The 280,819-nt window shown below is 51.3% G+C and overlaps 7 protein-coding genes and 6 non-coding genes across 44 annotated transcripts; 6 read left to right on the forward strand and 7 right to left on the reverse strand.

Annotated features, from left to right (window-relative positions):
* Positions 1–475: 475 nt before the first annotated feature.
* On the forward strand, positions 476–557 carry TRNAS-GCU. The gene has a single exon. It is a non-coding gene; the product is annotated as a tRNA-Ser (tRNA).
* A 3,803-nt stretch (positions 558–4,360) lies between these two features.
* On the forward strand, positions 4,361–5,331 carry LOC120498372 (feather beta keratin-like). Its single transcript, XM_039701020.1, has 2 exons — positions 4,361–4,377; positions 5,024–5,331. The coding sequence occupies exon 2, from the start codon at positions 5,044–5,046 to the stop codon at positions 5,329–5,331; it is 288 nt and encodes a 95-aa protein (XP_039556954.1). The 5' UTR covers positions 4,361–4,377; positions 5,024–5,043.
* A 4,832-nt stretch (positions 5,332–10,163) lies between these two features.
* Positions 10,164–10,235, forward strand: TRNAA-CGC. Its single transcript has one exon. It is a non-coding gene; the product is annotated as a tRNA-Ala (tRNA).
* A 285-nt stretch (positions 10,236–10,520) lies between these two features.
* TRNAP-AGG lies at positions 10,521–10,592 on the reverse strand. The gene has a single exon. It is a non-coding gene; the product is annotated as a tRNA-Pro (tRNA).
* A 1,943-nt stretch (positions 10,593–12,535) lies between these two features.
* On the reverse strand, positions 12,536–12,607 carry TRNAA-UGC. The gene has a single exon. It is a non-coding gene; the product is annotated as a tRNA-Ala (tRNA).
* Positions 12,608–12,973: 366 nt separating this feature from the next.
* Positions 12,974–13,045, reverse strand: TRNAP-AGG. The gene has a single exon. It is a non-coding gene; the product is annotated as a tRNA-Pro (tRNA).
* A 19-nt stretch (positions 13,046–13,064) lies between these two features.
* Positions 13,065–23,141, forward strand: FTCD (formimidoyltransferase cyclodeaminase). Of its 4 annotated transcripts, none has more exons than XM_039701012.1 (19): positions 13,065–13,356; positions 13,468–13,677; positions 14,422–14,605; positions 14,958–15,086; positions 15,199–15,287; positions 15,503–15,682; positions 15,772–15,909; positions 16,101–16,232; positions 16,884–16,945; positions 17,618–17,747; positions 17,855–18,016; positions 18,392–18,435; positions 18,499–18,655; positions 18,936–19,031; positions 19,204–19,367; positions 20,844–21,001; positions 21,415–21,450; positions 21,703–21,962; positions 22,827–23,141. In XM_039701012.1, exons 2-15 carry the CDS (start codon positions 13,624–13,626, stop codon positions 19,288–19,290), a joined length of 1,644 nt encoding a protein of 547 aa, XP_039556946.1. In that variant the 5' UTR covers positions 13,065–13,356; positions 13,468–13,623; the 3' UTR covers positions 19,291–19,367; positions 20,844–21,001; positions 21,415–21,450; positions 21,703–21,962; positions 22,827–23,141. The 4 variants fall into 4 exon arrangements, with proteins under 4 accessions (XP_039556946.1, XP_039556947.1, XP_039556948.1 ...); XM_039701015.1 differs by having other exon boundaries at positions 13,073–13,356; positions 18,517–18,655; XM_039701013.1 differs by lacking the exon at positions 20,844–21,001.
* Positions 13,151–13,232, forward strand: TRNAS-UGA. Its single transcript has one exon. It is a non-coding gene; the product is annotated as a tRNA-Ser (tRNA).
* A 789-nt stretch (positions 23,142–23,930) lies between the features above and the next one.
* COL6A2 (collagen type VI alpha 2 chain) lies at positions 23,931–48,585 on the reverse strand. 2 transcript variants are annotated; one of them, XM_039701010.1, is made up of 28 exons: positions 48,316–48,577; positions 44,133–44,270; positions 42,852–43,450; positions 42,369–42,389; positions 41,628–41,693; positions 41,165–41,218; positions 41,039–41,083; positions 40,835–40,861; positions 40,480–40,506; positions 40,303–40,347; positions 38,965–39,018; positions 38,494–38,556; positions 38,170–38,232; positions 37,596–37,685; positions 36,748–36,810; positions 36,316–36,378; positions 36,129–36,191; positions 35,601–35,663; positions 35,118–35,168; positions 34,736–34,771; positions 34,296–34,358; positions 33,990–34,052; positions 33,759–33,794; positions 33,493–33,538; positions 33,216–33,368; positions 32,592–33,044; positions 32,276–32,314; positions 23,931–25,295 (listed from the first exon to the last, which is right to left on the reverse strand). In XM_039701010.1, the coding sequence occupies exons 2-28, from the start codon at positions 44,239–44,241 to the stop codon at positions 24,688–24,690; spliced, it is 3,063 nt and encodes a 1,020-aa protein (XP_039556944.1). In that variant the 5' UTR covers positions 44,242–44,270; positions 48,316–48,577; the 3' UTR covers positions 23,931–24,687. The 2 variants fall into 2 exon arrangements, with proteins under 2 accessions (XP_039556944.1, XP_039556945.1); XM_039701011.1 differs by lacking the exon at positions 23,931–25,295 and adding an exon at positions 28,359–29,634 and having other exon boundaries at positions 48,316–48,585.
* Positions 48,586–68,419: 19,834 nt separating this feature from the next.
* On the reverse strand, positions 68,420–91,684 carry COL6A1 (collagen type VI alpha 1 chain). The gene is made up of 35 exons (XM_039700959.1): positions 91,408–91,684; positions 90,536–90,665; positions 88,697–88,897; positions 88,260–88,419; positions 88,002–88,124; positions 87,890–87,910; positions 87,707–87,727; positions 87,565–87,609; positions 87,226–87,279; positions 86,430–86,474; positions 86,299–86,325; positions 85,976–86,002; positions 85,836–85,880; positions 85,546–85,599; positions 84,979–85,041; positions 84,427–84,489; positions 84,211–84,264; positions 84,094–84,129; positions 83,875–83,937; positions 81,957–82,019; positions 78,717–78,779; positions 77,934–77,996; positions 77,771–77,821; positions 77,651–77,686; positions 77,047–77,109; positions 75,972–76,037; positions 75,465–75,500; positions 75,337–75,373; positions 74,579–74,587; positions 73,630–73,763; positions 72,436–72,545; positions 71,981–72,164; positions 71,606–71,780; positions 71,255–71,284; positions 68,420–70,470 (listed from the first exon to the last, which is right to left on the reverse strand). The coding sequence occupies exons 1-35, from the start codon at positions 91,514–91,516 to the stop codon at positions 69,860–69,862; spliced, it is 3,072 nt and encodes a 1,023-aa protein (XP_039556893.1). The 5' UTR covers positions 91,517–91,684; the 3' UTR covers positions 68,420–69,859.
* Positions 91,685–91,964: 280 nt separating this feature from the next.
* Positions 91,965–153,435, reverse strand: PCBP3 (poly(rC) binding protein 3). Of its 24 annotated transcripts, none has more exons than XM_039700963.1 (18): positions 153,306–153,435; positions 150,277–150,367; positions 143,908–143,970; positions 142,648–142,753; positions 138,276–138,366; positions 126,448–126,589; positions 126,160–126,183; positions 125,372–125,404; positions 124,719–124,835; positions 124,091–124,222; positions 123,701–123,829; positions 121,367–121,441; positions 118,888–118,929; positions 114,762–114,840; positions 114,023–114,082; positions 110,718–110,770; positions 107,933–108,102; positions 99,036–99,400 (listed from the first exon to the last, which is right to left on the reverse strand). In XM_039700963.1, the coding sequence occupies exons 6-18, from the start codon at positions 126,514–126,516 to the stop codon at positions 99,355–99,357; spliced, it is 1,029 nt and encodes a 342-aa protein (XP_039556897.1). In that variant the 5' UTR covers positions 126,517–126,589; positions 138,276–138,366; positions 142,648–142,753; positions 143,908–143,970; positions 150,277–150,367; positions 153,306–153,435; the 3' UTR covers positions 99,036–99,354. The 24 variants fall into 24 exon arrangements, with proteins under 24 accessions (XP_039556904.1, XP_039556897.1, XP_039556901.1 ...); XM_039700967.1 differs by having other exon boundaries at positions 114,762–114,837; positions 142,643–142,753; XM_039700962.1 differs by having other exon boundaries at positions 142,643–142,753.
* Positions 153,436–154,925: 1,490 nt separating this feature from the next.
* On the forward strand, positions 154,926–160,546 carry SLC19A1 (solute carrier family 19 member 1). Of its 2 annotated transcripts, none has more exons than XM_039700961.1 (6): positions 154,926–155,628; positions 157,409–157,707; positions 158,354–159,101; positions 159,356–159,548; positions 159,634–159,775; positions 159,876–160,546. In XM_039700961.1, the coding sequence occupies exons 2-6, from the start codon at positions 157,495–157,497 to the stop codon at positions 160,062–160,064; spliced, it is 1,485 nt and encodes a 494-aa protein (XP_039556895.1). In that variant the 5' UTR covers positions 154,926–155,628; positions 157,409–157,494; the 3' UTR covers positions 160,065–160,546. The 2 variants fall into 2 exon arrangements, with proteins under 2 accessions (XP_039556895.1, XP_039556894.1); XM_039700960.1 differs by having other exon boundaries at positions 154,927–155,088.
* A 32-nt stretch (positions 160,547–160,578) lies between these two features.
* COL18A1 (collagen type XVIII alpha 1 chain) lies at positions 160,579–196,302 on the reverse strand. Of its 4 annotated transcripts, none has more exons than XM_039700958.1 (43): positions 196,229–196,302; positions 195,721–195,788; positions 173,446–173,990; positions 170,753–170,833; positions 170,606–170,665; positions 170,286–170,424; positions 170,082–170,185; positions 169,968–169,994; positions 169,701–169,871; positions 169,587–169,613; positions 169,434–169,496; positions 169,270–169,356; positions 169,111–169,164; positions 168,882–169,031; positions 168,698–168,760; positions 168,472–168,516; positions 167,420–167,560; positions 167,206–167,268; positions 167,067–167,093; positions 166,929–166,973; positions 166,746–166,808; positions 166,359–166,394; positions 166,199–166,288; positions 166,036–166,065; positions 165,900–165,926; positions 165,678–165,740; positions 165,460–165,534; positions 165,333–165,368; positions 165,161–165,214; positions 164,894–164,959; positions 164,665–164,736; positions 164,437–164,470; positions 164,245–164,307; positions 164,112–164,155; positions 163,895–164,017; positions 163,655–163,799; positions 163,429–163,502; positions 163,221–163,349; positions 163,004–163,039; positions 162,470–162,730; positions 162,189–162,386; positions 161,792–161,907; positions 160,579–161,709 (listed from the first exon to the last, which is right to left on the reverse strand). In XM_039700958.1, the coding sequence occupies exons 1-43, from the start codon at positions 196,237–196,239 to the stop codon at positions 161,496–161,498; spliced, it is 4,020 nt and encodes a 1,339-aa protein (XP_039556892.1). In that variant the 5' UTR covers positions 196,240–196,302; the 3' UTR covers positions 160,579–161,495. The 4 variants fall into 4 exon arrangements, with proteins under 4 accessions (XP_039556892.1, XP_039556891.1, XP_039556888.1 ...); XM_039700957.1 differs by lacking the exon at positions 196,229–196,302 and adding an exon at positions 196,167–196,214; XM_039700954.1 differs by lacking the exons at positions 195,721–195,788; positions 196,229–196,302 and adding an exon at positions 177,662–179,177.
* Positions 196,303–280,819: the final 84,517 nt, after the last annotated feature.

Genomic DNA, 280,819 nt, shown 5'->3' on the forward strand with positions numbered 1-280,819 from the left:
TAGCTAGCTGTTCACAAAATCCTCCACAGCATTGGGCTAAACTATTTCCAGAAACCAGAAAATTTGGGAAATAAGAGATATCTTAGATGCTGTCTGGACCCCTCCCATCTTCCCTATTACTTTTCACAGCTGGTGTGGAATCATGTAGGAAAACCCTCTGGACACGGGTTGGGTGTGGGTGCGTAATGGAGATGCCTGCTGCACATGTCTTCGTGGCAGCAATAAATGCCACGTTACCCTTTGCCACCCCATGGACACAGAAGAGAACGGGGAGAGGGACAAACGAATCACAAATGCTTGCTTGTCTCCCTGCCCCACTGTGACAGGGGCTGCCAGGGCTCTGCCTGCCCAGCCTTGCTCACCAAAGGACACCCTGGGGGACCAGCTCCAGTATTACAGTCCATGGGGGGGGGGGAAAAAAGAACAAAAAGATCTGCTAAAACAAATTTTGGTAAAATGAAAATGCTGCTAGAGGGACGAGGTGGCCGAGTGGTTAAGGCGATGGACTGCTAATCCATTGTGCTCTGCACGCGTGGGTTCGAATCCCACCCTCGTCGGTTTCCCCACCAAGCCCCTTCCTAAGAGTTACTGTTTTGGTGCTGCTTGCCCCATATCTTTCTGCCTTTTGTGTTTTGCTTTGCAGTGTCAAATACACATTACATCTGCCCCTGGACTGCTGCTCCGCGGCCTGAACCTGCTCGTTGTGGCTCAGGGATGGATGTGGCCTTTGTGTGCAGTGTGGCAGGGGAGCAGGGTGCCTGAGCCCACCTGGGTGTCTCTCTCCTGCCATCCCATTGCCTGCTCTCCAGGAGCAGTGAACTGTAGGCAGGGAAGGTCAGGACTGGGATGCTGATGGGAATAAAAAGCTGCCCTGTGTCTGGCGTGTCCCAAAGGTGCTTGCTGTGGGGATGGAAGAGCTGCTGTGCACTGGCAGCTCCCTCCTGTGCCTGGAGCAGTGCTCACAGTGGAGATTTGTGGAGACAGGAGAGCGTGACCAGTGGCAAGATGAAGAGGAAAGAGGTAAAACTGCTTCTGGAATCTCAGTGGTCTTGTAGAGAGGAAAGCCCTGCATTTGGGATTCTGTGCTTTGAGGCACCTGGGGAAAGGTATCATGCCAGTCTTTCCAGTGCCTTCACTTTCTCCCCTCTCCTCCTCTCCACTGATGAGGATGTGGCCAAGAAATGTCATGGCTTCAAGGCAAGGTGAGGATGCTTAGGCTTAGCTGCCCACACCTTTTTGACCTTCACTGTGGCTACATTTCCTTCCCATGACTTAGGGAGATGTCCCTGGGGACCAGTGAGAAGCTGCTTCCCTCCATCAGTGTCTCCCGAGCCAGAAACCATAAGCAGGCTGCAGGAAAACACTGGCCCCATCCCATTCCACTGCCATGAGATGCTGTGGTGCTTGGCCAGGCCTGCCACCCCAGGAAAGGGGCATGTCCCTGCCTGGACAGCCAGGTGCCCTGCAAGGGATCTGCACGAGATTTCCTGGGAAAAATGCATGAGTTTGGGTCCAGCCCTGCAAAGAGACCAACCTGCAGCTGGAGATGATGAGATGGGCTGGGGTGGTGGGTGCAGAGGTATAGCAGTGCATGGCAGGGGGATTTCTGTCACAGGATGGGACCTGGGACCTGCAGGGCACAGGCAGCCAGGAGAGGATCCCCACTGATTCCCTTAGGGCACCCTTCAACCCTGCCCTGGCACACACATGTCCCTGTCCTGGTGAGTGGTGATGGGTCCTCCTGAAGGGAATGTGCCACTGTCAGTGGTGCTGTGGGGCATCAGACCACCCAGGGACCTGGCAATTACAGGGATCCTTTGGCTGCGTAGAACTGGATCATCTGCAGCCTCAGGACAGCGCCTGGCAGCCAGAGCCTGGCTCTCCCCAGTGGCACCTGCTGGGCTCCCTGGGCTGCACAGAGTGGCCCTGGAGCATCCCGAGTCTGCTTTGGCAAGGACACAGGCAACCAGGATGCTCTGTGCCTGGGTCTGGCTGCATCAAGATTCTGCCTTCTGGCACTGGGGTGTCCCACTCATCCATCAGCCATCTGAAGTGGTCCCTGACTGTCCTGCTGCCAGGAGGCAAGCCCTGGGTGAGCGCCCTGCATGCAGACATTCCTTGGAGATGGGATGCTGTAGGTCTGTTGCTGCTTCAAGATGTGTCCCTGCCTTTGGCTTTCAGGAGAAATTTTAAGACAGGGGTAAGCTCTCACCCTCCAGCCAGTCTCGGACACATCCAGCCTTTGGGTCATTGGAAATCAAAATGCAAAGTGCTACTGGGACTGGTGATAGGAAGGGAAATGGATTATTGATCCCGGGCCATGTTTTTTGTGTCCTTACCTGCAGGAAGAGGCAGGGCTGAGGTGGCACATATCCTGGATCTGTGCAGAAGTTAAGAAAATGATCTGACATGTTTCATTTGGTGAAATTTTCTCAGGTTTGAGGTTTGTCCAGAGAAAGTCACATCTCAAACAGAAAGTGCTCATTCCCTGAAATAAATACAGATTGGAAAATTCAATCTTTTTCTCCCAAATATCTGCCCTTTCCCCCACTGTTTTCCTGTTTGAAAACAAAAACCCAAACAAACCAGGTTGGTAGAAGAAGGGTTTAATTCTCAGGCTGTGCGTCCAAACTGCACTTGTGGAATCAATTTATTATTCAAGAGTGGTGCAAAAAGCAGCACAGTAAAGCTTATACTGAAATGTCATCTTTTCCTGCTTGCCAAGTCACCATTTAGGAGATTATGAATGATGAACCCACAGCATCCTGCCTTACTCCAGGAGCTGCCAGGTTGCTTCTCCCTGAAGCCCATGTCCTCTGCTGAACCTCAGAAAACCTGATTTCCTTTTCCCCCTTCCAGAATGATGTTAAAAAATAGCTGAGTTTGGCCTCAGAACCTTGGAAAGACAGGCAGAGAGGAGTCACTAGGGACCATTTAGTGTGATCCATTGTGGCCAAGTCATCTCAAGAACTCAAATGACCCCCCAAACCCAACAGGGTTTAACAGGATGCTCACAGCCCGACACACACATAGTACATGTCGCCCAGTACTGTCAGGGTTTATTCCAGGTCAGGAGATGTTTGTGCTGTGAGTTTGGCTCTGCTGGTGTGAAATGAAAAGCCTGTTCCAGACTTTCCTTGCCTCTAGAGCTCATGATGGCTCATCATGGTCCTGCTTGGGACCACATCAGCAATTCCCTCTCCCCACTGTGAGGGTGATTCACATTTAAGTGCAGGTTGAGATGTTTGGGATGTTTAGTTGCTAACAGGCTTCCAGCAGAGTGATCCCAGATCCCTGGTGTCACACCAGAGCCTGTAATTACTGTAATTGACTCTGTCTTGACTATGTCATCCCATCACAAGGAAGGACACCTGTGACCTTCTGGCTCACTGCTACCACCCTATCCAAGGAGTGGGATGGAAGGGCTTTTGCAAGTCAGCTCCCTGCACAAAAATCAGCCAGTTTAGGTATGTGTCATCTGTGGGGCTGGACTTCAGAGCCCATGATCACTTTACTTTTAAAATCTGATGTGCCTTCCAAGCATGACTTATACCCCAGGTGTGAAGAAGAATAACAAAAAAACAAAAAACAAACAAACAAAAAAAAACAACAACAAAAAAAACCCCCCACACACACAAAAAAAAACAACCTTAAAAAAAACAAACAAACAAAAAAAAACAACAACAAAAAAAACCCCCCACACACACACAAAAAAAACAACCTTAAAAAAAAACAAACAAACAAAAAAAACCAAACAAAAAACCCCCAAAACAAAACAAAAAACCCCAAACAAACAAAAAAACCCCAAACTCCTCTAAGTGCATCCAAACACATAACAAATTGCTCATGCTGGGCTAGGTCAGGTCTCTGTCCACATTGCTCATCCACACTACTGCAGCCCCTCAGCTTTCCTGCCGTCCATGAGACTCCTGGCACAGGATTTCACTCCAAATGGATGTTCCTTACATTCAGTTTACATCCTTGGTCTCACCTCAGGTGTATCAGAGAGCTGAATTGGTTGTGCTGAGAGGAAGGGGGGGATACGTCTGCTCTAAATTCTGCTGAAACACTCTCCTGCCTGGTGGCATAAAGACCTAAAATGTCCCTTGGCCTTAGGAAGGAAGGTAATTAATGCCTGTAGCCCGAATCATTTCAATCTTACTCAGTATTACATGGAAGAAAAACATGAGAGATGAAAGAGGGAACTGTTTAATCAGTTGGGGGAGCTTTCCAGGAGAAAACTGCTGGTTGTTGGGGAGTTTCAGGCTGAAGGCACACACCCACTCCCCTGGGGGGCTGGGCCACCCTATAAAACTGTGGGGACAGTGCTTGGCCCCACCACCTGCTCCAGCTGCCACCACTGCCACCTCCATCTGGGTAAGTCGAGACAGGCTCCATTCCCTTCCCTACCCCTCCCTCTTCCCTTCCAGCTGCACAGGACATCAGGGAAGGGTGTATTTCTGCCCTAAAATAAAGAGTGCAAGGGGTTGTAGGATGCAGGGCTTACAGGGTCCGCAACCACATAATCAGTTGCAACCTGCATGATTTTCCTTGCTGAAGGAGAGAAACAAATTAGAACAGGACATGCCTGGGTTGCAGGGATCAATGTGTCCTTGTTTATGGATGGTCATCAAAGGTCCCTTATATTTTGGGATGGGATGGCTCAGTTCATGTTGTGTTGATTTAAGTGGGTTTTGCTTCAACCACATGCATCTTGTGACCACCTTGCTTGCCAAAGTCTCCCCGTCAGCTTGGAGCAGGAGTGGGTCTGCTCTCTGGTCCCAAAACCTGGTGCCTCCAACTTTCCCAGACTCAACCTGCAGCTCAAACACAACTCCCCTCATTCTCCTGAGTGGTTTATGGGGCAAGGTGGGGGGAAGCTTTCTTTTGGTGCTTCTAAAACATCCAAACTCACCCTCTAGCTTGCTCTCCCACACCTCTTATTATGGGAGGTATTGCGTGAGGGCTCAGCAAGGACAGACCAACCTCTGCCTTGCTTTTACATCCCAGCTCTGGCTTTCAGGTGCACATCCTTGCTGAGCCATGTCCTGCTACGACCTGTGCCTGCCCTCCTCCTGCAGTCCCCGGCCCCTGGCCACCAGCTGCAACCAGCCCTGCTTCCGCCGCTGCGGGGACTCCACCGCCTTCATCCAGCCGCCCACGGTCGTGGTCACGCTGCCCGGGCCCATCCTCAGCTCCTTCCCACAGAACACCGTGGTGGGCTCCACGGCCTCGGCGGCGGTCGGGAGCTACCTGCGCTGCTGCGGCATCCCTGTGGGCTCCCGGGGCCTGGGCAAGGCAGGACTGCTGTGCCTGGGCACCAGGCTGTAGGGTGTCTCCAGTGGGCTCCTCCTCCTGCCTGTGCCAGCAGTGTGGTCAGGAAAGGCAAGTGAAGCACACAACCAAGACTGGGGGAGAGGACTAAGGAGATGTCCCTGGGCTTCCCAGCAGTTTCCCCAGGAGGACGGTAGCCGTGCAAGCTTGTCACTCCAGACCATGCCTCTGTACACCTTTGTCTCACTAAGTCTTTATATTTCCATGTTCTACATGGCATTTGCTGCTGGCTGGGCAATAAATGCTTCTAGCAGGCTGTAGATGGCAGATGATAATCATGGGGTTGTGGGGCAAGGGGACACCTTGTAGGGATCAGCTTGTCCCAAGTGGGGTTTATCCATTTCTTTATTGAGCACTGGAAACACACTTGTACTCTGAACTGGTTCACACTCCTTCTTATTAAAGACTTTCTACATCATAGCCTGAGTCTTCTGTTGTTCCTTGTTCAGGAGCCTGGAGGGGTGACATCCTCTGGAGGCATCTTGCTGCTGGGGAGGTTTGGTTTTTACATTAAATGGGAGTTTCTGCTGCCCAGCTCTTCCCTGTGCTGACAGACATGTGTGGTTTGCTGGGACCAGTCCCAAGGCAACTTTCTTATCCTGGAAACCTCTCCTCCTGCCCCATGGCAAGCATCTGCTCAGGGAGGAATTCCTGCAGGAGTACAATTTATAGCCTGTTCCCTCAAGGAGCTAGGAATGTGAAGGTTTAACATTTCAAAATGGCATTTACCCTGCATTTTGCAGTAATATTTTGGGGGGCTGAGCTAAGGAGGTGGGCATGGAGTCAGGGAAAAAAAGGTAGAAGTGGGATTTTTGGAAGATGGGCTTCTTTGGATGGGCATTCTATGCCAAGATCGCACAGTGTTTAATGGGTGACAGTGAAGAGTGAAAAAGAAGCGACAATAATTACTTTATGGATAGGGGACACTGATGTCTCTGGAAGATGTAATGAATTGAGTTAAGCCTCTTTTTAAGATACCATGGATCATCAGGCAGAACTTTTTCAGCTGATGGAAGGAGGAATAGGAATATTTGCATAAAGTTTGTGAGCCTTTATAATGAGGGATTATGCTGAGCTTGAAAGCTTATTGGTCATCAAAAGCCTTTGACCAAGCTCAACTGGTTTTATTGCCCAGGAGACCTTTGCTGAGGTGCTCCTAATTTGGAGGCAATTTACATGGCAATTTCTCAGCAGCCAGTGCACCAGGAGAAGGGAGGTGTCCTTCTTTCAAGGACTGCTCAGATATTTTTATCCCAGCTATTGCAATTGTCTGCAGAGACAGGATGCAAAATTTTGAATTTAAAAATTACAAAAAGCTTTGAAATTCCAGCAGAAGTTTTGTTGGGAAGCTGTGGGTCTCTGGGCCTTGTGCAGCTGCCTTCCTCAAGCCTGCTGCACTGAACAGTCCAGGAGGGAGCAGGTGGACAGAATAATGACATTTTTATGTCGCTTTGCACTGAATGACTCCACTGGTGAGGGTATACAGATTTTGATTTTTTTTTCCTGAAAATCCAATGTCTACAAAAATATACACAGCTTCTTGATTTTACTTGAAAATTGTGGTGTCTTAGTGCAGACAGTTGGGGAAATGAGGACCTTGGTGCCTTTCAGCACTGCCTATCCTGAGGGCCAGGGGACTCTGCATCCCATGGGAGCTGTGACTCCAGCTGGGAGCTGTGCCTCTTTGGCTTCCAGCTCAAGAGCAGTTGAATTCACCATATTGCCCCCCCAAGCCAGTCCTTGCCCCAGGCAGGACCCCCCAGACCTGCTGATCAGGCCCTAAATACAGGTTCCTGTAGAGGCAGCGCATTCAAGGGCTCCAGTGAGAAACACAGAGCTACATAACAAGACAGGCATGAAAAATATTGCTCAGCAGGTGGAGGCACATGGAGGGAAATAGCTAGGTCCTGGGATTTGGTCCCAGCATTGCTCACCTATAGCATTCAAAAGCAGAAGAAGCATTTTTGAGAAGAGCCTGGAGTATGGCTCAGGTGCCACCCTCTGGCCATGCCTGTTGAGGTTTATGACTCCTGTCCACTTCCCATCTTCCCTCAGCTGCTTCATGATCTTGGAGGAAACCTGCTCCCTGTGGTCATTCAGTATCCTCAGGCTCCTGAAGGACACGTACCTTCCTACGTGGAAGGGTTGATGAGGTGGGAAGGAGAGGGGATGTCATGGTTTGAGGAGGAAAAAGCACAGAGAGCTGTTGTGGAAAAGGGGAGATTGCTGTGAACAGCAAGTGAGTGGGACCATCTGTAACAGAGACTTTGCCTGTGGAGGGTTAGGCTGGTGGGGCACTGAACAGGCTCCCCAGGGAATGGGCAAAGCCCCAAGGTTGCCAGAACTCCAGGAGCATTTGGACAACCCTTTCAGGCAGAGGGTGGGATGTTTGAGATGTCTGTACAGAGCCAGGAGTTGGATTTTGGTGCTCCTTATGGGTCCCTTCCAATTCAGGATATTCTATGATACTATGGAAGCCCCAGGCAGCGTGGTGCTGGTGGTAGGGCTGGGATTGGTGGCAAGGCTGGATTACTGGGGGGCCAACACAGCATGTCAATCTGCAGCTTCTCTGCACATCCAGGTGAGAAGACAAAAATTGCGGTGTGTTACAGCAGTGGGAGAGGATGAAAACACAGATCCCCCACTTGTGCCTTTACAGGGTTGCGAAAGGTGTATTCCAGACTGGCACTGGGCTGAGGGCAATGCTGGGAGGTGAGCTGCATCAACAGGCAGCATCCTTCATCCTCCTCACTGAGGCAAGCACTGCTGGCCAGAGCACTTTGGGACACACCTGGAGCCAGCCAGGTGAGAGACAGAGCCCCTGTAGCTGGGGGCCTGCAGGCATGGCAAGCAGAGAGATGGGACTTATGTGGCCAGTCCCTGGATGTGTCCAAGGCCAGGCTGGATGGAGCTTGGAGCAACCTTCCAAATTGAGGAAGCAGAGAGAAAGTGGCTGCCTGGCCAGGATAAGAGGGAGGAGAGGCCACCACTGAGGATATCCCACCCCAGACACCCATGGATCAGGCATAGGGCAGGGACTCAGGGTGCCCTCCCTGCCACATCTGGGGAGCCAGACAGGCAGTGGCTCTGCCAAGGGCTCCTGTTCTTCCCCAGGGCTGGAGATCCCCTAAAATAGGAAAATAATAGCCTGCCCACATGTGTGAGTCAAGGGGGAAGAAGCAGACAAATTAAAAGGCATAGACATGCTGGTCTGGCCCTCCTGGTGCTCCCTGTGGTAATAGGGCTCACAAGACTTGCGTCCTGCAGCCCTGTTGGCTCCACATGTGTCACCCTGAGCTCACATCACCAGCAGACACCGCTCCTGGCTGTCCTACATCCTCCTCTACTCTGAGTTTTTGCTGTGGAGAGCAGACCTCAGGGAAAGACTGGGATGAGCACAGTGAAGGTGGAGTCCAGATCCCAACGGGTCCTAGGAGGGAATCTAAGTTTTAAACTCAAGAATTGTGTGATAAAACATTCCAGGGCTGTTAATTCACATTTGCTGAGAGGTGTCTGCATACCTCCCAAAGAGGAGAAGCGTGATGCAGTTATTGCTGTGTGGAGTAGCTCCTGTCAGCACTGGTTATGTGGATTGAAGGACCTGTGTGGGGGTTATGAGACCTGGAAATAATGGGGTGCAGAGGTTCCCTTTCCTGCTCCCCTCCACCCCTCTGTGATTTGAAAGGCTGTGGCTGAACCAGCCTCCCAGTTCCCCTCAGCTGGCTCAGGGCATTTGGATGGGGGGAATCTCTGCTCTGGCACAGCCATGTGTTACAATCGGTACTGGAGGCTCACTGCTGTCTGCAAATCATCTCTTTGCACTTCTGTGTGAAGGGGGGTCCCCAGCAGCTGGGGCCCCTGCAGCAGCGCATCTTCCCACCCCAGCACAGCTACAGGCAGCTCAACCCTCAGGAACTGTGTCCTGGAAAATTCCCCATGTCCTGCCCTGGAACTGTGCCCCCATGGCACCCACAGGAGCACCAGCACTCTGCTGACCCCCGTGAGAGCTGGGAAAAAAGAGCAGACAGTTACCCGGCACTCACAGCTCTTGTCCCTCGGGAGCCACACCAAAACCACACTGGGATCTGTGGGGCTGTGACATGGATTGGAACAGGGCTGGTCCCACATCCTGGCTTGGCAAATTCTTGCAGGTGCTTCAAGAGTTGGCAGCAACAGGCCACTGGGGTAGGGGATGTAGATCAGCAGAAGAGTACTTGCTTTGCATGCAAGAGGCCCTGGGATCAACCCCCAGCATCTCCATCTTCTTTTGCCTCCCCGGACTGCTCCCTGCTGGATGCAGGGCTGCCAGAGTCCCCTCAAAAGGCCCTGGGGTTACCTCTTGGCATGGTTGGCCTGGAAATTCCTCCTTAAGGCTGTGGGTGTGCTGGGGAAAAGCACATCCTCAGCTGTACCCCAAAATACAAACTGTGGGTCTGGGGAGGCAAAAGGGGTGCACGCACTCCAGATTGCTGGTGTAGGGATGGTGTTGGTTGTTGGTGTCATGCACTTTTGCAAGAGATCCTGATTCAACTCCTGGATAAACCCTCCTTTGGATACAGCCCCTCCTTTTTGGGAGAAACCCCTCCTTTGAATAAAGCCCTGGCTTTGGAGATGACCCTTTGTTAGGACAGCTCCTCCTTTGGGACTGCACCCCTGCTGCTCTTTGCTGACCAGGTGTAGGATGATCAGCCCTTGCATCCCCCAGCTCCCGGCAGACAGCATCCCGTGGGGTGGCTGTAGTGCCTCTCATTCAACTGACATTACTTTTGGCACATAAACACAACCCTTGCAGTGCCAGGAGAATGTGCCCTCCCAAACAGCCCGACAGAGGGGATGTAGCTCAGTGGGAGAGCGCTTGCTTCGCATGTAAGAGGCCCTGGGTTCAATCCCCAGCATCTCCAGTTGGTTGGTGGTTTTTTTGTTCTTTTTCCTCCACGAGGCGGCGATGATAAACTCCTTTTACATCAGGTTTTCCCGGCACCACGGCTGCGCCGCCCACCCATGGCCAAAATGGCAGCACGGACCCAACCCTCTAGCGTCCCCCACTGGCCCGACAGCACCTTCCCCACTCAGGAGAGGACCAATCCCGACGATGGCTTGGCCGTGTCAGACCACCCGTGTCCCTTGCGCAAGGCATCGTCGCCCCACGCGTGCCCGCAATCCAGCGACGGAGTGCCCAAAAAGAAGGGCTCGTCCGGGATTTGAACCCGGGACCTCGCGCACCCTAAGCGAGAATCATACCCCTAGACCAACGAGCCGGGGTGCATGACTTGTCCCGCACCCCCACTCTGCCTCGCCACACCCCGCACGCTCCCCTGCTGACATCCCGACAAAACGGGCACGGTGCAGCCAGCTGCCAGCGAGCACCATCAGCCACCCCCGCGCTGTGATGGCCTTCACCCCGAAGGCGTTGGACTCGAAATCCTGTAGGGATTCCCTGCGCAGGTTCGAATCCTGCTCACAGTGACAGGTTTTACCCAATGCCCAGATACTGCGAGTGTTGGGGTGTCTGCCCTCTCTGGGGGTCCCGGTAGAGGCTGATATGAGAAGGTCATTGGCATCCAGTGCAGCCCCGTTCCTCTCGGGAGGTTGTGATGCTCTGGGGCGGTGACACATCTGAGATTCTCCAGCTTTTGCAAAACCGGGAGAAGTGAGGAAAAAGACACTGAGGGGAGTGGCATGGGGAGGTTTCCCGTCTTGCTGAGTGGATGGCCCCTCACCACCCTGTCCCACATCTCTGGGACAGCAGTGCACCCCACCTTGTTTGTCCAGCTTCCAGAAGAGATTCTGGGCACCACTAGCCCTCCTTCCCAGCACCTCTACATATACAACTCTAGGTGCATCCCAAGACACGTGGGAAAGGAAAACATCATGCTTTGGTGCCCTGCAGGCTCCAGGCAGGATAGGGAAAGAGCTTGGGGCATTTCTACACAGGCTGGAAGTGCTAGGAGGCAGTGCCAGGCCTTTCCTAGGGAGCTGTGGCAGCCCTGCATCCAGCAGAGAGGGATCTGGGGAGGCAAAAGGACATGGAGATGCTCGGGGTGGATTTCAGGGCCTCTTGCATGCATGTAAGCACTCTCCCTCTGTGCAAGAGCAGAGAGGGGGCCCTGGGATGCCCATGCTGGAATAGGGAAACCTTGCTTTGGGTCCCTTCCTGGTCATCTTGAGCTGCTTTAGGGATCCAGATGTGAGACTTTACCAGGGGAAACCTGCATTTGTGCCAGGAGGAAACCGTGTGGTGACTGGATGGGACTGGAGTGTGCAAGGAGATATGGGGCCCTCACTGGACCACCTGCAGTTGCCCAGTGAGCCAGCCAGGGCTCCGTGTGTCCTGAGACACTGTGGGAGCGGGGAGGTGCCTCTGTTGCTCCAGTGTGAGGCGAGAAGGGAGAGGAAGCAGAAGAAAACATTTTATCCCCAGAGTAGAATCACGGGGGACAGTGAACTGGGGACTGAGGGTGCTCCGAGCCAGACAAGGACCCCCAGCAGTGCCCCCAGTTTGGGACAGGGAGGAAAACTAGTCCCTCAGGCTAAGGTACACTGGAAATTGAACCCAGGATCTCCTGTTTACTAGGCAGGCGCTTTGACCAGCTGAGCCATGGCACCCACTGGCCCTCCTGACACTGGGTGTTCCTTAAAACACCGGACCCTCTGCCCACCTCTCTGCCTACATGCTGTCCCAGGTTTGGGATTCCCCAGCTGCAAACCCCATCTCTTTTTGCTGCTGGGAACACTCCCAGTGCTGACACAAGGCCCAGCACAGGGAGCCCAACATATCCCATAAAGCACCACCAGCTGGGTTTGGCAGTCCCCAAACCCTACAGGGGCGTGCTGCCTCATCCCTCACCCTCGCAGAGCTGTTCTAGCTGCCACCCTACACTGCCCTGAGGTGACAGCCTGTCTCATCTCCCTTTCTGGCTGCTCCCCACCAGCACCAACCATCACAGAAAGACAATGGTCACCGCAAGGGACAGCGTGAGCCCCGTGGGGAAGGGACGCTGCGTGCCTCCACACGGGCCAGCACCCGGCTAAGGAGGGAGATGTCGGCAGGCAGCTCCTTGCTGCCTGTCTTGGGGCGCCAGGAGGCAATGGCAGGTCAGACGTGGCCACAGGCAAGGCCAGGCACTTGTTGGGGGAGGATCTGGTGAGTCTCTGGGGTGGCGGTTTGCATCAGGGCGGGGTCTGGAGAGGCAAAAGCAGGTGGAGATGCTGGGGGTTGATCCCAGGGCCTCTTGCATGCAAAGCAAGCGCTCTCCCGCTGAGCTACATCCCCCCGCCCCTCTGGCAGAGCGCGTGCCCTGGCGTTGTCCTCCCTCCGGGAAAATGCCCGTGTCTGCTGCCTTCCCCTGGCGGCCGAGGTGGGGAAAGCTGGGGAAAGGGTCTGTGCAGGCAGTGCGGGCCCCTGAGGTGTGATTGGGCTGGTGAGGGGGTTGGGAGGCGGGGAATAAGTGTGGGGCAGAGCAGGGAGGTAATTTTGCAGGCGCGGAGGGCACGTAAGGGGCAGGCGTAGGTGTGGCAGCAGCGTGTGGGGCGTGTGCCGTGTCGGGCAGGGCTGCGGTGGCGAGTGCGAAGGTGAGGGCAGTGTGTTTGCAGTGCGTCGAGGTGTGGGCGTGGGGAGGAGCGGGTGTGTAAAAAGCAAGGGCTCGTCCGGGATTTGAACCCGGGACCTCTCGCACCCTAAGCGAGAATCATACCCCTAGACCAACGAGCCATAGTCTGCGCGTTCGTCGGTGTCCCAGGACACCGCGGACATCCCGGCAAAACGGAGCGCGGTACATCCCGTGGCCAGCGAGCCCCCCCTCCCCCAGCCGCCGCCGCTGTGATGGCCGAGGGGTGAAGGCGTTGGACTTGAAATCCAATAGGGATTCCCTGCGCAGGTTCGAATCCTGCTCACAGCGATGGATTTTAGCCGGCATCCATGGTGGGCGTTATAGTGCAGTTGCAGTGACTTGTCTGTACCTTGTGGTAACTACAGCATCTTGCTGGTCGCAGCAGATTTTTTTCCTTGACTAATTGGTGCTGGTGAGTACTACCATCTGGCCCCACAGAGCCCTTGTGCCCGGAGCTGTTCCAAGAACGGCGGGGCCAGTAGGATGGTGTTTATCCAAGCCCCTTTCTGTCCCCTGGCCACAGATCGATTCAGTTAATGAGAAACTCTGCCTTGGGAAAGAGGCAACGTGCTGGCTGCTGAGAGGCTTTCGCTCTTCAGCGGGACGGGAAAGGGCAGGAAACCCCCAGGGTGTGAAGAGCCGAGCCAGGGGCTGAGAGCTGCAAGCAGACCGTGGGACCATGGCCAAGCTGGTGGAATGCGTCCCCAACTTCTCAGAGGGGAATAACAAAGAGGTGAGGCAGTACGTGGAAGGGCCGAGGGGTGGGTGACACCGGGCTGCTGACAGCCAGGTTTCCCCCCTGCAGTGCGGTACGCACTGCTAGATTCTGCCATGCTTCCTTTGCAGTTTCGTGCATCTTTCGCTACTTGGCTAGTGCCAAAAATGCCTAAATGTAGCTTTGGAACCCTTATGGCAGCTCAGTGGGAAGCAGGGGCTGAGACCTCTTCCACCATTGCCAGTGGGTTGTTGCAGCACCAGGTTTGGAATATTTCCCTGCAGAGAAATATTGCTTGCAGTTGTGCCAAAACACGCTGTCAAGGTTAATGGAGTCTGTCCTGGGCATCAGCCTTCAACTGAACTTTGGCTCTGCCAGTGGCAGGAGAATTTAGCAAATCCAGCATGGCTGTAAAAACACAGCCTCCTCCAGGGAAGAGGCTTAGCAGAGCCAAATGTGTTGGGAAGCTGGCAGGTAGATGTATCCTCAGAAACATCAATTTGTGGTGGTACTCTGTGACATGCAGCAGCAGCCAGGTTTCTCTCCCCCACCACAGTGAGTTTGGGGAGCCAGGGGCACCCCAAACCTCCTGAGTGGAGTGGGATGCTTGTGCAGGGCTGCATCCCCGTTGATCAGGGGTCATTCTCAACCCTATCACCAGTGGGAAGGGCGAGAGCTGAGATGCCCCCTCTCTTGAAAAGCCATGGCTGTTGTATAGTCCCAGCCATCTCAGCCCCCTTGCTCCCTTCTGCTGTCTGGCAGGTGATCGATGCAGTGGCACAGGCCATCTCCCGGACACTGGGATGTGTGCTGCTGGACGTGGATGCCGGCGCCTCCACCAACCGCACCGTCTACACCTTTGTGGGGTCCCCTGAGGCTGTGGTGGAAGGGGCATTGAGCGCAGCCCGTGTGGCTGGGCAGCTCATTGACATGAGCCAACACTCGGGTGAGCTTGGGAGAGGCCCAGGGGCTGGGCTGGCACAGAGGGGACTGCCGTACTGCTGGGACCAAGCATGGCACTGGAACAGGGACTGTGGTCACAGGCTCAGGCCCGAAAGAGTTTAAGAAGTGTTTGCGATGCTCTCAGGCACATGGTGGGATTGTTACGGCTGCCCTGTGCAGGGCCAGGGGTTGGACTAAATGATCCTGGTGGGTCTCTTCCAACTTGGGTTAGTCTGTGATTCTATGATTTTCTCACAGCAATGGTGTCCAGTCTGTAAGAGTGTGCAAAAGTGTGTTCTCCCTCCTTGTCTGCTTGTTCTTCCCATCTCCCATTCCTATACCTGCCCCGCCACCAGGTGAGCACCCTCGGATGGGGGCCTTAGATGTCTGCCCCTTTGTGCCAGTGAGGAATGTCAGCATGGAGGAGTGTGTCACTTGCGCTCACATCTTCGGGCAGCGCTTGGCAGAAGAGCTGGGTGTACCTGGTGAGTGGGGTCAGGAACCTCTCCACATTCCATCCCATCCTGCATGATTCCAACTGTTGGAGAAAGTGCCAGTCCCTGCGTGGAGGTGCTCACCCCCAGCTGTGTCTTGCAGTTTACCTGTACGGAGCAGCAGCACGGCACGAGAGCAGGAAAGCCTTGCCCTCCATCCGTGCCGGGGAGTATGAGGCACTCCCTGAGAAGGTGAGCCTGGTGGTGGCACGGGCTGGGCAGACTTGACCTGTACTTCGCTGGCTCAGGGAGCATGCTGGGGGCTGGCATAGTCCCTTTGCACCAAGAGGAGCTGGTGACACAGGTGGTCATGGCAGATTCCAGCTGGGGAGGGAGATGCCCTCCTTGGAAGGGTGGCATGTGCTCCGGGCGGTGCCAGCCCACACACTCTCTTCCCTCCTCCCCAGCTTGCAAAACCAGAGTGGGCTCCTGATTTTGGGCCCCCAACTTTTGTCCCCCGGTGGGGAGCCACAGTGACGGGTGCCCGGACCTTCCTTATTGCATACAACATCAATCTGCTGTGCACCAAGGAGCAGGCTCACCGCATTGCCCTCAACATCCGTGAGCAGGGCCGCGGCCCCAGCCAGGTACCTCAAGAGCATGGGCACGCCAGGAGCATGCCTGCCTGTCCCCACACCTCCTGGGCTGTGCCCTGAATGTGGCACTTGTTTGGCAGCCCGGGCGCTTGAAGAAGGTGCAGGGCATCGGCTGGTATTTGGAGGAGGAGAACATGGCCCAGGTTTCGACGAACCTGCTGGACTTTGAGACCACACCGCTCCACACCATCTACGAGGAGATTTGCCGAGATGCACAGGTGGGTGGCCTGGGGTGCTTGTTCCCAAAGGGGCTGAATAGCACAAAACTCCCAGAAACTCACTAACTTGCTCCTCTGTTGAAAACTTTTCTGTGAGCTTCCCATGTCCTGGGAAGGGATGAGGACGACCAGGCTGAGGCAGTAGTGGCAGCAGGGCTCTGGGGAAAATCACATTTCTGATGTCCTTGCAGGAATTGAATCTCCCTGTGGTGGGGTCTCAGCTGGTAGGACTTGTTCCCAAGAAGGCCATGCTGGATGCAGCTGACTTTTACATCAAGAAGGAAAAACTCTTCATCCTGGAGGAGGAACAGAAGATCAGGCTGGTAATGTGGCTTCTCCTGATACCAGCAGAAGGGTGGGATCATGGGAAAGACACATCCTACCCCCTACCAGCCTCCCAAAATGGCACTGAGCAGAAATTTGGGACTGCTAAGGCCTCAGGCATGACATTTGTCTCCAGTGTGGATTTTGCGGGTGCACAGCAAGTGAGACAAGTTGCTTTATTGTGCTGAGGATGCCAAGATGCACAGGGAGCAGGAACCACGTGTGAGGACTAAGTGTGGGTAGCAGCTTCTTGTCTTGCCTGCATGGAAGCCAGGAGGGGAAGGAAATGTACCTAGAGCTCAAGGGCAGTGTGTGGCATTATGGGAGGCTGTCCCAGGACGGGGAGTAAGCTGGAAAGGAGGAGACAGGCTTTGCTGTTCCGCTGCAGGAGGGAGGGACTTTTCCAGCCTGTGGGGAATGTGCTAGATAAGAGCAAGCTAATGATTTATCAGTACAGCTCCCAGTCATGCGGAGGTGACCGCACACCACCCCCTAGTCTGCGATGGGATGGGCTGGTGGTGCCCGCTGTCCTCTCCCTGGGTGGTGGCCCAGTCCCAGTGCTGACTCACTCATGGTTAATTAGCAGTGGGGAATGAGGATGCAGTAGGACTTGCATGACAGGGCTGACGCAGTGGTGCTGCTCCTTGCAGGTGGTCAGTCGTCTGGGCCTGGACTCCCTGTCTCCATTTCACCCCCGGGAGCGCATCATTGAGTAAGGACCCACATCCTACTTCTTGTCATGGTGCCCATTCATCCCTGGATGGGGGGATCCTGATGCCTGCATCCTGCATTCAGCTTGTTTTGGGAGTGATGGCTGCTCCCAGCTCTTCTTCACAGCCTGGGGACATCTCTGCTGGGTGGTTGTGCAAGAGCAGGTTGGTCCCTGCTCCCAGATGCTGATGGTTGTGAACATGGAGTGGGGGAACTCCAGGTTGCTTCAGCACGCAGTGGGAGCAGGTTTCATGGGCAGATTTGAATATTAAATTCCTTACCCTATCCCCATGCAAAATTTCACTGCCTCTGGTTCACATGCTGCAGCACCTGGTGTGACATGAGTCTGTGGGGGGAAAGGAAAGTAAATCCATCCATGAGGTGAAGTCCTTGTCACCCTTCCTGGGCAATGGCTGCAGAGGCATTTCTGTCCCACCAAATGCTGCTTGCATCAGCCCAACCTGGCTAATGCAGAGCAGCCCCCACACCACCTGTGTTCCTCAGATGTCCCCATGGGGTTCCCAGTCCTTACCCTGGCCCTCAGGCTGTTTTTAGTTAGTCCCCTACTCATTCACAGGGTTGATGCTGGAGAGGGCAGTGCTGGGTGAGAAAGGTCTGGGTGGTGGTGGTGGTGTCCCTGCACCTGGAGGGCTCTAAAACACCTGTGCTGCAGGTACTTGGTGGAGGCAGGAGAGGTGGATGGGGGGCTGGTGGCCAAGCCACTGGGTGCCTTTGTGCGAGCCGTCGGAGCAAGGTCAGCAGCACCGGGAGGAGGCTCCGTGTCTGCAGCTGTGGGAGCCCTGGTATGTGCCCCACACCAAGGGGGGCTGAGTGTCCTTGGTGTGCCTAGGGGATCTGGCACGGTGGTAGCAGTGGGCACTGTGTCCTACTGGGGGATTTATCCTGGCAGGGAGCAGCGCTGGGCAGCATGGTGGGGCTGATGAGCTACGGGAAGCGGCAGTTTGAGGACCTGGACCCCATCATGAGGAAGCTGGTCCCCCCTTTCCACCAGGCCATGGAGGAACTGGTGGCAATGGTGGATGCTGACTCCCGTGCCTTCAGCAGCTACATGGTGAGGTTCCACCAGAGGCATCCTGCAGGAAAACAGGAGGGCTTTCCAGCTGGGAGGAGGGCTGGGATTGCTGTGCTCTGGATTCCTTAGGAGCAGGGCTCTGACCTTAGAATCCCAGAATCATTAAGGTTGGAAAAGACCTCCAAGATTATCAAGTCCAACCTTCTACTGAGTACACCCATGCCCACTAAACCATATGGCAAAGTGCCACTTATTGCTTTTTGAACACTTTCATGCTAAAGCCAGGGCCTGGGGAAGAGACATGGTCACCTAAGGGAAGTTTGCAAGAGCATGGGAGCTATGGGATCTGCCCCGATCCCCGATGCAAGGCACGGTCTGGGTGATGGCAGCAAACCTGCTTTTCTTTGCCTGCAGGAAGCCATGAAGCTGCCCAAGAACACCCTTGAGGAGCAGGAGAGGTGAGCTGGGCTGATGGGGACTGGCTGACTGTGGGGACACAGCCACCCAAGCACCCAACCCAGGGCTGTCACCCCTCCCAGGCGCACAGCTGCCATGCAGCAGGGGCTGAAGATGGCCATAGGGGTGCCCTATGGCCTGGCAGAGAAGGTGAACGGGCTCTGGCCTGCTCTGAAGGAACTGGCACGACACTGCAACCTGGCCTGCAAATCTGACATCCAGGTATGGCCCCAGCTCACACAGACTTGCCCTGCAAGGTGTTCCCTCATGTCCTGAGCTCCAGGATACATGTCTCCAGCTGTGCTTCCCAAACTGGCCAGTGGTTTCCACCCAGTAATTCTTTGGCAGCCATTTCCTGAGAATACCAACAGATTGGAAAGTGCTGCACACTGCTGGGTGGTGCAGGGTGGGAGTCCTGCAGCATAAGGGTCTGACCTGCTTCAGCACTGTATGGTGGAGCTGGTTCACCAGGAGAGCTTCTCGCAAGCCCAACTTTTCCCAGGTGGGAGCCAAAATGCTGGAAGCGGCAGTGTTCGGAGCTTACTTCAATGTCATGATCAACCTCAAGGACATCACAGACGAGAAGTTCAAGCTTGTGGTGAGCTGGGCCGCCTGAGCGCCCATGGCGGTGCAGCTGAGGGGTGGCAGACGTGGCGGCGGCGGCCTGGAGCCCCTCGTGCCTGATTGCCGCTGGCGGGATGCGTGCTGTGCACGGTGGATGGCTCTTCTGGCCTGTCGAGTGGCAAATGACTCATCTTGTTCCCACACAGATGTCACAGAAGGTGTCTGGGCTGCTGGAAGAGGCGAAGCAAGGCTCGGCGGTCGTGCTGGCACTGCTGGACAAGCGGGTGGCCTGAGAAGGGCTTGGGAGTGCTCTGGGTGTTCTGGAGTGGCGAATGCAGCTGGGAAATACTCTTGTCCTTGCCTAGTCTCGGTTGGTATTTGCCTGTGGAGAGGTGTGTGAAAAATACGTTCCTCTCCTGTGAAAATTTTAAAAGTTTAATAAAGGACAATAGGAGACAGGGACCATAGAGCATATTATGGCCGGGTGCATCTTGGCACTGGGCCAAGACCACACTGTTCCCTTTGGGGATACCCCTTAAATACCTTTTCCCTTACATCAGCCTGTTGCATATTCATAGACCCTCATGCATATCCATAAACTAGTTGACATTTTCCAGGAACTATTTTATATGGCCCCTTCTTGGGTTCACCTTTTTAGAGCATGTGTGTTTCTTGGCTGTGGTTTTGGCTCCTTCTCTTTATCACTTCCAGTTTGGGCCTTGGTCCATACCTTCTTCAGCTGATGAGTGCTGATAGTTGGCATATCTGTAGCAGGTGTCCTCATCCTGTGTTCATTGAGTGTATCCCATCCAAGCAGGCATTTTAACACAAGCATAGCTATTTTACTACTATGTCTAAGCTTAATTAACAGTAGAAATACAAACGATATCTTTAAAACAAAGTTACTTTAACACCACACATATAGAATCCATTTTAATATTTGCAAAAATCCAATATTATAACATCTATATATAACATCTGTATAACATATCTATAACAACTGGTCTGCTCAGGCACATCCAGCATCATATCCCCTGGCCTTTCCCTGGACAAGGGGGATTTTTGCTGTCTGGGACTTGGACCCCAGGCTCCGATCCCTGGGGCAAAAGTAGACGATTGGGCTGGCAGTGCCTGGGACCACAGTGATACTAACAGAAGGGATGGCAGGATCCCTGTAGCACTGCCTGCAAGGAGATCCCTGTGCATGAACACCTCCTGACCCTGCACAGTCCCTGTGTCTAGAAACCCCCATGAAACACCCCATGAAACACCCTCCTATCCAAGATCTGGGGCAAGACCTGGCACACAGTCCCTTTCTGCCGGGTGCCTTTCAGGCTGTGTGTGACAATTCCAACCTGTTGAATTGTGTAGGAAGGGGGCACTGCCAAACATGAGGCACCATCAGAGGTATTAGCAGGAAGATGGGGTGGGTTGAAATGGGAGAAATCCTACACCTTCCTCCTAGATCCTCCAAGAGGAAAACCTGAAAATCAGGGCATCCAGCCCTGTCTCCTGTTGACCGGGTGTGTCAGCAGATACTGTGTCCTCCACCTGCACACAGTGGCAGCACCCTGAGCAGTGTCAGGCCCCCACACCAGCTGTCCCACAGCCCCATCTGTGGGAAGGTCACCCCTGTTCCTAGACACTGTGCCTGAGCGGGGAGCAACGAGTCAGTGTTCATGGTGGGGTCAGCTGACTCACTGCATCCCTCCCTTGACACCGGGAGCTGGGATCACTGCCCTCCATAGCCTGTGTTTATTATCCCCGTGGGACCTTTGTGCCGGCTGGGAGTGGCGTGTTGACGTTTCTTGGGTGCCCATGGTGACAGTGCAGTGTCACCTCTCAGGTATCACCCCTGCCTGCCGCACCCGTGCTCAAAGGGGCAGGGCCCTGCTATTTAAAGAATGCCCTAGAGCCTGGAGAGCCATGCCAAGGACAGGAATCCCGAGTGCTGCCAGCATTGCTGCCAGCATTGCTTCTTCTGAGAACTCTTTCACAGGTTTGGTGAGTGCAGGGCAGCACGGGGACAGTGGGAGCATGGGCACCCGTGGGTCAGGGGGCACTGTCCCCATGGTGGGCACTGTACCCAGGCATGTGTGCCTAGTCTCTTGTAGCTCACGAGGACATGAGCGTGGCACCCAGGCTGGGCCAGTGTGGACTTATTTCTATTAAAAATGGAAACCACATGCCTGGGCTTTGGGGGTGCATGGAGTGGGGGACAGTCACTCTGGGAGTTGGTGCTGTCACCAAAGGGACAGGATGGTGGTTGAAGTCTGTGGGGGCTTGGCACTCTGGGGGAAGCAAGCATGGTCCCTGTGCTGGGGGAAGATGTGGGACAGAGGAGACATGTCCCAGCTGCTGGCTGGGTGATGTCTCATGGCAGGAGGTGACTAATGGTGACTGTCTTTCCCTTTCAGCTTGGAGACCACTGAGGATGTGTGACCCCAACAAAGGTGAGGGGCTGTGGGGCCAGGCAGGGCTGTAGGTACCATACAGCTCTACCATCAGGACTTAGAGGGGAGATTTATGCCATGGCCTCAGACACCTGGGGGATTTACCTGCATGCCAAAGGGGTGTGGGGTGTCCTTTATGAGGAGGAGGTAGACCAGGGTGGGCCCTTTGGGTGGAGGGCAGCACCAGCTTCCTGCACTGTCTGTCTGGGGGGAGCCTGTCTCTGCCCACTAACAGGCTCCTCTTCTTCCTAGGCCTGCCACAGCCGCACCTTGCCGTGTGCCCTCCCGCCCCTCCAGGATACCCCGGTCCTGGCACAGGTTCCTGCCCTGGCAACATGGCAGTCTGCCCCCCATACCCTGCTCCGCCTGGCCAGCACCCCCACGGGCACCCCCCATTGGGGCATCATCCTCACGGGCACCAGGAGCACCATAAGGAGCACCATAAGGAGCACCATAAGAAGCACCATAAGAAGCACCATAAGAAGAAGCACTGCAAGAACCATGAAGGCAAGGTAAGAGTGGGACAGCAGTGAATCCTTCCCTAATTCTTCTGCTGACCTCCTCCAGCATATCACAGCATCTGGCCTAAGCAGCTGGGACTCTCCTCTCCTACCCTATGGTGGCTGGAGAACACTGCCCAAACATCAGTGTCTTTTTTTAGATGTGGAAGCTCATTAGAATAATAAATAGCCAAGAATGAGTCATATTATGTGAGTAATTTAAAAAGCAATCCATGAAATTCCTTGAAGCCATTTAAAGTGATAGCATGGCTCGGGGCACACTGTGCAGTGTATTAAATTCCAGGACTTTGTCCTGCTCACTTGAGTGCAAGTCGTGCCTCCATAATGGACAATCAGTGTCTTGCAGCAGAGGAACTGTTTGGCTTCCCCTTTAAAAGAAAAAAAAACTAAAAAAAAAAAAAACACCCACCCAAAAAAAAAAAAAAAAAAAAAAAAAAAAGAAAGAACGAAAAAAAAGAAAAGGAGAAGCAATTCCCTGCTTAGAGTAAATTCTGCAGAAAATACCATTCCAGGGATGGGCACCATCCTGAGCAGGTCTAAATGAAGAACTGCTAAACAAGGCCCCATTTCCAACATTGGAGGTGGGAGCATTTCTCAAACAAATCCTACCAGCAGCTCCTCTCACTGGGAAACAGCTCTGGTAGTGATCTGTCGTGATGTTGGTCTTTGCTGGCAGAAAGCAAGACCTTTCTGGAATTTCCTTTATTGACCTTAAGAGTCTTGTAAAAAAATAATAAAAAACCTCCAGCCTTCCCACAATATGGGGCAGCCACCACAGGGTCACTAACCCATCTCAGGAATGCTATGACAGAGGCTCGTTTCCCTGGTGTCCTAAAGTTGTTCTCTCTTTCCCAGCCCTCTGATGGCTCACACAGGTCAAGCAGCAGCTCAAGCAGCAGCTCTGACTCTGACTAAAGGTCTGGCATGTCCCACCTGCTCCGTGGTGATCAGCAAAACATGAGGCCAAACTCCTCATGGGAACGCCCTGCATGTCACTCCTCTCCCTCCCCCTTTCCCTGGAGCAGTGATTTCACAGCCTGCTGAGTGATTTTTTCTTGTGTGCAAGAGCTTGTAAATAATTTGACCTGGAATCTTTGAGTTAATGTACAACATTTCCACCCTCTGTCTTCCGGGAGAGCCTGCTGAAAGTCATCACATGCTGTTTACCAATCTGCTGGTGTCCGTGTGTTTTTTCCTGGGCAATGATGCTGGCTGCTAACATTGATCCCGTAAAACTCCTTACATTTCATGTGAGGTTTCCCAGGTGTAGCAGAGGGAGTGGCTGGGGGATGCTGTAATTATGTGGGCTGCCATCCTCCACGCTAGGGTAATAATTTATAGGAAAAAGGTCACCATGGCAGAGGGATTCTCCCATGAACAAATGAGGAGCATGAACAGCTGGAAGTGTTCAAGACCAGTGCTTGGAGCAATTTGTGTCCCTGCCCATGGCAGGAGCAGTGGAATGAGATGATCTTTCAGTTCCCTCCTAACCCAAACCATTCTGTGATTCCATGATTATCTGGATTTACCAGCTTGAAACCAGGAGAATCAGCTGCTCACTAAAAATAATTTAAAAAATCCTCACTGTTGCAGCCCAAATTGCTGCTAGTAAAGTCCAGGGTAAGGAAGCAAAAAGGGCCTTTGCATAATATCCACAGATGTTTAATTCAGCCGCACAGTAACATGTTCAGGTTCCAGGCACGCACACATGGAGGGTCCATGTTTTTCTCCCCAGGGGCCCGGGGTCACCCTGGTCTTGGGGCAGTACAAAGATGAGGGACAATCAGGGAATAGGGAAGGAGTGGCTCAGGGACACAGGAGCAGACACAGGAACAGGGGAAGGAGCCGATGGGATCTTATCAGCTTTTTGAGGGAATTGCCTTGTGTCTCCCTAACCTAGGGATCCCCCTCCAGGGTCTCCACACCCCACAACTATGGAAAAAAGAAGCTTTTTCAGGATAGGTTGGAAAAGGTTTGTTTATTTTTGCAGACAGCACAATTTGAGTTCAAATCTGGGCATTGCTCAGCAGATACTGGTGGGAGGAAGGTACCATGAATGCTTTGAGCATACTGGGATGACTGGGAGGCAGCTCTGGAGGCTGTCCAGTATTTTGTTGATGCTGGGAATCATGCTGCCCCTCTCAGCTGAAATTCTGAGTGCAGTAATAGATGAGCAGCTTCTGATGAAGGGCAGAATAACAGAAGGAATCAAGGCAGGTATGGCCCACAGGAAAATAATGATCTTAGAGATGATTTGCAAAATTTAAGACAGATAAATCCCCCAAAGGAGCATCTGTGGAAGGCAGCAAAACCTCTCACACCATCCCACTGTTCACAGAAAGAAGGCACTGAGAGATATTGAGAGTTTGACTTATTCATTGGTCCTGCTACACTGGAAAGGTTTCTTCCATCTCTTATAAGCCCTCCTAGGATTACAGTACATACACAAGTCATGGCTTGGTGTGTGCAAAGCTTTACAGAAGTACTTCATATGGCTCTGTATCCTGCTTTGATCTGGGTTTTAATTAGCACCATAAATGTAAGATACATGGCTCTTCATCATGAAAATCAATAAAGAGCTCTGGATTTTGGTTAGAAAGGAGGATCCAGAGGGCAAGTCTTCAGGGCTAGCAACCATACAGGGGGAAGAAAATACAACAGGTAATATCAGGGGTGTGTATATCAGTGAGAGAAGGATTGTGTGCGTGCCCTTCTTTTAACAAATCCACCGAATGAACCTGTCGAAGAAGCTGGGCTGGGAGAGGCTGTCATAGTCCTTCTCCCGGAAAATGGCTGCCCGGTCCCCAAGACCAAGCTTCAGCAGGACATCCATGTCCACATCACTCCCCAGAGCCACCACCGTGGGCATGACATCTTGCTTCTTCATGGAGTTGATGGCCTCCTCCAGGTTCTTGCTTCCTGTGATGCCGTCGGTGATGAAGACGAAGGAGAGCTCAGCATTGCGCCGGGCAAGTCGCTGCCCATTGCCTGGGCTGAGCACAATGTTGTTGATGGCGTGGATGATGGCTGACCCAATGTTGGAGGATGAGTCTAGGTACTTGATCTGTGCCAGGGCGTCAGAGATCTCGGTGAGGTTGTGGGTCAGCGGGAAGACCACGTTCTGGTCCCGCTCACTGCCGTATTGCAGCAGCGCGATCCGGGCATTCATGTGGTCGCTGCTGCTCCGGGCCAGTGTCAGCTGCCGGGCCACACCCTCCACGAAGCGGTGGGCACTCTGGAAGTTCTGCTCCCCGATCCTTTCCGAGCCGTCCAGCAAGAAAACGACGTCAACGGGGCGCTGGGTGCACTGGGCTACAGCAAGCTCTGCAGGGGGAAGAAGAAGACAGGAGCTGGGAGGATGAGAAGACTAAGGGATAATTTGGGTTGGAGTTGCCTCTGTGCATCCTTGTCCAAAGAAAGACCAGCCCAACCCCACTACCAAAGCCTGTCTTTACAGCTTGAAATGTAGGAGCTTTGCTTTTGATGCCCTCAGCTACTTGGCATTTAATTAATGTTAATTCTGGGGCTGATCCTTGTGAAGTTAGACAGGTCTGTGCATTTCAGTCCCAGAATTACGCCCACTGCCCTACATCAATTTCCAGCTCTTATTTGTGAAAGGAATATCCAGAGATTAATGGCAAGCAGCACCTGAAAACCTCTCAGTTACTTCGGGAGAGTGGTTTACTGTCAGAGTTACTCTTATCATAAAATCATAGAATCAGAAAATCTCAGAATGGTTTGGGTTGGAGGGAACCTTAAGGTTCATCTTGTTCCTCCCCCCTGCCATGGGCAGGGACACCTTCCAGTAGACCAGGTTGCTCCAAGCCCAGTCTAACCATACAGAATATATGAATATATGCAGTGAATAAACTCAGGAAGAAACAAAAAGGAGAAGAAAGTAGCTATCTTTTGAGTCAGCTGATAGGGACCATTATTTTCTCCTTTTCCTGTAGTTATGTGCATTGCATTTAGTGTTCCTCTGGGTTCCTCCTGAGCTGGCAGAAGGACAATGCCCATAGCACTCTCAAGCAGTTCTGTGGGTCTGAGACTGAATCTTGAAAGGGTGAAGTCCCGAAGATGCTGCCACGTTGTGTTGCATCCCTGGCAAAGAATAGGAGCTTCTGGAGCAGCCCCACCTTGAGCATCCATTTCTGGCAACAAAGGGTAACCTTGGACGTAAGAGTGTAACGTTAGATTGAATTTCCACACTATGAGCAAATCCAGCCTGACAAAGAGCTTCCCTAGAGCTGAACAGTGCTTTTGCCAGGGTTCAGCACAGAACTGGGGAATCACAGAATCTGAATGGTTAGAAAAGCCCTCTGAGATCCTCAAGTCCGGCCATTAACTCAGCACTATTGTGTTAACCTCTAACCCATATCCCTAAGCACCACATCACGTTTTTTGAATGCTTTCTTGGATGATGACTCCACTGTTTCCCTGGGCATCCTGTTTCAGAGCCTGAGCACCCTTTCACTGAAGAAATTCCCCCTAATATCCAATATAAATCTCCCCTGGTGCAACCTGAGACCATTTCCTTTTGTCCTCTCACTTGTTACCTCCCCTCTTTTAAAGCAATAAAGGCACATACTCACCTCTGCCCAAACTTCTGTGAGAAATGTTGTGTAAAGGCACGTTGATGCTGCAGTTCCTGGTACACAGGCACTGCTGCCACAAGGATACCTTGCCTTGGCAGCACCTGCACTTCTGGTCCTCACCTGCTCTGAGCAGCCGTGGAGGGGGAAAGGCAGGAAGGAATCCCCCTTGCAACCACACAGCCCAACACCTATGTGAGGGTCTCTGAAAGCAGGTGGGAGCAGGGGCTGTGCATCATGTTGGGGCAGTGTTAACAGCCTCCCCCAAGGCCTGCCCACATGTTTTTTAAGACAACAAGAAAGACTGAAAAACTCCTGGCTAAGCAGAGGGCAGCATCACTCAATGGAGCTTCAGCGAGAGCGTAGTACACATCTGATAGGAGCATTCTCCAGGCTCACTGGTCAGCCCTCACAGCTGGAGAAGGCTGCCTTCCAGTGTTTGATAAGGTGCCTTTACATACGTGTTATCCCAAGGGAATGTGAGGCAGCAAGGCCTTGGGTTTGTCCTGTTCAGTGTCAGGCTCTGGTTGCAGCTTGTTCCCATTTCTGAGAGGCTGAGGACCTGAGCACCCTTTCCTGCAGCAAGATTCTCATCCTAACTGGAAGAGAAGCACTCAAAGGCACCACCATGAATTAGGCCAACCAATGCTGTCGTGCTTTTAACTGGTGCATTGGTCTTTTTTGTGTGGATCATGAATGCCTATGGCTCACAGCTGAAGATGTCTAACAAAGGCAACACAAATAATCAGAAATATCATTGATTTTTCTGCCTTTAATGTGTGCAGAGCAACCCCACCCATTCACATCACCTTCCTGTTTCTTCTAAAACCTGAGGAACTTGTATTTCCTCTATTCTTACCCAGAGTTGATAGTGGAGATGAAAGTGAGGTGGGGACTGATGTCCCAGACCTTTTTGGGGTTTCCCCCCTTCCCAGCCCCTCCTGTCTTTGGGAAGGCGTGGACCATCCTTTACACAGCTCCTTATCTTTCCTTGCTTTGCCCAAGAGCTTCACTGAAGGAACTGCTACTGTGATGAAATCCATCTGGTTTTATCAGAGGGATTAGCTAGGATTATGCTCAAAAAACCACTCCTTCACCAATTTGCCTCTAACAAGAACAAGCACAAATACTCCTCATGCAAAGAGATGTTTTCTCCCTCTACCCACCTCTAAAGAGCTGAAGGTTTTTGAGAGGTAAAAAACTTTGTTTCTAATGTTTTTCTAGCAATAAATGGCCACTCTGTGATGAAATTAAATAAAATCAACACCCCTTTAGCTGAAATCTTCCCCAATCCTTTCTTTCTTTGTCAAAATGTCCCAGCCCTGGGATCTTATCGAATCAGTGAGGTTTGGGAGCTTTTCCTCTGCCATCATGGCTGAAGCAGCTTAACTACTCTGAGTTCAGTCCTGCATCCCAGCAGGCTAAGTCACACTAATTTTGCAGTAAAAAATTCAAAAGAGAATAGGGAGTTTGGCTTTGCACAGACTCTCTGGAATATGTGAATTATGACCAGAGTCAGGCAGAGGCTTATCTTTTTGCTTTCACTTAAAACACAGAGCACATCGTGGAAAGCCCTAAGAACTCTTTTCCCTCTATTCTGCACTGATAGCAGTAGAGTTCTCTGAGCAACTTGTCCCTGGGAAGAAAAAGTGCTGAAACCCTGGGGGAGCACTGCAGTAAGTGCAAAGCGGGAAATTCCAATGGCTGAGCTTGGCAACTGGCTCCACTTTTTACACCTGGAAATATTACAGCCACATTCCTGAAGATGGAACATCTCCCTTCTGCCCATTAAATATGACATTTGATCATTGTACTTTATTGCAATAATACCATGTCAGTCAGAGTAAGCGCTTCTACTCCTGTGTCTGCACACAAAATCCCACTACCTCTAAATAGAGCTTGAGAGCAGTAAAACTGGAGGTGGGAATGGCACTGGCCTGCCTGACTTTATGCAACCAGGGGCAGCTGAGCGGATGGAGATACCAGACCTTTTCTAAACACACATACCTACAGTGCAGATGGTGGCTCTACGGTCTCTGAGCCAAAGCAGCACTGGGTGTGGATTGAGTAGGCTCTGCTACATCAAGTTTGCTTTTAAACAACTCACATCAGTTAAGGAGTTTTGCTTTGGACCACCTGGCCCCATGTGACAGAATATCTGATTTTGTATATGGACAGGTACATGTTGTGGATTATGACAGAGGAAACACAAATGTACAAACAGAGAAAAAGGCCAGGGAAGCTCACAAAACTTCTGAGAGAAGCACTGCCCAGGTGACAGCACTCCCTATAGAAAGGGAGGGTTGCTCCCTCTGCCATCCTGCTTGCTCTTTCCCTCCACATCCCCAGCTGCCCACAAGGGGTTCCACAGAGGCACTGTGGTGAGCAGAGATGCATCTTGCTTAGTCAGCCTTGCAGGACCCACAGAGAGCCTGCAGTAACTGAGAGAGAGGATGCAGAAGATGCTTTGGAGGGGGTCCGCAAGGACATATGCAGGAAGGTGCAGGGAAAATGCATCATTAGGCTCTTGGCAAAAAAGCAGCAGACAAAGCAAGAGCATTCCTTGATATTGCTGGGGAAAGCCACCATGGTGGCCAAGCTGGAGGGAACTGCTCCTTGTGTCCTGTCCCCAGTTGAGTGCAACCAAGCCATTCCATTGCCTCTGTCTCTCCTGAACTAAAAGCATCTTCCCCTGTGCTGTCCCCTCTGCCACACAGGAGCAATGAGTTCCACCTCCACTCAGCCTCCACCTCCATGTGACCCACAAAAGAGGTCTCAGCACAGCCCTAGCACAGTCTCTGGGTCCCCCACAATCTCACTGTGCACCATTTTGAAGGTGTCAATGAACAAGTCCATCCACTCTTGCCGCTCATTTCCAGTGGCAAACTTGGCTTTTTCGGCAGTAAAGGCCAAAGTGGCCACCAGCTGGGTGTACATGCTGGGGTCCCGGGATTCCCGCGTGGAGTTTAGGAACTGGGCGATCGAGTGTATGGTGCTGGGGAAATCTATGTTGACTCCCTCTTCCATGGGGTGGAAAATAAGTGGGTTTACACTCCCAGGGTTCCTGTCATCTGCAAGTGAGCGTCAAAAGAATATTTTCAGGGCTTGCTAGCAATGGCTGCGTCTCTGAAAGCTACCTGGCTTTCCTACTTGCACTGCACCAGAGAAGAGCAGAGCTAATGAGGACAGGAAAGTAAAGACCAAAGTCAGATTTTAAATCTTTCTGCCATTTGTGTCTAAGGAACCATGAGAATTGCCCTGAAATCTTTCATACATCAACTGAGCGACTCCAGCAAATTACACAGAACCTGAACTCCCCAGTTCCTACTGATCCGGCATAGGCACGATGGAGAAGGAGCAGTGCTCATTTCCTTCTGCGGATGGGATTCAGCCATCATGTAGCTTAGGACTGTGCTATGTGCAAACTGCCCACATGATGCTGTAAGGCAGAAACACATCTAAGGACAGCATTATGTGACCTCCTTGCCTGGTCCTCAGCCTCAGGGCAGTAACTGCAGTCAAAATCATGTGGTGTCTGGGCTTGTCAGAACCCTGAGAGCCTCTGTCTGCACCTGGCTGTGCATTTAACTGTGAATTTAACTTTGAATAAAACCCCAAAGCTCAGAGCAAAGCCTTTTGCATCAGTTAGCAAGAGCCTCCCAGAATGTCATGCGGTTTCTATGAAGCAAGTAATTAGTTCAGATTTGCTCAGTGTTCAACCCTCCAGCATCCTGTTAGCAGTAACTGATGAGAGACAAGGGGCTGTGCTGAAATGGGAAAATCTCAGGTAAAACCCTGAGGCAGCATGGGGGGAAGACAGGCTCTATGTGGTACCTGTCCTTGCCTTGTGCTCCTGGCATTACCCAGGTTGAAGCTGGGGCAGTTGATTTGCCCCTTCAAGTGTCAGAACCACCATACTGAGCCATGGGGCCCAGAATGTGGCTGGTTTAGCTGCCTCCCTGACCTGTCTGTCTGGCTAGTCCACAACACATGCATTGGATGTGCACTGGCTCACTCACACTCCCTCTGAAGGGCACCGTCTCCACCCAGAGGAGCTGCATGGGAATTGGCACAAGCTCATGGGATGCTCTGAAAGAACCAGAGAAGCCCTGGGCCTTGTCATGTGCCTTATGTCCCATTCTATGCAACACGTTCCCTTGCCACTAGGGAAGTGTGACCACTGCACATCCTTCTGAATGACAGCAGTGCAGCATGGACCAGCCAGTGCAGTGGGTGGGAAGCTCTTTGCCCAAAGACTCCTGAACTTATTACTTAAAATTTCATCTACCAGATCTAGAACAACTTTTGCCCATGCTGAAAGGGTACTTTGACAGGAGGTCAACCTTACCCAGCCACATCACTCTACCTGCCAAGTTGTCAGGGTCTTGCCTGCACTTAGCCTGGTTTGTGTATGGCATGGCTTAAGGGATTCACTAAAGATGGAACCCCCTCAGATGCCTCCTCAAGCCATTCCTGTTCTGGTCCCCAGGGCTACCAGACACCAGTGATCTGTTCTGACCTTGCATCAGGAACAGGAACACCCAACTGCACTACAAGGAAAGGACTGATAATTTTGCCCTGCTTTGCAAGGCTTTGATGGCCCAAGCCCAGGAGAAACAAGTGTGCCACTGCTTGTGTTCCTCAAAAATGGGAAGGCTGCAAAGACCAAAACCTTTGAAGACACCTGAACAATCATCAGTGTGGCCTGGGTATTTCACCTCCTTGTGCACAGATTTGCAGGCAGAGCTCCTCAAAGGACACAGCAGAGAAGCTCAGCATCATGGTTGCACACTGTGTCCCCAGTATGGCCAGGTGCAAATACTCAAAATACCAGCAAGAGATTTTAGACAGGAATAATTATAGATTTTCTCTGGATTTCTGTGCATCCTGGTACCAGTTTTCCTTTCCTTTGCATGGAAACAAAGGGAATTACTTAAAAATGAAATTTGATATTCTGTATAAAGCTCAGTTGAAGCTGGGGACTGCCACAAAAACATTAATGGTAAGAGAAGAGATAAAAATTGCAGAACAGGCAAAACTGTGGTCCTCTATAAACTTTGTGTATCAGCACGGAGTTCATCTATAGTATTTAAACAGACACTGGGATTCAGACAGATAGGATCTCTAGGAATTTGAGATGCACATCTGCCCCTAACAAGCAAAATGTGAGCCAATAAAGCTACCTTCAGCACACAGAGCACCAGAGGATCCTTACTGTCTTTTCCTTTAATACAACACCCTGAGTTAATTGTTAATTAAATACAGCCAGCATTAGAGAAGACAAAGCTTTAGGTCCATCCACTACATTGCCATTTTCCAACAGTCCCTAAAATCTGCTCTGCCTGTCACTCCCACAGAGCATTCTGCTAAAAAGGTCATGTGAGTGGGTGTTAGCAAGGAGATTTTTGACTTGAGTTTGGAGGTCAAAACCTGGTGGCTCCCAGGAATTTGGATGGGGAGAAATATCAGGGATGAGCCATGCTGGTGCACTCACACAGTGCACACGTACCTACCTGTGCAGAGAACTCAGAGACAGGAAAAGAGCAGGACATGAAACCCTGGAGCCTCTCTTTGCGTAAAGTAACACTATTTCCCAAACTCCTGCCTTCCAAAGGGATTGAACAGGGTTGCACGCCCCTCTCCTACTCCTGACCATCATGCAGTCTCCCCCCAGAGTATGTGCAAATGGCATGAAGCACTTGTAATGTTTACCTGTCTGACAGGGCAGCTCGGGGCAGATGACCTGTGGATCTGGAAGCAAAAGAAACAAGGAAAAAATGAGCCATGTGTTGCCATCCTCTTTCACAGTTTGCACAGTCAGAGTGCAGGACAAGATCTATTACAAGGAACACCAAAGGACTGCCCCAAAAGGTTGGTCTGTATCTGAGGAAGGACTCTTAGTTCAGGGCTAAGCCAGACCCCACTATGGATGACCCAGCTGTTGGCCAATTTACTGGGACACATCTCTGCCCCCTTCCCCAAACCCTGGGGCTCAAAACTCCAGCTCCATGCAAAGACAGGGACAGACCTGGGCAGAGCACATCCTCCATCTTGTCAATGAACTCCTCTGCCACTAGGTCTGAGAAGAGCCTCATCTTCTGGACTCGCTGGGGTTCGTTGCAGGCAATGGAGACCAGGGTCTCACTTTGCTCCGGCTGGTCGAACATGTCTCCTATGCCGATGGTGTTGACCACCACATCTCTACCACAAAGAGCCCCCAGGTTCTTGTCATCGTCCCGGGGGTCATAGCGCCCGTCTGTGATCACCACAGCGAACACTTGGGCTTTCTTTCTCCTGCTTTCCTTGATGAGCTTGTTGTAGGCAAACTGAAGGGCGGATGGTGTCCAGGTGCCTCCAGCGATCCACTCCAGGCGCTTCACTGCTTCCTTGAAGCTCGACAGAGAATCAATGCGCTCATCATCAAGCTTGATGGCTTCAAAAGTCCCCTCGTGACTGTACTGTACCACCCCAACACGGGCACCTGCCAAAAAAGTGTCATATTACTTGGCTTTGCATCCTTGAGAAAAAGTAGAGAGAGTCAAAGAGCTTCCCAATTGGTCTGAAAAGACGTGGAAAATTGCCATTGAGGTTGAAAGGATCCAAGACCCTTTTCTTTTCCTCATGCCCCACTGTGTCCCCACAGAGTCCAGACCTGTCTGTGACTTGGGGTCCTTGGCAATGGAGCCCAGCCTGCTGACCACGTTGATGACAAAATTCTTCTCCAGAGTGAAGTTGGTGTAGCCGATACTCTCGGAGCTGTCTATAACAAACATGATGTCCAAGGCACCACAGCGCTTCTCACAGTCTGAGGAGAGGGACAGGGGGAGGGAAACACAGGGTCAGTGATGCTGGGAACCTTCTGGTTACCCCCTGTCACAATCCCTCATGTGGTTTTTCCCCTTCCCTGGGGAGAGGTGATATCAGCTCACCACAGCATCCGCACGTCTCTCGCACGTAGGTCATCACGTCGCAGTCCTGCCAGGAAAGGGGTGCAGTGTGAATACTTCCCTCTAAAGTGAAGGCTCCCCTTTCCCTTCCCACCCAGACAGCCCTCTCCCTCTTTCCCCCGCTCCCATGGGAAGCCACAGGCCACCTCTGCCAGGCAGCAGCAGGACCTGATGTCCTGTTTTGTTCTTAGGCTATGCACAGAAAAGCCATGATTGCCCCAGGAGGAAGAGTAGCAGGGGTTACTTACAGTCAGACCAGGATCTCCTGGTGGGCCAGGGATCCCCTGTAAGAAGAGCACAGGGATTTCAGGCACAGTTTTCCCAAGAGTTCTTTTCTTGGGAACTAGATGTCAGAGCCATAAAAAATGTGGCCTTTTGCAGAAGGGGAGGGAGAAGGCCCACTGTGAGCCAGTGGACACATCTGGCAGCTGTGTCCCCTCCAACAGTGTCTGCTCAGACACAAGGCAATGGGACTGTACCTCAGGGCCTGCTTCACCAGGTGGACCACGCTGTCCAGGCTCTCCTCCTGGGCCAGGATCACCCTGGGGAAGAAGTAAAGAAGAGTCAAATATTTCCTGGGCAATATTGGTAATGCAGTCCCTGGTGTTCAGGACCCCTCCTGACCCCCTGGTCACCCCCAGCCCTGCTAAGCACAGTCACCAGCCTACCACACCTGAGCCTGAGGACAGGGATCAGGCAGAGACCAGCAGTGTCATCCCCAGCACGCATGGCAGCAATGTGGGAGGGAGACACTGACCCTGGGGCAGTACAGGGAGTTTGCTTACCGGCTCCCCCTTCTCTCCTTTGGTCCCTTGTACTCCTTTTGGTCCAAGCTCACCTCTTCCTCCCTGCTCGATGGAAGAAGAAACAGATCCGGCATGGAGCACATCTGGATGTGCTCAGGCAGAGGCTCTGCTGCATCACAAACACATGCCTGCCTGGCCTGAGAGAGCATGCTCTAAAACAGCAGCCCAGAGCACAGCAAACAGTGTTTATACAGGCATTAACAAAAAAAAAAAAAAAAAAGTTCTGCAACACATTTTTCATATGATTTCAAGAGGAGATGGGCTTGGGAGATATAATCAGGCTCCAGCTGCCAGGAACATCCAAGGTAGTTGCTGGCAGAGCTGGCTCCTTAGTCATTAACCCAGAGGGCTGGGAGACAACTCCTTGGCATTCCAGTCAGTACAAAAAAAAAAGAGTTGATGGAGACAAGCACACTCACCTTCGGTCCTGGCTGCCCCTTCTCACCCTTGTCACCCTGCAAAACGAGAGGAGGAAGAGGTTAGCTGCTGTCCAGGACTAGCCCCACACTGTGCACCAGTACACTCAAAGATTGCAGTGAGGGGCAAAAAGTTGAAGAGCAGCTGTAGCATCAGGCTGATGCTTGAGGGACCATCACCATGACTGGAGCTGGGTGCCCAGCACCTGATAGACTGTGATCAGGTTCAGTCCTCATGTTGAACTCCCTTTCTCCTTCACAGGCTTCACACATCTCTGACCCTGAGCATTTTTCTTCCTCCTTCCCTGTTTTCTCATTCGGTTAGTATCCAACAGAAACAACCACTCAAACAGGTTTCCTCACGTGCTGGATGAGGAATACGTACCTGAGGTCCTCTGGGTCCAGGGTAGCTAAAACCAGGCCTGCCTCTGTCACCCTTGGGTAGAAAAAAAAGACTCATGAGATACCAAACCTGGCCCTTCTGACCTGCTTCTGTCTGTGACAGTTATAGCCATTTTCATCTTCTCTGGGTGTGAGACACCACCAGGAGCCAAGGCTTCTGCAGCTGGCCCTGAAGCACTGGAAACAGCTTTGCAGAGCAAGGATTTGAAAGGTCTTGGGGATGTCATGTGCCAGGGATGCCCTTAAGTTTGCTCAGAGTGAGGAGTGTAATCAGAGCTGCCTTGGTTAGAGAAAGAACTACATCTCTGCCCCATAGGGAGGCTCAGATGTGATTCTGTTTTTGAGGCACACAAGTTTCTGCCTACTTCTCTCTCTCTTTTTTTTTAATTTTTTTTTAAATAATAAATAAGTAAATAGGAACACAAACCTGCCTTTCCAAATGTAGAGGCTTATTAATGAGCTTTACCTTTGGTCCTGGTGGTCCAGCATCACCTCTTGGGCCCAAGTCACCAGGGTCCCCACGTGATCCCTGCAGGACAGATTTGGGAAGAAGGCAGGAAGTGAGTGAGGATGTTCCCTGCTGCCCCCCAGCACACAGGGGACTGTGCTGGAGAAACCAGCTCTCAAGATGATGCTGCAGGACCATCTTCCTTGCTGGTGAGTTTACTGTGGCAGTGACTGTCTCAGCAGTGGGGTTCCCATGTCCCACAGAGCCACCTGGATGTCACAGCACTACTGCCACAGTGGCATGTAGACTAAGCACAGACCCAGGACAAACAGATGCTTGTGGAGTCCCTTCTTCTCTCTCCCCAGTGACCCACCCCCTCTAGAGATCCCTTCCACATTGTCATGGAACACTTGATTTTTGATCCTCCCTGAGAGAAGGTCATGCAGGTTCTCCTTGGAAGAGACAGTGCAGGCAGCTTGTGTCAGCAGGGCAAGTTCTCACCACAGAAGGAGGGCATGGTCACACACATGCCCAAGTGTGACTTACTATCCTGCCTGGCTCTCCCACAGCACCCGAAGGGCCTCGGGGTCCTGGTAGTCCTTGTTCTCCCTGCACAGCAAAGAAAGACACAAGAACACACAGTGCATGAGGAGGAAAGCCAGGCAAGCTGCCCTGGATGGCATCAGTGCTCCCCCTTCCTCCTGGCTGTCACCAAGCCTTGCTCCATGCTTACCCTGGCTCCTTTGTTTCCAACCTCACCAGGCAGGCCACGAGTACCCTCTGGACCAGGATCTCCCTGTGAGAAGGGAAAGATATTCCTGGTCAGGGATGTCTCTAATGCTATCTGTGTGCATGGCAGTGCTCCATGATGCCCTTCCCAAACCTGGAGTTTCTTGGTTTAAAGCAGTGTCAGGGCAGTGTGCCCTCTGAATGTGTGTCTCAACCTTGAGGTTTGTTGCCCTTCATCCCCTCTCTGGACCAAACCCTGGAGGACGAGGCTGTACCTGGTGCCAGTAGCACAGTGGGAGCACAGCACAGTGGGATCTTCATTCCCAGCTATGATGCTGCATGGACACTGCATGGTTGGGCTGTAGCACATCACATACACCCCAGTCCTATACATTTGGGGCTTATTTGCAATAATCTGGGCATTTGCTTCACTCACCCTTTCTCCTATGCCTCCAGGAGAGCCTTTGCTGCCTTTCGTCCCTGGATCTCCTCGTCGCCCCTTGGCAGACACAGAAGTCACATAAATGGGGTGAGAAGATGGATGTCACCTGGGCAGTGACCCCTGGCTGCCCTCTCTCCTCCCTCTGGGCCCAAGAGATGTACATCTGCCCACTAAGCAAGTGTGCTCCCAGCAGCAGGGGAGCAGGGATGCCCATGCTTCCTTTTTGGGAAGCAACAGCCAGACTGTTGTTTCACCACAAAAATACCTGGTTCATTCCCTCAGAGTTAAAGACTATTATTTACTTCCAGCTCATTCAGTGTTGCTTTCCCCACCGGATCTTGCACAAGGGGACAGGCTGGCTGGGTTCTAGCCCCTTGGTGCTGGTGAAGCTGTGCCAGGCATCATCCCCTCCAACCCACTCCCCAGAATTTGCAGTGCCCTATCATATTAGCTTGGGTCTGTGTGACACCACTGATATGTGGCACTGCCCTTTTCACAGAGCTCTGCCATAATGACCACTAGATTCTCTTTGAGATTCTTCAAGGAGCCAGAGGTTTGGGGAACTTGCCAGAGTACAACCAAAGTGTCCCTGAGCATCCAGAGAGGCCAGGAGTGTGTGGTTATGTGGGAACACAGGATGTTTCTCTAAGGTGAATGGTTAACATCAGGCTTAGGATTATGGGAGTTCTGCTCTGTGAGGATGGGAGACACAAGGAGATCAGTATCTGCACATCCTTTGGGATGCGCAAAGCAGGACAGGGGAGTTTCTCAGCACTCATCCATTGAACTGCCTCAGGTTCCTGTAGTGTGCCCAATGCCCAGGGATCTATTCAGCCACTTACAGCCTCTCCTTTGGGTCCAGGAGGTCCCACTTCACCTTTCCTTCCCTTGGTTCCAGCAGGCCCTTGAGCTCCAGGGTTGCCTGGAAGTCCCTTGGAGAAGAAAAAGAAATACAGTTTGTTGGAAGAGAGGTCAAGGTGCGCACACACCTTCCATTTTTATCGTGGGTCAAGCAGTCCTCCTCAAGCAGAAATGTGGATGAGAACCCAGGTTCTGCTTCCACACACCTGGCATGCTCACATGGCACTGCCATGAGCAGGGGCTCCAGCCTAGAAGTAGAGTGATCCCGTGTCACCTTCCCTCCATCAGCTGACAACAGGTTTGTCAACTGTTCCTTACAGCATCTGTCCAGTCCTGCCCAAAGCCAGAGGGGCTGTGGCTGCCCCATCCCTGGTAGTGTTCCAGGCCAGGTGGGACAGGGCTTGGAGCGACCTGGGCTAGTGGAAGGTGTCCTTGTCCATGGCAGGGGGTGGGACTGGATGAGCTTTAATGTCCCTTGCAGCCCAAACCATTCTGTGGTTTTATGAACAGCCCACAGTAAAACCCTGGAGACATTTGAAAGCAGTATGAACCTACCGGGCTTCCTTTTTCTCCTGGAGGCCCCAGGGGTCCACTGCGACCAGGCCGGCCAGCATCCCCCTGAAACAGCCAGAGAGGCAATGGTCATTGCCTGCCTCACCAGCACATTGCACCACAAGTAGCCCAAGGAGCAAGTCCAGCAAAGCCCTTCTCTCAGCTCCTGTGCCTGGTGATGAGATCCAGACCCCAGAGCCTATGAGCTCCATAAGCAGTAAAGGATTTAGGATATATATATATATGTAAAAATACAGGGAATGGTGTTTAGCTGTCCCTACTGGCTACTTCTGCCCACATCCTTCTGTCTGTCCAGTGCACGTGTACCTTTATGCCTGCATCTCCTCTTTCTCCTTGGTCTCCTGCATCTCCTGGGTAGCCATCAGGGCCCTGGGGAGGGAAATGACAAAGAACCATGCACTTCACACTGGGAACACTTCCATGCAGAATAAATAAAATAAAACTTTCTAATCAAATAACATTTCTAAGCCAGTGCTTAGAAAGTTGCTCTAGAGGCTAAAGTAGTTTTTGCTTATTGCTAATGTTGATGAAAGGGAAAATTCCTCCTCCCTGTGTGGAGGGAAGGGAGACTGGGGGCTCCCAGCTTGCTTGTCCATGGAAAGGAGGCACAGAAAAATCAAACTGTGGTCCCCAATCCAGGGATCCCAGGTCTGAGGTCAGATTATACATCCAGTAGGAAAATGGACTGGTATCCTCTCACTGGCCATCTTCCTACCTATGTACCTCACTCAGCAACTACATGACTGCTGTGCTGGTGAAAGAGTAAAGCATTCCTACCTTGTCACCAGGGTCACCCTTGCATCCTGGTGGTCCAATTCTCCCGAGCCTGCCCTGGAGAGATTACATGCCAAAGGAAAAGACTGAGAAGTTATAGGTGGCTGAAGGAAAAACACAGCATTTCTTGCTGACAGTGAATAACGTTAGCATCATCTGCTGACCTTATCTGTCAACAGCTAGAGAATAAATAGCAAGTGTATTCCTTGAACAGGGAGAAAAGCGGAGAAGAAGAAAGTAGACTAAAGGAAATCAGGCAGGCTCATCCCATGAGTGTACCCTGAGAGATGGGAATGTCCCTTGAGGCTGGGTTTGGTGGTCACTCGTGTTCACGGTTGTGCTTCTCCTCTCTTATGCCTCTCCTGTCAGAGCAGCTCAGGTGTGCAGCAACCACTCTGCCTGACAGATGCCGTGAGAGAAGGGACTGCCTTGCTCTGTGTCCCAAAACAGCTCTGTCACTGAGACAGTGCAGTACTGAGTGTGCTGAGACAGCTCTGGGACAGAGGCTGGGAGGAGCCGAAGGGCTTTAGTGCTTTTGGAGTGGGGAGGATTGAAGGATGTTTTAGAGCTTCAGCAGCACTTGAGGAGTTACTAACTGTTACTACCCACAGATACACTGGGGGCTGGGTATAGGAAACTGTGCAAAGCCAGGGTGTGCTGGCCAGTGGACAAAACCAGGGACTTTAAATTTGTCTTTAGAGCTTTAATACTAAATACAAGCTGTGGTTTAGAGATGAAGTGACAAACTGCCCTGAAAACCAAATTTCTGGGAAGCTTTCTGTGTCTGTGTCCTGTAGGGCTCACTAACACCCAGGATACAGTATCTACACCCAAATTATCTGGCCTTATCACCTTCTCAGCAGGAGCACAGACTGGGTCACACATCACAGGTCCTGCAGAGAACTTGCTGACCGAGGGACAGAATTTAATGGCATGGAGCTGTGTGGGGGATGTAGACTGGATATTAGGAAAAGTTTTTTTCCCCCAGAGGGTGGGGGGGCACTGGACAGGCTCCCCAGGCCCCAGTCCTGCCACAGCTCAAGGAGAGTTTGGACAACCCTCTCAGGCACAGGGTGCAATTGTTGGGGTGTCCTGTGTGAATTGGACTTGATCTTTGTGGGTCCCTTCCAACTCAGCATATTCTGAGATTCATTCCTGCGACCTGAAGTACTTCACACATTTCTACAGAACATGCAGAATAATGTACAGATAAGTTCACAGGAACCTCAGCTGGAACAGAAAGGCAGCATGAGGGAGAGAAGAAACTAAACAGCCTGTGGGGATGAGAGAGGGTAAAGAAACGGAACAGCAGCAGTGACATTACAGGGTGCTCCCAGTTACCTTCTGTCCATCTGTGCCATTCCTTCCTGCCAAGCCCGGGGCGCCCTTGGATCACGGCGGGGGGGGGGGGGGGAAAAAAAAAAGGGGGGGGGGGAGAAAAAAGAAGAGGGATCTATTAACACACAGTCCAAGGGTTTGGGAGCTGGAAATACGTGCAAGTTAAATGTTCTTTCTTACCCTCCGTCCATCAGATCCAATTTCTCCCTGGGACAGAAGAGGACAGGAAGTCAGACATTGCCTGCATCCCCCACCACCCCGCCCCTCACTTCAGACCCCATCCCCACCACCTGCCTCTTGCCCTCCATTTCTCCATTTACATCCTAAACCCATTCCCGCTTCACCAGCCCGTGATCAAAGCCTGAAGGAGGAGACAGGCTTTGCAATGCCCTTGGAAATCCCTTCCCAGGTCCACAATTACATTAATATGTTAATGGGGTTGCTACCCTTCCCCATCACAGCTAATCTCTGTGCATCAGAAAGGAGCGTGGTCCCCGCCAAGTGCCAGCCAGCCATTCTGTATCTTGTTTCTCACCTTCTCTCCTTTCAGCCCTGGGACACCCTGGACAAATAAAAAAAAAATAAAAATCCCCGTGTTAGTGCCTGGACAGTCAGCAGGAGCTGAGCGCAGGGGTCTGGTATGGGAAATGGGCAGGTGTAAGGAAGAAGCAATGCTCCCCTTGCTTTACCAAAAATCAGGGAATGCAAAGAGCTCAGCCATCTGCTATGTGATTCTCACCTTGGGACCAGGGTATCCGATGGGACCTTCAATACCCGGGTCACCCTTCGGGGAGGAAAGCACGGAGAGTTAGCCTCAGGTCATCAGAGATGTAGCAAACTGAAGGGAGGGTTTTCCACAACTCACCTGTCGTCCCTTCAGCCCGGGGGAACCTGGCTCACCCATGTTCCCCTTTGCACCCTAAAGAAAGGAAAAACGCAGCATAAGTACAGGCTTGCTGCTGACTGAGAAAATGGCAGTTTCTAGGAGATCAGAGCACACAGAGCTGGAGCAGGAGAGTGGGACACCCTTGTGCATGTGAGAGCTCTGCTCTGAGAGTGGGGAACTCAGAGGAAACTGCTGCCTCAGCCCCGGTGTGCTCAGGTGCTCTGGTGTCTCTCTGCATGGCTGGCAGTGCATCAGCCTCGGCACAGACAAGGGCACACCAGTGCTACCTGTGTCTCCCAGGGCCAAGACAGATGCTGGGGGGTATTTCCCATCTGGGTGCTACCTGGGAAGGCTGCTGAGATGAGGTGAGGTCTAGGGCATCCTGCAGTCGTTGAGGCAGGCAGGGGCATTATTGCCTTTCCCACAGCTAAGAGTAACTTACCTTCTGCCCTCGGTATCCCTTGGGACCAGGTGGCCCTGCAATCTCCAGGCAGCTCATCTTGTAGCACTGAAATACAAGAAATTAAACTGAGGTACTGACACTGTGCATCCCAAATTCAGCTTAGCTCTGCACCCACAGCTCTCCACATGCTTCTCCCCATCAACTCAGGGCTTGAAGCAGCAACAGGGCTGAAGCAGCAACAGGGCTGAAGCAGCAACAAGCACACAAAGAAGTGCAGCCCGTAAATTAAGAGTGAAAATTTGCCATGAGCATGTTCATTATAGCTTGGCTCTAGGCCCAGACTGGAAGAACAAGACTGCCAAGTGTTAGAGGTGGTGGGGGCTTGCTCATCTGCAGTCATCATGGGACTGGCATGTTCTTTGGAGCACCCCCTGCACAACCTCCGTGTGCCAAACCCTGCCCCTGTGGTACCAGCAGAGCAGGAGCTCCAGCAGGGGTTGAAGCAGGAGGCACTTATGTAACGTGTCTACAAAGTGAAGAAATGAGTCTATTCTATAGACCAGAACCCACAGCAGGTGAGGGGGAAGCAGGGAATGAGTCCAGTGTGCCATTAGAACCCCTGGATAAGAGAATGTGTCTCTAGACTCTGGCCTGATCCACAGGTGGGCAGGGATCCATCCCATGCATGTCCATGCTGTTCTGGGGTCTGAGCTGGTCTGCTCTAACTGGGGCAAATTAAACCTGTCACGTGCCAAAGGCATAGAGATGCTGCTCACTCACCTCGCCGTAGGCTTCGTGTTTCTGAAAAGGAGAGAACAGGAGGAAGAAGATTAGTTAAGGTGCTCAGTCCCACGGGGGAGACAGCAGTTCACCCTTGGAGGGGAGTGTGGTGGTAAGGGAGAGGAGGTGGTAAAGGACCCCTGACTGTAAAGACCTCTGGAGAGGCCCTGATTAACAGCGCCTCACAGCTGGAGTCTCAAAGACCATACTGATGGTGAGCATGTGTCTCAGTGTGGCACACTCTTCCACATGCCCCTGGATGGGGAGCAGGCTGGGGTATGGCCTGGTCTTCAGCAAGAGCCAGGACTAGGATGTCAGCCTACCCAGACATGCTGGGAAACAGAGACACAAACCAAGGCTAAGTACCAGAAAAAGGCTCCACTTTCCCTATGAGGGGTTATCTCCAAAAGCCGACAGAAGGGAAAGCATCCCCCATCTGTGAAGTGCTCCTCTTGTGCCCCCTGTTCCCCTCCTTGCACCTACCATAGCCTGGATGATCCTGTCAATGGTGTTGACATCAATCTCCAGGGTGTCCCTCTGGGTGATGGCGTAGTTGTTGCGGTACAGCTCGTGCGGCAGGTTGGCGATCTCCCGCAGACCCTGCTCATACACCTTCTCACTGGGGGCCACCGCAAACAGCTTGATGCCCATGTCTCGTGCCCTCTCAGCCTGCATCTTCATGCCCCCACAGGGGCTTCCCGTTACATGGCCGTCGGTGATGACCACCGCAAAGTTCACGCCGTTGGCCATCTGGGTCTGGATCTGCTGGGTCATATTGGAGATGGCACAGTCTGTGAAGGTGCCCCGGCCCAGGTAATTGATGGCAGACAGCCTGGGCAGGTAAATGTCTTTGCTGCTTGTTAAAGGGCTGTAAATTTCTACCACGTCTGAGTAATGGAGCCCACCAAACTGCCAGGTGATGTAGACTTGGTTCTGGTAGAGCTCGCTCTCCAGTTTATCGATGAACATGGGGATGAACCTCTTTATTTGGTCCACGAGGCTCTGGATGGGCACAGTCTGCAGAGCCACGCTCTCGGAGGTGTCAATGATGAAGTAGACATTGATGGGGCAGTTCCTCTTTTCTGCATGGGGACATTTATTCAGACCATGTCAGAGCACTTCATGCACCCCCTTTCCTGTCTCCCAGACACCTGGACCAAGTGTGATGCTGGGAAAAGCACAAGTCCCACCTAGCTCTAGAAGTGACACTTGTGTTTGGGTCAGATGGTTCCCCAGTGACCAGGACTTCTAAGATCTGCTATAGAATCACAGAATAATTAAGATTGGAAAAGACCTCTAAGATTATCAAGTCCAACCATTAATCCAGCACTGCTCAGTACTAAATCAATCTTGAAAATCTTGCTTTTTTTGGTAAGAGTCAGGCTGGACCCATAAATCACCTCTGCAATGTAACTGAAAAGTGAGGAAATCACCAGATTTAAAGTGAACAATTTTCTGGCATCAGATAGAGAGCTGACTGGTGGAGACTGACGGGTGATTGTTACTGCACCTGCTGGGAGAGACCACCACTGGCAGACCCCAACTCTTCCATGTCTAGCTCTATGCACTCTAAAGCAAACCTGGAAACGCGATTCTGGGTGGAGGATGATGTTCTCCACAGATGGACTTTTACCACAGGAGTGCAAAGGGCCAGGGGAGATGGAATGTCCCAGTATCAGTTCCTGGCAAGCAGGTTCTACAACTGAGCACTGTCTTTGTTAAAATTGCTGCCCACAAAGGGGATAGAAATTATTTAGTTAATACCTGCACAGGAGGTAGGACTGACATCTCCAGCATCCACATCAAGCTGAGCTGCGTGAAGAGGAACTAGAGCCACACAGAGGAGAGTGGGAAACAAGGCTTGTCCAAACATCTCAGCGGTTCCTCAGGATATTCAGATGCCTGTGGCAAAACACAGATTACATGTTGCACAACCTCCTGACTCTGATGGCATGACACAAAGCCAACCAATGCTCCCTGTAAACCCGTGGAGTGAAAGGACAAATAAAAAAACCAGCACAACTCTTGAAGAAATGCACATCTTCATTGCTCAACCCATCACCACACCTCCAAGGCCCAACTCCATGTGGGAATTTATTTTATGTAGGGTTATGACAACTTAAAGCAGCAGAAGAGTTAGAGATCTAGTCTGAAAAGTTCTTAGGAAAGGTACAAAGGTACATGGGATTTGAAAGGATATTCTCAGGCAACATTCAAACAACACTTGTCACCATAGTGGAATATGGAGGAAGGGCAGATGCTCACCTTTGTGTCTAGAGGACCCCAGAAGCAACCAACATGGCCCTGTGGTGGCCCAGAGATGCTTCTCTGCATGGTAGCCAACTCAACGCTAACCAGAAAGGGGCATGTGAGATGTCTGTTATGAAAAGAAGATCTGAATCCTGTCCAAAAAGACAGTTTCTTTCTTGAATTTTTTTTTTTTTTGTTGTTGTTGTAACTTTTGGAAGAGTGCAAGGCTTGAAGGGACACTGAGCATGCATTTGGTGGCAATGGCAATGCAGGGAGAGGGCAAGTGAGCAGTGCAGATGAGTTCTGCCACAGCTGACTGAGGAACAGCCTTACTGAAGAATACAGGCAACTCAGTCCTCCCTGGCATCCCTTGCGACCTCTCTCCACATGGTGCCCTAGCTCTTGTCTGGTGGGACATGTCCCCTTCCAGTTTACAGTGGCAGCTGCAGTGCACCACAGGCTTCTGCAAACTGGTTTATGCTGCAAAGGTAGGTGTCAGTGCTGCTGAGACCCTACAACAGTGACAGCCCTCCTCCGCACTAGGGCTTGTGCTTATGAAAGAATTTGGATTCTTCAGTCTAGAAAAGGAAAGGCTTTTGGGTGACCTTACAGTATTGGCTGGTACCAAAAGGGGCACCAAGAGAGCTGGAGAGGGACTTTGGACAAGAGCCTGAGTGGTAGGACAAGGGGGAATGGCTTCCCATTGCCAGAGGGCAGGGTTATGTCGTGTATCGGGAAGAAATTGTTCCATGTGAGGGTGGGGAGGCCCTGGCACAGGTTGCCAAGAGAAGCTGTGGCTGCTCCATCGCTGAAAGTGTCCAAAGGCCAGATTGGATGGGTCTTGGGGAAACCTGGTCTAGTGGAAGATGCCCCTGCCCATGGCAGGGAATGGGATGGGATGGCATTTCAGGTTCCTTCCAACTCAAACCATTCTACGATCCTATGATGTCCCTGCACAAGTCAGTGTGGCTAAATTTCCATTGTGCTGCAGAGAATAAAAGTGGTATGGTCAGGATAAAACACTTTCATGCTAAAAGGGGGTTTTAGTTAAGATCAAGATTTCACCTCTCTAAGCCTACTGCAGGCTTTCCTTGTTTTATTTGCCCTTCATAAAACAGGGCTGCAGGAGATCCTGATTTTTGCAGGATGCAAGAGCTTTGAGCCTTCAGACAGCACCATTTTAGAGCCAGTCTTTAGCTGAGGAAGATGGAGACATTAACTTTTGAACAGGCTGGGAGCACTGAGGGCTTTGGCCAAGTGTCTGACTCATCATTGCATTGCATTTAACCACCTCCCTCTCTCCCTCCTTCTTTCCCTGTGTGTGTGGGTGGGAAGGCACTGTAGAGCAGAGCAGTTGGCCTGCACGGGCAACCACGGCCAGCTCTGGCATAGGACAGCTCCTGCCCAGAGCCCCTGGGGCCTGGGACTGGGTCAGTGAAGCACCACAGCCTTGGGGGCTCCATGGGCAGAACAATGAGGCAGAAAAGTGACTCCTGAAAACACAAGACAACTCACTTCCCTGGGGTCCTCTTGCACCATCTCCTCTTTCCCACTCTGCACCCTAAACTACATTAGTCTCTTGCTCTCCCAGCTTCCCACTTGATATCAACCCCCCTGGATACATGGTGGGGGCTGTTGGGAGCTCCAGTACCCACCTCAGGGTGTCCAAGGCTGGGGTGGGCGATGCTGCCCATTTTGTCATCCTCAGAGCACCACCAGCTGTTGTGATGCTTTTGCAAACCCTGTCACATTAGATATTTGACTTAAAGTCCCACCTGCTGCTGAAAGATGCTGAGATGGAAACCTCAGATTTCACCAGTATTTCAGACTGTTTTCTGTATGTTGAATGCAATTTTTGAACACAAACAGTTCAAACAACAAATGCAAAGAGCAAACTGGGAGCTGACTCATAATGCCTGAACACTTGGGTCTGCCCATCCTGTTCTTCCTTGGCTTTTCTCTCTCTGCCAGAGCAGGACCTTTGTTCCTATGAGGCCTTCTCTCAGTATTTATATTTTTGAGTGTATCACCTCTTTCGCCATGAGATGCACACAAGGGAAAACCAATAAGAAATCTCAAGCAGTGAATCCTCTGAAAAAATTTTGATGGCACTGTTTTGCACCATTCTCCCTGAATGAGGGTCTGTGCTCCTACCTCACGTACAGAAAAATGCATAGTCTTTGCTGGTCCCACACATAGATCCCAGGTGACCTGGCTGTTACACACATAACTGAAAAATACATGGATTTATCTAGTCAGAGCCCTGCAAAAGAGTGGCCTTGCAGGAGGACCCAAGTTCTCTGCTTGCTTCTCTTCCAGCATGAGCAACTGAACCAAAAGTGATATTATGGCAAAAAATTAACTTGCAGTGGCTCAAATGTGCAAATTATATCTGGTTATTTGTGCTCTCACATCTGAGTGGAAATCCCAATTACTTCTTTGAGCAGATCCCAGTGCAGTGGAAATGTCACCTCATGCCCCTGGCCAGGCAAACCCATGGTCTGCTTTATCCTACACATTTATATTCCTGAATTTTCCCCTGGTGCACTGTGTATGTCTCCTCCAACACCAGAACACCCATTGTAACTGACCCAACTGTTCCCCAAATTCGAAAAAATCAAGATGTTCTGCTCTCTAAGCTAACACTGCCTTCAAGGAACTTATCTAAAGCTACATAAATATTTAAAGCCACACAAATTGCATTCCTCTCAAGAAAGGAGAGTTATGCAGGCTGTGCTAAAATATGCGGAATAAAGTTTGAAGCCTCCCTGCTGCTCAGTCCCAGCATTTTCCATGGCCATGCCCAGCATGCAATGCCTGTGGTGTCACTCGCTTGTGCATGCAACATTTTCTCCACTCAGATGTTTGATAAATGAAACTAGAAAGGAAAAATATGTCCTATTTGGAAAAAAAATCTCATAAATGCACCTCCTCTTCCTTCCCGATTGTGTGCCTGTGGTTTGCACGCTGCACGAGGAGGGAATTTCAGTGCTGGTTGCAGCCACCACACAAACTTGTCTTGTAAATTTCATCCCTGGGCAGAGCACCCGGGGGAGATGTTTCAGCTACAGACTCCTGATCTTCTCCAGGTCTTCCAATATAATTATCCAGGGATATCAGCCATGGAAAACCTGGTCTGCAGGAAGGCTAAGGGAAGCAAATCCCTGCCACCAAGTGCAATGAATTCCCAGGCATTCCTAAATGTGCTGCCACCTCCCAAAATAGAGGAGCTTGTGCTGATGTAATTCAGCATAAATAGGAGACAGGAGCCACAGGTGAGTCAAAGTCATATCTTCCGAAATCCCAAAACTCAAGGGGAAATCACACAGCAGAGCAATTCTCTACCCTGCTGCTATCACTTCCCTCTAGCTGCTGAACTAATCCATCCCCTTCAACTGAGGGATTTTCTAGACCTGTGGCCCTGGCAGTTTGTGGCCCACAATACTTGCACCTGGAAAAAAGACCCCCAAAACCTTGGAAAAACACCCAAACTAGCCAAGAGCTGAAAGTAAAGGAAAAATTTATATTCTCTTATAGCATGTACTGTCTAAATGTGAAATAGGCACCTTGCTGGAAGGCTGGTAAGCAGCAGCAGGCACAGGCTGAAATTTCAGACAGATTTCTGTTCTTCCCGGCTGGAGTTCCGTCAGTAAGTACCCAGAGAACCCCTGGACTCGGAGTGAAAAAGTCTGCCTACCTGGAAAATTAGGTCATCAAAACTTCTCCCCCAAATCCCTCTGCAACGCAAGGGAAAAAGGGCTCTGTGGAGTGGCCGGAGTCAGGAAGGCGCCCGCATCCCCGGCTGGAGGGTGGCTCCGGGCTCTGGCTGCTGGGATGTGCAGGATGAGGGACCGGGAGGAGCAGCGGAGGCGTCTCCAGCCCAGTCTCGCTATTCCCCGGCCGTCTGGAACTGCCCTCCGAGTTCCTCCTCCTCCGAAATCGTCAGTCTCGTTTGCAGTAGCTCCGAGCATCCACGGAGAGTCACTGTGGGTCTACCGAGACCTGGCAGGGTCCCCTCCCCTCCGCTCCCGCGCGGCTCGGGGTGGGCTGGGTCGAGGTTGTCTCCTCTGGAGCTGAAGAGATCTTTGTTTGACGCGAACTGGAAGAAGTCTCATTTTTCCATTATGAGAGGCCCCTTTCCGGGATTGGCATTGCTGCCCCACATCTTTATTTATACCATCAAATAGTCTTTCTCTTTCTTCCCCCTGCTGTCCTGCTCCTCTTTCCATTCTAGTAATGTGTCCTGGGTGGAACAAATGAAAACAAGATTTCAATAAAGAGCAGCTTGCCCAGAATCGAGGAATCATTGCCCTTGCAAATATGCAAGTCTTCCTCGGAGCCAGACGAGACTGAATATTGCCAGTTTTTAATAATTAATTTCTGGATTTGGGTTTATAGAATCATGGAATCAGGGAGTATCCTGAGTTGGAAGGGGCTCACAAGGATCATTGAGTCCAGCACCTGGCCCTACACAGAACAGCACCAAAAATCACACGATGTGCCTGAAAGCATTGTCCAAACACTCCTTGAGCTCAAGAACTTTGCTGTTGTAGTATTTTTTAAACTACTTTTAAATTCACAAGGTATTTTTAATTCTGCTAAATGAAAAATAGGGGTAAATGTCTGAACAAAAATTATGGAGAACAGCAATAACTTTCAGGAACACAGCCTGTTGTTCCTTGAGCTATAACTCTGTTTTGAAGAGCAAAAGAAGGATTTTCTGAGGCTGTTGCTTTCCAGGGACCCTCCTGAATCTCTGAATGGGTTGGTCCCTTCTCTTCTGGATCTTCTTCAGTGGAGAGGAGGGGTCCAGCTTTTGCTGACAGTGATTTACCAGACAGCACCTGAGATATCTGAGCAAATCATCCACCTGTCAGTGATCCAGTGCATACGTCACATTCCAGGCCATTTGTTTTCCTGCTTTGCTGCTGTGTCCAGGCTCTGTTATGTCCATGGATACCTGTCAATGCTGCTTCTAATCCATTCAATGTAGCTGTTTCTAGATGAACTTGCCCCTGCAGAAACTGTTTCCCCAGCAAGAAGCCTTATCACAAACAGCTGGACAGCACATCTGTCCCTTGCAGTGCTGCTGAGTGCTTGGAGGGGAGCAGACCACAGACCCACACCTCCACATCTTCTCTTCCTCCTCCCAGACTGGCAAGTCTTGTCTTTTCTCTGCAGTTTCTTGAACTGGAAAGGACCTACTTTTAGTTTTCTATGTGTGCTTCTTGAACTTTTTCATGTCAAATCAATACCTTTCCTTGCAACTTGATATGACGAAATGTCTGGTCCCTGAGAGGATTCCTGTATATTTTACAGAACAGCCCCCTGCTGTACACTTTCCCTCAATGAAAAAGGCAATCTTGGTATTTTTCACCTGCCTAGATATTCATTTGCATGACATTTGTAGGAATATTTTCATCTTCACACCTCTGTCTTAGATGGGCACACCTGGCAAGTTCTTGTCTTAAGTTGGGGCAGTCTGACACACAGGCACATTAAAGTGATGGAAAATGGGACAAAATAACCTCAAAACATTCTGCTGACTTTTTTGTGTGTGTGTGTGTGTGGTTATTTTGTGTGTGTGGTTTTTTTCCCCCTTTTGTTGGTTTGGGGTTTTTTTTGTTTGTTTGTTTTGTTTGATGGTTTGGTTTTTTGTTTGTCTTTTGTTTTGTTTTTTGGGGTTTTTTTTACATCTTCTGTTAGAACTGATGTTAAAGGCCTGAGCTAGTTTTCTGTAATTAAGGGTTTTTTCCTTAAGAATGGGTTGAAGACATAGGAAGATCTGAAGGAAAATGGGTGTGCTCTCTTGAGTTCCTTTTCCTAATCCTCAAATATGTTTCATTTCTTTTTTCCTCCTTTTAGTGGAACTGCAGATTTCATGGAAAGATATTTTGCAGAGAATGTGCATGGATATGGATTACTAACCTTCTGTGTTGGACTTGGTGACCTTGGAATTCTTTTCCAGTCTTAATGATTTTATGATTCTATCTGACCTGCAAATTATTATTGTACCTCACAGAACACACTGAATTGAACAGATACTGAGTATTCCACTATATTTAAAATGGAGAGAGGAAATGAGGAAGGTGAAAGAAAGACAAAAGCTTGATTATCTGCTCTCCTCTACAACTGACTCTATAGAATTGGAAGTAAGGCACAGATGGTTGCTATTTCATTTATATCCCATTGTAAACTGAAATGTGTTTTATGGTTTGTTTAGTTGTTCCTTATAAACTGTGAATCTGCTCCTTTTTTCCTCCCCTTTTTTATCTGACTTGTAGCCCCCAATAACATGTGAACACCCTGTTTCAAACTTGATTGTACACGTGGTTTATGGGTTCTCTGGAAAGCAGCTACTAGTGCCTTTTTGTCTGTCTGCAATTACAACCACACTTCACGCCATTCTGATGTTACACAGTGATCTCCAAGGGTCTTGTTTTCTAACTGTGAGAAAAGAACAGAAAACTAGGCCAAAATTGTTAAGTGTTTACTGAGAACAATGCATGCTGGTTTTCGACTCTTCATAAGTATGCAGCTGATATTCTCAGCAGTTTCACTGATGACAAACAGAAGGATGGATTTTTTGGCTCTTTTGTATTTGCCATTTTCTGAAAGTTTTGCTTCCTATTCACAGAACCAAGCAATGCTTTGGGTTGGAAGGGACCTTAAAGCTCATCCAGTTCCACTCCCGGCCTTAGCCAGGGACACCTTCCATTAGATAAGGTCACTCCAAGCCTTGTCCAGGCTGGTCTTGGACACGTCCAGAGCTGTGACTTTCAATTGTTGTTGTGAGTTTAATTCATACAATGTGTTAGTATCCCTTTACCCCCACAGGCAAATCCCTGCCCCTCTGAGGCTCAGGGCTGTAATTCTGCTCTTTGCCTTGCTGACCTCCCTCCCCCCCTGAAGTGCCCCAGTCCCTTCAGACAGAGCAGCCTCCAGCCCTGTCATTTTTAGCCAGTTCTTCCCTGTGTTTGTGTAGTGGGTCCAAAATGTAATCTCTCGTGGTTGGTTCATTCATCAGCTCCACCAGGAACCTGCCTTCAAACCATTCCAGAAAACTTTTGTGGTGCTTGTGCCCATCCTGTGGCTCTAAGGATTTCTCCAAGAGCCTGAAGTACACTTCATCCACCTCCTCTACTTCATCAGGTGGTCTCCAGAAGAATCCTACTACAACATCCCCTGTGCTGGACCATCTTCCCAAAACAGACTTGGCTGACTCCAGGGCATCTCTGGCCAATCTTGCCCAGGAGAAGACTTTTATTAAAGGAACACACACACACACAAACACACACACACACACACACACACACATGTACATACATAAATATATAAATAAAAAAATATATATATATATATATATAAGTTAATAAACTTATTTTTCTGGATGAACGCAGTTCATGCATGTGAGCAACAGCTCCCACTGAGCCTGCTATTCTCAAATTGTAGTAAGATGAGGCGCAAAGGAGAATCTTTCTGATGAAAAAAGCAAATATTCATTTTATATCATATTTAGCAGCATTTACTGGGATTTAGGACATTAAAGCCAACTGCTCCAGGATGTTTAGAGAGTGCTCATGAACACACCAGTACAATCTGAGGCATTGCATAATTTTTCCTATTTTAATATCTCAGTATTAACTTTTCAGTCCCTGTGCTTTTGCAGCTCTTATTTACTTAGCACCCAGTTTTTACACACAGCTTTGTGTGCTTGAAAACTGTTGCTTGCTAACACATAAGGAAGGACTGTTTGGAGTTTCTAGAATTTTATTTTAAACAACCCCAAGGTTTTCCCAACCTACAGCATTTTGAAGCTCTGCCAGGCACAGGCCTATATCTATAGTCTTGTGTTTTTTCTAGACCAGACTAAGCTAGAGCTCCAGATCCTGAGGGGGATGAAGATATCCCAGGGTCTCTACACTGTGTAGATATAGCCGTGAAAAAGCCTGATTCTCTATGAGTTTTAATAATCTTCCTGAAATGGTTGTTTACATGCCACTAGTGTGGAGGCCCTTGGTCCAATATTTATCTCCTGTCTGCTTAAGATTTCCCTTCTCAGAATGTGTTCGAGGACACCAGTTGGAAGAAACAGCAGGGATGCTCCTGTGCCAAGGTGCACAATTTATTTTGATCTTTGGAGTAATTAAGGCCATAATTATGACCTCATAAAATATTGTGCCTTTAGTTCCTCAGTCCAAGCTTATTCTCTAGAGACAGCTTTTTCATGGTGGCTCAGCATCTTCTGGAGCTGATCCCTTCTGGAAGGGCAAAGTCCCAGAGCATTTCTGGGTCTACTCACTATCATGGAGGGGGTGGTAGTGCCATCTCAGGCATTTCAATGCCAGAGAAAAGAGAGGGTGCCCAGGGTTCTCCCAGAAGTGCCAGGCAGAACCAACACAAGATCATTATGTGAACACAACAAGCAAGTTATTTAGGTTTAGGTTGGATATCAGGAAAAGGCTCTACCTTCAGAGGGTGCTGGGGCACTGCCCAGGCTCACCAGGGAAATGGTGCCAAGGCTGCCCAAGCTCCAGGAGCATTTGGACAATGGTCTCAGGGATGCACAGGGTGGGATTGTTGGGGTGTCCTGGGCAGGGCCAGGAGCTGAACTGGGTGGGGCCCTTCCTGCTCAGGGGATTCTTCAACTCTATGAAAAATAGGTGGACAGACAACAGAGAGAGTGGGGAAAGGACAAACTGAAGCCCTTTCTCCCAGAATACTTCCCCTTTTACCAGTTTCCCAATCTGTGCTTTTTGATGCTTTCCCCTCTTGCAGCACATTTTTTCCAGGCAGCCAGCCTGGATGGTTGAGTCCCAAAACTTGTTGACTCACTGAGAGCCTTTGCACAGTGAAGCAACTGCATTCCTGCTCCCTCTCAGGGCAGGACCATAGAGTGATGGCTGATGCCTCCGTGGCCTGGAGCGCATCCTGGATAATCCCAAGATATCTCTGTGGCCATTTCAGGCCATTTGTAGTTTTGAAGCCCTGGGAAGGGAGGGAAAAGAGTTAAAACTCACAGTGTGTGTCTTTGGGGCTTCATGGTGTAATACAGTAAGAGCAGAATGACCCAGCTGCATTTGTTTTGTTTTCTTGTCACCAGAGAAACGAGAAGGAAAAATTGCAGTCCTGTTTCCATGAAATTAAGGGAAAAAAACCCACATAGTTTATAGAGGAAACCTCATCCTCCTCCCTAGCCTTTTACTGGTGATGGTTTGAAAAAATAGTACATTTTTTAAACTTAGTCACATCCCATCTAGCCCCCCCCCCCCCCCCCCCCCCCCGGCCCCCAAGGCCCAGTCCTTAGCACCATGTACAGAGCTAGGAAAGAAATTTCATTTTTCTTCCTATCTAAACATTTGCTGGAGCCTGGATGTGCAGACTACAGGCTACCCCTGCCCCTCCCCTTTCGCCATGAAATGACTACTCTGGCTAAAGTTACAACTAAAATAGAGACTTTCTATTTCAAATTTCATCTAATTGCATGAATAATATTCCCTCAAGACATACTCATTATATTGAACCATAAATCTATGGGGGGCACTTTTGCAATGACTAATGGATATAAATAGAAAGGAAAGGAATTAATTATTGCCTTATTCTGGGAAAAGAGGGGGCTGAAATGGAACAGATAGGGGGAAAAAGGCTTTTTTTTTCTGAATCTGGAGGGTATATCAGTGTGGGCTGCTGCTCTGGAAGGGGGCTGGCCCTGGTTACAGTAACTTCCCTCAGGAGGCTGGGTAGTCTGGCAAGGCCTCTGGTGGAGGGTGGGGGGGTGGAATCTGTAATTAAGCTGATTAATTTGAAATGCTAATTGTGTCTTCAATCCCAGTTTTGTCTCTGCAACCACGATATTCTGCCCTCGGTTCTTAAACAAAAAAGTGTTTCCAACATTAGCCTTTGCATGGAGCTGAATCTTTGAGGCAGATTATGTCTAATTCCCATTTCAATGGGACTTGTAAAGAGGAATTAGAAAGGAAATGTGAAAAAAAAAATCTATCCCTGAAACCACTGAGAGAGGTTTTGTTGGCTTTAGGGACCTGTTATTCAGGTCCTAGAAGAAAATCTGTGACTTCAAGCTTGCAACTTGCTATTAAAGGTGTTCAAGAGACAGCATTAAACTGAGGTTTTTGAAAACCCAGAATCCTCTGGGAGGCTGCAGTGGGAGGGATCTGTGTCTGGCTATTCACTTCCATTTCCCCAAACTCTCTGGAAGACCAGTGCAGTCCTGGAGAAATGGATCCCATTGTTACCCCTTTCATGACCTCAGTGTGGGGCTAAAGTTTTCAAGGTTAAATTTGCAATCATAATAATTTGAAAAATAACTTGAAACCCCAAAATGTTGCAGCTGATTCAAGTCTTGCTAACAGTGTATGCCAGAGGCACACACACAGAGGCACCACAGAAGTGTGGTGAGACCCCTGAAATCTGTGTCCACCTCAACCATCCACTCAGGAAGCAAATGTCAGCTTGTCTCCAGCCCTCCTTGGCCTGACTTTATGTGCTGAGCCCTTCAGGACTTGCTTCCCTCCATCAAGGCCTAGGCTGTGGGAAGCTGCCCCGCTCTGCAGACATCCTTGTTTGGGGAGGGTGACGAGCAGCCTCCCAGCTGCTGTTCCTGGGGTTGCTGAGCTTTTCCACTCCTCCATGGCTGCTGTTCCTCACGTATTTGGTGTGGATCCAGGGAACCCTGTGCAGCCCTTCGGCTCAGCTCCCGGGTCACGTACAGGAGGGTGTTGCTTGTGCTTTTGGCACAATGCTTAACACCTCCCCTTCCCTTACACACATGCTGGAATTCTTGCTTTAACACAAAACAAGGCCCCTTTTCCATTTGTAGCTCTCTTTATGCTAAAGAAATTTAGAATTCCATAACAAATTGTCCTCCTGGCCACATACAACATGGCAATAAAAAATTCCCCTCTACCATCACATGAACTGGGAAGGAAAACAGTATTTGCACTAAATGTCTTAAAAGTTTGAACCGGAGTTTCAGGAATGTAAGAAATGTAATATAATTAGATACATAATCAGTGTTGAGACAAAGATTCTTATCTGAGCTGGTTTCAAAGGTGTTACTACAAAGTAACAATAAAAAAACCAAAAAAACAAACAAACAAAAAACAATACCAACAAAAACCCCAAAGCAAAACAAAACAAAAAAAGGTTTGTTATTAAATAGGTATTCCCCTGAGACAAAGCAAGTATTCTACAGAGTGAGTTAGGGGAGCTATATTCCATTCTTCCTTGGATTCCTTTCTGATGGTACCTTAAATCAAGCCAAGAGTTCAGGGTCACAAGGAAGTTAAAATATTTTTGCTGGAGATGCAACATCCCCTTTTACCAGGGTAATTGAAATTCTGTGCACTTAATTGGAGCATTAACGTGAGTTCAATCTCCAACATTAAATGAAATAATTTGGATCACGCACACAATAAATAACATCTTATGTTTATACTTGTTTTACTTAAGGCTGCCAGTGGAACTGGAATTATCTGCAGTCCAAAGAGGCTTGAGATTTTCCAGCTTCAGTGTGTGATAAACAGAATGAAAAAAGTGCAGGCATGTATTCACTGGCTTCTACATACACTTCCTTTACACACAATTTTTTTACAAACAGTCTTTCTTTTACCTACTATTCTGCTTTTATCTGCAGTTCTTCTTTTTACCTAGAGTTGTTCTACCTACACTTCTTCACCCTCCCTTGTGTCCCTTTTCCATCCAGGCTCTGGCAGCCTCTATCTACAAATATGAAAATGCAAAGAGACACACAGAAATGAAGAAGCAATAATGCATTACTCATTTTTAAAATAATTATCTTGGGCATAGAAGCCAGAGTTTCATTTTGCATTGAGATTTCCCTTGCATCACTCTAAGGAGTCCCAAAAGGGTTGGCATTACCCACCTGAGTGCCTCTTCAGACAGCAGCAAAACTACTGTCAGTGAATTAAAAATGTTCTCTGCCATGAAGTCATGAAGTAAATAATTTGCACCTCCCCTAAACATGTGGTAGTGGTTGTGGCAGGTTCACCTGCTCACAGGTTTAACAAGCTGAACTTGTGTGAGCTCAGGCCAATGTGAGTATCCTCAAGACCAGCCCAGGTTTGCCTTTGCACACCTCACTGCCTCCTGCCTCCAAGGCAGAGCCCATGACTTTCTGCTCATCACATTTCCGTCAGGCACTAAGAGAGAAAAGGTGAGTCTGTGACTGAGATACCATCCAGTATACTCCACTCTCAGGGAGGCAGGAGGACAAGCACAGTGAGACAGGATGCTGGAGCAGGGATGGGGGAAGGAAGGAGCCACTGGAAGCCCTGTGGGGAAATCAGTCTCTCATATCCCTTCTGGGGAATACAGATAATTGAAGGCTGTAGGAGTGCTTGATAGAAAACTCCAGACCAGGGATGATTAAGCTCTCCAGGCCTCATATGGATCCCATTGAGAGACCACAGTGGACAGACACCTCCTTGAAGGAGGACCAAGGGCTGGCAGCAGGACACAGCAGCTGGGTTTGGCAAAGCCTCTGTCCTGATTTGCCTCTGGGAGCAAACAGCAAGCCTGCCTTCAGTACAGGGTTTTGCTCTTGAAATCTTTGGGAAGAGGTGTGGGAGCACAGGAGGTGCTAAGTCTATCTTTGTCCCTCAGCAGTTTTGGGAATAGATGCTGCAACCACCAAGAAAATCCATGGCTGGAGCACACCAGAAGTTCCAGCAAAGATTACAGCCTGGGTTTGCTGCCTTGGAGCTGCTGACACCCATGAGCAGCCCCAGCCATAGTTTCAACATCATTGTGTGACTTAAAGGTCCTTTGCCAGAACTGGGAGCTGCTTTCATACAGACCAAAGTCCACATTTCAGGAGAATATGTATTTAAGAGCTGCCATTTGGGTATGTGTTTGTATCATTCCTACATGACAAAGTCATTCATCATTGTCACACCCTTAACAGATACAGGCCACAGGTGCTACCTTTCCTTATGGACAGTTTGAATGCGACTCAAACTCCCTCACCCTACATAATAACACCCTCCTCCTACAAAACACCAAAATTTAAGAAGGTGTTACAAGTTTAAACACACATAGGAGACAATCTCCACTCTGTGCCCCTGTGGAGGTCTTATAATTACCTCCATCCTTTCCCTGTGCAGAACAGACATCCCAAAATACATCCACCTCCTGAATATTCACCTATTACAGTCTCCATGCCTTGTCACTCCATGGGGCTGTCCCTTAGAACAGCAGAATTGACCCACTGCTCTACATATCCCTCCACTTGTCCCTCCAAAAGATTTTTTGCCCTGCACAGGACACTCTGTGTCCCAGCAGCCTGTTCTCACAAGCCATCAGCTGCATGTGCCAGCTCCCATTGCAGCTCCCCATTTCCCTGTGCTAAGTGCTGGGGTTCCCCTCTGGGTGGTGGTGTGGTCACTCTTCTCCCTCTGGGGGCAGTTTCAGTGCTGCCTCCCAATCAGGATTCCTCACTAGTACCCCATCAGCAGCTCCTTGGACCCCCTAAATCTCCAGTTGGACTTTCCATCCCTGTCAGGTGAAAGTCCTAGATCCAGACCCTCAGGAAAGCATTTGGCACAGGACCCATGCCAGAGCAGCTTCTGATCTGAGGGAAGTGCTCTGGGGTCTCACTCCTTTCTGAGCTTCTCTCCTGTTCTTCTCCCTGTTTAGGTGGAGAAAGGACTGGTTGAAACTCAAGATCTTGGGAAAGGGATGACTTGGTTACTAGGGATGAGAGTGAGGGATTCTGCACTGCGACAGGATGGTTTTACGTAGTTCTGATCTTCTTTTATTGAATCCTTGTCCTAACAAGAGCTGTAGGCAGGACTTCCCTCAGCAGGTTCCAGCAATAACGCTGCATTTGTTCTTCCCATGGTGACTCCTGTGTTGGGGAGGTTTTTTCATGCACAGGACTGCTGAGGTACATTTCTTGAGCTTTTATTGTAGCATCAGCCTCATTACATGATTGAGACTAGATAGATGACGAAAGCTTGCGTACAGCCAGCAGCAGCTAAAGATTTCTTTGTTACAGGACATTTAAAAAACTTTCTAGCCAATAGCATATTGCTAAAGCTTACAGACAGTTGTTCTAGCCAATTACTAAAAGCATACATACACCTGTTTCACAAAATGCTTGCTTGTATGCTTTCTATTAACAATACACAATACACCATTATTAAGCTTAAAACTTTCTACTATTTTGCTAAGCATATTTTCCTGCAGTCTTAAGGTCTATCTTATCCAAGCCTAAAACTGAAGCTGCTGTTTCATGTCCTTGCTTGCTGTACTATTGTAGCTTTTTCTGCCTTCAGACTCTGCAGCTGCAGCTAGTTCTAATTTTTCCTTCTCTTTCTGTTTCTAAGGCCTACATTTCCAGATTTCTGAAAATCATCTTATCTTTACTATTTCCCACAACTCTCTATTCAGAAGAGCTGAATGCTTTGATTGTGGAGGAATCAGCTCTGGCAGAGATTAGGCCTTTTTGTCTGCAAAAATTGATGCTCAGTTTGCAGAAGGTTTCTCCAGAATTCCCATGTTTCCATAGAATATCCCAAACCCAGCCAAAAGGTTTGAAAGGTAAAAATTCAGAAATGGTAAGGTTAATCGTAACCTGAGGAGGTTGTCAGGTCAGTGCTCCCATCTTAGCACCCTTTCTGTTAAGAAAGAAGGGCTGGTAGGGGAGTGCCCCACCCCCCCAACCCCGCAGCCACCTCTTTCACAAATTAAATTTCCACAAAAATGCATGGAGCAGGAGAAAAAGTACAGGATTTTCAGTGCCTTGCTGGAATCTGGCCTTAAATGAAAAATAAGTTATTTTTCCATTGTGGTGCCCTGGGTGAGAAAAATTATTTGGGTTTTTTTCTCAGTTGTTATGAGGCATCCATGTTCTCCATTTGGGCAGGACATGGGGAATTGGCACCAAGACAAGTCACAAGATGGGGTGCAGCATCCCAGTGCGGTTCCCCCAGAGGCTTCAGCTCTAGACAAGGCAATAAGCTCGTAGCAGGCACATCTCTTTTCCAGCTTGGGTCATGACTCTGCTTCATCTGCCCTAAAGCTCTTCATAAACCAGGAATGCTTTTTTCCATCGGCTTGGCAGAGCAGAGTGCAGCATAAACCTGCACATCTGCAACGCCTGGAGGGAACCTGGATCCCACATGTTGAGATTCTGTGACCACATCCGCTCTTCCCAGAAGCCAGCAAGGAGCACTCAGGAGCTATTCAGGATGAGCACAGCCCCGAGGTTCTCCAGCATCTGCTCTCATGGCCACCCCTTCTCCTCAGCCCCTTGCAGGAGCAGGCATGACACCCAGCTTCTCACAGGAACAACCAGGTCACATGGCTGCAGCTTTCTTCTTCCCAGTTTATCTGAGCCCCAGGCAAGGAAAATATTGACAACCACAATGACATCTGTTCTCTTGCCACCAGACAGGCACAGCACCCATTTCTGGGCAAAACGATCCCTTCAGGAAGGGATCCCTCCCTGGAGCATCCTAGGTGGCATGTTTCTGTGAGCGAGGCTTCAAATTTAAGGTATGAATATACACAGCTGGTTTCTCCTGATGTAAACCCATGGCTTCTCCCTTTTGGAGGCTTTCCAGCTATGTGGCCATTGGAGGCAAAGGGAAATAAAAAATCCCAGCCATAAATGGAAATGTTTGTAAGGGACGGGGTCAGATCAGCTGCCAGTTACTGCAGGATGACTAAGCAGCAAAGTCGGCACAAGATCCTGCATTTTCTGTAACTGCTGCTCTTTCACACAGACAAAAACCATGCAGATGCTCCCTGCCACTCCTCCACTATTCCCAGATAGAGCTTAGTGATCAGAAACACAAAGACACTGAGAAATAGTAAGCAAGGGGGTGACTAGCTCCTGAAGCCTGGCTCTGAGTGCTCTGAAGCAGGGGTGGTCCCAAATCCAGCAGGATTACCTTGAGATAAGAAGTCAGGAACCATTTCTAAATTCACAAAGATTAACCCACACTTTCCAAGTCCTTTCTGAGTCAAGGTGATCCACTCAAGAGGGGAGAAGATCCCTCTATAATTTTCCTTTGCCTGTGTAGTGCTTTGGGACTGCAGAGTGAAACCCTTAAACCCTGACTAAGCCAGGACTCTGCAGGGAGGACTTTCTGTTTCCTCTGGTGACAATGGGGACCAGCAGAGTCACAGCTAAATGGCTGAGGCTGGCAGGCACCATTCAGTCCAAAGTCCTGGCTTGCGCAGGGCCAGCCAGAGCAGGACGCCCAGAACAGTGTCCAGGGTTTTGAGAGTCTCCACAGATGGAGAGCATGCAACATCTCTGGGCAAACAGGTCCAGTGTCTGACCACCCTTACTCTAAAAAAAAAAGCGTTTACTTGCGTTCAGGTTGAATTTCCTGCGCTTCAGTTTGTGCCTGTTACCTCTGGTCCTGTTAAAATCACTTGATTAATTAATTTCTCTTAAGGTATCAATAAAAGGTATCAGCCTCTGACTCATTGAATGATTAACATTTAAGACTACATTTCAAACATTTTAATAGAACTCAAGGGTCTCTTTGGAGGGTTTTGATGCAAATTTCCTGGGAAAAAATGTGCATTGCAATAAATCTGTTTTTACTGATGCAGCACATGTCCTATTTAGTGTTGAACAAGCTGTCATTAACACAACAAAAACAGTGTTTGGGGGTCAACTGAGCACTTCAGTTTCAATTTCACAACTGCACAGTGAACACGTGTTTCTAATCTAGCTATCAAAGTCATGGGACTCAAAAAAGACAAAATGGTCACAGGCTTGATTCAACTATGCAAGCTTATGAAAAATAGCATGAAAATCATAGAATCAGAGAATCTCAGAATGGTTTGTGTTGGGAGGGACTTGGAAGCCCATCTCATTCTCAGCCCCTGACATTGGCAGGGACACCTTCCACTATCCCAGGCTGCTCCAAGACCCATCCAACCTCACCCTGAACACTTACAGGAATCCTGGGTCAGCCACAGCTTCTTGGGGCACCCTGCGCCAGGGCCTCTGCACCCTCTGAGTAAAGAATTTCTTCTTAATATTTTTCCCTAATACATAACACTTTGCAAGAGTTGAAGGGTGGTGTGAACTCTTGGGATCCTAAGGAACCATTCACTTCAGAAACAGCCACCAGGGCCCCCTTTACAACTGGTGACTTCTATGGATCAGTTTGTCACCCTCTGACCTGTCTGATACAGCTCTGGACAATTTTAGTCCTGACATGTTTACTTCTTGACCCTGCTTTTACAGAATCTGTTGCACACAGGAATCCAAGGAGATAGGTTCTGTTCCCATGTCTCCCACAGTCTTGATCTTGGGCAAGCTGCTAATTTCTTTGGTTTGCAGCACCCCACCAAAAAAAATATCTCCCAAAATATTTTTCTATCTCTTGTCTTTACCTAATAACCCACCAGACATCACAAAAAGTATTACTCAAATATCTTTGTCTTTTGCCTCTTGTTTAAAGTGAGACAGGTCCTGGGATGTGGCAATGTCTGGATTATGCCATGGCTGACTCACCATTCAGTCATGGAGCATCTACCATCAGAGTGGTTTTTGGCCATGTCTTGCCACATCAATAAGGGCCTTCCCAGGCCCTGCAAAAAAACCCGTACAATGTGAAACCAAGGAACCCTGAATTCACAGGAAATCCCAAATCCCCTTGTGACGATGAGGAGTGGATCCACTTAATTTGTGCTTGATAGAATCACAGAGATACAGAACCACAGCATATCCTGAGTGGAAGGGACCCACAAGGATGATTGAGTTCAACGCCTGGCCCTGCACAGACACCCCAACAATCCCATCATGTGCCTGAGAGCATTGTCCAAACACTCCTTGGGGTCTATCAGCCTTGGGGCTGTGGTCATTTCCTGGGGAGCTTGGTCAGTGCCCCAGAACCCTCTGGGAGAGGAACCTTTTCCTGATATCCAACCTAAACCTCTGCAGACACAGCTCTAGCTGTTCCCTCAGTCCTGTCACTGATCGCACAGATGGATGCTGCCCTTCCACTGCCCCTCAAGAGGAAGCTGCAGATCCCAGCAAGGTGTTCTCTCAGTCTCCTCCAGCTGAACAAACCAAGTGACCTCAGGTACTCCTCAGTCAGCTTCTCCTTCCTCATGTTGGAGTCCCTTCTTTGAACATTCCCCAGCAGCTGTGAGGCCCAGAGCTGCTGCAGAGGGAAACCTGTGCAAGGTGAGCCTGTTCCTGCCTAGCGGTAAATGGTACTCCCAGCAGGACCCTGTGGTGCCTTGAGGCACGTCCCAGGCTGCTGTGGGAACAGCTGGTTTCAGGGACAGTAATCTGCCACATGTTCTCATTTCCCCTGCATGCCAGACCCCTTTTGACACACTTTTCAAAAGAGCTGTGGAGCTCTAGATGGGGCTTATCCAGCCGCCCTTGGCTGTGTCCTGTTAAATATGTGCCCAGTGCTTCCGGCTCTTAGAGCCAGGAAAAACTGCAGTGTGCAGCTCATGGCCCAGGATTTCTCTGGGACAGGCTTACTTCAGTAATGCTGGGTTTACAAGCTGCCTTGAAAAATCTCAAGAACTTCAAGCCCCATGGAAAATACTACATGTAACTGTTCAGCTCTCATGTTAACCAAAACATAATGCTGCGTGCAGGACAATTTTAATACTGGTGGTGCTATCAGAAATCCAGAGAAGTAATCCAGGCCAAACTTCCTGTTTATGCAGAAGTAAGTATGACTCAGGTGAAAGAGTAAACATGTGGCTCCTGAGGGTTTGGATTCTTTGTGGGGCAAGAGTGGGATTTGCAAGGCTTTCAGAAGTTATAGACAAGCACTTCCATATTTATGAAGGTTCGTATTGCTTCTGAAGCTAAGCCAGGAATTAGACAACAATCAGGCTCTGACACATATGCCTTCCCCCGTTTTGGGAGCACTGAAAACTGTGGGGACCTAAGTTATTCCTGCTGATTCCTGCCCTGCTTGCTTTCTCTTAAGCCACGAAAAATACTAGTTGGGGGAAATGGGATTTGTTTGTGAGGACAGAAGAAAAGAAAGAGAAAAATGGAAGGGGGCGACCATAGAATCGCATTTAATGATCTTTAGGGTCTCGTTACACCAGGCTTATGCCGTGAAGAGAAGCCTGCTTCCAAAATGGTGGCCTCAGGCCCACACTGTCTGCAGCCTGTGCTGCCCCTGCCTCAGGCCAGGCCCAGGGCGGTGGCAGCAGATGTGAAGGGAGCGTCTATAGAATGCAAATATGTTTTTATATGCAGGACATATCTTGAAACTTTGGCGTACCTCTGTGGCAAAGACTTTTGCTGCCAGAGGTGGCCTTGAGATGCCTAGATTGCAGCATGAGTCATGCAGATGGGCTGGTTTGGTTTGGTCTGACTGCAGGAGAGGCATTTCTTACATGGCAGAATTCCCCTTCTGGTGTGCACCAGCATCTGACGTTTAATGTGCCAGTAGGAGTTAATCCCCCTACTACTAACACAAGAAAAGCTTGTTTCTGGAAAGCAGGAAGAATGCTGAAGAGCATCACCCCTCATGCAAAGGGCAAGGAGAGATTAGCAATGAAACTACCAACTTCTAGTTGTTTTTGGCATGGCAAACAGCAGGGAGCATCCTCCCTGATGAAAGGAAAAATGAAAGGAAATTAAATGAAAAGGAAATTAAAGGAAAAATGAAAGGAAAAAATGAAGCAGATGCAGGGATGATCTTAAGAAAGGACCAGCTCCAAGGTTTGGATTGGAAGGGACCTTAAAGCTCATCTTGTTCCAACCCCCTGTGACATAAGCAGGGACACATTCCACTAGACCAGTTTGCTCCGAGGCCCATCCAACCTCTTCCAGGAAGGGCACATCTGAGGGATGTGGGCACCATGAGGTCTGGCAGGCTGTCTCTCCTCCTCAGCTTGATTCTGTGGAAGGATGCTATTTATTTCCTCTTGTCAAGCCTCTCCCAGGCTCACCTCTGTGACTGGGAGCTCTCTGAGGCTCATATTTTCTAGGATAATGGATCTGATTTCAGCTTCAAAAATTATTTGCTGCTGGCTGGCAGAAGCTTGAGGATAATTCCAGCTGCGTTCTACTGATCCACATATAAAATAGAGGTTGCCTTCCTCAAAGTTATTTCAAAGCTGCCTGTGCATAGACAATTTGTGACTTAATCCCTTCCAAGTCTCCAGGACAACTGTGCAAAACAAATTGTCTTGAGGTTTTTCTTGCCAGAAGTCTAGTTTGGGTTTTTAATCTGCTCCATGGAATGGCTTTGCCATGTCCCAACACCAGCTTTATGATGGGTAGAGGACTTAATGTCAAGGAACAAGCCTTTGGACTTTCTGCCACAGCCTGACCTTGTTGTGCTCCTGAAGACTTCTGACACCTAAAACAAGAACTGAGTGTCAGGTCGTGACAGAAAAAAAAAACCAAAACAACAAACCCACAAGTAAGGGACCTCAGATTATAAATAACTTCACAAGGGAAGGAGGAACATGACCTCTGTGTGGGGTAAAACATACCATAAAGGTAGAAAATGGGCTTAATGACCTCCTCATGCCTTATTCTTGGTGACTAAAGAAACCTGAGTTTGACGAGGCAGCATCTTTTATGTGGCCACTAGATAATGTGGAAAAAAGTTCTTAGACAGAGGATGAAATTTGTGGCTGTACTAATACTGCTTCAGCTTTGTGCAGTTAAGCCAGATGATGTTGTAACAACAGATGGCCCTCAAAGTTTCTTGCATGGTTTTTCCCCTCTAGAAAATTTATCTCCAGAAACAGTTTATCTCTCAAGACCTTCAGAGGCATCCAGAACAAAGAAGAGTTATTTACACTCCATCCCTAGACGTGTTGGACAGAGCTTGGAGCAACCTGATCTGGTAGGAGGTGTCCTTGCCTACAGCAGGGGTTTGTAACAAATAATTTCCAGGGTCCCTTCCAACCCAAACTGTCCTTTGATTCTATGATTCTATAAAGTGCCATAACCAAAAATGAAGAAAAAAATATAAAAAATTCTCCAGATGTATGTGGTAAAGGGTAGGAAGGGTCTGCTTTTCCTCCAACTTCTGCTATTTCTTTCAATTTTCCCCTTTTAATATATTACCATCAAGAAGAGACACCCCAGCTGCATTCTTGTCTGGTTCAGCAGCTTGGATATTAAACGCCAACATTTTCACAGGGATGACAAAGCTGAGAAATGTTTCCTGCTGGTGTCTGCAGAGATGAATGGGACCAGGAGCACTGTTCTGCTGAGGCCATGAGCAGGTGGAAGGGCTGAGCAACACTTTGGGGGGAGTAAGTGATTCCATGCATTCCCAGCCCTCAGTGGAAGGGCCATGTCACTGCCACAGAGTGCTCCTGGGAGCACCTCTGTAGTTTCCATGTGTGACAGGGATGCCCACACCTGGGTGAAACTAAAAGAAACAAGAAAAATAAGGAAATAGAAATTAAACAGTGCCCCTTACTGTGCTCAGAAGTACATCTCACCTTTCTGGTAAGGCCCATGTGGCTGCAGTCCCATTCTTGCCATACGTCTTCCAGAATCTTTGTTAATGCAATATATATTTTCTGTGGAAAAGCATAGAAAACAGACACTGTGGATCCGGCCTGAACTCCCTATAAACAATGAGGAGAAATTTTGAGGGACAAGACCCTGATAGAGCATCTATGTTTGCCTGTGGGACAACCAGGGAAGGCACTGTTAAGTGTAGTTATATAAAATGAATTGTTTGTCAAATTAAAGTCTTGTCAGCCTAGCCAGACCATAACAACTTATTTAGTCCCTTTATTACATCAGTCTCTAAAATCTAAGTGACCTAATTATGGATAGGAATTAGCAAAAACTAAAATTGTTACATGCAAGTCTCCCAAAGCTGCACCATGCTTTGGTGACATGCTTTCATCTCATGCAACATTGGGATGGCCATCAGCTTCCTAAATCCTTTACCTGGAGAGGGAGGATGATGATGATGATGATGATGGCAGTGTGTACTGGAGGCAGGGAGGGAATGGTTTTCCTCCACAGCCTTGAGTTTGCTGAGAATGAATTCTGTGTGTCAACCCTGTATTTCCGTATTTCTTAATAGGTTACAGTCTTTACTGTTTGTCCATGATTCTTTCTTATAAAATGTTGCTTATTTTAAGGGGAAAAGCCATGCAATTTGACTAAATAATGCATACCTTAAACTAAAGCATGCTTGGGAATATGAGCTAAAGCAAGCCCCAAACCACAGAGGAGCAGGAGGCATTTGAACACTCAGTTTTTTGGCTGTCACAGCTAGGAGAGACAACAGATCTCTCCTCCTTGGGAAAGTCGTAGGCACAGGAAAGGCTCTTAAATATACAGTTCAAAATCATCCCAGAGCAGCTGGGTATGTGTTTTAGGAGTCCTACCACACTGGTAAAGTGGTCTCAGCAATCCAGTCCTTCCCCAGCCATCACCTTCCCATGAAGGGCTGTGAATCAGCATTGCCTCAAATGAAGAGCATTTAGTCAGAGAAAAGCACAGAAATGTGGCCCAAATTCTGTTGTTGTTACATAAACCCCCTCGCTGAACATCTGGAGAGCATCTGAAGTTTAATAAAGCAGGCCTGCAGACAGAGGCATTCTGACCTTCCCTGTAATGGAAGCACAAAAATTGAGACTGAAAAGAGGGGTGTGAATATCACCAGAAAAGTAACACAAATTAAGTCCAGCATATCGGGGCCAGCTTTGTCCCAGACACCTGACAGGGTTTTTGTAGTCCTACCTGAGCAGTGCACAACAGTGGGGAGAGACAAGGCAACACTTTTAAACACAAAGTGCTGGGCACTTGTGAAAAATTCCTGCTGGTCCCTGTCTCCTTGGAAAGCCAGCTTGCCACCCGGTTCTGGTTAAAACTGATTCTTCTGGGCAAATTAGAATTTAAAGGGAACATTTAGATTTTTCTCTGAATCACATGGTGAAATGATGGGGAAAACTGACAAACACTCCAGAACTGAGGCTCAGAATCTGACATTTTTCACTGGTTTGGGATCTTCTTTTCCTTTCTGCAGAGGGAAAATGCTAGGGCAGGGTTAGGAGTGGAGGAGGAAAATGAACAGAAACAGGAAAGATCCCTCCTGCCACCAACCTTTTTTAGCAAAAAGCTCTAAACCAGCCCAAAGACAAGGAGGTCTTTCCCCAGGTGCCTTTTGCATCCCTGCATTGAATATGGCCCAGGTGGGATGTGAGCAGGAACATACAGCAGGGGATGGGCAGAAGCCCCATTTTCCCACCCCTTTCTGCTGGCAGTTGCCCATCCTATGGGCTGGACATAGGATGGGCAACTGCCAGCAGAAACAAAAGTGTAGCCACAAATGTGTAGCCTAAGGGCTTGTTCCTGTCATGTTCCTCCATGCCTGACTCATGCCAAGGACTGTGGCAAACCATTAATAGGTACTTCTTGAGCTGTAACAAAACCTGCCTTTCTTAGGGCAAATGTGAAGGCATTTTTTCCTGACTTCCCCTGGAGAGGAGAGTGGGAGATCTGACACAAACAGCTGCCACCCGCAGAGCCACCTCACAGCTGCTCCTCAGACTTTCCAGCTGTGAGTGAGGTGTCCCCAGCTCCAGGAAGCCCAACAAGCATCTCCACAGACATGGAGGCAGCATGACTAAGAGGAGCACATGAGACCATGTCCTGTTGAATGTCCCCACTGCCTGGGGAACAAGTCACTTTGCAGGAATCCACAGTGAAAAGCTGTGACAAGCCCTGGGACACAGAGGTGTGAGGTCCCCAAGGACCTTTTAGAGATCTCTTAGCATGTAAAATCAAGATCTGGGAGGGAGAAAGTCAGACAAACACCCAAAGAGACTGTGGAAAACAATTTATTTGACAAATTTCCAAAGTGGACAATTTTAGTAAGACACAGGCATAAAATAAACCTAACTGGTACAATGGAGTTTTGGATACAAAGTAAAGAGTTTAGGGTGCCAATACCTGGCAGTCGCTGTTGATTTCTCTGAAGTGCATGAATTCATAGCAAGAGCACCAGTGGAAGCGCTGAAACAAAATCTCACCCAGCCAAACCACATTTTCAGTGTGGTCCAGAAACAGCTGTGTAAACACCAAGGACCCACATCACCCACATAAGTGATAGCACCTTTGTCAATATATCTTAGAGTGTGAGTCAGAGACCCTGGGAGATGATGACAGCCTTTCACTTGACTTCTCTGGACTGAGGATGAGGCCTTAATTCAATATATAGTGCAGTTAGTGGGTTTCCCTAGGGCCCAGGTGCCTAACTCCTTGGTGGTCATATAGAAACAGTACTCCAAGAGAGCTCACTGGAAATAAGTCAGCTTGCTCTTTTAAAATAATTAAAAAAAAATCAAAAAATTAAAAAAAAAATCCCACTAACTGGGCTCAGAGAGATTTTCCAGAATGGAGCTTGAACCATAAAACAAGTTATCAGGTTATTCATGAGGTTCTTGGTTTCACTGTAGGACCATGAGATCAGTAAGTGAAGGTGTGCAGTTATGTTGCTTCTTTTAAGGGTTTCCCCCCTCCCCAAAGGCTGCTGCCCATCTTTCCTTTAGTTGGTGTCCATCCTCTCTGCCCTGAATGGGAGCATCAGTTCCAAGGGATGCTCCACCACCCACCTCTACCCCAGCCCTGGGAAGTGAGTGTCCCATCCCCTGGCTCTGGAGGCCAGAGATGCTTGCACACAGCTTGGGTAGTGCCATCCAGCCCTCCCTCCTCCCCAGGCATGGGAGATACGAACCAAACTTGCCAGCTGTGACAATGATCCTCTCTCAAAGCTTACTGAAGTGTGAATATTTCACTTGAAGCACAGCATTAGGTTAGGATCATGATGAGCTGGGCAAGTGCTCAACTGATGTGTGAAAGAGAGAAGGAAATGGAAAAAAAAAGTAGCTAAAAAGAGCATAATCAGCCTTAAGAGACCAGGCTGGATTGTAGTGGTACAAAAGCCCTCATCCTGATTCTTGGCAAAAACACAGTGGGATGAGGTTGGTATTTGTGTTCTGATGGCTTATTGCTAGGTGTGCTTGAGTTTTCCTGCTGTGGGGAGGGAGGGAGGGCAGTCATAGGCAGTGAGGGAATTTGAGGCTAACAGAGTAGAGACACAGGTGATGAAGCAGAGAGAGAAGGGAGGGGACTATGTACAGCCAGGCTGTGGCACTATGTTATCTGCATAGATGTAAATTCCTCAGGTTGGTCAAGAATACCATTACAATTTTTAAGGTGAGACAGAAACAGCTATGGCCTTGGCAGAAACCCACCCAGATGCTCAGTCAACAGCTATCTTCCTGGACACAGTTTGGTAGAAGACACCACGCAGCAGAGAGGTGTAGTCAGGCACACGGAAAAGATGCCGCTCCCCGTAGGCCACATCGTAATCTGCACTCTTCCCCGTGACCAGGACACGGATGTTGGGCTCATTGGCTTGGCTTCCCACTGCCAGCACGTAGATCTCAATGTCAGCCTTCTGTGCGTCCTGCACAGCCCTCTCAATGGCCCTGGCGGTGATCCCTTGGGAGTGTCCATCAGAAAACACCAGCACCCTCTTCTTGGCCGCGGTGCGGGCAGAGCGCCGGTACAGCTCTGTGATGAACTGCAGAGCGGAGTTCACGTCCGTGGCTTCATTCATGAACTCCATGTTGTCAATGGCCTTGGCAATGACCGTGTAGTTGTACAAGAACTGAGCTTCCACTTTCTGCTGGTTCCGGCCGCTGTACTGCACCACCGAGATGCGCACAGAGTCGTCAGTGGGCTTGCTGGCGTCCAGGAACCGCCCTGCCAGCCGCTTCACAAACTTCTTGGTGGTCTCAAAGTTCTTGCTCCCCACGCTGGTGGAGCTGTCCACCAGCAGAGTGATGTCTGCTGGCCCGGTGAAGGTGACTGCAAGGGGAAAGGTCCAGGGCTTGTTACACTTTGGCTCTTTCATGGAAAGCCGATAAAGTCACTGGTTTGTCTCACAGGTTTCCTGCCTTGTCAGACTCGGGAAATATCCACTCATGCTAGCTTTCTTTCCCCTCCCCCAGTGCTGTCCTACACTTGTCCTTTTACCCATCCATTTCTTATTTTATTTGGTTTAGGATAGGCTGTAGATGTTTATTTGTCTGAGTCTAGTCTAGTGACTCTTGTTTAAACACAGTGGCTCTCCTTGCGTGTCTGGGGAACCACTTCATCCTCCTTACTTCCCTTCTTTCCATGGAAATTCTGAGGACTGATTACGTTTCTGACTTGGAGGTGTACTTCATTAAACCCTCTCTGTTCTCACTTTTCAATATTTCTGAAATATTGAAAAGTGATATCTCAGGGATATTTCTCCAATATCCCTGCCACGGAACTGATTTTGCTCATGCTTCCACCACTAGATAGTGGAAACAGGTAATGAGGTCAGTTGCTAAAACCTGGGAGGGTTGTGAACTTTCACAGCCTCCTCTCTAGGTTTGAGATGCCAGAGAAGCAACCACCTACTCTTTTCCCCAGCTGCTTTGGGCTGGTGTGTGCGTGTGTGAGAGACCCTGAGAGTGTCTAACAGATCTTGCTCATCTCTCCAGACCAGGAGCATCCCCACTGCAAGAGGTGCCCAAGCCCTGCATTTCCACAAACAAAAGCTCCACTTCCCCCATCACACCACCCACAGCCCTTCAGCATGGCATGAGGAGTCAATACTCACTTGGGCAGGTGTAGTCAGGACATTTTTTCTCTGTTAAGAATATAAGAGAGATTAATGTCACCAGCTGGCCCAGGAAAACCACTTGTCCCACAGAGGCACAGAAGGGACAGAAGTTTACCTGCAGAAGGTGAACACCCACCTTTGCCACCTGTGCAAAGGCTATGAACAAGCATGAAAAATGGTGTGGACAGACATGTCCTGCAGCAGGTGAGGATGCGGACCTGACAAAGTATTCTGAGACATGAGATACCCTTGTCCCTGCTTAAGAGCATGACTGGGGGGACACAAGGGAGGGCATCCTGCATCCCTCGTCACCTTTCCCATTGCCTCCAGCCACCGCCTTTCATTCACCTTGGCAGATGTATGAGGTGATGTTCTGCAAGAAGGTGTCATCCAGGAGCTCGGCATAGTTGTCTCTTTGAATGGACAGTCCTGGCCTGGTTGGTCTGCTTAAACAAGCAATGTCATTCAGGTGATCTGGATTTGGAGGGTTCCGGAAAATGTCACCGATCCCAAGGGAAACCACCTGCGGGGAAGTTCGAGTCCATCACTGGATGCATTCATCATCTAATGCATTCACAACTGTGTATACCTGCCACTTTGTGAAAGTGCTTCTAGTGGCACCTGTGCCCCTGCCTTAGCCTTGTGTAGCAAGGACATGGAGACGCCCAAAGAGCCTCCACTGTGCCGCACAGCTGCCGCACGGCAGGTGTCCCATGCCCTTACCGGGGTGACATCGCACAGGGAGTTGAGCGGGGTGGGGTCCCGCAGGGTGTCGGAGCGCCCATCTGTGATGACGATGGCCACACGCTTGTCGGATGTGAACCTCCGCAGCAGGTTGTCCTTGGTGAACTGCAGGGCCTCCCCAGTGTAGGTGCCCCCAGCGATCCACTGCAGGTTCTTGACTGCCCTGCAAGGACAGACACCAGTGAGCCTGCCAGCCCTGCCCATGGGTACTGGAGGAGCAAGAACAGAGCTTGTGACCAGGGAGACAACCCTGCATGGGGATTTGGGTGGAAAACTGGCATGCTTCTTAGTTTAGCCTTAGAACCACTTAGGATGCCACCAACCACTACCTTCCACTAAAGGACATCTAGATCATTGCAGCTGCAGGAGCTGCTGGCCTGGATATGGAGGATGGGGGGTAAGTAGGTTCCCCTGGCCAGACCCCACAGACTCACTGCTTGAGCGCTCCGATGTTGTCGATGTTGGCATCCCCCATGGCCACCAGCTCCTGTGTGTTGTCATGGCTGTACTGCACAACACCAACACGGGACTCCCCAGCTTCAAACTGTGGGACACATCAGAAACCACTTAGGGGCAGATACCTCAGGGGAATCCAGAAGCTCAGAATCCTGCTGATGGTTTCTCCTGAATGCCTTCATGGCAGGCTCTGATGTTTCTCTTCTGCCTTATTTTGGCCAGTCAGAGCCCCATCAGGAGTGGATGCACATTGGGACCAGTTTGGCGAGACAGTAAGTAAAAAGGAGACTCAAACCTAGATCTCACAGCTCACTGATCTCAACAGCAGCCACTGGACTGTCAGGTATATGGTGTAATTCTTGGGATTGTTCTGTGTGAAGAGTCAGGAGCTGGATTCGATCCTTGGGTCCCCTTCAACTCAGGAGATTCTATGGTTGCATGAGAAGATATCTTTTCAAGACTCCTGGTTTTCTTCCAACACAGTGGTTTTGCTACCCAGGTCTACCTTTTCTGTTTATTACTGGCTCTTTGCCAACCAAAAACCCCATGTATGCCCACCACGCTAGTATTCAACAGCAGATTATGTGCTGTAAATGTGGCTGGTTATACCTTCAGGAAGGTCTGGATTCCCAACAGCCCTTCAAATCACAGAGGCAAATAAAACATGCAGCAGGTTACCAGAGGGGAGCTAGGAAGGAGAGCAAGCATTTGTGTCCCTCTTCAGACTGAAAGACTCACTATGGGGACAGTATTGCTGGGTTTGGGCTGCAAGGGTAATTTTTAGTAGAGTGCTTAACTGGTGACCTAAATCCAAGTGTGGGAGTTGGACATCAGAAACTTCCAACACACTCCAAACACCTGAAATGCTCATCAGAACAAGGGAGAGACTGAGACACTGGTTGATCAGGCTGTTTGAATGCTCGATGCACCATCTGCTCTGGGACATGGAGGAAACAGAGTCGCTTTGCCCAAAAAGAGTGAAATGTCTATTTTGGGACAATGATCTGCTGTCTAATCTCCATCACTTTATGATTTTGGGAAGATCCACCCCCAGCTTGAAGCCAAGCCTGGTGGAGGCTTTTTGGAGGGAGGGCACCTCCCCATTTTCCTGCTTGCAATGAAAAATAAGTGAGTTCACACAAGGATTTCACAGCACTCAGTGGATATCTCACCTTGACCCGCTCATCCTTGCTCAGGCGGTCGATGACTTTGATGATGAAGTCCTTGGCAATCTGGAAGTTCTGCAGGCCAATGCTCTCTGAGCTGTCCAACACAAACAGGAGGTCGACAGGACCACAGGTGCACTCTGGAGCAAGGCACAGGAACAGAGGGACATGTTTTGTAGGGAAGCATTTCTAAAGGAAGTAGCTGATGCCTCCTGCAGCCCTGCCCAGCTGGGTGCCTATGCCCCAAAACACGATGTAAAACAATGCAGGAGAATAGCTGCATGGGAGACTTGAGAGCCAGTTTACAAATTTTTCTATGTGCATTTGCTCCCTAATAAGACATGTAGCATTTTCAGTCTGTGAGTACCCTCAAACCACCCAGTAATTATTCCATAACTCATTTCCTCATAAGCCTTCTCACTTCTTCCATTCATCCAGCCCAGCAGGACAGAGGTGGCACTGGTGGACAGGAGGAAGCTGACTCAGTTTGCTCCCCTCTTTCTCATAGCTGAAGAACATAATGTGCCCTTGGCTCTCCCTTCAAGGTTTTGGACTGCAAACCCAACCTATCAGGGCAGCATGAGGGAGTAAAGCCCAGCACATTCCTCTGCTGACCAGCACAAGATTTGGAAAGAAGAGGACAGAGCTAGATCCACAGTGTGCCCAGAACAGACATCCCAACTATAAAATGGGAGGAGAAAATCCACCCTGCTGGCACAGGGCACCCTTGACAGCCATTTTCCAGTTGCAGAACCCATCCACATCAGCCTCTAATCTGTGTGGCACTCTCAGAGAGTGCTTCCTGCCCTCCCTTAACTGGCTCATGCCTGGTTTTCCCTCACAGGCTCTCGCTACATCTCCATAGCAGAAGGCAAGGAGCAGGGGAAGGGAGGGGTGCAAGGAAGGAGAAGGACTAGCACATGTTTGCAGAGCAACTTTGCCTAGTAATACTCACCGCAGCAAGCTAGAGGAAAAGGGAGAGAAAGAGACAACATTAAAATGCTTGACAAAAGGATTTTTCACACCCTAATGCAGACTGCAGGTTTGTGTCTCTGCAAACCCTCAGACACATGGCCTGAACAATCCAAGCTCATGGATATTTCTCTCCCAGTTGAAATACCCAGATTCTTTCCCATTTCAGATTGTGATGCCCTGACCTGGAGCACCACACACACACGCAGCTCTGTGTCTGCACATGCTGATTCATTATTATTTAAAAAAAATAACAGCTAAATAAATCACCAGTGTATAGAGCTCACAGTCAGTTCTCCAAGTACCCTGTGTCCTTCCAGCACTTCATTACTGGCCATGGGCCAGAAGTCCTCTGCAGCACATATGTGCTACTTCTCCCCACGGCAGGACACCCCAAACCAGGCCCCCCCTTCCCAGGGGGGATAGACCATGATATTTAGGAAAAAAAAAAAAAACATTGCAAAATGGGCCACTCAAGCATTTTATACAACATTGCTTATGTTTTCCCTGTACAGAACCACAGAAAAACCAGTCTATGCCACATATAAGCGCGACACAGTTTTATGAGCTACTCTATATATGGAGTTGGAGGTGTGTGGATCAAGGGGACTTAATTGTGGTCATGAAAGTGGAGAAATGCCCATGGATGGCATTCCACTGCCTGAGGACAGGGAAAAGTCAGCTGCCTCTTGCTTAGCAAGGCACTGAGCAGGGTGGGAGGAGAGGTACAGGGATACTCACAGCACATCTTCATGATGATGTCCAAGATTTCACATTCCTGAAAACAGAGGAATATAAATGTTTGATTAACAGCAAAAGCAACGCACAGAGCAGGCCAGCAAGCAGCACCCCAATCCTGTCCCACTCACATCTGGTCCTGGAGGCCCCACGGGTCCTGGTGGTCCCTGTCAGACAGAAGCACAGAGGAGTTACAGGAGCAGTCAGTCCTATCTGTGGTGTATTCTAATTATACCTTGCCAAGCAATGCAGAGTTGTGAAAAGCCTCTTGGCTTCCCACTTGCTGGTCCCTGCACTTGGAGAAGGAATATCTGCTTGTTTGAATGATTCTCTGCTGCTGCATGGAGGTGGAAGGAGAAGATCCACTTCCATATGTGCCACGTACACCCAGGTGGGAAGGCAGTGAGGACACACAATGCGTGCTTGGCTTGGTGTTGCTCCCAGAGCACCCAGAGCATGAAGAGATGGAGGGATGGAGGGATGGAGGGATGGATGGATGGATGGATGGATGGATGGATGGATGGATGGATGGATAGATGGATGGATGGATGGATGGAGGGATGGATGGATGGATGGATGGATGGAGGAATGGTGGGATGCATGCCACTGGGGCCAACCCTGCCAGGGTTCTTACTTACCGGGGGACCTTCACGTCCCCTGTGGCCCTTTGCTCCTTTGATGCCACTGGGCCCAGGAGTCAGGTTCTGGAATGAAAACAAAACCAAAACTCATAAATCTGTATGTGTCAGGTGGTAGCACTATCACTGGCTGGGGGTCTGTGTACAAATCACCAATGGGATGGGACTGCTGGGGAATGTGTCTCAAGCTGTTCATTTTCCAGCATCAGTATCATTACATGGTTATGACAATGGGAAGATGCCAGCAGCTCACATCCCAGGCAGCAGACAAAGAAGTCAACGTTACAACTTTAAAAGTTTTTTGACAAATCACACAAAGCAAAAGCATATTGACAGTAGTTCCATCCAACCACTATAAGCACATGTACCTTCGGTTAAACAATGCTTGCTCATTTTGGATACAATACCTACTTGTAAACCTTAAAATACAATGCACAAAGCTCCATTATTAAGCTTAAAACTTCCTAATATCTCACTAGATATACTTACCTGTAGCTAGACAAGTGTTAATACGCAGATCATTGTTCTATTTGCTCTTACTTTTCTACTTCTTTTATAATTTTTCTGCTGACAAATCTTATGGCTACTGCTTAGCTCTAATCACAGTTCTGCCGTCTCTAGGGTCTGCCTTTTGCAGCTTTACCAAAACCCTCTGATTTTAAGGATTCCTACACAGCACCTTTCCCTCCAGATGTCTCATGAGCCCTGCTTCACCACTATAATGTTATCTGAGGTTGCTATACCAAATTAAATGAGGACTTGGAAGGGGCACTGGGGAAATCTCCCTCCATGGAGCAGTGATAAAGCTCAGATCACCAGTGCCATCATCATTAATGCCATCTGGAAGCATACAAAACCTTGCAGAGGTGATGCCCATCTCAGCTTAACAAAGGTTAAGGTTTGCCAGCGTCGGATGCAGAATGAATACCTGGAGGGAGCTCCCATTGCTATCCATCAGTCACTGCTCAGAGGCAAAAGGCTGAAGACTTACAAAGTCTGATGGGCTCTGGCCCATCACTGCACAAGGCTCCTGCACTTTGCTCACAGGAAAAGAGGATTCAGCATGATTACTCACATCATTGCCAGGGTCGCCAGCTTCCCCTTCATCACCTTTAGGTCCAACATAGCCTTTTGTTCCCTGAAAAACAGTATGGATGAGACTGCTGTGTGACTAGCTGTTGCTAGCATGGTAAAGTTGGTGCCGGTGTGTGGTAACCTTGTGAGGTGGCTTGGGACAGGGGTGGAGAGCAGCACACAGGCTCCCAGCACCAGATTTCAGTGCTCTTGGTGAAAACAATGTTTTGGTGGCTTTCACGGCTTTCACTGCTACAGAATCATGGAATCGTTTAGGTTGAAAAAAACCTCCAAGATCGAGTCCAACCACTGACCCAACACAAATCAATCCCTCAGCATAGCATTATCCAGCTCACCTGGGTGACATTCCCAAACTCTGGCTCTGGGACTGCTTCAGAAAGCACCCAGTGCAAGCTGCTGCTCTTGTGTGTTACAGCCACAGCAGGACGCTTCCACTGGAAGCATCCACTGCAGGGAGAGGTGGGCAGAGGGAATAGAGGGTTGCTTCAGGGAGCCCATTCCAATATGCAGCTGACAGAGAAGTTCCAAGTGCCAAACCACCACCAAAGGTAAATCCTGTGTGGCCGAGGAAGCAGCACACTTACATTAATGCCAGGGTTGCCTCTGTCTCCTGGCTGCCCCTGGGAATGGAAAAAAGGAAGTGTGTTAGGTTGGACAAGTAGACATAATGGTATTACAGTTTCAAGGCAGCACAAAAAACTTACTGGGGCACCTGTGAATCCAATTGTGCCATTCCCAGGAGGACCATCCTCCCCCTGGAAAGGAAGGTAGACACAGATGAGATAAAGAAATGCAGACCCCTCAGATAGCATGGCAGCAGGATTCTGTTCTCCTCGGACAGTGTATCTGCCCAGCAGTACTACTCACCCTTTCTCCCATCAGCCCAGGGTCCCCAGGCAGCCCAGGTGCTCCAGGCAATCCCTTTGGGCCCTGGAAGAGGCAGAAGAAGGAGTCTAGCATTGCACAACATCATCTGAGCTGGGAAGACGACTTCTGAGACATCAAGCTACCAACACGAGCCCACCATGGAGGTGTTCTGCTTATACAAGAGCAATGTGAGGATTTAGACTGAATGTCAGAAAGAAGTTCTTTACTCAGAGGCTGGGGAGGCCCTGGCACACGCTGCCCCACTCCTGGAGGTGTTCCAGGCCAGGCTGGATGGGGCTTGGAGCAACCTCGGATAGTGGAAGGTGTTCCTGCCCATGGCAGGGGGGAGGTAACAGGATGAGCTTTAAGGTCTGTCTGAACCCAAACTAGAATTCAAACTAGGATCAAATGTTCTAGGATTTTTATGTAAGCCAACAGCTGTGCTTGGCTTCCATTTGCTCCCCACCCTGGGGATCAAACCAGTTGGCAGATTCAGGTGGCTGCCCCAGACAGCATCTTCCCCAGCTCCGATGATGGGAAGCTCCTGTGGTGTAGCTATAACCTTTCCAAGAAATGACCTGTGGGAGGTGGGGGAAAAGGCAGCTGTGGCCTTAAGGACCCATGGAAACATCTGGATGTGTCTGCCAGGAAGCCAGTACTGCAGCCTGTACCAATAGGTTCAATAGCGTTCCAGTATCCACAGGATTTGGGGAAAGCCCTAACGGGCAGCATCTGCCCTGCATCCCCTCCCTGCAGAAGAAGCAATGATGAAGCAGCACTGACCTCACTGCCGGGGGGGCCATCATCTCCCCTGTAGCCTTTGGGTCCTGGAGGTCCAGGCTCACCCTAGGGAAACACAGAAAACTCTCTCAACGGAGCATTCTCTTGCTGCCACTCCTGCCCTGAAGGGCTAGTTCCTTTGTTTTGTGATTTGATGGGTAGAGGTGCCCACCTGAAAGTTAGCTCCACCTTGGAAAGCCCTAAAATGGACCTCTAGATGTGGGTGAATACTGATGGGGAGGTGCTTCAGGAGCCGTGTCTGGCTTCTTTTTCTCCTTCCTCCCTTAACACCATTTTCTCCGCAAAACCTTGTGGGAGGTAGATCCCTGCTGAGCATGAACCAAACCCAAAAGCTTTCTGGGTTAAGCTGTGACAACACAGGTATAGGCCACACATCATGTGCTTTTAATGGCAGCCAAGGCACTCAAAGCCATCCCTCTCCTTCAGAGCTCACCCCAGTAACAGAGGACCTGGTGGGAAGAGGAGCAGGGAGGACAGGCTGATGCTTTCTGGCATCAAAGCACAGCTGTGTGGCACAGTGGTACCTCATCAGCTGCGACACAGGTGCCCCTGGAGGATGGTCCTTGGTGCAAGCACATCACCCTGAAGGTGACACAAACCTCCATGTGCCTTATGGCTTGGACAAGTCTTGGGTCACAGCCGGGGTGGCTCTGGGGAGTTTCTTTTCTCAGAAGGCTGCAGAGTCCTGGCAGCATGTGCTGGAACAGACCAAAGCTGCCACATTCCATCTGGGCAGCCGCTGCTTGCTCCGCCAGCTGCAGGGCTGGCCAGAGACACCACGAGAGAGGAGAGGAGGCAGGAGGAGGGTTCTTTTCTCTGAGAGTTCCACAGGTGCCCAAGGGACCCCCTCCACCTTCTGCTCAGTCCCCACAGCCCTTTGCAGGGTTTGCTTTCCAGGAGGTGGGATATAATAGTGGACAATGAGTGGGTAGTTATGCTCTGGCATCACATCAAATATTCAGGCAGTATTTTATATGGAGCTGCCTGAGCAGCCAGTCCCCAAGCAATGGAGAGGACGGAGAGATGTAGAGAGCTGGTGCTGAACATCCATACACGCCCTTCCTCCAAGGAAAGGTGTCCTTGTGGGCGCAGAAAACTTAAAATAGCACAGTCCAGAACACTGAACTGCTTTGAGGTATGTGACCTTACTTCTGCACAAAAGCCCAGAAGAGGGAAATCTTGGAAGGAACGACAGGAACTTGTGATCCTTCACACCAGCCAAGGCTGGAGCCATGGCACCCTTGGCTCACACTCCAGTCTCGTCCTCACTGCAGCTGCACAGCGCAAATCCCTCATGGCCTTGGAGGAGTTTATGATGAATGACACAGAATTTGAGGTGAGTAAATGTTGTCCACTACTTCTCTGGGTGCAACAAGCATCTGACAGGAGGGATAGGCACCATAGCCAGGAATAGAGAAGGGCCACCAAACCTGTCCCACAAGGCTCAGGGAAAGAGCGTGCTGGCCTTTAGCTTCCCTCAAATAGAAACAGGATGAAAGGGAGTCACAGGTTAGCGGGAGCACTTTCCCCTTGCCAAGAGAAACACACTCCAAGGTCCAGAGCTTGCAGATAACATGGCTTGAAAAATACTTGTGTTTGCCAAGGTCCCACTCTTACCCAAACCTAATTACACATTTCTTTTTAATTTGGCCTAACACAAGAATTTTTCCTCAGCTCATGGAAAAATCATCCTCACTTTGCAACTATTTTTCAAATCTCCCTGGAGTGGTGGGAGCACTGGGGCAGCCTCTGGCCTGAGGAGGCACTGGAGCTGCTTTTGTAATGCTTCCCTCTCTGACAGAGGTTTGACAGTTCAGTGGTGGGGAGGGAAAACTGGTGGCCCACAGGAAAGACCATTCCTTCTCCTCTTCCTCCCCAACAGGAAAGGCTGGCTGGAAGCATGATCTGTCCCAGCCTGGCTCCCCACCACACTTGCACCAAATTTTTGTCTTCTACATGGTCTTTCTCCTGCCTTGAACCTGGAATGTGCCTCTACCATACAGAGGTAGAGGCAGCTGGGGGTCCAGCCCCAGCCTCCTTTACTGGCACGAGCCTGCAGCACTGATCAGTGGATCATTACATGCACATATCTGAAAAGTTGCTTTCCCACCAGGGCCGCCTCCCAAAAAGACACCTGAGCAAGCTGGATACTGCCAAACTCTCTCTGCACAGTGCAGGTCTGACATGGGGGTCACCCATGCTGGGGACAATACGAATGCAACAGCCCCCCCTTCATGTTCTGCACTCCATATCTTCTCCAAGGGCTCTCTAACACCTGGCCAAGCAGAAAGGAGTTTAAAAGCTGTCTCACATTTGTCTACATGCTGGCCTCCATGCTTCACCTCTTGTGGGAGTCCTGCTCTGCCAGTGTGGGAGTGTTTATCTTGATACATTCCTCTATCTTGGGATCTATTAAAACTCCAATGGTGTGGGTAGAAGGGGAGTTCTCCTACAGAGCCCAGTCCAAGGGTGATGTCAAAGTGTGCTTGCTCAGGTGCAAAGATCTTGTTGGCCATTGCAATCAGTGCTATGGCCATGAAGGAGTGACCCAGCAACACCTCCAGACCTCAAGTTATCAGCTGGGAAGAAGGAGCCTTCAACTGTGCAGGGGATAGAAGCATTCCTCAGGCTGGAGGTCGTCAACCCTGCTCTCCAGCAACCCCGTGCAGTCTGAGATCTGTTTCTTGAGGCACACAAGGCACAAGCAGACCCCAGAGCAGGAGGGTCACACCTTGCAGTCAGCAGACTTGAGGAACACTGGCTCTGGGAGAGGCTGTCTCTGCAGGATGCCAAGAGTGTCAGGGACACCACTGAGGCCACGTCAGGATATCCTCACTGACAGAAGATGTCTCACTGACACCCCTGATTGAAGTGAGCAGCTTCTGGCCCAAGGCCTGAACATTTTGTGTGTGGCTGCATCTTGCACTTGCCAGTTTCCAGTTCTGTCAGATGTGTTAACATCTGTTTCCATGTGATTGGGAAATGGTGTGCAGGTTGTTCTGCCCACAGTCCAGCAGCCAAGTCTCCATTTTTTTTGGCCCTGTTCATATTCTGGGTTCCCATAAAAATCCCTGCCCTTCTTCACCAGCTTTCCTTCCTGGTCTGGAAGATGCTGAGAAGTTGCCCCAGGATGCTGTGGCATCAGTTAAACCTCCCATCCTACTCTCCTTGATGTCCCAACCACTTCCATCTGAGATCCAGAAGGTTGAACCAAGCTCTTACCTGGTCGCCAGGTGGACCGAGGGGTCCTTCCCGCCCTTGGTCACCAGGTGGTCCTGGCTGTCCCTGAAAACACACACAGAGGAGCAGGTGTGAGTGCAAAGGGACCTGTGTGCCATGGGGAGCAGGGGTGCAGCACCCACAGTGGGATGGAAATGCAGTCATCCAAACAGGCAAGGATTTCAGTCAGATTCAGGAATTGAGTAGGGAGCTGTCAGAGATGGAGGAAGGCTAGTGTGGCCACATTGAATCCAAGAAGATAGCCCTAAGAGAAAGGCCTTCTGAAGCTTGCATCTAGGGGACATTTTTCCACCCATTTTGTGCTACAAAAGCAAAAGTGTGGAGAGATTCATCTTTTGCCAATACAGGCCCTGGACCCAAACTAGCCACACTCTGCACCCATGGCTGCTCTTCTAGAGCAGCTCCTGCCCTGGGCAGTCTGCAAGGAAAGGAGCACAGCATCTTTCCTCCAGCCTGCCATCCCTATGGAGCTAAGTGGATTTCCATGGGAATGAGCCACAGACGAAGAGAGACACCCTCACTCCTCACTGACAATGTTCTCCCCTCTCTTTTGTTAACACCCAGAAGCCTGAGCCAAGGCTGTTTGCAGAGAACTGACAGACCAGTAGGGCACAGAAATCCTGAGTCTCGGTGGTTTTGCACCCCAACAGTTCCAGCAGAAGGAAATACCCCATGAATATGGCTCAGCTCCCTTTTACTGAACAGCCTTCCACAAATCCAGCAGAGCTGCATCCCAACAGGGCAGTGTGACTGCCAAACCGAGGCTGGCTCTGCAGCACCTTCCCCATCCAGACACATAGCCAGAAACGAGCAAGTCGGGGAGGCAGAGGAGAGGGGAATTTACGGGAAGCAGTTGAGAAGTTGGTGACCTAAAACTGTTGTTTGCAACCTAGAGGCATCCAGATGCATAAGCCAAACAGCAAATATAAAACCCAATTTCCAAATGGCCCTGAGACGTTTCTGGCAAGGTTACACAGCCTCGTGCTTGGACTCAAAGTTGGAAGGAAGCAGCTCATCGTCTGCTGAACAATTTAACTGCAGGACACTGGCGTGCCTTTGTGTCCTGCACATCTGCCCCGCACACTCCGCGCAGCAGCACCGGTGCTCCCTGAGCAGTAAACAGGAAGGGGGAGGCTGCCAGAAGCCCCCTGCCAGAGCTGCCCCCTCCCCAAGGCAGACCTTTGCCCCCCTCCAAGCTGGTGCTGGGTCCTGGCTGTCCTCGCTGCAGGGGCAGGAAATGAGTGGTGCAATGGTGGATGGGATTATGAGATGCTGCTGTGGAATGTCCTGGCTCCCACCACCCCCACCCGGCACAGAGCACCCCTTGCCCCTCCCTGTGACATGTGGCATGGCTGTCGCTTGCCACATGTTTGTCCTGGCCTGCTGAGGGTTCCTCCTGTCCCTCCCACGCTCACGCTTGATGACTCACCCCAGCAGGCTGGAAACATACTTTCCTAGTGACTCCCACTCAAAAGGGGAGGGAAGAGCATTCCCCCTTCCATCCATACCCACTCATGCTGCCCTGCTGCTGACTGTACCTGTGCCCTCCTGCCTGAGCCACTGGTAGCTCATGCAGCCCCTGAACACCCAGAGGAGGACACCTTGACTCTTTCCTCTTCATTAACTAGTTTTTCAGTTGTGAGGAAGGAATTGACAGTGTTCACTTGCTCTTGCCTTGCTGGGCATGCTCTCCTCTGGATTTTGGCTGTTTGGTGATCACCTGCCAGCATAAAGGGGAAACAGCAGATCCCTTACAAACTGGCAGGTCAACGCACTGAGCTTGCCTGCTGGCCCACAAACTGGTGGAATTAGCCACTGGACACCTATTCCCAGCTGCTGGATTCCAAGCATCACCCCTCTTGCAAGTAGATGTGGAAGGCTGCCCTGAGGGTGTAGTTACCGGCTGTCCTCTCGGCCCACGGTCACCTGGCGAGCCTGGGGGTCCTCTCTCTCCATTGCTGCCCTGCAAAGAGAGGGTGGCATCACAAAATCAAGGCCTGCTCCCAGCAGGGCAAACCCCTCCCTCACTGCCCACCTCTGAGCAGGCTCAGCTCCAGGCCCCATCCTCCTCTTCCAGAGGGTACCAGCCCCTGCCCTGGGCAGAGGTGCTCTCACTTACCCGTTCTCCAGGAGGACCATCCTCACCTAGAGCACCCTGTGGAGAAACAAGAGAGGTGGTCAGGGGGTGGGGATGGCCAGAAAGCATACACAAGGGCATCACATGTAGGGAATTCACCTCGTCACCAGTCTCTCCTGCTGGTCCAGGCTCACCCCGGTTCCCAGGAAGTCCCTGCAAGGCATAGGGATGCAAACAAGAAGTCAGACAGTCCTGGATCAAAGCCCTGCACACTTGGAGAGATCTGGGCAAGCTCTGCTTCAAAGCCCAGACTGTAGCAGGGGTCCTCTCACAGAGAGCAAGAGGATGTTCACACAAGGGTGCTTCTTCACGCACCTTCTCTCCAGGGTTGCCAGGAATCCCCTGTCGTCCAGGCTTTCCGTCATTCCCAGGCTCCCCCTTCACAAGAACACAAGGCACCATCAAGACTGCACCCAGCAGTGGATTTCAGCTCCCACAGCACAGAGGCTGTCAGGAGCCACAGTGCACCCCCAAGCCTCTTTCAGGGTTTTGGTCTCCCCATGCCAACAGATCCCTCCCTACTCCACTCCCAGTGAAAGCCACCTTTTCACAGCATTCCCCTGATATCTTAGGGATGCTTTGTGCCAGGCTGGTGGGCATCTTCAAACCGTGGCCACACTGTGGGTGATGGAGGCCGTCCTCTAGTGAAGGGGCCAGGTTGGACAGGGCTTGGAACAACCTGTTCTAGTAGAATGTTCCACCCCCCATGGCAGGGAATGGAATGAGGTGGACTTTAAGGTCCCTTCCCATCCAAACTGTTCTGATTCTGTGATAGGCTTGCCCCAGTCAGTGCAAGAAATTTCCACTTCTCCCTCCTGCTCCTCCTCAGCATCCCTCCTCTATGTGAGGCTGGGCAGAGCAACTCACCTTTGCTCCCTTGGGTCCAAAAGCACCAGGATCTCCCTTTGGTCCAGGTGGGCCTTGAGCTCCCTGTTAAAATTAAAGGCAGTGTCACTGAAACCTGAACTGGTGACACCATTTGCAGGAAACTGGCCATGGACTGAGCATCTGGCAGGCGGCTCCCAGGTGGGAAAGCCAGAAGGGACATGGCCAGAAGAGACTCCTTCACCATGGAGCTGTGCAAGCAATGCTGCACCCACATTGCTGAAACACTTCTGAAGCTCAGAGGAAAATGACAGCAAAAGGTGGTTTTGGGCTGCTGTAGCTGGACTGCAGTGACACTGGTGCCACCACAAATGTGTCATCCCGGGAGCATGGAAAAAGCAGGGAAACTGGGAAAATGAAATGTCAGGCAGCCCCAGGGCAACTGAGGACAGCTTCCAGACAAGGATGAGGCAGACTGCTGCAGGGTCAGCCCCGAGGTGCCATGCCTGGGATATAAGCATCACACACTTCCAAGCAATTCCCTATTTCCACACACCATCATGGCAGAGCTGTTCATTTGCATGCAAGGAGCACCCACAGGGTACTTACGTCAAATCCAGGTGAGCCTTTGCAGCCAGGTAATCCAGGGTATCCAGCTTCACCCTGTCAGGCAGCCAAAGCAGGGGTTCCCAATGAGTGACACTCATGGAAAGACCCCATCCATCATCCCAGACCCCTGGAAGGGAAATTCCAGCCCCATCCCTGGCTGGCAGATGGATGGCCTTGCAGGGAGGGACTCCACTGCGCCACAGGCTTCATCCCCAGACCCAACAATGGTTTTGGAGGGGCAAAAGCCAGGGTGCTCAGGCCAAGCAAAGTGCCCTGGAGCAGAGATTTACCTTCCTGCCATCAATGCCATCGATTCCACGTCTGCCTTTCTCACCCTGAAACAGAGTACCAGGACCATGAATTGATTCCCAAATTCCCAATGCCTCCCAAACCTCAAACTGAGAAAAATGGTGCAAAAGCAGTGTCTAACCTTGGCTCCTTTGGCTCCTCTTGAGCCCTGCAGAGGGAAGGACAGAGGTGTCAGATGTCTATGCAAAGCAGATCCATCCCCCCACTGCAGTGCAGTCCCCACACCAGCTCAGTCTGAGCATGCAGGCATTCACCACTCCTCTGCACACCACTGGATCCCACTGGATCCTGCTGGATCCCTGCTCCTGGCTCAGGCAGTGCCAGCAGGAGGGGTGGGTGTGCAGGCATATAACACACCCCAACACCACACAGCTGCAGGGCCAGCACAGGATAATCACTCATGGGGGCATAGGGATCTCTCCCAAACATCTCTGCTGTCCTCACCTTTTCTCCTCGGCTTCCTTTGTCACCCTAGAGAGGAAGGGAGAAAGGGAAATGGGAGAATGAGAACACTTGCAGCACAAAGCCTATGGCCCACCTCTGAACCACCTCTGTGAGCCTCTAGCCCCCCATACCTTCATTCCTTGGTAGCCAACAGGTCCCATGTCTCCTGGCCTGCCCTAGGGGACAGAAACACTGTGTTACAGGGGCAGATACAGTCACCACCGCTGGACAGCATCCCTCCAGACTCTTGATATGGGGCTCAGCTGCCATTCTCTCACACAGGAGCCTCTCCCATAACTCTGATCCTTGTTTTCCTGGGCTGGGAGCACGGGATCATTGTGGAGGGCCAAGAGGAGCTGCCTTCACCTCCACCATCTCCAGCTCTTCATTGAGGTGAGGGAAACTGGGTGCTTGGGGACACATCATTTGGGAGGAAAGGGAAGGGCAGAAAACCCTTGGGAAGAAAAAGTGCATGGCATGGGGTTTCCAGTCTGGGAGCACACAAGATTCGTAACTGCATGCTTAGGTGTGTGGAAGAAATGTGCCTCCCAAAAATAAGTGTGCCTAGTAAAATAAAAGAGGGAGGAGGAGAGAAATAGTTTCCTCATGCTCTCAGGTTATTTACCAAAGGTTTCCCTGTAACACTGCTGTGCTTGTTGTGTCAGAGGATGCAAGAGGGAGCCCAGAGTCCACCCCTGGGCTGGCACACATGAGTCAGAGACATGTCCTGCAGGAGGGACAGCTATTTTGGGTGAGGAACAAGGAAGCCTTGTAGCAAGAGGAGGAGCCACCCTACTACACAGCATGCATGACTGCACATCCCATGGAAACAGGGTGATGCTGGTGAGGATGTGTCTGAGAGGTCTGGCCAGAAGCAGCCAAAAAACAGCCCCTATGCAGAGCCACCAGGGCTGGTCCTTCACTTACTGGGTCTCCAGCCTCTCCTTTCTGGCCGGGAAGACCTGGCTTGCCTCGTTCTCCCTGCAGTACAGGAGAGAAACACAGTTAGTTTATCATCCCCAGGAATAGAACGATGACCTGTTGAAAGAAGAGCAGGGAGGATGGGAGCAGAAATGCTCTACACATACAAGGAGCAGATGGTGTTGGCCATATGGGAGCATGGTGTGGGTTCATGCCCCACAGGTGACCTTGGGGGCCTTTTCCAACCTTCTTGGTTCTACTAGAATGATTCCAGGTCTCTGAGCATCCCCAGTGAATCCATCCCACTGTCCCAGTCCCACAGCACAGCCACAACCAGTCCCTCACCTCATGACCAGGGTCTCCAGGAGGTCCAGGGGGCCCTCTGGGAGGCTGCAGGAGAGATGTGTGGGTTAGACCAGCCTGAGGCACTGCCTGAGACCAGAGGGATAAGAGGGAAGGGGACAGGGTTCTCAAAAGCCTGACTCACCTGGCACTCAAAGGAGCAGCACTGTACAGAAGGAAGGAGGAAACAGCATTAGAAGAGGTGGCAGTAGCAGGGTCAGCCTTGGGGGTGCTTCCCAGGCTTATAAGGGGTGTTGGTGGCTGTGCCACCAACACCCCAGCCATGGTGACCCACAGGGGACAGGCTCAGTCACAGGGGCACACTCACCGATTGCTCCGTGTTAAGTTTCTGCAAGACAAGAAAGCAAAGAGAAGGGATTTAAGAGGGACAGGGGAGCCTGGGGAGGGGGCGGGTTGGGGACGGGGTGGGCAGTACTTACAATCATGTCAATGATGGTGTTGATGGTCTCCTCCACATCGATCTCCCGGGTGGGCTTCAGGCTGGTGGCAGTGAAATTGCGGCGGTAGGCGTGATCTGTGGCAATGATGTTCAGCCGCTGGTCCTGGGGGTGGGGAGGGCAGAATGAGACCTGTGGGCACCTGTGCACGCTCTGAGTGCCCCTCCTTTGTCACACTGGGGGTCCCATGGCCCCACTGGGGACCACCTGCCAGAAGCATCCCTGCTGTGTGGTCCCTACCAAGTGGTTGGGGGAGATGGCAACAGAGAACACTTTGATCCCCAGGAGTTTGGCTTCATTGGCAGCATCATCCAGGCCTCCACAGGGCTCCTTGTAACCTTCCAAGGGATGTCCATCAGTCACCACAATCAGGTATTTATTCTCCTTGTGATGGGAACCACTGGAAGGGTTTAAACACAGGATTTAATGTTGAAAGAATTTATCTGGAGAGGTGTGGTTTGGACACCTGGGGACACTCACTCCACACAGTGCCCCAGCCTGTGGTCAGGGTGTGCCTTATCCTAGCAAAGCTGGAGCAACTTGCCATGCTGTGATCTCTTTTCCCAGCCTGGGGACAGCTCTGCACAACGCACAGGGCTGTCCCAACCCAGAAGTTCCCACCCACTAGAGCCACACACCCCCCCCCTGCTGTGCCCGCTGTGGCATCGCTGCCTGACCCGATGAGCAGCTCCTCGATGCCGCGCTTTATGGCGCAGTCGGTGTAGGTGCCCTTCCCGATATAGTTGATAGATGACACACGGTTCTTCAGCTCACTCTGCCCGCTGGGCATCGGCGTGAGGCTCTTGATGAGCACCACCTCGTCGCTGTAGTGCAGCGCTCCCGCGTTCCACACCAGGTTGCGGTCGCAGCGGTAGTACCTGCACGGATGCACCAGGACACAGGGTTCGCTTCACTTGCACCAGCACAGAAAATGCAAATCCTCTGCAGAACAAGGATTTGCCAGGGTTCCCTGCTCTCCTGCAAAGCTGAGACATGCTTCCCATGCAAAGCACAGCACTGGGCCCTGGGGTAGCTTGTCCCGTGGGCGGAAGGGCAAAGCGATGCATTGGGTGGGCGTCTGCAGGGATCAAACAGCTTGGCAAGAGAGGCTTCTGGAAGAGGTGCCAGGGGCTGGAGCTGGGCAGGAGGGGCTGAGCCAGACAGCCAGGGGTGTGTGTGTGTGTGTGTGTGTGTGTGTGTGTGTGTGCAAGGCAGAGGCAATCACTGAAACACCCTGCAAAGAGGTTTCCCCCTGCCAGATGTGTTAAAATCAGAGAGCCTCCCTTGGAAGGATGCTCTGACTTGGGGAAGGATGAGTGTGTGTGTGTTGCAGCCCTGTCCTGTGCACTGACATATCCAGCACTTGTGACTTCCTGGGAAAGAAGCACCACCTGTGCTTTGGCCACTGCCCAAAAAAAGGTCTTTTCAGGATATGGGGACCAATCCCAAAGGGATGTGATTTCTTCTTCAGTAAGCAGGGGCCAGTCCCAAAGGAGTAGTGTTGCACATCTTCCCATCAGGAACTGTCCCAAAGCCACCTGGACCTTGTGCACTGCTGTTCCCTCTATCCCACTGCAGAACTGAGCCCAGGGCCTTGCACAGGGGAGAGTGATGCTACACTGATGGAGGCCTGGCAGGTTGTTCCCAAGCACAAGGCTCCTGGTCACTCAAAGCCTTGTGAGACAACTCTTCTGCCTGGGCAATGGACAGGTGAGCTGCTAACCCCCTCCTAACCCTCCTGAGACAGAGCATTACCCTTCCAGCAGGTGCAGCAGAGGAACATCCCCACAGTGCCCCTCTGGGCACCAGCACACATCTCCTGCTGCACTGAGGAGCTCAGCAAGACCCAAGTGCCTCCAGCACTTGTGGTGCTCCTGTGCATCCATGGATCTTCTGCCTGCAGTCAAGCCCAGCAGCACCTCCTCCGGGATCCAAGAGCTTTGGTGCTCCTGGACATGCCTGGGCATTCCCTTGGGAAAGCCAGGGTCCGACCTTGGTTAGTGGCTGCAGAGGTGTGTGAGGACGAGGCAGATAAAGAGCTGGGGAAAGGGGCATCAAAAGCTGGGGCGCACCAGTGGCAAGGGAGGGTTTGCTCTGCAGCTCACCCTGTGAGTTCTGAGTTTAACCCCAGAGGGGTCCTGCTGCCACCCATGAACCCGGGTGGTTCTGGGCCTGAGCACAGGGACCAGCACGGCTTTGGCACTGCACAATAACCACACAGCCACCCGGAGGTGGTGGGGTTGGGCTGCCATGTCTGCTGCTCCAGCAATTCCTGCCTTTCCTGAGAGTGGGTGCAAGCAGCCCTGCTAAAGCCGCACGGCTGCTGTCAGCACAGACAGAGAAAAAACCGAGCAGCTGAGGATTGGGAGAGGGGGTAGAGGCTCCCATCCCCCTCCCCAGCATCCCTGCTTTTCCTCTTTCCTTCTGTGGACAGACATGCAAGGGGATCTCAGCATCCCACCCAGCAGCAGTCTCCATCCCCAAAGCAGTCTGGATAAACCCCCCAGGGAATGTACCTCTGGGTGAGCTTATCAATGAAACGGTTCGTGAAATCTTTCACTTGGGTAACCAGGTCCCCAAAGGGTTTCACCCTCAGGGCAACACTCTCTGAGGTGTCCAAGACGAAGAACAGGTCCACAGGGCAGTCTGGGAAGAAGCGGAGAGGCAGGAATTGGCCAGCAGTCCTGCTGCACGCCTGCCCCTCCCAGGCTTCCCGCACTGCCCACCCCATTTTCCTCCTAGTAGGCTCCCGGGACATAGGCTAAGGGGAATGCTTTCACATCCTTACCCCCTTGGCATCAAGAACAAGCAAGATTGCTTTTTCAGAAAACATAATTTTGTGGCATTTAACACTTTACTATACTTTCTTCCCGGTTTTCGTTCAAAAGATATCTTTGCAAGACCTATACTACTTTTTATACCAAATAACATGCAGCTGCAGGAACCACTCAAAACCACCACTCACCATTTTAGCAATCAATACAATAAGAAAGTAAAAAATTTCTGACACATCCTGCCAAAAATACAATTTTAAAAAAGAGCAATAACATAAACTTCCCTTTAGAGCCAGCATCCAGCCCAGAATAATTCAGAAAGCTAGAAATAGTTCAGAAAGCCAGGGTATCCACTGTTATCCCCCTCTCCTGCATCCCACTGGACGGGTAACTCCTGACCAGACAGAACCAAGGAAAAAGAGCCAAAATCACAAAAGTGGGTACTTCTTGCAGATCCTCTCTAATCCTACACTGCTGTCCTCAGCAAGCCCAAACGTCCCAACAAATCTGCTGTGTGTCTGCAGCAGAGGCATCTGTCCCAGAGGGAAACAGCAGTCAGGCTTCTCTGCTGATCCAGGGAAGGAAAACCACCCTGGAAAGCATTCCAGGCTTACCTTCTGTGCTTGAGACTTGGGTGATGATTTCTGGGCGCTGAGCACATGAGCCCCCCCACAGGAAGCCGGCCGGGAGCAGCAGAGTGAGCAGAAAGTCTCGCAGGCTCATGTTTCTCGGTTCAGATTACCATCGAGCTGGATCCAAGGAAATAAGCAGGGAAGGAAAACTCAGAAACTGAGCGAGGCCACGGTCCGGAGGCAGGAGTCGCTAAAGATTTTTTTTAACTGTTTTCCCCTTGGTTTCTGTGGGAGGAAGAGAAGGAAGGAGGGTAAGGGTGAGGAGGAGACTTCTCCAGCCTGAGGACGGAGGGAGGGATCAGGAGGTGTCAGCTGTGAGTCAAACTTAGGAAGCATTTCTCCTTACCCTTTTTACAGATGTCGCTGTACTGGCGATGGCAGCCCAGCCTCTGGTGCCTGGGACCCCCACAAGCCTTGCAGGGAGCCCTGGAACAGGCAGTGCCCAGTGTTGGGGCTCAGCCTGCTTGCTGGGGCAGGGGTCTTGGGACATCTGCCAGCACTTTTCTCTCAGCTCCCGGGCCAAGAAAGCTGCACCATGGGGACAGGAATTCCCATCACATCCCAACCTGCAGGACATCTGGTCTGGGTTCTCCTAGGGGAGTCCCCACCACGTGGCACAGCTGAAGCTGGGGGCAGGGGGGCACCATGGATGCAAAACATTTTTGGAGAAGCACTTTCTTCATCTTCTTCAGTTTCAGGGTTTTCTGCTCAAGCCAGTCAGGAATGGGAGAGGCTTGTTCCTGAGGAGAAACCCACAGGGTTACCCAAGACTGCAAAAAACCCTTCTCCTCAGGGCCATGCTCAGGGCAAGGAGCTGGGAACAGGGTCAAATCTGTCAAGGCCAGGAGGTAGAAGCACGAGCACAAGTCCTTAGGGGTATCTGCAGATGAGCATCTTCTTGCTCGGTAAGATGGCAGGAGAGCCTGAGGACCTCTACAGCAAGGCACCCCAAGGTGGTATTGACCATCTGCTCTTTATGGCCAGTGCTGGAGACAGTCCTGGAGAGGTCCCAGGTCCTGCCAAACCTCACATGGGTGGGAGCATTAATTGCTATGGAGGGGTAGGGGGAGAGGTGAAATACCTGAGGGCTGACCCTGGTACAGCTGCAGCTGTAACTTGCTCCCAAAAGTATAGGAGGGCACCAAAAGCTTTAAATAAAACATTTTAAAGCATTAAATAAAATAAAAATAAAGCATTAAATAAAACATTGATGGCTCCAAAGAGCAAACAGTCAACAGCACAAACCCAGCTGACAAACAAAGTTTGCACCCAGGCTGGTGGCATGAAGGCAGTGGGAGACTTGCCGCGCTGGGGGACCATGCAGGGCTGCCGCCACCTCTGTCATCCTGCCTGTCCTCTGACAGCATCTCTGTGGGGATGGTCAGGTGGAAACATCGCAGATTTGGCTGTTGGAGGTGTCGCAAATTGAGATAACTCAGAAGAGCCCAGATGTTCCACTGATTACAAGTTAAAGCAGTGGAGGACCCTGTCCACTCTACACAGGCAGATACATCAAATAATGACTCTTTGGATAAGTAGCATCTAGAAACAGTGGAAAATAATTTGCAGACTGTGCTGAATTGAAACTTCATGAATCAAAAAAAACCCTTCAGGCACTCTTTTTTCACTCCAACATGAATTTACAGAATCACAGAATAAGCTGAATTTGGAAGGGACCATCAAGGATCATCAAGTCTAACCAATTACCTAGTGTGTGGGCTTTTCAGGGCACTGAGGTGTGTGGGCTTTTCAGGGCTGCACACATGGCACCAGGAGATGAGGGCACTGCAAGGCAAATTTTCACAATATCTCAAATCTACTGATGATGCTCTTCCAGAGAGCGAGCACACCCAGGGACAAGTCCTGCTGCCTGACAATTCATGGGGATCAGACTTGATCTGGCTTTCCAACACACCTCCTCAGGCTTCCAAAAGGGAACTCTCCTGGGATTTTGAAAACCAGCCAGCAGCTCCCTGAAAGGGGTGGCTGGGAAGGGATCTGTCTTCACAGATCAGCTCAGCAGAGTAATTTCCTCTTAGCATTCTCCCTTCCTCTCTCCTCTTCCCTCACAGGGGATTATCCCAAGCAGAAGAGCTGACCTCTCCCTCCCTGCGGGCAGGGACAAGCAAGCCCCTCTTGGGAGCAGCTCTGCAGAGCTGGAGAAAGCTGGAGGCCAGCTGGCTGTGTCAGCAAAGATTTAATGATCATGGTATGGCCTGTGCAAGGCGGCTGCTGACCGTACAAGGCCCCCAAGTAGCTGCAGCCTGTCAGACCCCATATGCCCTGGGGAGCTCCTCCCACTCCCCTGGGGACCCTAGTCCCTGCCTGGAACCCAGGCCTGGCCCCCCCAGGACTGTCATCAGGCAGGATGTCCCAGGAGCATCTCACCAGATCTCTGGACTGGAGCAGTGTCCAGCTTCCAAAGCATTTTAAATCATTGTCTTTTCGGGTCTGTGGTGCTAAACCACAGACAACAGCCAGCAGTGTCCTCAGGACATTGAATAGCTATTTCTTTAGACGAGTGCGAGCTAGTTTTGCAGGAAACAAATCCACTCCCAAGTCAGTGGAACTAGCAGCAAGCCACCCTGTCTTGAAATCCAAAAATACATGCCTGTGAAGGATGTCCCCATCCCCCTCCTGTCCAGATAAGGCCAGAGAAACTGAGCGCTATGGCTCTGTCTCTCTTGACAAGAGCAGGGAACCTCCTCCATCTATCCTCCTCCCTCTGGAGTGCCAAGAAGATGCGTGAGGGAAGGTCCTCCAGGGTGCCTGTGCCTAAGTGCCCCAGAGAATGGGTGTTCTCCTTCCCCAGTCCCAGACCACAGCACTGCACTAAACTTTCAGTCCAATTCCAGACCAAACTGGCTGCTGGGGAAAAAAATGCACTTGGGACAGAATTTTTGCTTTTTCTCCTCCCAGAGATTGCGAAAAGAGTGAGTTTGCTCTGTTTTTCTGATATTAACTCTTCCATATAACCCTTTCTTCCCTTTAATCAAATCCACTTGGAAATGGAAAATAGTGCTTCCACAGGAAACATGGAAAGGAGCTGAAATTAATTCCCATGGGAAAAGCCTGGATTGAACCCAACAGTACATACAGAACCAAAAGGTGCTCTGGAAAGCAGAGAAGGACTGAGTTCCAGGCTGCAGCTGGGGCTACTTTGTCTCGTCAGATGGTGCTGGGAGATGGCCCAGTTAGGGAACAGCGAAATTTCCCTGGTTGTAGCCACACACAAAGAACACCAGTGTCCTGCCAACTGCCTGAGTCATCTTTTTCACCTTCCCCCCAACTCCTGGGGACGTGGGCACCCAGTGATGGAAATGTTTGGGATGATGGATGTTTCCATGTGTCTGGTTACCAGGGGCTGCACCTCCCCAGACTGGCTGTAGGACTCCAAGCTGTCTGTCCCAGCCCCTATCCCAGTGTCCCCCCCATCTCTGTGCTCAGTCCTGCGCCACAGAAGCAACCGTGCTGCACCAACCACAAACCCCCCTGGAAAGAATGTGGCTTGTGATGCTTCTGCTCATGATAATTATGCTTTCCACAGTGGATCTCTGTAGAAGGAGGCAACAGAGAAACCCCTTCGAGCAGGAAAACATCACCTCTCCCACAGGTGCCTTGGGAGAATCTCACCATGGCAGAGCAGGCCTAGACAGCACCAGAGTGGGGTCTGGCATCCACCCACCTGCAAAAACACCCCGTGGAAGAGACAACCCATCTTTCAAAATGAAGACAGTCCTACGAAGCGGCCCCTTGGCACCCTTTCCTTGCTAAGGGCTCGAAGACGCCCCAGAAGACTCAGCCCAGCTGGGACATGGTGCTTCTCCAAACCGCTGACCCGGCACGAACTTCCCTGCTGTGCTGTTTGCCAGCTGCATCCGAGCTGGCTGGGGGGACCGTTCCCTCCCTTCCAGTGCTGTTTGGGGATGCACTCTTCCCTTCCCAAGCCACCTCATGGGGTGACCACCACTCCAGTGGGGATTTCCAGCTCACATCCATCCAGCACACACAGGGTGTGAGCGTTCCCCTCCAGCCCACTCTGGACACCCCTTCCATGCTGGCACAGCCAGACACAGCACGGCTCCAGCAACAAATCCACGTCCCCACACCCAGGATGGTGCGTGCTGGGTTAATGTTTTCCCCATTACTTCACTCTGGCCTCCGTTCTTATGGAAAAAACCAAACCATCTGGTAATAATATTTCCCTAATAGCTGTCTGGGTCTGTGGGAAAGCTTGGCTCAGCTTCTTAGGGAAGATGAGAGGGTCGAATGAGAGGGAGGTTGTGGATATGGCGTGGGAGCTGGAGGAGAGGAGATAATGCTTTCAAGATCCTTTTCCTGGGCCACCCCCGTGCTTGCAGGGATTCTCGACTCACGGGGGAGCCACAGGATGCCAGGATGTCACACATTTGGGGTGCCTCACAGTTTGAGAGTCACACTCTCTTCCTCTGTCGTACAGGGAAGGCATGAAGGTGGGCAGCAAGATTCACTTCCAGGACTTTCACCCCACCTCCATTTTACACTCAGAAAATAGAAACAGCCCAAAGCCTGGGGTTTCGGGAGTTGGGAGCGTCATTGTTTGGGAACAAAACTGGCTCAAACCAGAAAGATCAGCAGCACCTGCACTGTCTTCCTGTTCTTAGAGAAAAAGCAGCACGCTGGGACATGCCACCTTCAGCCCTGGGGACATCACTGGAGGGACAGAGGACAGAGGAGCCCCCTCTTGTGGAGTACATCCAGGAAAAATGGGTGGAAAACCATGCACTAACCCTATCAGCAGCTGAGCAGGGAATATTTTCCACTCTTCTGCGATAAAAGGCGTGGCTTGGGTGATTCCCAGGAAGCAGAGCATGCCTGCCGGGCTGGGCACGTGTTCCCTGGGGAAGGCAGGTCCCAGGCGCTCGAGGAACAGCGGAGCAGCTGCCAGACACAGCCCTGCTTCCAGCTGGGGGACTGCAAATGCAGGTTCCACCCAGCCCCACACTCTCAGAGCCCGGCCTGCATCCCTGAACTGCAAAGGGACAAGCTACACAGGTTGAGAACTTGATTTTCCTCTGCTGTGGATTGCATCCCCCCTCTGCATCCGTGTGGATGCAGGCATCAAATCAAAGCATCAATCTCAAAGCCTTGGGAGGGAACAGAAAAAGCATCCTCCTTGTTGGCTGCCCTCTCTGCATATCTCAGCTGGCTTCCTGGCACAGTGCAGCGCAGAGCCAGCCGGATCCTTTCCATATTTTCCACAGGGATGGTCCAGCCCAGCCCAGGAGCTTGCACGTGTCTAACAAACTCCCAGAAGTTACCAGTAGCCCATTCCCAGGCTGTTTCTGCTCCCATTTTCATTAAGCGTGCATGTTCATACTCATTATTTTTACCACCCCAGCAGCTTTCCAGGCTCTGGATGTGTTTGTGCCCTTCCAGAGCAGTGCTGTGATGCAGGAAGGCATGCAGCCCAGCTCCCTCCACCCCAGAGCCACATCCAGCTGCAGCCCTTTCCTAGAAGGATGAAACAAGTCAGCCATCCTTCCTGGCAAGAATGCCTTCCCAGCCCACTCTAAGCAGTGTCGAGCATCTTCCTTGTATCTCTCACAGGCAATGAGAAGCAAATGCAAACCATCCAGCCACGGAGAAGGGGGAATGACTTTACACTGAAAGTAGGTTTGTGTTGGATATATGGAAAGAAATCCTTCCCTGTGAGGGTGCTGAGGCCCTGGCACTGGTGCCCAGAGAAGCTGTGGCTGCTCCTGGATCCCTGGAAGTGTCCAAGGCCAGGCAGGATGGAACTTGGAGCAAGCTGGGACAGTGGGAGGTGTCCCTGCCCATGGCAGGGGGGTGGAATGAGACAGGCTTTAGGGTCCCTTTTAACCCAAACGCCCCGTGGTTCTAGGTTTGCTCTCCTCAAGCCTATTTCCTCTGCTCCATGCAGCAGATTCCAGCACAAGCTGCAGCCAGGGGAATCCCAGCAGGGTGTAAAGATAAGCATCTCCCTCCCCCAAGTTTATTATTTTTTAGAGGCACAGCCAAAGGTAAACAGACTGTTTTAATCTCCAAACACTCACCCTCTCAGCAGGAAGCCATGGAGCTGCAGCCAGCACACAGGGCTGGATGCAATGAATGGGGCTGTGGGGCCTCTGCACCCTTAAATGCCTTCAGTGGGGCACAGAAGCTTTCTCTTGCAGCTGATGAGTCCTGCAGAGGTTAAGCCAGTGCATGCAGGTGGTTCACATCCCTCTGCATCCCACCTCTCCAGCCTGGGCAGGGATTCAAGCCATGTGCTGGGGTGGGTGGACACAATAACTTTTGGGGTTGTTTGCGCACACAGCCCCACTGAGTCCTTCCCCAGGGCTGCTCCCACCCAGGGCTAGCTCTGACTCTGGGAAAATCTCCCAGCTCAGCAAAGGCCACAGAAGGTGCTTCATGGATGGCCCAGGGCTTGCAGGGAGGGGGGAAAGGAGCCCTGAGCCATGTTTCCCAAAGCATTGCTCTCAGGTGGTGACACCCTGATTTGGGGTGGTCTCCATGGCGCTGCTGCTCTGGGAAGGGGATGGGGACAACAACGGGGGTTTTTCTCCATGTGAAAGCATACAACCAATTCCTGGGCAGCAGGAGCCCAGAAAACCTGGTTTTTAGTCAAAAGTGGGTGCCAGGCCTGGAGCTGTACGTTGTGGTTGGCTTGTCAGGGAGCAGGGCTGGGCACCCCAGGCAAGAGCATGTCAGAGGTGGCACAAACAAAGGGAGGATGACTTCCAGCTTCCACAGAGATTTGGGGCTGCTGCTCCCTAGGGTTGAGCAAGGCTGTAGAGAAGGGTGAACTGCCCTGCCTGCCTGCCACAGCCCCTTTGCAGTGCCAAATGGGAGAAGGGATGATGTGCACTTGGAAAATATAATTCCAGATGAAGAAAAAAGGTTAGTACAGCTTTTCTTTGCCTTTGTTTCCACATAAGGCAGAGGTCTGGGCAGGCAGTGCTGGCCTCTCCTGGATGTGTGTCAAGCCCAGGGCTGAGTAGGCTGGAGACGGAGACCCTCCCTGCACCAGGGCAACATGCAGAGCACGAGCAGCGCTCTGGCTCCTGTTCTCGAGTAGAAAGGAAGCATCCCAGAGGAAAACCATGCCCCAATGTGTCCAAAAATAGCACCAGGGCTGCTCCAAGGTCCAGCAGGGTTGGTACGTGGTGGGCTGGTGGGGTGTATTTGAGAGCTGCCATTGTGTGAGGCTGGATGGTGAGCCTGTACACCATCTGGATCCCTAGCAGCCCCTGGATTGCTGGGCTGCTCCCAAGGCCTGGCAGTGACTCACGCTTGCTATAAACACGTCTCCTGCTGGATAATGTATCCCACTCGTCAGTGCCTTTCGGGAATGCTCTAGATTCTCTTTGCAGTGCTCCCCCTGTCCTGTTCCCACCTCCCTCCTGGCAGCCCTGCTCCCATGTGGGATCATTTCCCTATGCTGAGTGGAGCCAGGGCTCTGAGGCCCATTTCCCCAGCCACAGTTTGCTTCATGAGCTCAGTTTCCCCATTAACCATTCTGGGGGCATTGAGGCTTTTGTGCTATGGGGGCACCCCAGCCTCATTCCATTCACAATGGAGGGCACCTCAAGCAACAAAAGCTTTATTACGCTGACACAGATAAGCCACGAAATACATTGCAAAGCATCAGGGGCGTGAGGAAGCGCAGACAAGGGTGGTGAGAAGCACTGGCTCGCAGTGGGTACCGCTGCACGCTGACTGCAAGCTGCTGTCCTCCTGAGACCTGCTGCCCCAGCCCCCCGAGCCCGCTGTTGCCCCTTGCCCCGGCTGAGGGAGCAGGGTCTGGACAGCCGTGGGTGGGGGGTTCAGGCAGTGGCCCCAAGGGTGCCACGAAGGAGTGGGAGAAGCTCACAGGAAGCCGGCAGCATCTTCGGAGGGGGCTCAAGCATCAGCCACTGGCACCAGTCAGGGGGTGAAGGTGTTCCTCCCGTGGGGGTCAGGGTCTGCAGAGCTGGAAGGGCAAGCAAGGAGATGGTCAGGGATCAGTCAAGACTCCGGTACCGGTGCCTCCTGGCCTCTCAGGCTACACGAACGTGAAGCTGCTTCAACACCCTGAGCAACCTTCCAGTGTGATGCTGAAATCACCCACACCCCACAATGCCAAGGTAGAGGAGCCATGCCCACACAGAGCTCTGCTACACGACAACAAATTTCCCTTTTTGGGAGCTCACACCAAACACATCCAGCATGAGCTGGGCTGCCAGGTGAGCCCAGGTGGTTGCCCGGCATGCTGCATTTGCCTCATGGGCTCTCACTGAGGGCTGAGAGCAGCCTTTTGGGAGCTTCAGAGAAGCCATCTGAACACACTGCGGCTGTTGCTGGGCTGAGGATCTGCCCTTTCTCTGCCCTACAATCCCATGGCTGCAGGGATGGTGACTGTGGAGAGCTGGTTCTGCTCAACCCCATCAGCAAGATTTGGGGGTGATGAGCAAGGGCACAGCTGTGCTGGGGGTGATGGGCAGCTGAGAGAGGAGCATTGGGGAAGGGCACACATTCCCTACAAGCTCTGCCTGGCACTGCACTGCACCGCCCTGCCTCTGGAAATCACATTTCAGCCCAAAATATGTCGAGGGGACATTTACTTGCGACAAGAATAAATTTTAGTCTGCAACTGAAAATTTGTTTTAAGCATAGAGATGGCAGTTTCTCTGGGTTTGCATTTTTTAACTGGCTTTTTACTGACAGTTCCTCTGCAGTGCTCCTGAAAGAGATTTGGGAGCATGACTACGTGTTTGGCAACACAGAGCAGCATCCCTTGGGAAAACCACATCACCAGCTGCAGCAGCAGTGTCAGGTTACATCACTTCAATGTCTTCCCACCAAAAAACCCTCCACACTGCTAACTGACTGCTTTTGGATGAGTACATTATGGCCTGCTCCTCTTTGCACTGGGAAATCCTGTTGGATATCTGCTGTGGTTTGATCCCAAGTTGTGCATGTGCTCCTCAGTTCCAGAGCAATGCTACCCCATCCCTCGGTGTTCCGTGTGCCTGGCCACACTGCCAGCTGGCTGCTGGCCCATCACCACTGTGCCCATGCTTGCACAGAGCATCTCATGCCCTCAATGTGCCCACCCTCCCGTGGGGCATCCTGTGCCACCCAGTCCCATTGGACACAACAAAACCCAGAGAAGCTCCAGAGACAAGCACCACTCATCCCAATTGATCCAGACACAAATTCTCTCAGACAGAGGCTTTCCCCAGGGACAAACAGTGACACTGCCTGCAGGGAACCAGGACACAGCACTCCAAGTGTGCTTCAAATATTCCAGTCCTCATGCACATTCCAGCCTATCCTTTCGGGATCAAAGCAGTTCCTTCTGGAAACAACACGTGTCCTAAATCAGCCACAGTTCTGTGGTTCAGAATGGGGCTCACACCCAAAGCCCCCTCCCACTGCTCCATCCTCATCCCCATCTCCCGGCTGGTTTTCTTCTCCTTGTGCAGAATGGACTTGATCATCATTTCTAGGAAGAGACATCGCTGCGGTTAAACTGCCTAAACACAAGTGTGGGAATCCAGAGCCAGCCTGGCTTTGAACTTGGCTGTGTTTGATCTCTGGGATGCTTTTGGAGCGATCCAGAGTGTCCTCTTCCTCTTTGCAGGACAAGGGTGCTGGGACAGAGTGGGAGGAGGGCTGCACATCTGGGTGGAGGGAGTTGCACATCTGGTACATTCAGTACTTCCTGAAAGTCACTGCCACGTTACCCTTTGGACGGGGGCCTGGAGCTCTCTGCATAGCACAGCAGATCAGGATCTGCAGCTGCATTCCTTTTGAAGGGAAAGCAAAAATATCCCTCTCCGCAGAGTCCCAGCTCCCTGTAACATCCAGCATGGGAGCAGGGGGACTATATGGGAGACCATGACCTTTCTACCATGACCAAGTCATTCCGGCAGCTGCAGAGGCTCCTGCTGCCAGCAAAGGCACAGAGCAGGCAGCTTGGGAATGCGTCCCTGGGGACCACGGGCATGGAGAGTCGTTGCACCTCCCCAGCAAAACCTTGTCCTTCTGCCAGCCAGAGGGGGCTCCGGCCAACATAAGGGGATGGCTTGTGCTCGACACACATCCTTGCCCATGTGGGCTGGCTCCACGAAGGTCCCAGCACTGACAGGACCATTCCTACATCGGGGGACGGTGCCAGTGTCCCGCTCGCGGGATGCCACTGCCCGTCACCAGTGTCACGGACACACACACACAGAAGCCCGCTCCCTTTCCAGCAGCGCGGGATGTCCTCTGCACGCACCGGCGCAGCGGCTGGAAGCGCCGGACATCCCAGTGCCGCCCACATCCCGGCGTGGCTGTCCATGATCCATGAAAAGCTGGGCAATGGGGACATCTAGTGACCAGCCGGAGGCGCTCAGAGCCGGGGACCGGCTACGCTCCCGGGGCGGGGGCTGCAGCCCGGCAGGGCTAGGGGAAGATGCCTTCCATCCCTGTGGCCAAGGAGAAAATGGGATTAAGCATTCATCCCTGCCACACCACGCAGAGATCCCCCAGAAACTCTACCTCTGCCCGTACAGGAGACAAGAGATTACCCATGGTAATGGAGCATAAACTGGGAATTAATATAATTAAAAGTGACCAGCATGGACACAATAACAAATGCTGGAGTAACAGCTCAAAGAGAGGATGAAATTTAAAGAGTCTCCCCTGTGAAAGTCACTTTCCCTTAGGGGAAACAGTCTATTTTTTTTCAGCCTTATTCTGTACTAGTTTTGCAAATACCGTCTAGGGGGAGAAAAATGCACAAAAAAATACTCCAAACAATTTTGGGAGCACAACAAGGATATGCAGGGGGAGTGGGGACCTTCTGCTGAGGCCACAGGGCTGAGCACAGACCTCAACTGGCCCCTCTCTGATGGAGATCCCCACAGTCCAGGGGCAGGAGGAGGCACTGGACCAATACTTTCCAGTCAAAATCAAAATATCCCCTTAAATAATTCATTCCTAAAGAGTTTGACTGAGTTGGTTGCTTCCAGAAATTTTAAATCATTCTGGCTGGATAACATTGCATTGTTTTGGGAGAGAAAAGCAATGTACTAAAGCTATTCTGTTTATTAACTGGGACATTCACCTTGTACTGACTATTCACAGTAGTATTAGAGATTTTTCCCAGTGGCATGGCTGTGGACGCATCATCACAGTATTTCAAGTTCATCTAAAATGGAAACGCAAGACCTATCACAAATCAAAGCAAAACACTAAGGCTCCTTCCAAAGAAAATAGCAAATCTCCTTTTGAGTCATCCCAAGGAAATCAAAGCTGAGTTTGATACATTCCTTGTAATTTTGTTGTTATCCTTGTTGAGATCAAGATGCTCCCAAGAGATGCTGCAATGGTTTCAACACCTTTCTCCAAACCTCACACAAGCCCAGATGATGATGGATAATCTGATTCCCACATAACACTGCAGTTTCATCTTTTTTTTTTCCTTTATAAATTTGCAAAATAAGCTTGGCAATGTGACCCCCAAAGAAAAGTTGTGAAGTCAAAGGGAATGCCAGGAGGAGGGATGCTTCAGGTTGTCCTGTGCAGTATCAGGAGCTGGACTCAATGATCCTTGCAGAATCCTTCCAGCTGAGGATATTCTAGGATTCTATGACTGTGCAGTGCTCCTGTGAGGTGACCCAGGTGAATGCTACTGCTTGGACTGTCCCTTGTCCCCCTGTGGCTGCATCCAGCATTCCCTGGAGCACTCCCATCAGCACAGATCCTTGTGGGGGCACAAGCCTTGACACAACGAGCAACACTCAAATCCAGCCTCTTCTGCCTCACCACTGATTCCTGGGGTGACTTTCCTGCAGCCTGGCTGGGTGATGGATGCCTGGCAGTGGGCTGGGATGGGGATGGTGCCCAGAGGGGGTGTTATCAGTGGGTTCGCTGGTGTGGGGATGGCTGCAGAGGTTTTGCTGCAGTCTGCTCCCCCACTCCAGCAGCCTCTGAGCTCAGCTGCGTCTGGCAGCCCCAACCTGGCATTTGCTATTTTCGGCAGCACTGTCTCAGTGGAGGTGGGGAATGGCACAGGGAGCACACACACAGAGCAGAGGAATTCAGAGCAGCCATGATCTGCAGGCACTGTGCAAAGCCACTTCTGTGTCCAGGATGCTGTCACACTACCTGGCCTTCCCCAGGTGTCTAAATCCCACAACCTTGTTGGCCTGGGATGGATTTCTCAGTCTTGGTCAACGTGATTCTGCTGCTGCTGTGCCTCCATCTTCTCATGAAGCTCTCCTCATGCTCCAGCTTGTCCTACAGCCCCACAGAGGAGCAAAGAATGGCAGGATGGGCTGGCTTCCTCCATACACCATCCCACTCCGAGGGGACAGCACCCCAGGCTGCCATGGAGCATGGTGGCAGTGGGAGGTGAAGCTTTTGCTGTGGCTCACCCCCCAGGCCACCAGGGTGGTTATTTTCACTGAGTCTCACACACAGATATTTCATTCTTCCAACAGATAAAACACTTATTCTAAAGCAGAATGAGGAACAGGAGAAGATCAGGAGTGCTCCTTGCCAACAGATGACTCACCACCTTGGCAGGTGGGTCTGTGCTTTGCTGGCCAGTTCGCGACTTGGAGGAGGCCCTGTTTGGTGCCTGCCTCCCTCCATCCTCAGCATCAGCACAAATACGTGGGGGAGGTGACAGGAAGGGCTGCTGGCCCCCCCTGAGCCCCTCAGCACTCCCCACAGCAACTGTGCTCCTCTGGATGGGGAACCACAGGATGCTCTTGAGCCTGTGTGGCGCTGGGCCACCCAAAAGGTACAGCTGAACCCAAAAGGCACAGCTGAACCCAAAGTGGGGAGAGCAGGGCAAGGGGTTGAAGACAGCAGCAATGCACCTTATGGAGGATCTGGGAGCACCTTTCAGCCACAGAAGCTTGGAATGCTTCAGACAGCTGAGCATGCACAGGTTTCAGGATACCTGGGCAGAGCAAACCCTGATGCTCAGTGGCACCACCTTCACCCTTCTGGGCTCCTGGGCTGTGCTCTCACCCCCAGCAGCTCCCTGCTGGAGCCCACAGCCCCCTGCCCATCCTTGGCTCCACTGATGCAGTGGCATCGCCTGGGATCCCTGACACAGCCTGTGTGAGTGCTGAGCAAGCACTACTGGAGACAGGAGGAGAAGTGGGCCAGCATCCTGGCAGGAGAAGGGTGGGAAACTGCCAGTGGTGCCTGCTGGTAGTGAGGGTTGAAGAGAGGGAAAGGCCCAGAAAGTCTTGGGGCTCACCTCAAAAAACAACGCATTTCCCATGTGGTACAGTGCAAAAATGTACTGTGTGGCTGCTTCAGCTGTCTGGGGACACAGTGTATCATGGTCCCCTCATATGCAATCCGGGAAAAGGGACAATCAGAATTAACAGATGAAAAATGTACATTTCCCTGCTGGAGAGGCAGGAGAGAGAAGACAAGCCTGGAAGCAGAAGGCAGGGCTGGGCACAGAGGGTCTTGGGGAAGGGTATGGGAGACACACATGGCAGATCCGTCCAGACAAGGGGGCAGTGAGACATGATGGTTGTCACACCATAACCTATAAATTAATCTCAGGGAAAACCAAAAGATTATGCAAGCCAAATACTCTCCCTTTGGAAAAAAAAAAAACAAAAAAACCCCAAAAACCAGAAAGCATGGAACCACTCAGGAAGTGCATTGGTCATTTCTCTAAAAAAATGAAACAAAAAAAATTATTATGCCAATGATAAATAATAGTAGTAATAATAGTAATAATAATGATAATAATAAAAAATTGAGAACTCTTGCATACAACCCCCACCTTCCCTCCAAGTAGCTAAAAAGGTGTGGAAGGATGCAGAGGGAAGGACGGGGCTGGCATTGTTGGGGAGACCCAGGAGAAGAACAATCGGAGCCCATCAGTACCAGAGCTGCACAGACATTTATTGAACACAAACAACGACAAACACAGCTGGCTCACAGAGCTTCCTGAGGTTTTGCTTGTGGGGGATTGCCAAAAGAGTGCTTTCAGAGGCCCCTGGGGGTGTGAATCCCATACAGCTGAGTTCTTCCCACTTCCAGGTGCTTGTTAGTTAAAAAAAAGAGTATTTGTGTGTATCTCTCTGTGTGTGATTCCCTTAGTTTAGTAGGAAAATGGGCTTGTCTGGACCATGCCATGTTCCAAGAGAGAAGCCTGTGGGTTGAACCCGTACTTGGCTTCTGCTTCCCAAATGACACGGGATGAAAAATATGCCCTTAGCCTAAGGGCAGGGGCGTGAGGCTGCAAAGGTGAGCCAGGACAAGCAAGGGAGAGCACCAAAGGAAGGAGGGTGAGAAAAAGTAAGTCATCTGAAATATGCACAGCTCTGGGTGGCATCATTATGTCCATATGCTACAGAAAGTACCGCCAATGTCAACTCAAACATATAGGTAGCTATGCTAGACTGATACTAGAGACCCCGCCAGCTCCTGAAGTCTTGCCAGTGAGAGAAAAAAACAATGCCCCTCCTCCCCCCTCCCTTGTCCCCAAAAAGCAGATGAAGAATGAACACCCTAACGCTGAAAACAAGGACCATAACCAAAGAGTTTGGGAGCAGCTTCGGGAGCACAGAGCAAAGAGCTTGTAAAGAAACGTTCCAATGTGTGCATATGCGCCCATGTGTTTATATACATATATATATATATGTTAGTAAAGAGAAGAGTATCTGTGGAGGCAAAGGGAAGACAGTAAATGTACAGGCAGAACAGGCTGGGTGGAGTGCCGGTGGCTGGAGAGGGTCGGGTGGTGCGGAGTGGAGGATGGTGGGTGGAAATTAGAGTGCGCCCATTCCAGTGACCTCAGACGTCAGCCTAGAATAGACAGGGGCAGAGAGAGGGGTGGGGGGGAGACAAAAAACAAGTGCTTAATCACCAGAGCAGAAAAGAAAACGAAGACCCTGCGGGGCAGTCCTCTTCCTCTTGCCCAGATCCCACCTAGATGGGGTGGGCAGAGCATCACTGGGTGGCCTGGCGTTCCCCCGGGGAGGGCATGGGGGGCTGAAGCACAGAGCCAGTGCAATGGCTGGCTGCATTCCCCTCTCCTCACTGTGGCCAGGTTGGGGTGTCACCCACCAGAGGTGCTGGCAGGAGTCATCCCAGAGCACAGCTTCTTTTCCAGCAGCATCCCTCCACAGGGGACAGGCAGCTGTGCCAGCTCCCCTGGCTGCTTTGTTTTGCTCTGGTTTGGAAACTATGGGAGAGGCTGAGCCCCATCCAGCCGCCTCACCTCTGCACAGGGGCAGCTCAGCCAGCCCTTTACAGCAACTAAGAGCCACTTCTTTTTCTTTTCTTTCTCTCTCCTGTCTGGCGGGGGTGGGGGGATTGGCAAGGATCTGCAGGGAAGTCACTCAGCCATGCCCATGGGTGGGGGGCTAGCCCTGTCCCTCACCCGAGCAGTGGGAGAGGTGCCACGGGCATGGGCAGCGGGGTAGGATGGGATGGCAGGGGTCTACTACAGGTCAGGGCTCGAGTGGGTTGGATGCAAGGAGGACAAAGCACATACAGACCTCACCGGTGCTCCCAGCCCACACCCCAACAAGTGTCCATCACTGCCAGCAGACCCCCGTCCTCGGGGCCCTGCCAGCAGCCTCCCTCCTGCACGCATCCGGGGCTGGCGACGGGTTGGCACAGCATCAATCCTGCCCAGGCGAATGGGCCCGTTTGAGTGACTCTGCCAGGTGGGTGCAAAGATACCAAAAAGGTCCTGTATCCCCTTAAACGCACTCCCCATGAGTCCACAGACACAGGCAAACAGATCTGAGTGAGCCCCCTGGACGCAGCTCACTGCCTGCATGGAGCAGGGCCCCAGCTCATCTCTGCAGCTACGCCTCCCCTGCACGCTGCCCTGGCAGGCCCTTGCTGGCTCCCATGGCACAGGCTGCGTCTCTCCCCGGACGGCAGCAGTGCTGGGAAACCTTGGCCCCTGTGAAATCCTGCAGTGCCAAGCTTTTCATGATGAAAAGGAAGCAGTCAGGCCATTCCCAAGTCTTGCGTTTATTGGACTGATTGTTTTCACTGAATGGAGGAACGCCTTTTGGAGGCCTGGAAGCACGTGGAAGACGCAGTGAGCGATGCTGGGATCCCTGCAAGCAGGTCCCAAGTGATGCCTCCCTGCAAGTGGCTCAGCTCCATTCCTGTCCCCATCCCCTGCCTCATCCACAGGACAGACAGCGGCAACTTGGCCTACCCACGAGCAAAATCCTTGAGCGAGGGTGGAGGGAAGGCAGGCGCCTGGTGTGACCTGCGGCCACTCCGCCAGCAGCATGGTGGCTCCTGGTCCTCAGCCAAAGTGCCAGCTGAGGCCAGATGTCCTGCTGGCAATGTCTGGTCCCTGCTCAGAGGTCTTAGCAAGACCATCCCAGCTGCCCTTGGGAAGCCCCTGCTGGCCCCTGGCACCAGGAGCGCGTGTTGCTCCCTGAGTGCCGGCAGGACAGGCTCGGCCATGGTGGGATGGGATCGGCTGTGGTGGGAGGCGGTGGAGGTCGGCAGGGGGTCTCACCTGGCGTTGATGAGGTACTGCGCAAGGCTGATGTTTGCAGGGGTTCCTGTGATAGTAATTTGGCGCTCCGATGACCCTTCCGTGGCATTCGCGATTTTGATCTGCGCTCCCGACATCTGACGAATTTCATTGATTTTGGTCCCTTGGCGTCCGATTATGCAGCCTATTAGCTAGGAAAGAAAGCACGGAGGGAATGTCTGAGAAGCGGCAGCTCTGGCAGTCACCAGCAGGACGTGAGCACACCTGGGACAAGAGTGACCTTAATGCTCATGAAAACAGGAGAGGGACAGCCTGGGGTGATTCCTACCAGCACGTGAGCATGGTCCTCCAAGGACACATCCAGAGACCAGCCCCGCTCTGCTCCTTGTGAGGAAGAATCTCCATTATCTGCACATGGTGCCCAGCACCTCAAAGGGCTTCAAGGAGGACTCATTTCAGTAATAATAATTTTCATGGTTTAATGAATGGTCAATGTTTTGCAAGTACTTATCCTCTTGCCAGGCACAGCAAACCCAAAGGTGGTTTGGACACATTACTATAAGGAAACAAGCCTGCTGCCTTCCCTGGTGACAGACCAACCCCAGGAGTCCCCTCATCAGCTGGTGCAGTGACCCCATCCCACATTTCTTCTATCCCACTGGGACACCCTCAGTGCCTCTGCTACCCCCTCTAGCTCTTTTGGTGCAATCCAGTGGCTTGCCAGCGGGCACAAGAGAGCACCACACAGCTGTGGCACCCTCAGAAAAAGTGGATCCCACGTAAAAGCACGTCTTGTGTACTCTTTTGAAAAAATCAGAGCCGGGTGGAGACTTGAATTTCCTCAAATGTTCATCCCTTGAATTTCCTCAATGATCCTCAGTGGCATTGAATTTCTTCAATGGTCTTTGCTCATTTGTCTATCTCCCTCAAATCATCACCAAAGCTTGGTAACACATACGGGGATATCCAGCTTGACCAACACGGGCATGAAGTGCTCTGCACGCCCTTCTTGGCCATTTAAGCTCTTTTCCAAGGGCATTTTATACATGGGATATTCATCTTGGCAGCTGCTGGATTTCTGCACAGTATAAGTAAAGACAATTACTTCTCCAAATACTCCCTGATCCTTTGATCAGACCATGGGGCTGCAATGGTGGTTTATCCCATATGGACTTGAATATACACCAGAAGGGTATCCACTGTCCCAGGGTCTGTGGGGGAATGTTCAGCCCATTCTGGTCTTCACAGCACAGAAATAACTCTGAGATGCTTCAGCAAATGAAAATCTGCTGGAGAGACCTGAGGAGCCAAACTATTTAGTCAGATGCTCAGCTACGCCCAAGTTTGGTATCATCCGATTTTGTTCCACTGTAGCACAACTCCAAGCTACACCACTAAAACACACCTGGTGACTCTTAAAGGAACCCAAACATGTCCTCTGCTTCCTGAGAGGGTGGCAGTGGGTGTTTAAAAGGTTTTGAAACAACAATGCGGGGAGCTAAGGAGGAGTTTTTCAAGATGCAGGTGATAACATCTAGTATCTCCCAGGTCTGGTGAGAGCTGGGTCTCTGGTGAGTGAATGCTCTGAATGCTCCTGAACTTCCAAACGTCTCCTGGCATCCTTTCCTCCCATGTGAGTTCTTTTGCAAGGGGGCTCTTTGTTTCTGAAGATGTCTTCATTGCTCAGCAGACGTGGCTGCTGGAGACTCAGGAGCACTTGCAGAGCTCCCTCCAGCCTCCTGGAGAGGGGTCCTTGCTGGGTGGAGCAGATCTGGGATCAGGCCCCCACTGTCTCCTCTGTAGATCCCTTCCGTGGTGATTTGGCCTAGGGCAAAGCACCTCCAAGGGTTTCAGTCAGCAGGTGCTCACAGGCTCTTGCACTGCCATGTCTCTTGGGTGGACACAAGTCTTGGCAGAGGTGCCCGGCAGCTGCAGCCGGGATTGCTGCCCTGCCAGGGCACGGCCAGCTGCTGATGAACAGCAGGAAGAAGGAGCAGCAGCTGCCAGGCCCCATCCAGAGACTCCTGATGAGGGATGGGCTGAAGGTGCTTGTTAGTGATGGAGGTGGGAGCAGAGATTGGATGTCATCCCTCCACTTGCCCTCATCCTGATTTGAGCACAGACTGGATCTTAATCCATAGAAACCAGTCCAGAAGCAAGTGAGGCTCATGGATCCAGGTGCTGGCTGTGTCGTGCTCTCCATCCCACCTCCTCCCTGCCCAGCATGGCTCCAGCTTCCTCCCAGCAAATATCCCAGTCCAGCACCCATGTTACCACAAAGCTTCCACCTATCAGACCCCACATCTGCCTGCCAGCAGTACTAAGATGAGACGCACTGTCCTTCAGACACTTGTGTGGCACTTTGTGGCATCAGAAACGTCACTTACCTCCTCTTCCCCACCATCCCACCCCATCACCACCCTTGAGCTGGAACATCATCTCAGACCTGCCATGGCCTGATTAAGCAATTAATCAGGGCTGGCATGGGAGCTCTCCCTTTCCCAGTGCTGTTAACTGGGCATGTTTCATGAGCACTGAGTTCACTTAGAAAGGAAAATGGAGCACTAAGGATTGTACCTAGGCAAGCTACAGACGGAGTAAAGTCCAATGGGTGCTTTGTGCTGCAGGTTGATCCCCAACGGACTGCACATGGATGAAGGAACATGGGGAAGGGGCATCTCTAAATGTATTTAACAAAGCCAAATAGCTGCACACTATACGTAGATATATGTATATATATGTAAACATGTATGTGTATATACACACGCGCACACGGACATGCCAAGAAGCACTTGGATTTACTTACATCATTGGGAATGGTGAGTTCATGAGTACTGGCCGGGGGACTGGCATCCAAACCTGGGCAGATGCAAAGGAACATGGTTAGAGCCGGCAGAGGCAGCGCGACAGAGCTCCGCTGCTTTCCCGCAACACTGCCAAGGCTGCGTCCTGCTCCGGGCTGGGAGGGGAAGGGGATCACACACTCCGGGACAAGGAGGAGGAAGACAGTTGCTACCTGACTCTGGTGGAGGTGGGTGTCACCTTCCCTGCATCCCATGAGTGCTTCGCTTCCCACCCTTCATCCTTTCCACTGGGAATGGCTTCAGAGGAGAGTGCAAGGTTCCAGCATCAGCAAAGAGAGGTGGGTGAAACAACTTCCCACACAGCAACAAAGAGCATGCCGCCTGGGACACCCACCAGCCCCACAGGAATGCTGTCCATGCACCCTCCAGCCCTCTCTGGATGCAGCAGCATTGAGCTGCTGGCATGTGACAGAAGCTCAGTGCCCCAAAACCAGTATCCCCGTGGGATCCGCTGGCACAAGTCCTCTGCAAGTTAAGCCTCACAGACTCTCATGCTGAATTTGAGACAGATTGCTAAGACATGCGACCTAGCTGGACCCAGGACCAGCTGTCCCTCTTATTCCCAAGGGAAAGCAAGATGAACAGTATGGAGATCTAGATCCTGCCTCCCTCCAAAATCACACAGTGAGGAGCGAAGGCAGTGGTGTGTTTCCTCCCACCCTCCCCTGGGTCAGGGAGAGCTCTCTCCTCCATGGTGGAAATGGCTGGAGCCAGCAGGATATCCTGTGAGTGCAGCTCCAGAAGTAAGAGGACACCATGCCATCGTGCTCCTAGGTCAAAGCCTGCCTCTCCTCTCCTGCCTCTCCCATGGCTTCCCATATTAAATCACCTCAGTGCCAAAGCAGGGACCATACTATGTGAAATCTGCAAGAAAGAAGCTGTCTGGTGCCTGTCAGGAATTTGCAGTAACTGGAAAAAAAAACCCCTTATCCTTATGATACAAAACACTTATGAAAGCTTGTAAGAACAGAAGAGACTGCCAGATCTGTATCCATGGAAAGAGGGTGGTTAAGGAGGTGCAGAATGAAGAGACAAAGAGACTGCAGGGCTCCTGCAAAACAAGAGAGCAGCAGCATCCAATTCCTGACATATTTCCATGGAGGGCCTCAGCACAGAGGAAGAGGAGCTCTGGTTATCTCTGATGTGCTCATGCATGATCTTAGGATGTTAGGAAGTGAGGGTGAGGAGGCCCTGACACCAGTTGTCCAGAGAAGCTGTGGCTGTCCCATCCCTGGAAGTGTTCACAGCCAGGGTAGATGGGATTTAGTACAACCTGGTTTAGTGGAAGGTGTCCCTGCCCATGGCAGGGGGCTAGAACAAGATGGGCTGTAAGGGCCCTACCAACCCAAACCATTCCATGATTATGGGGCAATGTACTTCCTGTGCTTCCCTGAATGCATCTTCCCAGACACACATCACTGACATTTTCCTGCAGGAGGCTTCTTCACCAGATTTTTCACTTGGGAGCACAGAGAGAAGAGGAATTGCAGGGAGTGAGGATGCAGATTCTCCAGCTGGCAGCCCTCTGCTGTCATTCACCCCTGCCAGGGGTACTAATGCCAAAACCTGCACAAAACATCTCCTGCCCAGGTATTACACCACAGTCAATGCTCCATGCTCCATGCTGGCTTTACAGCACACACTTCACCTGGACTGGCCAGTACACTGAGCCTCCTCACAGTTTGGGGCAAGGTGAACTGCACCTATCACAGACATATCCCTCTGGTGAGGGTGTCTTTCCCTTGGCCATGTGTTACAAGGTTCAGATCAGCAACAGCCTGGGTGTGGCAGAAAATGTCTTCTGAAGGGAGCAGAGTGCCAGTGAGGGCTCTGAGCAGCACTGAGCCATCCAGGGATCTTAGGGAATAGAAACTAAGCTCCTCTGACTCCAAGGCAGCATCCTCCATCCCACACTCAGATGACAGGGATGATGCTGAAAGCCCTTGCAACATCTGGTGCCATGGTACTGCACCACCCCTGCATCACACAGCCTTTGAGGAATGGCCACATTCTTCTCCATGACATGGAAACTATTTATTTCCTTACTCCAGATTCTGCTTCTCTGATATGTACAAGCTGTTCTTGAGCCTGTAACAGGTGTCAGGGCAGGATTAATGCCTTGGTTGACTGCAAAGGGCAAAGGGGGCATGGAGAAAACATGGCTGCATAGGTCAGTGTCATGAAATCTGTATTTCTGCAGTCTTGTGGGGTCTATTTGCACAGGCTATGCTTGCTTTCATAATTAGGTGCTGTCACCAAACCTTTGAGGCATGCAAAGGATGGCTGTGTGCTGCAGGTCTGGTTCATCCTGCCTGTGAGCCTCCAGGTCTCTAGATAGCTCCTCTATGCAATGGTAGGAAAAAAAGGACAAATCTCTTCCTCACGGATGAATGTGGGACATCTGACAGCAAAATTTCTCCAAGGCTGCAGCCACACATTGGCTCCTCAGGGTCCTGTCCCACTAAAATTGCAACTCATCCTGAATGGCTCGGAGCTGCATGTCATGGCTGTTCCCATCGACACTGTTCTGTTGTTTCTGAGCAAAGTTTATGCAAAATTAAAGGCAGGAATAAGGGTAGTGACTATGGTATCTTTCTGCTACACAGACAGAATTGAGGGAGACCTCACCACACCTGAGGGGCAGCACAGATCTCTGCTCTCTGTGGCTAGAGACAGAACTTAAGGGAACAGCATGAAGCTGTGTCAGGAGAGGGTCAGGCTGGAGATCAGGAAAAGGCTCTTCCCCCAGAGGGTGTCGGGCACTGCCCAGGCTCCCCAGGGCATGGGTACGGCACCAAGGCTGCCAGAGCCCAAGGAGCATTTGAACAATGCTCTCAGGGATGCACAGGGTGGGATTGTTGGGGTGTCTTTGCAAGGCCAGGGGTTGGACTGGATGATCCTTGTGCGTCCCTCCTTCCAACTCAAGATATTCTGTGGTTCTATGGCAGTTACGCACAAACATCACAGAGCCAGGTAATAAAGCCCAGGCACTTTTCCTTTGATCACAGAGCCAGGTAATAAAGCCCAGGCACTTTTCCTTTGATCACAGAGCCAGGTAATAAAGCCCAGGCACTTTTCCTTTGACATGCTGCACCAAGGAGAAGAGTGCTGCCCTGCTCACCAAGACAATCTGCTGTCTTCTCCATGAATACCATGATTCCTCTCAGAACACAACAATGGCACAGTCCTATTTACGGAATACATTTCAACCAAAGCCTGCTTACTTCCCTCTAGCTTTGTGTTTTACCTGATGACTGGCCCATCAGATTTTGAGCTTCTTCGGAGGAATGTAAGGGCAGCTTTTCTCCTGAAGAGCAAAGAAGAAACAGGTTTAATGCTTTTCCCTTCGAGGAGATAAGCAATGTCACTTCATCTAGGAAGCTCAAAATATGATGAACATACCATCAGAAAAGTAATTTCCAAGCAGTACTTTAAGTACCTCCATACCCTGTGCTCTATCTGCTTCCCAGGTCACCGGGAACATGCCAGCCTTGAGAACAAGGCTCGGGCCACGCCAGGCCTGGCTGTCCTCCCGTCAGCGCAGCCCCTCCGGCCATGACTCCTTGCCACTGCGGGAGTGCCGTCCTGCCTGGCTCAGCACTGCTCCCCGAGGCAGCACCCCCGGCCGGCCCCGAGCCGCTTCCGCCGGGAAGGCGCGGATGTCCCGCCGGGAGAGTGCGGATGTCCCGCGGGGAGAGCGCGGATGTCCCGCCAGAATCTGGAGCGGCGCGGGGCAGAGGATGCTGCCTCCTCCGTGGAGGAAGGGACGGTGCTCACGGCTTCTGCCAGGAAAGCCCAGGCTGAGAGCTTGCCCTTGAGCACCATAACCCCCACAACATCCATTAAGCCTCTCCTTAACCTCTCCCCATGGATATTGCCACTTTTTACTCGCCCTGCTCATTTCCATTAAACAACAAGAGTTTAGAAAGAGAGAGAAACTCTACAGGTAAGAGAAGGATATCTTGAAAGGGCGTGTGGGTACGTACCAGGGAAAGCGGGGGTGGTCTGTCCAAGGGGAGTAAAGGGGGTTTGCTGCATAGCCAACTGGTGGAGCTTGGTCAACTGCTGAGGGGTAGGAGGGACATTAGAGCTAAGAAGGTTATTGTCATAGAGTACAACAAGTCACACCGAAAAGCAAGAACAAAATTATAATGGGGCGGGGGGGGAGGAGAAGGAAAACAAATCAAAAAATATAAGAAAAAAAACCTAAAAAAAACCCAAAAAACAGGAAGCCATGGTGAGACATGGCAAAAACATTAGCAGAAAGGACTTGGCCTGGGTATACTGCAATAAAGCCCAAATCTTTGGCAGAAGTGCTTGGTCAGGGTCTGAAGTACGATACCAGCAGGAAGCCCATTCTTAGTGTCAGTTCAACTCCTCTGCCTCAGTGCAGAGCCAGCTGGTGGGCGTCACAGCCAGCACCCAGGAACTCTTTGTCCCCCCAGGGCCACATTGTCACCACTTGTCCCCACAGCACATGTTCTTGTGCTGTGCCTCCAGTGGGAAGTGCCTCTGGGAGATGGATAAACAGCATTTCTTTATGCCAGGTCATTAGAAATATGGGGAATTATGGGTTTCAGTCATGACCAGTAGGTATTTCAGATCCTTGTATCCCTTGTTGTACTGAAGAGGTTTTGCTGCCTGCTCAGGAAGTTTTATAGAGAGGTGCTTGTTTGGAATACATTTTGTGCTCAGTTTTACTGCTCCAAATTTAAAAAACAAAAACAACAACAACAACAAAAACCAAACCAAAACAAACAAAAAAACCCAAAACAAACAAACAAACAAATTTAAAAAACCCCCAAACAAACAAAAAACCAAAAACAAACCAAAAAACCAAAAAGACAGGAAAAGGAAAGAAAACAAACCAAACTGGGCTGAAGACTGGCAGTGAGCAGGAGGGAGACTCTTTATCACCTCCCACTTTCACAGGTGCTCTGGGAGTTGTCAGCATAGCATCACCCCCCAAATTTAAACTGCTTCTTTTGCCCATCATCCCTGGCAATGGGGAGGCAGGAGTTATAGTTTCGATGTTTTGAGGGACAGCAAGACTCAAACACCTCCTTGCTGCTGCAGCAGGGCTGGGGAGGGAGAGTGGGGAGGTCTGGCTGGCAGCAGTGGGGGGGAAATGCTGGGAAGAGCTCACCTGGGGGCCTGTGCACACTAGGGGAGGCTGGAGGGAAGCAGCAGGAAGGAGTGAAAGACCTGAAAATCCCTGGACAGCTTATCCATGGGATCCCTGTCCTGTCTGGAGAAGCATGAGGACACCCAGCCTCTGCTGCCTCAGGGGAGAGGTCTCACCACTCCACAAAAAGAGGTGTCTGCACATCTCTGTGCCTATTTTGGCTGTCATTGGCTTACTTTAGCCAAAGGTGTGATATGATGGGTTTCTGCCACAACACAGATAACAGTGGGCATGCCACTGCTCCTGTAGGGAGCAGGGACATCAGCATCTACTTCTTTTTAACTCCAGAACTATCCTGTTTTCTGGAGCTGCACCCGGTTTCTGGAATTCCATGTGACACCTGGTCCCACTGGCAGGACTCCAGATGAAATCTCTTTGCCCAGTGGGCTCCAGCTGTGCCCTGAGACACCGGTTCTGCTTTGCCAAGTGGGGGAGACCAAAATCTTTTCTAACACTGACCTAGTAGACTTTCCAGACATAGTTTGGATAGTGGTATTTATGCAGCCCCTGCAATTAGAGCAATAAACAAGGCTAGGAGAGGAGAAGATGGCTGCATCCAGGTGTCATAGAAAAAGCTGCTACATCATCTCTTCCAGCTCATCTTCCCCGGTCAAGGGAGGGGATTGTCCCCCTCTGCTCTGGTGAGATGTACCTGAAGTACTGCATCCAGCTCTGGGGGCTCCAGCACAGGAAGGACATGGATCTCTTGGAGCGAGTCCAGAGGAGGTCACGGAGATGCTCCAGGGGACTAAAGGGGGTCCAAGAGAGCTGGAGAGGGACTTTGGACAAGGGCCTGGAGTTACAGGACAGGGGGGAATGGCTTCATATTGACAGAGGGCAGGATTAGATGGGATATTGGGGAGGAATTGTTCCCTATGAGGGTGCTGAGGCCCCTGGCACAGGGTGCCCAGAGAAGCTGTGGCTGCTCTTGGATCCCTGCAAGTGTCTAAGGCCAGGTTGGACATTGGGGCTTGGAACAGCCTGGGATAGTGGAAGGTGTCCCTGCCCATGGCAGGGGTTTGGAGTGAGATGAGTTTTAAGGGTCCTTCCAACCCAACCCAGTCTCTGACTCTATGATCCCACAGCTTTGATGGCAGGCAGCTACCCATCACATCCCAAACAGCCAAAAACACCCAGGCATTGCTGAAGCCCCGACTGAACCAAAGCTTCCCCTGCCCCAGAGTGTTTGTCCAGGGACAAAATCACTGCAGGAGAACATGCTGGGCATTCAAAATTCTGCCTGCTTTGCAAAAGACAGGCACTAAACTCAGACACCTAAAACATGTTTAAAATGCCCTAAAAGCACATTCTAGACTGGATTCTGCACTGAACATTGTTTAAAATGACCAGTCATTGAAAGAACACCCTGAGAGTAAGGATGGAGTGAGTAGACCTGTACCAACAGCTTAATTCAGGAAATTTGCTGGGAGTGAGGCAGAGTGCAGTCAGAAAATGTGTTTTAATCCTGACAATCAGAGGAATACAGGAACAAGGAAAACATTAAGCTGTTGACATCACTTGCAAAGAAAAACTGGGATAAAGACTGCATTGATCTCCCCTAACTATACAAGTTATTTAGTTGTATTCTGCTTATGGAGCAAAAGCAGAGTAAATAATTAGGAATATTTCTTATCAACCATCACCACAGGCTGTTCAGAGTACACACATACTGGTGTGACATGGAAAGCCAAAGCCTGGATTCCTCTAATTCCAGAGAAACCATTTCTCCTAGGATGAAAATCCAGCCTACAGCTCCCAAATGTTCCCATATGGGGCAGGCATTCATGGAATCAAACAGCCTTGCCACCTTCTTAACCATGGAAAATGTAATTCCATTATTTAGTATCCAATGCACTCACTGGAAAAGGGAACACTGAGCTGCATCAACCCCTTCCCATGGGTGGGATGACTGGAGAAGGCTTTCCACCCACTGTCACATCCTCAGCCCCACTGCAGACCCCTGCCTCACAGCAGGAGGGACCCTCTGCAATGGGACCCAATGGGTATTTTATCCCCTTGGAAACACATCTAGAAAGTGCCTGCCTTTTCTAAGAGCCATGACCATCTCAGAAGCTGATCTTCACTGGTTTCCTCAAGGAAATCCTTCAAACAGCCTGATTTTCTATTTCCCTTGGTAATTTCAGATGCACACATTCCAGCTGTTGATCCCTACATGTCCCCCCACAAAAGTGCTTCCTGACCCTCCACAGGCATGGGAGCCCAGGGGATGCCAGCATCAGCAAGCCTCAGTGAGAGCAGCTCAGAGCAGCTCCTGTCTCTGCACCAAGGAGCCCCAGGTGAATGGGGGGTGTCCCCATGCTGCCCTGCCACCCACAGCAGTGAGACAGCCACCAAACCCACGGTGACCACCTTGGTCTGGGGGCCCTCAGCAAGGTGAGATTCAGCATGAACACCTTCCCCATCCCTCTGGGAGACACAGTGGAGGATTTGTCCAGTTTCCATGTCACCCAAAGGAGCACCCCTTCAGAAAGGCACATCCCTGCCCAGGCTTCAAGCACAAAACCTCCAGAGCTCTGGTTTCTTCCCACCCCACCAAGACACTCAGCAGCTAAATATGCCTTTGGCTTACCAACATTTTAAAGACAAGGGGGAAATAGAAGGGAAAGTTGTGGTGGTTTTTTTTCCTGTTTTGATCATTTTGAGGCACAAAATGCACAGGTTTCTCTCAGAATAAAGGGATAGCACTGATTAATGCAAACAATTTAGCATCAGGCCAAGTCCTCAGAAGTAATAAAAGTTTAGTGCTAACAGGTTAAAAGGCTATTCGAGGTATTACAGATACTACACACAGCCAGTTACTTTGAAAATATGCTATTAATATTACTGGCTAATATTAATATTATGTGAATTGACAGTAGCATGCAGGTGACAGAAAAGGGTATAAGAAAAATTAGTGTAAAACTCACATCTGGGTGTGGAATAGCGTATTGTCCCTGAATTGTATAGGCCTGTAAAGGAAAAACAAAGATGTTACCAGGGCTGGCAGGACCTGAGAAGAGAACTCCATCCCTCTGTTGGGACCCTCTGTACCACATTAAATTCCCTGGGGCACCAAATCCTTGGGCAGGAGGGAGATGTTCCACCTCCCATTCAACCTAGAGCATGCTGAGCTACCTGACTTCAAGGGCTCAGGCTCAGTTTGGCTTTTTCAGAAGGAAAGAAACACCTCTTTACAGGTGACAGCATCGCATGGAGCAGAACTATCAGGCTGTGGCTGGTCTTTGCTGTAGAGAAAATAAGGATCAGTTGCATGGAGGTTGAAAGTGGATGATCTTTAGTGCCCCTCTGATAACCAGAACCTGTGTAGCAGGTACACACTGACATCACAGACCAAGCATGATCCCAAAAAGCAAACCAGCTCTGTGAGCCTCTCCCTATTCCAGGTGCACAAGTCCCAGTGGATGCTTTACATTCACCCAGTATATTCCAGTGCTCTGCTGGGGCATTAGAAAGGCATGGAGGCGAGGGCTGCCTGCACTGTGATGCCTTTCACCAGCTGTAATTGATAAATCCATGCAAGTATCTGCCAGGCAAATGGATTTGTGTGTTTTTCCCATCCTTTGTAGCAATCCTTTCTCTTTTTGTTTGTAAATAACCCCAAAATAAGCACCAATGTGATGCTAGAGAGCCTTAACCAGCTCGCAAAATATATCTCCCTTGTTGACACATTATTCAGATGATTCTGAAAGAAATGGCAAAAGAGATGGAGAACACTTTGAAAAGGGAGAGTAAAGATTGCCAAGAAAAATGAAAGGAAAAAGCCTTGGAACCACCTGCAAATTTGCTGCATTGTTTGCAAAGAGCAAAATGCTTTGTGTGAAGGAAACCCCCAAAATCATGCAGGAGGAAAAGGGAAAATGGCTGTCCCAGTGCCCACCAGCATCCCAGCAAAATGGGGACACGACAGAGGCTGAAAAGTTGCCTATCCTGGTGGTTTAATTTGGCCATTGGTTTTTGATCAGAAAAACTGAGTCAAAAAAGGTAATCAAGGGCAGGAAGGTGTCTTGGACAGAAGCAACTCAACTTTGACCTTTGAGGGCTGCTCCCTTTGGCAGCTGCTGTTGGCTGCTACATCACTCAGCCTGCTGAGCTCCTGGAGGCTCATCCCACCCCAAATACCTGTCACCACTGTCACCAGCTGTCCTCGGCCCACCCGCCCTGTGCCACCCCTCAGGCAGAGCCAAAGGGCTCCCAACATTGGGAATAGCTCTCACTTCAGAGACAGTTGCTTCTTCCCATGATGTTACTTCTGTCCAAGAAACCAGCCATTCACAGCAGAAGAATTGCTGCCTCCATCTTACTCTCCCTTTTGAACAGACCAGGCAGCTGGACTTGAAGTTCTTTTCCAGAACGGCTGCTCAGATGAAGTGACACACTCCTGATCCCAATGATTGACTAATTCAGCCTGAAATAGCCTGTGCTCTGGGCTTTGCTCCTGTTCTTAGTTTGTCCTTCTATTTATTATGGTTGGAGAGAAATTAAATAACTTGTGTGGAGCTGCTCTGGGTGGCATAAGCTATGGTTTTGTGGTGCTGGCCCTACCTGGATGCTGGAGCTCTTGAGAAGGTACATCCCCTACTGGATGTCATGCACCTCAGCAGGGTGGCATCTAAAGGCAGACCCTCAGTCACCAGGTGAGGTGAGGAGATGAGGTGGAGAAAGCAACAGTGCAAGTTCCCTCTTTTGAAACAGCCATGTGCTCAGTTGCTCTTGCTTCTGCAGATTTTTGTTTTCAGAATAACCTCCAGCTCATCCATGTGATGTTTATCCCACAAAGGAAAAACCACCCCAAAGCTCACTGCTGGAAATAGCACATGATATCTGCAAAGCTGCAGTTGCACTGGGGGTGACACAGTGCAGGCTCTGCCACAGGGGGAAGCAGTACCCCAAACCAGCTGAGCTCCAGGGAGCGGGACACAGCTCTTCTATGGTGGCTGCCCCGAGCAGAGGAGTAGCTGCAACAAACCCTTCCTATCTTGGATCAATTACAGCTACACAAAGGTATTTTTAATTGAGCTGGAGGTGCCAGAGAGCAGTGACAGCCTCATGTTCAACAATGCTTTTCTAATCCTCTCCTTCTCAACCACTGACAAATACTGAACTTGGGTCTAGTGAAGTAAATTCCAGCCTTTCCTTTGTGTGACACCCTGACATGGAGATGACACCCTGTCTCCCCAGCCTGGCTCTTCCCTTCTGCTCATTGTCCAGCACCCATCACAGGAGCTAAGCCGAGAGCTTTCAGTCCAGCTGCCATGGCACACAACGGATGGGATGACACCATGCAAGTCAGAAGGCAAGAAACCTGAGTGCACTAACGGGCAGCGGCTGGTGCTGCAGTAAAAGGCTGAGGTTGGCAGTGGAGGCTGCAAGCGGGTCGGCTCTTACCTGACCACCTGCAAAAATGACAGGGGTGGAGGCGGGCTTTGGGCGGTAGGGAATGGTGGCACCTTTTGGTGGGGACTAGGAAAAGGGATAAGGAGAGGGAGAGAGAACATTAGAACAGCTTTCCTGAAACGGCGGCAAAAAGAGTGTTAGAAAGCACCTAATGGAGCACGGCCCCCAGGGCCGCCACAGCAACACCCACACCAGGCAACACCGCGTTTCTGGACAGGAGCACATGGGGGAAAGAGGGGTTTCATGGGCAACAAGGACAACCTGGGGCACGGGAGATCCCCTGCCAAGGCACGGGCCCCTAAATGGCCTCCTGGACCTCCGCTGCCTCCCTCAGCTTTGCTCTGCTCTGTGCAAGCCACATCGCCTGCTCTAGGCACTGGGAACCCTCCTCAGAACGCCCTGAGGAGAGCCTCAAGCAGCAAGATGGGGAGGTACAGCCCATCTGAGCAACCGGGCACCGTGCTCAAGCTCTTTGGCTGCCCTCATCTTCCACACTGCTGGAACAGGGTCCCCTTCAGGCCTTGGTGCAGCCCATCGCTGTCAGAGCTGTGATGTGGGTGCTGCAAGGCACCTGTGGTCAGCTGAGAGGTGTCCCTGCACATGGCAGGGGGCTGGAATTAGATGGCCTTTAAGGTCCTTCCAACCCACACATTCTGTGATTCCATGATTCTGTGGTCTTGCTGCTCTCTGTCAGGTCCCTGGGTAGGTCTCAGCAAAGCTGCAGTGAATCAGCTGCTGGTGTGATGTGTAGGCGCTGCTCACCCAGGTTCTCCCTCCTGGTTTTCTCCTGAACAACTTACAGGCTATAGGAGATTTCTAGGGATCAGGAGGGATTTCAGCTGTCTTCCTGCTTTCTACCCAAAATTAAACAACTCAGTGACTGCTATATAAGGACAGGCAATAGAAATTACACTATCTCATGGAAAATTCTTTTTTTTCCTGTACATTCTTTGGATATCTACTTGTAGGCAAGCAGCATTATCTAAATCCTGCTGCTAAGCACTTGTCTGTGGGAAAGCTGATCAAAGTACATCTCCAGCATCACAAACCCACTTGTTCTTTTATTACATTACAATCTTGAAGGGGACGAGCTGGGATTATCTGTTTAAGACTGAAAGGTGATAAGGAACATCTCTGTGAGCCATTAAAGCCAGGGCACTTTCCAGATTTCAGACTGCAAGAAGACTTGTGGATTTTTCTCTTTCCCATGGCTGAGCTGTACAGAGGAGCAGCACATCTTGCTTTGTGAGAAAAACTTTTTAATATACCTGGCAAGCATCACCTCAGGCTCATCTCTGCTGCAGTATATGACCTGGAGTCATTGGGTGTTACAGTCCGTGACCTGCCATCCAAACTTCCTCTGACAGCAGTGCGCTGTCTGAACATCCCAGCCAGCAGGGATGGGTAATGTGGCTCCTGGCTATCCCTCCTGAGATGTGCTGCTGCCAAGCTAAAGATGCTTCCATCTAGCTTTCCATCACCTTCACCAAGCCTTGTTATCTGAAGCTTTTCCAGTGGGAAACATGCTTCTTCCTGCTGTGAAAGGGCTGTGCAGATAGGTAGAGGGCCTTTCATTGGTCCCTGCTTTGTCTTTCTCTGGTATGCACCAGGAGTGGAATGTGTCACCATCCTGTGTCCCAGGGGCTTTTCTCCTGGAGCTTCTCCCATCTGAGGTGGCAGGTGTGGACACAAGGCATGTGGCTGAGGTCATCTCCAGCAATTGGTACAGCAGCATTTCTCCATGGCAGAGATCTTCCAGCTCTCCTTGTCAGTATTTATCCCAGGAAAGGGCACCTTGGACATATATCCATGTGCCCAACAGTCCCTGCTCTCCACCAGCCTTCCTCACTACCATTCCCACTGTGCCTCACTGGAACACAGCCTTGTGCTCCCAGTTCCAGCCCCACCAGTGCAGGGGATGCTGTGGCCTCCTCCTCCTCCTGGTTGTGGTCCTTGTGAGGCAGAGATCAGGCTCCTGGAGCAGTGGCTGTAGCTCCCATGTCCTTCTCATGGCACCCTGGGTGCTGCTGGGATGCCAGACCAGGCTGTCCCAGCTTGCTGGCACCCCTCTGCCCTGAAGCCACCCTCTGCTCTGACACAAACCACCTCCTTTGGGGCACCCAAACAGACAGGCTTCCAGTGTGGGACTCTAGAAACTACAGACAATGGTGGGGAAAAGACACAGGGTGTATTTCCAGCGGAGGTACCAGGAAATGAGAGTGGTCCAACAGCGCATGGTGAAGGGGACGAGAGAGACACGCTCTACAGCTCCCAGCTGGGATTTTTTTTCCATGTGTACTTTACCCCCTTTGTTACAGACTGTACCTCCAGCATCACCACACAGATCTGTTTGACACACTGGATAATTGCGTCGGGTGTGCCCGAGATTGTCACTGCCCGCTCCGTGGAATTGGGCAGCATGTCCCCCGCCACTTGGACCTGAGCACCTGTGGACTGGAGACAGAAAGAGAGAGGAAGGAGAAATCCCACACCTTACTCAGAGCCAGCTCCAGCCCCGACACCGTGCGCCTCCCGGGGGCCCGGCACATGGCATGCCGTGGGATGCTGCTCCTACATCAGCCACATCATCCCAGGAAGCAACGTGATGCATGATGCAGCACAGGGATCCCCTTTTCCAAGGCAGCTCCCCCTTGGCTGCAGATCAGCTCCAAGAAGCTGCACTGAAGTGCAATAATGAAATGGAATCTGCCTTACCTCTCGGATTTCCTTGATCTTGGAGCCCCCCTTGCCAATGAGGGAGCCGCACTGACTCGCTGGCACCACCAGCCGCAGTGTCACCGGAGGTTTGCTGGTAGCGGTGCTGTTGCTCATGGAGTTGGTTATGTCCTTGGGAAGGAAAAGTGCAGCACATCAGCCCTTGGTACCTGACCAGAGCCACCTCCAGTGCCCAGGCACACACACTGTGGTCAGATGACTAAAGTGTTCCCTCTTGAACACTTCCAGGGATGGCGACCACTACTGCCCTGGGCAGCCTGTTCCCAGGCCTGACTGACCTTCCAGTGAAGAAATCTTCCATAATATCCAACCCAAACCTCAGGTCATTTCCTCTGGTCCTGTCACTTGTTACCTGGGAGAAAAGACCAACCCCTAAATGGCTACACTCTCCTTTCAAGCAGTTGTAGAGAGTGAGAAGGTCCCCCCTGAGCCTCCTTCTCTCCAGGCTGAGTCTCCCAGCTCCCTGAGCCGTTCCCCATCAGACTTGTGCTCCAGACCCATCCTACTTAGAGATGTGTGAAATGTTCTGTGCTAAGGCCATGTCCCAGTTAGGCAAATCCAACCAGGCACTGCTGTCCCCAGCCATGGGCTGGCTCACATTTCTCACCTCCTCAAATTTGTAGGCGATCATGGCAAAAGCCTTGAAGATGGCATCGGTGGGGCCAGTGATGGTCACAATCCGCTCAGGACAGTTCCCCTCCGAGATGTTGATCCTTGCCCCGCTCTGGAAAGAGAAGAGGAGTCCTGGAATAGCCACAGCCAAGCAGTCAGGTTGGGTCCTCTCTCAGCCTGATACCTGTGCCAGCCTCACAGCATTCCAGCTAAGCTTCCAAACTCCCACTCCTCCTCTGCAGTGACTTCAGCCCTGCCTTATCCCAACCCTTAGAAAGGGTTTCCAATATTTTATTGCAAAGCACACCCATAGGATCGGGGTAAGAGTAGCTCATGGGGTCATTGCCTGTGAAGAGTTTTGCTCACTGTCCTGACAACTCCCCGGGAGCTGCAGGCACAAAGACCCTGGACAAACTCAAAGCATCTTACAAGTGACTTAATTTCAATGTTTCATTAAATACTTGACTCTGGAAAATGTGACAGGAGTTTAAGTGTGAAGGGAAAAACTGCTCCAAAGAGCTCTGGGGAGCTCAAGCTTGCTTGTCCTGACCCTGACAATTACTGCACATGTCACACAGGGCAATGTGCAGCTCTGGCCACTCTGCACTCCCTTCCTCCTACAAATCATCCACAGAGCAGGCTGCTCACCTCCTCACGCATCTTCTTCACAGTCTCTCCTTTCTGAAACAAGAGGGAAAACCAAGCCATTACTGATAATTCACAACTTCTACCTTTAAAACAATCCTACCGAAAATGCATCTCCCTAATACACGCCAATGTGTAGCCAAAAACGTGGGAGCTGTGAAACCTAGCCCGGCATCCCCACATGATGGGCAGCTGAAGAGCTGAGCATTTAAATCATCAAATATATATACACAAATTCACAACTGTGAATCTTCCCGGAGTTGGACATACTTATGGAAAAATAAGGCACAAGCCTACAGGGAAAATGTGTTTATGCTGAAAATCTTTGCCACCACAAACCTTTATTTTAAAACCACCCAAAAAACCCCTAATCCAAAACACTGGAAACACCAGAGCAACTCAGGAAGCTTTTTTGGACAAGGTAAATGTTGTCCTTTGGCCTCAGAGACAGGGGCTATAGAATTACTTAAAATATAATTTAAATGTATCTGTGTGACATTTTTAGTATCTCTTAATGAAGTTATTTGATAAAAACACCAGAGCAACATGACTCTAAACTCCCAGCCATCACCCAATGAAGCAGCTGGAAACAGTCTGGTGGTTGGTGAGGTTTTTAGGGGAGTGGTCTTTTGACCCCTTTGTGGGTCTCTCCTAATTTCTGGCTCACAAATGCAGCAACTAGCTCAGGCACCCAACACTTTTCAGGACATCACAGGGAAGAGGTAACTATGGCATATGCCACACCACAGGTACAGGAACAGCATCAAAAGGACATTAAAAGGCATCCTTACCTTCCCAATGATGCTTCCAACTTCCTACACAGAGAAAAAGCAAAAACCAGAGGAACAGACATTAGAAAATGTGATGAGAATCCAACCCACCCCCATACTGAAGTGAAGACCTGTTGGACATTGTCCCCAGCAGATGGACAGGGTTGAGGGGCAGGAATGAGAGGGAGCAGGAGCACCACGCCACCCTCCCCACCGGCAGGACAGATATTCCTGGGGCTGGGGCAGCTGGACAGAGATGTGTGTGGGGTTCGGCAGGTGGAAGAGGGACCTGTGAGGACACCCCCTTACCTTGCCATGCATCAGCAGCCGGATGGTGAGGGTGACGTTGAGGCCGCCTTCGGAGACCTTGGACTCCATTTCCTACCGGGACAGGAGACGTGCGCTAGCTGGGAGAGCAGCCCCGGCACAGGCAGCACGGTGGCAGGATCACCTGAGGACACAGCGGGGAAGGTTTGCTCTCAGAACAAGTTCCTCGGGGTGGGACAGACCCCACAGAGCAGCTAAAAACAGCTCTGGACCAGGGCATCAGAGGAGCAGCCTGGCCAAGGGCCGGTGCCTGCAGTGGGGCTTTCAAGCACCCACAGCACCTAACTAGCAAACCAAAGTTCACCATTTCCAGCATAAAGAAAACCACAAGCCACTTTTTCGTCAGGAATTGTCTATCTGACTCCAGGAGCACTGAATGGGAAGGACAGAACTGGCATCCTGGTTGTCACACATCCTGACCTGAGACCTCCCCACTTCCAGCCACTCAAGTCATAAATATCTAAGGAAAGCATGCTGTTTTCCTTTTCCATTCTCTCTCTTTCCTCCTCTGCTCTCTAGAGGGTCACTGATGTTTTGAAGTCAAGGGGGGGGGATAAATAAAAGCCACAGAATGGCAACAAATCCTTAATTTTTCACTCCTGATGTCTCTTTAGGAGCATCTCTGCATGAGGACGTGGCATATGAAATGTCCCTGCAGCCCATTGCATGGGGAGAGCAGTCCCGTCCCAGAGGGAGGTGCCAGCATCCTTCTACGTGCAATGCTGAGGGATACAGAGCAATTCTCCCTCACGTTATTTAATCCCTCAGTCTGTATCAGATGGGAGATTTTTCATCCTGCTCACAAGCATCTGGCATTTCCCTTTGCTCAGACAGGGACTTATGTGAGCAAAAAAAGCAGGAGATAAACAAGTTCTCAAGTACTGCTTTAATGCAAGTCAGGATGAATAAACAGCAGCAATGCACAGACCGTGGCTGGGATATGGGTTTGATGCAAAACCTCATCCCAGAGGTTATTATGAAACCCAAAATGGATAAACCCACGTGGTTTGCAGGGGGATAGAATTCCCTAAAGCTAAAGGACACTGGCTCACAGGGAATGAGACTGCTTATGACCTACATGCAAACATGGGGCTTGAGGCTGCTGCATGTTACAAATAAAAAAAAAAAAAAAAAAAAAAAAAAGGATGGGCTCTTCCTCACAAGGATAAGAAATTAAATGTGCTGAATACCAAAACAGATTCACTGGCACAGGGTGCCCAGAGAGGTTGTGGGCTCCCCATCCATGAGAGTGTCCAAGGCCAGGCTGGATGGGGCTTGGAGCAACTGGAATAGTGGAAGGTGTCCCTGCCCATGGCAGGGGGTGAAATGAGATGAGCTTTAAGGTCCCTTCCAACCCAAACCATCTGGTTCTACGTCAAGCCAAAAGGTGCTTTTAAGGGTGGGGAGAAGGAGAATATTTCCAAGGAAAAAGGCGACGACATTGGAGACTAAAGTAACATGAATGGGCTGAGAGACTGTAACAAAACAGGCAAGATCAGGAATTTTCAAGACTGAGCCTACTGTAACGTGTACAATGAAGGAAAAGAGTAACTAGCTGTGTTGGCTAACCCCAGGCTGACTCCTATGCATGGGAGGCAGTGTCAGAAAGGGTCAATAAGCAGATAGGTGAAGCTCAGCATTTCCAGTGCTCACAATGTGCCAGGAGACAAACTCCTGCACCAGAGACATAACAGAATCATCAAATGGTTTGGGTTGGAAGGGAACTTAAGATATCCCAGTCCATCCCCCTGCCATGGGCAGTGACATTTTCTACTACCCCAGGCTGCTCCAAGCCCTGGAGTTCAACCTGGCCTTGAACACTTCCAGGGATCCAGCTTCTCTGGGCACCCTGTGCCAGGGCCTCCCCACCCTCACAAGGAAAAATTTCTTCCTAAAATCTCATCTAATCCTCCCTTCTTTCAGTCTAAAGCCATTCCCACAGTCCTGTGGCAGGGAGGGTGTTTGCCATCCCCAGCTCCACATGCCTTGCAGGAGGAACCCTGCATCAGGCCGTTACGTAAATGCTTCCAATTGATTGAAAAAGTGGGTCATGTGTTAGCCAAATGCTCCTGGCTTTAAGATTTATCAGCATTATTAAATTAAACACGCTTCATGCTCCAGTGAGCGGGAAAGCTATATTGGCCTTTTCTTAATCATAATAGTGAAAGGTAAGTGTTTTATAGGGGGCTCATGAGCTGAATGGAAGGCATGGCAACAATAGATCCGAAGCATTTACTCTGGGCACAGGCCTCCTCCAACAGCCCTCATTCTCCATGGACAAAGGGCTGAGAAAAATTATCCCCCAGAATGCCATTTTGAGCATTTCAGAGCATTCCCTGCCTGAAGAGAGAACAATCTCAGCCCCTTCCTCTTCAGCATATTGTTCTGCCTTGTTCACCACAGCTTTGAAATGGCTCCTTTGTCCACCCCCTTGAAAGCCCTGAGGACAGCATTACATGCAGCCCAATGGACAGAGTAGATACAGAGCCCAGCTCCAGCCCAGTGTGAAGCAGGTGCAGCCCCACAGAGGTCAAAGACATGGAATTAGGAGACAAAAGTGTCAAGCTAGGCCCCAAAAAGGAAGTTGCACAGTGAGTCAAGCCAGGCTCTGCCAAGCATCACACCTGGGCAACCACAGGTGGAGGACTGCAGCATCCTGCTTCCATGCATTGGGAGCAGCCAAAAGCTTTTGCACCACAGCAAGGGAAGATCTGCCCCAAAGCTGGACAATGCCCTTCCAAAGGAAGATCCCATTCTACAATAAAGAGGCCTGTTAATTGCAGCTGCCTTTGCAAAAGTGCCTGGAGGAGACATCATCAGTTCTCAGAGCAATATGGTTCTTTCTTGGTTCAAATATATTAAATTCTGTGCAATTTTCTTAATCTATCAGGAATCCCCTATGTCTGAAAAAAACAACTCAGAAATCAGCGATCAAGGAATAGGAAGGAAAATGAAAGCCCAGAACAGCAGGAAGACTCCTCTTACCCACATGCAAATGTATGCACTCCAATTTTTCTCTTTTCCCATTTTTTAGAGGTTGGAGCAATTGCCTCAGCTGGCGCTCTTGTATTTATGCTTGCTGATACCTCACAAATACCAACACATCCCTAAAATTTGAGCAATTCCATTCCAATTAGGGAAAATCTGAACACTGTGTATCGAATTAATTTAGTAACACAATCATCTCCCATATAGGAGGAGGCACACGAAGCAGAACAGGAGGGAAATGGAGCTCTGGGCTGGATGTTGCTCTTCAGTCTAGCTTCCATACAAGAGCTGGAAAAGCAGGTGTTGGGATCCGGGGAATCATGCCTCTGTTATCCTGTCAGGGGTGCTATCCCTGATGGCAGGAGGCTCAGCTGAGCTTGAGCAGAGCCCAAATCCCTGCAAGGGCTGGGGAACATTGCTGGCTCTGTGCTTGCAGAAGCCAGCCCTTGTTCTCCTCTTCCTCTTCCTCCTGACATGCATTCCTGGGGCTCACTGGGTGCACAAGCCACATACAAGCAAGCTTTGCTTCCCAGAGTTGTTTCGGGGGGAGTATAGCAGTGTTTTGTTCAAGCTGTCCAAAAACAGAGAGGACAACTCTGTGAAAAGATGCAACTCTGGCATAACTCACCCCCTCCCTGAAATGTTTGAGTAGAAAGTTCACAGGCACCACCAAGCCAATGCAAAGGAGAAAGTCTCCATCACCCCCTACACCCACCATAGGGCCACCAGAAAATCCCACTTTCTTGTAGGTGTATCACAGAATCACAAAATGGTTTGGGTTGGAAGGGACCTTAATGCTCATCTTGTTCCACCCCCCTGCCATGGGCAGGGACACCTTCCACTCTCCCACGTTGCTCCAAACCCCATCCAACCTGGCCTTGGACACTTCCAGGGATGGGGCAGCCACAGCTTCTCCTGGTCACTGCAGGCTGATAAAATCCAGCACCTGAGAGCCCTGCTGACCATGAGCCCTTGATGGCCTGTGCAGGTAAAGAGCAGGGTAGGCAGGGCCTTGGTCTGTGCAATCTCTGCTTTGCCACCTTCCTGAAGGACCGCACCCAAAACCCCACCCTGGAGCATCTTGGTTGGTCAGTGGTAATGACATCCTGGAAAACATCCACCACACTTCCCAAACTCTCTGGTGTTCCAGGAACCCCACCAGCACAGATGTTAAAGACAGCCACAAACCCTTGGCATCCTCCAGCACTCTGCAATGTCCCACAGCCAGGATTTCAAACAGGGGTAGCAGAATTTAGTATTGGGAATTAACATCTGGGACAGAACATCCAACACTCAAGACAGCATTTTCTTCTGTGAGGGTGTCTTCATAAAACTCAGACCAGTGTTTTCTGACCCTTGGAAAACGATGGATGTATTAAAATCAGAGAAAAGCCAGAGAGTCCAGGAAAGAGGATGTTTTTCTGACATTTTAGGCTTTCTAGACCATTTTCTCAAGGAAGAGAAAATGTCCATGCCTGTCCATCTGCATAAACAGGAGCTTTCTCCCCACTCATCTCCCACTGACTTGATCTTGCCATTAAGACCTAATCCGGCGATTTCCAGCGTGGTGTTTTAGTGGCTGGGAAGCTCAGCAATGCAGCCAGCCCAGGATTATGATGATGGCACAGTCTGGCCAGGTCAAGACAGGGCTGGAAGGAGGAAAAACCTTAAACCACGTGGAAATGCATCAGCCACCAACGAGCTTCGGCTGTTGGGAGATGAAGCTGTGAGAGGGTAGTAGCACCATCTACACGAGTGACACCAAAAGCCATTTGGGATTCCAGCTGCCGCCATTTTCCATAGCTGTAGTTATTTTGGTTGACCTTTTCCCCTCTCCACTCCCCATCTTCAGTGGAAACATTTTACCAAAAAGATGCCCTGTGCCCTCCCAGCACGTCAGCCAGCAGGATATTCCTGCTTCTCCCCTGCCCATGATCATTGAAAGCAGCACAGGAGACGAATGTCCTGCTCTGGCCCTCACAGCAGGCACCTCTGGAGGCTTCTTTCTCAGTTGCCTGCTCCCATTTCCCTGCTCCCCTCCAGCTGAGATCATGGCCTTACAGAATCATTTAGGTTGGAAAAGACCTCTATGAACACCGAGTCCAAGTGTTTCCCCAGCACTGTCAAAGTAAACTCTGTCCCCAAGTGCCATATCCACGTGCCTTTCTAGCAGTTCCTGGGATGGGCACTCCACCACTTCCCTGGATAGCCTGTGCCAGTGCCTGACCACCCTTTCCATTAAGAAATTTTTCCTAATATCCAATCTAAACCTCATGGGGCACATTCTGAGGCCATTTCCTCTTGTTCTGAATGTCTGCGCTGATACAATGACGCAGAGCTCCAGCGCAGTTACACTGCAGTGGGCACGGTCACATCCCAGCCAAACACTTTCCCTCCCTTCCAGGAAATTCCCAGCTGATTTCCTGGTTTTCTCCTTTATCTGGTGAACCCCACTTATGGGCTCAGGCATTAGCCTCCACCAAAGCAAGCTCATTTTGTTGTGATGGCAGAACCATTATTGCAATCTTTTGTGTGAAGATCACTGGATGAAACTGTAGCCTTTCCCTGCCAACCTCCCCAGGATGATGGTCTGGAACATCACTTTCCCCACCGCAATAGGACAGCAGGATGAGAGTACCTATCTCTGTGCCCCGATACATTTGTGGGAGACAAAACCTTGAGGTTTGTATTAATTGCAGGTTTAGAAGACATTCAGAAACTTGAGAGATATATCTGCAGAGATCTACAGCATGCAGGATTTCCATTCATTCACACGAGCTGCTGCAGTGCTGCAAGCAGAGGTCAGAGACAGACAAGTGAGGGAAATGCAATGTAGTAGCAGCAGGATGTTAGAAGTCCTTAGGAAAGGACTTGTTTGGGCTGTTTTCAGGGCTTTTTCATTGTGAGACCATGAGCAAAACCAGTGGCTTGAACCTGTTTAACCACCACCTCAACAAGACTATTAGAATTTTAAAGAGTTATTCAAATAATAATGGGTCCTCATTTAATTTGTTTAATTAAAGCTGATTTTGGAAGGTTGGGGTGAGTAGGAAGGGGATGGGAACTTCTGGAACAACTTGCCAATGAAAACAGTATTTTCAGTGAATGTCACACTGCGTTAAGTGCATCAGAAACTTCCTCCTATGAGGTGATGACAGCCAATGCTCATTGCAGCTGGGTCCACTGTGACTCAGTGACCAGAAGTAGCTGCAGATGTCTGTGAGCCTTTGGCAAGACCCTGAGTGCCAAGGAAATAACATTTCCTGGGATAAGGAACATCAACTCTTTCTCCTTTGGTCTGCCAGCAGATTAAAGGATATATAAAAGGAATTACAGTTTTTTCCTGAAATGCCAGCTGTCCCTCCAAGCCTAAGCCATTGCTGGGAGCATCCATGGGAGCTGCTGATGGTCGAGTGAGGATCAAGAATTGGCTGAATGTTGGCTGATGCCAGGTGTCCCAGTGGGCTGCGGGAGGCAGAGCCAGCAGCACCGCACTGCCCCCCCAGCCTGGACCCTGCCGCGGGGCTCAGCACTGCAGAATGGGGCGGGTTCTGCTGCAGAAGCCGAGCCAGGGGAAAGAATCCCAAACATCCAACGTCATCTCCTGGCACTGCAGAGACCAGGAAAGTGGCTGCTTCAGTGCCACGCTCTGCATCCACATCCCTGACTGCGCCAGTGAGACTTGAGAAGCACTGCAAGCAGTGCTGCAGAGGGTAGCCAGACCGAGCCTGTCAGAGAGTGGAGTAACTGTGTGGTGTGCAGGGAGCTGGGGTGGGTGAAACCACTGGAAAATGGCTGGGAAATGCTCTAAAACCCTCCAAAACATTGATCAGGGACGCTCCTGTTAAAATGCCAGGTGACAACCCAGGTGGGAGAAGCTCTTGGCAAGCAGAGCCAAAATGAGCTTGGCAATACGAAGAAAATAAGATAGAATTTTGCAACTTAAGTGTGTGCAATTAAGTGCACAGGAACAGAGCAAATGCTCCCATACACCTGAAAGTGGATGGAAGTGACAAGCTGACTTGCAAGATCAGGAGAAGGAAACAGGAACAGTGAATTGGCTCTTCAAAGGAGATCCAGGCAGCAGAGAGTAACCCCAGACCCCAGGGGCCAGCAAACATGGACTCATGGGGAAGGGCTGGAGGAACCTGAGCTCTGCAGCACAGGAGGGCAGAGGGACACAGGACCTTGAGCAAGGGGCTTAAGCTGCTCTGAAGAAGATCCAGGAAAAGAGCTTCTCCACAGCCACACCATGCTGCCAGTTATCCTTCCTTAAATCTTCCAAACATTCACGTGTTGGCAAATAAAGCTCATCTCTGTTAAACAACCACACTTACAACCTTGACACCAAGCCAAATGCATCCAATTCAGGGTTATTTCCTTCCAGCCAAAGGCCACGGAATTGAAGCTAGGAGGTGCCACCTTGCAGCAGGAGATGCCTCCACAATGCCCCAGGGATGCTCTGGCAGGGTTGTGCATCAGCCTCAAAGGACCCATACCTTGCCCCAGAGGAGCCAGCACAGTTGGAAACACACCCCAAGGGATGAGACAGTAAAATATCAGCCCCCTAAGTGCCAGATTTTAGATGTCACTTTTCAGGGAAACCCAAAGGACTCTCCAAAAAGGATGCTCATGGCCACAGACCCATGGTGGATGCTTGCAAAGGAGAGACCACAGGGAGGTGTGTGGACCTCCAGAGACAAGCAACTTGTTCCCCAGCATTCTGAAAATGAGAGGCACAGCACTGCAAAAAGCTCCAGGCACATTCCCCATTCCCAACATCCTTGCAGCTGGGGGACAGCTGAGAGGAGAACCCCTCCATGAACCTGGAAAAGCAGAAAGTGCCCACCTTCCAGGGCATCCTCCAAAACAGATAAGGATGCAATCAGGAGCATCTCTCCACAGTGCCCAGCAGCAGCCAACCCACAACCCCCCTCATTCACCTCCTCCTCCAGAGCCTGCCGGCTGCCCTGGTTTTAATCCCAAAGGCAGCATCATCCTGATAATTTCCTCCATTTTCAATCTAGTTCCCTCCATTTTCAATCCACTGATCTAGGGGCAGTCCACAAATCCCTTCATCCTGAGTGCGAAGCAATCTACTGCTTCATCTCATCCCATCTCCATTTCTCTAATTCCTGGAAACAGGGATGAGGTTTGGAGCACAAGGGCTGCCCCAGAGCAGTCTGTCCAGGCACTGCTGGACAGAAACATGGGGGATGGGGCTACTCTCATGAATGTCACCCAACTTCTCAAAGCACCTGGAGCAGGTCCGAGCCCCTCCTGATCCAGGGATGGGGGAACATATCTTCCCACTCCCCCCAGGTGCCATGCTGGGGACGTAAGGGACAGATTAGGTGCAGCACAGAAAACATGTGTGGATCAATCAAGGGTCATGGGGGTAGTTACAAACACCCCGGTCCCATCAATCCTGGTTGGATCCAGGGCTCTTTGTCTGCAATTCCAAACCCATGAGTTTGACCCTGGCCATGGATCCTCTTTGGGAATGGGAGACTGATCAGAGACATGAGAAATGGGAGTCTTGTCTGCCTTCCCTGGAATAGTGACCCAGCACCCCGAGGGGATAGGTCGGGATGCAGACTGACCCCATCCCTCCTTTGCCAAGCCCCCAGTGGTGCAGGGCCAGAGGAGGCGGGAGCAGGGGATCGCACACCGACGGCCACCACAGGGCTGTGTCCCACCCAACACTGTCCCCAGCCCAAAGGAAGGGGCTGCAGGGTGCTGTGTGACAGGGCTGTGTGGTGGCCGTGCTGGGCTGCAATGTCCCCATCCTGCACGGTGCTGGCTCTCTCTGCTCCAGCTGACGAGGAGGAGGATGGGGGCCCTCGGCATCCGGAACTGGATCGCCAGTGTGCTGCACTCAGACCCTGACAGCAGGCTCCAAAACTGTCACTCCCGATCTGTTTTCACTTCAGCTAAACCTCAACCCCGATTACAATCAAGGCGAGACGCCTCTCCTCTCCCCTTCTCCCTGTGGTAGGTCCTCTGTAACCTTGGGTCTCAACGCTGAGCCAAACCCCAGCCAGGGAATACGTCGACTGGCTCCGCTGGGAATTGGGGGTGCTGGAGACGGAGTCAGGACTACCCCTGTCCCCAAACCTGGCCCTGGCAGCGAGGGCACAGCCACTGCAATGGTTGCATCCCTGTAGGGCTGTGGGTGTCTGCCAAAATCCGTGGGGGATGTGCCACCGATATCACCAACACCACAACCTCCCTCTGCCACGGGTGGTATCCAGCTTCAAGGTTGCATCCATGGACTGGAGGGGGTTTGGTGCCAGTAGGGTGCCCCCACTGCCCGCTGCCAGCTCACTTAGCAAGCCCCAAATTAAATAAATAAATTAAACCAGATCCGTGTGTGTGCGTGCAATCACAGCACCAGGATGGATGCGTTCAGCAGAAAGCTGGGAAAAAGCTCAGCGGATGGAGACAGCCCTCACCGACGGGGGAAGTTTTCAAATTCCCTTTCCAACTCAGCTGGCCATAAAGCAGCTGCAGAGAACCATCAGACTCCTGTCATAGGGGCTGTCACCCACCCTCATGCTGCAGGACTGGGGGGCTCAAGGGCAGAGGTGCCACCTTGTGGGTTTGGGAACCATCCCCTACTCTCCAAAGGCACAGACAGCCTGCAGTCAGGGCTCCCACTGCTCCGCCACCACCGGGATTGAGCTCATCCCAGCGTGCCAGGCATGTTCTCCCCCCACCACGGAGAGCCACGCCGCCAGCAAGGTGCCCTCTCTGCCTGCTGCGCAGCAAACACCCATTTTCCAAAAGGAGGCCTGGAAAAAGCAATTGATGCCCTGGGAAAAACAATCCTGGGACCACCAAAGCAGTATGGCTGGCTGGTACCCAGGGGAGTACCCCTCAGGGTGGGGGTTGAGCAGTTTCCTGTGCCCTTGGTCCACCCCCAAATCTGAGCTGGCCACCACTGAGGGATTTGCTCCATTCGCCAGCGATCCTGACAGCATTCCCCTTCCCATATCCCACACTACATTCCTGCAGCTTCTCCAATGCTATTTTGAAGGCACTGAAATAATGTTGGAGGCACTTATGAAGAGATTTGTCCCAGCAGCCTTTTGTGCCCACCTCAAAATGACCATTTTTCTTTGAAGGAATTAGCGTCTTCTTAATTCAGCAAGATTAAAAGCACATTTCCTGCAGTTATTTCCCAAGAAGACAATTTTGCTTTTGTGTCTGAGAATGCTGAAAATATTTATACAAATGAATCCCTAAAAGAAAGGAGGAAGTCTGAGATTAAGAGCTTTGGAAATATTACTGAATTATTCTAGAATTCTGTATTAAGAGCAAAATCCCAGATATGAGGAAAGAATGCCTGTTGGTTGTTTTTTTTTTTTTTAATTCAGGGTTGGGTTTCTGTGTCAAAATGCAGCCCAGCATCTGTCCTTGCATCTGTCAAAACCAAGGTCAATCATTTTATGGAAACTTAAACAAAATGTCCTTGAGCTACTGTTTCTTGTTTATTTTTAAGCTAGATGTGACTTCCAATTAATAAAATCAGATTTTTTAAGATGGCTCACATTCAAATCACATTATCCCAGAAATCTCAGATTACGAGAAACACATATCTGAAAAATATTTTTCCTTTATAGTATGGAGATGATAATTTGAGGTTGATTTCAACAGCTTTTAAGTACTCTACAACATTTGCCACTAATATTTCACTTTTCCACTCATAAAGTGATCATGAAACCAAGGAAAATGCAAAAGAAACATGAGGGTATCAGGAAGAATTTTGACACCCTGAGGAAAATGGGTATCTGAGGGCAAACAGAAAACAAAGCAAGCATCATAATAGAAGGGATTCCTCTCTCCGAATCAAATTTCCCCAGCAAAAGGAAAGAAAATGAGTGAAAATAGGATGGAATTAAATAAGATTATTTACAGCATTAAAAATTAATGGATGTGGAATGGAATTAGAAATTTTTTTTTTAAATACTGGAACTAGAATGGAATTCAAAATAAAAATATTAAAAATTTGGAAATAAAGTGGAACAAAAAAGTAGAAATACCTAAAACAAAACAAAACAAAATAAAAGAAGGTTAAAAATCAAATTAATCAGGATTGGGGGTTTTATTATATTGCCACACTAAGACATGATTAACATTCCTCTTATTTTAGTGTCCATTCATGAAGGTAATTCCATTTGTGCCATTCCCGCCCAAGTGCAAACATAAATGATGCTGTCCAAAGCCTGAGCTGCAAATTACGGAATTTAGGAACAGCTGGACATTCTGGTTAAGCAAGAGATGGATGCCTCCCTACCCAGGGCGGCACTGGCTGCTGGGTATGGGTAAAATGGAATTTAACTAAAATAACTACTTTAACTATTTAACAAATAATTTAACTAAAGCACGCACTTCGAGAATGATGATTTTGCAAAACCAAGTCGCAGCAAGATTTGTCTAATTTAACTCGCAAAAAATATCTGGCAATTTTTTTTTTTTTTTTTTTGCAAAAACAAAACAAAAAATATTTGGCAAAATAATTTCCTAAAAATATTTTGGGAGTTTCTCCCAGGAGAGACTTGGGGAGCAGCCGCTAACTTAAGGGAATCCCATTGCTCGCGTGCCGATGTCTCCCATAATCCCACCTCACACCACCACAGACGTAAATTTCTTCCACGAGAGATTCCCTTAAAACTGCTCCTAAGCATTCAAAGCTCTTCCAACCCACACTGGAGCCTGGGACCTGGCTCATTCCAGGACTCTTCCCTGACTTACACTGGTGGGACAATTTGCCCACAGCGGGTGGACTTCCACTAAGACAATCTTTTAAATCTCCTTACCTTTCTCAAAGAACCGCTTTTGTGCCGCGTTGGAGGGAGGGGGATCCAGACAGATGGCCAGTCTTTTCACGTTTGGAAAGGATGAAAAATGCTACAGGGGAGAAAAAAAATCCCAGTGATTTTTTTTTTCTTATTCCGCTGTTCAGCGTGGAAGGGCTCCCAACCTCATTGGCCCTGGGAGAACCACCACGTGGCACGGGATGAAGGGCACGTGACCTATTTTCTCCCAAATCCCTGGGTTTGCTGGAAAGGGGGATGCACCCACTGCTGATGCTCTTGTCATTTCATGGACTTTGATTTTTTTTAGTTTTTTAAAGGCCACTGAGCAAATCTGGATGGCTCCAGGCGATGAGGGCGAACCAGCCAACACTTCCAACATGAAGGAGAAAGGATCTCAGCCTGAGATGAGCTCCGGTGCTCTGCCTGTGTGCAGGGGGAAATTTGGGCATGTTTTGCAGGGTGCCTGCCCACCCAGTGCAGGGCCAGAGCTTCCAGGAGGGATAGGAGGGCTGTGCTAAACCCTCCATCTCAGAGGCAGCAGCATGGTGGGAAGGACCAGGCTGAAGCCCTGCCTGCACATCCCAGAGTTCAGCTGGTCCCTGCAAGAAGCGGACGTGTTACAACTGCTCCATCACCCAAACCAGACGATCTTGTGCCCCAATGTTGCTCCTGACCCCTCCTCACCTGTTCCCATCCTCTGCTGTCTTCCCAGCTGATGCACCGAACAACTGCTCCAAGAGATGACAATCTCCTTCTTTGGAGGCTGCTGGAACAGCTTTCTGGGAAGCTGGACCAAGAGCAGTGGAGGGAGCGTGGCACACTCCAGGTGGGCACTGCCTGCTCCCACCAGCCCTTGGCCACATCACGCCCGAAGGGTGTTTCAGTGTCCCCCTACATACACTCATCCAGCCCAAAATGCAGCACAATTCTGAGCATCCCAAAAAGATCCCCAAGACCCTGTGAAGCAAGGAAAGCCAAGCCACTGCTCCCAGAATCTGATTTTGACTGGTGCTGGGGGGTCCCCTTGTCTCAGCTCTGAGCCACCACATCCCAGCTGGCCATGGTCCACAGGCCAAGCATCTCCTGTCCTTCCCTCATTATCCAGGGCAGGTACCAGCCCTTCAGTGTCCAGACATTCAGTTTGGGGCAGGGAAAAGGAATTTTTGTAGCCCTCAGATATCCTCATGTTTTGTCCATCAGAGCTCAAGCCAGCTGGACCAGTCGGAAGCAGCATTTTTCTGGCCACCTGAGTCTCCACTGGGCTGTGCCAACCCTTGGCTGTGTCATCTTTCCATGCCAGGGATACACCTGTTAACCTGAAAGCTATGGCCAAATCTACCTTGGGCATCTGCCCTTGGTAGAGCCCTTCTGCAGAGCAGCTGTCCCCAGCCACACCATCACCCAAGGGCTCAAGACCTTCTTATCCAGGGATGGCACCTAAGGCTCCTGAGAGGACCAGCTGAGCTTGGTGAAGCAGCCATGGCCACCTCCAGCCCTTCTTGGCATCACCACCATGTCCCAAATGCTGGTTCTTCCTTGCAGATGTTCCCCTTCCATGGCTCTGCACAGCAATGGGATCCATCAGAAGCACAGCCCCTAATTCCAGATTCTTCCTGAGGCCAGACTGTCTCACCATGCTGTTCCCAAAACCACAAGTACAGCATAAAAGGCCCCAAACAGTGTAGAAAACTGCAGGGTTTCACCCAAATCCTCTCTGGCTCAGAGGGTCATGCTCCAGCCAGATCATGGGGCACTCAATTCCAATAAAGACACACTGAGGGAGAAACTTCCCACACTGAAACTTTCAAATGCAAGCTATGGCCACAGCCCAAAGCACCCAGCTTGTCACTTGCCCCTCCCACGTTTTCTGATGGCCACAGAAAAGAAACCTGAGCACCCTGGGATAGTGGAAGGCATTCCTGCCCAAGATAGGGGTTTGGAACGAGATGATCTTTAAGGTCTCTTTCAAGCCAAAGCATTCCACGATTCTGTGATTCCATGAACTCCCACCCCACCTTTCAGCCCCCTCCTTCCTCCCCAGCAAAGCTAAAGCTGGCTCCCCAGTAATCTTCCCAATAATTATATAATAGAGAGGCAGGCGGATAAATAATTTCAGACCACTGTGCCGACAGAAAGCAAGCTGGATTAAAAGATCAGAACAAGCAATACTTAGATTAAAATGGTTTGTTATTTTCAGCTGCGGGAAAAAAATCTGTGGCTAAAGCACAGAAGACGCGAAGCAAAGGCGCATCATCTTCTTTCCCCCACCCAAAACCTGACCTTTTTACATATTAGCTAAGACAAGTTCTAAGTTTCCAACCTCAAATCAGGTTTTGCTTCCCAATAAGTAAAAAAATATACATTTTGCCAGTTCACATGACATTTTAGCTAAAGATTAAGAGATGCTTCAAGTTGTGTTTTGCCCACATGAAGCCATCAGAGTCCTTAAATCAGGAGAACCAGTGCATGGCTTGGCAAATAACGTCACTGCCTATGAAAAATGTGGCTCCTGGCATGATGGGCACCAACCCCTTTGCCTTGTCCCATGCCTCCCCACACCCTCGAGCTGATGGCAGGTGGATGCCAGGCTTACCAGCAGTGCAGAGGTGGCAGTGGCAGCTGGGAGAAGCCCATCAGACAGTGGGACAGCTCTCTACAGGGACCTATATGTTGTTCCCCTGGCCCCCAGCAAGGTCAGCAGCCTGGGGTGCTATGCTCTGACTGATGGCTTTGGAAAGGCGTGAAGGGGAGGCAGGAACAAAACGGGGGAGAGAGGGAGGTGGTGCTGGGGGCCGAGCTCTCCGCAGGGCATGGCACTCATCAGCCCAGTTTGGATCGATGGGTGATTCACCTTCAAGTTCAGATTGAGCAGAAGGGTCAAACTGGCAAATGGTTTGGCACCGGCAGGCACGTCCCTGCAGCCTCATGTCACAGCTGTTTGCCTTGCTGGAATGGGCAATTACCACCCCACAGCATCTCCAGAATCAGCATTCCCACCTGAGCACATTGCTAACCCTGTAGAGTCTCCATCTTCCAGCATCAGCAGTGACCACTCATCCCATCACCTGGATGTGAGATGGAGCAGCAGTTTTTTGTGTGAAGTCTCAGAATATCCTGAGTTTGAAGGGATCCACAGGGATCACCGAGTCCAGCTCCTGGCCCTGCACAGGACAATGCCCACAATCCCACCTTGTGCTCTTCCAGGTGTCCCTCCCAGCTGTAGTTTTGCTATTAAAGCGTCATGGTACCACACACACACAGGATCAGCCTTGAGTTCTGATGATGGAATCCCATGGGGCAAGAGGTCCAAGACACAGCCTTGGGGAGGGCTTGGACCGAGACAGGCACCAGGCTCCTATCCCTCCCATGGATGTGGGAGAGGGGCTGGGTCATACACCTGAGAGAAGGAATGGGATGGTGGACAAGGAGCATGAGAAGGCAGAAAAATTATGTCAGAGGCCTTACCAGAGGGAGATGGGAGCTATGAGATGTGATGCTCACCAAAATTTTTCCTTATATTGCAGGAAAGTGTATTCACTAAAGCCAGAGAATAAAACACACTTACTGGACGAGTGGTGGCAGAAACCTCAGACCAGACACCACCAATACCCACCACATCACCAGAGGCTGCGGATAAACCTCCTCACAGTTTTTTTTTTTGCAAGTTCTATCCTTGCTGCACCTGCAGCTCTGTGGGGAAACCTCCATACCCCGACCCAAACACAGCCTTGTGCTGCAGGTGCAGGCTGTTTGCTCTGGCCAGTCTCTCCCAATGTTTTCTGTGCAGAAAACAGGGATAAGTGACACTCATAAAAGGAATGGGAGAAAATAGAAATGGGTTTGTCTGTCACTACACTTCTGCTTTATGGAGCTGTCTTCCCCCTCAGAGACACGCATCCTCCCCTCCACTAATGGAAATGTTGCCCTACCATCCATTCGTGCCAGTCAATGCCTGGGACAACACGATGCCCTAAGGCCACTCCTGATCTATTTTAGTCACAAAAGCAGAGTGGCTGATGAAAATCACCCCGTCTCTGCACTTCCCAGCTTAGCTCTTTCTCTGGTTTTAATGGAATGGCCAGCGTGGTGGAAAGCAGGCGGCGAGGGCAGAGATGGCAAGTTGAGAGACCTGCACAGATGCAGGAGAGAGGCCCTGCCCCCACCTGCAGGTGTTCTAGAGCCTGAGAGACCTGCAAAGATCCCTCCTCCCAAGATTTGCCCAGAAGCTGTTGCTGCCCCATCCCTGGAAGTGTTCTGGGCCAGGTTGGATGGGGCCTGTGGAAAGTGTCCCCGTGGAACAAGATGATCTTTAAGGCCCCTTCCAATCTGAGCCATTCTGGGATTGTATGACTTGGAAAGGACCTTACCTTACCCTACAGGATGGCCTTGAGCTCCAGAGTGATTCCTGGGAAGGTCTGGCTGCACCAGAAAAGGGCATGCTGAGCATGGGGGAGAACTCAGCAGTCCACGGCAGGAGCCTGCAGACCAGGACACAGCAACGGTTAAGGCACAGCACAGAGGAAAGACCAAAGCTGCTTAATGTGAACTTCAGAGAGAAGTAAAACACAGACTGGGTTGGGGGTCGGGGGAGAATGATCAAGAGCATCACCTCCAGGTTGTGTTTGGATAGACAAGCAGAATTATTTTTTTTCCTACACTGCAAACAGGTTTGGGCAGATTCTCAGCATCCACCAACCACAGGAAATCATCCTGTGGAGGAGGAGGCCCCTGGAATACCAGAAAGACTCCGTGGTGATCACAGACCAGCAGTCCTCCTCTGTGGCCACCTGCCTGTGGTCATGCCCAGCTGTGGAGCCAGGGGCTTGCTTCCTGCAGAAATCCAGCAGTGGTGGAAATGATCCAGCATGTTCCAGAGCCATGGGTTCCAGATGCCAGCTGGATTTTTGCTGCTGCTCCCAATAAGTTAACTGGGGCATGCACTAGCTGTCAATACAATCAATGGAGCAGCCTCAGCCGCTAATAAACCGAGTGCCAGAGGGCTGGAAAACCTCTCCACTGCCCAGAATATTCCCTGGGCAGCAGGGTGAGTGGGCTGCAGACCCCTTGCTTGAACTTGGTGCTGCTCTTAGTGTGCTGGGGCACCTTATGTGTCAACAGGGAAAACCCTTCTCTTCCCGGTGGCTCAGCAAGCTCCGTGCTCATCCCCAGTGACCTGGGCACTTCCCTGCCATGGGAAGGAGCCTGTCAGCCTGTCAGTGCTCCCATGGGACCTCCTGAGGTCAGTCTTCAGCCCTGCTGATGCTCACAGCAGCATCAGCAGTAAGGTCAGAGAAGGTTGCCTAGGGCTTTATCCCTCTGGGGCTGAAAACCTCCAAGGATGGAGCATACACAGCCTCTCTCAGCAACCAGCTGTCCTCAGAATCTATGGTTTTTTTGCTCAATAATTCTCTCCATGTCCTCCAAGGTAGCAGCTACATCCCCAGCCAATGTCACCTGCAAGCAGCACAGGTGCCAGGATGGACTCTGAGGGATTTCCCTGCTCTCCACTGAGCCTACACCAGCCAGATAAATTCTTAATCCCAGTAACTGCTGCAATCGCAACATCCAGTCCCATGGGCTCTGGCCAAAGCTAAAAGCCTGCAAAGGATGGAAATCTCAAACTGTGACTCACCCGCAGGGCCAGGTCGGGATCCCGTGGAGCCGGTGGTCAGCAGTGCAGGAGGCAGGGAAGGATCTGGAAGACAGCACATCTCAGCACCCTGAGGAGCCCAGGCAGCCCCCCAACGTGGAATCCACAGAGCATCCTCCCAGCCCTGCTGCTGTGGTCAAGGGCAACACAGGGAACCGGGAAGCCCAGGGCCAAATGAGAGGAGTCCGTGATAATTGTTTTATTCAAATCAGTACCAATTGCTGGTCACTGATTCCGGGATTGATAACAGCAAGGGAAAATCCTCATCACAGTACTAGTCTCATCAACATACCCATGAAAAGGGAGCTCAGGCAAGGATTTAGGGATGCTGGTAGGACAACGGGTTGCAAGAAAACCCCAATCCTTCTTCCCAGAGCCAGTATGGGCACAAATCATCAACCCACATCCCACAAATTCATGGGGGAAGAGACTTGCACTCACTTCCAGGTCCTAGGTTTGAGTTTATCTCAAGGCAAGGCTTAGCATCCAGCGAACACAGCATTAAGGAATTTTTTAGCAGTTTTCTTAATCATAAATGAGTCCATCTTTCAATAGCTCTGCTCCTTCTTATGTCCCACTCCTTCCACACACCAAGCTGCAGGTGAGATCCCAGCCATGACCCTGTGCAGGTCACCTCCAGGCACACAGGAGGTTTGGTGCTGTGCTGGAATAACCTCAGTTCCAGCACAGGTAAGAGTGAACCTCAAGCAGGAGATTCTGCTGGGCACAACCATCCAGCACCTGCCACACAGCACCACAGTGGGTTCTTCCTCACCACTGACCAGTCCAAGGCACTCAGGAATGATCTTGAAAGGTATCATGAGATGGATAAGCAACATTTGGGCAGCTGGGGGACTATCACCCTTGCCATCATCTCCCAAATCCTCTCTCCAGCATGGCTAAAGGCCCTGCACCTTGTGGCTGCCCTGACAGTAAAAGCAAAGGAACCAGTTTGAATTTTTTTTCCTGGTTGCTCTCCCCAGTGAAGCATGCATTGCCAGGAGAGGCACCAATAGGCTGCTCCCACCAAAAACTTTCCACCTCCTGACCCATGGCAGTGGAGAGCATGGCTCCATCCCTGCATGGCCACCTCGCCTGCTAGCTCTCATGGACTACGTTCCGTCAGCAAATTAGGTCAGCAACGTTCAAAAGGATCACTCAGAATGCTGAAGGAGTCATTTCTGAACAGCAGAGTGCTTAAATCCCAGCAAAATCCCACCTACTGCTCCCACATAAAAGTACCTGAGGATGCAAGGAATTCCAATGCACCGATGTGACGAATCCCAAAAATCAGCCTGTGGAGACTACAGCATTTCACTGCCCTTAACTCATCCCAGTGAGCCCACAGGGACCCAGGGGCTGGGCAGCACCTGAAGCTTGATGGCCCCACCTGCACTGGAGCTCTCGGCCACCCCATTCCAGGGGGCCCAAAATTTAGTCTGGGATGGGAATGGAGGAAACACAAGTACATGGACAAACCTGGGGCCATCAGCAGAATGCCAAGGGGAAGGAGCTGAGGGTGGCTCTCTGCTCATGCCCAGCTTCCAAGGTGAGCTGGTGGTACTTCCATGAGGGGGCAGCTCCTGTGCCTGGTCCCACAGGGCTGTGAAAACTCCCTGCTTTTGCCCAGGCCAGCGCAATCCTACCACAAATAATACCACATCCCCTACTCCACACGACTCCCCTTTCCCAAAAATACCAAAGCCTGTTGCAACACCCATCCTGCCTCTCCTGCAAACTCAGGACTTCAGCTTCCCCTCACTGGTGAGTCCACGGCTTTTTGTGACCATCAGGAACCTTCCTTGGGATGTTTGGGACCATGAGGTACACGTGTGAGGTCCAAGCTTTGCAGAGAGTGTGCAGAGCTTGGAGAGGTCCTATAGCCTTGCTGTGACTCTCCAGGGAAAATTCAAAGTCTTTTGGAAGACATGCTGTGAAGTGGTGAAGGAGGGATGGGATGGGGATGGAAATGGCTGGGATGGAATGGATGGGATGGGATGGATGGTATGGAGATAAGACAGGATATGACGGGATGGGTTGGATGGAATGAGGCAGGATAGGATGGGATGGAATGAGATGGGAATGAGGATGGGGTGGGGATGTTCTCCCACAACACCACCAGACCCTGATCCATAGTACACTCCAAAGACAGGAATACCAGTGAGATGGCTTCACCTGCACTGACCCCCAGGCTGCCAACCCCCTGTGTGCTGGAGGGAACTCCATTTCCCTCCCCTGAGGATGCAGCAGCTCCCACACTGCCAGGCTCTGCTTCACTCTGGGGTTCTGGGCACCATCGCTCCCTGTGCAGGGAGAGAGGGATCCTCCCCTGACCTGTGTTCCCATCATCCGCCTGCCCGAGTGTTCCACGCAGACAGAGGCAATGATTTTGATGTCCCAGTGAACAAGCTGTCGGGATGCATCAGCCTCAAAGGGCAGCCTTCAGAGCTGCCTTCTCCTCCCATGCGCTGCCTAGGCGAGGAAAACCGATTCCAGCTTCGCGTGCGCACACACACACACACACACTGTGTCACCGGTGCCTGAGATTTTCCAGCCTTTTAACTAAAAATCCCTGCAAACCCTACCCATGAGGAGGGGGAGGCAGCGAGCCTGGGGCGGGGGTCAGAGGGGAGGTGCCACTCAGCTGGCAGAGGGGCAGCCCCACGGGCAGAGCCCCGTGACGTGATGGAACCTGAGCGCTCCAGAGCCATCAGGAGCCTGGGCAGAGATGAGCTGAGAAAAGCCATGAGCAGAGCTGACATCAGCCCCCTGGGTGGGTACCTAATGAGCGGAGACACTGTCCATTTGTGGAGATGAGGAAAAGTTAAAAGATTTCCGAGCTGACACCTGGCAGCCTCCCTCGGTGTTCCTGACCACACAGCAGGGGAAGGAGAACAGCGGTCACCCCCGGCTCCGCAGGGGTGGGTGAGCTGGATGGCCACGGGGTTGACATTTCAGCAGCTCATCCATGCTGCCCAATTCTCCCCTGCTTGTGTTTTTCTGCCACCTTAAAAGAGAAACTGGTGCTTTGTGGGAGCTGGGTGGGGGAGGTCTGGCAGGGGCCCTTGCGGCCCCATTGTCCAGGAAAAGGCAGCAGCATGGCAGGGAGCACATTCCTGGGTCTAGCAGCACACCAGACCTGCTCTAGGCTGGGATCTGGGCACAGGCAAAGGCTCCTTGTGTCCTGTGGTCTCCACATCCCAGGAGTAGGATGGCACTCAGCAATGCCTCAGCCCCTGACGTCGCCCAGCAGCCCCCCCATGCTTCCACAAACCTAGTTCTGTCAGTCCCTATAAATCCAGCCTTCCCTAACCCCACTTGTCACAAGCTCTTCCCTAACTCACCTCCAGCCTCTTCCCAACCCACCACCTTCCACTGGTGACATGACAGGAGTGATGGAGCAGGAAAAGGGAGAGCCCTGTATCACTCCTATTGCCTCCCAGCTTTCTCCTCAGGAAAACCTGGGTCTAAAAGTTTTTAAAACTTTTTTTTTTTGAAGAGCCAGCAAACAGCCCCATTCCCCCCCAAATCACACAGTGAAATGCTGTTCTCCTCACCTGCCTACCTGCTTTCCTAAAGGCCAAGTGGATTTACAGAGAAAACACCTCCCTGCAAGTATCCTGGCTGAAAAGGGAGATCTTGGAGCATCCTCAAGGCAGCCTAAAAAGCAGCTTAAAAACACTGACATTACTTCACATGGTTTTGACCACCTCCACCAGCAAACAGTCTCAGGTCTAAACCCCATTACAAGCATGACTTTCACCTTCCTGGCTCCAGGGATTTTTGCTCCTTTCCAACAAATATAGCCAGAAATACCAAAAAGAAGGGTTCAACCCTTTTCCTGGGATGCCTGGGAGTGCAAAGAACAGCTGGATTCAGGCTGCTCCTCCCTGGCACCCGCTGACCTGCTGGGCTTGAGCAGATGGAGCAGCCACAAATCCCCCCATAAGCCAGGGAAGGAACTAATCTCCTAGAGGACAAATTGGATGGCAAGGGGGGGAAGCTCAACGTTCCACCTTTTCCTCCTTCCTCTAACAAACCCAGCAGCACCCACCATACCCAGAGGGATCACAGACTCCCGAGGGCAGAAGAGGCACCAGCAGTTTGGGTACCTGGTGGAGACCCAGACTGGGGACAAGGAGACATTCAGGTCACAGCGAGCTAAGCCTTACCTGCCCTGCGCAGAGAGGCACAGCAGCTGGTGTCTCTGTGTGGAAAACCACATCTGGTGAGCTCTGAAAACTTCCAAAATGCTCTCCAGCCTTGACAGGCTGAGGCTCCTTCAAGACTGAGAGGTCTTTGGTAGGTGTGGAAAGCCGGAGGAGCAGCCACTGGGATGAGGCGGATTACCAACAGTGGAATCCCTGGTCCTTCCTCACTGTTGGAGGAGGATTGTAAGTCCACTGGAGAGGGTTAGTCCAGGTTCACAGTATGGGATCAGGAGAGCCAAACACGCTCTCTCCAAAACACAGATATTCCCAGGACTGGGAATGACAACATGCTGATGTCAAAGACCCACAGCAGATCCCACCATGGACATCACCTCCCACCATGTCTTTCAGAAGGGTGTTTCTGCCCCTTCAGCCCAAGGACACAGAGCCTGGTCCTGCTCCCAGGGCCATCCACCAGCGCCCAACCCAGTCCAGCTCATTTTCCTTCTGCTCCAGAGGCCATGGAAAGTGAGAAGGTCAGCAAATTTCGTGCCACCCTTCATTCTTCTGGGTTGCGTTTTTGTATCCTCTCCTTTTTTCTTTCTTGTGCCTCCTCTTCCCATGCCTAAGGGCTGTAAAACTCCTCCTGTGTGCTCACAAGGGACAAATGCCTTGACAGATATTGTCAGCCCTACTCAGGACAAGGCGGGATAGCTGATGAGGACAGGCACAAGAGCTCTCAGAAATGCTTGGAAGGAGGAGGCTGCAGCCAGGGAGAGGATGGAAAAGGTACAGGCTGGGATGCGTGGCATCTGGGTTTGGATTGCACCCTGCACCTCAGATGGAGCATCATTGATGTAGTTTGTTTTGGGGGCGGCACCCCAGGGAGTCCCCGGAGGGCCTTCTAGGCTGAGTGTTGGCTGGCAGCAGCAGGCAGGCAAGGAGACTCCACACGGCTCCTGAGGGTGCTCATTAAATGAGGGTTTATTGGAGGTCCCATCCCCGGGAACAGCATGGTTACTGAGGGAGAAAGGGGGAGGGAGGGGGAGAAAGAAGGAGACTAGGGGAGGGAAGGGGCAAGAGGGGAGGAGAAGGGCCAAGAGAGAGTCTGATTTCCCTCCCAGAGCCTAAGAGGGAAATTCAAAGTGGGCACGGAATCAGACTTGTGCCAATGGGATTACAGATAATGATGGTTCAGGGCAGGACCACAGGCTCGGGATACACCATACATTTTGGAGGGGTGAGACAGAGCATACCATTTAAATAAAATGCAATACTACAGATCATGAATGGCCAGCAGAGCCTGGGGAAGCCCTGATGAGGTGTGACACCCACAAGTGTGTCACAGCATCAGTGCCACCTCTCTGGGTGCCACTGCACATCCAAAGGAATGGGCTGGGACAGACGGTGAGCCATCGGTGTGTCCCTGGGGATCACGGCCACTCAAACTATGCAGTCAAAACAGGCAATTTCAAGTCCCCCGCTCCACCCCATGTCTTGGCGGGGAGATTTGCAGAAAATCAAAGCATTTCCTCGAGGAAACCCCAGAAAAACATGTTTTCCAGGTAGGAAAACTGAGTCACAGAGGAAACCACCATGGACAGGCCTGCCTGTCCCATGGAGCCGCAATGTTCCAGGGAAGGGCTTCATTTCCCAGATACCCTGGGCTCATGTTATCATGCCCTGCCTTCATGGTATCAGTCCAATAAAAGCCTTTGAATGGGGAATTGTTTCTATATTTTAAGGAAAGTTTAGAGGCACAGAGTGAGTGAGCATCTCTGGAGGTCTCTGGCCCAGCTCCCACCCCGAGCAGAGTCACTCCAGAGACAGATTAGGCTGCCTGGTACGAAATTACTCCACCCTGAAACCTCAAAACTTTTTCCACGCCCTCCATTTTCTGCCTGCACACAAGAAGATGTTCCCTGGATGCCCTCAGCCAGTGCCATTGCCAAAAGGCCTCATTTTTATCCTTTTCAGAGAACACTGGGTAGCAGGGACCTCATCACAGATCATCACCTGGATAAAAGGGGACAGTGGTGACGTCCCCATGCCCATGGTTGTGACCCCATGCCCAGAGCAGTGTCCAGCCTGGAATGGCCACCAGCCTGCGTGACCTGTGCCAGGGGGAACATGCCACCACCACCCCAAGGGTCCCCTGGACAGCACCGGGCCTGGGGTGGGGCTGTTCCTGCCTCCTCACCTCCGCAGTGGGCTGTAGGCACAGCACAACCTGGAGGCACATCTGGCAGTGCTGGAAGAGTGGTGCTGCAGCTGGATGGGTGGCTCCTTCCCTGCAGAATAAAGGGATGAGAGTCAGTTATGGAGCAAAAGCATCCTCCAAACAATACGCCCCCCACAGCAGGTCCCCATCCTGAGGACACCCACACAAGCATTTGAACCCATGCCAAAGATGTCACCACCACAATTCTCTCAGGACAAGCAAGTCCTAGATGAGCTTTTCCCAGCCCAGCTGAGCAGAGTCCTATAAGGCATGATCAGAGGCCTCTGGGGCACTTGGACTTTCAGGAAATCATCACCTTGTGCTGGGAAAGTAGGGACAAGAGGGTTTGCTCCTCAGTGGCAGGGATGCATGAGTCATCCTCCAGCCTGATGCCCTTGAAACAGAGCCAAAAAAGCTTTTACCCAAAGTAGCCAGCAATAGGATACCAGAGCTGAAGCTCCAGGATTAACCCTTTCCTGGCAGAAGCTGGCTGGCTGCCCTGCCATGCAGATCCTTTCTCCTCCTCTGCTCAGTGCTGGGTTTTCCCACTGTGTGCACCCACCCAGTGCCAACACTGCCCTGGCAAGAGCAGGAAGGGGGACATGCCATGAGACCCCCTATGATGGGTTGCTGCCAGACCAAATTCCCCAAATGGGGATACGTCATTTCTCTTCCACATGTCCTACAACACAGCCTGCCCAGCAAATAGGACAATGTTTGGGGTCCAGCAAAGCAAAAACAGAACTCAAAAAAAGAAGGTAGAAAATTTCAAGCTCTTTATTTCCACTGCTTTGGAGGGCAGGCTCTTGACTCCTGCACTCCCGAGTCCTTGTTTCATTTAGGAATCCACCAACTATCCATATCTCTGATGGGATCCTCATTGTTTGCCAAGACTTGATGACCTTTCCCCAAAATAGGGAGAACTAGCCTCCTGGAGAATCCCATATTCCCTCCTTGACAGAAAAGAGCCCCTTAGGGACAAGTGGGAATTTCTGTGTTAAAAGGAGGTTTTCCTCTCTGCAGAGAGGTGCCAGCAACTAGCTTTCCTGCCAGCCTGATGACAATGGACCTATTCCTGCAGTGTGGAAAGGTGGGAGGCCATGGCAGTGGACACGAGCATCACTGAGCTGGGACAGGGCAAGAAGATGGAGGATGATGCTCCTTCCCAGGGCTGGGAGTGAAGGGTCCACCAGGAGTGGCTGCTGCACTGCAGCCTTGCTGTACAGGGTCCCAAAACATGCCCAGCCTCTCCTGGGGCCATCAAAAAGAGAAGGGGAATGTGCTGGGGGTTACATTGGTACCCACTAACCTGGGCTGGAGTCTCCTGCCACAGCCCCATGGACCCAAGCATCGCTCAACCCACCTCAGCAGTCTGGCAGTGTAAGTGTATTGGTATCTTTTATTTTGGCATTCCTTTACTGCCAGCTCAGACAGGGATTTCCCTCTTGAATTCTCCCACAGGCCGCTATGCAAATGCTCCTTGAAAGCATGGATTAGGTCACAGAGATTTTGAGTGGCTTCTTCACCTTCCCCAGGGTTCTTCATCCTGTTTGCTTCCTTACAGTCTGCAGCGGGGGCTGCTGACCATCTCCTCAACCCTGGGGGATCCCTGTGTCCCTGCCAGCCCACCCCAGACCCCGAGTGCAGTGTCCTGTGCCTCCCACCACGACCACCCACTCCCTTGTACTGCATCCCTCATGATGCACTGACACTCTCTGGTCTCCCAAGGATGGGCAGCACGAACCGCCCAGGCCTGGGAAGCCTGGAACACCCAATCTGTGCCACAGCAGTGGGCACTCCCCCACACCCCCAGCACCAGGGGCACCATGGCCCTGAGCTGCACGATCTGCCCGGCATGCCTGCAGGACTGGGGGAATCCCTGCAGTGATTCCCAGGGAGCCATGCAGCATCCGCACGGGGTAGGGATCTCTGCAGTGCAGCGTGTGCCGGGGGATGCTGCACTGGCCAGACTGCTGCACGGACTCCTCCCCAGAATGGGTCCCCACCCAGACCCCAGGAGGACCTTCTGAAAGGAGGTGGGCAATAAACACTGCCCCAGGGGCCAGAGCTGAATAAATTGACCCCTCCTGAGCCCGCTCCATGTGCTGAGAGGTGGTGGCTCCAGTGGGGAGTAACCCAGCCCAGGGCACCCACTGCTCCCTCGAGGTCCCTCAAGGCACATGCTGAAGACCCAGCACAGTGACTGAGTGGGTGACAGCCCTGCCTGTGGCAGGGGGTTAAAATTAGATGGTCTCTAAGGTCCTTTCCGACCCAAATCATTCTGTGATTCTATGATGATTCTGACTTCGGAGGAAGAACAGAAAAGTTCTGCCTGGGAAACTGGTTCCCAGGAGATATCTACCCAGCTGCAGGGGAAGTTTTGAGACCTGGGACCCCTTTTCTCCCCGCAGCACTGATGCTGAGGCTGCATTTGCACCACTTGGTGACCACCACACCTGGAGCACGGGCTCATAAGTGACCACCAGCCTGACACTTGTGAGATGTCATGGGTGCTGGCACCCAAAAACCAGCAGCCAGGGCTCAGAAACACATTGTGGGACCCCTCGGGATATTCCCACCCAAAGTCACGCTGCATCCCCGCCGTCACCCATCCCTATGCACACTTCTCGCTGCACTAGCAAGTCAGGGTGGGGTCGGAAAGCCGTTCCCCTTGGGGACCCCCACTTATCCCCAGGCGGAGACAGCAGTTTGGGATGGTTTCAGCAGAGCCCGGGAGCCTCCCAAGGCTGGGAGCCGGGGACCGACACCTCCCAGCAGCCTCGCACAGCCGCCCAGCCGGGAAGGTGGCAGCACACGGGGGCACCTCCTGCGCACGGGGGGACACGGGGACAGGGTCGGCGGGCGCACGCCCTCCGCTCCCGGAGCGAGGGCGCACCGGGAGCCGCCTAGCCCCGATGCTGCCGCCAGCACGGGGACCCTCCTTCCCCGCTCCAGGTCCCGGGCCCCCCACGCCCAGAACATAGCGCTCAGAGAAGGCAAAGTCCTACCTGCGTCCGGCCGGACGGACCGAGGCTCGGCTGGGGCAGGGCGGGGCAGCGGCAGGGCGGGCTCGGGGGCGGCGGCAGCCCGAGCCGAGCGGAGCGCCCAGCCCTGCCCGCCACCCGCCCGGCTCTGCCCAGCCCCCCGACTTCCTGCCCCTGCCCCGTCCCTTCCCGTCCCAGACACAGTCCCTGTCTCCAAACCTGCTCCTCCCCTGCCCCAACTCCTCCTCTAGCCCCTGCTCCTGCCCCAGCCCCTCCACTGCCCTCTCCCTAATTCAGCCCCTGCCGCAGCCCCTGTATCTGCTCCTCCCCTGCCGTAACTCCTGCTCTTCCCCCTGCTCCGTCTCTGCTCCTGCCTCCGCCCCGTCATTGCCCTCTCCCTAATGCAGCCCCTGCCCCTAAACAGACTCCTGCCGTCCCAGCCCCTGCTTTTCCCCCTACTCAGTCCCTATTCCTTCCCCGCCCTTCACTCTCCTCGCCCTCCTACAGCCCCTGCTCCTGTCCCTAAACCAGCTCTGCCCCTGCCCAGTCTCTGCCGCTGCCCTGCGGTGGCTGGGGGCAGTCCCAGGTGACACCGCCCACGGTGACTCTGCCCCAGGGTGACTCTGCCGCAGGATGCTGGCATTGCCCGGGTGCCCAACACCGCCCCGGACCCACACCCTGCGGAGCTCCTGCACCCGGACCCGGCTGCCTTCAAGGGAGGCACCTAACCCTGCCATCAGGGATGGACAGACAGGAGGGAGGGACAGGGTGGAGACAGGGAGCTGGCGGACACGTCTGCCAGGAGGGCTGGAAGCCTCTGAGTTGGAATATCCAGGGCTGCCTGGACCTTGCAGGCTGGCTTGGGTGGGACAGGCGTGTGTGTGTGTGTGACAGTCCCCAGACGTCTGGGATCCTGCTACCGCACTTCCAGGCGGGAAGATATAAATATTTCAGCGGAATAGCCGAGCCCTGTCAGCTTGCATTTGCTTCTGGCAGGGTGAGCGCTGGGAAAGCGGGAGGAAAGGCGTGGAGAGATGCCCTCGCAAGATGCGCTCGGAAGATGCGTCATCTCCCGGGAGATGGGGCATCAGCTCCGAGGCCGGATTCTCGGGGGCTCCACCTCCTCTAGGGATCCTCTTCCCTGCGGGAGAAGTGCACGGCCGTGCCTCAGCCCTTCCAGGTCCTGCAGGCCGGTTCCACCCCATAAGCAACTCTCGGGGGTTGCTGCCAGGCTGGGCGAGGGGATGAGAAGTTTCGGGAGCTCTGCTTGGAGCACAGCGGGGAGCTCCTCGGGACCCTCTGGGATACGGCCCAGCGCAGACTGGAACAAATCCACGCCCAAGAAGCAAACGGAGTGCAGAAATAAATCCAAGCAGCCACGGGTACCATAAATCCTGGAGGGAGCCAAGGCGGGGCAGCGTCCCGCAGGGCCCGCAGCCCAGAGGCCACGGCAGATGGGCAAGGAGCTGACCCCGGCTGAGGGCAATGGAAAAGGGGCTCGATGCTTTCGCAGGGGGGTTTGTCCCTGTATGGGACACAAGTGCCGGCGCAGCTCTGTCCCGGCGTGGCCGGGCTCTTCCTGTTCCTCCTCCTCCTCCTCCCCTTCCTCCCTCCCGCTGCACTCTGGGGTTTGTAGTCCCCCCTTCTCCCGTAACGTGGAGCGCGACTACATTTCCCGAGGTACTCCCACACCCTCCTCCTCCTGCTGCCGCTGTGCCGGGCTCGCCGCCGATCGGGCTCGGGTGGCAGCGGGAGCCCCGGATCCCGCCGTGCCCGGCCCGCAGTGCCCGTGCCCGCCGCCCACCAGGTACGGGGTGCGGGTGTCGCCGGGACGGTCCCTGGGATGCCGGCAGTGCTGTTCCCCCGGGTGCTGAGGCTGTGTGCCCGTGCTGTGTTGTTTACCCCCGCCTCTGTTTCGGGGTGAGCAGGTGCCGCGTACCCCCGAAACCCTTCTGTGCCAAGTGCACCCCCCAGCAACCCCGCAGCGCCCATCCCTTGGTGCTGGGCGGTGGGAGGCAGAGAGGTGCCCCTGCGGTGGCCGAGGGTGCACTTTCAGGAGCTTCCCAGCCCTTGTTTTACGGAAGATACCCCAGGGGTTCGCGGTCCCCATTCGGCGTGGCAGCTCCGCACGGAACACGTGGTGCCTTGGCAGTGTCGCTTGTTTGTCACCGACACGCGGCTGGGCAGAGGGCATCACGCCGACGACCCCCAGGGTTGTCCCCTCTGGACCACGGTGGCCGTGGCTCTGCGGGGAGCTGAGCCTGAGCTCAGCCACCCGTGTCACCTGTGACCCCGGGCTGACAGCAGTGTGTGGCGTGACAGTGATCCACGTCAAGGTCACACCCAGGTAACTCGGTGATAAACAGGTTCACACGGTGATAACGGACCGGCTCTGCTCCCTCTCCCTCCCTTTCTCTTCTCCTTCCTCCTCTTCCCTCCACTCCCTGGCTTGCACCAGGGACGAAGGATGGAGCATTCCCTGGGACTTGTGCCCACTCACCTCGAGCAGAGGAGCTCCATGGATGTTCTGGAGAAGGGGGATTGGGTGTGGCCGGATGGGTTCTGGTCTGGAGTCCCTTAGTGTGTGGGGACACACATGCTGGGAGTTAGGAGCCAGTGCTCCTGGGAATGGAGCAGCTTCATGGAGCTGCATCCTGGATTTAGTGTGGGAGGTTGTGTGTATCCCTCCTGGATGGACAGGCTGGAGTGGGGAGCAGAGGGTGGCAAACATTCCGTAGGGGTTGTGGTGCACATGGCAGCAAGCAGCTGCTGCAGGTGACATCCACAGCCCAGCCTGGGGACAAGAAAGCAGTGGAGCAGAGTCCAGGCACTTGCAGCTGGCAGTGGCCCCAGCACGGTGCTGGGGTGGGTGTTTGGCAGGGACTAGCCCTTGCTCCTTGCCCCTTACCCTTCCTGCCACAGCAGGGGCCGGTGCTCCAGCCAGTGCTGGACAGGCTCATTGGGCAGCGAGTGAGTGAGCACCTGCTTTGATCCCCAGGGATCTGTTTTGGAGGTGGGGGCTGTTTGCCCAGCCGTGAGCTCTGACACATGAGTGTTTTGGTGACACTCACGCACCAGTGCTCAAATCCCATGGGAATGCTGGAGCGGTGGGTCCTCACTGGGACAAATGGACACTTGACTTCCTGTAGGTTTAGGTCACCACCAGCTTTCCTCAGCCACCATCGGTGCTGCCTCATGTCCCTGTTTATCCTGTGTCATCTGGCAGCAGGGGGGGATAATCCCCCAATTTCACTATGCAGGATCCAGTGGGACACAGACTCAGGACCATGAACTTACTTTTTAATGACTGTGATTAGTTGTTCTGTGGTTATCAGGGTAATCAGGTTTCTAAACCTTGCTCCCATGGCGTGTATTGGCCTACAGGGAATCATGTGGCATGAAAAGTCACCTTGGTGACTTCTTGTGGGAGTGGGAAGTGCTGGGAGGACACCAGTCCAGGCCGCCTCCTATCCCTGCTCTCATCCCATGACCATTAATCGGGTCACCTGGCACTGCCAGCTTCCTTGCAGCCAAACCTCAGGATCTGAGCTTTTAATCCCCCTGTGGACCATGAACCTCGTGGCATTTTGCATTCTCTCCAGGCTGGGCATTGTGTCCCAGAGCCCAGAGCTCTTGGGAAGAGCCAAGGGGCAGCCGCTTGCCTGCAGCTCAGCTGAAGTCCTGCCAGCCACCCTGCTACTGAGTAACACGGGTGGCCCCATGCCCGGTGTGCACATTAACTCATTTCCACAGCCAGCACATTCCTGTGCCATCCCCTCTGGAGCATCCCCAGTGCAGGGTGTCTGCATTCCTCTGCCTCTGCAGCTCAGAGGGAAGTGTTGCTCCAGGAAGCAGCAAAACCCCACTGAGTCTTAAAGAGGACGAAAAGGAGGTGATGGGAGCTGAGGATGCCACACTGTGGATCCAGCTGCTGCATGCATTCAGGCTCCAGATGCACGTGATGTATGAATGCCGCCCAAAATGACCCCCCCCTGCTTCTGCACAGCGAGATGCATAGCTGCTTTTCTTTTTCCCAGAACATCTCCTGGGGAGAAGGTAGTGGTATTTATTTGCCTTGCGATTCTGGAGGAATTTTGAGCCTGTGCCAAATGCTGCTTTTTCCACAGAAACTGCAGCGCCCTGGTTTTCCATGCGTCCGAGAGTGCCTGTGGACAGAGAGGGGCTGTGTGGTCCAGCAGAGCCTGTATAGCTAATGGCTCCCAGGATAACGCCGCTGTCCTGCTGCAGAGCCATGCCCAAGAATGATGGCGCCAAAAAGCCAGCACCAGAAATGGTGCCGGACCAGCGCTGGAAGCTACAAGTCTGTTACCTCTGCTTCTATGGCTTCATGACACAGATCCGGCCCGGGGAGAGCTTCATCACCCCCTATCTGCTGGGGGCAGACAAGAACTTCACAAAGGCAGAGGTGAGCTGTGGCATCCGGTCCCCTACCCTCGTGCCCCCTTTATGGCCATGGTCACCATCCTGGGGCTGTCCAGAGCGTCCCTCAGTGCTTCTGGGGTGCACAGGGGTGTCATGTCCTGGGCATGGCAGCATGTGGTGTCTCGCGGTGGTGCTTTCCAGGCAGGGGAGGTGGTATTGTAGGGCCTTGTCTCACTTGGCTGCGAGGTCACCCTGTCCCCTGAGTTCCGGGCTCAACTTGCCTTGCATAAAACCTCGTGCCCAGGCTGCCAACTGAGTGTGACCCCTGCCCATCTTATCTGCCTGTGGAAGGGTGCTGGACTGGGAGAAGTCATGCCCCATCCCACTGGGGAGACTTTTCCATGATGGCACAGTGCACTGCCAGGCCGCTGGCAACGATGGGGTTAGGCAAGGAGGGGCCACAATGTCATCGATCCCAGCTGGCTGCTTTGCCTGTGGGAACACTGCATTCCCGGCACAGGAAGGGGCCGAGGCTCAGCCAGACCCCCAGCCGAGCATGCTGCTGGTCACATTCCTCCCTGAGGAAGTGCTGCCATGGGGGTCAGCAGCCAGTGCCCATACCATCTGCAGGGTGGGGGGCATCCCCAGGGATGTGCCCAGCGCTCAGCCCCTCCTTGCCCTCACGGCAGGTGACCAATATGATCACGCCGGTGCTGTCCTACTCCTACATGGCCGTGCTGGTGCCCATCTTCCTGCTGACAGACTACCTGCGCTACAAGCCCGTGCTGGTGCTGCAGAGCCTGAGCCACATCTCCATCTGGCTGCTGCTGGTGCTGGGCACTTCCGTCCTGGCCATGCAGATGATGGAGTTCTTCTACGGCATCACCATGGCTGCCCGCATTGCCTACTCTTCCTACATCTTCTCCCTGGTCGCCCCGTCCCGCTACCAGCGGATGGCCAGTTATTCCCGCTCCTCTGTGCTCCTGGGGGTTTTCACCAGCTCCGTGTTGGGCCAGCTCTGTGTCACCTTGGGTGGTGTGTCCTTCCTCACCCTCAACTACGTCTCCTTGGGCTTCGTCAGCTTCGGCCTCATCCTCACCATCTTTCTCGAGCGGCCCCGGCGCAGCCTCTTCTTCAACCGGCCCAGGGGGGCCGGTGACGCTGCTGTGCCCGCTGAGCTGGACAGGATGGCCGGGGAGGACAGCGGTGGGGGGGCACGGGGCTGGCGGGACATGGTGCTGTGCCGTATGCTGCAGGAGCTGGGAGCGCTGGCCAAGCAGCCCCAGCTCCGTCTCTGGTCCCTGTGGTGGGTCTTTAACTCAGCTGGGTACTACCTGATGCTGTACTATGCTCACATCCTCTGGAATGAGATCTCTCCCACCACGGACAACCGCCGGGTGTACAATGGGGGCATGGATGCTGCCTCCACGCTGCTGGGTAACTCTCATGGGATGGGGACACTGGGGGAGTGGGGGGACACTCACATCCTGCTGCCTCCTGTGGGAATGGCTGGGGACACCAGAGAGGCAGGGGGTCACTGCTGTCCTGCTGCACCCCTTGGGAATGGTGGTCCTTACAGTATTTTTGGTGGTTTGGCATTGGGGGTGATGTGATGGTCACCAGGCTGGGTCCCAGCCTAGTTAGGGCAGGGGATCCTTGAGGTGCTCACAGCATCCTTCATCCCTCCCCAGGAGCTGTCGCCTCCTTTGCTGCTGGCTACGTCAAGATCCGCTGGACGCTGTGGTCAGAGCTGGTGATTGGAGTGGTTACGGCATTCCAGGCAGGATTACTCTTGCTTATGAACAACACTACCAACATCTGGCTGTGCTATGCTGCCTACATCCTCTTCCGTGGCTCCCACCAGTTCCTGGTGCCCATTGCCATGTGCGTGGTGCTCCTGAGGACCCACTCCCACCCCGGCATCCCTGGGTTGATGCCAGGGGTTCACCAGTGCTCCCATTTTTCCCAGTTTCCAGATTGCTACCTCTCTCTCCAAAGAGCTCTGTGCTTTGGTCTTCGGGGTCAACACCTTCTTTGCCACAGTGCTGAAGACCATCATCACCATCATCGTGGCTGACAAGAGGGGCTTGGGTTTATCCGTGCATCCCCAGGTAGGGGTGGGGTCGCACCTAGGATGGAGGTGGTCCCTGAATGGTGTGGGATGAAGGGAGGGCTCCAAATGCTGTTTCTCCCCTCTCTCCTCTTTTGCAGTTTTATGTATATTTTGGCTACTTCACCCTACTGGCCGTGGTCTACCTGCTGGCGGCCATCAGAGTGGGTGTACAGCACAGCCACCGCAGGCAGCCGGTGGAGCTGGCCCTGGACAAGGAGCCGTGCCAGCTCCCAGTGGAAATTCCAGCAGAGGAGAAAAGCCCGGAGGCAGGCACCGTGCGAGCCTGAGCGCTGGCACCGCGACACTGTGGCTGGCTCTTGGCTCCCAAAGTGAGCATAGTCATCACCACCGTGTGCTTGGTGTCCTGTCCCACTGCTGGTTCTGGGTGCTGTTCTGTAACCGCTGGGACATGTTTTCTGCCCGGTGAGGACAGGGCTGTGCCCCTTCCCTGTCCCCACACACAGAGTGGTGGCAGGATTCCCATGGTGCCGCTGCCGTGTGTCACACAGGGGAATGGGTGGGGACCCATCCCGCTGCATCCCCATCATGGCACGGAGCCAGGCTACAAGAGGATGTTTCTTTATTCAGTGCCTTTAGAAAATGGTCTATAGAACACAATTGATGACAAAAAAATAATATAAAGATCCACACGCTTTAAATTGCATTAATTACACAAAATACAGTAGACTGTAAGAAATAGAGATCGTGTGACTCGCACAGCTTTTATGGTAATAATTTCCATACAATAACAAAAAAAGCTACTTACAAATTTCTCTTTTTCTTTTCTTTTTTTTTTTTTGGTTTTTTTTTTAGCACCTTGGATTTGCCCCCACCAATTCCAGCCAGCTTTGCTGTGCCTTTGCCATCCAAGCCCAGCAAAGGTGGTATGGGGAGAGGGGCATGGCAGTGCCTGCCCTTGGTACCACACATGCTCAACACACACACACATACAGAGAAACACGTGCTGGGGCACAGCTGGCCACTCCTTGGGGCCACCCTGTCACCCCAGTACCTGTGCTGGGCTGGCTGTAGCTGTACCTGGGCTGTGGGGGCAAACCCGGGTCCCCAGGGTGCATGGATGGGATGGGGGAGACCAGACCCCCACCAGAGCTCTGCTGGCTGGGAGGTGGAGGTGAGCATGGTGATGGGATGGTCCTTACCTGGGGAGGATGGAGACCATCTGGGAGAGCCCCAGCATCACCACAGGAGAGTCCCTTGGGTGGGATGCTGGTGTCTTGGCTGGAGAAGACCCTGTGGCCTCAGCAGCAGGGATTTGGGTCCAACCCCAGGCTCCTGGTGAGGACAGCATGGGGCCAGGGGGCTGGTGAGAGAGGCCCTACAGGCTTTTGCGGGGAACAGCCCTCATGGCAGCACTGAAATCTCCCTGCTGAGCATCCTCCCACCCAGCCATCCCAAGAAGAGCATCTGAGCAGGGAGGGGAACAAGCTGAAGTGGTTAAATATGAAGAGTTAGAAGAGGAGGAGGATAAGGAAGGCCACCAGCCCATGGCTGCCCTGCCCCGGGTGGGACCTGAGCCCCTGCCAACCCTGGGCAGGGGCCATGGCAATACTCTTTGGCTTCAGGTCTGCAGGAGAAAGAAACCCTGCGGGGCGAGAGTGGGCACATGGAGGGGACTGAGGGGCCCAGGGGCGGTGGGGTGCAGGCTTGCCCAACCTTCCCCAGGGTCATAGGGGTACTCGGGGGTGCCAGGGCAGGTATCACTTTTTGGTGGCGGTCATGAAGCTGTTCTCAATGCAGAGGACAATGAAGGTGTGCTGGCAGCTGCTGGCTGCCTGCTCCAGCAGTTTTCCAGAGGCCAAGGAGGAAGCCTGGCCAGTGACCGCGCGCTCCTCTGTCCGCCATGTCTCGCAGTAGCTCTCAGGCAGGCGCCGACCCTTGGCATCCGAGCCATGCCAGACACTCTTCTGTGGCCTGGAAGGGTGAAAGGTTGGGGGCTGCTGCTGCCCTGCCATGCTCCAAACCCCATTCCCCCATCGCTCAGTCCTGCACTCACCATCCCGCATCCCGCAGGACATCCCGGCCATCAAAGGAGAGGATGCGGGCGCCAGTTCTCAGCGGGGCCCCACTGCCCGTGAAAAGGGCTTCCCAGTTATTGAAGAGCACTTCATCCTGTAGGAAAGGTGGGGAAATGGAGGAGGTGGAGGTTTAGCCCTGCCTTCACCCCAAGAACAGCCCAGAAGCTCCAAGACCCAGCAGCCTCTGGGAAGGGGATGCTTCATGATGGATGGGGACTTTGCTATGCTCTGCATCCCAGATCTTGGTGGTACTGGGTTAATAGTTGGAATTGCTGATCTTAAAGAGATCTTTTCCAACCGTAATGACTCTGTGATCCTATTCTGTGATCCATCAGAGCTCAGAGAGCGTTGAGAAGGGGATGGGGACATGCGTACCCGGAGGTTGACGATGGGGACAGCAGCGCGGTCGGCCCTGCGCACAATGCTGTAGAGATCCTGCAGGCGCGAGGACAGGAAGGCACGGAAGGTGCCAGCCAGCCCAACCTGCCGGGCTTGCTGGAAGCACTGGAAATCGGCGCCCCGGATGCCACGCATGCCACCGCTCAGCGGGGTGTTCAGGGCCACCAGGTGCAGCTGCCAAGAGGGGACAATGGGGCTTGAGGGACCTGGCTTTGGCCACCACCATCAGCTCCCCTCAGCTGGCACATGGCACTCACAGCAGGCTGGAAGTCCTGGTGCACATGGGTGGCCACAGGGGCAGGATCTGGCCGGCGGTGAATGTAGTACCCATTGATGAGCTCGTGCTGGTGGTGGAGCAGGGGCTGCTCGGGCAGGCGGTGCTGGTTGGCCACCACTTCATCCCCACGCCAGGGACGGGCAGTGGCCGAGGGGACGTGGTTGCGGAGCGGGTGCAGGGGCCCGCGGGGCTGGGGGCCAGCGTAGTGGAGGGTGGGCGGCTTGTCATACACCTCGTTGTCCTGGGGAGGGGACACAGTATGAGGCAGGGTGTGGTGCCCCAGGTGAGGATGGGGATGGAGATGGTTGGGGTTGGATGGAGATGGGGGTTGGGAATGGAGATGGTTGGGGATGGGGATTGATATGGTTGGGGATGAATGGAGAAGGGGATGAAGTTGATTGTTGATGGATAGAGATGGTTGTGGATGGGATAAGGATAGATGAGGATGGAGGATAGGGATGGGATTGGGAAGGAGGATAGGGATGAGGATGTGCATGGGAAACAGAGGACTCACCAGAGCCGAACTGGGGATCAGGTTGTGCTCCTCCAGCTGCAAGGGCATGGCACATCAGATCCCAGCTGCCCCCCTCTCCTCTTCCTCGCGCACGGGTGGGGGGACCCCAAGCATCACCAAGAGTCACCACCAAGCCCCTGGGGCGGTGCTGTCCACACTCCCCTCAAGCTGGGCAGTGCAGCCCCGGCCAGGGTGCCCCTCTGTCCCCCCCACTCACCAGCACCCTGCGGAAGCCCCCACGCAGGCGGACGTAGAGTTCCTGCCGGTCTGTCAGGAAGATGAGGCTGCCCTCGGGCAGTTCGTGTGCAGCACTCAGCATCGCCTGGTACGTGGGTATGGCCTGGAGCTGTGGGCACAGGCCGGGGCAGGGCTCAGGGATTGGCTGCCTGCGCCATGGGCAACCCCTGCCCAGAGCCCTGACTCACCCCCAAGGACATCCCGTTGGTGCCTGGTGGTCCAGGGGGTCCTGGTGGTCCTGGGGGTCCAGGGATGCTGACAGCTGTGGGGGAAAGAGGGTGAGATGGAGAGAGTGCAGCACAGGGAGGAATGCAGAGCTGCAAGGAGGGATGCGTGGGATACAAGCAGGAATGCTGGGGGTGGCAGGGAGGGATGTGGGGGTGCAGGGCAGAATGCAGTAGAGCAGGTACTCACCTTGTCTGTGGGGACCTGGGAAGGAGGGTGGCCCAGGCGGACCAGGAGGGCCAGGGGGGCCCTGCCGCCCCTCGTATCCGATACCAGGGGGACCCTGAGGTCCTGGAGGCCCTGGTGGCCCAACAATACTGTCCCCCTTGGGACCCTAGGCAGCGTGAGAGAACATCTGTTGGAGCAAAGCCCCCAGGGATGCCACCCCCCAATGTGCCCCCCTTCATTCCCACCCTATGAGGTACTCACTGGCAGCCCGGGGTATCCCTGGGGCCCTGGAGGCCCTGGAAGTCCAGAGACTCCAGGACTGTAGAGTGGGGTGCTGCCTGGCTCGCCCTTCTCACCCTTGGGACCTGCATCCCCCTTGTCGCCCTGTGGGATGGCACAGCCTTAGGGTGAGCACCTGGGATGCACTGGGTACCCCAAGTGACACTGGGTTCCAGCTGCCAGTGTGCAATGGCCTTACCCGCAGGCTGGTACCGAAGTGACTCACATCATAGGGGAACTGGCCTGTGGAGAGAGGGAGAGGAGGGGAGAGGAGCCAGGATGGGCATGAGCCACCCCCTGCCTGCCTCTGCCAGCAGGGACCAGTCACCTACCTGGGGGTCCTGGGGGTCCAGTGTCACCTTTCTCTCCCTTTTGTCCTGAGAACTGGTGGAAACCTGTGGGGAGCAGCAGAGACACCATCTCAGAGCTGCAGCTCTAAGGGAGAAAGGGGGTTTCCCCCAGCCCTGCTTTGCCGAGGTTCCCCAAAATGCCCAGAGGGGGCTGGGAGAGGGACATGCACTTACCAGGGAACGCCGGGTGGCTGGAGTCACTGAAGGTCTGTGGAGATGCAAACGAAGTGGCTGCAGAGATGGCAGCATCCTCGGGACCCCCCCCCCAATGCTGGTGACAGTCCCACATGCCAGCCCCAGCCAGGATGTCACCAGAGCATTCTCAGTGCCCTCCGGGCAGGCAGGGGATACTGGGGGCCCAGTCACCAGCACGTCCATCACAGTGGCCGTGGTGATACTCACATTGCCATTGTTGTAGACTATGCTGCCAGGTGGCCCAGGGGGCCCAGGGGGGCCTGGGGGGCCTGGGGGACCCTGTGGGGGGCAAGAAGATTTGTCAGAAAGCAGACAGTTCCCACCACGGAGGGGGACAACCAGCCCCTGAGAGGAGACGTGCCCTTTGCGTAAGGGAATGGGGTGCTTGGGGAGACCCTCAGGGTGTGTGCAGCTGGGGGGTCACAGCAGTGCTCACCCGCAAGCCCAGCACGTCTGCAGGGTCACCCTTCTCGCCCTTCAGCCCGTTCATGCCAGGACGTCCCTGCGGATGAGCAGCACAGTGAGCCTCATCCCTGTCCCCCTGCCAGCCCCTGGTGTCACATCTGGTGCACCAGAGTCACTTCCGAGAGCCCAGCACCGCCCCATCCCTCGGGGTGTGGGACTCAGTGGGTGCAGGCTGTGCAGACAGGGAGGGGGACGCGGTGGAGGCGATGGACACAAACAAACCGGGAGCGGGTCTTACGGGTCTGCCCGGAAAGCCGATCTCTCCCTTCATCCCTGCTCGTCCTGGGGGACCCTGGAAGGGAGAGAAGACGAAGGTGAGGGATGCTCAGTATGGGGGCAGCCCTTCTGCCCAGGATCATTCCCATCCCTCCCTGTGGGACACAAGGAAGACGATGGTGATGGTGACTTACCAATGGTCCCATTGGGCCCTGCAGCCCTGGCTCCCCCTGCAAACAATGGAGAGGGAAAGGGCATCACCACCGGCACCACCTGGCACCTGTCCCATGGGGATGCCCCCCATTCCTGCCAGGAACCCACCTTTTCTCCTTTCACCTTGGCAGTGACCACGGTCCCATCAGGGCTGATGATGACGCCGGGCTCCCCCTTCTCCCCCTGCAAGAGAAGAGGAGGTGGGAGGGGACATGGTGGGACCAGGCTCCCTTCCATGACAGAGCTGGTGTCACCTGGTGGCCAGGTAGAATAGGGGACCAGGAATGTGACCACTCCATGGGGTGCAGGTGGCCTGGAGCAATTACCTTCAACCCCGGGGCACCCTGGGGACCAGTTGGCCCCTGGTCGCCTTTTGCTCCCACCGGGCCCTGCAGAAAGGACACAGAGTCCATGTCATTCCAACCCACCAAAGGCAGGCCCCAAACTCCCCCTCCATCACCACCATTTTGCAGCAAAGCACAGCAGGACTGGCAACCACAGCTGTCACCAGGGCCACCCCATGGTCCCCAGATGTGTCACCAACTCACCGGGAAGCCAGCGCGGCCTGGTCTGCCCTGCAGAGAGAAGCAGAGATGCTCCTAAGAGCAAACCCCCTCTTTCCAAAAACAGGGAACCCTCCTGGCACTGCTGAGGGCTGGGCACAGGTGGCAGGAGGGCACCTACCTCTGGACCAGGAAAAGCCACCAAGGACTTCTGCAAAAAGAGACAAAATGAGGTTTTTTTCCCTGATCTTGAGGGGTCATAGCTGCTGGTGAGGTCTCCCTCATGATTGCTGCTGGAATACCCCTTCCCATGCCCTGTGCTGAAGCCAGGTGCCACCACTTACATCTTCACTGGAGACACTGACAACCTGTCCAGGGGGACCAGGTGGGCCAGGGGGGCCAGGCAGCCCCACTCCATCTTGGCCTCGCTCTCCCTGGAAAACAGAAGCCATCAGCCCAGGGCCACCAGTGGCTGGTCCCCCTCCCCAGCCTGGTGGCACCTACCTTCTCACCAGTGCTGCCTTTGTCACCTTTGGGTCCCTGGAAAGAGGAGCAGGAGGGAGTCAGCACCAAATGGAGAGGGTCTCTGGCTCACCGGTGCAGATCCCCTCCCACCTCTGGCTCAAAAAATCCTTCAGGCAACCCCACCTTTGCTTCCAGCTCCAGGCAATGAGCCAAGCTGCAATGATTTTGGGTGGAGGTGGTGGCCAGTGGGGCAACAAGGTTGGGGGGACAGGATCCTAGGGGGTGTCGGCACCCCTGACACGCAATGTGCTGGGTCCCACAGCAGGGAGGGGGAATTTTGGCTGCTGGGGATGGAGCTGCTGCAATCAAGGATGCCCTGCCTGGAGTGGGGAAGGTCTTCTGGAGCTGGGGGGCTGAGGCTCTTACCTGTGGTCCAGGGAAGCCCTCCAGGCCAGGGCGGCCATCCATGCCAGGCATGCCAGCATCTCCCTGCAATGGGAGTGGGAAAGGGCAGGATGCAGTCCCAGGTCCTGGAGCACAGGGTCCTGCCCACTGCCCTGCATGCCCAGGTGCTGGCACAAAGCCATCCCAATCTCGCAGTGCTCCTACCTTTGGTCCTGGCAAGCCAGGCTGTCCGGGGCTGCCGACCTCTCCCTGCAAGGAAAGAGGAGTCAGAAGCATCCCTACAGGCTGCCTGCAGGCATCCTACATGGATGAAGCCAGGAGCATGTTGGAAGGGCTCCTCACCTTCACCCCCGGCAGTCCTGGCACACCCTGCAAGGAACAAGGGGACCATGAGCACTGGGTGATGGCCGGGGACATGATGGCTGGGAATACCCCAGGGAGCCCAGGATGGAGAGGAGGGAGAGGGCAGGAACGGCCTTACCTGTGGTCCTTCAGGCCCAGGTGGTCCAGGAGTGAATGACAGCCCCGAGCCCTCCATGTCACCCTAAATGCAGGGAGAAGGGGCTGAGCTGTGTCTGTCCCTGGTTCCAGCTCATCCCATCCCATCCCATCCCATCCCATCCCATCCCATCCCATCCCATCCCATCCCATCCCATCCCATCCCATCCCATCCCATCTCTGCAGTGACCACTCACAAATCCAGCCTCGTAGCCCAGCCCCGGTGGTCCCGGGGGGCCGGGGGGCCCTGGCTGCCCTCGGGGTCCGATGGGCCCGGGAAGACCAGCTAAGCCCATTTCTCCTGGGGGTCCTGCTGGTCCGATTTCTCCTTTGTTGCCCTGCAAAGGAGACAAGCAAGGTGGCAGTGGTCACTGCCTGGAGCCTGCAAGCAGGAGTCAGAGCATGCCCTCACAAATCCCCTCTGGGACAGGACAGAGATGATCTCCCTGATGTTCCCTTGTCTAGCGGCTTTGTGGGAGGGGACATTGCCCAGCTTGGGCACCCTTCATCCCACCAGCTCCCCATGTAATGTCCACAGTGGCCACCAGAGGCTCGTCTAAAATCATAAAATGGGAATATCCTGCACGCAGGGCTGGCTCCTGTGCTGCAGCAGAGCTCAGTGCCATAAAGGAATGCTCACAGGCATTCCTGGGATTGCAATGGGTCTGGAAGCAACAGGCTTGGACCTTACACCTGCTGCCACCCCATCTGCCCTCTGGGTGCTGCAGAAGTGCAGAAAGTTAGAATTAAGGTTAAGAAACCCTAATTTTTGAGATTTTTGCCCCCAGCTCAGGCTGCAGTGGATGGTCATCACAAGGGGCAGCATCGCAACTGCAGGGGCTCCCAGCAAGCCTTCACTTCCACCTTTGGGGATGCAGGGTGGAAAGAAGCTGGAGTAAGCAGGCAGGAGAGAGTGATGCACAGAAGATAGGGTGTTTTCCAGTGGGGTGTTGGCACCCCACCAAGCAAAGTCTCTTCTGTGTCTTGAAACACCCCTCCCTTGGTTTTCCTGCCCACTTCCTGAAGTGGCAGTGTCTGGAGCAAAGCCAAGGCAGGGTGGCAGGAGCCCAGTGAGCATCCTTTGTGGGGTCAGCAGTTCCATGCACCTTTGAGATGTGGCCCTGATCTGGGAGGAACACAAATAGCAGCACCCCCCTCCCCATTCCTGTGCAAGATGGCTCCCCTAGGCAACATCCCTGCCTCCAGTCTGCAATGGAGAACCCAAAAAACCCCACCCCAGGCACAGTACCTTGGGTCCTGGTAGGCCAGGGAGGCCGAGGTCACCCATATCGCCCTGGGAAGGAGTAGGGAGAAGAGTGTGTGAAGAAGCTGCCCAGCTCCAGGCAGGAGCAGAATGGAGCTCCCCAGCCCAGGAACTGAGGCCTCCCAGAGATGTGCCAGGGGTGCCAGCTGCCCTGTGAGACAGCTGTGACCTGCTCCTGGGGCACATGGGACAGGGCCAACCTGCCACTCACCTGCTCTCCTTTGGGCCCCGGCTGTCCAACCTCCCCATCTCTTCCTGGAGGACCCTGAGGACCCTGTAAGATCCCAGGAGATGGTTCCAGCACAGGAAAACACCGTAAGGCTGGTGGGCACCAAGCCCCCCACCGCCACAGAGTGGCCCTGGAATGGGAATTCTTGGCCACCCCATAGACCTACCACTGGCCCCGGGGGCCCAGGGATCCCATCCCTGCCCGGCAGCCCAGGTGGTCCCAGCAGGTCCGTGTGGTTCATCCCAAACCGTCCTGGCTCCCCTGGCAAACCGGGCACGCCAGGTGGCCCTGGGGGACCAGGTGGCCCTCGTGGACCCTAGAAGAGATGTGGGGGGCCATGGCTGAGGGTGTCCCCTCACTCCCAACTGGCAAGACAGGCACTCAGCCCCACTAACCCGCAGGCTCTCCAGGTCACCAGCGAAGCCAGAGCCCTCCATGTCAATGAAGGTCTGGGGGAGAAACACAAGGGGGATGTCAGGGTGGCAGCACTCCGCACCTCTATGGCTTGAAAGACCCCCCATCCCTCAAATCCCTGTGTCCCAAGCGGCACCCACCAGCTTGTCGTTCTTGGAGGAGGGTCCTGGTGGTCCCGGAGGGCCAGGTGGTCCAGGGGGTCCCCTCGGCCCCACACCTGGGTCACCCTGGCACAGAGGAGAGTGTGGTTTGCGGGTGCAGCTGAGCTGGGGATGAGAGGAAGGGGGGCAACACCAGCACTCACCTTCTCCCCCTTCAGGCCCGGCTCCCCCGGTATCCCAGGGAACCCCGGGGGCCCCATTTCACCCTGCAAAGGGGAGCAGTGGGGGGTCAGCAGGTGGCAAGGCAAGGGGGTGGCCATCCCCCATCACCCTGCCACCCCTTCCACCCCACTTACAGGCTTGCCGTCCTCTCCAGGATCTCCCTAGGGATGGCAGAGAGGGGACAGGTCAGTGCACAGGTGGGTAGGGTAGGGGGACAGGCACACCCTGTAGCGGGGGAATTGACTCACAGGCTCGCCATCCCTGCCAGGGGCTCCGTCCTTCCCCGGTGTCCCTGGAGGGCCAGTGACCTGCTCCACCAACGAGCCATCAGCATGCCGAGAGAGGGTTCCAGGGGGTCCAGGGTCACCTGGCTCTCCTTTTTGGCCCTTAGAGCCAGGATAGCCAAATCCAGCACTGCCCTGGGGAGGGGAGGGAGACAGGAATGGGTGGCAGGTCTCTGAGCTGGCAGCCTGGGTAGGGCATGGCTCTGTGCCAGCTACTCCAGTGATGCTCACCTTGACACCCAGGTCTCCTTTCTCCCCCTGAGGATCAGAAACAGGGAGAAGTATGTGTCAAACACAGACAGGCCACTGGCACCCTTGAGCCCCCGGGGACTAGCTCTCACCCACCTTTTGACCCTTGACACTGTCTGGCCCTACAATGCCACTGGTCCCTGAGTCCCCTTTCAAGCCACGCTCCCCCTTCTCCCCCTTTTCGCCTTTCCGACCGGCGCCTGTGGAAAAGGAAAAGGACCCAGTCAGGGCTGGGGATGGCCACACCACCACCATGTCCCCACTTCTGCACCCTGGGAAGGGGAAAGCTGCTGGAATTACCTCCCGTGGAGACCCGCAGTGTCTCCTCCACTCTGGTCCTCTCGGCTTGCTGCGGGGATCCCCCACCACTCCTCGGGCCACTGCCCCCCACCACGGGGGGGGAGGTCACGGGGACAGCATCCAGCAGCCCTGGGATACCCTGCGCCAACAACGAGGGGACACCATGACACCGTTCACCTCCCAGCGCCTTCCCATAAGGGACAGGTGCTGGGACACCATCAAGCATCCCATGATCTCAGCCATGCAAGGCACTCAGCCCTCCTCGTCATAGGAATTTTGGGGTCCTGCCCTGAGTGCCACATCTGTGGGCAGCAACTCACCTCAACCTTGCCTGAGGGCTGCTGTCCACCTTCCATCCCACTGCCAAAATCCCCAGAGACCTGCATTTGTCCGTGGAGAAGGGGTGAGAGCTGAGCTGGGAGCACTGGCCCCCCCAAGCCCTCCGCGGCTGCGCTGCCAGTGCTCACCTCTGCATCATCCTCCTCTTCCTCGCACTGGCGCTCGGCTGCCCGAGGGTCCCCTCGGAGCTTCAAATCTGCAATCACCCCCTGCAAGGAGACCACGGATGGGTTGGGGACACGGACAAGCCACTCAGCTGTGATGTGACCTGCTGTGCCACTTGGCCACCACGTCCTTGAGTGGGAGAAAAAGGATGGATGAGATCTGCTCTCTGCACTGCGAGCAGCTGGAAGAGGTCACCACCCAAATGGGGGCATTTGCTTATGACATAACTTTTTAATTATATACAAACTATGTATTTATAATATATTTATTATGTCAATCTACTTATAATTCATTAATATTATATCACAGTCAGCCTGGCTAAACTGCAACTGCCCCAATCCCTGTTTTCCTAAGTCCATCATGTTTCCTTGCCCGGACATGGCGCCCTGTGCTTTCAGGCCAGCACAAATATTATTTTAGTTGTCTTGCCCAAAGAAGAGACACCAAGGGGGAGGTATCTCCTCTCTCAGAGTTCACTTCCCAGCATGGTCCCCTTCTCCTCCCCACTGGGATCAGACGGATGGGCAGCATCCCAACTTGGCAGACTCCCATCCCGACAGCATCCCTGTGTCCCACCCTGCAGCGAGGACCCAAGCGGGGCTCTGGGATGTGCTGGGTGACCCCGCTTGCAGTGGAAGCTGTGGGGTTCAGGCTGGTACCCATATCAGCTCTCCTGCTGAGGCCAGGATGCTACAGAGGTTTGCCTGGAAGCAGCATCCTTAGGAAGGGATTTGTGGTGGTTTCTTGTATAAACAAGTGGCCTGGATGCACACGGTGGTTGCAAAACACAAATAAATAGTAAGGAAGTGCAGATTATCCCAGGAAATACAACATGTGGGCTGCAGAACCTGCCAGCTGTCCTTGTGTGGGGCAGGGCAGTCAGCTGTGGCCAGCGAGCCCTCAGGAGAGGAAAAACAAGGAGCACAGGCAAGAGATGTCTGTACAACTCTGCTGGGTGTCTGGCTGGGTCCTGGCTGCTACCTCTGCTCAGCCGATGTGGTGCCAGCTCTGGCACATGGCCTGTCCAGCCATGCTGATGGTGCTGAGCAGTGACTGCAAGGTTGAAACAAGCCAGTTCCAAGCCCTGAAGCAAGGCAGTCCCACTCCTGGACTGATGATGGTGATAGGGGACCTTTGCAGTCTCTTTGCTCTGATAAAGAGAGCAGCAGCACCAAAGATCTTATAGTGAACCCATGGAATAATGGAATCATTAAGGCTGGAAAAGCCCTCTAGGACCATTGAGTCCAACCATTAACCCAGCACTGCCAGCTCCCCCATTAAACCATGTCCCCAAGTGCCACATCCAGGTGCAAACAAACCCTCCTGCCATGCCCTAGCTGAGACTCCATTTGCCCCTTTGAGAGCTGTTGTCCTGGGGGCTTCTGCATCACCTGCAGGCTTTGCCCCTCCAGGTTTCCTGCCGTGGCCACAAAGGCGACTCAGGAAGGAGCAGAGGTTGCAGGACACCCCTCCAGCTGCCTCCCAGCAAGTTTGTCTAGAGGCTTGACCCAGGGCCAGGCTTTAATCCACTTGATGCCCCGTTAGTTCCAGATAACGCGAGGCAGTGCTGGACAGTGATGGAAACACCACGAGGCAGTCAGCTGCTGCTCCCCTCTCACCCAGCCAAGGCCTCTTTCCCTCCTCGGCCAGCTATTCCCCACGGGAAAACCGGGGGCGGGCAGTGGGATCAGGGGTTGGCAAGCCTGGGAGCATCACCTGCTAAAAGGATCTGCTCTGCTCCAGGCTGTGGCCATGCCTTCCATACCGTGCCAAACCCCTCGAGCTGGGGAGAGGAGCTCCTCCACAGCCATGACCTGCACAGGTCCTCCCAGCATGTTCAAGAGCAAAGAAATTGCTCTTCAAGAGCAAAGAGTTGCTCTCCAAGGGAGCAACCGGAATCTCAGGCAAACCAGTTTGTAGCCCATCAATGATTAACCCCTTCCTGGGGGAGCTTTACCTGCCCAAAGCCATTCCAGGGGGAATGTGGCAGTACAGTCAGGATGGTATTTAAGCTCAGAAATGCGCTTTGCAGAACTCCACAGGAAAAACATTGCTCCCCTCAGCAGAGCCTCTGTTGCTGGGCAAATCCTGCTCAGCCCAGGATAAACCTGAACATTCCTCTCCTCAAGTCCTGCAGGGGATTTCCATGTCAGCTGGGCATTTTCCCCACACTTTCCACAACCCTTATCTGGAATACGAGTCCTGCTCAAAGCATGGGCTGAGCTATCACATCCTTCCTCACTCTCCAAAGTCTTTCTGGAGATACCGCCCAACGTCAGCCAGCAAAGATATGCTCCAGTCCAAGCACTTTTTCCATGTAAGAGAGACATTTTCCCAGACAAACCAGCTCCTCTACCAAAGGAGCTGGGTATTTTTGGGACTGGGAAGATCTGAAGAGGCTCCATGTGTTTGCTGGGAAAAGGCAATGGTGGGAGCTGCATGGCAACCCCATGTCCTCCTGCCAGCCCAGCTTGAGAGCTTAGCCTTGGTGAGCCCCAAGACAATAAATCAGTGACATCTCAAGCCACCTTCACCTCCATCTCAGGTGTCTGCTTCCCCAGGGACACACAGGGAGCTGGTTGTCTTCTGGGCATGGGCAACACCACATCTCTCCAGGCTTCTGAGAGATACTCCTTGGGGTGACCCAAGCTCTTACCTGGTATTTATCCGGGTCAGCCCCTCCAGCCTGAGCGACAAAGAGCCCGGAGCCCTCTTCCAACTCCATCTCATCTGGGGAGCGCTCGAAGTGGACGCGCTCATGCTCCTCACAGTCCAGGTAGAGGACAACTTCCTCCTCCTCCACACTGATGGCGAAGCGCGTCCACTGGTTGAGCAGAGTGGGCACAGTGAAGGTGGCGGCCGGGTAGGAGCTGGGCGAGCCCGGCTCTGTGTAGTAGAAGATGATCTGCTGCTGGCCCGCACGCAGCTCTGAGAGCTTGACGCCCACGTAGATGATGCTCTGCGAGGAGTCCGTGACGGCAAAGAGCACACCGGCCCGGGGCGTGGTGGGCTGGATGTGGAACAGCAGCGAGAAGTCCCGGTAGAAAGGGCTCGGCAGGTGGTACCGGGCCACCTGGCCCGTGTTAGCGTTGGGACCAAAGACATAACCAGGGTTGTTGTCGGGGCCATAAATTCTGTGGATCTCCTCCGTCGGTGGGTCCCCAATCAGCTCCAGCAGGCTGATCTCAGCACTCAGGCTCTCTGCAAGGAGGAAGGACAGGGGATGGTGTCAGGTCCAGACAAGGACGGTCACTCAGCAAGGACACCCCTGCCTGTGCCTCCCAAATACACTGTCCTTCAGTGGCTCCCTCCACTCACCTGCCCCAAGACTTGTGTGTGTTGGCCAAGGCAGTGACCTTGAGCTGCCCCACTACATCATTCAGATACGTCTCCCAGATGCTCCCCATGCCCAGTGCTGACCCCCAACCACAGCTGGGACATCACAGAACCATAGCATGGCTTTGATGGAAAGGGACCTTAAAGACCATCTCATTCCAATCCCCCTGCCATGAACAAGGACACCATCCACTAGACCGGGTTGTTCAGATTCCCTGAGATGGGATAAAACCAAAGGGGTCTTGCCCATGGAGCACCAGGATGATCCACCATGGAGCCCCAGGGAAGTGTGTTGCATCCATACTCATCCAGGATCACAGTGACCCCTCATGTCATCCCAGGACAAGATCCAACGGTCACCCCAGCTGGGAATAAATCAGAGCCATCCCCTCGCAACACCCTGGGAACGCAGCTCAAGCCAGCTCAGCTTCCCAGATGCTCTCAATTTGGCGGTCGCCTCCTTTCCCAACTCCTATTGAGAATTAGGGAATTGGGGAAGTTCTGCTGGAGACAGCCTCTCCTACCCAGCGCAGCTGAACATCTGGTGAGGGTGAGCCAGCGCTGTGTCCGCCAGCTCCCGTTGTTCTGGCAGCCAGCACATCCTCATCGCCCACACACCGGGCGCTGGATTCCTCCTCTCCTATGTCAACTGCTTGGGGCCAGTGCCAGCTACAAAGGAGAGGCTTTTTAACCTCTCCTTTCCTGGGAGGGAGGAAACCCAGCCACCCTGGCTACAAAACTGCTGAAGGATCTGCTCTGGGAATGGATGCTCAGTGCTGAGTTTCAACCCCATCCTGAGCCAGGAGCAGGAGCTGACACAATTCAGTGTCCCCAGTTCCATCCCTGATTTTCATGTGAGCAATGGTGAGTGGGGGAAATCAGAGGTGTATCCTGAGGTAAATCTCCTTCCCAGTCTTCCACCAGTTCTAGCCCCTTCCTCTGCCCTGCACTGGGATCAGGCTTCCCCATGGGGCACCCCCAGTCTGCTTAGGAAGCTCTGGATCCTGGAGTCCAGCACCCTTTCACCCCCAGATGTGCACAGCCCTACACCAAATCTGATGGTGTGAGTGAGCAGGGCTCCCCCAGATTCTCACCCTCTCACCCACCCTTGAGTCACCCCATGCTCAGCGCCTCACAAGCTCATTCCAACTGCAAATGCCAGGATGCAGAGATTGCATTTATCTGGGATTGGAGGAAGCCAAATTCATGGCAGTTTAAAGGAAAAAGGAAACCAGAGCTTCCTTCCTTCTGGGGGTCCACATGAGTGTAAGAGCCAGTGCTGCAATTCCTGCAGCCAGACAAGTCATTGTGTCCCCCCCAGGGCTTAGGATGATGGGACAGCTGAAAGAAGCTTTTGTTAGCAGGGCAATTTGCAACCATTCTCCCCTTGGAACTGCAGCCGGCTCTGGGAGTCTCCCTCCTCCTCAAACATGCCACTCGCCCTCGAGTCCGGCGTGGGAGCTGGGTGTTAACACTTCCCAAAGCAAATGAACTTTTTTCCTGTGTGACAGAGGCTGGATGGGGACTGGGGAGCAGAGGGGTAAGGGGAGACCCCTTCAAATGTCTGCTCCCCTACAAAAGCCAAGTGCCCCTTCTCATTCCCAGAGCTTTCAGGCCACACGTGCTTTTTCCAAAGGGCATCCAGAACCCAAATATCACAGCCCATCATCCTTGTGGCAAACTGGAGATGCACCAGGGAACATGGAGAGATGGTGGGGGCTGCAGTGAGTTTGGTGCTGGCATGGGATGGCTGTGGGGATGTCTGGACACAGTGATTCTGCCATTGGAAATGCCCCCAGAATGCTCCAAGCCACCTTGACACTCTGCCATGACCTTCCTGGCTGGCCTGAGCCCAGGCTGCCAGCATGGTATTCAGGGGACCCCCAGCACACAGCAGCACATCAAGTCACTCCATGGGGTGCACCACAGCCCCCACATTCCCCACTCATTCCTGACACTGCCCATCCAAGCAACCACAGTGCAGTCCCAGATGGGAATGCACCTCCTCTGCAAGCATCCCCACGATCCCAGTGCATCCCCCCATGAACAGAGCCTCTTTGACACTGAGGCAACCTTGGTCGCAACTGTGCGACCCTGGTTTGCCAGCCCCCAGTCTCGGCATTCCTCCTTGGCATCTCCAGGCCATCCCCCGAGGGCTCAGGGGTCAGCACGGGAACACAGCCTCATTCAGAGGCTTTGGCAGGCGGGGGGAGCTCCAGCTTTCATCCCAACTGCATTTCTCCAAGCACCAGTCACCCCCCTTCCCCGCTCCCCTCTCTCACCCCCCTGCCCTGTCTGGGTCCCGGGAAGGTCACAGCCACCAAATGATGAAGCTGGGGGTGAAGTAACCTCTCCCCCTTTTCCAAGCAGCGGGGATCAAACATTAGCCGCCATCGGGTGAATCATTAACCCCAAAGGGCCGCTCTGGGAGAGGGGAGCGTGCAGGCATGGCTGAGGGTCACCTTGAAACCTCCTTGCCACCACGGTGCTGTGGCTGGTTGGCCACAGGGTCTGGTCCTTGCCCTGTTCCTGCAGGAAGCTGGAAGTGCTCCAAGTGCTCTCATCCCAGCCAGGATGGACACCCCAAAGCCCTGTGGCACCTGGAAACCGGCCCTGAATGCCAGCACAATGTGCTTGGGCAGCATCCCCTGTGCTGGCCAGTGTGATTTACCAGGAGTGATGCTCAGTCTTGTGAAGAGAGCCAAAACTCACTGGTTCTGTTTGGAAAAGCCAAGGCTGGATGGAAAGCGATTTTGGATTCAGCAGCATCCCATGGGTACAAGGCAGAAGCATGGGGGAGTCTGTGCAGGGGAGACACACACAGGGATGTTGCCCAGCCACGTTACCTGAAGAAGCATTAATAAAGACACAAGAAACCCCTTCATCCTCCTCAGGGAGAGCATCGCAAGGCAGAGGCAGGTGCCTGCCGGCCAGATGAGTCCAACACAGGTCTCTGACGGCCTCACAGAAGCCCTGGCATGGCGGGGGGGTTACAGGGACCGAGGGGCTACAGCCGGGGAGCAGCAGCAAGCAGAGAAACCACTCCAGGTAGTGATGGCACCGCGACTCAAGCAGCCCCTCCCACTCATGCAAAGCTGCCCAAATTTCCTCCTCGCTGCCATGCTGAAGGTAGTTTGGCAATCGGACATGGCTGGTGCCCAGCACGCTGCAGAAGGGCAGGTGGGTCGGGATGGGCTGGCAACGGCCAGCCACTGGCATCAGTCCTGGAAAGAAGGATGTGAGCCCCACGCCGTCACTCCTGTAGAGCTGCATGGTAGCGGTTAGTAAATCGAACTCCAGAGGGACAGAGTTATTGGCAGCAGGAGAATCCACACCCTTATCCACCCTCTGGTCAGGCCAAGGGGGGCTCTGGCTTCCATTCCAGCTGGCCAGAGCCAGCCCCGGGTGGCCAGCACCATGCCATGGGGTCGGTGATGCTGTGTGGAAGTAATGGGGAGGTTGTGCCAAGGGGTCCTGGAATGGCACCGCCTGCTCATGGCTACTGTCACCTGGTGAGAAAGGAAAAGGGGCACTACCTGGCTGGAGACCTGCTGGTCTCTGCAAGGACACCCGTGTCTCCATTGCTGTAGGAGTTCCTGTCCCCAGGAACTCTGGGTTCTCGGTGGTCACCGTCCTCAGAAGCAGGGGGTTCTCAGTGTTCTCCAGGAGCTCTGGGTTCTCGGTGGTTGCTGTCCTCAGGAGCTCAGTGTTCCTCATCACCAGGAACTGCAGATTCTCAGTGGTCCTCATGCCTGGGAGCTGTGGGTCCTTGGAGGTCCTTGTCCCCAAGAGCTGTGGGTCCTCAGTGGTCTCTGTCCCCAAGGGCTGTGGGCCCTCAGTGGTGCCTGTCCCCAGGAGCTGTGGGTCCTTGGTGTGCCCCGTCACCAGGAGATGTAGGTCTGCAGTACTCATCATCCCTAGGAGCTGTGGGTCCTCAGTGGTGCCCAGCCGCAGGAGCTGTGGGTTCTCAGTGGTTCCCATCCTCAGGAGCTGTGGGTTCTCAGTGGTGCCCAGCCGCAGGAGCTGTGGGTTCTCAGTGGTTCCCATCCTCAGGAGCTGTGGGTTCTCAGTGGTGCCCAACCCCAGCAGCTGCAGGTCCTCAGAAGTCCCTGACCTCAGGAGCTGGGGGTCATCAGTGGTTCCCATCCTCAGGAGCTGTGGGTTCTCAGTGGTCCCTGACCCCAGCAGCTTCAGGTCCTCAGTAGTCCCTGTCCCCAAGAGCTGTGGATCCTTGGGGGTCACTGACCTCAGGAACTGGCCGTCTTCAGTGGTACTCATCCTCAGGAGTAGCAGGTGCTCAGTGGTCCCTGTCTCACGGAGCTGCAGGTCCTCGGTCGCCCCTGACCACAAGAGCTGGGGGTCCTTAGAGGTCTCTGACCACAGGAGCTGAGGGTCCTCAGTGTTCCCTGACCCCTGGAGCTGCAGGTCCTCAGTGGTCCCTGACCCCGGCAGCTGGGGGTCCTTGTGGGTCCCTGTCCCCAGGAGCTGGGGGTCATCGGTGGGGCTGCTGGCCACCTGCTGTCCTGGGGCAGGTGACATGCTGTGGAGAGGAGCAATGCTTGGCCACACCGTGCTCTCCACCAGCCCTGTGGCATTCCTGTCCCAGTGCTCCGTGGTTTTGGCTGCAGCTCCCTCACCCACAGGTGCTGCTGCAGCAGGATCTGGCTCCTGCTGCTGTGGGGTGGTGACATTTCCTGCCACCTCGCCACCCCACATCCCTGGGGACGGGCTGGGAGCCGCTGCTGGGGTTGGCGGCGACGCCGGGATTCCCTCACCGGGTACTGCTGGGCTTCCTGTGATCTTCGTGCTGTCCCAAACCCAGTCCAGGAACTGTGTTTTGGAGCAGGAGAAGCAGCAAGTCAGAAGGAGCAGAAACCCCAAGCGAGGTGGGGCCATCGGAAAGGGAAAATGAGCTCCGTTGCTCTCGAGAGCAGAGTGGAGAGGCTGGAGGAAGGAAAGGAGGGAAGAGGCAGGAGCTCCGTCCCGGCCAGACTCTCGGAGCGCTCACATCGCTCTCTCCTCCCAAGCCCCTGCACTCGACCCATCAAACCGGAGCAGAGCAGGGGGAGGAGTGGCCGCACGGCCGGCCCTGCCAAGCCTTCCTCTCCCCAGCGCCAGCCTCCCGCTGCTGGCACGGCCCCTCGGGGACCCCGCCGCCTGCTTGGGGACTCACCTGAGCCCCCAGAACCTCCGGAAGCAAAGCCAGCCTTCAAACGCACCCTACCGCCTGTCCCAGCAGCTGCTGCCAGATGTTTAACTCCTTCCTGCCCGGAAGATCCTAAATCCTCTCTCCCTGCTCTATGGCTCCGGTTAAATCACCAGCACACAGAGCTGTACATGGTGGGGTCGTGCATGGACATGGTCCTTGTGGATGCCCAGCTTTGGTGGGACGCCCCACTTCAGGCCTCGGGAAAAGGTTATAATCTCAGAGCAAAACCAAACGAGGAGAGAAACAAATCCCAGAAAACATTTCCAGTATTTACACCAGCTGGAAACACAACAAGTCCCCAAAGCCAAGTGTTTAAAGCCGCTTGCCCGGCTCAGTTACAGGGCCAGGACCCCCCAGGTGCTGTTGCAGGATGTCCAGGGGAGCACTGCAGCTTTCCTGCCCCCGCAAGCATCACGCGCCAGCAATGCCTTGAAGCCAGGTCTGAGCAATCACAAGTTTCCCAATCACAAGTTTTCCTGGAGCCCTGGGATGCAAATCTTCCCTGGGCAGTGCTGGCATTCTACCACACCCCAAAAATTTTGATTGTTCTTTGCCTCTGCTTAAAAAAGTTACCCCCAAATCCACTTATCCAGCTTGGGTGACGCTGTTGTCCCTCATTCCTAGGGATGGCCAAGCAGAGATGGAGCATTCCCAGGGTCTACACTGCCATGGTGACATTAGGCAAGTCACCTCCATGGCTCAAGAAGTGTCCCTGAGACAGGGTTTTGATGGGGAGGTGGCAATTTGGGCTTCCCTTGGTTGTGCGTGACCATGAAGGTCACAGTGTGCCGTAACATGGTCCTACAGAGCAGAGATCTCCACATGCTGGAGCTGATGCTCCAGTTTAAAAATATTCAGGAAAATCACCAAGACAAATGCTCAGATGTTCATTTTGCTTTACGCAACATTTCCCACAGTACTTTTGAAGAAAAACAGGCGAGTTTTCCCCTGAAAATGGGATCTGGCTGCTGCTGCCAGCAGCTCTCCCCGTGACCGATACTGTTAGGGGCATCTGCTGCAGAACAGCCCCCACCAATCCACACGGGACATGGGTTTCTCCAGATGGCAGAGCTTCCATACGGCTCCCTCCCGGAGCTCCAGTATTTCCATCAGCCTGGAGAAGGAGCCAGGTGTCTGCCAACCTTCTCTGGCGTGTCCTGACAGGCTTGGCTGCCCTGGGGCCAGGGTGCGGTGGCACCGCGCGGTGCAGGATTTCTTGGCACATCCAGAGGGATCGGAGTGACTGCTGCTTCCATTCCCACTGGTGGGATGGAAAACCTTTGTGTTCCCGGAGCCTCTCCCCGCCCCAGAGCTGTGCGGCTCCCCCAGAGCGTGCAGCATCACATGCCCCCATGAGCTGCCTGGTCTCTGCCAGGAGGATTTGGGCAGCAGCACCCTGCTGGGGTAGCCCAAGCATGTGCAGACAGGATGCCCAGCCAGAGAAATTACCACTTCTCCCTTCTGCTGGAATTAGTCAGCTCATGACACGGAGTGGAGTAGCACTCCCGTGGGACACCCTCATTAAGTCAATGACCTTCATTTTACTGCACACCTCCTTGCAGGAAGCTCCCCAGGAAGGAGCCAGGTCTGGGGCATCCCCCAAAAAGGTATTTCCAAATTAGGTGCCCTGAGGGTGGGCTGGTGGCACTGGCGGCACTAGAGCATCTTGTGCAACCAGCTCTGCCACTGACCAAGCAGCCAGGCAGGGACTGGAAAGGCACCAGCTGGTGAAATATTTTTGAGAAGTATTCCCCCAGGGAGAAGCCATGGCAGCTGGCTTGCTGGCAGAGCAGGGAAAACCCCTTGGTTTGGCCTCCTCCAGGCTAAAGGCTCCAAAAAGCGCTCTGCACACTCCATGAGATGCTGCTGCCAGCTTGCCATAACCTTGGACTTCTTGAAAAGCAAAATTGGACCCTCACCCTGGTCCCAGTTCCCTCCCAAAGGGGCTGACTGCATCTTCCCAAAACTTCTGGAACCTGGTGCTGCAACATGGTTCCTCATGGAAAGGGGGGATTGGGTTGCCCTAAGAAGGCACTGAGGGGTCAGTCCTGGGCCAGAAAAATAGAGGGGTGGAAGGGGGGAAAGGGGGGGAAAGGGAAAAGAGAGAAAAAATCAGAGATGGGGGAAAAGACTGGAGATGGGAAGAAAAGAGATTGGAGGAAGAGGGTGGGGGGAAAGACAGTGGGGAGAAGAGAAAGGTAAAATGAGAGGGGAGGAAGAGGGAAAGAAGAAAAGAGAAAAAAGAGATTGGGGAAGTCAAGGAAAGACTGGGAAGTGGAAGAAAGTGTGTGGGGGAAGTGGAAGAAGTGGAAAATGACAGTAGGAAAGGAAAGAGAAGGAAAGAGAAAAGAGGGGAGAAAGGACAAAAGAGAGGAAAAAAGAAGAGGGGGAAAAGAACAGAGAAAAGAACAGGAAAAAAGAGAAGAAGGTGATGAAAAGGAGGAAAAGAAAGGAGGATAAGACAAGAAGGGAGAAAGGGAGGGAAAGAGGAAGAAAAAAGACCAAAAGAGAGGAAAAAAAAGAAGGAGAAGAAAGGAAACTGAAAACAGAAAATGGGAGTAAAAAATAGGAAAAGAGAGAGAGAGAGAGAAGGCAAGGGGAAAGGGGTAAAATAGATAAGAATAGGAAAAAAGAGCCTGTCATCCAGACCTGAAGCCTTTCATCCGTGGTCAAAGTACACCGATGTTTCTCTCCGGGGTTGCTCTCCCCGCAGGATTTTGGGAAAGGACAGGGAGCCTGCCGCAGCCCAGCTCACCAATTTGTCCTGCACAAGCCAAGGACTCCCCGGCAGGAGCCGGGCAGACGGACGGACAAGCAGAGGGACGAAGGGATGGACAGCAGAGGGAGCCTCAGGCTGAACAGAGCGCAGACACCTCCTCAGGAGACCCCACTTGGCTGGACACAGCCCTGAGATCAGAGACTGGGAGGGAGCAGGGGTGGGCACAGCCCTCCTGGAACCAGGGGAAGGGGAACGGAAGAAAACCCTGATAGGAGCACAGAGAGAAAACCAGAGGTGGGAGCACTCTCGGATTTAGAAAAATTCAGGGACTGTCAGCAGGTATCTATAAATCCTATTGACATTTGGGATTCTAATCCGTTCCCCATCTAAAAGCCCCACACAGCAGTTGAAAGGCCCTCCTGGAGATGCATGCCGAGGTTGTTGCCACATCCCGAGCCGCTGACCTCCCCTGCTGCCAGTCCCTGGAAAGAGACAGCGGCACCCAGCCCCTGGGTGGGCGCTCAGCCAGGGAGATGGGGAGCGGGAGACAAAGGTGCAGAGGTGCCGAGCTGGCGGGAGTGACAGCAGCCAGCCCGGCCCCAAAAATGACACAGGTACCACTCTGCCAGGCTCTGCCTCCGGGTCAGGGTTCCCCCCTGCCTCTGGCTGTGTAACACCACGGAGCCCCCCGGGACAGCATTCCTAAACATTTACTCATGGAGAGCCAGAAACATCCTCCCAGCAAATTCCTCGATAAGATAAACCCTGAAAATGTCACGACTGCCTGCAGGAGCCATCAAATAGCCCCAGGAGGGGAAGAAGGGTGGCCATGGCCACATCCCTGTCGTTACCTGCATCCTCCTCCTGCTCTTGAGCTGAGCAGGGCTGGACAAGGCACAGTCAAGAGGTGCTGGTGTCCTACTCTGCCCCATCCACATGGACAAGCGGACAAGGCAGCAGAGAACTGGGGCTGGAGTGGCTTTGGCCACCCTGTGAGGTTTAGATGAGAGAGAATGGGGAGAATGGATGGTCATGAGGGACCATCAATATTTGGGCACAGCCAAACCCAAGGGAGGTGTATAAAACTCAAGGTGAGTTTGGGGTGAGCTGTAGCCCCAGTCCCCCCTCATCCTGCCTCCACTGGGGCCAAGTCTCTGCTTCCAATCACTCACCTGCCCCCGGGGTCAACCGACAGCCCGGAGATAAGGCACGAAGACAAGGGAAGGAATGTGACCCCCTGGATCATCCTCCTCCACGTCAATAAATCATCTTGCAGACTAATTGCTCCCTGGACAGGAGAAGACTCTGCTCCTCACCCCCCACCAAGGTTCTGGCTCAGCCAGGGATCCCCAAATTTCAATTGAGTTCCTGGCATTCCTGCCTCAGCTTTGGCAGCGTGACCACCCTCGGGACAGGCATCTGGTGGAGGGTGTTGGTTGTGGTCTCTCTGAGGGACAGGGAGGAAGTGCATTCCCATTCCCAGGCACTTCTTTCCCCGAGGATACAGGGAGATCAATGCACCTGGCACCCCGGTTAGCATTGTGGACAGATTCTGTGTAGCAGGATGAGGGGAGATGAAGGATGGGACAGAGGATTTGTGATCCAACTTGATGCCATCCCAACCAGAGAATCAGAGGAGGACAGGTCATCCCGGTGGGTACACGTCCCCAGAGTTCAAACAAACCTTTCCAAGGCAATGATGTCCCTCAGCCATGCCAGGATTTTAACCCTCCAACATGACAGAGAAACAAAGCACTGTCAGCGGGTAACCCAGCACCAGCTTTGAAGCCTACACAACAAAAACAGGAAGTTGCCCATCCCCAGCTGTTTTCCAGGACTTCAGAAGCAAAGAAAACACCATCAGCTTAAAAACCCCAATTCACCAAACAAAATACAGAAGAGCTACCAAGCGATGTACCTGAAGCTGCAACGGAGCGTCACAGCCTCCATCCTGTGGAACAGCATCCATCCTGCACCTGCTCCAGCCAGGGATGCTGGGTGCCAGCTGGCCCGTGCTGCTGCAGGAGGCAACTGCCACAGCTCATGGATGCTTTATAGAGCCTCGACATGGATTTTCAGGGAGGAAAACCACCTGGCAGGTCATTAACCTTATCCTCAACCCAGCGTGCAGCAAACAGAATCCAAGCTCACATGCTTGCTGCGGGGCTAGGTGGCAAGGAACGCTATTTTCTTAGGGAATGGACAGGAAAAGGGGGATTGGGGAGGGGGGTTTGTTTTGGGATTTCAGCTGCAATCTCCAGCTCATCCAACCAGCCTGGCTCTTGTCAGCGCTGCCCTCCTGCAGCGCAGGGGACATTGTTTGGCTTGGAAGCCCCCAGCTGTGCTTGTAATAAGACTCCGTGTCCGCTCTGTGGTCCTTCCACCTCTCTGCACTCCTCAGACAATAGTTCGCCTGTGCCGCTGACTTTGGCAGCATTTCCAAAGTTTTGGCTCCTTCCAAAGTTTCCCCTGCACCAAGCAGCCGACCTTGGCCATCGTGCTTTGTTGTCCCATCCCACTGCATCCCATCCCGGGCTCTCTGCTGTCTACAGGGCACTGTGCTCCATGCTGGACTTTTTGGGCCCCCAAATTGGGGACACGACACAGAGAGGTGCCTGGCAGGCCCTTTGGGGGTGGATACTGGGGTCATGAACAGCCTGGATGGGGGGCAACTAGAAAAGGGAAAGCACCACCCAGGCCTTGAACCCCCCCCAGCTGTGCACGTCCCAACGCCTTAGTGAGAAATCAATCAATTGAACGCCTTGAAATCAAGTTGAGCGATGACAACCTGACATCAGCCAAGGCTGAAATCCCCCTTTCCCTGCCATGTCTCCACAAGTATTTAAGCAGGAAAACTTAGATCTTTTGAGGAAGTCCAAATAACCTTGGAGATGGATGGTAAAGGGGTCCAACAGGTGGGTGATCCTTTGCTGCTCCATGCAAATGCTGGGGAAAGCCAGCAGGAGCTGGATGAGGCCAGAACTCATCATCCCTTTGCAACCAACAACCAGAGCCAGTATTTGACCAATTACTCCTTTTTTCTACAAGTCACTTGGTTTTAAAGCAAAACACAATGCAATAAAGAGCTTTAATGCACTGAAGTTCACCACTTGTAAGAGGACAGGTGCCAAGAACAAGGAGGGGTGTAAATTTTGTCCCTGCTTGCATGAAGACAGAGATTCCAGATCAGGTTTGCCCCTTCCTGAGCGCAGGGATGATGCCACAGCCAGGCACCATCCCAGGCTTCAGCATCCCAAGGCAAAGCTTCCAGGCCCACGGGCACAATGCCATGAGCCAAGGGCATCCCTGCAGCACAGCACCAGCGAGATGGGTACCCACAAGCTCTTTCCTGGGATGATAAGGGGTTAAAAAAAAAACCCAAACCACACAAAAAAGCTCAGCAGGCATGCCTGAAGGGGAGGATTAGAGAGAATAGGGCCATTTCTCAGCAAAGACTATGGCAACCTAAATAGAAAAGTAACATTACTCTCAAGACTGGGGCCCTTTCCCTTTACTCCTGCCCTACAATGTCACTATTGTTTTGCTGACAACTGGTAATTATCCCAAGCTGCACACACTGGTATTCCCACCCTTTAACCGGGAGGGATTTTGCAGCCGCCGACCCTCTGACACCAGCAAAAATTCACATACCAGAGAGTTCAAAGGGGGGGCGGGCTGGGAAGGCTGGGCAGCCTTGTGGGGGACGTCATTCACAGGGTCCCGGAGGGCTGGGGCTGGGAAGGCACCTCTGGAGATCGGCAAATCCAAGCCCTGCTGAAGCAGGCTCACCTGCTGGGTGCACAGGACCATGCTCAGGTGGGGTTTGAGCATTGTCAGAGAAGGAGAGCTCAGAGCCCCTTCAGAACCTAAAGGGGCTCCAGGAGAGCTGGAGAGGGACTGGGGACAAGGGATGGAGGGGCAGGACACAGGGAATGGCTCCCACTGCCAGAGAGCAGGGCTGGATGGGATATTGGGAATTAGGAATTGTTCCCTGTGAGGGTGGGCAGGCCCTGGCACAGGGTGCCCAGAGCAGCTGTGGCTGCCTCTGGATCCCTGGCAGTGCCCAAGGCCAGGTTGGACACTGAAGCTTGGAACAGTGGAAGATGTCCCTGCCCATGGCAGGGGGTGGCACTGGACAAACTTTAAGGTCCCTTCCAACCCAAACCTGGCATTCTGGGATTTGGGATGGTTTTGTTCCTAATAGCCATGCTTTGGGTACAAGGTGCCCCTAAAGTCAGGGGGTCTTTTCTCTTATCACCATCCCAGATGGAAAAATGTTCACATCCTAAGTATCCAAGTCTAAGCAGTGAATCTTTTCTGGAAACAAAAAAAAACCAAAACAAACCAAAACAAAAAAACGAATGAATAAACAAAAAAAACCAAACCACCAGACCAACCAAATAAACAAAAAAACCCCCCAAAAAAGCCACATAAAAATAAACTCCCAAAAAAATGCTATGGAAGCAGAGTTTCCCTTCCCTGCTTAAAATTTCTGAGGAGCCAGGACCCCCAGAATGAGACCCTGCAGGCTGCAGCTGTCCTACTGCAAAAGGATGGGGATGAATCAAATCCATAATTTTTCATTTACAGGATGGAGGAGTCACAGTCCCAACATTCCCAGCCTAACAGGAGTTCATTTTGGTGCCAGCCCCAGCTCAGATAAGGTGATAAAAAACTCTGGAAACTGCCTCAAGATGGATTAAAACATTCCCATGGTCGAAATGTATGTTGGCTTTTTTTTTTTTTAATACTTTTGCAGGCTGGTACAGGAGCCAGAAAGGCCAGAAAAAGGGCAAAAAAGCCCTTTTTTGGTCCTGCCACAGGCTGCAAGCAGCATAGCCAAGGTCAGAACAAGGCAGAAGACACACACAGCCTCCAAAGGACCCAGCTATGAGCACCAACTCCTCTGGCATCTACTTAAATATTGCTATTTTATTTTCTTCTGCATTTTAATTACAGGATCACAGAAGTTTCTTCCTAATGGGAATGCTGGAAACCAGTTTTTCCTGCAGCAAAGCCAATTCCACAAATACTAGCAGTGACCTGTAAAGCTAAAAAAAAAACCTTCATAAATCTTCCCTTCCTTGCAGCAGCAGCAGTGTCACTCACAGGGCTGGGATTTTATTTATTGTTGTTTTAAGCACCCAGGAGAAAAGAAAATGCTTCTAAAACCCCACTTAACCCACTCCAGCTGCAGGGGAAAAAAAAATCCCACGTAGGCAGGAGCTACACTCCGGGACTCCGGGCAAGCTGCTGCCTGTCTCCAGAGCACCCAGCTGGGATTTGGGGGAAGGAGCCCCCCCTTCTCCCAGGCCCACAGCCTTGCCAGCTTTAGCCAGCTCCTCATTAAAGCGTGGGGCCATTTGCAGGGCACAGAGCCAGAGTGCTGAAGCTCCAGCAGCTCTGACACAGCCTCGCCCTGGGACCAGCACCTCACTTTGGAGGATGCTGGAGCCTGCAGGAGCTTCTTGGGCTGCACTGGGAGCCAGCTCCTGGCTCCTCTTGTCACAACAGCAAGGATTAAACCCTGACTGTGCTCTCCAAACCCCTTTTGGCTCCTTTGCACCCCGCACTTGGGGACATCAGAGCTCAGCGGGATGAGGGGAATAGCAAAGCATGCATGGTTCTCGGGAGAAACCCTGGCTGGCCACTCCACAAGGAAAGAAGGCAGAAGAAAGCCCGGAAAGGGGCCACTGGGAAAGCCGAGGAAAGGCTGAAAAGACTGAAATGGAACAATGTTATCAGGCAGCTGTGCCACGGATGTGGGGGCTCCGGATGCCCAGCACCCACTGGGCACCACCCATCGGATGTTTGGGTGCTGAGCTCTGGCACTGGCTGCACACAGGCAGGGAAGCTCCATCAGTAACATCTGGAGACAAATTGGGGCCATCAGGTGACGGAGCAGCAGCAGAGAGGTAAAAAGATTAAACAGCTTAATGAAGGAAATGGGAAGTACTTTTGCTCCCGACCCAAACAGACGCATTTTTACTGGTGTTGCTGCCACCGAGGCTGACCCCGAGACCAGAGGGATGTCAGGGGTTAACAGCCACCCCTGCACAGCTGGAACAGAGGGAGGGATGTCCTGGGAGACCCAGGTGCTGGGATACAGGGGATGTAGTGGGAGACCAGAGCACTGGAAGGCAAGGAATCTTCTGGGAGGGAAATCAGTGCATTGGGAGCAGGAGATGCACTGGGAGACCCATTTCCACCGTGAGAGTCAGATTTACAACCACACAGGCTGTCCCACGGTGCTGGTGTGCAGCATCCCACTCCAGTGTGGTCCCCAAACCAGGCCTGGTGTCCGTCTTGGGGCAGAAGTGCTTCACCAGCGGCCTGGGGTGGGTCAAACATCCACAAGCCTGTTCTACCACCAGTATTCTCCTGTTTGGCGCCAGGAGCCGCTGGCACAGCCCGGGGCAGGGAGCGGAGCGGGAGCCCAGCCCGCCTCTGGGGCTGCCCGGCCATGCGGAGCCACACACCCAGAGCACCGGCCGGGATGGAGCGGGATCCCGCCAGTGTCCGCCCGCACCGCGGGTTAATCCCGTTGCTAGGACACCCGCGGGCGAAGAAATACAACACTTGTCGGATTAGAGTCTAGACGGACTGACCTTTCCCTCCGCTGCCGAGGTGAAACCGGCCGAAAATCAGGCCCCGTTCGCTAAAAGGAGGGATTTTTGTCGCTGTTTAGGTGTTTGGTTTTGTTTCAGATGGCAGCCAAAGAGGGAGGGACATCGCTGTCGCTGAAAGAGTCATTTCACTACCTGACGCCGGAGAGGGATGTGCAGGAGACGGCCCGGGGCTCGAAACCTGCTGCCAAGCCCCGGCTTTGCCCAGCAACTCGGCTGACAAAAGAGTCTTTCATGAGAGGGGACGATGTCAACTCCGCAATTAGCAGGGGAAAAGAAAAAAGAGCCGAAGGAAGATTATTACCTCCAGCAGTTGCCTCTGGGGGCCCCTCTCCAATGGCTTCCTTAACTCTTTCGGCTGAGCCCAAGGAGAATGTGGGAAAGGAGCCATCAGTGTCACCATCAGCCAAGGGCTGGCTGGAGGCGGGCTGGCAGCCCAGCCTTGAAGGATGCCATGAGGATTCCCATCCCGCTGGCACCCAGAGAGAGCCAGGCCCATGACCCCATTGCATCTTTGCTGGGAGGGAACGGCCTGATATCTCCATCCAGCCCAGCACCAGGAGAATCCTCGTGGGATTAGACTCTGATCAAGAGCCCAGCCCACTGGGTACCACACAGAGCCATGGAGGATGCCAGGACACCCACACACCCTCCACCTTCATGGCCTGATATCACCATCTTTCCACCAAAAAGATGTGCCCGGAGCAGCTGCAGAAGTAACAACTGGTTAATCAAATCCTGAAGTCTGAGCTACCTGGGATAGTGGAAAGTGTTCCTGCCCTGACAGGGGGTGGAATGAGACAGGCTTTGAGGTCCCTTCCAAGCCAAACCATTCAAAGAATCTACAGTAAAAGCCAAAAATCACAGGCGTGCTGCTGTCACACACCTCTCTCTGCCCACAGTGCCAGGGGCTGGGACTTTCTCTTGCACCCTGATATCAGAGGGGAGTAAATGCCACCTGGAATCATTGCAGGTTTCTACTCCACATACTCCCACCTGTCTGTACCCCCTGAGCCCCAGCTCCCAGCACGACAGGGCACTTCTCCAGTTTTGGAACCTGGGGAGATGCTGGCATCACTGATAGGGTCACACGATGTGTCCAGGGGTTCCACGTCACCCACATGTCCTGGGTCCCTAAGATAAGGGTCCTGGCCCCTCTGGAAAGCATTTTGGGACCCCAGGAGAAGGAATAAACTGTACAGATGCCTTCCCACCAAGCCACAAGTGAGCACCACCAGCTTATCTGGGGATTATCAAAAAGCTGCTGTTTATCCAAAAGTCAACAATCTCCAACTTAATTAAATTACAGACTAATGAGGAGGGTGGAAAAGAATAAATTGATTTGATTATCGTGTTTTCCAGAGGGAAGGCAAGTGGCTAATTTAGGAATTACAAACTCAGAGGTAGCTTCAAGGACCATTGGGCTCTCAGAGATTTATGCCAGTGGTGACAGTGGGAAGAGCATGGGGATGGTAATGCTGGGTTCCAGGTGCCCTGACTCCTATTCCCACCCCGTGTTCTTTGAGCAGACTCCCACAACCTGGGGACAGGGTCAGAGGAACAGCCAGATCTTACAGTCCCCAGGGGAGGAGGAAACCAGCAGACTGAGCTTGGGAATAAAAACTACAATAAAATCCACTAATGACCAATTTCCATCTTAGAAAAGGGCTGGGAGGCGATGCCAAAAAAAAGCAATAAAAATTCCGCAAAAGCAACCTTTTTAAGACACGGGATGTTCCGGACCAGATGTTGCTTGCTGAGAAAGCCCCAGTGCCGGGGCTGCTGCTGCCAAACAGTGCTGCTGGCCAGAGCCAGGAGCACAGCAAGCCTCTGGAGCCTCGACCCTGGGGTAGCCCCAGCCCACAGCCCAGGGGGTGTCAGTGTCCTGCTTCATTCCAACACTCCTTAGGAGGTCAAAGCCATCCACCTTTGTGCGGTGGGAACCACCCCTTCACCCCCAAAAGGGCTGATTAACCACCCTCACACCTCGAGGGTGTGAAGGTTTTTTGCCCTCAAGCCTCTGCCTCTGTCTCTCCCAGTGGTTCCAAATCCATATTAAGGGAATACAAGAGCCCCCGGTAGCTGCACAAATTTCCAAACCATTTTCTAACCCCGTTTACCTCCTTGTGCTTCAAGGATATCTTTGACAACAAGCTCCCCAGGCTAACCAAGCCCAATCCTAAAAGCCACACACACTGCTTCTACCATGTGCCTTCCTCCACCCACAAAGTCAGGGACTCGTTCCCAATCCCCAGGATTTAAGGGGACTTAGCATGAGCTGAAATCATTGCAGGCTTCCCCTGCACCACCTCCCACCCATCAGCAGGACAGGGCATGTCCTGCCGGGGGCAGCAGCACCGGTGCTCCACACACATTGCTACCGAAAGGATGAGGAATGTGGCTGGAGGACACGACAGCCAGGCAGAGCCCCTCCACAGCTGGCAGAGAGGAAACTGGGACGTGGGGTGAGAGGGAGCTCATCCATCATGGAACCTCACAGAGTGGTTTGGGTGGGAAGAAACTCAAAAGTCCCACCCCCTGCCATGGGCAGGGACACCTTCCACCATCCCAGGCTGCTCCAAGCCCCGTCCAACCCGGCCTTGGACACTTCCAGGAATCCAGGGCAGCCACAGCTTCTCTCATCAACCTTTACAAGTGCCACGACACCTTCAGAGGGAAGAATTTCTTTGTAACATCCAAGACACTGCCTCCAGGCTTGCGCACTCAGAGAGATTGCAGCATGCTCTCAGAAAGGACTCCTCTCCAATGCTTTCCCAAATGTCATCAGATACAACACAAGAATCATTAGTGTTTTATTAATCCCATACCTCTGAGCTGCTGATATAAATCAATACTTAATCCCAGATGTTTCCCTCAGCGCTTTGAACTCTCTACTGAAATGCCAGAATTAATTATTTTCTTGGTAAACTATCAAGAGTTTGGGAAAAAAGACAGCCCACTTGCTGGGATTGTTATTCCAGGGTTTTGAGTATCATCCCTAATAGTTATGGCAGGCCAGAGTGGTGAGAAGAGACGTGGTATCCCTGTCACAGAATATGGGGTGGGTTGGAAGGGACACCAAACCTCACCTTGTTCCACCCCTGCCATGGACAGGGACATCTTTCACTCTCCCAGGGTGCTCCAAGCCCATCCAACCCAGCCTAGAACACTTCCCGGGATCCAGGGGCAGCCACAGCTTCTCTGGGCACCCTGTGCCAGGGCCTCACTGGGAAGAATTCCTTCCCAACATCCCATCCAACCTTCCCCTCTATCAGTGTGAAGACATTTACCCTTGTCCTGTCACTCCAGGCTCATGTAAAAAGTCTCTCTCCCTCTTTTTTATCAGAGGATGCAGCCTTGGATGAGTCCTCGCCCCTGGCTCTGCGTGCTCTTGCCTCCTCATAAAGAAGTGGTGACATCCCACCCAGGAGTAAAGCCAGTTTCCCAGCAGCACAGTTTTTTCTGCTCAGGGAGTTTTTAAGCCAGGCTGTGACGCTTGAAGCAGGATTGCAAAATGTTTTCTCCAAGGGCTTGGATTTGCTGCTTAACAGCACCCAAGTTTTGTCGCCATAAACACTGGAAGGAGAGGTTAGTCCAGCTGCAGGCCAAAATAAATAGAGAGCAGTGTCACTGAGAGGCTGCTCTTCAGAGCAAAAAAAAAAAACAAACCACCCTGTTTCTCCAGAACATGGAAGTTTATGAACAGGGTTTTCTAGTGGCCACAGGGAAGAGCAGCTCGCCATCCCTCCAGGAACATGCAGCAGTGGGGAGGGAGCTCCCAGGCACTCAGGCCACTGGGCCAGCAGACACCACACAGAAACCTAGAACCAAGGCACGAGCTCTGGGAGAATGGATGCTGTGGATAGACCAGGTTCAGGTACAAACCCGGGGAAGTAATGGAAACCTTAGGATTAGGGCTTGAAAAGGTTGTATGCTTCAATGGAAGCAAACTCCTGCCAGGGAGAACAGCCACTCTGCAGGAATGCTCAGTCTCTTTTTAAACCTCATTTCCAGCTCCAAAGCATCACCCAAGCACAGCCACTTCATCCCTGCCACCACCTCCTTGGGACAGGCAGGAGGGATGGGATCCACCTGCCATGATGATGGACCAGGAACTCAGAGGTGCTGCAGGAAGATGCCCACAGCACTGTCTCCTTCCAGCTGCCAGCAGCCTGGGCAGCTCCCCCTCCCCAGCAGCTCCCACTGCACAGATAAGGTTTTGCAAACAGCAGTCCTGCCAGCTGATAAGAAGGTGAAGAGCCTGAGGAGCTTCTGGAGCACAGCATCCTCCCCAGCCCCTGCTGGAACCTCAGTGGTCAAACGATGCTGTCAGAGCTGAGAGGTGCCAACCCTGCTCAAGCCAAGCCCACAATGCTGGCTGCTGCCCAAAGCCAATTACCCCATGTCTTTTTAAGAAATTCCTAAAATAATGCTAGGAAAGCTGTGATGCCCCTGTCAAACCCCCCCAGGTGCTGATGTCAGAGCAGTTGTGTCACAGGCTGTAAATCACTTTGCACAGCAACTCCTTGTGAGGAATCCCAACCAGAAGGACCCACAGCCCCCTAGGGATAAAAATTATCAGGAATGAGCCTCTCAACCTGTAGCTCCAGCACCTGTTGTCCATAACAGTGGGAGGAGGCAGCTTGAATTCCCAGGTGCTGCCTGCACCCTCAGCAGCAGCACAGCAAACAGCTGGGGCTGCTTTTGAGGCTCCTCCCAGCCGCAAACTGAAGCACAGAAATCCAGTGTGAGAGAAGATAACAGAATCATGGAAGTATTACAGTTGGAAAAGACCTCCAAGATATCAGATTCAACCACTAACCCAGCACAGACAGTTCCATCATTAAACCATGTCCCCAAGAGCCACATCTACACATTTTTCAAACACTTCCAGGGATGGTGATTCCATCACTTCCCTGGGCAGCCTGTTCCAATGCATGGTTGCATCTACCACCAGACTGGGGTGGCCTGGCCAGCAGATTGCCCCAAACCAGGGACCTGGCACAGAATTGCCCCCCAGGGAATGGGGATTTTCCCAGCATCTGACCCAGCCCATGCTTGGGGTCACTCATAGCCCTATTTGTGATTCCCCCCACACTCCCCAGACCAAACCTGTGTCAGCATCCCCACACTATTCCTCATGGCTACATGCCCTTCCTGAGGAATCCCAGAGATCCAATGATAAGAGGCCAGCCCAGCTCGGAGCAGCTAAGCCCCCAAATTTGCAAGGCAGGCAGATAAACAGAAAGGTTATCTCCATGCCAGGACAGCCTTTGGAGCAAACATTCCCCAGAAGCCATCACAAAGGCGGGCTGGCAGAACAGGCCCTGCAGTCCTTGGACATTGAACCAAGGGAAGGGGGGGAAGAAAAAAAAGAAAAGAAGGAAAAAAAGCCACACCAACCCACTGAATTCCTTTAAAACCCGATCTGCAGCCTGTCTTTGGGAGACGGCCAAGTCAGCTGGGTGAGACGGGCACCTCCCTGCCAGTGGTGACCGGTTCCCCCCGGCACTCATCCCCTCTGCATGCCCGGGGGAACCTCCTGGGGGCCCCCAGCGTGGCTGCCCAAAGCTGGAGGATGCACCTGCAGCTCAGCAGAGGGTCCTGGCCAGCCCGGAGTGCCCAAGGACGCTGATGGAGAGGATGGAAAGGGCATGGATAACTCTGAGTACTCACTATTAAAGCAGTGCCTGGCCCTCCAACTCAGCTTGGCTGCACTGGACAGTCTCCAGGGACCTAAAATAGCCAATTCAGGATTTCACATGGGAATGATGTTCCCATCTCTGCAGATCTCCAAGGGGAGCTTTGTTCCCATGGTCCCTGCGGAGGCACCCACGCCACTGAAAGCAGCATCATAAATGTAGCCCAGGGCACTTGGAGAGCTTCTCCCAGTGTTCCCAGACATGCTCTGGGAGTGCTGGGCATCCCCACTGCCCCAGCCAGCCTCCTTCCCTCCACAGCTGACCCCGCTGCCCACACAGCAGTGCCAGAGCTGTTCCTAGATGACACAAATCCTTGCTGCAGTAAATAATCCACCAATTTCACAGCCGACTTCCAGTTCACCTGTACCTGGGGATGCCACTAACAGAAACATCGTGCCCAGCCTGGGACAGCAGAGAGAGACACGAGTGATGCTTCACACCATGCTGGCACAAGCCGAAGACCAGATCACTACCCCAGAGAAAATCCACTGTATCCTTGTTTTTGGATTGTCACTTGCAGCTCAGCTGCTTTGGCAGTTGTGGTTCCTGGGATCCAAGTAGGGGCTCCCCGTGTCAGCCGTGGCTGTTCCCGCCTCCGGGCACTGGGCACGCATCCAGAGACGGGCTTCAAGGGGAGGAGGGCTTTCATCCCGCCTGGCAGCCGGCAGGAAGCTTCCCTGTCAGGGAGGTAAAGTTCACCAGAAACACAGGCAGCGGGAGAACCGGCCCATGTGCCTCGTGGGGAAAGAAGTGCTGGAGAGCTGAGTCAGCACTGAATTCCCCTCTCCCGGCGCACCAGCAGCTTGAGAAGTGGCATGTTACAGGGAGTCCCCAAGGCAGGGAAAAGCCCAGAAGGGTGTGGGAGGTGTTGCATCCCCAAGGCATAGGCTCGAGGCTCCCAACCACTCTCAACACTTGCAAGGACATGCAGCCCCAGGGAGGATTTGTGGAGAAAACGCCAACACATGGAGCACGGCCACTTTGGGGCAAAGCCATTCCGCCTGTCCCACAGCCAGCACGGACTTGACAAACCACTCTCCTCCCAGGGAGCGGCAGTCAAGGATTTCCCCAGCATCCCTGGCCGCTGATGGGATGGAGAACACAGGACCCCCCGGGCTCGGGAGCCACAAGGGATGTGGCCATTGAAGAAATCACCCCCAGCTTCAGGAATCACGACTGGGCGCAGCATTTGTCTCGAGGGCAGACTCCGGCCCCCATTCCTGCTGGGGAGAGCCTCCCAGGCAATGGGGAACTTCAGGACAGGGAGGAGGTATGGGACCCTGAGTACGGCGGCAGGCACTCCCCTCCCCAGCATCCCGCAGCATCCCGTGCACGTTACCCGGCTCCTGGGAAGCAGCGGGGACCAGCAGGACAAAGAGCCCGAGCAGCAGCCGCGGCGGGGGGCACCTGCGGGAAGGGAAGGGGAGAGAGAGGTCACACACCCTCCTGCCGATCGCGGGGCGCTCCCCGGCCTCCAGCCCCGCCCCGAGGTCCTCCCACGGTCACAGCCGGGACCCCCAGCCCCGGCGGCTTCAGGGTCCCGGTACCCCCCAGCCCCTCGTGTGCCGGGGCACAGGCTTCCCGCGCTACCCGTGCCCCCAGCCCGGCGGCTTCCCTGTCCTGGTGCCAGCCTTCCCCGGTGTCCCCGCGGTACCGGCGCCCCTGGGGTCCCGCCACGGTTACACCGACGACCCGCTGCCCCCCAGGGTCCCGGTGCCTCCCTCCCCGGCGGCTCCAGATTCCCGGCGCCGCCTCTGCACGGCGCCTTCGTGCTTCCCGCACTACCTGTGCCCCCCCATCCCCGACGGTTCCAGGGCCCGGTGCCCCCCCGCAGCCCCGGCGCTCACCCCGTGCGCATGGTGCCGGCTCGGCTCGGCTCGGCTCAGATCAGCTCGGCTCGGAGCGGCGGGATCGGCACGGCCTGGGGGGCGGGAAGGGGAGGGGCGGCAGGGCCGGCCCGCCCCGGGCGGGTGAGCCGGGGCCGGGGCTCAGCCCGCCCCCAGCCCCGGGGACAGGGACTCTCACAGCCGGCGGTCTCCTGCCGGGGCCGGGGACACTCCCCGGGGATGGGTGAGTGGGAGAGGCACAGCTCTTCTCGCTGAGGAGCATCCCTCCCGAGAAACATCCCTCCCTGAGGAGCATCCCACCTCTGCCTGGGGCGCCGGAGAGTACCCTCGCCCCCAAAGGGCACCCACTGCCCGCAGGACCTGCCCGGGCACCTCCTACTCCACCAAGCCCTGGGCTTCGGCTCTCAGGCCAGGTCTGGTCTTGAAGGAGGGAGTGAATCAGCGAGCTGAGCTCATTCCCTTTCCCAGCACTTATCCGAGCCCCGGGGCACGGAGCAGGGCTGGGCGCTCTCAGCATGGCACCGCAGTTCTCCTTTCCGGGCCCTTCGCCCGCCCTCACTGTGCGCACGGGGCTCGGGAACTCCACGATCCTGCCTCCTTCACGGGCCGCGAGCCCAGCCCGGCAGGGTGTGGAGCCGGGGGGTTCCTGGACGCCCTCCCGGGGCAGCTCTGGCTGCGGGCTGCAATGCCAGAGCCAAGGCAGCAGCGCCCCGCACCTCACCCTGCCCGTGGCGGGAAAGGAGTTAAACCTGGGGCTGCTGCCACTTTCACTCCTCCCCATACCCCAGCTTTCATCTTCCTCCAGCCCCAGGGTTATCCCAGTGGGATAATCCCCACAAAACCTGCTGCCACACCTTGCTTTGTCTTCCGTAGCATTTTAGTGCCCCGCGGCAGCAAAAAGCTTCTGAAATCCAAGCCCTGGAAGGTTCGAGGGGATATAGAAGTGATTCACTAATGATGGCAGAGGCGTGTTTAGTCTGAGGCAGGGTTTGGATCTAGCAGGATAAACCATGACATCCAGCTGCTCAGCTCTTCACTCACACAGAGGCACACTAGCACTCTCCGAAGTTTGTCGGTAAATCTTTTGGCAGCACTAAAGACAGGCAGCCCCTCAGCACAACCCCGGTCTGGGGGCCATGAATACACACCAAAGCTTCCTCTTGTTTGTCTGCAGAATGTTTTCACGTGGTCAGGACTCTTGAATTTATGCTTTGCCAGCTGGATGCTGAGTGATTTACCAGCCCTTTCTTCTCTCGCAGCTGGATTCCTTCCCTCCAGGTAGAGGTTGGAGTACCTGAGCTGCACAAAAGGCAGCATGTTGGCAGCCCTGAGTCATCGGGCTGCACTTCCACGAAAGGATTTTGGAGGGGCGGATGGGCTGCAGGGCCTGGAGCAAGGGGGAGGAGAGTCCTGGGACAAGGATGGTGCTTGGGAAAAAAGTCTCCTTGAAAATGGAGAAAAATCCTGCCTGGTAGCAGAGACCTGTTTGGAATGACCTGGCTGTATGTGGGCTGGATCAGAGGGGGTGGATAAGTGCTTGGGTGGGGTGGAAGAGTGTGTGGGCAGCTCTGGGAAGGCTGCTTTGGGTCCATGGGGGAATTCTGGCCCTTCCAATGTCGTCAGCACTGCTGGGGCCGGGAGGTGCAAACACTACACTGACCGCCTGCCCAGACCTTCCCACACAGGGAGCACAGCGATGTTATCACTGCTGCAGGTGAATGTGGAGCTGGATTATATCCCACACTTCCTCCTCGCTGCACGTCCCGTACTCCACCTGACCCAGCTGCGTTTGTTCGAGCACATCACCTTCTGCCACCCTCCTGTCTCGCCTGTGCCTCAGCCCTGGTGCTGTCCCCAATGCCACAGTGGGGTCGTGATCCCCCCCAGCAGACCTCCATGCAAAGCCTGCCTGACATCAGGGCAGTTTCCCATGGCAAAATGTCCTCCTGCTGAGCTTTAAAGTCCAAGAGCCACGGAGGACAGATAATGAGGCTCATCTTTTCCCAAGCAAACAAACGCTGCCCGCCGCAGGAGGAGGGACACCCACGCTGCCAGTGGAGGCAGCTCTTTCGAAAGCCGACCAAATGGAAACCAGCGGTGCTCCGATGGTGGCTCTTGCAGCTTGCAGCCCAGACTTCCCAAGCCCCAGCCAAAAAGGCTCTCCTACCCCGCAGGCTCCCAGCTCCAGCAAAGCTTTGGCATTTTTTCATCTCTGTGTGGATCCTACAGTGTCCCGCTGTCCCCCCACCCCTGCGCCTGGCTCCCACCTGCATCCTGCGGCCGGTGGTCCCACGCTGCTGGGTGGCCCTGGGCAGGGGCACCCCAGTGCGGGGACAGAGGGGCTGCTCCAGCTCCCAGCACACAGCCCCTGCCAGCTCAGCGGCCACGACAGCACGACTGCCAAAAAATGTCACCCTGGCAACCTTGCGGGACACTGGCCTGTTTTCCCTCCTTCGGGCAGAAAGGAGGGGTTGGAAGCTCGTCTGCTGTGGCCCAGGCGCGCCCCCGGCAGTGGCTCAGGGGCTGGCATGCATTACCAGGGCCCATGTCCCCCTCCCGGCTCGCTGGGACGGCTGGCCCGGCCCTGGGAGGGGCGGCGTGTCGCCAGGCATCGGCGGCCCGAGGAGCCGTGGGAGCGGCGGGGCTGCCAGCGGGCACCGTGAGCTGTCACCAGGGCCCTGGTGCTTGTGCTTGGCTTGTGCACGGCTGCCTTCGGAGGTTCCTTTGACCTGCTTAGTCCCGCTGCCACCACGCCAAGTGAGGAGGCTGGGGAGCAGTGGGGGACAAAGGAATTGGGTCAGGAGGGCAATAAAGGACAAGAACGCAGAGGACAACATTTGGCGAGTGTCCCTGCAGAAAAACAAAGGCTGAAGCAGACAGAGAGAGCAGAAAACTATCGCCAGACAGGACTGTCCCATCTGGGCCAATCCCCATGGGGAGGCTGTGGCTGGTGCTGCCACTTTGATGTGCCATTTGTCCGTGTTAAAGCCACTTCCTCCCCAGGCAGCCTCGGGATGTCAGTGCTCAGGACCACTGGGAGCAGCTGGTTTTGTGTCTTGCCTCCACATCTGTTGCTCTGGCTCAGAACTCTGTGTCTGCTGATGGCCGAGGACTTGTCAGGATGTCCTCAGGAAAGGGCAGCATCATGCCCTGCCTTCAGCTGAGACCTCTGGAGAGGATGTGGCGAGGGATGGTGTGAAAACCATCCCTCCTTTCCAGAGGTGAAGCATGCACGGCATCAAAGGTGGGCGTTTGGAAAGGACCCAGGCAGCACAGGCAGGGAGTGGAAACAACTGGAAATCCAGATAATCCCTCAATGAGGAAAGTTGGCAGGCACAAGGGTTTGGCTGAGTCAGGAGCACAGTTACCTGCCCATATAGGCGAGGGATGAGCTAAGCCAGGCCGGGTTGCCGGGGCTGGGAGTGCAGCAGCAGCACATCTGGTCCCGGCAGCCAGAGCTGGTGGGTGTGTTAGCGAGGGGCTGCAGAGGGCACAAGGTGTTCTGGGGGCGGCTGCAGACCTGGCTGGCAGCAGAAATGCTGCAGGATCTGGAGCACACCTGCACCCCACCCGCAGATGGGAAGAGGATGGGATGGGACAGCACAGATTGCTGAGGCTCAGCAGGGAGGTGAGCGGGGCCGGGGAACCTGCACCATCACCTCCTGGCAGAGCAGAGGCAGGACAGGTTCCAGGTGGCACCGTCCACAGCCCTGAGCCCTGCACACAGAGCTGCTGGGCAGAGGACCCCAGGCCTGGCCACATCCTGCAGCCGCTGTGGAGAGCTCCCATCTGGCGGAATCCTGACGTGACAGAGCTGGCCTGGCGCGTTCCCAAGCTGGACATTGTCAATGAAATTGCTGCGAGAGAAGGGCAAGTGAGAGCTCTGCGGAGCCAACAGAGACACAGCCACTCACTCAGCAGAGGGACAGCTGGGAGTTCACCCCTACGCACAGTGACCTTCTCCCCGGGGAAGGGTGAGTGGGACCAAAGAAGGGACCCCCCCCTTTCTTTCCCAGAACTGGGGAGCCCCATGTGGTGCCTGCAGGGACAGAGCCAGCCCCAGCTTCCCGGTTCACACGCATGTTTCATGCCCTCTGCCCACACCCCTGGGCAGCGCCTACTCCCTCCCACACAGCCTTCCCAGAGGATAGGGCACCTGGGATGTCCGAGCAGCCCCGCTCCCTCCCGACTTTCTCCGTGACTCATCCACTCCAGAGGAAAACCAATACTTCAGCACACATCAGAGAAAGGACCGGGAGAAGCATTCCATGGGAAAGGGGACGCTGCGGATGCTTCTCGCATGCCTCATCCCAGCAGCTCGCCCTCGGGTCCCTGCCTCTCGGCTGGCTGTGGGAAATGGCACTTCTTTCCCTTCCCGTTCTGCAGTCGTGGGCCAGCACTGCAAGAGGAGGAGGGCAGATCTCTGCAACCACCTCAGACCTCGGAGCATCCATGCCCCAGGTGCAGGGTCTAGGTTTAGTCCCCCACAAAGCTTCTGAGGGATCCATTGGAGAGGATGGACAGACCACCCCTTTCCCCCATCCCACTGCACATCCTGCCCAAAACTCCCATTCCTCTGCAGGGCTGGGGCTTACTGGTAACAAGAGCTGTTCCTCCCCTCTGCCAAACTCGGGAAGTTTGGGTGAGCTCCCAAAACCTTCTGTGATGCCTGAATTGCTCATTCAAGGGAGGAGTCCTTCTCCTCCCACACTAGAACACCCCGGCTGCCATCTCCAGCCCCTCCACACCCTATCTATGGCCAGTGGGAGCTGGCCAGTCCACCCTGACCTTAAATGTTCTCAGGGATAGAGCATCCACCACCACCCTGGGCAAGTTGTGTCAGTGTTCCACCGCCTCTCATTCACAGCCTCCCAGACCTGGCTAGGATAGGTTTCCCAGGATCTCCCTCCTTTCCACGTACTGTGCCCCTTCCTGTTTTCCCCACAAAGTGCAGTTCAATTCGATTCAATTCAATTAAATTCAAATCATCACCAACTGCCTTCCCTGCCAGGTGTGAGCCAAGGCCAGCAGCCACAAAGCAAGGAAACTCATCTGGATTCCTGCTTCCCCTCACCAGCCCTTCCAGAGGGACCACTTGAAAAGCAGTTCATTTTTAATGGAGAAAAAGAACATGTTCCTCCTCCTTCCTACTTTGCCACACAGGTGCTTGCACAAGGGAGAGCTTTGAAATCCAGCCTGGCAAGACAAGGATCTCCAGGAGAGAGTAACGGGGCTGAGCCCAGGCTATCACTTGGGGGACAGCCCTGAAAGCATCCCTGTCACCTTGGCAGGCACAGCACTGATGTGGCTGTCTCTGGCCTTACAGGTAGCTGGATGTGGACAAGATACAGTCTGCAGTGGAGGGTGGTGGCTGCACGAGGGAGCAACAGTGCCCTAGGGATGCTGTGGGTAGCGGAACACACCTGGGCTTTTCCTGTGTGCAGATAATACAGAGGAAACAGCCCCAAAATGGAAGATCTTGGCATGTTCCCTCTGCTTCCTTGGGGATTGTCCCAGCAGTCTCGAGGCTGTCACCTCTTCTCTCCCAGGCTGCACTCGCCATCTCCTCTGCAGAAGAATGGTCAATTTTGACTAATCTGGGAAAAAAAAAAAAAAAGGAAAAAAAAAGAGAGAGAGAGAGAGAGAGTGAGTGAGAAAGAGAGAGAAAAAGAAATCAAATCAATGCCATTTGTTCCAGTAAGACTCAAAATAAGAGCTGTTTCCTCCCTGGGAAAAGGAAATTCCCAGCTGCCCACTGAGGACTGGATTGCTCCAGGCTCCTCAGCAGCTGGATTCCTGAGGTTCTGCCCCAGTTCCCTGTGCCAGGATGCACAGGCTCCTTTCTGGGGAGGGGGAGTGACCCCAAGGAAGGACTGCTCCTGTGAGGATCCCCAGGCCGAAGAATCCTCATACTCTCCTAGGACAGGACTTGACCATGCTCCTGCTGACCATCAGTGTGCCCATCCTGGTGTAGGCCACTTCCAAACTGTCCAGGATATTTAGCTTGTCTCTCCAGGATAACCCCACCAGGATTTCTGTTCCAATTTAAGAGCCTTTCCCACCTTGCAAGAAAAAAATGGGTGGGAGTGTGAATACCCCCAGGGGAAAGCCCTGTCACTGTGTCCATCCCATCCCTGTGCACCTTTCCCACCTCTCAGTCCCTGCAGAAGACTGGCTGAGCTGGTCATCTCTGGTTTGAACACATTTAGTAGGACAAGCCTCTAGTTTGCTCCTAGTTTTCTTGCTTTCCTATTTATATCTGACTTGAAGTGTTTTTTCAGCTTTCCTGTTCTTCTGGGAGACCTTCTACTCCTCAGCATCACTTTTCCTTGTACTCTTAATTTTTTTTTTTTTTCTGGGATTTGCCTGGGTTGTTGATTTTTGGGGTTTATTTTTGAACATATTTCCTCATTTTCAGAACAGATCCAGAGTAGCACATTTTCCTGGTGGTTCTCAGACTGTTTCTGGGGGATGGCGCCATGTACTGCATTCAAAAGTTTTATCCTTATGTCTTATTCCCCAACACTTCAATCCAGTCTACAAGTTGAAGTGTCCCCTTATTACAGCCTCCCCTAAAATCTGTGAGTAGCTGGTTTAGGTGTCTGGTGTTGATGTGGAAGCACATTTAGGTTTGCCCTTGCTCTGTTGTCCAGGCAAAGGGACATGGAGTCATGGAATCATAGAATTCCAGAATGGTTTGTGTTGGAAGGGACATTTAAACACCATCTCATGGGCAGGGGCACCTTTCACTAGACCAGGTTGCTCAGAGCCCCGTCCATCCTGACCTTAAATGTTCCCAGGGACAGAGCATCCACCACCTCCCTGGGCAAGTTGTGCCAGTGTTCCACCACCCTCATCCTAAAAAAAAATGCTGCCTTACATCTAAACCAAATCAATGCTCTTTTAGTTACGTACTGGCTGCTCTCCTGGCACTGCAAGAGGTCGGATTTGCCTCCCCTATTTATTGCAGTTACACTGTTTTCCTGCTGACATTTTCAGAAGTGAATGTGAGGTGCATTTCCCACCCCAGTCCCTCCATGCCCTCTCCCCCAGCTACCTGCTGCTGCTTTAAATCCCCTTTGACACTGCAGTGATCAGTGTCCTGTGTGAGTCCCTTGCATCCCAAGATGTGCTCTGCGTCAAACCATAGCTAAACACCCCCCCCCCCGACCCAGTGTCTCATCCCCACCCTGAGATTCCAGCTCTCCAGGTGTCCCCTGAGTCTCACCCTTGGGAATGGTGGTGTTTCCCTGGGCCCCAGTGTCTGGATGTAGCTGCCAGGTCACCTCAGATGCTCACATGGCGTGGCACCAGCAGCTGCTGTGCTGCGGTCAGATCATCTCTCTGGAGGTGTGTGAAGCCAGGGAGCATTGGGACACACTTGTGGGCTCCCTTATGGCACACAAAGCCACCGTCCCAGGCACCTCTTCCCCCAGAGCGCCTGATCTGCTGCCTAACCCCGGTGATTGGGCCATTTTCTTCCAGCACTTACAAGCTTCCTTTGGCTCGTCTTCACTTGCTCAGCAAACGCCCCCGAGCAGGTCAGCACTTTCTTCACAGCAAAGCTATGCAAGGAATTTCTCTCCTAAGGCAGCTGGACCCTTTCCAAAGAAGGAGAGCTGCCAAATTCCCACCCCCAGCCCCCCGCAGCGAAACAAGGTGCAAATTTGGCCCTGGAGGCTTTCTGTTCTCTTCCACTTCTGCCCTTGCTGTCTGCTGGAGGTGGGGAGGAAGGGGCCCTCTCCACTCCCCTCCCATGCTGGGGTTGAATGTAGAAGGGAAAGGACTGGTTCTGTCCCAGACAGAACTCAAGGTGTCAGAGCTCTCCCCAAATGCCGCAGGTAGGAGGCATGGGTGTGGGTTTGCAGCTCCCTGTGCTCCCCTCACAGTGCCTGTTGGGCAGTGCACACCTCTCTGCTCTTGATGTGCTCCACAGGGCTGGGGACTCTTGGGCAGTTGCCTCCTGTGATTTATTTATTTTTTCATTGCTTCTCCATACTTCCTGCTATTTACGAGCATGGCTGTTGCTGCAGGAAGGAGGCTGCTGATCTGGGCTGTGGGTTCACAATATTTCTGTCTTCCACTCCCCCTCCCCAAGGCCTCTGCAGAAGGGGCAGCTCCTCCACCCCTGCCTGGCTTCCAGCCCCTGGCAGAAATTGGCCTTCAGGCACATCACCGCAGCAGCACAGCTGGATGCTCATCTGCTTCATTTCTCTGCCTACAATTCTTGGATAGGAAAGTTGGGGCTTTTCTCTGCTGCCCATCTGCTGGGAAGGGCAAAGAGCATCTCCAGGGGATGAGACCGCTCTCTGCACATTCACATTCCAAGTGCCAAGGACTCCTGAAAGCCAAGTGCCCAGGAGAACAGGAGCAAGTCAGCCTTGGGCAGTCAGTGATTCTTTCCAAAGTTCAATGACGCAGGTGCTCCTGGGATTTCACAAAAGCAAAGGTGTTGGGGCTACTCTGGGCTCTGGCAGAACCTCTTTACAAACATGGTGCCCAGCTCTTTCCCCTTTCCTGAACCAGCAGGTCACCCCCAAAACAATCCATACACTCCTGTCCACACAGGAAAAGGTTACAGGGAGCTGGTCACAACCAGCCATGAGGATGGGCACCACCACGCAGTTCCCCTCAGCCCCCAGCCCGAGGAGCAGCCCCAAGCAGAGCTGTGCCCTCAAGGCACTCATTGCTCCCCTCTCAAACCTTGGGCTGCCCCAAGTGCTGGACCCCTGAGGGCACTAAGGCCTCACCTGAGGTCCCCACCCACACATCCTTCAGCCACAGCCCCAGGCACCTGAGCTTAGTCCCAGCTGAGCTCTGGGAGGGTGTGTTTATTGATGCCTCTGTCTCCAGGTGGACCTTGCACCTGTGCAACAGGTAGCTTATCTCAGCTGCTGCTTCCTGGGTGGACCTCACACTGCTGTGGTAGACAGCTTGCTCCCTGTCTCCCAAAGGATGCCAAGAGAAGGAACTCTGGCACCTCCAAGAGCATTTTCACTGGCACCCTGTCTATCTTCTGCCAGGGCCCTGCCCACCTGGCTGCACCCTCCCTGGGCAGGAGGGAGGTCAACTGGGCACCCTGGCCTCCTCTTCATCATATGTGCCACCCACGGCATTGCAGTAGGATACCGACTCCTGGGAATTGTCCTCATCCCTCCTTCTGTGGGATTGCTCTGCCCTCTGCCGATCTTCCAACACATAGAGAGGACAGAGACGGCAGTCCCTGGCTGGGAGAATGTTTGTGGCCATCTCCAAGGACGAGTTTCCCAGGGATCCTCACACAGACAACCACGTTAGCACAGTCTGGAGTCAGGACTGGATCCGGAGCATGCCCTGCTTGTTTGAAAGCCACTCTAAACTGTAAAATAGGAGTTTTCCCCAGCGGAATACACAGCGGGATCATCACCCTGCTGCCCGTGCTCTAACAAGCAGCATCTGTAGTGTCGGTGCTCACCTGGAGCCAGAACTGAGGAGTGTCCATTCCTGATTTAAAAGGAGGGGAGAAAATATTCATAGCAAAACTTTCTGTGAATTTTAATAAGACTGAAAAGCCAGAGTCTGCTCCTGGAGAGGCAGTGGCCATGAACATGAGTTTATTGATGGAGATATCATGTTCATCCAAAGGAATGTGGATTGTAGGAATGCATTATTTTGAGGATGGCCCTGTACAGACACACCAACCATCCCACCCTATGTCTGAGAGTGCTGTCCAAGCACTCCCGGAGCTCTGGCAGCCTTGGGGCTGTGCCCAATTCCCTAGGGAGCCTGTTCAGTGCCCCACCACCCTCTGAGGGAACAACCTTTTCTTGATATCCAACCTAAACCTCCCCTGGCACACTGCCAGGCATTCACTTGGGTGCTGTCACTGGTCACAAAGAGCAGAGATTGGAGCTGTCCCTCCACTGTTCCTCATGAGGAGAGAATGCAGACCCCGATGAGGTCTCCCCTCAGTCTACTCTTCAGGGTTTTATTTTTGTCCCAAAGGGTCAGACTGCAACCTCCACACAGGCCTCTCATCCTACACAAGAAAGAAACAAAGAGATATATCAATCAACAACTAGGACAAACAAGCAGGCAGTAATAACCAACACTACATCTGCCTAGGTCATAGGCACAACACCAAGATGGATTGGCCTGTGGGCAACCTCAGTGGCAGTGGATCCTTTTCATTGCTTGGTACAGGATGATCACCCTTTGGAATCTGTTAGGGCAGAACACTCTGACTTTGGCGTTCCCTTATGTCCCTCCAGCTTATAGAGGGTAAGAAAACTGTCTGCACCAGTCGTGTGTCCCAGTGGGCTCAGGAGACATCAGCGTGTTTTTTATTCCTGTAGAGCTCCTTCAGAGCTGCCCCACAGCAGCAGGTTGGCTGGGCTGGGCGTGGCCCCAGGGCACATGGCACTGTGTACAAGGGCCCTTTATGACGGTGGGCACTGTGGGAAGGAACATGGCTGCGTGTCACAGGGCCCTTTGTAACACATCACGATACAGCTGCCGGTGGCCACAGTGTCCAGAGAAGGCAATGGTGGTGCTGCAGGAAGGCTCTGTGCAGTCACCTTGTTCCTTGTTGTCCCCAGGGTTTACAATTTTTTTTTTTCATGTGCCCTTAGGGACAGATCTCGATGGGACAAGGGAGAGACTTTCCAGCGTGGCCAGAAGAAGCAGGAGGTTGCAAATCCTGACATTACACTGACCACATGTCCAACACTGATATCACACCCACTCGGAGCATGGCAAACATGAAGGCTTCTGCTTCCAACCTGGATATTTTTGGGGAAAGAGTTGTTTCCCACCCAAATGAAGTAAGAGCCTGTGGCCATGGCTGGATCCCCCCAGGAACTGGAGGCTCCTCAAGCTGGGTCTGCTGGGCCCCCCTCAGCCTTTGAAGCCATCAGAGTGTGGTGGAAAGGGAAGCGCTTCTCAGAGGAAGCTGGGGAAGTTGTTCTTCTGGCAGCTCTCCAGAACTCCCTGTGCCTCCTCCAGGTGCCAGACTTTGTGAGGAACATGCACCAGAGACTTGTGTCCAGTGCATCTCCAGATAACAAGTTGTTCATGGACATCCTGAGGCTGACTGAGGCACACCCCACTGATGTCGCGGTCACCCTCCTGCGCTGTGCCCCATCATGTGACAGGTATGGAAGCCACCTTCCTTGTGGTCTCAGGGCTCACTGGGCCTTAGGGCCCATCACCCTGTACAGCCAGTCCAGTGAGGTCTGATACACAGGTAGAGAGTTCCACGACTCACCAGGCTCTCCGTTTCCCAACCGTAGCATGCCAGCCACCCAGTCTGCTGCCGTACTCCCTCCCTGCCTCTCAGGGCATCCGGGCTCTGTCACCTGGGCCCCCACAGCTGCCCAGTCCATGATGCTGTGGCTGAGGTCCTCCTGACACACAGCTCTGGTCCCACAGAGCTGCTAAAATCATGTGGAGGAACATAGCCTCATCAGGAATAGCAGTGGACAAGGTGCTGCCAACACTGCTCTGTGTGCTGGAGGACTGGCCACTGCACAGATTGTCCACCTCCGATGGGGACAAAACGGGTGTCTTTGCCCTGGCTGTGAGTTTCTGCAAGTGGCCTTTGTGGGCTCCAAGGCTGCCTCTCCAGCAGCTCTCCATCCTCCTTCCCCCACTGCATCTCCCTGCCTCAGGCGCTGGCCTGAAACCTGGCCCAGGGGCAGCTTCAGGGCCACCAGGCCCCCTGCTCCCCCTGCGTCTCTCCGGGCCTCTCTCTGCCACGCTCGGGCCCTGCCACACGGACACCTCGGCACTGAGCGCTCTCTCTGGGGATTTGTCCTTTGCAGGCAACCAGGGTGGTTTGGGAGATTCTTCACCTACCCTGGTGCCCAGCACCATTTATGGAATATTCTCCCCGCCTCCTTGTGGCTCTGCTCTTCCAAGTTTTTGTCAGCACAGAAGAGATGCCAGAGGAGGTCAACACCTTCTGGAAGGAATGCCAGGAGCAGCTCAGACTTCCCACCAGCCCCAACAGGTGCTCCATCCCATTTCTCCCATGTCCCCAGGGCAGGCACCAGCACTCCAGGGGTGACCTAGGATTTGCTCTGCACACAGGTTTGCAGTGCAGACCCTCAAGTCCCTGCTCTGCCTTCTCCGCTGTGAGGATGTGGTGGTGGCAATGGAACGCAAGGGTGCCTGGGACACGCTGCTCTGTGCTGACACCCACCACTATGCCGTGGGTCTGCTGGCCCGGTGAGACCCCCTTCTCCCCATTGCTCCAGCCACTTGTGCTCTGTGCCCAGGGTGCCCCACACAGTCCCTGTGGCCGTGGGTCAGAGACCCTTGTCACTGAGGGATGGCCAAGCAGACTGGAAAAGGCTGGGAGAGGAGGCAATGCTTGTGTAATTTCATCACGGTAATAAAATCCAGCCCAGAGTCTAAGTGTTGCAGCCTCTCTAGCAGAGTTTTTCATTACATGAGGGATAGGCAGCGTGGGGCTGGGGAATGCAGTCGCTTGGCCTTGGCTGGGCTTGGGGCGCTGGGACAGCTGCTCCCAGCTCTCCTGCTTCCCACTTCAGCTGCCCGAGTGCTTTGGGACAGGCCTTTGGCCTCTATGCCCTGCAGCAGGGTGGGGTTGCAGCATCAGAGTGGCATTGGTGGTGCAGCCATTAATAATGGACTTGGACACAGCATTTGAAGAAATACTAAATAATTTTGCTGACGATACTACATTGGGAGGAGCTGTTGACTTCCTTGAGGGTGGAGGCCCTGTAGAGACAGATTTGCAGGCTGGAGAATCACCAACCATATGAAATTGAACAAGGGCAGGTGCTGGATGCTGGATGCACCTGGTGTGGGTAGCCTGGCTGTGTGGATAGAGCAGGGAATGAGAGACCAGAGAGCTGTGCTGTGGAAAGAGACCTGTGGGGATCCTGTGATGCTGAGTAGGAGTCAGCAGTGCCCTGGCAGCCAGGAGGGATATCTGGGATGCATCAGGCACAGTATCACCAGATGAGCAACAGATAGGAATGTCCTGATCTGCTCTGGGCTGGCGTGGCCTCTCCTCAAGTGGTGTGTGCAATTTTGGGCACCATAATGTAAAAAACCCATGAAACTACTAGAGATTGTCCAAAGGAGGATATGAAAATAGTGAAGAGTCTACAGGGGAAGCCATAGGTAGTGTGGCTGAGCGCACTTGACCTGTTCTGCCTGGAGGAGACTGAGGGGAGCCCTCATTATAGTCTGCAGCTTCCCTACAAGGGAAGTGAAAGGACAGCACCAATCTCTGCTCTCTGGTGACCAGTCACAGCACTCAAGGGAACAGCTGGAGCTGTGTCAGGAGAGGTTGAGGCTGGATATTAGACAAAGGTTCTTCCCCCAGAGGGTGGTGGGGCACTAAACAGGCTCCCCAGGGAATGGGCACAGCCCCAAGGCTGCCAGAGCTCCAGGCATGTTTGGACAGTGCTCTCGGGCACAGGCTAGGATTGTCTGTGCAGGGCCAGGGGTTGGACTGGATGATCTTTGTGGGTCCCTTCCAACTCAGGATATGCTATGATTCTACAGTTCATGGTTCACAGTGCAGCATTATGTCCCGCACAGGCCGAAGCCATGCGGAATCTGACACAGAGCCTCATGGACCTACTGCAGGATGCAGATGGAGAGGTGGTTGCATTGATCCTCTCTGTATTCCTGAATGAGCTCCAGGATAGAGCTACCCTAATATCCAGTCCCACTGCCCTGCAGCTGGCTGAGGTGCTACAGCCACTCATTGACAATGTAAGGCTCTGTGCCCCCAGCCATGGCCACTGGGTGCTGCCTTGAAATTTTGTGCCCATAGGATTTTCAGGCCTGTGCCCAGGTGGGCCCAGAGAAACCATTGCTGGTTCTTTTCCTTTCCAATAGGACAACAGCCATGTGCAGCTGCTCTCCACTCACCTCTTCCGAGAGGTGATGGAGCTAGTAATGGACAAGGGAAGTAAGCCCCTGAAGAAACATGTGAACATGAGCCTTCTCCCACTCCTCTTCCACTGCCAGGATGAGAATCAGCAAGTGGCAGAGGTGAGGACTTGTGGGCTGCTGCTGTCCCCCTGGGAGGGGGCTCGGCTGCCTTTCCGGCCAGAGCAAGATCTGGGGCAGGGTCCATAATATGCTCTGTGTTCACAGGAATCGCTGGGCGGTACTTGAGGAGGCAGCCGGAAGAGACCCGGCTCATCTACAATGGTGAGGGCTGTCAGCGGGGGCTGGCAGGGGGAGCTGCAAGCTCTGCCCCGGCTGCAGAGGGCTCTGCTCCCTGCAGAGCACACCGGGATTTCAGGGGCACGTGGGGACTTAGTAGCCAGCAGCTTCGGCCTGATCCCCTTGGTCCCTGCTCCCTCCTGGCCATGGCAAGAGCCGGCTGGGATAGCCCTTGCAGAAGTCTCCTCAGGTCCCTGCAGACCTGGGCTCTGACACATGGTGGCAGATGTCTCTGTTCTTTCTGTTTCAGCCCTTCAGGACCTGACTGGTGACATCAGCCCTGCCGTCTCCAGCTTGGCAACTCAAACCCTGCAACTCTTAAGAGCTGTGAAATAAATTGGCAGGAGATATTTCTCCTTTTTAATGCCTTTATTAAGAAGAATCAGCTCAGGTGGGGAGAAATCGACGGGTTGCGCCCACACCGCCGTTGCTCCCAGGCGTGGCACGAAGAAGGAGGATGATGCAGCTTTGTCCGCTGGTCTGCAGACAGAGCTGGGGACTCTGTCCTCACGGGAGAGTCGTCAAGTCCTTCGCTTGTTTGTTTAAAAACCCGGGGGGTCTCTTCAATCAGTATCTTTTAGGTTAGGGTGAGAAACAAAAAGGTCCAAGCAGGTACGGGACTATGCTCCCATCCTTAGACGTCACTTAAGTCACTTGTTGGCTCGTGATTTTAGGGGTTTTTCTTGTAAAAACTGTAAAACTGTAAAAAAACCCAGGGTGCAATGCATTTCTCATTTGCATGTTGGCTCTGGTGTCACTGCCCATTCTCTTTACCCTGGAGGGTTTCTCTTGGTGTCTTCTTGGCAAACAGCCAGCATCAGGGGAACAATAGTTAAATCACCAAAACCAAATGAGTCTGACCGGTCTGACTTGTTTTTTTGGGGTTTTTTTTTGTTTTGTTTTGTTTTTTGGTTTTTTTTTGTTTGTTTTTTTTGTTTGTTTGTTTTTTGTTTGTTTGTTTTTTTAACTCTGAAACTTAAAAAAAAATACAACTTTCTATTCATAACAAGCTGCACAGAGAGCTCCATATTCTCCAGGTTTCAGAAGGTGCAAGACCACTTGCAGAAGGGTGGGGGGTAGGAAGCCTCCTCAGTGGGGAAGCATGTGGAAGCCTATGAGCAACTAATAATCTCAGGAACTCCATCTGCTCAGGGCACCTGATCTGCAGAGAAGACCTCATCTCAGCATGGAAATATGAAATTGCTGTTGTCATACACAGAGGTCCAGGATCTTTCTTTTGCTGCCCAGCGTCCACAGGGCATCAGGGAAGGGGGGAAAAGATGTTTGCACTCAGCCAGCTGCCCAGGCGTGCAGTGCTGCAGGGACAATGGCCAGAAGCCCCTTGGCCTGTGGTGGTTCTGCTGGAGCCTTTGTGCTGCCGGCGGCCGGCAGAGCGGGTGGGCAGGGCCGGAGCTGCGGGGATCCCTGCAGGAGCGGTGCCTGGAGATGGCCACAAGGCCTGCGGCAGGCAGGAAGCACCATCCGTGTCCTCCTGGCCGTGTGCTGCTGGCTGCATTGCTGAGGGCTCCCGGGTGCCTCTGGCTGGGGCTCCTCTGGAGCTCCTGTGGGGCTGCGGCGCTGCTGCCGGGCAGCTTGGCCGGGCTGGGGGAGAGCCTGAGGGGCTGGGGCACTGGGAAGCCCTGAGCAATTGGGTGTCAGAGGCCATGAGCAGCCCCCTGACAGCCGCCTTGTTCTTGACAGAATTGACTTACAAGACGGATCCTGGGCACTCTGTAACTAACAGCATCAGTGGTGTCAGAAACTGAAATGCAGGGAATTCTCAGACCTTTGGTCTTCTAAGCAAATGTTAGAATTAAACACAGGGTTTGATCTGCAACCTTGGAAAGGGCTTCCAAACTTAGTTGCTAAAAGCAAGAATGTGGATTTATAGTTTGAAGCAGAGACACCTTAAGCTAAGTGGAGGAAAGTTAGAGTTTTAGAGTTTAAGATATAGAAAAAATAAAAAGTAGTTACAAAGATAAACCAAGTAGATTAGAATGCAGAACTGTAGGTTTGTGTGTCATAACATGATTGGCTAAGGAAGATTACACTGTAGCATGAGTCCATAAGATGAAAGATTGAAGGATTGGGTCCAAAACATAAATATCCTTGTTGGCAGTGTTTTATTGGCCAATAAATCCTTCAAAGGTCTTGTAACTAGAAGTCTTGTGACCTTGTTAGCCATGCGGTGGAAATGTGAGCCAAACTCACCCTTCCTGTCTATGTAGCAGATAAGAAAAAGAAATGGCATCATATAAAAAACTCAGAGGTCCGGTCTCTAACTCGTTCCAAACTCCTTTAAATCCCCCTAAGTGTGATTTAGCTACAAATAGATGACAAGGACTCTTAATTCTCGCTATTTGACTCCAAACCAGCTGCTTTAGAAACTTTCACATAACCCTGTGTGCCAGAAATGTATCGTTTTAAGAAACTTTCCCAACTGACTTGAATAGAGGTTTGTTTGATGGGCAGTTCAGGGGAAGCCCTCGCAGCAGAGGTCTGGCCTTTGGCCTAGCTGAGTCCCCTGCTGGTTGTGAAGTGTGCTATCAGCTCCAGGTGTTTCTGGGCTAAAAAATATAATCAAGTCACTTGGACTTGGACTTTTTGGTCTATAAAAGCTGGACCCACTTTCAGGGCAAATTTGGAGACCTCCTCTATGGGTGGATTTTCCCAATTGCTGGGAATGGTTCCCCAGGTCCCCAGTGCAAAACAAGGGATCCCCAGCAACTGTGGATCTGCAAGATGATAAACAGCTCAAGCAACTGATGGTGCATCTTTCTAAATTGCTCTTCTTTCTCTCTTACAGTACTGATTGAGGTGCACTACCTTGCTTGTTTTTGCTTGTCACTAAAACCAAGCGCATATTTTTATTGAATGTATCATCTTACATTGTGGTTCCTTAATGTTCACAGTAAAATAAGAACATTATTTCCAGTGGTGTGTCCTTTAAATTGCCTCTGTCAATTGGCAGAACAATAGGAGGCCCCTGAGGAGCTGGGGTGGTTGGAAGCTGTGAGGAATTTGGTGTCAGAAGCCACAAGCAGCCCCCAGGCAGCCGCCTTGTTCGTGGCACCCGGCTGCTCTGGCACTTCCCCAAAGCATCGGCCAGGCCTTCGGCAGAAGCCCTCGAGGCCAGGACACCAGCCCAGCAGGAGGGAGAGCACCCAGGCTGGGCTGGCTGGGGACAGGGAGGGCAAAGCTCTCCTGTTGGGGCATGGGACGATGTGGTATTCACATGTCCTCTGAACAGAGAGAAGCTGTGAAAGAAGCAGAGAAAAGAATGATCAAAACAATTCTTATCTCATTTGCTGCCCCTGTGTTTGCGCTCATGTGGAATTTGTTCTGGAGATTGTGTACCCAAGGTGATTGATTTATTGGATTCTGGTGGAATTGTATATGTTAATTAATTGTCAGGAGACAGTTGTGAGTGTCTGTCCAAAATTCCCCTCATTCTTTGCCTCACGACCATCATGAAAGCCTAGACCACCAAGGAAAAAGATCCTGTTCTAGGATCCTGGTCCTGTTTGAATTGTCATCCACCAGGCCAAGCCAGTGTTTTCACAGGTGTGTTTGCTACCCCATGGGATGAATAATGAAAGGTGAAATTTTAAAGAATTTTTCTATGGGGGTCTAGGGGGACAAGATGGAGGAATCTGGGCGTTGTCCTGTCCTTCTTCCTAGCCTCCATCTTCTTGGTGATGCTAGCACTTTGGGATTGGTTTAGAATAGAAAGTCTCTGTCTAACATAGGTGATAGGTATTGGAACATAACTGTAAATATCAAATACGTAGTTTGTAGTATAAAAGACAACACCAGCCCCGTGGGTGGGAGGTGTGCCTCAGACCGACCTGCAGAACAGACCTTGGCAGGCCAGACAGAAAATGTTTTAGATAAGAAATAATAAATGAAAGAAATAATATTTAATAAAATAATAAAAAATGCTTTGAGAACAACAGCTGAAGAGGTCTGATTTTTTCTTGGACAGCTGGGTTGGGGAAAAAGACTTTTAACACACCTCAGGATCATCTCAACCAGAGAGAAAACCCTGAGAGACACTGTGCCCTTTTACACCTGCATCACTTAGCAACGATGATCCTGGAATTTCCCCAACCTCCTGACTTGGCTGGACTTTCTCTCTGGAATGACCTTCTCAGTGATCACCACAAAAAGACCCTTCCCCTTCATCCTACCACCGTGACAGATGGACTGAGATGGGAGAAAGTTCTCCCATCAAGGACTGAGACATGCGACCCCTATATGAAAAAGCCCCCTCTTCTTCCCTAAAAAAGACTGAAATCCCTACCACAGAGCAGGGGGGAGGCGTGTGTGGGGAAAGGCCAGGTGAGCAGAGCAAGTTTTGCAAGTGACCACTGGACCAAGAAGACAATGGCTCTCGCCCACTGCTGAGATAATGGACTATTGTACCTGCTCTCCCCCCCTTTGCAATTTCCAATAATAAAAACACCTGGGTTAGGCATGGACTTTTGAGATCTCCCCTGACATGAAGACAGCAGGCTCTGTCAACTGGACTTCGAAGGATCCCACGACTGGTAGCTATACACCTCCTTTCTTTTCGTCTCTTTTTTTTTTCCCTTAGTGTTTCCCTTCTGTTGGGAAGGATGAAAGTTTGACAAGAAAGTCTCACAGATATGTATGCTTAGCAGAAAGATTTTTGAATGTAGAAGCTGAGGAAGGAATAGAGATGGAAGCAAGTTTTGATATAGAAGAAAAGAATTGCTGAGCCAGTCTTACTGGATCACCAAGGAGGCAAAGGGTATGTTAGTTAGAAGGGGGTTTTTATGACTCAGAACAAAGGATAACCCCACCTCAAACAAGAAGATGTTTTTACCAAGCAGAAAGATAGCACAGGTAAACAAGTCAGCAAATGTTGCAAGTAGAAAAAAGGTCTCAGAATTTTCCACTGCAAGAAAACTGAAAAACAACTTCTAGCTTAAACTGTAATGTACTAACATTTAGTGATTGGAGAATACTAACATGAATATGGTAATTGTATTAGTTATGATAGGCTATAGATAAAAGTTAAGGTATAGATTGGTTCTACTGTATTAAGATGCTCAGCAGAGAAAAGTATATAATGTATTTGTAACCTAAACTAAGGGTCTCCAGGCCTGCCTGCAGCTGCAGCTGACAGCTGTAGGCTCAGGCTCTGTCGCCCACGACCCTGGACTGCACTAACATCTTGCATGTAATAAACTGCGTTTTGGAAGAGCCACCTGGAGTCCCGCATCTCTCATTTAGGCTCTTACACCCTTCTCCCTAATGCATTTTGCTGTGGTCATTCAATAAAAATACATTTGTTTTGATTTTTACTGCAAAACCCACTTGTCGTGTCAGTTTTTGCACCCGGAGATCAGTGAAAAGAACCTTCACGAATCACGTCCTTAGGACGGATCGTGTCAACAGTCACAAAGTTTTTTTAGTATTCTTTAGTATTCTTTGTAGGATAGTATAATATCGTATAATGAAGTAATTCAGTAGCCTTCTGGTATCATGGAGTTCTGCGCATCATTCTTCCCACTCAGGAGCACCTTGCAAATCCAAGAGGACAAAGTAGTCGGAAGTCACATAAACTGAGATTTTACCCCCAAATATTCTTTCTTTGCCCTAACATTTACCTCAGGTTTTGTCACAAAATTATCTCTATGTATTATGTCTCTATGACATTACTCAGACTTTTCCTCAAAAATAATTTTGCCCCCTAGAGATCACCTCAAATTTTCCCGCTCAAATATCCGCAACATGTACTCAACAGATTACCTCCGATTTTATTATTCTCACAGTCCAGAGATTACCTCAACTTTAAAGCCCCAAATGTTCATTCTGTGCCATGCTATGAAGTTCTCTCTCTCTAAGCCTCTCCAGCGTTACCCCTCATGTGCAGGGCATCTGTACGCCTTTCAGAGTCAGTCATGACACCTCAGTGACACCTCAGCGACACACGGGACATCTGCCTTCCCTTCAGTGACACATAAGGCACCTGCAGGCTGCTGGGGAAGCCTCAGGTCTGCTCAGTGTATCTGTGTCCTCAGCATTCAGATACCCACCTTTGCCTCAGTGACTCTCACATCCTGGCAGCAAATCAAGAGGCACCAGCCATTCTGTATGGGACTCAGAGTGAGTGCAGTGGGTCATGGTGGCCAGGGGCCAGCAGCAGGCAGAAAGCTGCTGGGGCTAGGGAAAAGGCTCTGCTCTGCTGACAGCATGGCCTGAAGGCCAGGAGAGCTCCAATTCCCCATTGAGGTTTTGGAGACAGGGCCTTTCACCCTCCTTATAGGGCTGCCCCTCTCTGCAAGCAGCCAAAGGAGCACCACAGCAAAAGGCCAAGGACAGCAAAGAGCCAGCTCTGCACACAGGGAGGTGGCACAGCACAAAGCCAGCATGGCATCCTGAAGGTGCCCCCCATACTCTCATGTGTCCCTGCCCTGGGAATACCAGGAATGCCCTTTGTCCAGAGGGTCTTTCTGTGGCCCCTCTGGGCTCAAAGCTGAGCAGCTCTTCTGGATCAATGGTGCCTAAAGCCAGAGAGCTCAGCCTCCCCCACAGCAATAGGAACAAGACTCAGCAAGCAGGCACTGGAGCTCAATGCCTTAGGCTGAGGGGCCGGGGGCTCCAGTCTCGAGCACAGGGAGGGCACATGCCCAGCCCCACAACTGCCCTCTCCAACCAAAGCTGTGCCAAACCACAAATGCTGCCTTCAAACTGACTCCAATTCCAGCCTAGACCTCTCACCTTCCAGACAACTCCTTCCCCAACACCCCACCAACACCAACCCCTCCAAACACCCGCACAGGAGCCCTCAATGTTATGAATAGAAAGTTGTATTTTTTTAAAGTTTCAGAGTTAAAAAAAACAAGTCAGACCGGTCGGACTTCTTTGGTTTCGCTGCCAAAGAAAAAGTCCTTAATTACCCATTAATGGCAGGTGATTAACTATTGTTTCCCTGATGCTGGCCGCTTGCCAAGAAGACACCAGGACAAGACCCTCCAAGGTAAAGAAAATAAGAGTGACACCAGAGCCACCATGCAAATGAGAAATGCATTGCACCCTGGGTTTTTAAAGTTTTACAGTTTTTACAAGAAAAACCCCTAAAATCACGAGCCAACAAGTGACTTAAGTGACGTCTAAGGATGGGAGCATAGTTCCGTAGCTGCTTGGACCTTTTTGTTTCTCACCCTAACTGCAAAAGATACTGATTAAAGAGACCCCCCGGGGTTTTAAACAAACAAGCCAGGATTCTACGACTCTCCCGTGAGGACAGAGTCCCCAGCTCTGTCTGCAGACCAGCGGACAAAACTGCATCATCCTCCTTCTTCGTGCCACGCCTGGGAGCAATGGCGGTGTGGGCGCAACCCGTCGATTTCTCCCCACCTGAGCTGATTCTTCTTAATAAAGGCATTAAAAAGGGAGAAAGGTGTCCTGCCCATTTTATTTTCACTCAACACCCTGCCAGCACCCCCAGCTGTCCCTGTCCCTCCACTGAGCTTTCCCAGCTGCCAGCAGACCCCCTGGTTCCCTGCACGTGCCGTGGGATGGCACTCAGGAGGATCTGCTCCAAGGCCTTTCCCGGTAGCAAGCTCAGGCTGCCAGGCCCATGGTTCCTGGATCATCCTTCCCACTGAGCCTTCCTGAGCACGGCTGTTCCATTGGCACATTTGCACTCGGACTTCTCCACTCACCCAGGGCTGCTACTAAAGGATCGAGAGCAGCCTGGCAAGCTCTTTCTCCATCTGCCTCTTTCCTCTTGGGGGAGGTAGAACATTCCACAGGAAAGCAACTGGTGCCACAAGGAGTGGGCAGCCTCGGGCACATTTGGTAATGCTACAAGGCCTTTGTTTGGCATAAGCACAAGCAATTCACATAAATAAACAAGTATTTAGCACTGACATACATAAGCACTTTGCATCAGTTAGCATAAGAAAAACCTGGTGGGCCTAACTTGACAGGAGAGTGACTTGACTAAAAGCTTTAGACACATTCTACCAGAAGAACTAAGGGCAAGTATGGAACCAGCCCTGTGCAGGGAAGCCATGAGGAAGAAGTGCTGCTTTAGGGCATGGAGACCGCTCTGGCCAGCGCCTGGACATTAGCTTCAAGTACAGGAATCTGACACAGTGTATTTCTCATACATGTATTTCTGTATTTACCTCAGCAGGGTAAAGATGGATGTTATTTTTCATACAATTCCTGAAATAAATTGGCAGGAGATATTTCTCCTTTTTAATGCCTTTATTAAGAAGAATCAGCTCAGGTCCTACACAATTCAAACCCACTGAAATTTACACGTGGCAGAGAAGCATTTTAGTGGGGTGCAGGCCCCTGTCTTCCTGCCAGCTCAATAAAAGGGCTTTTGGTGGATAATGCATTTGTCTGCAGGTTTCTTTGAATTAGGGAGACCTTGGGACTGCTGTATCCTGAGGGAACACCGGTGCCTTTGACCTGTAAGCACCTGCAAAACTTAATGACAGCTGCCTCAGGTTCTAGGGCCTCTCTTGGCCAGCATCCTGATGTGGATTCAGGACAGCTGTGAGGCACTGCTGGGACCCAGCAGGACAGGACTGGCTGTCTCGTGTCCATGTAGCACCCCTCACACAGCCAGGGCCGCCCCGAAACCAGACAAACACCCATGTGTCAGCAGAGGAGCAAGGAGCACTGGGCTCCTCTCAGGGGATCTCAGCTGGGCTTGCTCCACAACATGCCCCCATTTTAAGGCCTGCTGATGCCCAGCTGCCAGAAATGCCTACCTTGTCCTCTCCTAGATGCACAGGGAGAGCCAATAAGCAGGACGCCTTGGGAGGCAAACCTTCCAAGCCTTTCTGAGGCCAGGAACACACCAAGATCAGCCAAGACTCTCCACACTGCCTGGCCTATACATCCCAGCTCTGTGCTGGCACTGGGCCACAGCAGCGCCCACCAAGCAGGAGGCAAATGCATACTGCCAAGAGTTGAAACGCAGCAGACGGGGAAGATGTGAAAAGTGTGTGTGTAAAGACCTTTTAATTCACAGTTCTCGCAGAGAGCTTTGGGGCTCACCTTTTAATTCACAGTTCTCGCAGAGAGCTTTGGGGCTCACAGCTGGACAGAGATGCTCCTGCTCACGCCTCTGTCCAAAGTGGGTAACACACCCTGCTGCAGGTGCTTGGGTTGGTCTCCGTAGGTCCAGGCAGATGCCAAACCTGCTCTTCACAGCCTTCTCCCTGCCCCTCTGCCAAGTGTAATGGGTCTCAAAGACTGAAAGGAGCACAGAGAGCCAATGGGGGACACTTGCACCTACCTCACTGGGAGCTCCCTGGGAAGCACCTTCCTTAAGAAGCAAGCCCTTTCCTCCAAAGGTGTTTCCCCACATGTGCAGCTCTCCTGGGGAACACCAACACACCCTCAAGAAACGTTGGCAAGGCTGAATTACTTCAGGTCCTTTCAGGACAGGCACTCCAGCTCTAGCTCATATTCCCCCAAGTCAGTTTCCAGGTGGAGGTTCAGACATGCAGCCCCAGACCCTCTAGAAACACAAGCTGTCCGCTGCCTCTTCACCTGCCTCAACTCCTGCCTCCGGAGATGGCAGCAAAACCAGGCTGTTCCTGGCCAGGGACCAGAGCCCTATTCCCACAGGATGCTCTTGCCAGCACCTTCCAGGACTCTCTGCTGTCGTGGAAGAGAAAGGCAGCAGGGGCCTGTGTGTCCCAGGGCCCTGGATTTGTGCTACTTCAGCTCCACAAGGATGGAGGCAAAGTGAAGAAGCCAAACTGTTTATTCGGCAAAGCAAAGGGATGAGCTGGAAAGGAAAAAAGGGACAGGCAGTATCTGAGGAGTGGAGGGAGGGAGCAATAAACGGGGGGGAGAGTGGAGGGCAAAAAAGGCGATGGACAGTGTCTGAGTAGTCGAGGGAGGGAGCTATCTACAAGCAGGGAGAGGGCTGAAGCCATGCGAACTGTGCCCAGCATCAGCTGTTCCAGCAGCACTGAAAGCTGATGTCCTCTTCAGTGTCTCCTGCTGCGTTCTTGGGACACTGGCTCACTGGATCCAGGAGATGTCCCTAATTCTTTAGCTCTTTGGGGACACTGAGCTTTGTTTTACAGGTTAGAGCATGATGGCCTGGCATCTCGCCTCTGAGCTTGAAGGGCTGCAAGAGAGAGGAACAGAGCCATGGTCAGAAGCTGGATCTGTGGGAATTCTAGGAGACCTTCCTGCCAGGGCCATCCCACCGAGAAGGGAGCAGGAGACATTGGAATCAGTTCGGAGGTAATTTCCATGACTCCCCCAAGTGCCCGGAAATCTCTCTGTACTCTGTCCACATCACCCCTCATCCACACAAAGACAAAAGCCCTCTGCAGCCAGGACAGGGTTTGCAGCTGCCCCCGCTGTCAGGCCCCTCTGTCAGCCGGTGCCCGCACTCACCATTGCAGATCAGCTGGAGCTCTTGCTGCTGCGAGCACTGCGCACAAGGAGCCTTCTCCAGGCTGGGGCTGGGGGTTGCAGGCCATCCTTACCAGGCACTCTGCGATCTTCAACGGCTGCTCCTTCTTCAGCAGCTCTTCAAGATCCCTCCTCTTCAGGAATTTGACCACCCAAAGCAGCGTTTCCCGAGAAGCCTGGAGAGCAGCAGAGATCCAGAGATGGCCCCACAGCCCAGAGCACAGGACCCACATCCTGTGCCAAGCAAGGCCTGGAGGAGGCTGCAGCCTGTGAAGCGCCAGCACAGGAGGCAGCCAAACCTCCTCTCAGAGATCCACCAGCATCACACAAAACCTCACCTCTGCCACGTGGCAGTTCACATCATGACAGTAGATTAAAAGTGGGTACAGGCTCTTGTTCACAATTGTCTTCAGGGACTTTTTTCCCTCATCGACCACCAATTCCATCACCTTACAGAAGAGTTGAAGGGAGAGCACCTGCACATGGCTGTTTTCCTAGAGGAAAGAAAAAGACCTACATCAACTACTCCAGGCCCACCTGGGCAGAGGCCTGAAAATCCACAGGGCACCAAGTGTTGGGGAAGCCCCTGATGCCTGTGGCTCAAGATGCAGAAACTTACGTAGTCAAAGAGCAGCAGGAGAGCCTCAGCCAGCTGTGGGGCAGTGGTGCTGGATATCAGGATGTCTTTGTGCAGGAACACATTTGTGAACACAGAGAGGGACATGCCGACCAGCTCTCCATCTGTGTCATCCAGCAGCTCCAGAAGGCTTGGAGACAGAGTGCCCATTCTCCTGGCCTGTGTGGAACACAAGGCTGTGCTTTTAGTCCATTCTTATCATCACCTCCGGTTATGGGTTCTTGTGGATACTGACAGCCTGGTCAGAGAGAGAAAGCCGCATAAACTATCCCGGGTTTTGAGAAGGCTGAGAGAAAGAATGAAAACCGGTGGGAAGGTAAGACAGAAGAGGAGTTGGGATGGTGTAATGTATAACAGACCAATGAGAAGCAGGAGGGGGATGACAAGAACTGGGGAGACCAATAACAAAGCTGAGGGTACAGAACTTTCCAGAAAGTGGGGATGACTGACACATACTCATTTGCTTGTGGGAGTGAGGGATCATAGGAAAGTGAACCACTCTCTCACCCTGAGTTACACATGGGAATCTTCCCATGGCATCCCAGGAGTGCTGTCCCCAGCACCGACTCCCACATTTCCCCTGTTCTTGTTAATTAAAAAGACATTTTTAAATATTTTATCGATTGTTCTTTTAAAACATCCCAAGGCTATGATAATTATTAATAAGATGATAAGAACCTGTTGGGTCGGCGAGAGAAATGCAGCACGCAATACGAGTGATCAGCAAATCTCAGAACTTTATTGATAGGCACACACATTTATATTGGTGTTAATGAGGCTAATACATATTGTAAAAGGCAAGCTCATTATTGGTTAGTTACTTATCAGCTGACTACGCCTACCTTAGCATTCTTGTGGTTACTATATTGCAGCTTTTCTTACTGTCGTGGTTTGGCCAGGAAATGTGTTTCTGGAAAGGTCTAAGTTTGCTAGCTGCTGGGCCATGGGATCCACGGGATCTCTTGTGTTGCTTTCAGTAAGTAAAGATTTTACTTGGTTATGTATTTGTTGGATGGCGCTCTGTATTGAGACACTGCGAGATGTAAGATTGAAGTAACACATACCGTCAAAATCTTCACATCCGTGGCCATGGGCAAATAGCAAAAAATCGATGGCAGCTAGATTTTGAAGTGTTGCGAGTGTCGCGTGCCTGGTGGTCTCTTCGTCTGCTAGTAGATCGGAAAGGGCAGCAGACGTGGCATTGGCTTGCTTACTCAGCCAGCACCCCAGGTGAGAAATGTCACTGAGGGCCTTAGCAGCAGCGTACCAAGGTAAAAAGATGGACGCCATGACCCTCTTTCCTTGGCTCCAATCGTAGATTTAGTCGTTGCAGTTTGAATCAAATTCTGAATAGCATCTCTTTTGCAGGCCAATTGCTTTTCTTTTCTCCAATTAATAATTTGGGTGGCGTTCGGGGTGAGCGCAGTAAGTCGGCCAAGGCTGCAGGGACCCCCTTTGAGGTTTGAGGGGATCCCTGCCCGCACTCTGCCTCCACAGACAAGAAACACTCCCCTGGGGAGCAGCCTGGGAATGGAACTGGATTTAGATACAGTTTGACTGGTATAATTGCACCAAGTGGCCACATTATATCTTTTATTATTGGGTGACACATCTTTTGTTTCATATACTTGAGAATCAGGCCTGATTGGTTGTTGGGCTTTGTTTTGGAAGTTGATGCAGTAAATGGCCTGAAAGAAGCCCAATATATCTAATTATTGAGGCTCCTGTGATGCGTGTGGCAGGATCTTTGTCTAGTTGTCCCAGGAGTCCACAGGGTTGGGCTTCTTACTTGTGTATGGATAGTTATTGGGAGACAGACGGATTCCCACCAGGCAAGTTGGCAAAGGGTTGTCAACACTCCCCATGGCCATGCAAAAACTCTGTTGTTTAAGCGACCCAAACATTTTCTCACAGTTGCTGGACAATCCATCCCGTAGCTACTTGTATAGAATAAAGGCAATGGTAATACTGACTGTGTTGGTGTAAGGAGTCCCAGTGGGTTTTGCTGTGTCAGCCATTGAATGTCCTTGGGGTACTGTTGTGAGGATAATAGAAAGAGCAGTAAATATAAGGATAATAGTATCCTCCCCTTTTTCCCATTTTTCCCTTATGACTTCTTTTTCTCCCCTTTCTTTCCCCTATTTTAAAACTTTATATAAGTGGAAAGGGCAAGTTACGAAATCAGGGTTGGTGGGGTAGATGTAAGAGAGGTAGGGATTTTTTCTTGTGTGGGGTTTGGGATAAAGCATATGGAGGAAAGGGTATAGGGATGTTGGGGGAGGGCACAAGAGGGTACAGGTTACAATTGGATTAAAGAAAGAGAGGGGGTAGGGGGAAAAAGGAAGGAGCCCTTTGGAGACAAAGATCAAATCCTCATAGAGGTAGTCAATCATGTCATCCCATAAGGCATCTTCACGCCAGGCTGCCCACTCAAATAATTGATGGGGGGTAGAAAGCAATCCTCCTTCTTTTGTCCATAAAACGAGCTTATCTAATGCTTTTTTAGCAACTGCCTCTCCTCGCTTAGCAAGGATACCTAAAAGCAGTTTTTTTGCTGCAGCATGTTCAATTTCCATGCTTGCAAGTGGAAAAAAGAGCACAGGAAAGGTCGCAACCCTTCTCACTTCAGTCCGTAGTCACTGATTCCCGGCTGAAAACTCTGCTATCGGCTCCAGAGCCTTTGCTTCTGAATTGAAGCAAATGCGGCATTCCAGCTTTTCGCTCTAAGTGTCTGCTTTTCGCTCTCTTTCTCGGATGCCGCTTCACTTTCCCCTGGCTAGCTGATGACAAGGGGGGGGGGGGGCAGCAGATTCCCTCTGTAGCTCCGTTGAATCCCAGTTGTCAATTGTTTCAGCACAATATAAAACACAGGGAAGCACACGGGTCCCAGGGAAACCTTTTTTGATGGTAAACTTCCCCTATTCCTCTCCTGGGACCCTGATCAAGGGGCAAACAAAGACTTGTATGTGTAGGCAGGTGTCAGGGGAAGGTACAGTCTTCAACAAATCAGGAGAATTGGGAGTAAAAACCCAGGCAGGGATCACAACGTGTGAACCAATAAAATTCCAAGGGAGGAAAAAGAGTTTCAGTAAACTGCTAAAGTTTGGAGAAACAGAAACTAGAAACTAGCTGACAAAATAACTGGGAAAAGGCGGAGACAAAAGGAAAACAGCATAAAGAAAACTACCAAATTACAAATCAAACCACAAACCTACTAATAAAACAAAAAGCACAATACAACACTCAGACATCGCTGATTGTCCCTGTTTGGCAAGCCAAGTAAAGAAAGATAGGGGGTAGGGGGAAAAAGGAAGGAGCCCTTTGGAGACAAAGATCAAATCCTCATAGAGGTATGATCAATACTCGTTTATTACCAATCTAAGGGTACATTTATATCATAATACAGGGTTCATGCGACACAGGGATGTATTTGATTGGCTACAGAGTACTGTGCGTAAAACAAAGAGCATTTCTGAACATATCTTGGTCACGTAGCTCAGCTTGGCATCATTATAAGAACTTCTTGCTGCTCATCTTCTTCTACATCCTCAGACCATCCTTTTCCTTGGATACAGCTAGCAAACTTTCCCAAGGGCAGTATGCCTCTGCTAGCAGGCATGTATGCAGAGTGTTTGCAAGCATGCCTCTAAATCCACAGAATGTCTTTTGTTTGTCTACGGGCTTGTGCACATAGGCTACAGTGTCTGCCCAAAATGCTCTCTAACCTTTCCCCTTTTTTCTTTTTGCACTACCCAAGCTTACACAACAAGTCAAATTGCAAAATTCTTTTACATCTGATTAAGTAACAGTTAATCAATATGACTTACATGTTATTTACTATCTTGATGCTCATCTTCTTCTCACATCCTCAGACCATGTTTCTTTACATACCTTTCTCTTGGGTACAGCTGGCAAATTTCTCATATTGTTTGCCCAAGGGCAGTATACTTTCTGCTAGCAGGCACATAAACACAGTGTCTGCAAGCATGCCTCTAAATCTACAGAATGTCTTTTGTTTGCCTACAGGGTTGTGCACGCAGGCCACAGTGTCTGCCCAAAATGCTTTCTACATACAACACTCTGCTGTGCACACTGCGCTTTTCATGCCCGCTCTTAGTTAGTATACTATAAGTATTTTTGCTAATGTGTGCTAAATTAGCAGTTCCCACAGCATGCTTGACATCTAGGCCCTATCTTGCTACAAATCTCATTCTTCTTTGTTGCATCTTTTCGAGGACAGTACATGGGCTATCTTGTTCTGTTCAAGAACGGTACATGGTCTTCAAAGTAACTCTGTAATCTGCAGGCCAGGGTTGTCCAATTCCCGAAGGAGAATATCTTGACCTTGTTCAGCTAAGAATCTTTCTATACTTACTTAATTTTCTTTCTGAACAACCCAGGCTCATTTAACAATTGATTCTACACTCTTTTTCATACAAGTAAGAATGCAACAAAGAACAACAAGCATAGCAAAGAACAACAGCAAGAAAACAAAGTCCTTCTATCAATAAGGTTTTCAACTAGCCAGTAATTCCCAGATCTTTGAGCCATTTGTCAAAATAATTTTCAACAACAGTGAGTTTCTTCATGTTATTTTGCAGCTGGGCAAGTTTCTTGTGAATGGACTCAGAATGATCAGAAAGATTCATACAGCATATTCCTTCATAATCTTCACAGCCATGCCCTTGTGCTAATAACAAAAAATCAATGGCTGCTCAATTTTGTAAGACAGTATGTCGTACACTATCAACATCAGTAGTGAGCTTGTCTAACACTCTAGAGGTAATGTTAATTTGTTTGCCTGTCCAACAGGCTAATTTTTTCAACTGAGTGAGGACTGTGGCAGAAGCAACTTGTGGTGAAAAAAGTGAAGCTAAAATGACAGATGGTGGTTCCCATAATTCAACATTGTCTTTACAATCAGGACCCAATTGCTCTACACCACATCTAGTACATTTGAATTGTGACTTATATTGATCATTTGATGGATAGTAGGGGCAAACAATGTTAGCTTACCAAAATAGCATGGTCCTCCTTGTGTTTTTGCAGGTGTGGCAGGCCAAGCTTGATCTCCACAGATGAGGAATACTCCTGGGGGCAACATTTTTGCTTTTTCTGCTGCCTTACCATACCATGGAAGAGGCCAAAGCCAATTGTTACAGTAACCAGTAGTACTGTAATACCAGAGGGACTCAGGGGCAATCCAAGTACTGTCATTTTTTGGCTTATGAAGTCTGATTTTGCCTGAAACAATGTCTTTTTTGTAAAATCCAAAAACAAAACAATAATTTCCTGGCATAGATCCTAAGATACCAAGCTCCTGAGATTCCAAGCATGTAACATTGAGCCCTTGAGCAATCTTAACTGCTTGAAACACTAAGAAGTAGTTGAAATTTATTTTACTTGTTGTCCAAGGCCCAGATTCTTTCATTTGGTTTAGAGGGACTCCAATTAAACAGGTGTGAAATGGATTAGAAGGGGTAGCTAATGACAAACAGAATGAATCTTGTCCTGTTTTGTTGGCCCAGGTAACCCAAACATTTTTCCCTTCAGGCAGAGTATAAATCGGTAAAGTTCTGGGAATGCAATAGCTCAGTAGCAATATCAATGCCCAGGGGGCAAGATCTCGTGACTTGAATGACATTCTAAGCATCTAATTTCAAGGATCTGGGAATTTCTTGTCAGTTGTATTTGCTAAATGGCCCTCTTTAGGGCCCAAAGCACAATAGTTCTCAATGGTTCCAAAATCACCAATAGTTGGATTAGGGGTTTGGGAAATATTGCACGCAGTAGCAAGCCAGCAATCGTAGTTGCTGCTATAGCAAGTATCACATAGACTACTGTTTTCTCTAATATAATAACTAATGCGATCAAATGTCTCTGAATATGTGCCACATTCAAGTGTAATCACTAAATGCCCTCCCTCACTGCAGTAATCACAAAATCACCTACTGTTAGCAAAGCATATAGGATTCAATTCCCAAATTCCACCTGGCTTAGCTTTTTATACTGTGTTTTCTATTAAGACTATAGGATCAATTTGTACATGTGTGAGTGCAATTTCTTCTATGAGTTGTTTAAACAATCTTTGGATTGCTTGATGTCGTCATTCAGAGGGGTCTTGTGGGTCTTGTGGACTGGAGCTGGTGCTGGGCGAGTCCCTTTACTCGGTACCCATAACAGTCCGTGATCTGTGGAAACAGAACTATAACCCTGACCAGTAAATAACAATGGACTTGGCCCTTCCTACTGACCTGTAGAGGGATTTTTGTATCATAATTGAATTTCAGGAATAGCTTGCATTTTTGTACTACTATTATGTATTACAACAGGAGGTTGTTCTGCACCAGTAGCTAGACTAAGGTAATTTAAGGTAAACAGGGCCTTATTTAACCTATTCTGGGGATCTGTCTCTCCTGGTACTTTTTGTTTGATTAGGTATTCCTTGAGTGTTCTATTTGCTCTTTCTATTATAGCTTGACCTGTTGATAAGTGTGGAATGCCAGTTACATGCTTGACTCCCCATTGTTGCAAAAATTTCTCAACTCGAGCTCCTATGTAAGATGGTGCATTATCAGTTTTTAAACATTTTGGAACCCCCATTACTGCAAAACACACTGTCAGATGCCTTATTACATGAATGGCTTTTTCTCCTGTCTGAGCAGTAGCCCAGATCATTTTTGAGTAGGCATCTATACATAAGATAATTGATCATTTCTGGTTTTTGCCAATGCTGTTTGAGGCGGTGAATGGAGGAAACAGTCATTTGAGGAGAGCGATTTTTTCAATTTTTTGAATCTGTGTCTTCTTGGCACATTCATTAGGGGAAACAGGGGAAATTGCCCCCTTTTTCTTTTTGCCAAGCAGACCATTGCATCAGCAGAGCAAAGAAATGGCCTGTATTACAGACTGCAGAGTTCACTTGCATGATTATACTTCTGGCAATGATCACACCACACGGTGGCTGTGCAGGTTTTACGAAAATGTCCTCTTCGTCCACATTGATAACAGATGCCTGTTTTGATAATTTTTTGATTGGGAGTATTGTTTGACTTTGCAAGTTTTTGAACTGCAGCAGCCAACATGGATGCAGTTGGAGCCATTGCTGAAGATACAGCTTGAGCAATTAATTTTCCTTGTCCATCTTGAGTTCAATTTGCTAACTCAATCATGTCCCCAATTTCAGCAGATCTTGGCAGAGTAGCTAACAGTGATCTGGTCTTGGGATTTGCATTTTCAAAGGCCAATAGTTTAAACATGTTTTGTTTGGCTGCTTCATCCATGTCAGGTTGAGCAATCAATGCTGATGAAAGTCGATTGATAAAATGGGTATATGGTTTAGACATATCATTGCTAATATCATTTCTTGATATTATTAAAAGCAGGTGAAGGGCCTTCTCCTGGTATAGCATAGTAAGCTTGTCAGGCAGTGGAGGCAGCTGAATGATGTAATTCAATTGGGTAAGTTAGTTGTATCTGCATATCTGCAAATCTTCCTGTTCCTGTTATCATTTCAGCAGTTATCCCATTTCAATTTGGACCTCTCTGTCTGTTGGTTTCTAAAGTGCCTAGATGATACCATTCTCTTTCCCATAGAATTTGCTGAGATGATGTAAGAAAAATTCATGAAAGATTTCTACAATCTGTCAAAAGGGAGGGAGAGTGGAGGAAAAAAAAGGCGATGGGTAGAGTCTGAGGGCTGGAGGGAGGGAGCTATCTATAAGCAGGGAGAGGGCTGAAGGCATGCAATTTCCCACAGGCTCAGCTGTGCCAATCATCAGCTGTGGCTGGAACTCCAGCTGGTCTCTTCTGTTGTCAAGGCAGTCTCATCTTCCATGGCATTTGGAGGTCGTAAACAAACACTGGATCTTCTGAGCCAGTTCTGCAGCTCTTTCACTGAATATCTGTTGAACAACTAGGCATGTCTGGGAAGGGCTGTCATCTCTCTTCAGGGCTTGAAGGGCTGGAAGAGAGAGGAACAGACCCATGGTCAGAAGCTGGATCTGTGGGAATCCTAGGAGACCGTCCTGCCAGTGCCATCCCACCCAGCTCTGGCCATGGCCACAAGAGAGGGGGTGTCAACTGGATCAGCAGGCCACGAAACCGCCCGCTGCGTCCCTGAAATCTCTCTGTGCTCTGCCCACGCCACCCATCATCCACACAAGGAGCGAGCCCGCCGCAGCCAGGACAGGGATGGCAGCTCCCCCTGCCAGCCCCCGCTGTCAGCCGGCCGCCCTCACTCACCCTCAGTGAGGAGCTGGAGGTCTCCTGGCTGCCCACTCAGGAGCACCCCGGCGATCCCTGTGAACACAGAGCCTGTCACGGCGGCAGCGGCACAGCTCCCTGCCATCAGGGGCCTTCTCCAGGCTGTGTCTGGGGATTCCAGGCCGTCCTTACCAGGACTTCGGCAAACGCCAACAGCTTCCCTGTCTCCACCAGCTGCTTGAGTTCCTTCCTCTTCAGGAATCTGGCTGCACAATGCAGCGTTTTCCGGGAGGCCTGGAGAGCAGCAGAGACCCAGAGATAGCCCCACAGCCCAGGGCACAGGACTCGCATCCCTGTGCCACAGCCTGGAGGAGGCTGCAGCTCGGGATGTGAGCAGGGCAGCCGGCAGCCCAGCCCTCTGCCAGGGGGACAGCAGCAGCCCATGAGTCCTCACCTCTGCCACATGCTGATTCTCATCGTGGCAGTGGAAGAAGAGTGCAGGAAGGCTCTGGCACACAATTGACTTAAGGGGCTTTTTTCCCTCTTCTACTACCAAATCCATCACCTTGAAGAAGAGGTCAAGGGAGAGCAGCTGCACATGGCTGTTGTCCTGAATGAAAGGAAAAAACCCTCAGCACCAACTGCTCCAGGCCCAGCTGAACAGTACAAAAATCCACAGTGCACAAAGTTTCAGGGCAGCACCCAGTGCCCGAGGCTGGGGATACAAAGCCTTACGTGGTCGAAGAGCAGCAGGAGAGCCTCAGCCAGCTTCGGGGCAGTGGTGCTGGATACCAGCATGTCTTTGTTCAGGAGCACATTTGTGAACACCGAGAGGGACATGCCGACCAGCTCTCCATCTGCATCACCCAGCAGCTCCAGAAGGCTTGGAGACAGATCCTCACGTCCAGGCACTGGAGGACCTGAAAGGCACAGGGCAGTGACAGGGCACCCGGCCAGCAGCAGCCCGGTACTGCACAGGGCTGGGCCCAGGCAGCAGCACAGGGCACGGGCACCGTCCCAGGCAGCTGCGGCTACAAGAGGGCAGAGAGCTGGGAGGCAGCTCAGCCAGGCGGCGCTGGCCTTCAGGCTCACCTCCACAAGGAATGCCAGGCCGGGCAGATGCCAATGTGGCTCCTCCCTGCTGAGCAGCCCAAGCAGGCGGAGAGCAATCCCAGAACACAAGGAGGGGGAGACACAACGCATTTCTCTGGAAGGGGAAAAAAGACACCAAGAGCCTGAGGTGGGGGAACCAAATCTCTGCCAGGACTGACTCACAGAGGTCTGATCTTTGCCCAGCATCCCTGGAGAGGATGTGAGTGCTGTGGGAGGTGGCCCCTTCTGGGCACCCTCCTCTCCCAGCCTTTTCCAGTCTCCTTGGCCGTCCCTCGGTGACAAGGCCCTCTGGCCCATGACCACAGGGACTGTGTGGGGCACCCGGGCACAGGGCACAAATGCTGGGGGCAGTGTGGAGGAGAAGGGGGTCTCACCTGGCCAGCAGACCCACAGCATAGTGCTGGGTGTGAGCACACAGCAGCGTGTCCCAGCCACACTTGCACTCCATAGCCATCACTTCTTTGTCATACTTCAGTCGGCAGAGCAGAGCCTTCATGGCCTGCACTGCAAACCTGTGTGCAGAGCAAAGCCCAGGTCACACTGGGAGCACTGGCACTGGCCACAAGGGCAGGGGAAGGACAGGAGGACTGCGACCTGCTGGGCTTGCTGGTAAGGCGGTGTTCCTCCTGGCACGCTCTCCAGAAGCTTTCAACTTCCTTTGGTGGCATCTGCTGTGTGGTGATGACAACGTGGAAGAGCAGAGCCACAAACAGGCGGGCTGAATAACGGATCATTGCCTTGCAGCATTTAGGCACAATGACCCGGATCACCAGAGTTGCCTGCAGAAGAAGCAGCCCAAGACAGCACTCAGTGCCCTGGCGGCCATGGGGCAGGGCCCAAGGGCAGACGCCGGAGGAGCAGCAGGCTTGGTGCCCCCTGAGCCTGGCCCTAGCTCAGGTTTCAGCCCAGCGACTAAGGCAGGGAGAGGATGGAGAGCTGCTGGAGAGGCAACCGGGTGGCAAGCAAAGGCCAGTTCTATAAACTCACAGCCAGGGCAAAAATGTCCTTGTTTTCCCCATCAGAGGTACATGTGCTGTGCAGAGGCCAATCCTCCATCACACAGAGCAGTGTTGCCAGCACCTTCTCCATTGTTGGTCTTGATGACCCTATTGCTCTCCACATCATTGCAGCAGCTCTGTGGGATCAGAGCTCTGTGTCAGGGGCATCTCAGTCACAGTACCATGCCCTGTGCAGCTGTGGGGGCACAGGTGACAGAGCCCCGGTGCCCTGAGGGGCAGGGAGGGAGCATTGGCAGCAGGCTGGGCAAAGAGAGGGACCCGAGGATCCTGGAGCTCTCTGCCTGTCTGGCAGAGCCCATTGGACAGGCTGTGATGGGCCACGGGCCCTAAAGGCTGGTGAGCCCTGAGCTCTCAAGGCACGTGGGCCCCGTACCTGTCACACGTTGGGGCACAGTGCAGGAGGGTCAGCGCCACGTCTGCAGGATGTTCCTCAGCCAGTCTCACAATGGCACTTTGCAGCCTGGCATTCACAGTGACACGTGACACAAGACTCTGGTGGATGTTCTTCACCATGGCTGGCACCTGGAGGAGGCATGGGGAAGACCTGGAGCCCTGTCCAGGGGAGCAACTTCCCCAGTTTCCTCCCAAGAAGTGCCTCCCTTCCCGTTTCACTGTGCTGGCCTCAAAGGCTGAGGGGTTCCAGTGACTGAGGCTTGAGGGGACACACGGCCCTGGGAGGCCTCCAGCCCTGGCCCCAGGCTGCTTACCTGTTGCTGAGATGGAACAGCACTCTCCTCGAAAAAATCCTTAGTGGGAGTACACATCAGAGTGGGAGTGGACATCGTGTCACTATTTGGTATTTCTTGAGTCTCTCCGGTGTCGGCAGTGGTGATGGCCACATCCTGAGTCACTGCCAAATCAGACTTTGCCTCGGGATCACTGGGATTCATCACAGCCTCAGAGTCTTCTGAGTACTCAGCCAAATCTGTGCTGGTGTCAGAATTTGCAATGCTCTGAGTCTCTCCAGTGTTGGCAGGTGTGATGGCCACAACCTCAGTCACTGCCTCGTCAGACTTTGCCCTATGATCCCGGAGAGTCATCACAGCTGCAGAGTCTTCAGAGCACTCTGCTGAATCTGTGCCAGTGTCAGAATTTGTGATGCCCTGAGTCTCTCCAGTGTGGGCGGTTGTGATTGCCATGTCCTCGATCATTGACATCAGAAGAGCCTTCACCCAGGTTTCAGTCACTGAGGTCTCAGAGTCTTCTGAGAACTCAGCCAAATCCAGGCTGACATCAGGCTCTGCCTGGAGCTGGGTCAGCCCTGAGTCAGGCTCAGCTGGGCCCTCAGATGCTGTGTTGCTGGGCTTCCTGCGTCGAATGCGCAGAAATTTCGGGAATATCTGCAGAACCAAGGACAGGGTAGTCAGGGGTGTTCCATGGAGTGCTCCACACACGGTGCTCGGCCGAGCAGGGACAGCAGGCCCAGCCCATGACTGGGTGGCTGCAGGTACCTTCAGGGTTCTGCCAAAGCAGCCATGGGCGGCTTCCTTCTCTTGTGTCCGGTCCAGGGATGCATCTGGCAAAGAGCGAGCGCAGCCAGAGCTGAGGGGATGGGGCGGGGCCAAGCTGGCTGCCACCATCAGCTCTGTGGCCCAGCTCTGCCACTCACCATCCTGTAATGGCTGGAAGTGATTTGGCTCCTCAAGCCATTTTCCTGGGGCAGCTCCAGGGCCTTTCTTCTTTTTCCCCCTGAAGATTTTAAATAGGCTGAGAAATCTGCCGGCCATGCCAGAGTTTGGCCTTGAGGTCACCTTAAAGACAGATGCCTTGTGAAAGTTATGAATCAGCAGGTCTTCAGTTGTGCCTTGAAGGCACCTGAGGCAGAGGAGCCTCAGGAAGACTGCAGGACAGCAAGTCCTGCACTTTGGTCTCGAGGGCTCCTGCCACAAGGACAGGAGACGCCTTGTAAATGGTTTTGGTCACAAAGTGCCAGGGTCTTGCCTCGAGTGCACAGACCGGAAGGATGGGAGATGCCTCAGAAAAGCTCTGAGTCACCAAGTCCCTGAGTCTGGCCTCGGAGGCACCTGCAAAAGAGAAGCCTCGGGAAGGCCACAGGCCACCAAGACCCGCAGTCTTGCCACGAGGTCACCTGTAGGGATAATGCCTCGGAAAAGCTCTGAGTCACCAAGTCCCTCAGTCTGGCCTCGGAGGCACCTGCAAAAGAGAAGCCTCGGGAAGGCCACAGGCCACCAAGACCCGCAGTCTTGCCACGAGGTCACCTGTAGGGATAATGCCTCGGAAAAGCTCTGGGTCAGACACGAACGAGCACTCCTCACGGCACCGCTCTGTCCCGTCCAGTCCTGTCGCGTGCTCCGAGCACTGTGCCGTGCTCTTGTCACCACCAGCTCCTATGTCACCACGTGTCACAAACACAGCAGCCACTCATTTGCCTTAACGCCATCCATTGGGAGTAATTTTACAAAATGTAACAATACACAGAGGCAAACAGAAGGCCATTTGGTTTCTAATGGTTTTTGATGAAGGGATGATAGTATCCCAATTCTCTTAAGGAATAAAAGCTCTCAAGGAATGAAAGTCCACTTAGTGTTACAAAAGCAGCCAAACAAATGAGTAGCTGGCAAAAAGGTCAATCCTCCCCCTGGTAGAGATGGCAAAAGGGCCAAAACTCCCCCTGGTAGAGATATCTAAGTGGCCAAGAAAGTGCAGCTCTCCCCTCTTCTTCCCTGCAGGAGAATCAGGACCATGAACAAAAATAGTCACAGGTTTTCTTTCTTCCCTCCATAACCAAAGGTGTGCAAAACCACATATGCTGCCTTCAAACTGACTCCAATTCCAGCCTAGACCTCTCACCTTCCAGACAACTCCTTCCCCAACACCAACCCCTCCAAACACCTGCACAGGAGCCCTCAACACCCCGCCAGCACTCCCAGCAGTCCCTGACCCTCTCCAGAGCTTTCCCAGCCTCCAGCAGACCCCCTGGTTCCCTGCACGTGCCGTGGGATGGCACTCAGGAGGATCTGCTCCAAGGCCTTCCCCATTAGCAAGCTCAGGCTGCCAGGCCTATGGTTCCTGGATCACCCTTCCCACCACGCCTTCCTGAGCATGGCTGTTCACTTGGCACATTTGCGCTCGGCTGGGAATTCTCCACTCAACCAGGGCTGCTGTTAAAGGATCAAGAGCAGTCTGGCAAGCTCTTTCTCCAGCTGTCTCTTTTCTCTTGGGGGAGGTAGAACATTCCACAAGCAAGAAACTGGTGCCTCCACAGACCCTGGATCCATGCTGGGACAGACATGGACGTGAAGTATGTCATATGGAAAAACTCTTTATCACTAACCACTCGCATTTGTTCTGTCTGTTCCTTTGTTAACAGACCAAGCATTCAGAAGAAATCTTAAAATTGCTGCAGGAGGTACTATTACCTCAAGAGGTTGCAGTTATACACTGCAAAGGACATCAGAAAGGAGAAACAGACCCCAAAAGGGGTAACAGGTTGCAACAAGAGCAGCAGAAGAATAAGCCATGCTGAGGTTCAGGCACTAATTTCCAAAGGTAAGGAACAATATGACAATGATGCATGTCGTATAATCAGAAAGATCTGGAATTAGCAAGGAATTTTTACTCAAAATATTGTTTTTTTACTCAAACATATTGTTTTTGCTACGCCTCAGGAATAGACAGTTCTGTCTGAAAAAGCATTATGAAAATTAATTCAAGATGAACATAATTGTATACACTGGGAAGGCAATGCCTTACATAATTATTTGATAAGGACAATAGTAAGATGCAACCTGTACTCTAGTGGAAAGCAGGTAACCCAAGGTTGTGAAATAATGTCTTAGAACCAATCCACAAACTAGGGCTAGAGTTGAGCTTGGCACAGTAGACAAGGGACAATATCCTGGACAGCACTGGGAAGTTGACCTTTCTGAATTGCCAAGAAAGGGGGCTATAAATACCTTTTACCTTTTACTGATACCTTCTCAGCCTGACCTAAGGCATTCCCAACCCAAACAAATCCATCCAAAGAAATTGTCAGGATTTTGTTAAACAGCCTAATGCCCTGGTTCAGCGTGTCTTTAGACATCTCTGATCAAGGGCCACGTTTCCTAGCAAATATTGCACAGCAACCTTGCAATAATCTACAAATCTACTGGCACCTACACATGCTGTATTGGCCCCTGGCCAGCAGCCAAGAGGAAAAGATGAATTATCTGCTAAAACAACAAATAGTCAAAACTGGACAAGAGGCCAACATACCTTGGCCCCAGGCCCTACCTTTGGTTTTATTACAGATTCAATAAGACCAAGAACAAAAGAAAACCTGAATTCCTTGGAAATACTGTACAGAAGACCATATAAGCATAAGAACCAAGGGGAAGATACTGTACAATTTGGGGAAGGGTATCTGCAGGACCATGTTGTGCAACTGACACAACAGCTGCAGCAAATAAATCAACACATTTTGACCACATGAGCCAGTGGATGCTCCTCTCCACAAATCCAGCCTGGGGACCAGGTATATATCAAATCCCCTGAAGGAAAGCCTCTTATCCCAAAATAGAAAGGACTCTATTTAGTACTTTTAATCACTTATACAGCCTTTAAAGCTTAAAGCGTTAACCTCTTGGCTACACTATTGCAGCGGCGGCGGCTGGCTTCCTCAAAGGTTGAATGTCCCGGCTAGCTCGGCCAGCACCGCCGGCAGCACTGGGGGCACTCTCCCACAGGAACAGCTTCTTCCTGGGGAGAGCGCCTAAGGCTCTCGCCTTGGGGACAGAGGATCCGCAGAGATAAAGATGGTGTTGAGTGGCTGCAACCCGCAGGAGGAAGAAGAAACGGAGCCTCGATTGTGGTGCAGAACGGGGAAGGTTTATTGCAGGGAAGGTGGCCATCGAGGACTCGAATAACCCAAGCCCGACAGGAGATTAAGTATGAAACACAACAACCAATCAGGGATAAGAACTGGGGAGGAGCAATTTGACGAACAACTGCGGGAATCCAATAGGAGATTAACTAGGGAGGAGCCCAGGCCCCTGAACCAATCACTCAATGGCTTTTATGGAAGATTCTAGATAGAAAGGGGTGGCCACCGGGTGACGGACATGGGACCAGGGAGGAGTTAACAAAGATACAACTGCGAACTGGGAGGGAAAACAGGATAATTGACGGGGCGATCTCAACTGGTGGAGAGAGAGAGAGGGAGGGGACCCGAGCAGAACTATAAAAACATACATAAAAATATACAATAAAATTTTGAAAAAATAATACACCACTACACACTATTCCAGAATTAAAAGACTTCTGCAAAAGGCAAGTTGAATGAACAACTGGACCTCAGAAAGAACAGAAGAAACCAAGATGCGTTTCACACCATCATTGTCTTCCCAATATTTCTGATCAGAATCCAAGCCTCAGTCTGTCAGCCTCAGACTGTCACTACCATCATGATCTCCTTAACCTGCAAGATCCTGGTAGATGGAACACTCAAAAATATTCAGGACCTAATTGCCTAAAAGGGATTAATAAGGTAAAAATACTTTACGCCATTTCAAGGATTGATGACTGAGCAGTTGAAGATTGAGGAAAACCTGACTCCATGCCTTTCTTTCTTGTGGTCACACAACAGACATTTAAAATTAAAATCAAAACAAACAACTTTACATTAGCAAACAACTGCATAGCACGGGACCCATGTGTGAAATAACATAGTCTTTCACTCTGTGGTAAGACAAACATATGAACAATTGTTGCTTCTAAATCCATAGTACTCTCTGAAAAAGCTGGAGGTAAAGATACAGGCTAATAGATCCAAAATTAAACAGCAATACTACTCATTCATACAGCAAAGCTTAAAAGGATGGGAGTCATAGATACATTCCCAGACACAAATCATAGGTATAAAAAAAACTTAAGGGGATGGTTTGGCTCTGAACTGGGAATATCAAAATCTGTTGATCAAGAAGTCTTAGCAATAAATGAAGCACTGTGAGTTCCTATATTGGAAAGATACAAACTCTTCTCAGATCAACCCCGCTAACACTTGCCCAAACCCAAAGCCTGGCAGCTAACCTATTAACCACCCTGGCCAACAATACACAGCAGGATTGTTTCCAGCACTTGTTGGCTTTATGGGAAAACTACAGGGTAACATTTCTTTAGCATTTCAATGTAGACAAGCTCAGCTGTGGCTACGGTCTGTAATCTCAGGAAAACTTAGAAAAGGAGAGCTGGAGAAATTGCCATGAGAATTAAACTAAATCATGCCTAAAAATGAAACCACAAAGGAATTTGAAAAAGACTTCCACACTTGGTGGCAATTGGTCAATTTCACATAGAATGAACAGAATCCTGCAGTCTTTTGTATTAACCATTAGGAATGCAACAAAATACCATGTAATTCCAGTTTTGGCCCTTGGAGTTATAAGAACTCAGGTAGCTCTCAGTCCCATTCAGCATAATGTCTGAACCATTTTCAACAAGAAAACTGGAAACTGGCAAACTCTTAGTATCAAAGCATGTGTGCCAAGGGATGCACTGAATTTTGTGTGCAAAAATGCAGTGCTTGAAAGAGAGGATCAGTGTCTGCACACTGAGGGCAGCCCTTGTATTTTTGAAATGAGCCCAGTAATCCATGCAAAATCACAGGTATGTTACGTGGGAAGGGGATGTGCCTGTGTGAGATCTGCTTGCACAACTATTACAACAGATTCTTTTAATGAAACTACTAATGATACCAACTTCTCTATTTGTAATTTCACAGCCAAAACTGGATGCGACTTCAGCTGCACCACATAAAAACTTCTCTTGAGATTATGCAGAATGCGTACGATGTGTATCATGAAGCACCCAAATTCCAAACTGGAAGGAACATTAATGTTCTAAAGCAAATGCTGTACCAGCCTAATATAGAATGGCTAGTGGCAGAAGTCAAAAATGCATCCCACAGAGCCTTATGGACACTCAAATCTGCTATCAAAGAAGTTACCAAAATCATCACCAAAATAGAGAAAGATAGAGAACATCATGAGTCAGATGTCTTCTTGTGATGGACAAATCTGCAATCACCAACAGCTCCTCAGATTTTTAGCTTCCTCAGCAAACCAGTTCTAATGTTAAAAAAATTAACCCTCTTCTTAACCATCATGAACCTATGGATGTGGAAGAAAATTAAAAGAGCAGCATAACAGTACATATGTCTGCTGGATCGGTCCGTGTCTCACAAATGGGATGGGACCCTGACTGGCTGCAGACTTAGGATTTATTATCTGTCTGTATCATACAAGCAAAAAGCAAGAGACACAGGAAAATAACAATATCCATGCAAAACCAGATCAGAGACAAGATGGCAGCTTATGCAAAGCCTTTTTCTACATATTCTTTGAACCAATAGCATAAAAGTAAAGGTGCAAAGTCATTATACTCTAACCAATAACAAAGAGAACCACGTGGGTTTAACATTAACAAAAGGACTTCTATAAACCTCAAACAATACACAATAATTCATTATTTAAGATTGAAACTTCTTCTATCTTTGCAAAGCATATATTTAAAACTTCTCAGATCTTGACTATCAATACATTCTTGTTCTTTCTTTTTCCTTATGATAAATATAAATGTATTCACTTGGTTTTTAACTTCCTAGTTTCCCATGAACATGTTGAGAAATGTGCCAGCCTTTCTCAGCTTTGTGTCTACTTTCTGAGGCCTTTTTTGCACTTTCTAATGTCTTCCACCTTTTTATATTCCTACACATATGTACTGTGGACTAGGGAGAGGATCTTGCAAAATGTTATAGGTAAAAATCAATAAAACCAATTTAATAAAAATCAAAAAGAGAATTTATTTTGTGACCAATACACAGTCTCAAAAGCTAGAAAAAAAAGGACAGTGTCAACCCCGGGATTTGACACTGGGTGAACCGTAATCTGACCTCTATCACATTGGACCCCTGTCTGTTCACAAATCCGGCCTGGTACAGTCTGTTTTTATACTGTTTTACTAGCCCGAGGCAGAGTCTCTCTTGTTCTTTTCATTGTCAATCATATTCATGTTGTTTCTTTTCTTCAAGTTGGACTGGAGAATACAGTTCCTGGCCAGTGATGAGTGCTGGTCAAACATGTTCATGTTGACCTCTTCCTCCGAGCTGGATTTGACAGTGTAATTCCTGGCAAGCAATGATGGCTGCCAGTGAAGTTATGGGAACTCGTTATTCAAATGCAAGTTCCCCAATAGCTCCTGCTACCTTGATCTCAGCCCTTGGCTGTTGTAATGTGCTTTTATGCTTTGTAATATTTCTATTAGTTTTGTTTTTGTATCCCCTTATTTTCCCCAAATGGTGTACCTCTGATTGTACTCCCTCCCTCTACCTGTGTAATCATTCTTTGTTGAGATCATTCCTAAATCCTTATCCTGGCTCTCTGTCAGTCACTCAGCATCCCACCCCCTCTATCTAGAACTTTCGGTCTAAGTCGTCAAGTGATTAGTCCGAGGCCTGGGGGGCAGACCCCCAAGTATTATTCTATACACTATCCCAAATGTCTATTCCCTAAGGTTGCATCCCTGGAGGGTGTTTATTGGTCAGCAAATGTATCTACCTACTGTTTTCTCCCCTGCTTTAAATGTAACCTTGGCATTGCTCCCAGGTACTGTGAACAAGAGGCACCACTGAGGTGTGGGCCCTCCTGAGGAGCTCTGAATAAATCTTGGACTGGACTCCTGCAGAGAGTTGGCCTTTTATCCTCTACCGATGGCTCCAGTGTCTCCTCTGATGCAAAGGCAACTAGCCTAGCTGCCATCACTACCCTTGGGGCATCAGAGAGTGTCCCCCCACTGTCGGCCGCTTTGGGGCTGGGGTTTGGGCCATATTGTCTGCCAACCCGGGGCTGGCTGGGGTTCCTGAGAGGCTCCCAGAGAGACGGAGACACTTGACCAGCCATGATCCTTCAGGTGCAGTTGGTCTGCACCCAGGCTAGATTTTTTTGGTTGTAAATTAGATCTCTGTCTGCCATCCGCAGCAGTTTTTCAATGGTACACAGCTCTCCCACGGTATGTGGCAACCCTCAGACCCCCTTTTGTATACCCCTTTTAAACATAACATTTCAAATTCTATAACAGCACAAATTACCTATATACCACAAAAAGAATTTGCATCAGGATAAAGAGAAGGGGAGAATGAAAGAAGGCCTTTGTTTGACACAAGCACAAGCAATTCACGTAAGTAAACAAGTACTCAGCACAGACACACATAAGTAGAGTCAGTTAGCATGAGAAAAAACTGGCGGGCCTAACTTGACAGGAGAGGGACTTGACTAAAAGCTTTAGACACATTCTACCAGAAGAACTAAGGGCAAGTATGGAATCAGCCCTGTAGGTAACTTTTTATTCATAACAGTCCCCCCTCTTTTTCTTTGATCAGGCTTAAGTTTAAGCTTGCATCAACTTATAATTTTTGGCTCATTGACATAGAATTTCCTATATTTTTTTATTGATTATAAATTTCCCGAGCACTCTGGTGATCATATTTACCAAACTTCATTACTTTTTTTTGTTTTTTTCAGGTTAATCTCTTTAGAGATCCTAAAGTTATTCTGTACAGCAGATGTCACTATTTAAGGTGTTTAGGGGTTTCCTGAAATATATTCGTTTTTGTCGTACCCTCCCAAAGTTTAGAAATACCTTTTCCTTTGACCAGATTTACCAGGTTTGCTTTAGTAGTATCATGTTCAAAGCACCACCAGGTTTCTCCTACAGGGTGCTCTCCCAGGAGTGGCTGCCTAAAGGTGGCAGTGTTCCGGGCCATCCAATATATTTTCTTATTCTCTTGATAAAAGATCAATTGGGAGAGGTTAACACAATTGTTGTGGACTCTCAGCAAGGAGCTTACTTCTTTCTCATAGAAACATTGGTAGTACTCATTGCACAGCTCTCCTGGGCTCCCCAGAGCACTACCAGCAATCAGAGCCAGCACCACTACCCTTCCCAAGAGTCCGGTATGGGTCATCTTGCACAGCCTGCCCACCCGGCCTTGCCTCTTGAGGATTTTACTGAGAAGAAGTCTCCAAGTTCTTTAGAGTCTCTTGCTCCTCTGGTTAAACCTCTCTTGATCTGTCCCTGCTAATTTGGTCTCTCCTAGGGGAGCACTCTGCAAAAGATTAACCTGGGGTCTTTGGTACTAAGTTGGGAGGACTTAACCAGAATTACTTATTTTTAACTTTTACAAATTTCTTAAAACACTTCAAGACATGTTATGATTCTAAACTTTTTCTTATGCAGTTTTTTGAATGTCAACTTTAAGTCATTTGGTCCTTTTATAATAGTATACTCAGCTGAATTAACTCCTGATGCGGTTGAATCCTGTCTTGAGTTAGAGTGTGAGGGTGGTGTAGAATCTGGTCCAATACCAGAGGGAGACACTGACGAATCTTGTCCAATGCTCGCGGGTGAGACTGGTCCTTTAATTCTCGTGATGTGGGTCCAAGCCTTTTCTCTGGTTCACACAGCAGAATAAGCTACGAGGAGTACCTGAAAGGGGCCTTCAAATTTAGGCATTAATGGTCTATAATTCCAGGATTTTATTAAAACCCAGTCTCCTGAGTTGATGTCATGTGCTTTTGTATCAAGAGGGGAGGTTTGGGGGAGGTATCTTCTTTTTCTAAGTCCTTCTAGGGTTCTTCCAATTACTTCTAAATATTTTCTGGTAGCTTCTTCTTCTTCCAGATAGTCTCCTGTGCTATAGGGTGTTAACAAGAATGGCAATCCAAACATCCTTTCATAGGGTGAAATCCCTATATCAGACCGGGGTCTTGTTCTAATGCGCAAAAGCGCTAGGGGACAACACTTTAGCCAATTAATTTTTGTTTCTTCAATTAATGCTACAGAGCATGCAATCTCCATTTTATTCTTAAAGCTTTAATTATAATTTGCAATGTTTGGGCCACAAAATGTGGACCTCGGTCGGAGTCTATGGTATTCACCATTCCGTTCTGGTTTACTTTTTGGCAAGTTAAACACTCTTACTTTACAAATTTGCACTCCTTCATTCTCAATGGCATTCAACCAACAAGCTACATATAATAATTGCTCGGGATCAGTATCTTCTCGAACCGTCAGATAGTTACTCAGCTGTTGACACATTCACTTGTCTTTTGTCCCACACCACGGCCATCCTCCTTGCACCTCTAATTCTGGCCACACTTCTGAACAGTAGTGAATCATCTTAACTTTATCTAATCCTTCTGTGGCTTCTATAGAGTCCCATTTCTCTAATAGTTCACCTAGGGGACTGTGGGGAGGTATATTCCTCAGTCTTTGGCCACTTTTCTTACTATTGCACCCTCCCATTTTTTCTGCCTCAAAACAAATCACAAAGATGCCTTTTTCTCTAAAGGAAATATATCGTATTTAAGAAGCTTTGACCTCCTGCCAAAACTCCAATTTCTCTGACCCTTTTCGTCAGGACTTTGTTGAGACCTTGGCCTTCTCTTGCCAAGACTCAACAAACAAACAAAACAAAAAAAATCCTTGAGGTCCTGGCCTCTGAGGTTTGCCTGACCTCCTTTGTCAGGACTTAGAGAGACCTTGGCCTCCTTTGCCAAGACTCAACCAGCCAAACCTCGAGACCCTGGCCTCTGAGGTGTGCCCGACCTCCTTTGTCAGGACTTCAAAACTGCCTGATATTCTAAATCGCCTAACTTCCTTTGTTAGGACCTGTATCAGGGCTTTTGTGGTGCGTGCCACTCCCACAGTATTTCCTCCGCACGCCCGGAGGGGGGTCCCTTTACCCCTTTGGAGGCGCCTCAATCACCAGTTCCACTCGCTTCCCCCTGTTCCCGGCCGGCCCCCTCGCGGGGGTGCGGAACCGGTTAACACGTATGGGATATGTAAGCTGGCTTTTTTGTGGTTCTCCTAGATCTGTTGGAAGGAAGCTTTTCATTTAAGCTTGTCAAAAATTTAGTTCTTCAATAGAATAAAGGCTTCTTTTGGAAAGTAGAGTGAAAATATAAATTGTTGCACAACCCTGACCATACAAAGAAGCCTAGGTGGTAATAACAGCAGTGAAAGGCTGGCACAAAGGTTGCACAGAGACTGTACTGACTTCTCTGAAGTGGTTTTTCTCAAGGGAACTAGGAGTTGAGGATGAAAAAGTTTATTTAGGGACTGCAGTAGGAGGGGGAGAAGAGCTTGGGTGCGTGTTAGGTGGAGCTGGAGGAGGGGTGGAGCATGCAGCAGGTGTAGTAGGTATTAGTGGTGGTGCAGAAGCAGCTGAAGGAGTCGAAGGGGGTGGTGAGGGAATGGCCCCCATGGCTGCCGGGAGAAGAACTGGATCTGCTATTTGAGGTGTTTGAAGGAGAGGGTTATAAGGTGGAGGGGCATCAGGAGGCAAATAGTCTAGGGGGTCCCACCTTTTACCAATTTCCTTAATTCTAGCATCTCCTCTTTCATTCCCTTCTTTCTTGCTCTGCACTTTACAAATTTGCACTCCTTCATTCTTTATAGCATTTAACCAACAAGCTACATATAATAATTGCTCAGGATCAATACCCTCTCGAGCCGTCAGATAGTTACTTAGCTGTTGACACATCTACTTGTCTTTCGTCCCACACCATGGCCATCCTCCTTGCACTTCTAATTCTGGCCACACTTCTGAACAGTAATGAATCATTTTAACTTTATCTAATCCTTCTGTGCTTTCTATAAAGTCCCATTTCTCTAATAGTTCACCTAGGGGACTGTGGGGAGGTATATTCTTCAATCTTTGGCCACTTTTCTTACTACCGCACCCTCCCATATTCTTCTGCCTCTAAACAAATCACAAAGATGTCTTTTTTCTCTAAAGAAAATATATCTTATTTAAGAAGTCTCGACATCCTGCTAAAACTCCAATTTCACTGACCCTTTTCGTCAGGACTTTGTTGAGACCTTGGCCTTCTCTTGCCAAGACTCAACAAACAAACAAAACAAAAAAAATCCTTGAGGTCCTGGCCTCTGAGGTTTGCCTGACCTCCTTTGTCAGGACTTAGAGAGACCTTGGCCTCCTTTGCCAAGACTCAACCAGCCAAACCTCGAGACCCTGGCCTCTGAGGTGTGCCCGACCTCCTTTGTCAGGACTTCAAAACTGCCTGATATTCTAAATCGCCTAACTTCCTTTGTTAGGACCTGTATCAGGGCTTTTGTGGTGCGTGCCACTCCCACAGTATTTCCTCCGCACGCCCGGAGGGGGGTCCCTTTACCCCTTTGGAGGCGCCTCAATCACCAGTTCCACTCGCTTCCCCCTGTTCCCGGCCGGCCCCCTCGCGGGGGTGCGGAACCGTGGTACTGAGGGGTCCTCACTCGCTTCGAGGGGCCGAGCTGCCAGCCCTCGTCTCACTCACGCACATTCGCTCGCCTCCCTCTCCCGCCACCGGATATTGTTACCAATCCGGCGCTGCTCCGTGTCACTGTCCCAAGCCCATCTTCTCTGGTCCCGATAGCCAGCTGTCCTGCAGGTCCAGGGTGGGCGGCCGTCCCAGTCCTGGTGTCCTCTTCAGGCGTGGCTATCCCAGACGAGTCCCCCAAGCTGAAATAAATGGGCAGGAGATCTTTCTCCTTTTTTAATGCCTTTATTAAGAAGAATCAGCTCAGGTGGGGAGAAATTGACGGGTTGCGCCCACGCCGCCGCTGCTCCCAGGAGTGGCACGGAGAAGGAGGATGATGCAGCTTTGTCCGCTGGTCTGCAGGCAGAGCTGGGGATTCCGTCCTCATGGGAGAGTAGCAGATTCCGACTTTTTTGTCTAACACCCCGGGGCCTCTCTTTAATCAACATCTTTTCAGGTGAGGGTGAGAAGCAAAAAGGATCCAAGCAGGTACTGGACTACGCTCCCATCCTTAGATGTCACTTAGGTCACTTGTTGGCTCGTAATTTTAGGGGTTTTCCTGGGAGAACTGTAAAAATTTGGGGCGCAATGCATTTCTCATCTGCATACTAGCTCTGATGCCCCTCCTATCCTCCTGGTACTTGGGAGGGTGCCGGTGTCCCTCCCTGGGAAGCGGCAAGCATCAGGGGGACAATGGTTAATCACCAACCATTAACAGGTAATTGAAGAAGAACTCTAACAGTGAAACTAATATACAGCAACTGGTCTGACTTGTTTTAACTCTGCAACCTAAAAAAAATAGATAACTTTTTATTCATAACATCAATCATTTCTCCTTTCCCCCACCCTGACTCCTGCTGGGCCCTGTCTATCAACCCAGAAATTCCAGGGGAGCATCGAGTGATTGGTAGGTTCAAAGGATGCTCTCCACCCCCTGTGGGGCCATTGGCCCATCCAGGTCTCCCTCTCACCTGAGACCCCCTCCCCCTGTGCCTGGTTGGTGGTCCCTGTGTTCCCCCCCCTCCCCCTCTCCCCTGGGTAAAAGGATGGGCACACCACGCCCTGGGGGAGGCCTCATGGAGCTGTTACTGCGCCCGAGAAAAAAACCCTCTGGATTAAACCCTCCATGAAGACCGACTCCGTCTTCTCCACCGCCTTAAAAGGTTTCTCCAGCACAGGGAGGCCTGAGGAGTGACCCTCTTTTACCAACAAACTCCAGCCCATTAGCATTGGAGTTCGGGCATGCCTGGGCTTGTCCCCACGTGACCAGCTGCGACCCATGGATAGTGTCTCTGGGGAGAAAAAGACCACAGGTGCTGCTATTTGGTTGAGCAGCAGGGACCAGACAAGCCAAGGTACATCGCGTTCAGTAATATTGGTAAAAACCAATACTTTTGCTTTGTGTTGTTGCTCAAAAAACTTTTAAAGTAAGTTGTAACATTAAGTTCTTTGTCTGCTGCCGGGGATGTGAGCTGCTGGCATCTTCCCATTGTCATAACCATGTAATGAGACTGATGCTGGGAAATGAACAGCTCGAGATGCGCTCCCCAGCAGTCCCGTCCCGTTGATGATTTGTACAGGGGCCCAGCCAGCGAGCTGCGGCAGGGCAGGGCAAGGTGGGGTGGGGCAGGGTGTGGCAGGTTGTGTGGAGCAGTATAGGGCAGAGCTCGGCAAGGTAGGGCAGGGCTGGGCGGGGCGAGGCTGGGTTGGGTGGCGCAGAACAGGATGGAGCAGGACAGGGTTGGGCAGGGCAGGGTGGGGCAGAGAGGGGTGGGGCGGAGCAGGGCAGGGCAGGCAGGGGAGCCCAGGCTCATGTGTCACCCATGAACCTGGTTGCTACCTCTGGCATGGATTCCTGTGGGCTGTCCTGGCACAGCAGGGTATGGTCCAGGCACTCGGCTGCTTGGGTCCTGTGCTTTGCCAGCTGCAGAGAGCAGCAGGAGGGTGCAGTTGGTGCAGGCTCAGCCCCTCTGGCAGGCTCTCCCTGCACCATCACTGGCCTCCCCTGCCTGCACAGCCCTGCGAGGCAGCCAGCAGCCGCTGGCGCTGGGCTCTGGAGGGGGCAGAGGGCCAGCTGCTGCCCAAGGATCAGCGGTGCTGCCCCATCCCACAGCCCCGCGAGGCCAGGGCTCCAGGAGCCACAGGAGCCTGGAGAAGAGCCTGCGGTGAAAGGAGTTGGTGAATAGGTAACACATGTTAGCATGAGTTAAGTATTAAGGGTCAGCAAATATTAAGCAGAAGCTTGAGAAATGAGAAGCGCTTCAGCCATTTTAAGTTAAGAGGAACAGAACGTGCCTTTTAAGATAAGAGGAACAGAAGGTGTTGATACCATTGCACCAGCCAGTGAAGGTCTGCACATGCTTCAGAAAGAAAGGTGATCAGTGCAGCCTGCATAAGACTGTCAGCCTTCATCAGAATGACCCCTGAGGAAGACCTGGATCCTTCCTTAGTGGGACCACCAGAGCACACTGAACTTGCCGTCATGTATGCTAATGATATTAATGACTTCCAAGAAGGAATTTGTATAAGCACTCCTAACCAAGGAATGTAATAAATATGCATGAAATATAACCATATTTTGTGCTGTGCAAAGTGCTGAGTGTGTGTGTTAGGAGGAGTGTTGGAAAATCCCAGCTCTACAGAGATGGGGCAACTGAGAGGCTTTTTAAAACATTTGATTCCATTCTTAGTCTCATAGGAGGGTGAGACATAAGAGATGTATAACTTAAAGCCATTCTATCAGAAGCCACCCTATTTCCTGGTTACAATACCTTATTAATGTTTTCCAGCCTATTAGCTTTTGCCACACAATGCTGCTAATACTCCTAACACCAATCACCTATTATTTTACCCCACATGGTCTTGCTACAATGCATCCTTCATAGTTCCAGTTCTCCAAAATATCTGGTCTTTTTGCAATGCCGTCTTTTGAAACTTGCTTCTAGTTCAGTCTCTCACTCAACAATGTTATCTCTATTCCATGGCCTTCCTAAGTCTGCACACCTTATCTCAGAGGCTGCAAACAGATGTACAAGGCTGTGTGATCCTTCAGTCAGGTTTTGAGAATCCTTTACCAATCCCTTTCTCACAGAGGAGCAATCCCCCACACACCCAGCACCAAATCAAGCAAATACCCACCTCACTGAGTCAGTCTCTGTGGTGGCTTTTGGCTCAGTGTTGGAGCCAATCAGGTATTTTCTCAAAATGTTAAAACTAAGTGGTATCTCTAAACGAAAACACAGCATCTGGTTCTGGCAAAACAAACACATTGCTTTTCCTGCCTTCAACCTTTGTATTTCTGGACAAGTTTGTTTTCTTGATTGCTGGATTAGGTACCACACTCTTACATACACTGCAATTACTGACGCAGACCCAATCCCAGTTAGTGCCAATATCACAACTGCAGGATGTAGCTTAGACTGGAAAAGCCTGTGGCAGTTGGGGACCAACAAAGCAAGTTTTCCCACCCGTCATTTTCTCCATCCCTCTTCATTTGTTGCAGGACATCATGTGTGTTTTCTGTACTATGATGGACACTGATCAGTGTCTTCTGACGCTTCTTCTTCCACTGTTGTAGGAGTTTGTGCAGCAGTTTTGGACCATGGTAATGTTCCTTTCAATTGGTGTTGGAGAAAAGTTGACGTGTAGGCTCTGTAACATGGCTTCTGGCAGGTAATAGTTGAAATTACGTCCTGCTCTGTTAATAAAATCACAAATACCTACTTTTGAGTGCTTGGAAAACTGGATATGTTATCTACTCTTGTCACAGGCAGTTCTCAAACACATACATCCTGGCCTTCTCCATACCAGGATGGATTCAGGATCGTTGTTGGAGTACTGTTCTGTGGCCCCTCTGTGCTCAGAGCTTCCGCTCTTCTGCATCAATCCTGCCTAAAGCCAGAGAGCTCAGCCTCCCCCACAGCAACAGGAACAAGACTCGGCAAGCAGGCACTGGAGCTCAGTGCCTTAGGCTGATCGGCCAGGGGTTCCAGTCGTGAGCACAGGGAGGGCACACGCCCAGCCCCACAACTCCTGGCCTCACAGCCCTGAAAGGCCGGGACCAGAGTTCCACATCTGATTCCAGGGGTTCCCTCCAAATGCCAACTGAGGAAGCGCCAGAGCAGCCGGCTGTCAGGAACAAGGCGGCTGCCAGGGGGCTGCTCATGGCCTCTGACACGCTATTGCTCAGGGCTTCCCAGTGCCCCAGCCCCTCAGGCTCTCCCCCAGCCCAGCCAAGCTGCCCGGCAGCAGCGCCGCAGCCCCACAGGAGCTCCAGAGGAGCCCCAGCCAGAGGCACCTGGGAGCCCTCAGCAGTGCAGCCAGCAGCACACGGCCAGGAGGACACGGATGGCGCTTCCTGCCTGCCACAGGCCTTGTGGCCATCTCCAGGCACCGCTCCTGCAGGGATCCCCGCAGCTCCGGCCCTGCCCACCCGCTCTGTCGGCAGCACAAAGGCTCCAGCAGAACCACCACAGGCCAAGGGGCTTCTGGCCATTGTCCCTGCAGCACTGCATGCCTGGGCAGCTGGCTGAGTGCAAGCACCATTTTCCTCCTCTTCTCCTATGCCCTGCGGACGCTGGGCAGCAAAAGAAAGATCCTGAGTCTGTCGATTATAACACATCCACTCTTTATATACTAAAGAAAAACAAAAAGAAGAAAAGAACAATGTTCAACAAACTGAAAATCACTGCTGGCACGGGTGGCCCCTGCAGACAGAGCCTTTGGCATCAGCACTTTGCAGAGCTCCAGCAGAGCAGCCAGCCGAGCCCCGAGAGACGAGGCCATGTCTTCCACACCCTGTGAAGACGATCTTGCAGGTTCTCTAAGGTGGAATGTCGTGCTCTGTCTCCTTCACTGAGAACATGCAAAGTCTGACTTGCCAGGCAACTGACAGAGAGGCTGATGTCATATGCCATTTCTTTAAGGGCTGCAAGAGAAAGGAACAGAACCATGGTCAGATCATGGATCTGAGGGGAGTGGACAACAGCCCCCTGCCAGAGCCATCCCAGCCCACACCACCAATGGTCAGGAGGGAGCAGGGACCAGGGGGATCAGGCCGAAGCTGCTGGCCATGAATGCCCCACATGGCCCTGAAATCCCAGTGTGCTCTGCCCACGGGAGCAGTGCCCTCTGCAGCCGGGGCAGAGCTTGCAGCTGCCCCGCTGTCAGGCCTCGCTCTCAGCCCGCTGCCCTCACTCACCACGGCAGATAAGCTGGAGCTCTTGCTGCTGCCCCTTCAGGTGCTTTCCAGCGATCCCTGTGAACACAGAGCCTGTCACGGCGGCAGCGGCACAGCTCCCTGCCAGCGGCGCTGCCAGCGCTGCGGCCACACGCCCTGCTGGCCCGGCAGGGCTCAGCCCGGGCCCTTGCCGCACGCTGCCGCCCAAGGGCACAGCTGCCAGAGGGCGGCAGCAGCGCCCGGGCCAGGCGGGGCTCCACGGCGCCGGGCCCGGATGGCGCTGCCAGAGGGCCGGCTGCTGCCCGGGGAGCCGCGGGGCCGCCCCGCAGCCCCGCCGCGCCGGGGCTCCATGGGCACCCGGCTCGGGTCCACAGCAGCCTGGAGAAGAGCCCGCGCCGCCTCTGGGTGCAGCAGCGGGCAGGGGCACAGCTGCCAGCCCTGCACACTGAGCCCTGCGCTCTGGGGGCCTCTCCAGGCTGAGGCTGGGGCTTGCAGGCTGGCCTTACCAGGCAGTTGGCAAAAATCCAGAGTTTCTCCTTCTTCACCAGTTTTTCAAGATCTCGCTTCTTCAGGAACTTGATGGCACAAAGCAGCGTTTCCCGAGAAGCCTGGAGAGCAGCAGAGAGGCAGAGATGGCCCCACAGCACAGGGCACAGGAGCCGCATCCCTGTGCCGTGGCCTGGAGGAGGCTGCAGCCTGCCAGGCACCAGGGCAGGAGGCAGCCGAGCCCTTTCCCAGGGGGACAGCAGCAGCCCTCAAGTCCTCACCTCTGCCACACGCCGATTCCCATCATGGCAGTGGAAGAAAAGTGCGAGTAGGCTGTGGCACACTGGTGTCTTCAGGGCCTTTCTTTTCTTTTCCAGTGGAAGAGTCATCAATGTTCGGAAAAGCCATATGGACAGCAGCTGTACCTGCCAATTATCCTGTATGAAGAGAAGAAAAGAAGACCTAAGCATGGGCTGTGAGGGGCTCAGCTGGGCGCAGGCCTGCAAATCCACAGAGCACAAAGTGCCTGGGCAGCACCCAGTGTCCATGGCTGGGGGCACAGAGCCTTACGTTGTCAAAGAGTAGCACAAGCGCCTCAGCCAGCTGCAGGGAGATCAGGCTGGGTATTGGTGTGTCCTTGTCCATGACTATAAAGCTAAGTACCATGACTGTTATCTTAACTGTCTCTCCATCTGCATCCTGCAGGAGCTCCACAAGACTTTCAGTCAGGCTCCACATTTTTTTGGTCTGTGGGGAACACAAGTCTATGAAATGCCACCCTGCCGCCGCAGGGCCTAGAGGCCAAAGGCCTGTCCCGAAGCACTCGGGCAGCTGAAGCGGGAGGCAGGAGAGCTGGGAGCAGCTGCCCCAGCTCCTCAAGCCTAGCTAGGCCAAGCGACTGCATTCCCCAGCCAAGCCCAAGTGACTGCGTTCTCCAGACCCATGCTGCCTGCACAACTTCAGCCACTGTCCCCTTCTCACCATCAAGGGATCATCAGTGAGCTTCAGAAGGGCCTTCAAAACCAGGCGACGCCTCTCCTTGCACTCGTTCTGCAGGTACCTTGAGAAGATTTGCAGGACTCTCTCAGCATCGTGTTCACTCAAGTCCAGGCACTCAAGGACCTGAAAGGCACAGGGCAGTGACAGGGCACCCGGCCAGCAGGAGCCCGGAACCGCACAGGGCTGGGCCCAGGCAACAGCACAGGGCACGGGCACCGTCCCAGGCAGCTGCGGCTACAAGAGGGCAGAGAGCTAGGAGGCAGCTCTGGCCTTCAGGCTCACCTCCACAAAGAACGCCAGGGCAGGCAGATCCCAGTGTGGCTCCTGTGTGCTCAGCAGCCAGAGCAGGTAGCGAAGGATCCGGGAACACAAGGGTATGGAGACAGAGGATATCTCCCTGGCAGGAGAAAAAAGTCAGCAAGACTGTGAGCCAGGGAGACAAATGGTTCCCAGGAATAACTCACAGAGGTCTGGTCTTTCTTCAGCATCCTGAAAGTGCCCCTGGCCATTTGGGAGGTAGTTCCTCCTGGGCACCCTCCTCTCCCAGCCTTTTCCAGTCTCCTTGGCTGTCTCTCAGAGACAGAGCCCGCAGACCCATGACCATAGGTATTGTGTGGGGCACCCTTGGCACACAGCACAAATGTCAGAGGCAGTAGTGAGAAGGGGGTCTCACCTGGCCAGCAGACCCACGGCATAGTGGCAGGTGTCAACACAGAGCAGCGTGTCCCAGCCACACCTGCATTCCATTGCCACCACCACATCCTCACACTGGAGAAGGCAGAGCAGGGACTTGAGGATCTGCACTGCAAACCTGTGTGCAGAGGAAGGGCCAGGTCACACTGGGAGCACTGGCTCCTTCCCAGGCCACGTGGCAGGGACAGGAGCTCTAGGATGGAGCACCTGTTGGGGCTGGTGGCAAGGCCGTGCTCTTCCTGGCATCCCTTCCAGAAGGTATCCACCTCTTCTGGCATATCCAGAGTGCTGAAGAACACTTGGAAGAGCAGGTGCACAAACAGGTGTGGGAAATACACCTTCATTATACGTGGGACACAGGGCACCTGGAGGATCTTCCACATCACCAGAGCTGCCTGCAAAGGACAAAGCCCCCGAGAGAGCGCTCAGTGCCGAGGTGTCCGTGTGGCAGGGCCCGAGCGTGGCAGGGAGAGGCCCGGAGAGACGCAGGGGGAGCAGGGGGCCTGGTGGCCCTGAAGCTGCCCCTGGGCCAGGTTTCAGGCCAGCGCCTGAGGCAGGGAGATGCAGTGGGGGAAGGAGGATGGAGAGCTGCTGGAGAGGCAGCCTTGGGGCCAGCAAAGGCCACTTGCAGAAACTCACAGCCAGGGCAAAGACACCCGTTTTGTCCCCATCGGAGGTGCACGTGCTGTGCTCCGGCCAGCTCCCCAGCACGTCCAGGAGTACCAGCTGTGCCAGCTCCGCAGTCCTGCTTGAGCCCATGATGGTTTTCCACATGGTGATGGCAGCTCTGCAGGGTTAGAGCTCTGTCTCAGTGGGGTGTCAGACACAGCACCGCTGGGAGCTGAGCTGGCTGCCAGCTCTGCCTCTGCCCTCTGCCCCTGGCCAGCAGCAGCCAGGCAGCCCAGCTCTGTGGGGACAGAGCCCTGAGGGGCAGGGAGGGAGCACGGCAGCAGGCTCGGGGGCTGACATGCCAGGGCTGGGAAAGGGAGCAGCCAGAGGGCCCTGGAAGTCTCTGCTGCTCAGACACCTGGGCCAGGCTGTGCAGGGTGATGGGCTGGGGAGCCCTGAGCCCTCTGGGCAGCTGGGCCCTTACCTGTCACAGGACGGGGCCACACGCAGGAGCGTCATGACTGCGTCATTTGTCAATGGCATGGCATGGCATGGCATGGCATGCATAGGATGTGAGGGTACATGACAGCATGGGCTATAATGGGACGTGGTGGAATGTGGTGCAGTGGGATGCAATGGGATGTTATTGGATGTGATTGGATGGGATGATGCAGGCCGCAGGCTCCAGCCCTGAGGCCCAGCTCTGCCACTCACCCTCCTGCGGTGGATGGAATGGCACCACCTCTCCAGTCTCCTGTGCTGGGGCAGCTCCAGGGCCTTCTTCCTCCTCCCCCACCCAGGTCAGCTTGGGCACTCTTGAGCGTCTCTGCACCATGTCTGTGACTGTATTTGTGGCTACTTGCCGGAGATATGCCTCAGAAACGTTCTGAGTTATCAAGTCCTACATTCATGCCTGGAAGGCACCTTCAATAGAGAAGCCTCAGGACAGCAAGTCTAGCACTCAGATCTCCAGGACTGCTCCCAAGGATTTTGTTCTGGCCTTGAGGGGACTGGCAGCAGGGATGGCAGATGACTCAGAAGAACTGGGTGGCACCAAGTCCCGGGCTCTGCCCTCAAGGGCACCTGCAGAACAGAAGCCTCGGGAAGGCCACAGGTCACCAGGTCCTGTATTCTGGCCTTGAGGTCAGCTGCAGGAACAACACCTTGGAAAAGCGCCGAATCAGACACAAATGAGTGCACTGTGTGTGGGCTCCTCACAGCACCACTCTGTCCTGGGTCACGTGCTCCGAGCACTGTGCTGTGTTCTTTTCACTGCCAGCTCCTGTGTCACCACATGTCACAAAGGGCCCTTGGACACCGGGTTCCGTTCCATGCCATGGAAACTATGCTGCAGCGTGTCCCCAACAGCCCTTGCACACCCTGCCACGTGCCCTGGGGCCGCCCCCAGCCCACCCAAAGTGGCCCTGGTTGGCAGGAATCCCTGGTCTCTGTCTGAAGTTCTTGCTACATGCTGAAATCATTTTCTCATTGAAATAATTTCCTTCAGCACAAAAGCATCTTTTCTGTGTAGGCACAGAAGAGTCTGGCATTAAAAAATCGCCCATTGTTCAACTCAAGAAGCACCAAAAAATTGCAAAGTACCCAAATAATTATGATGGCCTGAGAACATGAAAGAGTTGGAAATTGGCTTCCCTTCTGACAGCAGCAACTCATTTGCCTTAATGTAAACCATTGGGAGTCACTTCACAAAATGTAACACTACACAGAGGCAAACAGAATGTCATTCTTTGATTTCTAATGGTTTTTGATGAAGGCATAATACTCTCATTCTCTTAAGGAATAAAAGCTCTCAAGGAATGAAAGTCTTCTCACTGTTACAAAAGTAGCCCAAACAAACTAGTAGAGAGCAAAAGTGCCAATCCTCCCCTTGGTAGAGATGGCAAAAGGGCCAAAACTCCCCCTGGTAGAGATATCTAAGTGGCCAAGAAAGTGCAGCTCTCCCCTCTTCTTCCCTGCAGGAGAATCAGGACCATGAACAAAAATAGTCACAGGTTTTCTTTCTTCCCTCCATAACCAAAGGTGTGCAAAACCACATATGCTGCCTTCAAACTGACTCCAATTCCAGCCTAGACCTCTCACCTTCCAGACAACTCCTTCCCCAACATGCCCCCCAACACCAACCCCCCCAAACACCCGCACAGGAGCCCTCAACACCCCGCCAGCACTCCCAGCTGTCCCCATCCCTCCGCAGAGCTTTCCCAGCCTCCAGCAGACCCCCTGGTTCCCTGCACGTGCTGTGGGATGGCCCTCAGGAGGATCTGCTCCAAGGCCTTCCCCATCAGCAAGCTCAGGCTATCACTTAACCCGTACCCTCTTGACCAGCCTGAGGAAAAAGGATCAATATATGAACAGATTCCAAGTATGCCTTCAGAGTAATACGTGCCATGAAGCAGTTTGGAAAGAAAAAGGATATTGACAGCTCAAGGAAAGCAGATCAGGCATTCAGAAGACATCTTAAAATTGCGCAGGAGGTACTACTACCTCAAGTGGTTGCAGTTATGCACTGCAAAGGACATCAGAATGGAGAAACAGACCCCAAAAGGGGTAACAGGTTGCAACAAGAGCAGCAGAAGAATAAGCCATGCTGAGGTTCAGGCACTAATTCCCAAAGGTAAGGAACAATATGACAATGATGCATGTCGTATAATCAGAAAGATCTGGAATTAGCAAGGAATTTTTAAGCAAAATGAAAACATATTGTTTTTGCTACGCCTCAGGAATAGACAGTTCTGTCTGAAAGAGCATTATGAAAATTAATTCAAGATGAACATAATTGTATACACTGGGAAGGCAATGCCTTACATAATTATTTGATAAGGACAATAGTAAGATGCAACCTGTACTCTAGTGGAAAGCAGGTAACCCAAGGTTGTGAAATAATGTCTTAGAACCAATCCACAAACTAGGGCTAGAGTTGAGCTTGGCACAGTAGACAAGGGACAATATCCTGGACAGCACTGGGAAGTTGACCTTTCTGAATTGCCAAGAAAGGGGGCTGGACTCTATTTAGTACTTTTAATCACTTATACAGCCTTTAAAGCTTAAAGGGTTAACCTCTTGGCTACACTATTCCAGAATTAAAAGACTTCTGCAAAAAGCAAATGGAGTCCACAACTGGACCTCAGAAAGGACAGAAGAAACCAAGATGTGTTTCACACCATCATTGTCTTCCCGATATTTCTGATCAGAATCCAAGCCACAGCAGATGACTGTCACTACCATCATGATCTCCTTGGCCTGTGAGATCCTTGTAGATGGAACACTCAAAAATATTCAGGACCTAATTGCCTAAAAGGGATTAATAAGGGGAAAACACTTTACGCCATAACAAGGATTGATGACTGAGCAGTTGAAGATTGAGGAAAACCTGACTCCATGCCTTTCTTTCTTGTCCCACCTGATCTTTATGGCTTGTAAATTTGAAACTCACAACCTCTTTTAGATAAGATTTCTATAGTGACCATGCGCATCTGTGACCTTGCTAACAAGCAGCGTGTGAATCCATTTTCCTGTGATTCCTATCAGGACTTTTGTGCTATGCAAATTAAAGTGGGAGACCACAAGCTAGCACAAGATAGTTCCCTTCTGCGGAGCACAGGTGGGGTGGGAGGACCATCATCACACAGAGATACAGGAATTGAGCCCGCCAGGAATCCAACCCAAACAAATATTGTTTCCAGCAGGCGGCTCTTGTGTGACTAGAGTAATAACGTGTCCTTCTTGTACGCTTAGTACATGGAACAGGTCTCATAGAGGATCCGCTTTTGAGAATTGAATTTCATTCTTGGGATATTCCAGGCCATCAGAAATAGTAACCAATCAAGTTGGAAGGGTAACCAGGAGCACAATCATCCTGTTAGGGTATATCATGCCCTATTTCATGTCCGAGGGCTGGTGAGACAGAGCTATTAAAAGAGAGGGATAGTGGGGAGAAAAAATGGGGTTGGGCAGTGTCTGAAGGCTGGAGGAAGGGAGCTATCTACAGGCAGGGAGAGGACTGAAGCCACAAGAATTGTGGTCAGTGGCAGCTGTGCCTGGAGCTCCAGTGGCACTGAGATGTGATGTCTTCTTCAGTGTCTCCTGGTGCTGTTCTTGGGACGCTGATTTCCTGGATCCAGAAGGTGACCCTTCAGTTCTTAGGGCTACCTTAGCCGGAATTTCAATGTTAGAGTAGGATGGGATGGAATTATTCCTTGAGGCTTCAAGGCCTGGAAGAGAGAGCAAGAGAGCCATTATCAGAGCCTGGATGTGCTGCGACCTGAGGAAACCACCGTGTCAGGGCCACCCCAGCCAACTCTTCCCATGGCCAGCAGGGAGGAGTTCCCATCAGGATCAACCAGAATGTGCTGGCCATAAACTCCCCACTGTCCCTGAAATCTCTTTGTGCTCTACCCATGCCACCCCTCATCCACATAGGGAGAAAAGTCCACCTCATCCGGGATAAGGATTGCAGCTCCTTGCCCAGGCATTGCAACTCTCCCTGCCAGCTCCCTTTGTCAGCCCAGTGCCCTCACTCACTCTGACTGAGAATGTGAAGCTCTGTTGGCTTCAGGTGCCACCCGGCCATCCCTGTGAACACAGAGCCTGTGCAGTCCAGGGAAGGGAGCTGCGTGTGGGGCGCAGGCCAGTGCCCCTAGCTGCAGCTCTGGGCAGGGGCACTGCTGTCAACCGCACACACTGAGCCGCATGGTCACAGGCCTTCTCCAGGCTGAGGCTGGGGCTTGCAGGCCATGCTTACCAGGTCCACGCCAAACCTCCAGGTTCCGCATCTTCTTTTGGAGATCCTTCCTTTGCAGGAGTCAGGCTGAATAATGCAGTGATTCCTGGAAGGCCTGGAGAGTGCGGAGGCGGCACCCGCTGCAGGGGCAGGGCTGGGAGGTCAGGATGGAGAAGGGAATGGAGGAGGACCATCCCAGATGCCTTTTTGAGTGGCCAAGGTGGGATTATCTCATGCCACAGCAATCAAAACAGGAGATCTGTCCATATGGCCAGCGCCATCTTGTGCCATAGAAGTTAATGGAAGTTCAGGATAAAGGAGTGTAGGAAAAGGGGTTTGGTTACTGCCCAGGCTGGCATGGCCAGTACCAGCTTGAGAAGGGGACAGGGGAAGGCTGGAGGTGGCAGGAGGCAGGTAGCACTTCTGCACCACTCTTAAGTGTTTTCTACATCTAGACTGGTCCCGAGGGGACAGGAGCACAGGGGGAGCAATGCCTGCAGTAGCATGGGATTTAGGTGGTGGTTGCTACTACCTATTTCCCAATAAGCATCTCCTGTGGAAAAGACTCTTGGGTAAGCATTCAGGCAAGACAGTCAAGTCCACACACACCACACTCACCATGGCTAAGTCAGCCAAGAGAGGCAGAAGGGCCTTTGATATGGTCAGTTCCAGCATGGCTTATTTCAACATGCCAAAGAGGAACCAGAGACAAAAGACAGACCATGTACTCTGCACAAGGTTTAAGGAGGGGAGGGTATGGGAGTGGTACAAAGGGCAGGGCAAAGGGGATTGTCTTTCAGGGAAGATGGGGCCAGCCACCAGGGGAACCACAACCAATGAGGAAAAGGAGAAACCAGGGGAAGTTGGGATTTATGGGGAAAGGAACTGGGATGGATCACTGTTAAGCAAAATGCCAGGAGGAAGTCCTTTCTGTTGGCCCAGGTGGGGGGAACTCTATGGTAATTCTCTCCAAGGCAGGGCTGTGGGGATTTCCCTGAGGGGGAAGGAATCAGAGGATTCCACACTGGTGCCCATGGCTGCAGCACTGTGCAGGGGCACAACTGCCAGCTGCACACTCTGAGCAGTGCAGTCAGTGGGCTTCTCCAGCTGAAGCTGGGGCTTCCAGGCTGTCCTTACCAGACCGCGCCAAACCTCCAGGTCTGATTCACCTGCAGCATCTGTTGGAGGTCCTTCCTGTTCAGGAATCTGGCTGAACAGTGCAGCATTTCCCAGGAGGCCCAGAGAGCAGCAGATTCCCGGAGACGGCACCACAGCCAAGGGCACAGGACCCACGTATCTGTATCATGGCCAGGAGGAGGCTGCAGCATGTGAGGCGGTAGAGCAGGAGCCAGTCTTCTGGTGGAAGGGCTGATGTCCTCTGCCTTATCTTCAAGGGCTGCAAGAGAGAGGAACAGAGCCACGGTCAGATGCCAGATCTGCAGGGACCCAAGGAGACTGCCGTGCCAGGGCCACCCTAGCCGGCTCAGACCATGGCCAGAAGGGAGCAGGGGATCAGCCCAAAGCTAATGGACACTATTGCCCCATGTGCCACAAAAATCTCAGGCAGGTCTCAGAAACAGCAGAACTGCGATCAGAGTTAAGCAGTAGCCATAAGATTTGTCACTGGAATAATTGTGTAAGAAAAGTAAGGACAAATAGAACAATGGTCTGTGTATTAGGGCTTGGCTAGAATAACTCCCTAAGCTACAGAAAAGTATACCTACTGAGATATTAGGAAGTTGTAAGCTTAGTAATGGAGCTCTGTGCATTGTATTTTAAAGCTTACAAGCAGATATTGTGTCCAAAATAAGCAAGCATTTTTTAACCGAAGGTGCGTGTGCTTCTAGTGGTTGGCAGCCCCGGCCTCCCCTGCCCGCACAGCCCTGAGGCGCGGCCAGCAGCCGCTGGCGCCGGGCTCCGCAGGGGGCAGAGGGCCGGCTGCTGCCCGGGGAGCCGCGGGGCCGCCCCATCCCACAGCCCTGCCAAGCCAGGGCTCCATGGGCACCCAACTCAGCACCACAGCAGCCTGGACAGAGCTTGCAGTGAAAGGAGTTGAGGAATAGGTAACTCAGGTAAATATGAGTTAAGTATTAAAGGTCAACAAATATTAAGTGGAAGCCTAAGAAACAAGATAAGCTTTAGCCATTTTAAGTTAAAAGGAACAGAACGTGTCTTGTTAAGCATCTTGGCTATGCTCTTTTTTCATATATCCAAAGTAAGCCATCTGGTGCCTTCCAATAATCATTTTTCTGTTGGTTTATTTTTTCCCAAAATTTGGATATTTCTGCAATCCCAGAATGAGGATTTTTGCCTGTATAATTTCATTGAAGGAATCCAATTTCATTATTATATTTACAATTCCTCTTTTTCATTTCTCCTTGAGTCCAATACTGAGTTGATTCCTCTGGGATCCACCATGTAAAAGATCCATTGCTGACTTTAGACCTCTTACAGGGCGTTTTTCCTACTTCATGGTGAAAATTTTTCCCAGAGAAAAATTTTGCACCAGAGACATTCCTCTCCTATCACTGCTGAGCTTAAAATCCATCCTTCTAGTTGGTTTTCCCCCCTTGTATTTGCCTGGTTCCACTTAAGGAGTTCAATGGGGCCTAAGCTACTGCCTTTCCATGGCCATTCTTTGGACATCAAAGCTCCCCCACAAACCCAACAGTTGGTTAAGTTCCTTACTTATTTCTTTCCCCTAAATCCACAAATGGAATTGTCCTAGGTTACAATATAAAGATGTATTCTATCCCCATCTTCAAGAGCTGTTGAAACCAGGAGGGGCATTGTTTTTCCTTATCTCCTGTTAATGGCCTGATCAATGCCTTGCCGTGTGACTCAGAGATAACTCCCTCTGGGAGCCACTTCTGTTTAACGGGTAATCAAGGACCCACCACACGACTCATAGAATGATATCAGCCCATTGTGAGATGCTTCGCCCGGGGAGAAGGAGCTAAGTATCCCACCTAGATATAATCTGGGTTTTGGGACAGAACAAGCTGCCCTTACCCACTGGTTTCCAGAGGACAAGAATAACAGATCTTTTCTATGGGGTCACCACTTCAACAAGACTATTTCATCTGGACTGCTACCACCACCCTAACTAGCAGGGTGAAAGGTTGTGTTCTGACTCTATCGGTGTTTTTTCTTTTGTATTATTGCATGTATTTTGGTTTTTATCCTTTTCCTAATAAATTGTATTTCTGACTTGGAGTCTCTCACTGGTTTTGCTTTCAAACCAGGATATAAATTTTGGTGTCCAGCGTGGGATTCGAGGTAACGAGAAAAATCAGAATTACAATTTTGTATTATAGAAACCACCTATTTGCTATGATGCTCAGCATGCTTATATGGGTATTACACCTAGTTCTCTATATTTTTCCACACATGGGGAATTATCTGCTGATGGTTATGCTCTTGTGTAGACCAGGATATAGTATAAAAATTGCTTAATTGGTCTGTTATGTGTCAGGGTCAAGGGCATCCAGAGAAATGTCCTGGGTTCCGAAAGTTATGTCTATTGCATGATAACATCTGGGGCAATGAACATACTTCAGAATATGTACTCAATTTTGTTTGCTTGTCCTAATCTAGGTTGCTACGTCTAGGCCTCAACAATCCCAGCCAGCCCCTGGGGGGAGGGGTAAATAATTACTTTTTCCAGGCTTTCAGGCTTGACACAGCAGTTTTTGAAAATGTTGACTTCTCCCTGGATGCCAAGGACAGCACAGTGTTGTTGTTAGTTCTGTTTTTTCTTCCTTGCACAGCCTGCAACATGCTTAGAAACAAAGCACTACATGCAGCAGCATCTTCTTGAGGAAGAGAAGAGAATCAAAGCAAGAGCATCCATGTCCACACAGAATGCCACAGAGGAGAAATGAACCAAACACAAAACAACAGCATCCATGTCTGCGCAGACTGTCACAGAGGAGGAAGAAACCAAAAGTAAAGCAACAGCGTCTGTGTCTACACAGACTGTCACAGAGGAGAAAGGAACCAAAAGGGTGACAGCATCTCTACACAGACCATCACCAAACCAAAACAGCCTCAACAAGTAGCAGTTGCACCTGTTCAGAAGCAGAAATCAAAGAGCAAATCAGTTTTCATAGTGACTGACAAGGATGCGGCAGGACCTTTGCACTCAGGAGAAGAGACAGAGCCAGAAATCATCACTCGCTCTCTATCCCTGGGTGAGCTGTGTGACCTGCGGAGGGAATTCACCTGCCAGATGAAGGAGTACATCCCGGCCTGGCTGCTCTGCAACTGGACGCTGCAGCCAATGACACCATTCTGGATGGAAATTAGGCCAGGCAACAGGGATTGCTCGCCTGGGATGTGGTCATTGACCAGGGGATAGGGAGAGCCCAAGAAATTCTCAGCCTCTGGCAGCAACTGCTGACAAGTGTGAAGGACAGATACCTTTGTAAAGCAAACCTCCAGGTGCACCAAGGAATATGGAGCACAATGGAACAAGGTATCCGATGCCTGAGGGAACTGGCTATGCTGCAGATAATTTTCTCAGAAGACGAGAGATTTCCTAAAAGCCCAGATTGTGCCCAGTGCAGATCGCAAATGTGGCTGAGATTTGCACGCCTTGCACCTGAGATGTACTCCCATTACCTGGCACCACTGCAATGGAGGAAAGGCGAGGACAGGGTGGGCGTCTTGGCCACTAAACTAAGAATTTATGAGGACACTGTCACCACCCCATTTCGTACCCATGTCTCGTCCATGGAAACAAGGCTGGCTGAGCACGTCTGGAGCTTGATTGAAGAGGGCCATCAGAAACTAAAAGGAACTTAAGGAAGAAGTCCACCACATCTCACCAGAACCAACAAGAGTCTCTGCCATTAGGAGCCGGTGTCCCCCAGCCAAGGAGAGAGGATATACACTCCATGGGGTAACCTCTGCTTTTTCCTTCAGGAGCATGGAGAAGACATGAGGAAGGGGGATGGAAAACCCACCACCTCCGTAGCAGCCCGGGTACACAAACTGAAAAGAGGAACACCTAGCACAAGAAGCTCACTTAGAGTCAATGCTGCTCTAGTCTCTTGTACACAGAATTCCAGACAATATAGGAATGATGATATGACTGATCCTCTTGAAGAACCTCAGGAACCTATTTACAGGAAGAGAGCAACGTGTGCCACGACCAGGAATAGAGGGGCCCTGCCTCTAGCCAGGTAGAGGAGGGGGACAATCTGATCTATTGGACTGTGTGGATCCGGTGGCCTGGCACATCTGACCCACAAAAATATACAGCTTTGGTTGACACCAGTGCCCAATCTACACTGATGGCATCAAGGTACGTAGAAGCAGAATCCATTTCTATTTCTGGGGTAAAGGAGGATCCCAGCAGCTGACTGTATTGGAGACCAAAGGGAGTTTAACAGAGAATGAGTGGCAGAAGCACCCCATTGTGACTGGCCCAGAGGCCACATACATCCTCAGCATAGACCATCTCAGAAATGGATATTTCAATGACCCAAAAGGACATTGTTGGGCTTTCGGGATAGCTGTTGTAGACACATTGGAAAACTGAATACCTTGCCTGGTCTCTCAGACAAACCCCCTAGCTGTAGGACTGCTGAGAGTTGAAGAATAATAGGTGCCAATCGCCACAGCAACAGTATACCGTCGGCAATATCGTACCAACAGAGACTCTGTGATTCCCATCCATGAGATGATTTCTAAACCGGAGAGCCAAGGGGTATTCAGCAAGGCTTGTTCACCTTTCAACAGCCCTATATGGCCAGTGCCTAAGTCCAGTGGAGAATGGAGACTGATGATGGATTACCCTGGCCTGACCACCACTGGGCACTGCTGTGCCAGACATGTTAGAGCTGGAGTCCAAGGCAGCAAAATGGTACGCGACCACTGATATTACCAACACCTTCTTCTCCATTCCTTTGGCAGCAGAATGCAGGCCTCAGCTTGCCTTCACCTGGAGGGGAGTACAGTATACCTGGAACCAACTGCCCCGGAGGTGGAAGCACAGTCCCACCATCTGCCACGGATTGAGCCAGGCCGCACTGGAAAAGGGCAAAGCTGCCAAACACCTACAGTATATCGATGACATCATTGTATGGGGGAGCATAGCAGGGGGAGTCTTCAGAAAAGAAGATGATCAAGATTCTGCTGAAAGCTGGTTTTGCCATGAAGCAAAATAAGGCTAAGGGACCAGCTCAAGAAATTGGAGTCAAGTGGCAAGATGGACGTTGTCAGATCCGGACAGAGGGAATCAACAAGATCACTGTGGGAATCCATGGGATTAGAGGATTTTAGGAAAGCTGGGAAAAAGAAAGGCCTCAGAGACAGTAAGGATAGTGAAATGATTAAGCAGCAGAAGATATATCAGCAGTAGCTAAGACATGAGAAATAGAACAATAAAGCTATGTAGTTTGGCTTTCTAAGTTGCAAAAAGGTATATTTTAATAAATATTTAGAACGTTAAATATGAACAGGGCTCTGTGCTTTGTCTTTTATAAACTAACCATTGTATGAGAGAAAAAGCTGCTATTGTTTTAACCAAAGCTACGTGTGCTTCATATGGTTGGATAGAACTACTGTCAATATGCTTTTGCTCTATGTAATTGGCTGAAACTGGGTCTGAAACTGTCTTATAATGTGTTGCAACATTAAGTTTCCTTGGCCTTCTGTCTGGATAGCGAGCTGCTCGCATCGATCCATTGCCATAGCCACATAATGAGTCTGATGCTTCTTAAATAAACAGCTCATGACGCTATTCAGGTGTGGTCCCATTTTGTTTGTGTCTGTATATAAACTGCTGGCGTCAAATGGTGCCCCTCTGTGAGGATAACTTTGGACTAGGATAAAAAAGAAAATCTTGGGAAAAATTTGGGCGCTGGAGACCCAGGTTGTTAAACAGGAGGAATACATCATCCCCTCGTCATCTACATCTGATGTCTTTGTAAGTAATCTTTTTCTAGGGGCTTCCTGGGTGAGGAAAATGGGAAATCATTTATCTAAAACAGAATGGGATATTTTTTACCAGCTTAAGAAAATATTACAGGATAAAAGACGTTCAGATATCACAAAAAATGAACTGAAAGACTTATTAGTCTGGGTGAAAGCAAACACTCAAAATACAGACTTGCAGTCTGCTTTTACCTTTGTTTTTTGGGATCAAATAATCTAGAAAATCTATAATCTGTTCTCTCTCAAAAAGGACGAGACTGTAAGCAAACTTGTGCCTGTTTCCAAGGTTTTGTTAGAGTGTTTTAAATAAACTTACAGTAATACAGACATTTCCAAACAACAGAACAAAATATCTTGCTCAAATCCTTTAAATCCAAGTAATACCAAGTCACCGTCCTTTGCTGTGGAAGTTTCGGGTTCCACTCAGAGTTTCTTTCCTTCCAAAGCATCCAGTGTCATGTCTTCCGTAAACTACAAACCAAAACAGCTTCCATCTCGGGTTGCGTCCCCTGTTTCTTCTGGGCTTGTCAGCGTTTCTGCAGTTGAGAGCAGTCCTTTGCCCCTCCCTCTAGGAAAAAAACCAACTCTTGCTGTGTTGGGAAATATGTTCAAAATTTTCATTGCGTTCCGGGAATGAGAACGTGCGCGAGTTCTGTTCGGGGTGGGTGCGAGCCGCGCAAAAGTAGTAGATGATAATTTACAGAAGTTTTGTAATAAAAGAATTGTGTGTTCTGAAACTGTACAAACAAGGTTAGCCGAGATGAACTTAGAATCTGCTTTGCCTAGTCAAAGAGCTGTGAGAGTCACTCCTGCCACTAGTTCCTCTTCTCGAGCAGACACCCCCTTAAGTTCGGTTCAAGCAGGCAGTGTGTGTTACCATTCGAAAAATCCTTTTCTAGTAAATTGTTCTGCTAAATCTCTGCCAAGTTTTTCTATGACTCACCAAGATTTTGATACAGAAGATGAAATAGCTGTAGCTGTGGTGCTGCCTTCAGAGAACAAAGCAAGGCTTAAAAAGAAAACGAGATTTTCGAAAAGTCTCTGTAAAAACACAGACTGAGATTTTAAAAAATTTGAAATATCTCATTTGTCACTGAAAGAAAAAATAGCATTTTAAACTTGCAGTCTAATGTAAGCAACACTCCAGACGAATCCTCACTGGCAAGAAGACAGCGTAAAACATGCAGTAAAGCTTCAAAAATTATCAGAAATATAAATTCAAAGACAAGTAACCAAGCTGAGACAAATTTTGGATTTATTCCCTGATCCAGAGAACACGCCTCCTCCCCAACCCCTCTTAGCAGGGCTCCAGAGGGAGCGTAGTCCTTAGCTGAGCCCACCTCTACCCCTCTTAGCAAGGCTCCAGAAGAGCTATCTGGTTTAGCTGCTGGCTTCGAGCCTCGGGTGTTGGCTGCAGCGTGAGTGACCAGGATAGCTTTAGATTTATCTCCCTGCCCCCCTTCCTCTGTCTGCTGCCCTAGAGTATCTAGCAGTGTGTGATAAGCATATGCCAGGGCCCAGCTCACTGCAATGATCCTTTTCTCCTTAGGGCCATCATGATACTTCTCTCTCAGGTATTTTCCCACCTCAGCTGGGTTCTGAATTTGTTCATGGGGAAAGTCCCAGACTACAGGGTCAGAGAACTCTTTCAGGATTTGGCCCATTTGCTCCCATTTCCCACACCACTCAGGATTTTCCATGCCTGGGTCTACTCCTGGGTCAGGGGTCTCATCAGCCCATCTAGAAATCTCAGCCCTCATTCTAGAGAAGCTGCAGGCTGTATAAAAGAAGTTTACTAGATTAAATAGCAGAAAGATGGTCTCTTTAACATTCAGGGGAAACTGAACATTCTCTAATAGTCATGTAACAGAGTCAGAGGAGAAGAAGGAAAGCAAAGGCTGAAAAACCTCATCCCCCACTCCTCCTCTAACAAACTGGGTGCATAACCATAGCCATGAACCATTCATACCTGGAACAGACCCCAGCATGTTCATCAACTTCTTACAAATCATAACCACCAAGCCTAGCAAAATAGCTATTCTGGTCACTGCCCCTCTACTGTAGAAACTACGTATTAGGGAAAATACTAGAGCTATTTCTGGATAAGAAAATAAATCTAGGGACCATAGAGGTATTAAGATCTCAAAAAACCCTAGGGACCAGAAATGCATGCAAAGCTTCACCCCAAGAGACATTACAAATTCAAAAAACATGGCTATTAACTGCTTATAACAACACTTATAAATAGTAATGGTAACCAAAATGTACTCAAAACAGGGTTTTTCCACTCTCTCTCAAGCCACACGTTGGGCGCCAAATTTGTGCTGGATTAGGACAAATCTGGAAGAAAACCTCCAAAAGGGCCCCCCCCCAGAAAGCAAACCCACACAGCCCCTTCCCCAACTCCAGTTCAGGAAGGATTCCTCGGAGAGAAGTGGAAAGAACCTGTTTATTTAACAAGCAAAACACCCCCAGCACACAAAATGAACAATACCAGATGAAAAATCCTTTTCTAGTGAATTGTTCTGTTAAGCCTCTGCCAGGTTTTTCGATGGCTCGCCAAGCTTTTGGTACAGAGGATGAAATAGCTGTAGCTGTGACTCTGCCTTCAGAGAACAGGGCAGGGGAAAAGATAGAGGCAGCAGTCGACAGCCAGGGGTTTGAAAAGAAAGTAGGAGATTTTCGAAAGGTCCCTGTTGAGGCGTCGACTGAGATTTTGAGGGATTTGAAATCTGTTTCATTTGTTGGTGAAGGAAAAAATAGTATTTCAAACCTGCAGTCTGATGTTGGTAACCCTCCAGCTGAGTCCTCGCTGGCAGGGAGACAGTGTGAAACATGCAGTAAGGTTTTAGAAATTATCAGAGATAAAAATTCAAGGACAAGTAGTCAAGCTGAGACAAATTTTGGATTTTTTCCACAATCCAGAGAATGCAACTCCTCCCCGGCCCCTCTTGGGAGGGCTCCGGAGGGGGCATGGTCCATGGTTGAGCCCGCCTCTGTCCCTCTGGGCAGGGCTCCAGGGGAGGCGTGTTGTTCAGGTGTCTCTGCTAGGAATTCGGAGGCGTGTTCTCCCGCCCATCCTGGCAAAACTCCTGGGAAAGTTCGTTGCTACAGCAACGTCCCTGCCAAGAATTCGGACACTGGCAGGGTTCCCAGAACAACCACTGTCAGGGAAACTGTCAATTCTAACCCTGATCCTCCTTTAAAGCTGCCGGACTGGTCTAATATTAATCAACAATTAGAAAAAGATTTGGATTCAAAGAAACAACTCCTTGCATTACCTGTAAGATATGGTCGTAATGATGTTAACCCTAGATATGAAAGTCTCTCTCACCATGATATAAAGGAATTACGTCAGGCTTTGAAAGAAAGTGGGTTCTCTTCTCCTTATTTCAATAGTGTGTTGAAAAGTACTTTTAATTCTCACGATTTGGTCCCTGCTGATTGTCGAAATATAGCTTCACTGATTTTAACCAATTCACAATACCTTCTATGGGAATTACAATGGAAAAAACTTCTTAATAAGTTGGTTGAAAAATATGCAAATACTGATCATGCAGATTTAGATGTTGTTCAATTAGCAGGTGATCCACCTTACCACAGAGCAGAAAATCAAGCAGTAGATTTGCCTCGGTCTGTATTAGCTGATATTAAAGATGCTGCTAGGGAAGCCTTATTTTCAGTAGAGCCAGCTGGCACACATGTAAATTCTTATACCTTGATTAAACAAGGTGAAACAGAATCCTATGGTTCTTTTTTAGATAGACTAACCCAAGCAGTTGAAAGGCAATGTCCAGATGAAAAAGCTCGTTCTTATATTGTTCAAAACCTTGCTTTTGTAAATGCTAATGATGAATGTAGAAAAATTATTTTAGCTTTGCCTGATCAGCCTCCAACTGTTGTGCAGATGTTAACAGCATGCAGCAGAATAGGTGGATCACAACACCTTGCAAATTTACAGGTCAATACGTTAGAAAAAACATTAGAAGATAATTTGGCAAAACGAATGGATAAATTTGAAGAGTTCTTAGAGAAAAAGCTTGGGGAAAATTCTGTTAACACTGCACAGTTGGAATCTGATAAAAGGTCTTGTTGCTTTGCTTGTGGTAAACCAAATCATGTTAAAAAGGATTGTCCTGCGAAAATATTTCCACCAAAACAACTTTCTGTCTGCCCTCGATGTCGAAAAGGGAGGCATCTTGCTAAGCATTGTCACTCTCTTTTTGATATCGATGGCAAGCCTCTGTCGTTAAACTTCAAAAACAGCGCGCATTACCACCGCGCTCAGACACAAGTAGTGGTACCCCCTGGCAACCAGGTACCCACTCGAATGGTGATGGTACCTCAGTCAAAAAGAGAGGCATCTTGCTAAGCATTGTCACTCTCTTTTTGATATCGATGGCAAGCCTCTGTCGTTAAACTTCAAAAACAGCGCGCATTACCACCGTGCTGACACAAGTAGTGGTACCCCCTGGCAACCAGGTACCACTCAAATGTTAGTGGTACCTCAGTCATTTATACCTCAATCAACCAATCCGCAAATGGTTCCAGCTCAGTATCCTCAAGCACAAGAATTGAATTGGCCTCCTCAAAACTAATTGCTCTATTAAGTAATTTATGCTGAATAAACATTCCTACTAGAGTTGTCAATCTTTTTCAGCAAAGACAAGATTTTTTTTAATTGTAGGCAAAATCAATAACAAATTTCTTAGACTCTCAATTCTTCCTACTGTTGTCTCAGTAAACTCTAATGAAGAACTAATGATTTTAGCTCTTGCACTTGAAGTTCCTATGGTAATTCCTCCAAAAACACCTATTGCTATTGCATTTCTGTTTCCTATGAATACCCACAAGCAAAACAACTTTCCAAAGAATTCAATTGTGTCTGTACCTTCTAGTACCTTAGGTCCAGAGGTCTTTTGGGTGCAATGTTTGGATCGTTATCGACCTCAATTGACTTGTAGCCTGACTCACTGTAGTAAAACAATTTATGTTACAAGCATGCCGGATACCGGCGCAAATGTCACTGTAATTTCTCCCGTGTTCTAACCGAATAATTAGAATTTAGTAGCTCCTTCAGGTTCCCTCACTGAGATTGGAGGTGCTACTGTGTGTCTGCAAAGTGCATCCATGATTAACATTACAGGTCCTGAAGGAAAGACTGCAGCAGTGCGTCCTTTTGTTGTTCAGAAGCCTCTCATCGTTTGGGGCAGAGACATCCTTTCCCAGTGGGGAGCAAAACTGGAAGTGGGCCTGTGATGACAACCACATCGAAACCTACCACTTTAAAAATTACCTAAAAAACTGATCATCCTATATGGATTGATCAATAACCTCTGACAGAGAAAAAATTAAATATCCTTAATAAATTGGTAAAAGAACAATTACAGCAGGGTGACATCGTCCCAACAAACAGTCCCTAGAATTTGCCAATCTTCGTCATCCACAAAAAGACATCAGATTCCTCGAGGTTGCTTCATGACCTGAGGAAGATCAATGAGGTGATCGAAGACATGGGACCCCTTCAACCTGGACTGCCTTTTTTACCAATGATCCCAAGACACTGGCCTCTCATCGTCATTGATTTAAAAGACTATTTTTTCCACATTCCACTTCATCCTGATGATGCTCCAAGATTTGCTTTTTCAGTTCCTGTCATCAATCTAACAAAACCCGTGCAGAGATATCACTAAAAATCACTGCCACAAGAGATGAAGAACTCGCCTATAATTTGTCAATATTTCATCGCCCAAGCTTTGTCTCCTGCTCGACAGAAGTTTCCAAGATCCATGATTCTACACTACATGGATGATTTGCTCATCACAGCTTCAGTGCAGGAAGAGATGGAGCAAACCTGTGCTTGTGTTGTTGCTGAAATCCAAAAAGCTAGATTTGAAATCTCTACAACAAAAATCCAGGAAGTTCCATCCTAGAAGTATCTGGGATGGAAGATGACCGAAGCGACAATAACACCACAGAAGATACAGATCCAGATCAGTGTCAACAACCTGCAACACTTACAACAACTCTTAGGAGAAACCAATTAAGTCAGTCCTATTTTAGGAATCGCTAATGATGAACTAAATCCACTTCTCAATTTGCTGAGAGGAAGCTGCGACATCACTTCTCCAAGAACCTTAACCCCTGAAGCTTGTGCTGAGCTCGACAAAATCACAGAAGCTCTCCAAAGAAGACAAGCTCATTGCTGCATTCCTAAAAAACCTTTCCTTTTTACAGTTTTAGGAGAAAAAATGCAACTTTGTGGTCTCATTTTTCAGTGAGACCCTTCTGAGCCAAATCCTTTGTTGATAATAGAATGGATTTTTCTTCCCTACAAGTCTCCAAAGACAATTTTCACAGTCTTAGAAATGATTGCACAAAATGTAATAAAGGCCAGAACCAAATTGTTAACTTTAGCAAGCCAAGAATTTGCAGTTATGTATTTGCCATTAAAAAAAGACTATCTTAATTGGTCTCATTTTTCAGTGAGACCCTTCTGAGCCAAATCCTTTGTTGATAATAGAATGGATTTTTCTTCCCTACAAGTCTCCAAAGACAATTTTCACAGTCTTAGAAATGATTGCACAAAATGTAATAAAGGCCAGAACCAAATTGTTAACTTTAGCAAGCCAAGAATTTGCAGTTATGTATTTGCCATTAAAAAAAGACTATCTTAATTGGGCAATGCAAAATTCTGATGATTTACAGTATGCTTTCTTGGGCTTCCCAGGTGCTTGTTCTGTTCACTACCCATCTCACAAACTATTGCAAGTAAAATTGAGTTTTAGAGAAAAACCTAAATTAAGTGAAGAACCTTTAAAACTCTCTTCACTGATGGCTCTAGCAAAAGTCACAAATTGGTCGTAATTTGGTTGAACCAAAAAACTAATGCTTGGGAGTCAGACATTCAAATAGTAGAAGGGTCTCCTCAGATTGTTGAGCTTGCTGCTGTGGTTCAAGCTTTTCAGCTTTTTCCTCAACCTCTTAACTTGATAACAAATTCTGCTTATGTTGCTAATGTAGTTAAGAGATTAGAAGAGTCAATTTTAAACGATGTTAGCAATAATACTTTATATCGTTAGCTTTCATGTCTTTATACAACTTTACAATATAGAACTAATCCATATTTTTTTTCTCATCTCAGAGCTCATTCTTTGCATCCTAGATTTTTAGTAGAAAGAAACACAAGAGCAGACAAACTAACAATAGTCATTTCAAACACTTTGCCAAACATTTTTGAACAATAGTAGCTCCTTCAGGTTCTCTCACTGGGATTGGAGGTGCTACTGTGTGTCTGCAAAGTGCAACCATGATTAACATTACAGGTCCTGAAGGAAAGACTGCTGCGGTGCGTCCTTTTGTTGTTCAGAAGCCTCTCACCGTCTGGGGAAGAGACGTTCTTTCCCAGTGGGGAGCGAAACTGGAAGTGTAATGACAGCCACGTTGAAACCTGCCACTTTAAAGATTACCTGGAAAACTGATCATCCTATATGGATTGATCAATGGCCTTTGACAGAGAAAAAATTAAATATCCTTAATAAATTGGTAAAGGAACAATTACAGCAGGGTCACATCGTTCCAACAAACAGTCCCTGGAATTCACCAGTCTTCGTCATCCACAAGAAGACATCAGACTCCTGGAGGTTGCTTCATGACCTGAGGAAGATCAATGAGGTGATCGAAGACATGGGACCTCTTCAACCTGGACTGCCTTCTTTATCAATGATCCCAAGACACTGGCCTCTCGTCGTCATTGATTTAAAGGACTGCTTTTTCCACATTCCACTTCATCCTGATGATGCTCCAAGATTTGCTTTTTCAGTTCCTGTCATCAATCGAACGGAACCCGTGCAGAGATATCACTGGAAATCACTGCCACAAGGGATGAAGAACTCGCCTATAATTTGTCAATATTTCGTCGCCCAAGCATTGTCTCCTGCTCGACAGAAATTTCCAAAATCCATGATTCTACACTACATGGATGATTTGCTCATCACAGCTTCAACGCAGGAAGAGATGGAGCAAACCTGTGCTTGTGTTGTTGCTGAAATCCAAAAGGCTGGACTTGAAATTTCTACAACAAAAATCCAGGAAGTTCCACCCTGGAAGTATCTGGGATGGAAGATGACTGAGACGACAATAACACCGCAGAAGATACAGATCCGGACCAGTGTCAACAACCTGCAAGACTTGCAACAACTCTTGGGAGAAATCAACTGGGTCAGACCTGTTATGGGAATCACCAACGATGAACTGAGTCCACTTCTCGATCTGCTGAGAGGAAGCTGCGACATCACTTCCCCAAGAACCTTAACCCCTGAAGCTCGTGCTGCACTCGACAAGATCACAGAAGCTCTCCAAAGAAGACAAGCTCATCGCTGCATTCCTGAAAAACCTTTCTCTTTTGCAGTTTTAGGAGAAAAAATGCAACTTTGTGGTCTCATTTTTCAGTGGGACCCTTCTGAGCCTGATCCTTTGTTGATAATAGAATGGATTTTTCTTCCCTACAGGTCTCCAAAGACAATTTTCACAGTCTTAGAAATGATTGCACAAATTGTAATTAAGGCCAGAACCAGATTGTTAACTTTAGCAGGCCAAGAATTTGCAGTTATCTATTTGCCATTGAAAAAAGACTATCTTAATTGGGCAATGCAAAATTCTGATGATTTACAGTATGCTTTCTTGGGCTTCCCAGGTGCTTGTTCTGTTCACTACCCATCTCACAAACTATTGCAAGTAAAATTGAGTTTTAGAGAAAAACCTAAATTAAGTGAAGAACCTTTAAAACTCTCTTCACTGATGGCTCTAGCAAAAGTCACAAATTGGTCGTAATTTGGTTGAACCAAAAAACTAATGCTTGGGAGTCAGACATTCAAATAGTAGAAGGGTCTCCTCAGATTGTTGAGCTTGCTGCTGTGGTTCAAGCTTTTCAGCTTTTTCCTCAACCTCTTAACTTGATAACAAATTCTGCTTATGTTGCTAATGTAGTTAAGAGATTAGAAGAGTCAATTTTAAACGATGTTAGCAATAATACTTTATATCGTTAGCTTTCATGTCTTTATACAACTTTACAATATAGAACTAATCCATATTTTTTTTCTCATCTCAGAGCTCATTCTTTGCATCCTAGATTTTTAGTAGAAAGAAACACAAGAGCAGACAAACTAACAATAGTCATTTCAAACACTTTGCCAAACATTTTTGAACAAACAAAACTGAGTCATGCCTTTTTTCACCCAAACACACAGGCACTTGTGCGAATGTTTCGAATTACTAAAAGTCAAGCTAAAACTATCATCAATACTTGCCCTGACTGTCAGCTTATGCAGCCTCCTGTTTCCACAAGAGCGGTCAATCCACGAGGTTTGTTAAGCCTGCAGTTATGGCAAACAGATATCACTAAATACACTTCCTTTAGTAAATTTAAAAACATTCATGTTTCAGTAGACATGTTCTCTGGTGCAATGTTTGCTTCTCTTCACACAGGTGAAACAGGCAATCACGCCTGTCATCATTTTCTGCAAGCTTTTGCTTCATTAAGTGTACCCCAAAAAGTAAAAACTGACAATAGTCCCATATACATATCTCAAAAATTGGCCACATTCCTAAAAGAATGGGGTGTTTGTCACATCTTTGGTATTCCTCACTCTCCCACAGCCAAACAATTATTGAAAGGGCACATCAAACATTGAAACGCATTTTAGACCAACAGAGAGAAAGAGTGGAGGGCACACCTCAGATGAGGCTGAACAAAGTTTTATATGTTTTTAATTTCCTAAACAGTTCGTTTGCAAAATCTAATCCACCAATTTTTAAGCATTTTTCAAATAACACTCAGGCGAAACTGAAAGAAAATCCACCTGTTTTAATTAGAAACCCTGAGTCTGGGCAAATTGAAGGTCCTTTCCGATTCATAACCTGGGGCAAAGGGTATGCTTCTGTCTCTACAGGTGCTGGAATTAGGTGGGTCCCAGGCAAAAACCTCAAACCATATGGCACCCCAGAACGTGCTGGCGAGTCCAGAACCGAGGAAGCAAGTACGCAGACGTGAGCCGAGCAGAGGGATCCCGGGTCATGCCTGACGTTCCTTGTGCATCGGTGGAACCTGCAAACTCTAATTCTGTGTTAATGTTATTTATAAGTGTGTCAATTGTATGTCAAATGTTTTGTAGAGCTGACTTTTGGCAAAAGTTTGGGCTTTTGTTTTTGTTGAAAGCAAAATTTTAAAAATTGATATATATGTAAGGATTCTGCCAAAACTTAGCTCATGGATAAGATGAAGCAAATGCAAGTTGTATGTTGGTATTGGTGGGTTTTAATTCTTTTTTGTTGTGCAGATTTGCCTGTGGAACAACTAAAAACAAATGTTTGGGTGACCTCAGCCAAGGCAGCTAGCTCAGATACCATATGTTTGTCTAATTTGGAACCAGAAAAACCTTTCTCAACTTGTCCAGTTGGTGTGCCAGTAAAAGAGTTGCCTTTGTTCAAAAAATAATCCAATGGTAAGCCAGGTGAAATTGACAATCTTAGCAGTGCAGTTCCTCACTTACTTCAGGCATATTCTTACAACTATAGAGACATAACTTCATGTTCTTTCTGCCTAATTTCTGTATATTGTATGTTTACATCAATCCAAGCTTCTTCCAAGGCTGCAGATCAAACCCTTCAGTGTCTGTGGAAGTTTCTGGTTTTCCATTTCCCACACACAGGGGTTCCAGCTCAGCTCAGATATTGCTGTGTCTCAGCAGGTTCTTTGAAATCAGAAATCCTTGAGGCAGGATTTTTGAAATCTGAATTGCAGCTGACCATGTGGGTGGGAAATTGTAGTGCTGATCAAAAAATGAAGGGAAGAAATTATTTTTTTAAATCCGTAGACTTTGTCTCAGCCAACCACTGGGCTGTGAGAACCCTGCAGTGTTAAACTGCAGGGGGGGCAGTGCTGAACTGTACAAATGTGACTGTGGGGTGGATTTGGCTCTCGTGGAAAATGGAATCATGGTTTAAACCACTGCATTTATTTCTTCATTTCCTTTCTGTGCCTTGTCTTTGTTGGATTTATTACCCTGCCATGTTCCTGGGCAATGCAGGCCTGGGGTCAGTGTCACCTCCTGGGCTGTTCAGTGATTTTGTAGTTCTTTCTAAAAGAATGAGAGCTGTTGCAATAGAAGTGATATTCCTTAACAATCTCTGCTAAATTCTTCAGATCCTCAAACCTGAAATGAAGGGCAAGCAGCGAGTGACATTTGGACAGCTGGACTCATTTCCCAGCCCAGTTTTCCAGACTTTGCAAAGATGGATGCAGAGTTTTCTCCGTGCTGCAGAGCTGAGAAAAGAAATCTCTCTTTCTCCTGAGGTGCATAAATAACTCAGCAATAAATATGGTAGGAAAGCTGATCAATATTGCTGAAATCAATACATTTGCTGAATGAAGTTGCAAATTTTAGTTCTTTGAGCTGAAGGAAATGAAGAGAAATGATGCAACTTTTGCTGAGCAGCATTGGAGGATAAATGAGTGGGGTAGGATTTAGAGTAAACCACGTGTTTGTTTTCTTAATTTCAAGTGTTCCTGATTTCATTAGAAGGAGCAATTTCCACAGGATGTGATTCCCTGGATTTTTGTGTTTATGGGACTGGTGTGTGATTTCTGAGCTCAAACAAAAGAGCAGCCTCTGCTGGCAAAAACCTCAGATGAAAAGAACAGCAAGAATTGTTAAAACCTACCCAGCTTTCTAGAAAAAGACACTTTTGAGGTGCCTATACCAGCTTGTGGGGCTGAAAGTGTGAATAAAACAAATAAAATGTGCAACTCACTGTGAGATTTGATATCATCTCTTAGGCCACCCCAGGGACTGGTTTAAACCTGCCCTGCAGCTTCCCAAATTTCTGAGCAGCCTTTCCCAGCTGCCCCATCCCAGACACGTTCTGCACCCTGCTCAGCTCACAGGAGCTGAGGAACTTCGGGAAACTCATGGAGATCTCAAGATTTTGAGGCTGCAGGGAAAGAAACAGAGCTTTTCAGCAGCGTCAGTAAAGTGCAGTTCAAGTATTTATTCCTTCCTCCTTTACTCCTTCCCTCCTTCCCTTTGCCATCTCCCAAAGGAAAGTTATATTTTGCATTTTTTTGGTGTGTCTGTGTTAAATCTTTTGCTCCCTTGAGGTTCTGCACCCTGTGAGAGGTTTAGCAGTACAGCCTCCACCTCTGCCAGCACTGGGCTGAGGAAAAACTTTCCATTTTAACGTGTAAATTCACTTTCCACTGTTTTTGGCCCTTGACTGTGTATATTTAATCCTGTTATTTGGAGGAAGTCTTTGTGTATTTTGATAAATCATTGTCAAGTAAGGGTTTCAAATGCTGATAATTCAGAATTTGTGCTGGAGGTGGAATTCCAGTTCAATTTGTAACAACTCTTTTCTTTTTTGCCTTGTGTGTGTGTGAATTAAATAACCAGGTAAAAATCCCACTGTGTACAATGCACAATGTGAAAGATGTACAATGCATATTTTTTTCCCAAAAAAGAAAAACAAACTGCCAAAAATCTTACTGCTTCAACTGACCACCTCCTCTCCTTGGCTGAAATATTCCTTCTCAGGAAAACCAACCACCACTTCTTTTAGCAGCAAAATGCCCCAGAAAATTTATTGCGACGTGGAAGAAATTGAATTCTTATTCCACTTAGAAAAGTCAACATCTGCAGCTGTTCAGATGGGAATAATGAATGGGAATTTGGAATATGGGAATAATTAATTATATGGGAGCAATGCAGAACTTGATGAATATGTAGTGAACAATTTCAAGGCTTCTAAGCCACATTCAGATTGTTAAACGAGGGAAGATGAGTGAAGCCTAAATTATGGGGCTGAAACAGTGGATTTTGGTGCTCCAGAAGCTGTTCTGTAAAAACCTGAGCCAAAAAGAGAGATTTGATGCCTTTCCAGCTATGATGGGAGCCTAGAACGTGTCAAGGGTGTGTTCCTGAGCACCTCTGGAGATCCTGAGCACCCCTGGGGATGTTCCTGAGCACCTCTGGGGATGTCCCTGAGTGTGTCTGAGGATGTTCCTGAGCACTTCTGGGGATGTTCCTGAGCACCTCTGGGGATGATCCTGAGCACTCTCTGGGGATGTTCCTGAGTGTGTCTGAGGATGTTCCTGAGCACTTCTGGGGATGATCCTGAACATTTCTGGGGATATTCCTGAGCACCACTGAGGATGATGTTCCTGACCAGTCCATGAGGATATACCTGAGCATCTCTGGGGATGTTCCTGAGCACTCTCTGAGGACGTTCCTGAGCACTCTCTGAGGATATTCCTGAGCACTCTTTGAGGATGTTCCTGAGCACTCTTTGAGCGTGTTCCTGAGCACTCTCTGAGGACATTCCTGATCACCCCTGAGGATATTCCTGAGCACTCTCTGAGGATATTCCTGAGCACTCTTTGAGGATGTTCCTGAGCACTCTTTGAGGGCGTTCCTGAGCACTTTCTGAGGATATTCCTGATCACCCCTGAGGATATTCCTGAGCACTCTCTGAGGACATCCCTGAGCACTCTCTGAGGACATCCCTGAGCACTCTCTGAGGATGTTCCTGAGCGTGTCTGAGGATGATCCTGAGCACCTCTGGGGATGTTCCTGAGCACAACGCAGTGATCAGGGCCCTGCTCAGAGAGGCTAGCTGCACATTCACTCCCTGTGATCTTTTCTTAACAATGGTAATGTGCATAATTAGAGGATTCTGCTAAAAGGTTCAAGACTTGCGGGACTTCTGGGAATTTTAAAGCGCATGGATTTTTCATTTCCCCCCCCAGTTTTTAATTAGAAGTCTCATCTCCTGAATTTTTTTCCCTGGAATTATCCCACCAGGACATGACTCTGTATGCTAAGCAGAATGTATATTCTTGCTTAGCTTTTTTCCCCTATTTTTCTTTTTAAGGAGTTGTTTAATTTACAGTAGCCCTTTAATTAGTGGCTGGTTAAATGCTCTGAGGGAAGGTTTTCTGTAGAGGAAAAAGCTGAGCTGGGCTTGCTTATGACTGCAGTAAAATGCAGGGTGGGTTAGGGAGTAGTTGGATCCTGGAATCTGATGGAATGTGATGCAGGAGAAAGAAATGAAGGGCTCAGTTCATATTTCCAGCTCAGAGTAGGAGCTGGGACGGACTCTGAGCTGCCTCAAGTGCCAGGGTAGGATCAGAAAGATCTCAGCTGAGCTTAAACATTGAGGAAAAATTTTAAAATGCTTTTCAAATCTCAACATTTTCTCTGATGAGCTTGTAGAGAGGAGCTTTTCTACCTACATAATCCTTCTGCTGTCTAATGTGAAATTAGAACTGAATGTGGCAGCAGGAAATAAAATTAACAGCTTAATTTTCCTGTGTTGTTCTGAGGCCAGGTGGCACTGGAAAAAGGCAGGATTTGTTAGTTGGCAGTGCCAGCACTGTTCCTCCTGCCACTGGATGGCAATGTTTGACTAAAAAACTAAATATTTGTGAGGAAATAAAACCCATTCCTTCTTTTAATGACACATTTTCCTTTGGGTCTATGGCTTTCTGAAATCTGAAGAGAAGGAAAATATAATGTTGTATTAAACTGCAGCTAATTTTTTTTGCTCTGTTTGTTATTATTATTCCAACAGTGCTTAGAAACCTCTTGGGCTCTGAACTTCAGCAGGTTGGATGCTGAAGAAAATGTTGGACGCTGTAGAAAATTCCCATTTTACGTAAGTCTGGTTGCAGGCAGCTGTCTGTGAGCTCAGCACTGTGGAGAACACAAATCTCAGTGCCCCCTTTGCCATCCTGCCTCTTGCTAGGAAAAGCAGGTTGATAATTAATGCACATTCATTTTGCCACAATGAATATTTATGCTTCAAATTGCACAGGTGTTTTAAATACTGAAACAGTCTCGTGTGTCAGGCCAGGTTACAAGTGGTGTTTGTCAGACAGGATTAATTTAGGGGAAACAAATATAGGTTAATGGAGCTGTTTATTCCCGCTTAAATGGTGAATGTTTAATTTATGGTGGAACTCAGAACAAGTTTAATTGGGTGGGCAAAGGGAGTATTTAATTTAGCACTGTATCTTCAACAGGGAATAAGGTAAGAGTGTGGTAAAAAAGATCCAGAGGTCTCCTCTTTGGAAAGGCTTCTTCCACAAATTTGTTGGAGGTTTTTTTTGTTGTTTTTGCTTTTTAGAACTGAATCTCTTCAGAGGATTTCCACAGCTCTATTACATTTTGTGTAAACACCTAATTTCTTAGAGGTTTTGGACTTATTTAGTTGTACAAAAAAACATGTCAGAATCTTAGAAAAACCTCATTCTTTGTAGCTTGCTCTGCCATCAGCCAGAATTTATATGGATTATTTGGCTTTGGGCCAAGTCAGCAGTTGCTTGGGGACTCATTTTGTTTGATTTATTTGCAAATGGCCAATGAGGAAGGAAAAAAGTGGATTGCAGTGGAGACAGAATGAAATTCTGTGATTGTGTCTGGAGCAGGTCTTGTTGGCAGGATAAACTTGAGGAGTCTGGACATGAAGGAAGAGAGGAGTGTGAGGAGCGCAGGTGCCCACCTGGCTGAGTAGATTTAGAGGAAATCCACAGTTACTTTAACAGGCCATTTTTCTCATTAAAGGATTTCTTTTTACCACTGCTCTAAGTCTAACCGGCTAATTCCAACCAATAACTAAATATATTGGGATTATTTCCAAAGGTGAGATGGGAGCCCTCCAGTCTGGCTTCAAGGATGGAATTCCTGCCTGGAATCTTGCCCTGAGCAGGACCAAGTCTGGCATCTCAGGATGTTGTGGGATCCCAGCAGGTTCTGCTTGTGGGGCAGCAGCCCCTTCCAGGGAAAGCACCAAGGGCCCTGTTCTGCTTTAAAACCACAAATCCCAGACTGGTTTGGGTTGGGAGTGACCTCAAAGCCCATCCAGTGCCACTCCATGTTGTAGTAAGGTAGAAAAATGACAAAGAAAAGCCTTATAAAATCAGGCCTGCTCTGTTAGCCTGTCATTTCTTCTAAAGTCAGGCCAGCACTTTGCAAGTTCCCATG

This window comes from Passer montanus, unplaced genomic scaffold (assembly GCF_014805655.1).
Source record: "Passer montanus isolate IOZ18808 unplaced genomic scaffold, ASM1480565v1 scaffold147, whole genome shotgun sequence".
Lineage (NCBI taxonomy): Eukaryota > Metazoa > Chordata > Aves > Passeriformes > Passeridae > Passer > Passer montanus.

What these genes read in the sequence shown, in the direction of transcription:
- LOC120498372 (XM_039701020.1), top strand. Translation starts at nt 5,044, where the DNA reads ATGTCCTGCTACGACCTGTGCCTGCCCTCCTCCTGCAGTCCCCGGCCC.
- SLC19A1 (XM_039700961.1), top strand. Translation starts at nt 157,495, where the DNA reads ATGGCTCCCAGGATAACGCCGCTGTCCTGCTGCAGAGCCATGCCCAAG. An exon ending in AGAACTTCACAAAGGCAGAG is followed by an intron (nt 157,708 to 158,353) that starts GTGAGCTGTGGC and finishes CCCTCACGGCAG; the next exon opens with GTGACCAATATGATCACGCC. An exon ending in TGCTGCCTCCACGCTGCTGG is followed by an intron (nt 159,102 to 159,355) that starts GTAACTCTCATG and finishes ATCCCTCCCCAG; the next exon opens with GAGCTGTCGCCTCCTTTGCT.
- FTCD (XM_039701012.1), top strand. Translation starts at nt 13,624, where the DNA reads ATGGCCAAGCTGGTGGAATGCGTCCCCAACTTCTCAGAGGGGAATAAC. An exon ending in TGACATGAGCCAACACTCGG is followed by an intron (nt 14,606 to 14,957) that starts GTGAGCTTGGGA and finishes CCCCGCCACCAG; the next exon opens with GTGAGCACCCTCGGATGGGG. An exon ending in CTGCAGCTGTGGGAGCCCTG is followed by an intron (nt 17,748 to 17,854) that starts GTATGTGCCCCA and finishes TTATCCTGGCAG; the next exon opens with GGAGCAGCGCTGGGCAGCAT.
- COL6A2 (XM_039701010.1), bottom strand. Translation starts at nt 44,241, where the DNA reads ATGTTTGGACAAGCCTTGTTTCCCACTCTCCTCTGTGTGGCTCTAGTT. An exon ending in AGGGGCAGCCAGGACCGAAG is followed by an intron (nt 34,359 to 34,735) that starts GTGAGTGTGCTT and finishes TCCATCGAGCAG; the next exon opens with GGAGGAAGAGGTGAGCTTGG. An exon ending in GGAGGATGTGCTCTGCCCAG is followed by an intron (nt 32,315 to 32,591) that starts GTCTGTCCCTGT and finishes TTTTGCTTCCAG; the next exon opens with ATCCACAGGTCATCTGCCCC.
- PCBP3 (XM_039700966.1), bottom strand. Translation starts at nt 126,516, where the DNA reads ATGGAGTCCAAGGTCTCCGAAGGCGGCCTCAACGTCACCCTCACCATC. An exon ending in ACGCTATTCCACACCCAGAT is followed by an intron (nt 114,841 to 118,887) that starts GTGAGTTTTACA and finishes CCTACCCCTCAG; the next exon opens with CAGTTGACCAAGCTCCACCA. An exon ending in GACCACCCCCGCTTTCCCTG is followed by an intron (nt 114,083 to 114,761) that starts GTACGTACCCAC and finishes TTTGCTCTTCAG; the next exon opens with GAGAAAAGCTGCCCTTACAT.
- COL18A1 (XM_039700954.1), bottom strand. Translation starts at nt 179,021, where the DNA reads ATGGCCCCACCTCGCTTGGGGTTTCTGCTCCTTCTGACTTGCTGCTTC. An exon ending in CTGGAGAGGACGGCAAGCCT is followed by an intron (nt 169,497 to 169,586) that starts GTAAGTGGGGTG and finishes TCCCCTTTGCAG; the next exon opens with GGTGAAATGGGGCCCCCGGG. An exon ending in AGGGCCCAATGGGACCATTG is followed by an intron (nt 165,215 to 165,332) that starts GTAAGTCACCAT and finishes TCTCCCTTCCAG; the next exon opens with GGTCCCCCAGGACGAGCAGG.
- COL6A1 (XM_039700959.1), bottom strand. Translation starts at nt 91,516, where the DNA reads ATGAGCCTGCGAGACTTTCTGCTCACTCTGCTGCTCCCGGCCGGCTTC. An exon ending in CTGGAGACCCTGGTCATGAG is followed by an intron (nt 87,280 to 87,564) that starts GTGAGGGACTGG and finishes CCTGTACTGCAG; the next exon opens with GGAGAACGAGGCAAGCCAGG. An exon ending in TTGGATTCACAGGTGCCCCA is followed by an intron (nt 77,687 to 77,770) that starts GTAAGTTTTTTG and finishes TTCCATTCCCAG; the next exon opens with GGGCAGCCAGGAGACAGAGG.